The following is a 287,651-nucleotide window of genomic DNA, read 5'->3' as shown; positions in this document are numbered from 1 at the left end:
TTTACAGATACCATGAAAACACAACAGCATGCACCGTACATAATACAAAACCTCCATGTTGAGACATAATCTTCCAAACCCAAAACCATAGCATGACTTTTTTCAACTTTTTTAACATAGCACAATTCTTTTAACTTTTTTAACCATAGCATAATTTTGTTATTTAGCTTCTACCTTTTTTTTTTGAGATAAGTCATTTAGCTTCTACTATAACCTAATACTTAGGCTCAGTCCTACAGATATGTACCTTAATTGCAATTAAACATTAAAAAAAGTCCTTAATAGTACTGGCTCAGTTAATATAATTATTGATGCACTGTCCTTTCCCTTTATATGCACCTTTACTAAACAGAAACATGAAAATGACCGAACTAAAAATATGGAAGAGAAATCGGACACATTCTCTCAAACAAAGAAATTATCACAAAAATTTTCATAAACACCTGAGGTATGTAAAAAACCTAGGGTATGTAAAAGAAATTAAAATGATGCAAAATTTGCAGAAAGTATTTTCATTAGAAATTAACAAACAATATTACAAGCATACCAGATCTGCAATGTTGCCCACACATTCCCCTTTAGCTGTGACATCCCCAATGTTTTCTCCTTTAGCAAAAGCTTTGTAAATTGGTGTACGAGTTGATGTTGATGTTACAGCACCAACATTCTGAAGGATATTGATATAAATAAGGCCGATGCTGGTAGAGAACCGGATCAATATCAGATGCATATATTATATGAAAGTCATCAAACCTTTGCCACATTAGCAGCACAAGCCAAAGGAAGGAAAAGGTGTGGCACAGCAGCTGTTGCTAGCTCAACCCCAGCACCCAACTCCATAAGAAGGTCACCTGCAAACCTCAACTGCAAGACACCTTGCTTTAGCAACCTACAGTTCAAATAAATATTAATCATTTCCATGAAAGATCGTAAATATACCTGTTTTAGGTCATAGTCAAATTTCTTTCCTTGACGAGCAAAAAGCATTTTTCCAACACGACCAGCACCATCCTGCAAATGTTTCAAACTTCTAACTTAACAATGTAACATCTTAATGTTTTAAAATAACAGAACAGAAGCTTTACAAATGCAAATCAGAAACTAAATTTCTACAGTATTTTATTTTGGACAATTTAGATTGAAACCTTTATAAATCACGTCATTTTATAACTAAGTCTCAAGATTTAATCAGAAAGCAGCAACTCATTCTCGATTGCAGTTTTTCTGTTCTTTTTTTTCTTTGGGAACATTCACAATTGCAGTTTGCGTTACGGAGAAAGATGAGAAAGACAAAAGTACCCTTGTCTGGATTTACTTCTATACTATATGTGTTTGTGTCTGTCATATATCTACCTATACATATATATATGTATATTGCATATCTATTTTTGTCTAAGGCACTTATTCTTTTGCATCTCATTTCTGCATTCTTATTACCTGTAGTATTTCAGCTCATCCTAACCATACATTTACCAAATTTAAAAAAAAAAACATATGCAAGTTCCACAAGAACTTCAGGAAATAGATATTTTTATGTAATTCCACCACTAAATGTACCACATGCTCATATTACATCCACTTAGTAGTTTAATTAATAGTAGTGGTAGAAATTTCAACAAACTTCAAATCAAATTAACAAAATTTCCCTATCACTTTTGGGGGATATTAAGACTTATTATTATATTTACAAGTAACCAACAGTGTTTTTTTCACTTTGATTCTATTTAATGCAACACAAACCCACAAAATGTTACCTTACACGAACGATACCATCCTGCACTGAGTTCCTATTTTTTATTTTATATATTCAATTTTTTTCTCTTTTCCAAATCTTTTTTTTTAGAGAAATTTTTCGTCATTACGATAATTCCTAAACAAACCATAACTACATCACATGTCTATTAATATAATATGTTAACTCCATGTGCTGCGAGTACCACATGTAAAATAATGAAGTGAATTGTGTTGGGAAGTGTATTTTATATAGCAACTACGGTAAAGTGTATGCCAGTAATATATCATCCCATGTAATTAAATGAGTTTGCTTTTATTGTTCATATAAACCTGTATATACAGGCCCTATTACTATTTCAAAAAATATATATATAGCCCCTATTATTCAACAAAATTAACACTTAATTCTCCAAATGGTATCAGATTCGGCTTTTATTGTAAAAATAAAAAAAACTCTAAAGAGATTTAATCTTCATAACCGACCACCACACTCTAACCACCGGCCACCAGACCAACCACCTCCACCACCACCAGCCTTCATAGCCAGCCCTAGGTCCTAAACCGCACAGACAAAAGCAGCCAGAGCAGTCAATCAGCCAACTACCAGAACCGCACACCTGCACCTGCATAGCTTCTATCCAGCCAGCTGTGCCGCAAGCCACCGCCCAGCTTCCTCTATCGCACGTCCAGCAACCTGCACAACATAGTAGCACCCTCCCCCCTTTGTGCGTCCGTTCCTGGTTGCTCCTGCTGCACAGCCTCTGTCTGCCACTATTGCTCCCTGCACAGCCAATCACAAGATTGCATGGTCCTTTGTGCTCAGTCTTCGGAAATTCCAGCTAGTAATCTCCCTTCTATTACTTCTTATTTGACCTTAACTTTCCTTAAATATTATTTTGAAAGACGCCAAAGGTTACGTCTCAATCTACTGGCACAAACTTCCCAACAGGAAACTCAGCATAGAATGGCAGCGAATTTCGGTAAAATTCCAGATTGCATACTGCTTCAATGGCAAAGATTACTTGAGTTGGTCCAACTAATCTGGACTACCCTAAAGGGCAAAGGAAAACTAAACCATATCTAAGGCACTTGACCAAAAGCAGGGAGATCCCACTTTTAATTCTTGGGATGAGTGAGATTCGTCGATTATGACCTGGCTTTGGAACTTCATGGCACCAGAAATTAGTAAAACAATTATGTGTTTATCTACAACAAAGGAGATCTCGAATTCAATCCCAAAAATCTATTCCAAAAGAAAAGATGCAGCTCAGATATATGATTTGACCATCAAAACCTCGTCAACTAAATAAGCCAACAAGACAATCACAAGATATGCCGACCTTCTAAAAGTTCATTGCAAGAATGTGACGAATATCATAATATCACTATGAAAAGCAACAAAGGCACAGAAGTCTTGAAAAGACTAGTTGAGAAAGATAAATCATACCAATTTATAGAAAGAATTAATGTGAGTCCATAACCTGAGAAAGGAAGAAATATCATCCCTAAGGAGGGGATATCTATCCTCAACGCTGAGGAAAGCAGAAGCAGGATTATGCTTGAATCCTACACCACCAAGGACTCTGCAATGGTGATTAAAGGCTCCAAATCACATCAACTAGGAAAGGAACCAAATTACAGTGCGACCTCAGCTGCCAGCAGGAAGAACATAGAAAATTTTGGGTGTACCTTTTGCAAGAAACCAAGGCACACCATAGAAAAGTGTTGGAGGTTTCATGAAAAGCAACCATTTTTTAGCAAGGATTAGGGATACAAGAAGAGTCAGGGACAGGCATATATAGCCCAAGAGGAGAAGCTTACACAGACCTGTGATTTCAAGATAGAAATTGAGCACCTGCCAACCTGACTTAAGCAACTTAGAAAACCTAAAGGTACAAGTCTCCTAGCACATTCAGGTATGATTTTTATTTCCTGTGGTTTACACACCTCAGATAAATCATTTGCATTGTCATGGATCGTGGATTCAGGAGTTACTAACCACATGACCAACTCTTCTAAGCTGTGTAACATTTATGCTCTAAGTCCCAACAATAAGAAAATGCCACTGCTGATGGTTCACTAACCATAATAGCAGGAATTGGAACAATAAACCTTAATCTCTGTCTTACTTTTATGAACGTTCTCCATGTACCTAAATTATGCACCAATCTTATATTGTAACCAAATTATCCCATTGTCCTAATTGTAAAGTGATCTCTTTCTTTTTGTAAATTTTGGGACTAGAACTCAGGGAGGATGATTGTACGTGCTAAGGCTTGGGACATGTTATATCCTGCATACACCTGACGTACCCAGTACCATTCTCTCTACCGGTACATTTAGATAAGTTATGGTTGTATCACAAGAGACTAGGATACTCTTCTTTCTCTACAATTAATGTCATGTTTCCCTCTTTATTTTCTAATTGCAATAGTGAAAGTTTACACTGTAATGTATTTGAACTAGAAAAATATTGATGTGTAACCTTTTTCTTCTAGTAATAAAAGAAGTAATTTTCCTTTTCAGTTGATTCATTGTGATGTTTGGATCCCACTAATACTCCCAACATCTCTGAGGCACGGTAGTTTATTTCTTTCATTAATGATCGTACTCGGGTTACTTAGATTTTTCCAATTGAAATCTAAAACTAAACTTAATCGTGCTGTTCCTTAATACCATACCATGATTAAGACACAATTTGGGGTAACAATTAGATGTTTTAGAACTGATAATGCCCAAGATTACTTCAACCAAGCCTTAACCTCCTCCTTTCAAAAGGAAGGAATTCTTCATAAGCCTTTATGTGTCTATACTCCACTACAAAACAGGGTCGCAAGATAAAAAGAACAACCACTTGCTTACCAGAACACATGCTTTCTGTTTCAAAACAGTTGTTAAGTGATAAGGATTCCAGATTTGAGGGAATCGTAATCAAACTTTTCCAATTCTAGCATGATCGCCTTTCGGATTAGGATCCTTGATTCTAGACTGATTTAGACTAATCTGATTAGATTTTCTCCTACAATATCTCCTAGATTTTCATTTTTGTAAATGTATATAAACATTGTACAAACTAAATTAAAAAACACAGGTAACAAAAATGCATATAAACTTTTATATTTTGTACATGGCACCCCTTGGTGCCTATATTAAGGCACATACTTTTTTTCTTAAACATTGTAACTGAGTTATATTTGACGCAAATGAGGAGTGTTGATGCAAGTTGCATTTTGTTTTATAGGGAAAAGAAAGGGAATATTCAAGGCAATCAAGGAGGTGCACCATAGGTAATTACTAGAGCTAGATAGGGAAAAGGTTATATGATCTATGTACAAACTGCATGTTCTAACACAAACAACCATCTGCCAAAAATACAGTATAGCAGTATGCAAAGTCTTTCAATGGACAAATGGAACTGGGCCAACCCTAAAAAAGTTATTCTATTTCTCTTTCAAAGGAAAATAAAAGGCTCTTCTATTTCTCTCTCTCCAAAACATCCAAAGCATTAACCTTTTTCCTGGTTTCCACCATAATCCAAAGAGTGAAGAAATTAGGTAGCTAGAAACTCTTACTTAAAAATGGTAAAAAGAATCAATTCCATTTTTTTACGCTCTCAGAAAATCTTGACATGGAATAAGATTAGGAAGAAAAGAATATGAATTAATGGTGGAAGAGTCATGCTGTAAAAGAGAAATAATTTAAGATAGTATCTTTTTAGACATTTACTCCTTCATCCTGATTTTTGCCCATGAACTACTAATACCAAATGAATCATAATAAGCAGCACTTTCCCTGTGACCTGAGGGACATTGTAATACCATTTAGAGGTCAAGATACAACTGGAAGTTGAAGTATTGGTTTTACCTTGAGAATCCAGTTAATAGCAACAGCAGCAGGAGTAGCCCTGTTCCTAGAGACTCCAACTGAGCTCAAAAGGGTTTGTGTTGTGAAAACGCCCATTGCTCCACCAAAGAAGTGCTACCAAAAATGAAAGCACAATCAATACAGCAGTTTCAAGTACCAAAATTCTAGTGAACAAAATCAACACGGGGCATGTACACCCTTAACACTTCCGAAACAATATCTTGTTTTGGTTATTCCATCAAAAGCAAACTATGAGAAACACCTTCAAAGCTCTCCATGTCATATACGGCACATAAGATGGAGTTACACTCTCAGGAAAGCCTTCTGGTACTACATAGGATCTTATGAACGACATCAACTCCTGCAGCAAAAGACGGAGTGAGTGAACCACGGCATTATTAGAGCTAAAATGGTGGAGCCCTCTATCTTTGATATTTTTCTACTACAGAGCATGGAACTTACTCTTAGGTTTCCAAAAGAGAAATGAATATATAAGCTAAACAAGAGATTAATGTCTCCATGTCAATATTGTAGCATAATCTCCTGCATTGCAGGCAACTGCACTGTGAAATATACAGGTTAAGAGAATTCATTCTGATCAGCAGTTCTTCTGTGCTATACTAACAAGCAGAGATTCTGGTACATCACTACTGGTGGTAAAACGGAAAATGAGATTGTTAATAACAGTGATATTCCATGGAAAAATCACAAAAAGAAAAGCAACGGACAACATGTCAATAGCTCAGAATCATCACATTCCAAAAAGATCTATTAAATTTTGCATATTGACTCGTTCAAAATAAACATATAAAACCAGAGTGGAAAAGAAAAATGACGGTGAAACTAAGTCAAATTCAAGCAAGGAGAAGAAAACAAAAAGAACAAGCAAAAATTCCCATTGAATCACTTGAATAATATGTGAACATGTTTTTTTCTAAAAAAAATGGAATTCAGAAAAGGCAACGCAACATCCAGGCAAGAAAAAAAAAAAAGAAAAACAGATACACGTACAAAAATATATAAAATATGAAGGCAAAATTAAAGGAGTGATGAAGAAGCAGAAACTGACATCGACAGGAGCCTGAGGAGTCTGCAAACTAATGGCACGTATGGAATTCTTTTTAAAACCACCGGCGGCGTCTTTCTCGGCAACGTACCTCCATCTCCGGCCATCGATTTCCTCACAACAGATCAATCTAAAGCTTGAATCGACGAATTCCTCTTCCACGAGGCCTCGCAATCTGGTTCCCTCGAGAGAAAGCAGAGGCTGAGATTGAGAAACGGATTCACCAGGATGATTAGCGAGAGACGGAGAACCGTGATTAGGAGGCGCGGATGCCAGATTAGCGCTAATACGCAGCGTTTCGCGAACAAGGAGCCGAGCGTCTTGTGAGGTAGAAGAAGCTGCGGCGGCGGTGGTGGAGGTTAGGGTTTGGGAAGGGGATTGTTTGAGATTGAGAGGCGGCATGGTGTAGAATTTGGAGGAGAAGTTGAGAATGAGGAAATGGTGATGGATTGTGGAGGTTGTAATGGCGAGAGAAGAACTTTGGAATTAACGTAAGAAGCAGCAGAAGGTACTTCTGCCGCGATGGCAGTTGGCTTTGTTAGCCTAGAAATGTACTTTCCCTGCGGATCTACTGAGGTGGAACAGAGTCCAGACACATCATCACGACACTTCATCTTCTTCTCTTTCTCTTAAGGCTCTGTTTGGCTACCGAATTTCAGTAACTTAATCCACCATTTCTTTATTTATTTTTTTTTTAAAAAAAATCACCATTTCTTTCTAATTAATTAAATATATTTAGACCAAAAATTAAATATGCACATACCATATATTTTATTAATTTTTTAATATATATACGCGACAAATACAGATCAATTTAAATTTATAATTTTTTATAAAATAAATAAAATATTAATTAAAAAAATAATCAGTCAATTCAATAATAATTAATAATTCACTTAATAAATTAATAAATTTTGATTCCATAGTTATTTATATTATTATTTATATTAAATATCTCAATTTCAATTATTATCTTGTGTAAAAAATTATTTAATAATTTATTTTAATTATTAACAAATAAATACATACTAATTTAAATTTATAATTTTTTATAAATAAATATAATAAAAATTATATAAATAAAAAATAATTAGTCAATTCAATAATAATTAATATTTCACATAATCCACTAACAAATTTAGATTCAATAATTGTCTATATTATCTTAATTATTATTAATATTTATTTTTTATTAGTATAATAAATAGTTTTTATTTTCTATAATTGAAATTTTTTAAAAAATCTGAATTTTTTATAATATTTTTTATTTGATAAACTAAATTAATTAATTTTATTGCAATATACATAGTTTTAATAAATAATTAATTAATTAATTTAAAATAACATTTCCATTTCTCCAACTTCTTTTCCCTCAATGAAGAAACCAAGAAAAGACGAAGCCAAACACGTACTTACGTGGTGTAAAACAGAGCGAACAAAAGGTGATGCGGTGTCGTTTTCCAAGAGAGCCACACGAGTTTCGAACGCAGCGCGTCTTGGACCTACTGACGTGGCGTCGGATTAGGTGTCAGCGAGTTGCATAAAATTATACCCTAATGACACGTGGCATAACCCTAATTGTCTTCGAGATAATTCTGAGCCTGCCACGTCAGCTGTCAGCTCATCCTCGTAATATCACGAGTTATCTTTAACGGAAGTTAAAGGCAATCTTGATTTTTTTTTTTTTTTTTTTCCAAATCTTATCCATTTTACTTATAATTCAACTTGAATTTGATTAGATAATTTTATTTATATTAATTAAATATAATTATATTTATATTAATAATAAAAATTAAATATATTTATTATAAATAATATATATTAAATTATATTCATCAATATAAATATAACTATATTTATTAATATAATATGTTATAAATGTAAATATAAATATATTTAAATTTTAAAATATATATATTTATATATAACAATTAGATTTTGAATAAATTTTAGAAGCGCAAACTTAAACCCATCTCGATAATTCTTATTTTTTTCATTAACTGAATCCGACAGGATCAGAATTTGTTATTATAACAAAAAAAAAAATGTATTATACTATAATTACAAGCGTAAAAAATATTAATTTAAATATAAAAAGTAATAAGATAAAAATAGTGAAGTCAATATATTTTTTTTACCGTCAATTCTAATAGTTATTGTCTCTATTAACTGTAAGATGAATCGAACAATGAACGGATCGAAATAATTTAAGAAATAAAAGCAACTTCAATTAGGGTATTCTAGTTCGATATGTTACCTTCTCGATCTATCATGGTAGACAAAGGTAGTTTAGATCGAGACGCTCCCTTTCGAGTCCGGGGATCATTAGTCGGTCGTCGGATCGTATCGATTCGGGCTGGATCAACGGCCCACGTGCAAGCAATCAATCCTAGGTGCTCTCTACTCTCTGCACTTATAAACAAGGTCTAATGACACAAATACCCTCAGAAAACCAACCCAAGCTTTCGTCTTACACCTGTCAACCTTTCCCTGGCCTTTACCGAGAAAAACCAACTGCCGGTGATTCCCGGAATCCGTACTCGTTTTCGCGAGAAAATAACAGTAATTTTCTCGCGAAAACCATAACCGAAGAATGATCCAGCCGTCATGAAACTCTTCGCTGCCGTAGGACGATGAGGTTGAGCCATGGTCGCATTTTGAATACGCACGTTGTAGTCCCTTCTTCGATTCTCGATGGAACTGGAAAGAGAGCTTGTACCTTCTGTACAGTCACAGCATTCCGATCAAGAGAATGCGGAAGTGATCGAATGGGAGGATTTCGAGCAGGAGCTTGCGCGGCTTTGGAGTCTGTCTTCCGCCCTTAAAGAAGCTAAGGAAAAGAAAGAAAGCCTTCAACGGAAGCTCGAATCGGATATTCAGGTAGGGTTTGTTTTGTTGTGATGTCGATGTTTCCTAGGAGTCTTTATTTTTAGTGGAATATTACGTCTTTTTAACTGCTGATTAGCTTAGAATAATAAAGGTCGGAGAATTTGGGTGTTTTATTGAATTAGAGTTGCTTCTGTGGTGTTTACTTGCAGAGAGAAAAGGAGAAATATAGAAATTCAATCGGATTTTTCCTGAGAGTTAAAGGTAGTTCTGACCTCAATTTTTGAAATGGGGAATGTGGTTTGTCAGATGTAGAATTCTTCAGAACTAAGTCAACAGAGTTTGATTATCCATCGGAAAAAGAAAAAAGAATTAATTTGTTTGGCACCAAAATTTTCCAGGATTTCAAATCCTGAAATGATGAATGATAGAATCTGGAGTTTTTCTTCTGCTGATGTTATCATGTTCTGGTTGTGATAACTAATTACTGAAGCCGCTGGGCCAAGCATTTAAGGCCATACTCCAAAAGAAAGCTGTTTTAGTTAGCGGACTAACTACGTTGACTTGGTGTGTGTCCTCTATTTTCACACCTTACAGGTAGGTATAATCTCTTTTTGCTAAATGAGACAGACGGAATAGAAAGTAGGAAGTGTATCAGAATACTTCGTATATAGTTCTTAGTTCTGGAAAAGATGAATGTAAAACACCTTTTAGTTGAGGGAAAAAAAGAAAAAGAAAACCAGAGTCACTTCTCAAAGAAGTAATGGAAACTTGAGCCCATTTTTTTGGTTCAATTCCTACCTAATTCCTAAACTTAATCTTCTTATTGATCTTAATATATATACTTGAAATAACCATTAGGCACTTGTCCAAATGGTTATGTCCTCTTCTGTTCAAATTCAGAATGTGGGTTCAATGTCTAGTAAGTCTTGACCTGTACTAGAAAAAATACAACAAAATTTCCATATATGTCCACTTCCATCCTGAAATATCTTTCCAATTCCCAATTGGAGAAGTAGAAACTGGAAATTTCTCCTTTTAAGGAGTTCAAGGTGGAAGAAAGGTGATAAAAAACCTCTATGTTCTAATTTTACATATTAAGACTAATATCAAAAGTAAGCTTCAAATTCAACTAGGTATAAAAAGAGAAACCAAATGAGTCTGTCTTGGGTTTATGAGATGCTTCCCTTTCCTTGGAAGTAGTCTTGTTATTTTCCTCTCCTTCCCCCATCTTTTTCGTTTTTCCTTAATATTATTCACAAAATTCTGCCTTCGTACAAGGGTATATATGAAAGGTCAAGTTATATAAAAAGTGCACCAACTATTCTATTGAAATCAACTAGATCAAAAAGGTCTCCTCTATATAAATTCTGTCTGTTGATCCAGAAAAAATTTCAGAATTCTCAACAAAAAATCTTCAACTCCTTGGAAGGATTATTTAACTCCTCCAGACATCCTCAATTTTCTCCGTCTCAACATTCCATAAACTTCTCTTTTATGGCAGGGAAACAGAGGACTAATGTTAATGTTGCATGGTGTTCAGAACTTATACTTTGCACTATTTTGTGGATTGAACTAATTTTGTTAATTTTAAGGATGCATGGTTCTAGATCTTAAGCTTTTTGATTAGGAGTCATCTGCTTTATTTTAGCGAGGATGCTGGGGACCTAGTATATGTTTGATTGACTTGTAAATATTTTATATACAGGTTGCACCCTCTTGGCGCTCATATGTATATAATTCATATTTTACTCTAAGAAAAAGAATATGCTTTACTTTCCATTATATTATTTCATACGGAAAAATTTATTTGATCCATATTATGAGTGAAAGCATAGAATATATTTCTTTTTACATTTTATTTAGCAGAATGTGTGGTGTTGTAACATTGATGCAAAAAGAGTAACCTAAATTGACTAGAGATCGTAATTCCATTAAATATAAAATTATTATACTATTTAGGAGTCTATTATTGTAGTTTTAGTAACTTTAGGATTTTATTCTTACTATTATTTAGTTTTTCTACTTATATTAGTCTTATTTGTTATAGTTCAAAAAAAAAAAGTCCTATTTTGTTAAGAGTAATATTACTATTAGTTTCCTGTCAATTTTTCTTTGGGTTTCTTTGTCCTCAATTGATGGTCCCGCAGATTAGCGGGCGGCAACATGTTTGGGCAGGTCAAAGCTGTGTCAATGAGTCAGTCAAATGAGCTAGATGAAATGCGTCAGAAACTGGAGGTTAAAAAGTTGGTGATGGGAAACATGTCAGTGCATTGCAAGGTAGCTGCAGAGGATGTTAAAAAGAAAGAGGAAAATCTTAGAATTGAAGTTAGATCTCTATTGGTAGCTGGTACAGCTCTTTCTATGGCAAGGAAGCAATCACAGGTAATCTATATTAGTAAACTCTAGATTTTATTTTTATTTTTTTCAAAGAATAGTAAACTCTAGATATTAAGCATTCAAAAAGACACTGTTAAAAGAGTTTTGTTAGATAAAAAAAGTCAAAAGTCATAAATTATGAGGGACCAGAAAGCATAAAACTTGATGATTATTGTCTTCTATTTTAGTATATACTGGTTTGTTATATCGGATATAAGTCACTTAAAATGAGCTGTGTATACCAATTCAAATGCTAAAATGATATTGATGTGATACGTTCCATGGAAATGTTTGCAAGCTTGCTAAGACCTTTTACAGGCAGGAAAAATGAAATTGTGATTTAATTCCTGGATATGCAGACGTATCAGCATATGCAACTTTTATTATTTTCTAGAACATGGGAATAACATAATTTGAAGGTCTAATATTTTTTGCTTACTATTGGAGATTAAGGTGGAAACTTTGTCTTAAGCCAGATGATCTTTATTTATTAATTTCTTTATTTATTTTTGGAAAAAAACCAAAATCCATATGCTCATTTTAGTGGGAGCAGCTTTTGTATTTGAAGTAATTACACAGATCCACTTGATTTTGTTTGATGTGAAGCCTCTGTTATTCAATGTCTTTCTGGATATTCTTATTTAGGGGGTGTTGGCTCTACTTAAAAGTTGCCTATAAAGATCTGTGGTTTTATATATTTGGTAAATTTGTAACAAATAGGTGCTTATGAATGTCTTTTAAACATAAAAAGAGCACTTTTACCCCAGGTTTTGTATATTTATTGAAAGTGCTATTGTCTTGACATATTTAGTTACCTAGCATCCTTATATATATAGATAATATATTTTTTTACCAAAACGAAATAAGTGCTTATTTTTTAAATACACACTTTTATTGAGACATGTAACTATTTTATTTTCTAACTTTGATATGGTGCCTTTTGTTATAAGCATCTAATACTTAAGCACACTTTTTCTTTTTCTTAAAGCCAATAAACTCTTGATTGTTTAGCTGTACTGCACCATTTTATCATAAAAGTTAATCGGGTCCCTCTTTTTTTTGCTGTTCTTGTGCCAGTTACTTACAAAATCTGTATATAAAATGCTCAATTTTCTGTCTAGTTGACATATCCCCTTGTATTTTTACATTTTTATCAAATTGATGAGTGTATGAAGTTGGTGCTTTACTTTTTTATTGAAGTAATTAGTTCGTATATTTTCAACTTAAAATTATTTTTTTAACAGTAAAAAGAAAGTTAATGTCTAAAATTGCTATTACTAAAAGTAGCCTTAGTGTTACCAAATTACTCTAATCCCTTTCTCCCAAAAATCCAAATGCTCCAAGGTTCATCTTCTTCTCTGTCAGTATGTGAGAGCATGCTTTCAAGGTTAATTTTGTTGTCTTACCAATTTCTTTTCTGATGTTCATGTCTGTTTTGAACTTCAAGAATTAAGATTCATTGACCAAAATCTAAGTCCCATATAAGCAAATTCATCAAGTACAAAGATATTTACCAGAAGAACAAGGTTGAAGAAGTAATTACCCTGATGACACAAATGAGCTCTGGAATTAGGTTTCACATGGTTTTTCACCGTCGCTGGTGAAGATAACTTAACGCCCTTGAGGAAAAGGGACTGAAACAAAGACGCTGAGATGCATAAACCCGAGAAATTGTTAGGTCCAACCCTTTTTGGATATTCACTCTCGTTAATTTTTTTATTTTCTATGGATATACTAAGGTTGAAGCCAAACTTTCTGCATTCCCATTTGGAGAACCAGAGAAATTTTATGGGTAATCTCTGACCAAATTTTATAAAGAGCTTTACCAACTCATGCCAATTGGCGTCTTCTCACATACCCTTATTGAGGGAGAAGATGAACCTTAAAAAAATTGGGAGAAAAGGATTAGGTATTTTGGTATTGCAGGGGTTTTTTTAATCATTGTAACTTTAAATATTATATGAACTTATTTTTAACTGCTAAAAAATATTTAGACTATGTGCCAATTTGATAATGTGATTGTTGTTCCTCTTTCCCCTATTGGTATGTGATAGATTGTTGTTTTTGTCTTCGCTTTCGGCTAATACTCATCTCCTGTGGGTCCCTTTTATCTATCTGTAAGAGACGTATCCTCCTATTGGGTATTCTCTCTTTCTTTCCTTCTAATAATGCTTCTTATACCAAAAATTGGTTTAAATATAATGCTGGAATTACAATAATTAATATGGTCATATACCTTTGAGAAAAGAAAAGAAATACGGCCATATATTAGATGGCCATCAGTTGCTTTTAATAGATCAAAGGTCACCTTCCTCTCCCCTCCTCTTTTCCTCTCTATTAATCAAATGTTACTGGAGTTTTAAACATGTGGCAAACTTTGCACTTTGCTTTTGACACAGGAATCAAATAGCTTACTGATTGGAGAAAGAGGTTATGCACACCTGAAAAATATGCACAGGAAGTTACGAATGAGGCAACAATATATGATATCACAAGTGTCCTTACTTTATCCTGTAAAGATCTTGGTTGGACCTGCAGAGGAGCAAGAACTTGAATCATTTCCAGGTTCCAGTAGATTGGTTAATGACAGTGCCATCTTACTTTAATCATAACATTCTTTTTCCTCAATGTTTTTGTTTTGTATTGCTTCTGTGCTGTTGTGTGCTTACCATCCAGTTGCCTTTACTTAATGGTAATCTAGTGACTGACTTTTGGTTTTAGAGGATCTTTAGGATTGTTTATGTCATGCTTATAAGCAGCTTTATGCACTTTGCTCCAATCTCCTTTTTGGTAACATAAAAACAGATTGCTTGTTAGGTTATTAAAAGTGACTTCAAAGGTAACCTCATTCCTAACCATTTTTTTTTTTTCTTTTTTTTTTTTGTTTGGTTTATATATATGTAACAAATTTACTTAACTACCCTTTCATATCCACTTAAAATTAACAATATATATTTTTAAGAACGATGTGTTATATGTTTTATTGAATAATATACCTCTATATGTACAAGTCTCGAGAATAAGGAATGACTGAAAATTATATGTCTCTCTTGACTATTCCGGTGAGTGTTGTAAAGAAGTTGGAAGTTATTCAATGTAGATTTCTATGGGTGATTCTAAGGATAGGAGATATCATCTGGTACCCTGGGAGGAGATTAAGAAGCCTTTTCCGTATGGAGGTTTAGGGGTAAGATCCTTGGTGGAGATGAATATAGCCCTACAAGGTAAATGACTTTGGAGATTTATGATAAGAGAGGGTACCTTGTGGAAAAGGGTGATAGACGCAAATTTCAGAACTAATGAAAAAGGACAGTACACCAAAACATTGTCAAGACTGCATGGGAGAGGAATGTGGAAAAAAATTTGTATGAGAAGGGATAGATTCCAGGCCTGTATTAAATGAAGGGTTGGCAAAGGTGATGGAGTCAACTTTTGACAGGATTGATGGCTGGAGCTTGGAGTCCTTAGAGACATTACCCATAGATATTTTCTATAGCATAACAAAAAGATATTTTGATCAATGATTCATTCAAAGAAATTGGGAGAGGATAAAAAGAGTGACAGGTAGATGTGTTGAGGAACCTTAATGATTGAGAGGTTGTTGAGTATGAGAATCTTCTATTAACTTAGTCACTCATAACTTTGGATGGTAGCAATGATCAACTTTTATGGAGTCTTACTACTACAAGTTCCTTTTCGGTCATATCTTTCTATAAGCAGGAATATTCTGGTTCAGGGACTCCCTTTTAGACAAATTTGGAAGATTTAAGTCCCTCTCAGAGTGACGTTCTTTATGTAGGACACTAGAAGGGGATGCACCTTGACCATTGATAAATTGATGAGGAGGGGAATAACTTGGGTGAATAGTTGTTACTTGTGTAAAAGGGATGCAGAATCTTGCAATCATGTTCTTCTATGGTGTCCAATAAAAGCTCTGGCATATGGTTTACGGATTACTAGGTGTCAGCTGGGCGATAGCGGATTCGGTTATAAATGAATTATGGGCATGGATGGGCATCTGTGGCCGGAGGAAATATGTGGACCTAATCCCGCTATTATCTTTTGGGTTATTTGGAATTAGAGGAATAAAAGAGTTTTTGAGTGGATTGATGATGTTGGAGATTTTGAGAGAATTAAGAATAGTTCGTTTCAGACTCTTGACTTATAATTTTGGGTCATACTCTATCTTATGAAGGATTTTAAGACCTTGTTGATATTTTTCTAGATTTGTAGATAATTTGTGTACGGGTTAGCACTCTTTTGGTGCTTGTTAATATAATCTTATACTTTTTATTTAAAAGAAAATTGTATAGGATGTATTTTACCACAATATTCTTTAACCAGATTCAATCCTAATAAATTATTTTGGTAATAAGCTATGAAAACTGGTGGTGATGGTGACTATAACAGCCTATGAAGGCTGACTCCTTTTAGGTTTTTCTTATTTCAGTAATGAAGGTCGATTATAGTTTCTAAAAGAGTTTGAGTCTCTTAACCTATAGCTCTGATATCATGTAAAGAATTATGTGTTCTATGTTTTGTTACATAATATGATCCTATATATATATAAGTTATCGCGAATAAGAAAGTATATCAACAATTAATTACATAGGGTGTATTTTACTATAATACCTTTTAGCTTAGTGTAACCTTAATTAATTACATATAATGTACATTCTCTAACATATATAATAATGTAGACTATAAAATATTTGTAACATGTATATTGTTATGGATTTTTTAGTAAAAAATAAATTTTTTTGTTAGTACTTTATCCAAATGCATAGCTGTTTATTTATAATGTAAACTATAAAATATTTGTAATATATATATATTTTTATGAACTTTTTAATAGAAATAAATTCTTTTAGTTAGTACTTTATCCAAACATATGGTTACTTTTTAAATAAAAATTTTTCTTCTATAAATAACTTAAAGCATCCGGCTACTTTAAGCACATTTGTTTAAGCAATCCCAAATATCCTCTTTATTTGATGATATCACGTAAGTTATTGGAATAAGATGAAGTTCATTGCTGCTCCTTTAAGCTTACTGGAAGAAAGACATTCTAGGTCTAGTTCACATTTCCACAGTTAACTAGGCTTTGAAGCCAGCTCAATAAGCATTTACTAGTTTTTCTCTCTTAATTTGATGATATCACCTAAGTTACTGGAATAAGATGAATTGCGTTTCTGCTCCTTAAAGCTCACTGGAAGAAAGACATTCTAGATCTAGTTCATGTTTCCACCAGTTACTAGGCTTTGGAACAGCTTAATAAGCATTTACTAGTTTTCGTGTTTGTTCAATGTTTTTCAATATTATATTTGTTTCAATAGATCCTCTCTTGGTATCAGAGATCTGCTTCGCTAACTATCTAGCTTGATATCAATGCTTCTTCCTCCTCTATCTCTAAACCAAAACTGAGAATTTCATCTTCATTCTATTCCTTTTTTTGGTTCTCACAGGAAATTTCACGAGATCTAAACCTGTTAATCAAGGATCGTTGACAATATTAGGTTTGCGTTTGACTGTGCTTCCTTTTACAAAGATGAGCTTTTTCACTGATAAGAAGGAGGTTCAGAGGTCTTCAACTGCCTTAGGATATGTTGCCCACGTTGGTTCCTATCTCATATCTTGATCTAAATTATGAATTTTGGCATCAAGGGGGCATCTTTTGCCAACCCATGTGATGCTTCCTTTTGCATATGTTTATATCATAAATTTAGTGTCAAATAATATAAACTACAAATGCTTTCTGCCATAAGAAATTTAGTTATTTTACCTATTTATTTTTGTATCCAAATTTGTTCAGGCTGTGGGTTTTCTAATATCATTTGCCCCCTTGATTTTGTAAAAAGAAAACAAAATTTTAAAAATTTTCACTAAGTTCCTTTCTTTTTCTTATTGTAGGCTGTTTTACTTGTATCTTCCTATTTGAAAGTTCCTTTGAGGTATCCTCTACGTTTTGGTGGTTCACGCTCATATATTAATGATTACGCTCCTTCGACAGAGCCTACCTTGTCTGACTACTTGTCAGATATAACAGTTTCTGGAAATGTGAAACCTGTAGAATTTCCTCTGTTTCTGGAAGGTCAAGACACAACAAGAGCAGCTTATGCTGTATTTTTGTTAAACAAGGTACATATGCAGATGATGTATTTATATGATTGTTTTGAAGTTGATATACTGTTACTTGTATCATTGGCTTCGGGCGTTGGAACTTGCTCCTTTTCCGTTCAAGCTGTTAATATCTCCATCCTTGAGAAGAGGTTTTTTTTTTTTAAAAAAAAAGAAGGAAATCTCTTCTTTTCTGGTTATATTTCTGGCTTTATATCACAGCATGGATTATTTATTAGTTATTTGCGTGTGATTGTTTCTTGAACTCCGGCCTCTATTTCCTTGATTCCCATTATTGATTAGAAGTTAATTAAGAGCTTAAGCTTGAAGAGAGAGAAATAGAAGAGTGATGTAGCATAATGGAAAAGGGTTTCAAGAAGATGTAGAAAAAGAGAAAGTTCAATTGACAAATGGGGATTCGCAACAACCAAAAATCACAGGGTTGCACAACTAAAATCACATGGTTTAGGCACTTAATTAATGAGAGAACATCAATGTAATTTATTCATAGGCAGACTATTTAATGATGTTAAGTCACCTGCGTGCCTATAAAGTGTCTACATAAGCTAACAAGACTGGAATAAAAAAAAACACTTACAGAATAGGACTTTCGAATAAATAAGAAATAATTATAAAAAAAAACATAATAACTCTATTCTCGTAAAATCCTATGTTATTAATAGTTCTAGTAGGAACCTTATTCTAGTAAATAATTTTGAAAAATTATGCTGGAATTGTCTTTTGTATTCCCTTCTTTTTATACATAGTTGTACCATTTCAGTGCGTCGTTTGCATTACTTGTATTTTCTTCTTCAAAGAATAGGAGCTAAAGCTGAAAGCTCAAGTTTGTACCATAAAATCGGGAACCAAATATGCTGAAAAGTCAAATGGCCAGTACTGGTGTGTGAAGAAAATGCAAATCTCTTTTTGAATTAGAAATCTTCATTGTCAAGATTGCTTCTAGTGTGAAATGGAGGCTGGGGATCTTTTCAGGAACTTTTTTCCCTGTTGCTATTGTGTATTTATTCCAGCTATTAGGTGATTAATGTTCATGAGGGCATCATACTTCATCTTCTATACTAGGATACAAAATTCAGATTGGTTCTAGGAACGTTTAATAGATCAGGATTGCGTCTGATATCAGAGTGTTTTGAGTGCTTTTAAATGAAGTTCGTCTTGCACCGAGTCATTGACAGAGGCTTTATGTTAAAAAAAGTTGTTTACTGCTTTATTTTCTCGGATATAGAAGTTTTATGTTGGCTTTTCTCCTTGTAGAGAAAAAATATATTTTTTGCGGTCCTAAATCTTAGATGGATATATGTTTGATCTTGATAATTATTGAACTTGCTTTTGCAACTTGGAATGTTGAGGTGGATGCGATTTTCACTACTGCTTTTTGGGCGATACCTAACTAACTGGCATGGGTACCGCTAGTAGCTGTTTTTAAGTAACCTGGCTGTAATTTTACTTGGCTTATTGAATGATTGGAAACTGTTGCAGGATTTAGAGCAACTCCTGAATTTCATTGGTGTTAAGAGCTTAGGACCGCGACATCTGTTGGCTAATCTGAAGGAGCTTATCAGGACAATCCAGTCTCCAAATTACCTAGATACATGATTGATATACAAGTTTATTGTAATCCACCCACTTGTAATGAATTTTCACATGGGTGCAAATTTTTTCAAAGGCACTTTCTGTAAAGCCTTGTCCGCCATTACGATTCAATTGAATCACAAATCAAGATAGCAAGAATTCTTTAAGCAATGATGATTCGTTTGTGTGACATGTTGCCACAGAAAGTATCGGCATCTTAGCTCTTGTTTGGAGTGCTGTTAGGAAGGCTAGGAGAAAGGAAATCTTCGGTCATATAAGAAAGGAAAACTCACTTTCTCTTAATCCCATCTATTTTTTGAGTGGTGCGGAAGGAAAGGAACACGAGAAATTTTGATGGACTTAGAGAGAGATTTCACTAACATTAGAGACAAGTGAATTTACAATTTTTTGTTCTTTGATTTGAAATCATGACATTAATGGATTCAACGATTTTGAAAATGTTATCGATCATTTGATTGATACATAATTATTTTTTTATAAATGGACGGTATTCTCTTGATACTTATGTTAATATATATTACACTACGTTTTTATTTTTTTAAAAAAAATATAAAAAAAATTAATAAATCATACACAAGCTTTTTCTTTCTTTTCTTGTTGTTCTCGAAGCCTCAAGTCTAAGCTCTACGTGGTTAGTTAGTAATTTTCTCACCGAGAGAAAAGTTGATTCGGTGAAAAAGTTACCACTTCGTTTTTATGGATGCTATTGAATTTTTATGCTGGTGTTATTGAATTTTTCTTTCTTCTTGAAATGAATACTGGTTTATTAGAAGAATTACATTTCTGAAATTCTAAATTTTCCTATTAGGATTAAATCGAGTGCATTCGATGTTTTTAAAGGTTAAAGTTCAATCAGCACACTATAAATAACAAGAAAATAACAGATTTCTTTTTTTCTAGTTCATTCTTTCTTCTTCCAACTTCCCAGCTGCAACCCTCTTTTAGTAACTTCTGTTTTATTTTTCCGACTATATAATATATTCCTTAATACTATAATATAATTCTCCCTTTTTCATTAAACCAAAGTTTCTAAAGGTAGAATTCCACCATTGATGAAAAGAATGGTGTATGACTAGATCCTACTCAATCAAGCAATCAACATGTACAACTCAATCAGGAAGCCAGAGAAAAAATGTAACCTAAATTTGCAACCACACAAACATCAACCTACAAACATGGGAATGAAGAAAAAAAATGAAAAGAAAAAAAAAAGGTGAAATTTCCACACTATGAATACATGGTGTGACTTGCTTGCAAGTCCATTGTGAATCCGTTTCCCGTCTAATTTACAGAGGTCGAGCAAACATGATTTCAGGTGCTCCCGAGGGATCTCACAGATGATATTGACTGTGCCGACACCGAAGCAGTTGGGCTGTTCGGATCACGATCTCCGTTAATAGCTTTTGGCTTTCCACTTAATCTTTCCATTGCTTCTTGGCAAACTTCGTTGAACCAGTCATCTTCTGGCAGTTCACTGACAGGATAAATAAAATCTCAGCAATAGAAAACCAGTGACTAAGCAGTTTCAATTAAATTACGCACAAATATAGGATGTTCTTTCAGTACGAGACCAAGCAGCTTGCAAATAAAAGACTGCCAGAGTTATTTTGCATCACTACAATACCTATATGGATCTATCCCTGTAGCAGCATATGCTGCCATGGCTTTAGATATGATCTCATTGACAACTCGATGCAAATTCCTTGATAAGTAGCGACCTTGGGATGCAAAGCAAATGACGAACTTCATATCCAGATAAAACTGCCAATGGTACAAGTTAATTAGTTTTCTGATATTTCCACGGGAACTGTAAAAGAAAAGACAACCGATTGGCATACTTGCTGCAGGCCAAGAGGACCTAGAGGCTTTGGACCATCCTCAATATCATCCCAAAAGCTTTGATCTTCAGAAAGCCATAAGATGACAGTTTCTGTAAGTCTCATCAAAAGCAATGTAGCAAATCTTTCCCTTCCTACAAACATATCTGCTGCTAGACTTGCCATTCTGTTTAGTTTTACATATAGTTCCTGAATTGTAACATAACCAGAACAAAACATCAGATGTGACAAAAATTCTAAACCTAAAGTGCTACAAAGAAAAGGAGAAATCCAGCAGTATATCTAAAAAAATATCAGAGAGCTAAAACTAAACTAAGACATACTAGAAATAGTTAACTTGTTAAAGTCCACTTATAATCTGTAAAATTAGTAACTGAGAGGCCATCACAATAACAGGGAGTAGCATTGATTGTGAACGGAGAAAATTTAATGTAAGAAAAAAAGCAACTAAGAAAGCCAGAAGCCAGGTGAGATTAAACATTTAAATAAATAAAAACCTAGAACGAAACACATTGTTCCATCTACTTTTCAATCCCCATAAAATCACAAAACAATGTAATCACAATCACAAAATTGGAACAACTTACAGATGTATCTGTATGCATTGCTTACATGAACTTTTAAGACATAAGTCAGATGCAACAATCTCCAATAGTTTAATGGTCATATACAAAGACAAAAAGGTGGTCATGCACCAAAAAGTATCCAAAAACCCATCTGTGTCACTCTTGCTCAGAGGCTAGCTTGTTTTTTTTTTTTTTTTTTTTGTTGAGAACAGAAAGGTGAGGAGAGAAGACAAATGGAATGATTGAATTAAGAAGAGACTAAATGACAAAAAAATCAGGACTAAATCATTTAACACCTGTGAGTGATAGTGAAATTCCAATTTCGAAATCTAGAACTTACTAACTTTATTTTGGATTTGGATTTAGAGATTATTCTTATTCCAGGAGTTTGATTCTTGAGTTTCGAGGTACAAATGTATTTTGGAGGAATTATTATTCACTTAATGTTTAAAGCATATTTGTTGTGCAGTTTGATATTTATTTAAACCCTTACATATTTACGGTTTTTTTCCATATATATATGGTAATGTAATACGCCCAAACTTTGTCTGGATAAATAACTTAAAATCTACCAAAATTGCCCGAGTTTCTGATAACATAAAATCTACTTGTATAGGATAAGTAGGTAATAATTCATCCTAATAATAATTATGAAAAACTTAATTAATAGAAAATTTATTCCAAATCAGGATTTTATCGTTCTGCATCAGATACTTATGATAATGAAAGGAAAACTAAGAATAAAAACTAATATATACACGAATATGACAGTACAGAAAAAGACTATACTCTAACAGATCATATAGGAAATATATTTTGTTATAACAAAAACAGTAAAAGATACTTATACAGTAGTTATTGGAATACCTGGAATATTAGAGATGGAAACCACTCCACATCATCAACATTTCCATCCATGTTTATGTACATATCTGCAGTAAGATGGCTATCCCCATCTTCTGTGAATATGAGGTCCAGTGCATGTTGCCGACAAAATGTATCTTTCAATCTGTCAACTGAACCCACAAGCCGCCTCTTCCATTCTCGCTGTTCAGGGTGACGATTTTGCCTATCTGTAGATCTTCTCCGACTATCACCTTTGTAATTAGACTGGTTTAGAGGAGCAAGCTTCATGGCCGCACGTGGGAGTAGTTCATCTGCTAATAATGATGCATTTGCTAACAAGGCAATCTGCTGTGCTTCAGTCTCAGCCATTCGCACAATTTTATTTCCAGAGCCTTCAAAATTTGCTTCTTCATCCATTGAGCCCGGTAATGCTTTTATGAGTACGTTCACATACGAGTTAAACACTTGGAACAAACCTTCAAGTGTTTGACCTCCCAACTGCATACTTAAGAGAGGTCCTACATCCTCGAAGAAATCCTATAAGAGCAAGTAAACCATACATTAAAATAAATCAAATGGCAGAAACATCATATGCAACAGAAACAAATTGGAGCATATTCTATTGATCATCAATCAATGGTCTTGATATCTGATGATGCTGCAGATAATGACATCAATAATCTGGAGCAGACAGATAACCATTTGTTATCAGAGGAAGCACTAGAAAAATTCCAAAAAGATATACCAAGGCAAGGAAGAAATTAGAAAAACTGTAAAAATCAGGGTCAGTATGCATGTACCTACTTCATGACAAAATCTTTTCCGCTATTCCACACCAAAAAAATAATTGGGCAAGAAACATTGTAATTATAGCAGGGAAGACAATAGAAAACATTGCAGAAGCAAAATATGAGATCCGACAAAAGAGTAGAGAATATTCCCATTTAATGCCTATTTGTGATAGAAACGTAACTTTATACCCGTTTCCCTAAATCCCAAAAAGAAATCTAGTCTCAACTAAAAATATTTATCAACTCTTTGCAATGCAGTTCACTGTACAATGTAAAAAGCTATTGCCAGATCTATTTGAAATCAATTCACATCAAGAATTAATTGTTCACCTGAATCATCAAATTGAACCGATGGGCACTACTTGTGAGCTTATGCTGAAATGCTGTACTAGAATGACGGGTACCCATTGGAGGGAATGTGAGGACCCAATCATCAGCAGCAGCCAGAGCAGCAGTACTTTCTTCAATTCGTTTTAGATTGGCATCTAGGGCTTGCTCAACACTAGGTCTAAAGAGTTTCAAGAGAACAGGACAAAGTGCTAAGCCACGAGCTTCCAACAATGAACAATGGCCTAAAGCTATTTGGACACACTCTGCTGCGGCTCTTAAACCTCCAGCTGCTGCTGATGAAGCTAATGCATGTCTTTTAACAAGAAGGGCAAAAGCCTGTGTCTGTTTTGTAGCCCACATCACAAGCTCAGAAGTATAAGCTGTTTCGCTACCAAAAATTGTTAAAGAATCACTAGCAGCTTGGGCTATAGCAGAGAACACAAGCTGTGAAAGGGCAGCAGTATATGCTCCTCCATATGAGGTGCTTGATGGCCGAAGGCTTTGCATGTTGTATTGATATCTTTGGAAATGTGCATTGAGAAGCAAACTATGTGCCCGGGGGCCATCCCCGAGCCTTTTAAGAGCTGATATAGCTGCACGAAGTTCATTACCGCGAGTAGATGGTTGACAAGCAGCTTCAGCAAGCTGATCAGCCAACTTTTGCCTGTGCTCTACTATAGCAGTCTGCAGTGACACAAGTACGCTGGAGCTCAACAATTTTGTTTCTTTTGCCTCAGATGCTACACGTTCTCCTTCATCAAGGGCTTCTATAGCTTCATCGACTCTCCTTTCAGCCAATAGAACATCAAGGAGATCAGGAAATTCTGCTACCCATTTCTCCAGATCTGAAGGTTCTCTATCTTCAAAATTTGATGGACTATTTGCAGCAGACAATTCAGAAGCTTTAACAGATAAGGAATCTATGTTAACTCCATCAACTAAACCATGAATCAGAGTAGCCTGAGTCGATAGCAAATTTCTGATGGTTAAAAGCTCCCCCTCCAAATCTGATATCTCCTTCGATGTCCTGTAATTAGAAACAGAGATATCTTAAGATCAACACATTCAATTATTTAATAAAAAGACAAACCACAAACTGCTTCCAACTGCTGCTTTTTTCATTTTGTAAAAAAGTCCTATGCTGTTGCTGTTCAATTTTAGGCAGAACAATTATCAAAAAAAGTTTTTGAGTACCTTATGTTGAAGAAAGAAAGATCACTTTGTTGGAGAAAAGAAAATTATAAGAAGAGAGTTTTTTCCTTTCGTAATACATTTGTACATGAGTTGCATCCCTTGGTAATTCGTTAATATATTCATATACTTTTCTATTTCACAAAAAAAAAAAAGATAGCTTTTTCCTTGCTTTCAAATGCCAAGTATAAGGAGGTATTTATAGGTACAAAAAGTAACCAAGAGACACATCTAAATTATTCCTAATTAATGGGATAATACCAAAAGATTTTTTTAAATAATTACTAGCATCCATAAAACTACTTAATTGTCTAGAAATTCTAATAGACATAAGAATTGTAACTATCAAATAATAACCTCAATAAACCTATATGCATTCTAACATAATAATTTCAAATTATTATTTCTAACACTTTAAACTCTAGGAGATTGTAAGTTTCTCTCTTACGAATCCTTAAACAAATTTAGAGACAAGAAAAGGAAGAAAAACTCAAAAGCATTAAAAACTTTCTGCAGATTTGCATGTTAATCATTTCATAATGAGATCCATCAGTAGGGACTGTAACATTCTATCAATCAAATTGGATCAGAAATGTTCATGTTTGTAATCTTAGAATTGGAAACATTTTAGGAAGATAAGATATTAAGTCTCCATTATGCTCTATCACAATCATAGTATCCTTCCTAATGTTCTAGAAACTTTTAATCATTTTAGCATGCATATAACTATGTTAATCTATTGACAAGAGCAGGTAATGATTAAAAAAAGAGTATGTTTTATTAATCTCAGCAAATGAACAAGATCATTATATCATTAGGGCCAGTTGTTATACTAAAAAAAAAACAAAAAAGAAAATGTGATACATTCTGGATCTTAGAGCTTGTTGCTTAGGTAGAGTGAGTTTGTTCTTTCAGGTGGTAACTTTGGGTGTAAATTGTTTTGGGATGGAGTGGTTAGTAAAGTGCTTAGGCGAATAGAAAATCTGAAAGGGAGTCTTTTGGTTGGGAGGTAGGGCCATTCTTATTCAGGCATGTTTTTCTAGTATCCCTATTTATTACATGTCTTTGTTTAAGGTTCCCGCTAGTATGATTGAAAGTTGAGGAATTTCTATGGGCAAGGAATGGGGAGGAAAGGAAAGATCACTTTTTCTTTTGAAATAAAAATTGCAAAGTATGTATTAATATTTGCACCAAGGGGATGCCCGCCTATATACAAAGATTTACAATTCAATTAAAGTGTCAATAAAATTCCTAAATCCTCTATAGAATGAAGATGATACTCAACAACAAAAAAACAAAAGTCTAGAACCATCTATTCTTGAGTAAGTCAAAACCATCAATATCATCAACCCCAGCACATGCCTTTTTGTTCTTCTCCTTCCACACAACCAAAAGATGGTAAGGGGAATTAACTTCACTTGTTTCCTCCTTCCACCCATACCCTTTAAACACCCAAATTTCATCTCTCATAGGACCTGATATCACCTAACTGATAGCTAGAAGGTTATAGACCAAGGTCCAGAGTTTGTAGACTACTGGACACCATAGCAGAACATGGTTAGGTTACAAGTCTTCCCCTGCTCTCTTACAAAAATAGCAGGCATTCACCAAAACCTTGTCACGTCTCCTAAGTTCATCAATTGTCAAAATACATTTCCTACTAGCCTACCATGTAAAAAAAGAAACTCGGGGTGAGGCTCTTATCTTCCAAATCTGTCTGGACGGGATAGTGTAACTGTTACCATCATGCTTGAACAGCTACCTTTTTTTTTAGATAAAAAAAGAAATGACTTGAACAACTACCTATAAAGTGACTTAACTGTAAAGATCCATTCGTTGTAAGGCTCCAAAGCGGAATGTTATTACTTCCATCCGACGTCACATAGAATAAAGAACTTAACCATTCTCATATTCACCGATCTCTCAATCATTCAAATTTTCCTGCACTAAAATCTGCCATTCTTTTTCTCCTCTTTCAGTCTCCACAACTGAATCACAAATCAAGATCTCTCTCTATTGGGCTATAGTATAAATCTAAGGAAACTGCTCTCTGAGTGTGCCACCCTCCAACCACAGGTCTTCCTGAAGTCTGATCTTGTCTCCCTTCCCAACCTTCCACTTGATTTTCACCTGTAAATTATCCCTACCTAGTCCAACCTTTTTCCAAAGGTCTTTCCCATGCAGTCTTGAGCCCAATCTAGTGAACCAACCCTTCTCATCCATGTCATATTTAGCTGCAACCGTTCTTCTCCAGAGGGCATCTTCCTCAGTCAAGAACCTCCACAACCACTTACCCTACAAGGCCTCATTCATCTCCACCAAGAGCTAGTGTTTTTTATGTCACCTCATGCCACCAAATGATATCTCCTACGACCCTCCATATCACCCCAAAGAAATCTGCTCTGGATGGCCTCCAGCATTTTGGCCACCCTCACTAGGATGGTAAATAACAACATAGAATATATTGGTAGATTGCCCAGAGTACTCTTAATAAGCATAAGTCTCCCTCCCTTAAAAAGAAAGGCTCTTTTCCACCTTGCAAATCTCTGTTTGGACCTCTCCACCACTGGTTCTCATGTCCTTGCCTCTTTATAATTAGCAGCAAGAGGGAATCCTGAATACCTGATTCGCAAACAAACAAGTCTACAATCTAAAGCCCTTGCCAAATCCTCCGAGGGTCCCCCAAAACCCAGTCTCACCATTTCTGATTTAGTGAGATTGATACTAAGTCTTGATACTGCTTAAAAGTCGATCAAAATACACTTTACATTTAACAAGGCTCTCACCTCTGGTTCACAAAAAAGTATTACATCATCAGCAAAAAATAGGTGAGTGATCTCCTCGGTTTGGAACTGCACTCCAATCTCCAGGCCTCTAAATAGATTACACTCCCTAGCTCTTATTATTATATGTTCAAGGCTTCTATGACCACAATGAAGAGCAAAGGAGATAGAGGGTCACCATGTCTTAACCCCCTACAGCCTGTTTGGATGATGTTTCAGTAATAATGGTATGATTTTTTTATGGTTTTTTTCTCTTTGTTTGCACTTTCAAACACATAACGTGATTTTTTGTTTGTTGACTCATGATTCTCAAAACTATGATTTTTCCTATTTTTTCAAACCACCGATTCGGTGGTTTCAGGATGGTTTGATAATTTTTTCCCTTTATACTCTTAATACTTTTTATTATTTATAAAATTACCCTTCATTTTAAATCATTCTACCTGACACTTTTCACTCTTCTTCTTCTTCTTCTCTAGGATTTCTTCTTCTTCTTCTACCCGACACCGATTTAAGAAGAGCCGCACAACTCTTCTTCTTCTTATTTTATTGTATATATAAATATATTTAATTATATATTTTTTATATATATAAACATGTATTTATACATTCAATTAAATTCAAGTACTTATATTTTTAATTATATATATACATAAATTTATATATTTATATATGTATTTATATATTTAATTATATATAAATACATGTATATAATATTTTAATTAAAAATATACTTGTATGTAATATTTTAATTATATATATGTATATAATATATTTAATTATATATATCTTTAATTATATATATTATATATGTGTATATATTTAATTATATATATTTATATATCTCTATATTTAACACTATATATTTTTTTAATTTTCTCTTTTTATTTTTCATTTATTACTATATATGATAAAGTAGGGGTAAAATAAACAATTTGCTTAAATATATAACCATACCATACTGTCAATCGAAACAAAAACAGTTGTCACTACTAGAAATTAATATACTATCATCCGAACATGGTTAAATTTGAACATTAATAAACCTTACACATAGCATACCATACACAACATTAATAAACCATCATGCAAATCATCCAATCAAGCTCCTAACTGTATGACAAAAAGTCGATTAACTACCATTAACAATCATTGCAAATGAAGCAGTAGTGATGCATGCCCTAACCCACCACCTCCATATCACTCCAAAACCTAACCTCTCAAGCATGCTATCTATAAAGCCCCAACTGAAATGATCATATGTCTTCTCCATGTCCAGCTTGCATAACAACCCATCCCTCTTTCTAAATGCCAACTCATCTACCACTTTGTTGACAATTAAGGCAGCATCAAAGATTTGTCTATCATCCACAAAACATGTTGACCTTCTCCGATTACTTTATCCCAGACATTTGTCATTCTCCTACAAGAGCTTTAGCAATTAATTTATAGATACATCCAACCAGACTAATAGGTCTAAAGTTTTTGATATTATGAGCCCATTAATCTTGGCAATAAGCACCAAAAAAAAGAAAGAATTGAGAAATTTTACAGGAGTCTCTACTTCATGCAATTCTTGAAACGAATCAATTTATCCTTCTTCATAAAGTGCCAACACTCCTGAATGAAACCCGTGTTAAAACTATTTGGTTCAAGAGCCTTGTCTCCTTTACATAACATGAGACACTCATAAATTTCCTCTTCTAAGAACTCCTCCAAAGCCGCGCTCCTAGATTCATCCAAGATCCCTAAAATTCAACCCATCCAATTTTGGTCTCCAGCTCAGCTCCTCTTTATTATTATTATTTTTTTTAGATAAAGCTCAACTCCTCTTTATATGATCTATAAAAAATAACCTTTAGCCTCCTTCCTTAACTACTGATTCCCCTTTACAACTTTGTCATCAATTTCCATCAACTCCACTTAATTGTATCTTTTGCACTGGTTAGCCATGCAACAAAAGAATATTGTATTTTCGGTCGCCCTCCATCACCCATCTAGCTTGTGACTTTTGTTTTCAAGAAATCTCCTCCATCTAAAGTCTGGTGGCAACTTAAAATTTCAAAGACTCTCTCCTAGCTATGTCTTCAAATGTAGAACACCCCTCCCCTTCCTTTTTGTCAATCGCCTTGATCTCATCATAAAGTGGCTTTATCTCCCTTTCATATCTACTCTTTTCCTTTTTGTCAATCGCCAAGATCCTTTAACAAATGCAACTAGCATGCAATCCTTTTGCAACAATGATAAAGGTACCCCTTGAAGAAGACATGAGGCTTAGCTCAAAAGTGAAGCAAGAAACAATCCTCTACCTCAAAGAAGAAAGATTGGACAGGACTGTCGCCTAAAAGTTAGAATCTCAGTGTCACTTTTGGACTCTCACTGTTAGATTAATCATCTTTAAAACCTAAACTGTCCTTCATAGGTAGGAGTACTTTTAACAAGCAAATAATTTTTTGGGAAAGAAAATGTTATATTTTAACAGGCCATCAAAGGGATGCCACCCACATGCAAAAGAAGTTTGACAAATTATCAACAGAAAAGTATCAACAAGATGTCCAAAATCCTACCAATTGCTAAGAGGACGATCATTAAACAAAATATCCATGGTCTAGAACCAGTGATCTCCAAGAATAACCATCAGAAAGAGAGAAATTACCTTCTTCATAGCTTTCAGGCTCTAACCTAAATCACGAAATTGTCTTCTCACTCAGCTCAGCTTTTTGGCTTAGTCAATAGCAAAGATTTTCAATACTTCCGTCCAATATATATCTTTTCCAATTAATCACAAATAAGGAGGTATCCTCCTCGCTCATCCCTACTTTTTCACAGAGGATTTTGCATAATCAGCAAAGTAAACGTTCACAAACATATTCCTTGAAGATAAACTTGCCAGAACAGGCATACTTCAGGCTGCATGGTTCATTGTGTACAAAACCAATTGTATATGCCAGGAATAAATAAAGAACTTCCTAAAAAACTCCTTATGAATGAATATGATCAATGAGAAAAGTGAAAATTGCAGTAGTGAAACAGAATATGTACAATGATTCAATCATTTTTGCAAATCTTAACGACCTTCTTACACAAACTTACCGAATAAATGCAGAATAATTTGCATATACACTCCTGCGCATTTCTTCTGCAGAAGCTCTCTTCAAATCCAGAAGATATGAGCACAATTGCCTTATATCCTATAGAGAGAAGCAGCAGAAGCAGAAATCAAAACCTTTCTTCTCAACATGAGATTTTAAAGCACCAATAAGGAGTGCTGAAGAACCACGAACCAAGAAAAAGTAAATTTTTTTTTAAAGAAAAGATAACAATACTTTAGCAGGATACTTAGAAGCTACACAAAGCCAAGAATATAACATGGACACAAGGCAGCAAAAACAACATTTGGTTATCTAAATAGATGGCAGAACAATGGCATTTTAATTTGTCAAATTATTGCTGCAAGACCATTAAATTGGTTATCAAAGAACTCAATTAGTTGGTCTTTGCAACACCACTCAAACCCACCAGGCCAAAAGACATTCCTACTGATTCTATCTCTGGATTATGAAAATATTTCCCAGGTTTCTCAAAATAAAATATCCACGCAGCAGACAAGCTTAAAGTAAATGTAAGAGAGAGAGTATAGAATTTAATGTGATTTGATGACAGACCTACTCCATGGAACCACTTGCTAAATTTTTACTACCAACAAACCAAACCTACAACTAGAGTTTTCTTTTTTGGTCCAGAAGGGAGATAAACAAAATTTCTAAAACTACACAAATAATAATTTTATTTTCTTTAAAAAAATGCCCCAGTCTCATAAGTTGCATACTATGTCATAATTTAACAGTTTGGATAGTCTGTCTATAGTTCACTTATCTCTAACAATTTCTTATTTATCCAAAAGAAAGTCTTTATTCCAATTATTACGACCTCAATTTACCATAAAGGTCGTGGTGGCTATAGTTATTCAGTATATGAAATGTATATACTGTTTTATACACATGAAGTGGGATGAAAGAAGTACCCACTACAAAAAAAGCGATAAGAGAGTAAGAGCTTAAGTAATAACCTCCGTAATTTACTACAGATGTCTTTCAGCTGGTAACCCATATAAATTACTGTGTACACAGATCTGGAAGAAGAAGCCTCCCTATTCAAATGTTTTTCAATTGAGAGACTGCTTGAGTAGGATACGACCATCAACAAATTGAAGAAAAGAGGCAAATCCTAGTAAATGGTTTCTTTTCTGGATCAACTAGATTGTGAATCACATGTTCCAGCAGTTTCCTTTGGCCAATAATTTTTCAAATAGGGCCTTTGGTTTTTTCAACCTCAGTTAGGTGGCATAGGGTCATTCCTTTAACAATACTATGGATTATATGGAAAGAAAGAAATTGTAGAATTTTTTAGAGCAAAGAAATAAATTTTGCCACTATTAAGGATAGATGGCTTCAATTTTTTGGCTCCATTATCCTTGGTCGCAACCCTAACTCTTTTGATGATCTTGGATACATTGTAGATATACTTACTAGTCTATAAATACTATCTTTTGTACACAAGTCTGCCCCTTCGGCACTCTAATTAATACTACAACTCACTTTTATTTCAAAAAAAAAAAAAAAGAATTGGAATGTTCTCATTGCTGGGAAGAACCAGATTAGCATCATCTAGCTCATCCCTCTAGCCATTTTTGGGTTATTTCAGCAAAAAGGAATAGAAGAGTGCTTGAGAGCATCTGTTCTTCTTTTCATATGATTAGACTTTTGTGGTTCAGACCCCACATGTTCTGTATGAGGGCCATCACCTTGGTGGCTTGTGCCTGAATTTTATCTATTCCAAAACAATTAAATGATATATATGTATGTATATATGCATATATATTTGACCAACTAAACACTTGCAAGAATGTAAATATTTTTATCAATGAAAAATCAAATCCCAACCAATTCTCATGTGAAGAGTTGAAGAGAGTCGACAATATGCAAATAAGTTGCGCATGATTTGACCTGTATATTCTTTTCTAAAGGAGGTACCTATATTGACGAAATATAACCAAGCCAATATTGACATTGCAGAAATATTATGAGAAAATCTAGGAGAAGAAATATGCAGAAATATTCCATGGTTTCATAAACCTTTTAGAAGAATATATTCTGTCCTATTTTTGAGGGATACTAATTTTGTATCTAGCCCTACAAACAATGCAATAGTATAGAAAAAAACCATGGAATAAAGTTTACAGCTTCTTCAGACACAACTATAACCGTGTCTAAGCATGTTTTACTCGAACGCATCAATACTAAACAAAAAACGCAAAGATTTATGTGTAAACAAGTCATCCAATAATTTTGCGAACAAAACTGTTTGCCATTTGGCTTAAAAAAAGGAGACTTTTGAGGTTGAGCTGCTACACTGAGAATGAAAAAATAAAGGCAGCCAGCATAGTGAACTTTCAATTGAAAGTCAAGCACCCATGAAAGCAACTTTCTTCATGTGGGAAGCTTTTGAAGATGTTGAATCTCCCTTTCCAAGAGCAAGAATTTCGGCCGAGAACCTATATTTCGAACAGTGGCCATATATTTCCTAAAAAATGAGCCTATATATGTAGTTGACATTTTGAAATGCAGCTAGGTTGCCTACACAAAATTCATGGGTGCCACGACCTTGTTGTCTTGTAAATTAATCTACTTATCAAAAGAATTATCAAAGGAGCTATATGAAGAAATATGTGGTTTTTACCCCCGCACTCACCCCCCCCCCAAAAAAAAGAGAAAAAAAGACATGGGTTTACTTATTATCTCGATTTCCGTAATTCCTAAATAGGACAAGCAAAAAGCCATCAATAGTTCACAGCAGAAACATAATCCCTGCATAGAGAGATCAAATCAGAAGTTTATCCATCCCATTGCTCCTCTCCACCACATAAGCTCTCTGTTACCAAATCCATTTGGCAAGTACTCAAGTGACACGGAATGCCAAAAAAAAAAAATTTACCTTAATCAGATACAAAATGTTGTCACTTGGCACTAAATAAGCTAGGTTCCTCTTATTTAAACATCAGTTAATAGATTCTGTCATGGCTGACTAGGCTTCTGTACTTGGAACCTCAACACTGCCATTTTCATAATAAGACAGACATTTCCATACAATCTATTTCTACTTGCCGTTCCTCCAAGCAACAAGAGATTATAATCCAATTTCCGTCAAATTTCGTCAACAGAACCAAAGTCAATATTATCCAAAATCCCCGCTTGTCGATAAACTAATTAAATATCTAACAACAAAAATAAATCTATAAATAGTAACAACTAAAAGACCTAATTCAACCTACACTGCAACTACTGTTTTCTATTTGTTTCATTTCTTTTCCCGATTTTACGGTCATTCAAACAGATCGAAACCACAAATTCAAAAGCTGAAAAACACATAAAACACACTCGAAAAAATCACAATACACGGAAACGAACCTTCTCGTTGAGAGAACACTTGGACTGTACATAAGCATCGGCGTCAAACCTATCAGACCTGAACACATTGAGTCCCTCCTCGAATTTCGCACCATTCTCCTTAACCGGCGTGGCTCGTGAACGAGCCGTCTTAGCACTAGCCATTTATTTCTCCGTGTTTCTCTCTCTCTCGTCTGCAACGCTTAATTTCAGCAAAATGATCAGATCGATATCGCTTTACCGAACGCCAAACTCTCCAAGTTCTTGTCGAGAATCGAACACAGATCTGGAGGCAGAAGTGAAATTTCAGAGACGCCAAGCCATGGAAGCGAAACAAAGAAGAAAAAGAGAGAAAGAGAGGAATCACAGTCAGACAAACAGAAGGCGTCTAGGGTGGGTACAGGCGGTGGTTGGAGATGGAAAGAAGAAGGAAAGAAATGAGAGTTGGCGACAAAGTAAAAGCCAACCAGCCAACAACGAACTCTGTATTTCTACATTTCTGTATTAGACGACACGCAAAAAGCTTTGGGAACATTTGACTGCAGTAAAAAAACATTTGACTGCAGTAAAAAAACAAAAGAGGGTAAAAAAAATCAACTACGGTCAAAAGTACGAGGGTAAGTAATTTGTCAAACGCCCGCGTCTATTTGGTCAACGATATTTGACTTTTATATTAAATTAATTTAATTTCGAATTCCACTAGAAAAAAAAGTAATTTTTTTTATAAATTTGTAATATCAAAATTGGACTAAATAATTATAGGTCAAATTAAAATTAAACTAAATAATAAAACTTTAAATAAAAAAAATTAAGAGAAAAATATATAAAAATTCAAGATAAGTAAGCAAGTTTGCATGTATTAAAATTAATAAAATTGTTGGTTTTTTCAAAATTTTGGATAGTCTAATATATATCTTTCACGTGTTAAATTTTTTTTAAATATAGATTATATACGTGTTTAAAATAATAATATTATATTAATGTATTAAGAAGAACTTTAAACACACAGTAAAAAATATACCTTGCCCAAAAAGTACTTGGACTCCACTAATTTGAATCGATCTATTTTCGGAGCCAGTAATAATCATATTCATTATGACAAAATGGTGATAGTATTTGAAGTCTTCTTTTTCTATTGTAATTGATGATCGTAGTATAAAATGTCTAGTGAATCAATTAATATATGCGTATATTCAGTAAAATAATATAATCGATATGTTTAGATTAGATTATATTATCTGATACAATAATAAAATTTATAATTGATTAATTGATATCGTATCGTGGTTTTATTTTTTAATCGGTAAATACAATATATTGTTCGTGGATGGACACGTGAAGCTTCTCGTTAATGACAACTCTATTTATCAATTTATAGATTCATTCAAACTATTATAAATAGTAGTGATTTAATTTACATGAGAACAAACATATAGTTATGGTATAAACCATTATAAAGTTATCGTGATATGAATTTGGGTGGACACTTATATATTCAATATACTTTTTATAAACTGAAGTAACATTTTTATTTATTTAAAAAAATGTAGACATGGTTGATTCTATCTCCCTAAATGTGAAGTTTATCATTTATCGCACGATACGATATAATCAGTTACTACAACTTTATTTAATTTCTTCACAAGTCAACATCATATATGAAGTTTTTTAATATTGTAAAACATACTCTGTTTCCTACATTAGGTTACTACAACGGCACTTTAATTACTTCGTAAGTTTAATATCAAGTCACTGAAAATTTTATTTGATATATTATCCATCAATGATTGTCACATGTTCAAACCAAATATATTTTTACTTTAAAACATTAACTTTTAATCTCGATGCAATCTTAAAATAAATATATTTTTTAAAAGTCTTTTAATTTATTATCTAAACTTTATTTACCTCGTAAAAAACAACTGTATCATTCGCAAATTGAAATTAACCATAATATCCTCCTAATTATGTTTCACTATTCTTACAAAATTCGTACACCTCATCTTCATCATTATTCTCCCAATACCTTTCACAACTTAATTGAATAAAAATGGTAAAATGAATCTCTCTGTCTTAAATCTCTTATCATAAGAAATTGGTTCATTGGAGAACCACTTACTAATACATACTGTAATATCTACCTTTTTCATTTGTCTTCAAAATTTATTTTATTAATTACATCGTCTAAAAGTAAGAGTAAGTAGTATCGTACGTATTTTCAGTGTCACTATTCGTTAATACATCTCATATCGAATCTTTTTTTTTTCCAGTAAATTCACAATACGTGAAACTCTCAATATATAATCAATCACTTGTCTGCCACTAATAAATATAAATTGAGTTATCTCATCATACTACCCACTACTTTTGTTAGCATGTTTACTAAGACGTTTGATAAAAAATTTACACACAATCTTTACGAAAGAAATCAACATAAAATTTCGTATAGTTGACGAGTTTTTTACCTTCAATATTAAAGTTAATAAAGAGGCGTTTATATATTTTTAAAATTTATATGAATCAAAAAATAGTATTGTAGAAAATAAATTATATTATCTTTAGAAGTTTTCTAAATTAAAAATTTACAATAACATTTGAATTTAAGATTTTATTGAAACTAAAATTATTCGGTTAAAAATTATTTTATTTTATAATTAAAAAATTTATTTGATTTTTTATCTTAAAAATTATAATAAATTATAAAATAAAAATTGCGTTTTAATTTAAATGGTAAAATTAAAAAAAGTACACGATGTAATTTTATCAATTAAAAATTTGTAAAAAATTACGTAATTAAAAATTTTATTAACTGCCTAATTAAAAAAATATTACTGAAATTTAAATATTTTAATTAAAAATTAATACGATAATTAAAATGATATAATTAATTATATAATATGGTTAAATCTAATTAAAATAAAAATTAATTATATAATCTGATTAAGGCTGACGTGGCAAGTTCTAAGCAAACTGGATATGGGTGACTGAAGCGCAGTACAGAGACGTTCAGCTTCCGTCTTCTCTACTTCTCTTCCATGTCTTCTTCACTCCATCGTCAACCAGACAGAGAACCAGAACGAAGAAACCAAGACCTTCAATTATGTTTTCTTCACTTCTCAAGCACGCTACCAAGAAGCGTACTCACTTCCACGCCACCTTCCTTTCTCTCCTTCACTGCCACCATCTCTCCTTACTCCCACCCCCAAAACCCCCAAATTTCTTCCCGCAAACCCTAACCTTCACCCGGCATAAATGGGACAGCGGTGGCACTGACTACGATTACATCAAGGCCGACGTTAACTGCCCGCGCTGCTCCTACCAGATGCGCGTCCTCTTTTCCAATTGTCCCTTGTCGTTAACAGCGCGGGAGCCTGGGATCTACCAGGCTGTTAACTTCTGTCGCAGCTGCAAAACGGCGTTCTACTTCCGGCCGTTTAAGTTGGTGCCATTGCAAGGTAGTTTCATCGAGCTTGGTACAGTTAAGGGGTTGGGGAACGCGGATGGTGGTGTTGAAACGAATTGGGGGCGGAACGAGAGTGTCGGAGTTTGTCGAGATGGTAACGGCGAGGCTCAGGAAGAGGAGAATTTGGGGAGGAAGTTGCCGACGCCGAAGGAGATATGTAGAGAGCTTGATCAGTATGTTATCGGCCAGGAAAAGGCCAAAAAGGTTCGATTGTTTACTGATATATATGATTGCTATGTAACTAGTTTCTTTAAACCTTTGTACGTTCAGTGGTGAAGTCCATTTGAAATCTTGATATTCTGATGTTGAACCTTCCATTTACAACAGTTTGCGTGTTGGGAAGATATTTGGGGAATCAAAAGCAAGATGGAATTTAGGATTGCTTGTTAAGATATTAACTGCTTGTTTGGTTCAATTTTCTAAGAACTGGAGATTTAGCTCCAGATACAATTTTACATATTCAGAGTAGTGTACTAATAAAAAGAAAGGATAAGACACGAATTAAATAGAAATTGAACCAAATATGGACTTGATGTTTCGTGCCAGGATCATTACTTGATGAATATTTGAAGATGAGGAACAAAAGACCGAAGGTTGTATTCTTTTTTAGTTTTATTTGTTTTCTTCTATCCTTAATGTTGTATTTGGTTCAAGTCTATTTCACTTCCCTTCAATTACTAGATCTTAATTATTTGATAATTTAATTACTATTTATATCTTTGATGTATAATTAAATCGACTTTCTGCGTAACTTCAATTTCATTATTGATGTATATGTATTTTCATTTATGAAAGTAAGAATCACAAAAGTACTTAAATTAGATGCAGGATTGGCTTGGAATTACAGTGTTATTTTCATTAAATCTTTATCCCATTTGTAGTCTTATATTCCATAGAATTGAATATCTGAGGCAGACTAAATCTTTTTTTTTGGGTATGTTTGTTTCTGAAGCAGTTATATAAATTTTAGCACCAAGAACTTTGATACAACGTATAAGTGTTTTATTGAACATTTATTCAAATAACAGGTCCTCTCTGTGGCTGTGCACAACCATTATAAAAGAATATATCACGCCTCTCAGTCTAAAGGGTTAGTTTTTTATGCACTTGTATTGTGTCATTCAGGTGCTTAGAAATGCTCATTTTGATGACAATTGAGGGATATTGCTATTAGTGATTCCTAGAAATGGATGCTTTATCATTTCTTGGTGCTTAATGAGGACAAACACATTCATGTCAATACCAGGTTAAATTTTGAACTAGGTAAAAGTGACAATGAAAATGAAGATAGTGATCTGGTAGAGTTGGAGAAGAGCAATGTACTATTGATGGGTCCCACTGGTTCAGGTATAGTTGTTGCTGTTATTCTCTTGGTTGTTTTCTGCAGTATAAACAAGCTTATACTTATTGTGGCAAGCAGTGAGGGCCCATTGCTAACAATGCTTACTGTTTATTTTTTTCTATTCTACCTTTTTTTTTTTGAAATAAGTTTTTTCTATTCTACCTTGAATCTAAGGATAGGGAAGACATTATTGGCAAAAACTCTTGCACGAATTGTTAATGTGCCGTTCGTCATTGCTGATGCAACATCCTTAACACAGGCAAGTTCATATTCCTTTTGCTTTTTGGACTTATTTTTTGATATATGAGGAATTTTTCTTATAAATGTGTAAACAAATTCATCTTAACTTTCTAGGAGCTCCACTTAAATCTTCTTTTGAGTTTTGTTACAACTTTTTCTTATTTTCTTGTTGGAAAAAATCAGTTCATATTTTTTGCTAAATGTGAAAACTATGGTTCCTAATAAACTATCATAAACTAGGATTAATTTTTTTCCTCAAGAGTTAATAAAATATGGTTTTAAAGGAGGAAAAGGAAATCAATGGCTTTATGATTTTGTGAAGAGTACTATAAACTTTAAGGATACCAAGGTTTTTAGTTCATAATCTACTTTTATAGTTTCCTCTTGACTTTATTTTAAAAAAGATATTTTTCTCTTGATGTTAAAGTAACTTTAATCTTTATATTTCACGGTTTGCTTCGTTTATGAGGGAGTAGAAACTTTTGATAGGGTTAGGGATAGATGGTTCCAAACCGTAGAGTTCACTAATTACGGGTCATTTTGTACCTACTACGAAAACTTATAGATATCATGATTGAAGTGTAAACAATTTTGTACAAAGGTTGATACCCTCTTGTGCTTGTAAATGATATATACCATACTTTTATGTAAAAAAAATGGTTTGCTTTGTTTCTGTTATGAATATTTCTATGTGGATCTCTTGGTTTCTTAAATGTGTATGAACGAGAAAGACATGTGTTGGAATGATGAAGCTTAAATATCTTTTATAAGGTAATATTTTGTTATGGTTGGTGGACTAGAGTAATGGGTTAGCAAGGCCTCTTAACATACGCTACTTAATGTTTTGAAGATAAATTTATCCTGAGTAGGGAAAGCTTTATTGGGGAATTTCCCACCTATATTTTAGTATGAAGCTTTTCAAAGGAATAGCTTAGTAGCCCCACATTTGTAGGCTCGGGATGATATTAGGGGCATTGCATTCTGTTTGGTCATTCCTTTGACATTTATAGCTAATATCTTTCTAGGATCTTGTCCAAAGTTTGTGATCTATTAGCCCATGAGTCAGTCTCCATATTGGCCATAGTTGCTAGCATTTTTGCTGCTTCCTTTCAGCTTAAGGCATCAACTACCATATTTTGGTTTGTTTTTTCAGACGAAATCATATTCTATCATGAATTTTTGCCATCAGGCTCGCCCAGGTTACAACTTCTTCTTGGTCTTGAAGAAGTTATTATCACCAAAAATTTTGCGCCCAATAGGTGGAATCTTCATACTATCGGAGAGTGTACTACAACAAGCAATCACTTCCCATATGCTGAGTACTTTTGTTCAACTGAATTTAACTTCCGACTCTCAAAAGCAATGGCGTGTCCATCTTGCACGAGCACCCCATCAATTTTTTTTTGTCAGATGCATCTGTATTCACATAAAAAAGCTTCATGATATCAAGTAGTTTTAGGATCGTCTTTGAAGCTACAACATCCTTTATTTCTTGAAAGAGGTCTGACAACTTTAGTTGAGCTAATTACACTCACATCTCAATTATGTATTGCTATTCCTATTTATCAAGAGAGAGTTATGAAAACACCTTGCATGAATTGTATATGGAATTAATTTTAAATTGGAATATTATTTTTTGTTCAAATTGTTATCTAATTTGTATTATGGTCCTATTTCTATTCAATAAAATTGAAATCTAAACCAAAGATACCTTATGGTTTCATGAAAAATTAAGCAGTTGGCTTGTGCATATTCACACAGTTGTAAAACAGATGAGCTAAGATTTTTAGAAACTGTTTGTGTTTGCTTATGCGTTTGGTTTCTAATTGTGCACTTTTACAATATTTGTGCTCAAATGGGGTTTTGGAAGTCCCCTTCAACCACCGGTTTATGCAAAACTTTTATAGATTTTTCCTCCTAGGCTAGGTTCAATTAATTAATGCAATTGCTATTTCTCCAGGCAGGTTATGTTGGAGAAGATGTGGAGTCAGTTTTGTATAAGCTGCTCACGGTACGCTACATTGTTGAATAATTTATATTTTTTGTTTTTGGCATACATATAATAAATTAATTATTAATTTTCTTGATCTCTACATATCATAATTTTTTATTGTTAACTGTGTGAGATCTTAACCCTTTTCATCACAGATTAGCTGCTGCCTTCTGTAAGCTGCTCATGGTTAAGATGCATATGATATGTCCGTACATAATTTCCATATGCTTTGTGTGTTTTATCCGTACTTAGTTCAGTGCTCAATGGATGAACTAGTTGTTCATCTTACTTATTTCTTGTTTTTTTTTTTTGCAAAAGATAATGTTGCAACATGAGTGGTAATTAAATGCATCCGTCTGCATGAAATCTTGCTTTCTTGTTAACATGTTTGCTGGATCATGTGTTTGCTGTCCAGGAAGCTGAATTCAATGTGGATGCTGCTCAACGCGGGATTATTTATATTGATGAGGTTGATAAGATAACTAAGAAGGTATTTAGATATGTTTACTGTTTCTAGGTGCCAGAATCCAAGGTCTTTGGATTTGTTAATATACGGATGATGGTTTTAGATGCAAAGTGATGAATGGTTAATCATCATATTTTTTTTTGGGTTATTGTCAGGCTCAAAATTCAAATATTGGCAGAGATGTATCTGGGGAAGGTGTCCAACAGGCATTGCTAAAAATGCTTGAAGGAACTGTGAGTGAATATGTTATAACCTTAAGGTTTCTTTTCTTTCTTTTGTTATAGAAGATTTAAAAGGATTGTTGGTTGAGGAATAAATTAGGAAAGAGACTTGCCCTTTTGCTTTCTTAAACATTTCCCTTCCCCACCTTCCCCTTCTTTTTTCCCTTTTTTTCTTCTGAATTTAAAACTCTGGAAATATATCAAATAGGGTGAGTTGAGATAATTGCTTATGTATGCTTCTTGCCTTTGCTTAGTTGGTGTTGATATGGCGAGTAATATTGAAATGTAATGGGAATGGGCAGGTTGCTTCTGGCCTTGTTGCTCACATAATTCCTAAATCATCATTTTTTCTTCAAACAACTCTCTTTTTTTTGTGACTCTTTATTTCAAAATTTTAAACCTCCTGTTTCTATCTTTTCTTTTTTTCTTTTGAAAAGATAGTCTTTCTTTTTCTATCAACTTATGTATATCTCCTCCTTGAACTTTCTTAGAAATTTTCTCTTTCACTTTAGAAGCATTGTACAGATGAATACCAATTTCTTCTTGTCCTAAAATTTATAGACATGTCCTCTTTATGTTTGTAAATAACCTTGATGCAGCTTCCAGGGTATCACAACAGTATGTGACAAACTTTCATGTTGAAAGCTTCACATACGGCATCATCTTTATAAATTCTTCCTATATAAATAGGCATGAGATAATTTTTGTTAATCTTCACACTACCATCTAAAGGTGTAGTCTCTGTTAGTAATTGTAAAAAATTAACTAATGGTTTGGGCACAGAATTCCCAGTATTACATGTCTTGGTGCTTAAGTTGACTTTGCACAGACATTGAAAATTCTGCTCACCTTTGGAAAGAAAAAGGTTTGGCAGTGCAAAAGTATGAGAAGTACCTTCATAGAAAACTCAACTATTTATGAAGACCTATATAAGAACACAAACAGAAAGATATATTCTACATTGTAACTTTATATTTCTTGGTGCCAATTGAAAGTTATGTTATGTGGTATCGTGTAAAGATGTATGATAATCATATTGTTGTGTTGCATACACACCTTTACATTATTTTACTAAACATCAAAATGTCACATCTGAAGTTTTTGATATTTCCTTCAGCTATATGAGATGTTTCTTTTTTCAGCAGATTGTGAATGTTCCTGTTCCTGAGAGAGGAGCTAGGAGACATCACCGTGGTGATAATATTCAGGTATGTTTGGATGAAAGTATAGAATTAAAAATTCTGTCCTACCTCTATATATGTATTTTTAACCTTATATTACATTCTAAATCAAACCCGATTAAGTCAAGGCAATGTATGCTCTGATATTAGCACTGTTTGAGGAGTAAGTTATTTTTTTAAAATTTGCATTCTGTCAAATAATCATGTTTACAACATAGATAAGTCTATAATATCTTAAAACTCCATAATTTACACATAAATTTTATTTCTTTATTGATAATTATAATAGTATCTTTTAACAAGATATTTTTAAAGCAAAGTGGACTTTGTGTTGTGTACATGCATGTAGCCACTATAGAGAATAAAGACTCAGGAACTGCACTGATCAATTATCTTTATGTTGCAAAGCACAAATTCATAAAATTATTTTCTGTGGGTGTTGGGGTACAACGGACTCTCTATCTGTCTTAACTAGCTTGCTTTGTAGTCTTTTCAATCCTTTTAGTAGAATTACTATGGACACAATTAATAAAAATATGACTTTGTTAATATTCTTGCTTATGAAAGAATTTTTTCATTTTCGAAGGTGGATACTGCTTTTCTTGTTGATCTGGTAACTTGATCTTTATGAATGCAGGTAGATACAACAAACATCCTTTTCATTTGTGGTGGGGCATTTGTTGATTTAGAGAAAACCATTTCAGAACGGTACCATCATCTTCTGTTGCAGTTTGGGGAAGGAAATTATTTACCTTGTTTTTCCTTCTCTCTTTTATCGAAGGTTACAGATTCAAATATATTCCTCTTCTCAGACGGCAGGATGCTTCTATTGGTTTTGGAGCACCAGTTCGTGCAAACATGAGGACTAGTGGCACAATGAGTGCTGCTGTGGCTTCCTCACTATTGGAATATGTGAGATTACTTGCGCTCTTTAGCTGAAGAAAGCCAACCTTTTTCAATTATAATATCATGTTTATTTCATTTTTAGAAGTTATTCCTTCTGGAAATTTATTTATGCTTGTCTTAACAATTTGTTTCTTTGAATGGGTAACTTAAAAATTTCTTTGATTTGCAGGTTGAAAGTGGTGATCTCGTTTCTTATGGGATCATTCCTGAATTTGTTGGAAGGTTGCCCATTTTAGTGAGCTTGTCAGCCCTAAATGAGGACCAACTTGTTCAGGTGTGTTCTTTCTGTTTAATGGTATTTGTTGATGATTCTCTTGTGTCATGAATATGCCAATATTTTCTCACGTATTTGGCCTTAAGTATGATTTACGAACGTGCACTTCATATATTTGTCAATGATATTGCTTTTGTTTAGCATGTAATGGGTTGTTTCACTTAGAATTTAAGTGAAAGTTCCTTTTCTTCAAAAGTTTTTCTTGTTTTTCCCGACTTTTTCCCTTCTAGACTTAAAATATTCTGTTTTCCTCCTTTCAAATGGCGAGTAAGTTGATTGTACAAGTATTCTTTCTGATATAGATCCTCATGAAGCCTAAAAATGCTCTTGGTAAGCAGTACAAGAAGATGTTTGGCATGAATAATGTAAGCTCTTTACATCATGTTGGTTGTCTCCGTTTTTTGTAGGCACTTCTGGTTAATGCCTACATGTGTTTGTTGATCTTTCTATTTCAGGTCAAATTACATTTTACTGAAAGAGCACTGGGATTGATTGCAAAGAAAGCAATGGCAAAGAACACTGGTGCCCGTGGCTTGAGAGCCATATTAGAAAATATACTAACAGAGGCCATGTTTGAGGTATATAGTGAATAGTGGGCTGTATTACATGTCTTTGTTATCATTATGGAACTGTTCTCCAAGCTTGCTGCAATTCGGCTGAATAATAGCGGCAGTTTGGTCTGGTTAGCTGGAAAACTGTGATTGGCAATAAATTGGTAATTGCAATGAGCTAGGGAGCTAAACCACTACTGTATGTGGCTGATTGCGTTCTCCTTAAAAAAATAAAGAATAAAAAGATAAAAGATATAAGGATCTTTTATCTCCTACTAGGGTAGGAGGTAGCAAGGGTTCGCATAGGGGTAATAAAACAAAGATATTGGTGCATGAATGGATTCTGTTACGACTTTGTATTGTCCCCCGATGGCTCCTTTTTACCCCTTTATGATCAACAGATTCCAGACAGTAAAACAGGAACTCAAGGCAATATTGCAGTTTTGGTTGATGAAGAGGCTGTTGGGTCAGTTGATGCTTCGGGATGTGGAGCAAAAATTCTTCACGGGGACGGTGAATTGGAGCAAGTTCTATACAAAGAGAAGTTGAGAGAGTGTTCGGTAAGCTAGCACCTCTTTTGAGGGACCTAATTCCACATTGTTTACTTTCTAGCCAGCCTTTGAAAGTAACCATGATCTCGGTCGGGTTCAAGTCCTCATTAAACTACGCAAAAACTTATTGTTTTGCCCTATTATATGGGTTTTCAAGACTCAATATGCTTGGTAGCTGTAATATCATTTTTCTGGTGCTCTTTGATGATAACTTCTTAACCTTTCACGAGCGCCAAGTAGTATCTGCTGTCTGCACATGTATTATTGCACCTGCTAATTCCTTGAACCTTGCAGGAAAACAACGAGGTAGATACTGGGTCGGAGGTTCAATCAAGAGCTCGGAGCTTGTAACTGGTTTAACTATTTAGCAGCTTTAAATTATATTTACAAAAGTCTAGAATCCTGCAAGTGATTTGAGGATTATCCTGTAATATCTTGTTTTTCTATATATGGTTCTAAATAATAAGATGAGAAGGAAATTATAGAAGAGGAAATTATGTTAGATTTTTATATCGCATAACCTAGTAGTTTCAAAGTACACGTATCGCCTTTCAGAGAAGGAGAAGTATCTCTTTGAAAGGGAATTGCGTGTGACATGATGCAAAATATTTTACCTATGTACTAATGAATCTTTTTAAAATCGAGATTTGTTCGATTAAAACTAATCAATCTAAAATTGATTTTTGGTACGAGTTACCAAAACCAAATTGAGAGAGAGATGTTGTGGTAATGCTTCACTTCAATCTTCTTCTTCTCCTCCTCACTAGAATCTTTCTTTTCTCCTACTCGAGAAAAGTTTTCGCCATTGATGAAGGAGAGCAATGGATTCACTTTAAAAGAAAGAAGAAGATGTGTTTTGATGGTGCTTCTTCGAGGTGTCTTTCTCATTTAGATGATATAATGTTTTTACTGTGAGTCACGATATTAAAAGTTAATTCTTAATTTTTTTAAAAAATAGTTATATTAAAAATTAAATATTTAATTATTCGAAATAAAATAATTAATTATTAATTGAATACGATTATATTTACATTAATAGGTTTTTAAATGAATAGTAATAAATGTAAGGTATTAAAATAAATTATATACTTCTTATACGAAATAACTATATTCAATTATTTTTTATTATTCAAAAATTTCTTTAAAACAAACATTAAAAAAATATAATTATTAACTAAAATAATTACATGTACATAATAATTAGCTTTGTCCATCCAATCATAAGGGATTCAATGCAGACTTTAATGGGGATCAAATGACTCTTCATGTGACTTTATCTTTTAAAAGTTCAAGCATATGCTTGTTTACTTATATTTTATCGTATTAATTTCTTTGTCTTTAGAGATTTTATTTATGTACTGACGCAAGATATGTTTACGAAATTTTAGATATTAGCGAAAGACTCGTCGAGGTATTTGTGCAAAGAGAAGGTATGTATAATCCATATTATCAAAAAACTATTAAAATGAAAGAATTGACGATAGTAACTATCAGTATATCGAAAAACTAATTTTTTTTTGTAATTCTTATAATGCAATTGAAGTTTGTCACTAGAAAAAGATCAATTTAAATAGTCATCTGTGGCTTCGGTGACAACTAGATCAACGCGTTATTGTTTCGAGAGAAGTTTGCACCGATGTTCGCTATGAATCTCTGAGTAACTATCACGAAATTTACGAACACTATGTAAAAGTAAGAAGTGTAAAAATATTCAATTAAATTCTCTATCAATGGGCCCGGCCCATTTTCAAACAAGAAATAGGGTTTTTGAGTCTTATGTTATACATTAATCCGACAAGATACTCGTTAAATAATAAATAAATAAATAAATCCAAAAAGGTATTAATGAAATTAAAATAATTTTTAAAGAAAATAAAAATATGAAAAATGTGAAAATCAAAGCAGATCAAAAACCCCACCCCACCCCACCCCACCCCCCCAAAAAAAAAAAAAAAAAAACTTTAGCGTGGGGCGTCGGAGATAGGAGGAGTGGTCTCTCGTCTCAGTCTGTTCGCCTCCAGTCGTAAGGTAGCTTCTCTTCTCGTCTCTCTTCCATTCATCTCTTTCATGATGCATCAATGGTTTTTCTCTTAGTGATTTCTAGTGGATAATTTGGTCGACGATTTTCATTTCTACTGCCACTGCTTTCGATCTTGTTGGAACGTGTGTTTAGATTTCTCGCTGTGAGAATCCCCTCCGTATATCCGTTTTCTGTGTTAGGTTTGTGGTAGGCTTAGTCTTTGAATCCGCATTTTACCGTTGGTGACATGGCTTTGGATTTTTATTGGGTGCCCTTTTTGTTTTTTTTGTTCGGATTTTTGTTTTTTTATTTCTTTGGTCATTTCCCATCTATATCCATTTTATCTGCTGTGGATTTATGTTTGGTTTGGTTTATCTAGGGTTCGTACTACGACCCCATTTTGTGTTTTTAGTTAATTGCTTACAACCCATTTCTTTGGAGTTATTGTATCTTTGTTTCGCAGATTTGGTTCGTTTACTTCTGCGTTTCTTCTTCTTTCATTTTGCGGAAGTTTTGTGTGGTTACAGATGCATTGCTATTGCTGATTATCATTTTATGCGCTTTGATTTTTTTTGATACTGTGTAGATTGTTGTATAAGTTGGAATTGGCAGTTGGTGGGATTGATAAGGTTTTGCAAAGATGGCTAATCTACAAATGACCGGCATTCTTGAGAAGGTACTTTTTATCAGTCCTTTTCTCGTTGGAAAAGAGAGCTTTCAATTGTATAAATCCAAATTTATGATTAAAAATGTGTGTACTTGTTTATGTTGCGAGCATTCTGCTTGGTTGTAGTGGATAGTTGTTTGAATTTTCTAACTGGTTCGATTGAATTTCCTTGTCTTTGTTTGTAGATGACGGGCAAGGATAAAGATTATAGGTATATGGCAACATCTGATTTGCTAAATGAATTAAACAAGGAATCATTCAGAGCTGATACTGACTTGGAGATAAAGTTGACAACCATCATTCTGCAGCAGCTTGATGATGTTGCCGGTGATGTTTCTGGATTGGCTGTGAAATGGTAAACCTTTTTCTGAGGGGCTTATATGACATTTTCTGTGATTGGTCAAAACCCTATTTACTTTGATGAAGTTTTGTGTTTTATACTGTTGTCATTATACTTTATCAGTGGGTTTGTTTCTCTGATAAGGTTGAGTAGAAGTGTAGGAATCAATCAGCATAGTTGGTAAAATTACAAGAATTTTTGATTGAATGTTGCTCTTACCCTCAGTTTGGAGGGTTCAAGGAGAGGAGATTGGTACTGTATTACTTAATCTACATATTATTCCTGATGAAAGTATATGCATGATAGAAGCATGGCTAGTTTCTTTGATTAAGTTAGTTACAGTATGCAAGGATTCTGGATTAACACTTGTTTGATTGAGCTTTTCTAGTTGTTTTACTTATTGCTTTTCAAAATTTTATAATTCGAGAAAATGAATACTTGTTGCATTTAGGAAATAACAATCTGCTGAGCTTTTTTAGTTGTTTTACTTATTGCTTCTCAAACTTTTATAATTAAAGAAAATGAATACTTGTTGCATTTAGGAAATATCAATCTGCTGCTTTTCCAAAGTGATAACATTTACTTCAATGGGAAGTAAGGAAGTTAACTAATGAAATTTTTAGAAACATTGTATGACTATGTATCTCATTTTTTTTAGTTGCATGTATAATCATAATCTTTGTAGGAATTCGTATGGGATAGGAAATATATTTGATACTCTAGAAATAAATTTATTCCCTCAACACGATACAATTGTTTTATTATTGTTGCCCCTATAATATCTTCAAAATATTAGGTAGAATATCTTAAATGAATGATAAATCTAGATTACCAATTAGGGCTAGCACAGGCTTTTTCAACACTCGAGACGGACGCAATATTTGTTTTTAATAATAGAAAGTTTTTAATTGCAGCAATCAAAAGCAAACTTCTTAGTAGATGCTTTTAGCTTAACGCTGCCAAACAGACCCTAACTTGTGCATGTACTTGAGGTTCAGGGGTTTTAGAGAAAGGCGAGATGTTATTCTCAAGGTAAAAATGAGGGAGAGAAAGAACATAGATAATTTGTAGGATTCGAGAACATGCCTACTTTGTGGTGCCACTTCCAAAAATTTTCACTACTGAAGAACTTAATCTTATTACCAACAATTTTCTTTAGTAGTAGAAGGAGGGTATTCGAAATTGCAAGAATACCTTCATAAAATTGCCCTAGTCCTAAACATATAAGTTAAACCACTAGGTAGTGGATATCTGGGAATTTCAACCGATAAGTTTGGTGGGTTGTGTATATAAGCTTATTGAAAAGTTGACAGCTAGAAGATTGGCATCTGCCTTGGGTAATATGGTTGGGGAATGCTAGTATGCCTTTGTGGGGGGCCGACAAATTACTGATGGTGTTCTAGTGGCTAATGAGGCGGTGGATGATTACATTTTAAGAGGGAGAGATGGGATGCTGTGTAAACTAGGTATGGGAAAAACATGTGATCATGTCAATTGGGACTTCATTCATTACGGTCTTTCAAGAATGGGGTTTGGAAGAAAATGGTGGAAATGGATCAACACTTGTATTACGATAACATCCTTTGCAAATATGGTGGATGGGGGTCCTTCAAAGTTTTCTATGGCGTCAAGTGGTCTTAGACAAGGGGCTCCTTTGTCCCATTTGCTGTTTATTAAATGATGGAGACCTTGAAAAAAATTCTTCTTAAAGGCCAAAGAGTTGGAGTTAGTTAAAGGGTTGAAGGTGGGAGGAGATCACACATTTACTCTTTGCAGATGATACCTTAATTTTTTGTCAACCAGATGAGACTTCTCTTAGTCACCTACGATGGGTGCTTCTGTGCTTTCAAGTAGTTTCGGGATTGAATATTAACCTCACCAAGTTGAAGTTAGTGAGACTTGGAATGATAGTGACACAATTCATTTAGCAAGAATCTTGGGGTGTAAGGTGGTGAATCTTCCGATTAAGTACCTTGGTATGTCTTTGGGAGCTAAGTTTAAAGATGTGAGACATGGGACATGGGACATTGTGGTTACAATATTTGAGAGACGACTTGTGGGGAGGAAGAGAAGTTTATTATTGAAGGGTGGTCGATTGACTCTCATAAAGAATACTTTGTCCAATCTCCCTATTTATTGGATGTCCCGTATTTCTATGTCAGTTAGTGTTGCTAAGAAATTAGAAGCATTACAGTGTAGATTCTTATGGGGTGACTCGGATGAAAAAAGAAGTTATCATCTTGTGGCTTGGGGTGAAGTTAAGAAACCAATTTGTGAGGGGGAATTGGGTATGAGGTCAATGCTTGAGATGAATAGGGTGCTTGAGGGGAAGTGGATATGGCAGTTCATGAATGAAAGGGATGCTTTTTGGAGGAGGATCATAGAGAAGAAGTATGGTATAGTTGATCGTGGTTGGTACTCCAGAGTGAATGTGAAACCATAAAGTAGAGGGATGTGGTGCAATTTGGATATGAGATAATACTCTTTTAGGGAATGTATTCAGTGGAAGATTGGTGATGGTGACAATCAAATTTTGGTCGAATTGTGGGCGGCACGCGGGAGGAATGTTAAGACATAGGTTTGATCAGATTTATGCTATTGCCAGACTTAAAGCTTTATCTATAATGTGGTGAATGGGAGAGAGGCATGTGTAAATTATAAGGAATCTCGATGATTAGGAAATTGGTGAATATGAAGCACTGCTAGCTTTATTGGGGACAATTGACTTGAAGGAGGACTATGATCAGCCAATATGGAAACTTACTGACTCGGACAAATTCACTGTTAGGTCTCTGTATAGATATTTGACCAAGAAGATACCTAGGGAAAATCAACTTTCCTTAGAGACAAATTTGCAAGATAAAGGCACCCTCTAGGATTGTCTATTTTGCTTGGGAAGCAGGCATAGGATGCTTTTTGACTTTTGACAAATTAATGAGGAGGGAGAAGATTTTGGTTAATTGGTGTTGTATTTTTTTTTGTTTGAAATAAAAGTGTGAATTTGTATTGATGTAAGAGTGCTAAGGGGGTACCATTTATGTACAAAAAATTTACATGTCAGTTAGCATATTAATAATAAAACCAAGATCATCAAAGCAATCTAAGTTATGCCCTAAAATTGTAGAGCCAAAATAATGGAACCAGTTATCAATGATGACGCTAAAATCTGCTTCTTTCCCTTCAAAAGCACGGTTGTTCCTCGCTTTCCAAATGACCCAGATGATGGTGAGAGGAATAAGCCCTAGAGACTTATTCTTGCTGCTAAGATCTTCCCAGCTAGTAGTTCGGCTTGAGTGTTTCATTTCTAACCCAAGATTCAGAGATAAAGAGCATTCGAGAAGGAGATGATTGCAAGTTTCCAGATTGTTTTTGCATAAGAAGCAGCGATTGACAGTGGTAAGGCCTCTCTTCATCAGGTTATCTATCGTGAGAATGCGAGCCTCCCAAACAAAGGAAGAAATTCTGGGAGTGATTCCCGATTTTTAAATTATATTTGCAGGGAAATTTCGCAGCCCTCTAGTAATGTTTCCAGTCAGGAGATTATAAAGGGATTTGACAGAGAAATGTCCATTTTGCTGTGGATCTAGTTGAGCTTGTAATCTTGGTGAGATAAATCGAAATTTGCCAAAAGTGGAGCAAATCTTCATACTCATCTAATTCCCAGTCCTGCAAGTGTCTATTAACCAAAACCTGCCAGTGCATATGCGAGTCAGAAACAATAGCTTCATGGACCAGCATTGTTTTGTCTCTGGCTATTGCATAAATCTGTGGAAAACGAGCCTGTAGAGTATCCAAACCTTGCCAAATATCAGACCAGAATTGTATCTTGTTGCCTTTGCCAATTTCCATCTAGCATTGTGTAATATCAGATTGTTGAGTTCCCAAATCTTCTTCCATAAACTTAGCCCATAAGAGCTGTTTTTAATTCGGGAAAGATCATGAGTATTCCCATTGAACCATTTGCATTTGATCACATTTTTCCAGAAGCTGTTCTCATCATTCCAGAATCTCCAAATCCACTTACCCAGTAGTGCCTTGTCGAGTTTTCCAAAGATCTCTAACCGAAGCTGCCCTCTTAGTAGGCTTTTTGACATCATTCCAATTTACTAAGTGATATTTTTTGGTGCCGTTGTCACTGTCTCCCCATAAGAAGTTGCATTGAATAACTTCTAATTTTCTGTGAACATTGATTGGCATGTGAAACACGGGTAAGTAACTTTTTTTGAAATAAAAAACATGGATAAGTAATAAATTGGAAGATTTGAGAGAGTGCTTTTGATGAGTGTGAATCTACCACCTTTAGATAAGAGGTTCCTTTTCTAATTAGCAAGCTAGTTATGGAACATATTGATGATAGGGTCCCAACTTTTTTTATCTTTGAATTTGGCACCAAGAGGGATACCTAATAAGCGATGGGCAGTTGGGAAAGTTTGCAGCCCAGAAACTGGACTATGGGTCCCCAGCAGAGCCCCCAAGGACAACCAGCTCAGATTTATGAAGATTAATTTTGATACCTGAGATTGCTTGGAAACAAAGTAAAATGCATATCAAGATGAGCATGGAACTTATCTCCGTTTGGCAGAAGATAAGGGTATCATCTGCAAAGAAGAGGTGTGAGATTTTCATAGAATTTCTGTTGTGGCCTACAGTATTCCCCTTGAGAATGTGTGGCTCCTTTGCTCTCTCAAGTAATTTGTGTAGGGTTTCCATCATTATGATAAACAGAAGAGGAGATAGGGGATCTCCTATAATTGGTGTTGTGTATATAAGAAGGTGAAGTAAACTTGCTATTGTTTGTTGCTTTAGTGTCCCTTGGGGTATAGTTTGTGGTCTATGGTGTACGAGTTAATTGGTGTAAATTGGGTTATGGCTGGGATTGTGAAAGAAGAACTATGGGCTTGGAAGGATTTGTCTGAAAAGAAAAAATGTTTGGCGTTGATTCTTTTGGCAATCTTTTGGATGATGCAGAAGGAACAAAATGGAAGAATTTTTGACGGGGTAGAAGAGGCTATGGATAGATTATGAGAGAGATGGTTTCAGACCCTTATTATTATGCTTAGGTGTAAACATATAGACTACTGGAAGAATTAGGAGAGTTAATTGATATTATTACACCCTTGGTGTCTATACTTAATAATATTTCATACTTTTTATTTTAAAAAAAAAAGTTGAACCTTCTCTTCTTCATTAGGACACTTAGTTGATCTTTGAATATTAGCCGCACCACGGCAAATGAAAGTGTTAGTCCTTGCAAGTTTGGTCGTTAAAGTTATCTGTATGGCGTAAGGCTTTGGGATTTAATATCACATGTTGAGATTTTAGAGGTAAGATAAGGAAGATTAATAGATAATTGATGATGTTATATGTCAAATACTAGTTTGGTGCCCATTGTTATAAATATAAATTTACCTGTGTTGTAGGCTTTGGTTGAATCTTGCTCACAATTGATTAGGAGGATTAGTGGAAAAGACATGCTTACCTTCCATTTATAGTTGATAGGTCAACGTGCATCTTTTGAGCGAATGATAAATGCTTTTTGTGTGTTTTTGTATGTTGTACGAAAGTACTTCCTAAACATTCAATTTGAATTTTTTGCTTTTTCTGGAGTCTGTAAGGTGGATGGAATTCCCTAGGAATATGTCGATTCTTAATCTGTCTGCTCACTGGAAGGTGACTATTGCACAAATTGATTTTAAAATTTAAATAATTTAAATTTCTTGGGGTTCTTGTTAAGCTCCTGTTTATTTGATAAATCCTTCCGTATGTTTTCTTTTAGTGTCTTTGGGAGGTTCTCGTTTTTCATTTTTGATAGAGGAAAATAGGGTAAGGCAGTATTACTTTTGGAACTGTTCTATTGGTGCTTACTTGACATTTTCCCTTTCACTATTGTTGGTGTTGCAGTCTTGCTCCGTTGGTGAAGAAGGTCAGTGAGCCTCGAGTTGTAGACATGACTAATAAATTATGTGATAAATTATTAAATGGAAAAGATCAAAATCGTGATATTGCAAGCATAGCTTTGAAAACAATTGTTGCTGAAGTCAATACTCCATCCCTTGCTCAATCTATTTTAGTTTCTCTTCCATCCCAGTTGATAAAAGGAATAACTGGCCTGGTATGTTTCTGGACCCCTCCGTGCTTCTTACCTGGAAGTTTTAACAATGTTTCTTTAACAAATTGTATTTATGGTTGTAACTGTAAGTGATATCTTTTGATAAGAGATTAATTGATGCCTATCGACTTCAACTGATAGTGAAGTCACATGTTTCTATGTATGTCTGGATCATACTTCTTGGTTTTTATTGGATGCTTCAGGATGAGATGAACATGCCTGTGGTATATTGATACCATATTGTTTACATATTACAGGTTCTATCATCAATTTTTTATGCTATTTAAAACACGAGCGGAACCAGTATATGCATAGTCGAATGATTAAATTTTTTTACTGATGTGTTTTGGTTTTTCATCTTGGGGATGTCTCGAGGAAAAGCTAAACTAGAAAAACATGACAACAGTGGGTAATAACTTGGCAATCTGTTGAAATTCCTAGCATAAACTTTTTACTTGGATGATTTCTAGGATCAGTGGTTTCAAATTTGCACATGTTGATGCTTGCAAAAATGACATTATTAATGTTCAGGAAATTCTTGATAAATTTATGAAACTTTGTTGAATTGATATACTATGATCATTATCAATGTTTTTGTTCAGTAAGCACATAATTATCAAACATTCACTGTTCTTGTTGATGGAAATTATTGTATATGTTGAGCAACACATCGAGAGAGTTGTAATGAGATTTTAAAGAACTCATGCTTTTCCCAGTAAAATTATTGATGGACAGAGAAATGTCGAAACATTAGGAATTCTGAGTTTATGGGGAGCCTTGACAATAAAGAAATGGATGGCTGTTACTTTGTTATAGTTTCTATGAGAACGCATTGATTTTTCATAGTATGTGTTGGATTTTGTAAGTGTTAGTATCTTTTGTTATAGTTGGGTATATGAACTTCTTCTCTTTCTTTTCGGCTTATTAATGGATCAGAAATATTAGTGATGGATTGATGTAGGGAGCAATGGATTGATGTTGGACAAAGAGAACTTCAAGACAAAACTTAGAGAAAACTAGTTAACAACCAAAATTGAAGATCTTGGATCTTGGTAATCAAAATAAAATCTCAATATTTGAACAATAATCATGGATAGTCTACTAGAAGTATGTCCACTTTAGAATCTTCCTGTTTGCATTATCATAGGAACCAAAGCACAATTCAAATAGGAATTCTTTTAATTCTATCAAGGAATTATATGAATTAAGAAAAGAAACTAATTGATCAGAATAACCCATAGTATGAAATAAGTAAATAAGATCCGAAGTAAATAGGAATTAATAAACTAATTCTATATAAATACTAGCTCCTAAATAACCTAAATGCCTTACTAATAGATAGACATTACAATTACATAAAAATATATCTTACTATGGAAATCTCCCCACTTTTGGATATTCCAGTTCTGTGTCATGGATTCATCTGTTAATTTCTGTGTTCATGACTTTTTTTTTTTGACATAAAAAGTATGGGAATGAATCCTTTGTGGTCTTGGGAATGAATCCTTCATTTCTTAATTCTTTTTTCCTTTTGATTGGAAGTTTTTTGAGAGTATTCTTTTGTTCGTCACCTGATTGATTTCTTGAGTTGTAAATGGTTGTTGTAGACTTGTTACTAATCTTTTTTTATGTTGCTAATCTTTTGACCCAGGGGATGAGTACAGAGATTAAATGTGAATGCCTTGATATTTTATGTGATGTACTGCATAAATTTGGAAACCTAATGGTGACTGACCATGAGGCGCTTTTAAATGCTCTATTGTCCCAATTGATTTCCAACCAAGCCACAGTCAGAAAAAAAACAGTTTCCTCTATTGGTAAGATTACTTAAATCAAGAATTTGGTTCACATCTTTGTCTAGTTCTGCTGGGATGTTTCATTACCATGAGAAATTGGGTTTAGATGGAAAGTTTTGGGGTGGAACCCGAGCTAGAAACTTTTTTTTGGTTAGCCCTGCACTGACTTTGTAAAGGGTGGGTACTGAACCCAAACCATTTAGGAGCAACAATGCCACTGAGCTTCGGAAGCTCTGGCAAATCTGGGCTACACCTTTTTCCTTGTTAGCCCAGTACTAAGGATGGGGATTGAACCCTCTAACCATGTAAGAACAACAGGGCCATTAAGCTACATAAGCTTGGGCAAATCTGGGCAAGGCTTGGTGTTAGCTAGTTTTGGCTAGAATAAGTGCTTTAGTTTTGCTTCTTGTTTTAATTTGTATTGAGATCAATCTTTCCTCTAGTTGATTAACGAGGGTATTGCAAGAAGCACAATTTTGACACTTGATAATTGTAGATATAGAAAGTCTGGGAACTGAAGTCTCTACTTTACCAGCTGTCACTAGTTGTGCTTTTACTTTTTGTTAGTGGACATAGTCATTCTATTTTTCACTATTGCATTAGGTCTATGCCAATAACTTTAGTTGGATGTTATTGGCCGTGGTGAATTTGTTATCTATTTAGAGTGTGTCTGATGGTTATAGGACAATTTACCTATGGGGTATTTTTATAAGCACCTATGCAGTTTTTAGAGGCATTTTTTAGAATGGAAAACCGTAAGCGTCTCATCCATACACTTTGTGCATGGTTTAAAGTGCTGATTTATTTTAACATGTTGAGTTACTATTCATTTCATTCATCTCTTTATTTACTGAAATATATCAAGTGCTTATTTTCTATCTTACACTTTTATTCAATTTTTTTTTTTTGAAATAAAGTGTAAATTGTATTAATTACATGCACCAAGGAGGTGCAAAATCCATGTTCAGAAGAATTTATATATCAGTTAGTATGTCTGTATGTTCTCCTTGATTTTCCATTGAATTGCCTCAATATCAAAATACCAGGTGTTTGGGACAATCTCTCTCTAATTCTATCTGGGCTCTCCTCCACTTCTTAATGACTTTCCCATTCCTTTCTTTATAGAGCACCTAAATAACTTCTAAAGGAAAGAGTCCCAACTAGTTTTTGTTCAAAGATATAACTGCATATAATTTAAATAAACATCTAACTGCAAAAAAATTTCTTAAACAGTCCTAGTGGCTTAAACACATTTCTTTTGACATAGCCAAACAAGCTCTTGCAATCAAGATTTCACTAAACAAAATATTTCAATTTCAGCATCTCTAGCCTCAAGTTTGTCGGATGATCTACTGGGAAAGGCAACAGTTGAAGTTGTACGGAACTTGAGACTTAAGGGAGTTAAATCTGAAATGGTCCGTACAAACATTCAAATGATTGGTGCATTAAGGTAAGTTATTTTTTATGTGTTTTTATGTGGAAATTTCATTTGGTTCTATTTCCTTTTTGATGTAGGACTAGTAATGGTTCAGTCATAATTATCCTACAATTTAGAGAAATAAATAGAAAATATGGAAAAGAGAATAGAAGATAGATAGATAGAAGGAAATGGAGGATAAAGGTAAAGATTTTAGAGGGAGAACAAAAGAATGTTAGATAGACATGAAGAACAAGAAGCATAAAGGAAGTTATCGAATCTCAAAGATCAAGTTAATAACTTAATATTTGTATAATAATCATGTATTCAGGTGGTATCCTCTTGGTACCTTATACATAATAATATTTTTCTTTTATTTCAAAAAAAATATTTGTATAATAATCATGAATAATCTGTTGAAGAATTAAGGTAAAGTATTTTATTTATAGGCACCAAAACACAATCAAAATAGAATCTCTTAGGTCTATCTACGAATTTTGTGAAATGGGAAATAAGTTAATTAATTAGATTTTTTTTAATAAAAAATTTATTAAATAGAATAAGTAGTGCGATGCTAATATAATTATACTTTTTATTTTTTAAAAAACTAAAAAACAAGAACGTAAGACCATTACTAAATAAGAAACAATAAACTCATTTTACATATATACAAGTTCTTTTTTTTTTTTTGAGATGAAAAGCATATAGTTATCATTAAATCATAGCACCAGAGAGGTGCCACCTATGTCCAAAATTATTTTACAAATTAGCTAGAATGTCAATAAAATCCCCAAATTCTTCAATAGAAAAAATAGGATGCCTCATTACCAAAAAACTCAACACCTGAATATCTATCTCTAATTCTAACCAAATCCTCTTCCTTTCCCTTAGGAGCTCTCTTGTTTCTCTTATTCCACATAACCCATGATATGGTAAGAGGAATGAGATTTAAGTGTTTCCTTCCTTGCTGATGCCTCTCCATGCCCATAACTTGTGTCTTACTGAATCAATTATTGCCTATTTTAATCCAAAAAGCCATAGGCCATAGTCTATAAGTTGTGCATAAACAGTCACCAAAACGTGATATGGTCACAGGATTCTGCCTTCCTTTTACATAGGAAACATCCATTCACCATAATTTTTCCCCTCCTAGATAACGTAATTGTCTTAATAATACATAAACATCACATTTAGGTAAATATATCTTATTATAGAGGACAAGAAACCTCCATCTTCTATTCCTCCCTAGAGCAAGCCACAAAGCATAATTCCTTCCCCTCTTACTCTGACCCCAACAATGCTCACCCTTGATCTAGTAGAAGTCTCTTAGCAGCCCTCCGACCAGCTACTCCACTTCAATTTTCTAGTATGAAATGGATACCCTGAACCCTCTGCTATTTTCGCTCAACCTCAAAAATCCTCAGCATTTCTACCTTCACTTACAACATTAAAAGACTTATTCTCCACAACTAGGAACTTCCAAATCTTTGTTTCTACAATCCCTTACTGTGGCGTCAGCAGCCGGTTGTGTGTATCTAGCCTTCAAAGAGGCCTTCATCACAGCCAGCCAAACTCACTCGCACTTTGTTGTGGTCTCAGTCTTCATCGTTTTGGTCTTGGTCTTGGTCTTTGTCGTTTCAGTCTTTGTCAGTGTTATCATTGTTGGCTTCTTAAACAGTGTTGCCTTCTTCATTTCGGTCTTCACATCAGTCTTTGTCAGTCTTCGTCTTCATTGCAACTTAGGGCTACTACAGAAAGGTCCGGTCTTCGCCTTCGCCTTTGTCGGTCTTTGCCTTCGTTGTAACTTCTGTCTTTGCCTTCGTTGTAACTTCGGTCTTCGTCGATCTTGACCTTTCTTCATTGGTAACTTCGGACCTTCGTCGGTCTTTGTTGGTCTTCACCCTTTTTCTCTCTCTCTCTGAACCCAGGTACCTTAATCATGCATAAAAAGTATATTTGCAAATATATCTTATTGTAGAACTATTTGATTTTAGGATCTTTCTGTTCTGCATCACCTTTTTTCTTTAAATATTTGAGTTGTTGAATCGTAAAATTCAAAACTTAAAACAAAGAAGTACAGATGAAGAATCTAGGAATCCTTTGATGTTAACTTTTGTTGTTAGTGTATGGATTCACCCAGCATTGGTGGGGAGTCTCCAGCAATCTTTTCATATTTTTATAGTTGTCCAAGTATCAATGTTTCATACTTATGGTTTTGACTTTTAGGGACAGTAAAGTGGGAGCTGGAATTGCGAAAGTGAAAGACCACTGATTTTAACACTATTTTAGTTTCAGTGATAGTATAATGTATTATTGCAGATGTAATATCGGCATTAACACTTAACATAGCAAGAAATTATCGTTTAATGTCCTTAATAAATAGAATATCTTTTGGTACTAACTGATAATTTGACACTTTAGCCGTGCTGTTGGTTATCGCTTTGGACCCCAACTTGGTGAGACCGTGCCTGTTCTAATTAATTATTGCACGAGTGCATCAGAGAATGATGAGGAGCTTCGTGAGTATAGCTTGCAGGTACTTAGCATGGTTCTGTCTCTTGAGGCAGAGACTTCCATTACCTGCTTATATTAAGTTGGTCTTAGATCAGTCATTTTATCTGTTTCAAGCTCATCTCAGATTCTCTCTACAGGCACTAGAAAGCTTCCTGCTGAGGTGTCCCAGGGACATTACAACTTACTGTGATGAAATTCTGCAACTTACATTGGACTATGTAAGCTATGACCCAAACTTCACTGACAATATGGAAGAAGATACTGATGATGAGAGTCATGAAGAGGAGGAAGATGAGTGCGTGTTACTTTATGCATGTAAAACTGTTACGTGATTCATTTATGCATGGTGTACTTGTAACTTACTCTAGCCTTTTATTTTTCCCTAGTGAGAGTGCAAATGAGTATACAGATGATGAAGATGTCAGCTGGAAGGTTAGGAGAGCTGCAGCTAAGTGCTTAGCAGCAGTAATTGTTTCTCGTCCTGAGATGCTATCGAAGTTATATGAGGAGGTTTTGGAAAGCAAATATATTTTCTTTCTTTCATTTATGGAAATTTTTAGTTGTTATAAGTGATAGTTGCCCTCATTTTTTTTGTTTTAATACTTAATTTTCTTCTTGCAGGCCTGTCCAAAGTTGATTGACAGATTTAAAGAAAGAGAAGAAAATGTCAAGGTGCTTGTTAAATTGCTTTGAGATATCCTGTATATAAACATAGTTATTAGACCAATCCTGTTCTTCTGCAGATGGATGTATTCAATACGTTCATTGAGTTATTGCGCCAAACTGGAAATGTGACAAAAGGGCAAGTTGACATGAATGAATTGAGGCAAGTCCCTTGTATCCTTGAGCTATAGCTTTGTTTGAAAAATATGGGTTTTCTATTTGAGTAGATGCTGTCGTGCAAATTTTTATTTATTTTTTAAATATCATTTAGATTTTCTTTTGGAGATTGAACTTTTAGCAATTAATGTCGTAGTTTAACACTCAAAAGTTATCTGAATGCTTATTAGAATGTTTTGATATAAATATGTTTTAATGTTATGTAGCAAAATTCTAGTTAGATTTCTAATTACCTCAATATCAAATTGCGTGGCTCCTTTACTTCTACCATTTTTATCTGCTTCTAATTCCTACATGATAGATAACCTTGACATCATAGTGTTCTTCTCAAGGGGCATTTAATTGTTTTGGTCTAGAGATTTTCCAGTCCAAGATTTGCACAATCCCAGTGTTTGACATATATGTTTAAATAGACTGCTGTTCTTTGTCTGTGCTTTAATTGTTGCTTTGGACATGTGGCTTCCTGTTTATGACTTACTTGTTAGTGCCAATGAATAAATTTTGCTTCATGCAGTCCAAGGTGGTTATTGAAGCAAGAAGTGCCCAAGATTGTCAAGTCTATAAACCGGCAGCTAAGGGAGAAATCTGTTAAGACGAAGGTAATAATTGCTGAAACATCGTGATTTTTCTTTTCTTCTAAATTTAATATCTAGGGTTATAGGAAATGGACCAAACTCATCTTTATTTAAAAATGGAAGGAAAAAGGATCCTTGCTTAAAAAGTTATAAAAAATAAAAATTAAAAAGGAAAAAGAGGATGGAATCTTCTTTACAGATTGTTTTTTGTCATTATTTAGTTGATAAAATAAGGAACTTATGTTGATTGTCGTGGTTCATACTCAGAGAGAATAATGTTCCCGAAAAGGTCTAAGTAGAGGTGGTGTTATTTTTCGCCTAGGTTTTACTTTTCTTTAAATTTTTCATTAGTGTATGCGGTGTTATTTTTTAAGAAGAATAGGAGGGGTTATAAGCTTTTTCTCCTTAGTCCATTAAATGAAGGAAAAATTATACTTGTAAGATTGATTCTTTATAGTGAAAGCTTGCATGGGGCCTCTATTGACATAGGCATATTGCCGAATTATGTAAAATTCTCTGCATTCTCTCAATTGCTTTTTGTTTTCACTTAATCATACGAGTGTATGTTGCGTGAATATGTTCTCTACAACTTTTATTTATGAGGGCATAAACGGGATGCAGCCAATTTGTAACTAAGCCTATTCCCATGACAAAGCTCAATTATGAATTTGAGTGTGTATGGCCAACTGATCATTTACCCCGTATGGGAAAAAGAGGACATTCTTCCTCTAAATAACTTATATAACGTGCTTTTGTTCATAATATAACATCCCTGCAGGTTGGTGCATTTTCTGTTCTGAAGGAACTTGTGGTTGTCTTGCCTGATTGTCTTGAAGGTCATATTGGATCACTCATTCCAGGAATTGAAAAGGCATTAAACGTAAGTAGCTACTTGATTGCTTGTTTATTGTTTTTCTTTTATTAGGATAATCAGATAAGACATTCTTATTTTGTCAAATCTTGCTCTTAATCTTTTTCAGGACAAATCTTCAACTTCAAATTTGAAGATAGAAGCTCTTGTATTTACAAGATTGGTCTTAGCTTCTCATTCTCCTTCCGTTTTCCACCCTTACATTAAGGTGGTCTTTCTCTCTTAGTTTCTAAATTGTCTTTCCAAGCAATATGCATGAGGTATTGAGTAATTGTTTAGCTGGTCTCATGTAGTTGAATCATTGGAAGATGTACTGCATTTCTGTAACTTAAATAATGATTGAAATGATGCCTGGAGCCTTGTTAATCAAGAGACCTTTTAAGAGGTCTGTCTAAGCTGGATGGACATTCAATTTCTGAAAATTAACAAAACTGTTTTGGCTGTCATTAGGGGATTCTCTAACAACGTGAATCTTTATCCCTCGTTTGCCATTTCTGTCCTTGGAGGGATTTGCAGCTATTCTTTTGGCTCAGTTTATATGCATGGTTCTCTTGATTAAGGTCTCATTATCTATCAGATATTTGTTCTACTGGTTCTTAATGACCAGAGAGTTCCCTCCACTCCTTTTGGGAGGTGAGAATTCTCAACAGGTGGGAATTTTTGTTTGGACTGTGGTTCTAAGCAATATTAACACCAATTTTTTGCTTTTGGTTTGGAGATCTTGTAGAGCCTTGTGCCTTCAGTTTGATATTCTTTCAGGGATTAAAGAGTAATAGCCACTTGTTTATTCATTATCACGTATTGTAGAGGGTTGGGTCAAGATTGTTTTCCAAGATTGTGGGAGTTTTGATATGCCCTCTAACATGGAGCTTGATTTCTATTACTTTACATGGTATTTGGAGGAGGGGTATGAGGTTGTCGAATGGGTCTATTTTTTTTTTTTTTTTAATTTTGAAATAAAAAGGTAGAATGCTGCTATTTTTGTTTCCGGGTTAGAGTCATATGGTTGAAACAGAATCTTAGGACTTTTGAGCAACAGTTCTGGTTTTCTTTTTTTGAGCTGGGGGGAGGGGGTGCCCTTATGATGTAGGATAAATTCAGGCAAGTTTTCCTTCCATAGTAATTTTGGGTAAATTTGGGATTTCTTAGATATCACACCTAATAATATGATAAAATAATAGAAAATTAACAAGGAGATGCATCCAAGATCTATTAACTGTTGGATATAAAGTGGGGGTATCTTAAGCATCATGTGGAGAATTGAATGCATTACGAACTTGGATATTTGAGAAAATTTTCAAAAGTATTAGTTCAGAAAGGTTCATCTCAGAAGAAAATTGAAAAGATATTTGTAGTGCTTTTGACTTAAATCATAATTTAACCATAACGATTTTTATCTTTACAATTACATCAAATCATAGATTAGCCAGAAATATGATTGCTAATTCAAGATTTTGAGAAATCAGAACAGTTTGCTGATTGTGGTTAATCTATGCCCATGATATAGTAGTTATAGTGTTGTAGAAGGATTTATATAAATAACTCTATTCTAGTCAACTGTAATTAACATCATTGAAGATTTTATGTTTTCATTCTTGTTTATAACAACATTCTCTCTTTGTAATAACATTTCTTCTTGTTTTAAGAAAATCTTAGTCAGTGGAGTACCTTGGACATAATAATTGGAATTTATATTAATATTAGTGCAGGCTCTTTCTAGCCCTGTTTTATCTGCTGTTGGTGAACGTTACTACAAGGTAACTGCTGAAGCATTAAGAGTATGTGGGGAGCTTGTCAGAGTGGTACGACCAAATGTTGAGGTAAGCTTAATGTGTGCATTCTTGCATTTTCTGATGTCGTGTGAATCTATGGTTACTAGATATTTGTTATAATGCAGGGTTCTGGTTTTGATTTTAAACCCTATGTTCATCCTATATATGCTTCCATCATGTCCCGCTTGACAAACCAAGACCAAGATCAGGTTTGTGCAATATCTGACAGTTCATCTACATTTTTTCTTTCGTTGCTTTCTGTTGTCCAAAGATTTGTTGAATTCTTGACTACATCAGAAGGTATTTGTAATCTTTATTTGCTGTTTACGAGATCTTTAAGCATTTTGCTTCAATGTCTGCCCTCTTTTAACATAAGAAGCAGAGAGCTTATCAGATTCTTAAAATTGATTTTAAAAAGGTAGAAAATAAACACTTCTAGTTAGGTTTTTATTTTTTATAGAAGTAATTTGCATCATTACCTTCTTGATATCCTCTTAAAATAACAATATGATATAATTATCTTACCCTTAAATACTGTATTCTTTTTCCTCTCTTCCTGAATAAAATTTCTTCTTTTATCTAAACAATTATGCGAATCATAGGATATTTATGATAAGTATATAATTTTATTAGTTTTTTATCGGTCGCAACCTTTTTTCCGATTTTTTTTTTTTGTAATTAACATTTCTAACTAAATGTGTAAATAAGAATTTACCTGTTTAAAGTAACTTAAAGCCTATTGGTTTGAGTACCATTTCTTTAAGCTATCTCAAATATCGTCCTAGTTTCTTAGTACAACTGGACTTTATATTTTGCTTCTTTTATTGCCAACCCTCTTTTTCACAGGAGGTCAAAGAGTGTGCTATTTCCTGTATGGGTCTTGTGATCTCAACATTTGGTGATAATCTCAGAGCAGAATTGCCTTCATGTCTCCCTGTACTAGTTGATCGCATGGGAAATGAGATAACCAGGCTTACAGCAGTGAAGGTTGGTGAATGTATATATTTTTTTATGAAGTTGTTTACTGATTGATCGGATTGTCTCCTGTGTTTATGGTGTTATAGACTTTGGATTGCATGTATATTTAATGAAATGAAAACATGGATCAATTTGCTGTTGGCGTTCTGTGAGCTTTGTTATCCAGAGATACAACATTCGTAAAATGGGTATATATGATATGGTCTTTAGTTGGAAAAAAAGAAAAAAGAACTGTGGATGTCATGTGACAAATTTGGGGATAGGCTATAATTTGATTTGTTCCTATAGATGTCTGTTTTATTCATCCGCATGATATTTGGAAAATAACTTTGGTTGGTTGGACTTGATAGTTCATTGAAATTGTAAAGTAACTTGTATGATTGCTTGAGACTTGTATATATGGAAAGTTGAGGTTTGCTTTACAACTCTATCAAAATATCAATTAGGTTTCCTAAATCTTAATAAGTACGGAGAAGATGACTCTTTATCAGAAAACCTAGGGTTTCGAGGCATATATCTTTTTTTTCGAAATAAAAAGTAACGTGTATATTAATAAGATACCAAAAAGAGGGGGTACCACCCTGTAAACAATTTACAAAGCAGTTATCATGTCAATGATATTCCCAAAATCTTCATCTCTTACAATATCATGACCAAGCAAACTAGACTCAAAATAGTTAATCCACTTATCTCTTAATTTATACAACCCTAACTCTTTCCCATCAAAGACCCTAACATTTCTTTCTTTCCAAATAATCCAAAAAACAGACAAAGGAATCAAATTGGCAACATTACATTTGTCGATCAGCCCATCCCAAGCCCAGATTTCGCCCCTCACATTCCCAGAAATCACCCAACTAATCCCTAAAAGCTGATAAATAATGCTCCATAAGCTGTGACCAACAGGACACCATAGCAGCATATATTTTTAATCTTATTAAAAGAAAATTCTATATCCTCAAGAACCTTTTTGTTCCTTTCCATCCTAATAACCCATTTTTTGAGATAATTCCGTCCTAATAACCCATAAGGTAGCCATAGGAAAATGCCTAACTTCTTGTTATAGTGCCTGTCCCCGTGGATGCCTCTCCATGCTCAAATCTCCTCTTTTACCTAACCAACCATTCAATTAAGCCCCAACAGACTGTAGACCATAGATCAAAGTTGACAAGAGAAAGCACACTAGAGGAGAAGATTGTTGCTCGACTGTGCATCTCTCTTGTTGCATAGGTAGACCTGTTACATCTCCTTGTTGCTTTCCGAGCAAAGAAGGCCACTCTAGGTGAAGCATTTAGTTTCCAAATCAGATTCCATGGTGATTCCATATCAATTCTCCTGGCCTTTGCTAAATGAAAATAGCAAATTTCACCCCAAGAAACCTTTTTGGACTGAGCTTCCACATAGGCTTTTGATCTCTCAGTTCAGTTCAAACATTGGAAATAAATTTATATATTCATCCAACTTACAGTTGTTGAGGTTTCTAGGTGGATCCAGCACCCAAACACCATTTCTCAAGGAGTTCGAGAAAGTTTCCATCCCTGTTGCCTGTTGAGGAATAAATAGAAAGTTATGAGGGTATTTTAGTGCATTAAAAATTTATGTTTTCTAACAAAAGTTGGAGCAAATTATGCCCCCTCAAAATATAGGAACTAAATTGTTTCCTCTTATTTATTTCTTGTTTGGTTCTGTTAAGTTTATGGAGCAAATATGATCTGCACACTCTTGTGCTGTTTAATCCTCCAAGATAAGTAGTACTAGACACAGTCTAGAAACTCTTTTCATTTGTAACAACTAGACATGTTTTATACATAAACATATATATGAATTTAGGAAATGAAAATTAGAAAACATTTTCATGTAACAATTGGAGTTGTAATGTGTTAACCACAGCAGTGCACATGCTTTTACACGGTGCCCAAATTCATTCTTACAGCTAAGATTGCTGGGATAGTCTAGTCCGAATTGCTCTGGTAGCTTTATCTCTTCATGTTGGGGTTAAGTTCTTTTCTTTTTTGTTTGTAGCAGTGACCTTTTTTGAGTCTGGAGTTGGTAAATATTTGTGTATTTTATTCTTTTTGTTTGATACCATTTTTTATATATACGTTTTTGTGTATATGCATTTTTTTTATCCTACTATCCAAAACTCAGGCGTTTGCCGTCATTGCTGCTTCTCCACTTCGGGTAGATTTATCGTGTGTTTTGGAGCATGTAATTGCAGAGCTGACTGCATTCCTGAGAAAGGTATTTAATTAGATTTTCTCCCTGTTAAAACTGAAATCATACTTCTCTGTGATTCATTTTTTTTGTCATGCTAAAGAAAAGTATGAAGCAATAAACAGAAGAAAATGAATTACTGAGAAGATGCAAGTTTAAAGTTTTATAAACTGATGAATATATGGATTCTGAAGTCAGTTTTTTTAAATAGGCTAATCGGGCACTAAGGCAGGCGACATTAGGAACGCTAAATTCTCTTATTGAAGCTTATGGTGATGAAATTGGTTCTTCTGCTTATGAAGTAATTATTGTGGAACTGTCAACTTTAATAAGGTTTTGATCTGCCCCTGACAACTTATAATAGTTTCTTGTCTGATTTGAGTATGTTTAACCATTGTAACTTTCTGAAACATAAATCTCTTGCTTGTCTGTTTGTTAGTGATTCGGACTTGCACATGACAGCTCTTGCCTTAGAACTCTGCTGCACCTTAATGGCTGACAAAAGATCCAACTCAAATGTTGGCTTGGCTGTTAGGAATAAAGTTCTCCCTCAGGCACTAACATTAATCAAAAGCTCATTGCTACAGGGTCAAGCACTTTTGGTATTAATGACACATTTTTTCTATTGGAATATATACCTTGATTTATATTTTTTGGTGTTTACATGTTTCTGAACTGTACAGTTTGCTAATTGCAGGCATTGCAAAACTTCTTTGCTGCCCTAGTGTATTCTGCCAATACAAGTTTTGATGTTTTACTAGAGTCTCTTCTTGCTTGTGCGAAACCATCTCCACAATCGGGTGGTGTTGCAAAACAGGCTTTGCATTCAATAGCTCAATGTGTGGCTGTTCTTTGCCTAGCTGCGGGTGATCAGAAATGCTCATCTACAGTGAAGATGCTAACGAAGATCCTTAAAGATGATAGCAGCACCAATTCTGTGAGTTCTAGAGTAATTTGTTTTGGACTTTTTAGGCACCTTAAAAGAATTTGGCATGAAGAAACGAATTAGATGGTTTTGATGGTATTGATTTAGTACTTTTTAGATATTCCTCCAAGGCTCAATGATTGGGTTAGAAAGAAAAGGAAATGATCGTAGTTATTCACAAGATGGTGGTTTTAATTTTAATATTCAGAAACAAGTCTTGGTAATTGATAACTTTACAAAAATTGAAAAGTTGAAACAATCCTTAAATATCCAGGTCTTTGTTATGATTTTAGTTTGTTCGCTTTTATGTGGTTAAATAAATTGATCTTTTGCTTTCCTCCAAGCTTGGTTGGTTCAAATCAAACTTTATCTGAAGTTATGCTTTATTTTGTGGATCAATTTGAAAAGCTTGTTTCTTGTAATATTTGATTTAAATATAAGGTTGTAATTGCAAATTCCCTTTATTGCTGTACAGGAAATATATAAGAGAATGAAGCTGAGTCCCAAAAAAAGAATCCGAATCCTAAAAATTTGTTCACTGCTTCATGTGTATTTGTTTTTGTGAAGAATGATTGAATGTGTATTTCATTAAATATCATAATCCTATATATATATATATATGAGTTTTTTAGAATAGAAAATGAAATAAAAAATTAATTACATAGTGCGTATCTTATCCTTATACCCTTTAATCTAATTTACGTAAGAGACACTTTATTAAATATTCCTCTTCAAGCTGGAGAATAGATTGTCTATTCCTAGCTTGCCAATTATAGTGTAGAAAGCTAGACTAATCAAGCATTTAGGCAACACATATGATAGTTGTGAACTACTAGGCATGTATAGAGTACATATTAGGCCACTATCAAGTTTCTCTTTGATAACGTGTTTATTGATCTTGATATGCTTGCTCCAATCATGTTGTACCGAATTGTGTGTAATGCTTATAGTTGACTTGTCATAGTATAAAGCGCATAGGGTTCTTCCACTTGATTTGTAGATCCTCTAAAATTCTTTTTATTAGTAGTAGTTCACATACTCTTTAGGAAATTGTTCAAAATTCTGATTTTGCACTTGATTTAGCAATAACATTTTGTTTCTTACTCCTTCAAGTAACTAGGTTATTTCCAAGGAACGTACAATATCTTGTAATAGATCTTTTGTCTATCACTGATCCTACATAATCTGCATCCGTATATGCTTTTAGAAGCAAACTATCACTCTTTCTGAATAAGATTCCTTTCCTAGGTGACCCATTTAGGTAATGGAGCACTCAGTAGGTTGTATATTCTTCTAAACCTCCTAATTTATGATTGAGGTCAATAGGAGTACTTGCTTGTTTACTTGCTAGCTTGCCAATATCGTTTAACTTGTACTAGATCTTTTGTCTATCACTGATCTTGCATAATCTGCATTCGTATATGCTTGTAGAAGCAACCTGTCACTCTTCTTGAATAAGATTCCTTTCCCAGGTGACCCATTTAGGTAATGAAGCACTTGATAGATTGTATATTCTTCTGCTCCTCCAAATTTATGATTGAGGCCAATAGGAGTACTAGCTTGTTTACCTACTAGCTTGCCAATATCTTTTAACATGTCACAAATGTATTTCTGCTGAGAAATGAAGATATCTGATTTTGCATAGGCAACTTTAATTCAAAGGAAATACTTTAAAATACCTAACTCTATAATTTTGCATTCTTGCCAGACATTTGCTTTAGCACCAATTTTTCTTTCTCATCATTTTCTGTTGCAATGATATTAGGGACATATACTAGGAGAGTTTTAACTCCCTCTGTCTCTGAGTGCTTGATAAATAAAGTGTGGCCTTCCTGAGTCTATTTATATCTCAAGCTTATTATCACCCCTGCAAATCTCTCAAACTATGCTCTTGATGGTTACTTGAGTTTATAAAATGCCTTCTTCAATTTATACGCTTTATTTGTTACAGCTTCTACAGCAAAACTTGGTTCAATTTTCATGTAGATTTCTTCTTTGCAATCTCCATGCAAGAAGACATACACATTGAATTATTGTAGTTACCAACCAAAGTGGATAGTTAAGGACAACAAAATCCAAACAGTATTCATCATCTCTACTGGTGCAAATGTTTTTTGTTAGTATATTACATAAGGTTGTGTAAGCCCTTTGCCACCGATCTTGCTTCATACCTCTCGGTTGTCCCATATGCCATATATTTGATTGTAAACACCTACTTGCATTCCGCAAGTTTTTTTTTTTCTTTGGGTAGGCCCATTACTTCCGATCTTTAGTTATACTCTAGTGCCTACTTTTCTACATTCATAGTATTTTTCCATTTTTCTTAAGATAATGCCTCAAATGCATTATTAAGAATGGACTTAATATTCAAACTTGTAAGAAAGTTTTTATGAGACTATGAGAACTTATTAAATAACACAAATTGTGAGATGCGATAAAGAGGATATTTAGTACATTTCCTGGTGCCATTACAAAGTGCAATAAAAATTTTTTTTTGAAAGTGAAAAGTATAAAATTTGCATTGTAAAAAGCACTAGAGGTGCAAAACATGTACAGTATTTTACAGCTTAGTCCTCCATACCAAAGTAGACCTAAAAGTCTCAAAAAATACAGGGTGATGACCCAAAAGCAAGAAATTTAGGGGACTAATCCATTTATTCTTCAGTACATCAAAACCTTTTGTGTCCTCAATCCCCTCAAATGCTTGACAATTCCTAACCTTCCACACAGTCTACATAAGCGTAACAGGAATCAAATTAGCAAGGATACAACTGCCTCTAAGATGTTCCCACGCCCAAATCTCCTCTTTAATAGAACCCGAACAAACCCAACTAATCCCCAAGCGACTGTAAACCATGCACTACAATTGATAAACAACAGGACACTGTAAAAGAAGGTGTCTGCAGTTCTGCTCTGCCTGTTTGCAAAGGTAGCAGGCATCAACCAAAATTAATGTCATTCTTCTTAGCTTGTCAATAGTTAGAATGCATTCTCTACTAGCTTTCCAAGCGAAAAAAGAAATCTTTGGTGTGCACCTTAACTTTCCAAATCGATTTATAAGGGAATGGCTGCATTCTGTCTTCTCTTTGCTGAGGAAACTGCCCCTTTGCATAAGCTTCTTATACCAAGATTTTACAGAGGAGCAGCCATTTTTTGTGTTGTTCCACATGGGTTTATCCTCATTCTCATCTAGCCGGATGTCAGAAAGTAGCTGCAGCAGCCTTTCATACTCAGGTAATTCTCAGTCGTTTAGATTGCAGGTTACCACCACCTGCCAATTCCCCACCTCTGTCTGACTGCTCAGAAAACATTCACACACCCGAACAGCCTTGTTCTTGGAGATGGTATAAATTGCAGGAAAATTGTCCCTGAGTGAGCGCCCCTCCATTCAATTGTCTTTCCAAAATCTGACTTTGTTCCCTTGTCCCACCTTCCATTTAATATGTCTTGAAATTATCTTTACCATCCATAATGCATAAGCCTTTTTTTTATGAGACCTCAACGCACCAGGAGTTAGACAACCAGTCTCATCCAGCCCATATTTTGCGGCAGTAACTCTCCTCCACAGAGCGTAATCCTCATTAATGAAGTGCCATAACCATTTCCCTTGCAAAGCGGTGTTCATTTCCACCATAGATTGAATTCCAAGCCCACCACACCGTAAGGGATTTTTCAGCTCATTCCACACCACTAAGTGGAATTTTCTGCCATCCTCCCTATCCTCCCCCCCCCCCAAAAAAAAAACCTTGCTTTGCATTGATTCCAACCTTTTAGCGTCACTGTGAGAGATAATCAATAGAGATAAGTAGTAAATAGGCAAGTTACTAAGGGTACTCTTGACAAGTGTGAGGTGGCCTCCTTTAGATAACCGATTTCTCTTCCAGCCCGCTAATCTTCTCTCAACTCTGCCTATGATCAGCTCCCATGTCTTTTGATATTTGTAGTTTGCCCCCAAAGGTAATCTAAGATAACTCAACGGAAGAGCATATATCTTACAGCCCAAGACCTCAGCCAAATTTGGTTGATCATCCACACCTCCTAACCCAACAAATTCTGATTTGGACTGATTAATCTTCAAGTCGCAACCACTGGGAAACCCATTAGAATACATCTAATATTCATTAATGCTGACAAATCTAGTTCGCAAAATAACAGAACGTCGTCAACAAAAAATAAATGTGTAACTTCCTCCTTGCAATTACCTTTCCCCACTTTCAGACCAAGAAACAGATTCAGTTTTCTGGCCTTCATGATTATTCTGTTAAGAGCTTCCATCAACACAATAAATAAGAATGGTGATAAAGGATCCACTTGCCTCAAACCTTTTGTAGGCTGGAAAAATTTAGAGGGGCCTCAATTTACTATCACAGCACAAGATACCGAAGTAATAATAAATTGCTATTAGATAATATGGGTTTTTTGGGATTTACTGCAATTCTAGGATTAAGGCCAGATGTTTGGACTGGGTTAGGCTCAGTACTTGGAATCTTCCTTCTTGTATACATGAGTGAACCTAGGGTCACGTATCATCTCTCAAGTAGGTGAGTTTTCTGATGGGTTCTAAGAGCTTTTGTGGTGATGATGTTGTGTGTGGCAAAGGCAATAGGGTAAAGTTAGTCAAGAAATTCGTACTTTTATCTTCCAATATAGGCTCTCTCCATAGGTAAGATTGACTGAAATATGATTTTTGTTCAACAAAAGTGATATCTGCAGACAAATAAAAATTTGTGTGGATGGATAGTAATATTTGTACTCGAGATGCATCCAAATAGTAGAACTCGTTTTTGGTGCTATTCATTCAGAATGAGCTCTGTTGCTTTGGTAAGATTCCCTAAGTGCATCCAAATATAAGGGTTCTTTTCTTGCTTTAGTATGTCCGATCACCTTTCAAGAGTTTTGGTTTTAAAAGTCATAATGAGAAGAAAGAGAGATTGTTTGTAGTTTACATCTTGTGATAACTTATTGACTGACACGAGATTAGTACACAGTTTGAAAACATATAACACGTTTCCTAAGACTAGGATAAGATTAAGTTTAACATTTCCCTTGCCCATAATGGTATTGAGAGAACTATCCGTAGCGACAATTTTCTTATTACTCAGATATGAAACATATATATGAAAATATTTAGAAGTATTGATAATATGATTAGTAGTTCATGATATTTAAAAAAAATTATTAGTGGCTCCTAAATCTATAATTCATGAATTTTCAAATAGTTTATCTAAGGCAATCAAATCATGTGAAAAGGATAACATACTTGAGTATTTTATTATACCTATATTTGTGGGTTTCTCAAGATCCTCCAATTGACTTCGCATTCATTCAATTTCACTTTTAAAATTAGTAAGATTAGTAAATTTCTCTTCCTCTTACTGGTTGACCACATGAACCTGTTTAGAAGTCTTCTATGGGATAGTTTTGTATCCACATTCCTTTCCATGCAGTTTTCAACATTTTTCTTTAGTGCATCTAGGCTTGTAAAATATACCAAAGATTATCCCTTTTATCCACTCGAGGAGATGATTTCTCAGTGTGATTCAGTTCTTTTGCTTGTTGGCGAGACTTGGAGCCTTGTGAGGCCAGGACTGAGGTATAAGTGGAGTTGGGTTTTAACATGACCCTTCTCCTGCTCTTCTCCGCTATTGCAATTGAAACTATCTCATAAAGTGATGACATTTCCTATTTTCCCAAAATTTAGATCCTTACTTAATCATATTTAGGATTGAGTCCTGTCAGGAACTGATAGATACGATCTTTTTCTACAAATTTCTTGAGGTGGACTACATTTTTACTGCAATCCTTGTGGTACTAGTCCAATTTCTGTCACCAGTTCTTTAATATATTAAAATATTCATTGACTGACTTATTCCCTTACTTGGCGGACCACGTGTTAATAGTCAGGTCATAAATATGTATTGCATCCTTGACTTTATAGTAGGTTTTACCGATTGCATCCCACACTTTTTTCTTGTAGGCAAAGACATCACTGTCTTGCTGATTTCTGGAGCAATGGAATTCCAGAGTCATGCCATGATCATCAAATTTTCTTCATCCTAAGCATTGAAGGTTGGATCTCCTGGTTTTGGTCCAATACCAAGGGGATGACTGAGCTTACCTTTTCCCCTAAGGGTGGGCCGGATTAATTGGGATCAGCTCAAATAATCTTCTTTTGTAAAATGATAAACAGACTGGATTTGCTGAAATTTGTTATTTTATGTGGTATTCTCCACGTGGGAGTTTGTTTCAGTGTTTTGAGATGTTTATGCCAGACATCTTTAAAATTATAGTGCAGTTAAGGTCAAATATAAATATTACATGAAGGATGTTACCAGCCGGACGGAAAGGAATCATGGCTGCTGGAGGCTGGCTTAGTGCACTGGACAAAGGTGGGCAAAAAGGCAAAGGCGTATAGATAGCTGGGCAGAGGTGCGTGGTGCAAGGGAGCTGTGGTTGGTTGTACGCACGGCTATTCTATGCCCACCAAAGGAGGCTCGACATGCAGCTAAGCCAGATGGAGGCTATGTAGGTGTGGTTCTGGCAGCTGAAGGCTGAGTGGCTCCTTTTGGCTGCTCCTGGCTGTGAGGGTTTGGGTTTAGGGCCAGCTATCAAGGTTGGCTTGTGGTTGAATCAACAATTAGAAGCTACATGGCTGGGTTGCATGCAGACAGAGGCTGGATGTTCAATTAGGCAGAGCTGTGTGCGACTGGAGGCATGGTTAGAAAGTTCTGGAGCCAGCGATGAAGGCCAGTCTGTGGTGAGCGACAGCTGGGTTTTGGTGGCCGACAATGGATGTTCCCCCCTTAGGGTTGTATTATTTTGGCAATGAAGGCCGATTAGGGTTTGTGACGAAGGTCTAGGGTTTTTTTCTTACAGTCTGTATATTATATGAAGGATTGTTGAATAAATATTTTATTGAATATCATAGACCTTTTTATATAAGTTTTTAGAGTAGAAAAAGAAATAGACAATTAATTATATAGAATGTATTTTATCTTTATACCCTTCAATCTAATTTACATAAAATACGCTTTCTTTAACAGTTCCATTGATTTATTTTTGTCAAATAAAGAAGTTTGTACTAGAAAGAGAGTACAAGAGAGGAGTGTCTCTGTTCACACTGTTCTTCCATTTCTTGACAAGTATTACAGTTTCATTATCATATTTACCTTTTCAGCAATTGATTTCATTTTATGTTAAGGAAAATAATAATTTACCTTATAGGCCAAGCAGCATCTTGCATTGTTGTGTCTGGGCGAGATTGGGAGAAGGAAAGATCTAAGCTCACATGTGCATATAGAGACTATCATCATTGAGTCATTCCAATCTCCTTTTGAAGAAATAAAATCTGCAGCCTCTTATGCTCTTGGCAATATTGCTGTCGGTAATCTATCCAAGTATTTACCTTTTATCTTGGACCAGATTGATAATCAGCAGAAGAAACAGTACCTCTTGCTTCATTCGCTCAAGGAGGTATGTGTAATTGAATTATATATTTGAACTGCATTTTGATATAATTCTTTCTCATGTTTGATTTTTACCATTCTGCAGGTAATAGTAAGGCAATCTGTTGATAAAGCAGAGTTCCAGGATTCGAGTGTTGAGAAGATACTTAATTTGCTATTCAATCACTGTGAAAGTGAAGAAGAGGGGGTACGCAACGTAGTAGCCGAGTGCCTAGGTAAAATTGCGCTAATTGAACCAGCAAAACTTGTTCCAGCACTTAAGGTAACTTGTTTACATGGTGATGCATTCGATTAATGTTGTGCAGTTCTTTTTAATAATATATTTTGACATCTCTAGGTAAGGACAACTAGCTCAGCTGCATTTACTAGAGCAACGGTGGTTATTGCTGTAAAATATTCTATAGTTGAGCGGCCAGAGAAGATAGATGAAATTATATACCCTGTCATCTCTTCGTTTCTTATGCTTATAAAAGATAGTGACAGGGTAAGTCCTTAAAGACTTGATGCTCCAACAAGAAAAAAAAATCAGTTTTGTCCTATATTTCCTGTAGTTCTAGTTTTTTTTTTTGTTTTTTCACAAGCTGATATGGTCATGCAGCATGTTAGGCGGGCAGCTGTTCTCGCTCTGAGTACATTTGCACATAATAAGCCTAACCTTATTAAAGGCATTCTTCCAGAATTGTTGCCACTTCTTTATGACCAAACAATGGTTAAGGTAACTTCAGAGACTTTTCGAGCCTTGAGAAAATTTAAATGATGCTGATGCTATAGTTGCTGGTACTGTTTGGTTCTCATCTGGTTGCCATTGCCAGTTTAACGATCTTATTTCTTGATGCCCTTGGAACTTTTCTTGCATCTCTTATATTTTGACTGGCATTACCTAATGGAACCATAAAATCAGTTCCCTCTCTCTTGTAGTCTTTTCTCTTTCATTTTTGCTTCTATCAGATTATATTAGCCACTTTTATTTGTTTATGTTATTCTTTTCCAAAATGAGTTTGGTTTTGATTTTGTATAGCCTTTAAACTGTCTATTATTTGCATCCTTCAATTAATTTTTTTAATCTTACTTTTTCCAATTCTATGTTTGGGCATTTTGCAGCAAGAATTGATCAGAACAGTTGATCTTGGTCCCTTCAAGCACATTGTAGATGATGGTCTTGAACTGAGAAAGGCAGCTTTTGAGTGCGTTGACACATTACTGGACAGTTGCCTCGATCAAGTGAATCCATCATCTTTTATTGTTCCATACCTGAAATCTGGACTGGATGGTTAGTTCATATTGCCACTCTCTTATATTGTTATTTCCTTGAGTTTTGGGTGCAGTTTAATCTACTACACAAATAGATTAAAGGCTGTGTGGTGTTCAAATGATGATTGTTTTTCCTAATGGAAAGGGTATTCTATTTTTTCTTCTCTTAGTTGTGGAATGGGTGAGGGGGTGGTACATGGAAGAGTGCATGTCTGAAAATTGCAACCTGTTATTGTGTTATGGTGATTCATTATGGGGAATCTGGGTTTGCACTATTCAGGATTTGTTGAGAATTCTGGGTGGGACTTGCAGTTCATTTTTCCAACCTTTCATCTGATTAAAAATTTTGGCTTTTCCAGATCATTATGATGTTAAAATGCCTTGTCATCTAATCCTCTCAAAATTGGCGGATAAATGCCCATCTGCTGTACTAGCAGGTTAGTGCTATACTGAAACTTTGTTATTGAGTTCAAGAAATATCTTATCTTCAATATATTACTGTAATCTCCAGTGTTGGATTCGTTGGTGGATCCTCTGCAAAAGACAATCAATTTTAAGCCTAAGCAGGATGCTGTCAAGCAAGAAGTAGATCGCAATGAAGACATGATTCGAAGTGCTCTGCGGGCAATTGCATCCTTGAATCGCATAAGGTTTGGCTCTCATATCGACAAACTTGGAATTTCTCTATGTGATACAGGAGAAAGAGAGATTGAGCATATAATACCTAGAAAAGTTAACAAAGACCCAAAGTAGAGATCTTGACCTCGATTATCAAAAAATGAATAATTCAATATTTTTTGTATAAAAATCATAGAAGTTTGAATAACAACTAAGCAAGCGTAATCTTTACAGAGGCACCAAGCATAACCAAATAAGAAAATTAAGTCTACCTAGGAAATCTACCAAATTGGAAAAATATATTAATTAATCAAAGAACGCGTAGCAGTAAGAACATAATTAGATTAGAAATAATAAGGTCATACCAATTACTAGCCTATTCTTAATAGTTACTGATAAGCTAATTACCCCCTAAACACATATTTCTTAATATTGTAATGTCCAATCTTGAATTTTCCATTTCTTCACTTCTCTCTCTTTCTCTCTCTCCCCCCTCCGCCAAAGTTCCTGATTCGATAATTTCTGAATACTCAGGGGATTTATGGCCTTACATATCAATTATCCTTTTTGTAGTGGCGGAGACTGCAGTATTAAATTCAAGAACCTAATGAATGAAATTCAGAAGTCTCCAACACTGTGGGACAAGTATTATTCCATCCGGAACGAGTGATGGACATACTGAGCACTGGCAGTTACGAAGGTGCTAATTCGACATTTGCAAGGAATGAAAAGGATTTAAGATAATGTTGATGTTATAAATAGTCAGATTTTGGTAATGAACACACCCCATTGTTAGGTGTACAAAGGGGGTTAAGAATCTCAAAGTTTTGATTGCTGGAGAATACCAAAAAGAAAGAATTAGATGACTGTGCCCGCCTTATCATAGAAATTTTTATGTATAGGGTCAAATCCATTGGAATCCTGCCCCTTTGTATGTATCTATACCTTGGTTTAGATACTCCCATTGTTAGTGTTATATGTTATTTTCTTCTTGAGAGGATGATTCTCTAATTGCATTTCTAGGTTGATATGGTGATTTATAACTTTTGGTTCATGAACTTGGTTTTGCCAACCTAATAGAAAGAAAAACTGCTTGTGAAATTCCTTATAACTAATACTCCAAATAGTTAGTCCATTTCTTGTTTAATTCTTGTACTACAGATCATTACTTAAGTCCACTAGTGCTGTTTTGAACTGGTGTTTTGAACTTTCCTACCCTTAGGTAATGGGCATCTACCATTTTGATTCCGTCTTGATTCGAGTAGTTTTTAACTTCAGATGTTGCGTTTGGAATCGTTTTTATAACCAAACCGATAAAATAAGGTGTTTTTGGTAAAAGACAAAGTCAAAATTTGTTTTTGATAAAACGGAACCCTAATTTATTTTGTTTTTCAAAACTCCTGCTCATGGAAAAAACTAGAGATTCCACCCAAGCAGCTAATGGAGAACTCCATTCTCTTCTAGGGGGTGGGAGTTTGCTTTTTACCTAAAACTCACAAGTAAAGTTCTTCAGTTTATGATGCAGTCTACTCCCATGAATTATTATTTTTCTAAAGAAACTGTTCTTCACCTGCATTTTCATCTCCACTTAAAGCTGTTCATAATCCATTAGAGATACAGAAATAGAGCAAACTAGAATTGCCATACTTGATGCAACATAATTATATGGTTTAGTAATTGATTTGCTATACGAGACTAAATCTTTGAAATTTTATTAAAAATTTTAGTTAATGATTAATAGTGAATATATTAGTGTTTGTTTTTTTATTAGTGTTAATTATGAAATTTAAAAAGTAATTCCAATTTTTTAAATCTATTATTTGTTTTGAATTTTTTATAAGTTTGTTAATTATTTTTAATTAAAAATAATTTATAAAATTTTACTTCGATCTGATCGAATTTAATTTAGACCGATGAACACTCATATATATACTTTTAAATTTTAAATCATGATTCTATACTTTTAGATAATTATAATCATCCACCCTGTAATAAATAGTCAAATTGTAATTATTTTGTCTTAAACTTTTGTTCATTAAGTTGGAATCTAGTTTGACCTAACTCTTGATTAAGCTTTTTAATTAAGCTTACCATCTTAAATTTAATTCATCTTGTTAATTATATCTTAAGATTGTGTAGATAGAACAATGCTCCAACCACTCAAAATCTAAGAATAAAATCTATCAAAATAAATAGAACTCGTTAGATTCAATCATCTATTTTATAAGAAATTTAGTCGTCAATCATATTGATTAGCAATATGATTAGATACACTTGTTCTTATTATAGTATTTATCAATTTATATTGAACTATGATTGACATTTAACAACAAGCACGAAACACATTCAAATGATTTTTAAAGAAAATATAATTTTTTTTATAAATAAATTATATTTAGAGATCTAATCGTATTATTCATCGATCACTCAAGTGTAAGAACGAAATCTATCAGAACATGCAGAACTCATAAGATTCAATCTATCAGTAGATTAAATAAATTGATCAACTAACAATACAATAAGATAAATTTTTATTAATTAATTAAATACGTTGAATATTGAGACAATATTTAATATTTAGTAATAAAAAACGAAAAATATTAAAATAATTTCTTAGAAAAAAAGAATTTTTGTATAAATAAATTATGTGTACGTATATCATCTCAGTATATTATATTCGAGAAAAGTGTAACGTACGAATAGATCTTAATAGTTAATCACTATGATTTAGTAGCATTAACGTTAGTCATACTCCGAGAGAGATTTCTTCGTCTTTTATAACCACGGTCATAGGCTTCTAGAACTATCTAAACAATGCACAATTGTGTGATATTCTCTCTCTCATACCTAGAGTTTTTAAAAACTTGACTATTGCTTAAAACTATCCTACATCTTTTAGACCATACCCAACAATTAGTCCAACAAAAGAATTCATCTTGTGTTTATGATATTGAGTTTATAAGTACGAGTAAAGTACATATATTTTTTACCTACTCTATCATCTTTTAAGTTTTATTTTTCACGTTGTCGAATGAGAATTTACGCGAATTATTCAAGTTTTGCCCTTTGTTTTGGTTACTATTTTATAGTTTTATACAATAACCCTTTATAAAGGGACTTCATAAATGTTCTAAAACCCTCTAGTACATCATGATTTGTTTCTTTGTATTGTATGATCTGAACATTGTATATAATCCTCAGAGGGGTTAGGTCTTACCATTTGCTCTTCTTTTTTCCCCTTTTCAACAGAAGAGAAGAATGAGGAGCATAGATTGAGTCTTGAGGATTCACAAGGCAATTAAAAGGAGCCAAAACAGAGATGATCAGAGAACTTACCCACAGGTTCGAAGAAGATTCATCAAAAAGAGAAACATCAGAAAATGATGGAAAAGGAATAAACGAGACAAGCGAGCATGTATGCACTCACGGAAGGATATAATGGGGCACGCAAACATTTTTGAAGATGCTAATAACAAAATCTCCGAATGTAACTTCTCAAAAGAAAGCTAATATAACAAATTATGAGCACAAGACGGAAGGATATAATGGGGCACGCAAACATTTTTGAAGATGCTAATAACAAAATCTCCGAATGTAACTTCTCAAAGGAAAGCTAATATAACAAATTATGAGCACAAGAAAAGAGAACCATCAAATTGTTAGAAGTAACATACTGTTCATTTTATAATCTGCTTCCTAGGCCTTCATTTAACAAGGCTCTACCAAGAATCTGTTTGGCCAATAAATGCCACCAGATACTTAGGGAACAAAAGTCCAGATGGCAGCTCAGTAGCCTTAATCATCTGTACTAGCATCAACATTTCCTCCTTTGAGATGCAAATGCTTCTCTCTCTTTTGAAACTCTGTCAACCCCTTCCCACTGCCAGTTACACCAACCTTGCCATAGGGATCATCGGGAGACTTGAAGATGCTCTCTCGTTTTCGACCCGAGAAGAAACCAATCTGGGAGTGGAACAAAAGAAAATGCAAGTCAGGAATAGTTTGGATATCATTAACACAAGAAATAATATCAAACAGATCATACAAACTGAGTACTCTAATTGAGTTATTTAGTGTGTCAGTCTACACACAGTAGGAATGAAGAGGATAACGTCAAAGATACCTCACAACATTTAGACATGATAGGATTACGGGAAGTCAAAAATAGGAAAAGACCGAGAAGGGGTAGCAGAAATGGATTGCCATAAGCACTATTCGTCGCTAGGACTATAATTCTTATCCTATCCCTTTATCTCGAAAACTAAAATACTCTATACGTGGAATGAGATCATAATTCTCATATTTGATTCACTGTGAAATCAACTCATTACTACATCAGATTCCTTGGAGATGGATTCTCTCCTTGTATTTGGATGGATAGGTAGGAACAAGAATTACACCTTCCATGAACTGAATAAAATAGAAAATATTTCTTATTCCATCCTCATTCAATTTTAGTTACATTCTTATTTTTACTCTGTCAAGTTAGCAACTCAAATCATCATTTTGTAACTGGACAATTCTTGGAGCTCTTCACCTTGGAATGTGCACTCTGTAACTCCTGACACCAGCACTTCGTTCTTGCCATCCCCCCCCCCCCAAAAGGGAAAAAGAAAGATCTCCCGCAGGTTCATTCATAGCACACATGAGAATTTAATCCAAGTGTATGTTTCAATTGTTAAGACAGACCAGTTGTTCAGATATTTCATGCAAGAATGGCCAGTTACCTTCTTAGACCTTCCTTTTGTTGTCTGGAACTGTTGCCAGGCATTCTGTCTCTTATTTTGAGTCACTTCTAGTTGTTCAAGCCGAACCTTTGACTTGAAAGCATGTATCTTCTTACGCTTAGTAGCTTTCTGTGGACATTGTGTTTAACACATAAAAAATAATCACATATCCAGGAATAACAGAATCATAAAGAAACTGTTAACATCATCTAAATCAAATTTAGTGTTTTGATGAAGGAATTAGGTTGTAAATAACTTTACAGCACCATGGAAACTAATCAACAGTGAGAAAAAAACGAATTTAAACCCCAAAAGCAGGCCAATAGATGGCAAATCCCTTGCTTACGTATCAAATGGTACTTCTGGCAACCAAAGTCCAAGTGGCTAACAACGGTAAGGTTGGTGACTTTGATTGTGTTGTCGAACATCAAATTAGAGAATCAAAAAATATTTAAGAATGTATCTTAAATATTGTAAAGTGAATGCAAAAGGAAAAAAAATACTTACCACATCCTCTGGGTCATTAGGATCAATACGAAGCTTTGCAGGTAGACTTCGTGATTGGAAATCAACAGATGCAGCTTGAGCAATCTTCCGTTTAATAGCTTGTTTTGTTGCTTCAGCAACCTTCTCAGCTTCCAATAAAGCGTTATATTCAATTGGCCTTACATTATCAGGATCCACCTGGGATTAAGAACTGTAGTCACCATATATTCAATTTTCAAATGTAAAAGGATACATATAGTGATGCAAGACAAAAAAACAAGGGAAGAAATAAATAATTAAATTTTGTAATGGAAGAGGCACAAACAAATAATACAAGCAGCTGAAAGATTCCGTGATCATTAAACAAGAAAAATATAAATTAATCAGAGATAGAAAAGTAAAAAGACACTGTTGTAGGCCTCTTGATGAAATTAAGAAAAACAACTCAACAGTTTCTATAGCTCCGTGTTATATTATTTTAAATATGGCCATAGAATGCCGATTTATTTAATTTAACGAATCCGGGCAAGCAAATATGATAGAACTACTAAAACATCATTTTCATCCCAACCCCTATCCACATAAGAATTTTTTTAGTTCAGGTGTGAGACAACAATGATTCGTACCTCTTCCCTATTTTCCCATCCATCATAGCAAACATAATAGCCATTTGGAGTCAAAGCTTCAATGGTTGCGTCATACCTGAACATTCAACTAATCAAAAACTAAAAGAAGAAAAGGAAAAAGGTAAAACAAATTAGAAAAAAATACAATACATGCAAATATAGATATGATAGTTCCACATACCACTCCCCGTCTTCACTCCAGACAGCCTTAATTTTAGTGCCAACAGGAAACTGCTCCTGATGATCAGAGATACTTCCTGATTCCTAGATAGAAAAGAGAAAAAGATATGATGTGAAGACATGAATAAAAGAGAAAAACAACTCAGATGTTATAACCAGAAAAAAGCCATACAGAACCTAGACAAGTTTTCCATAATTATTTACAATATTATATTTCATGCAGAAAATAACTGGAGAATTTTGCTTTTTTTTTTAAAAGGACTATCCTATGGCAATGTGCATAAATGTGAAATTTTTATGGTTGCAACAATGAGTCACCAAATTGCAGCTCAGTAAGAGAGATATATGGCTGCATATTATATCTATTAATTCAAATGCCATGAATTCCCTGCTGAATGCCTGATGATAATATGAGTATCTGCAGTGGGAATGCGAGTTATAAAAACTAACCATTTCATTCCCTTTAGATTGGGGCAGACTAGAAGATGGAGTGGCACTAATTCCAACATCTGATCCAAAGCTCTCATTTTGCTTCGCAGTTGCAAGAAGTTCCTCCGTCAGAGCAATTACCTGCATCCCACAATTAAGCAGAAGTTTAAAAAAAGAATATATGCAATTAAACATCATGGATGTCAAAATATTGTAATTCGAACTTAGAATCTCAGTGATTGAACATCTGAAATGAAGTGAGAGCAGGCTGGGCATCACGACACATAGCACACCTGCACAGGAACCAAGATAAAAGTGATGTGCATCATGATGAAGCTCCGTATTTTTCACATACACTCCAATTAATTTTTCTTTTTTTTTTTTTTTTTTTCTGATAGCACTTCCTAAAGTTCCCATTTCTGGAGTTCTATTCAACATAAATGCCATCCTCACCTTTTTAACCCTGAAATGAAAACAAACCTCCTCGAAATCCATTAGCAGTTAACTGATGTTGCTAGTTTGAGCAACATGCTGACTCCTTCAAAAGAGGGAAGGAAGAGAAATGAAAGATATTACATAGAAAACCTAGACATCCAAATAACAGCACCTGAAATTCACAGAGCTAAAGGAGAGGTTGACCTAACTTTTCTTAGTACTCATTTTGCATTTATAAATGACAAAATAAAGGTGAATTAACGAAAATGCATATAAAAATGAACAAATAATGTGCAAGGTTCACCTCCTCAAGCTCCTTTTCCATGTCACCATATTCGGAGTTCCCAGGATCATCAACCAAAAGCTGCCTGACCTAGTGACACACAGAGAATACAAGGGATTAAACAAGAAACATATTTGGATAATAGCATGGTAGGTAGATCATGAGAGGACAATTTGCGACACAAGATTGCAAATTAAACATTATTTCCTTGTTAAGCGGAAGCCACAAGAAACTTGAATTTTTATTTGACAATATCCAAATTATGTAAATAATTGAACTGCAAACAGTACGGAGATCGTTTTTACAAGAATACAAGACTATAGAACCAAAAACAGTAGTCAGCAACAGTTACTTCATTGAAGAGAAACCAACAGACCGAAGTTTCTTTTTTTGAAGAAATACTCACGGTAACAAATTCTCCAACCGAGTAAAAGTTGTTTTGAAGAAAAAAGCAGCAAAAGGATAACACTACACAGTATAGTTGTGCTTCCGATGTACATGTTACCAGCCAAATATTCCACCCAGTTCACTGTTAAGGGAGAACTGATCACACTAAAAAGAGCAATACAAAAGGAATTGTGTAAAGTAACAACTTATTTTACCCTAGAAAATCCCAATCTAATTTAAGAATTTGGATCGCGTTTCAATCGAGCCTACGGTTCCCTTATACTTTTCGGTTTCATTCATTTTTCAGAAACCAAACCTGATAATAACCACAAAAACCTAAATTATTAATCAGACGATAGCCTTAACACACTAATCCAACTCGAATAGACATTTTTCATAACCCTTCTCTCTCAATTTCGAATCCCTAATTGAATTCAGGAGGGAAAAAAAAACAAACCTACTTCAAAAACACAGATAAGAGTAAAAAATTGCGATATATATTCATTATCCAACTGAATTAGAAAAGAGGGGATAGAAACAAGAAGAAATTAGTACCTGCTGGAGCTGATCTTTGTAAGTAGATAAATTCGAAGCTAGTTCTTCTATGCTCAGCTCTTCCATGTTTTCTGAATCACTGTATTCTTCTCGTCTCACTCAATTTTTGTCTCGCTCAAGATGGATTTCTGTCGAGGGTTTTATCATGAAGAAGGCTACGAGACCAAACGGAGATATGATTCAAAAGCAATTGCGTGATAGTTAATAATATAAATATATATATATATAATAATTATTATTTATTTAAAATATATTAAAATAAAATTAATATAATAATATAAATAATAATTATAGATATAATAATTTATAATAAATATTTATTTAAAATTTTTTAATATAAAAATATTGTTATGTTATTAATATTTTTAGTTGATTGAAAATTTTCGCATACTTTATATTGTTATTAGAGATTTTTTATATTTTATATATTTGCGTAAAATTATTTTACATCATTATAAAAATAGTATATTTAATGCCTAATATATATAATAATATAAGTAACGTTGTTAAACAAATTATCATAAACTAATCTTTTTAAGAGAATCTTGTTTGTCTTAAAAATTACTTATCGGAATTTTATTTAAAAAAATTTGATCCGAATCGTAGGACTTCTCTTGGCTTTCTTGTTATCATATAGTCAATCATCTTAAAAAATTCTGAGATATTGACATTGGCAATAAAAATAGTGTCTCGGATAAGACTCGAGTAAAAAAATAATTTACATCCATTCTTGCGAGTGAAGGAAAAGAAAAGAAACTAAAAGAAAAAATGCAGTCCTACTAACGAAACACGAGATTCACAAAATAAGACTTGTTTAGATTCCGTAAAAACTTGAAAGAATCTACACGTAACCGACTTATCAAATTCTATTATAGGATTGTAGTCAACTTTTGTAAAAACGAAGCTCTTGCATTGGATCAAAAGAAATATATTAGTCACTTTCAAAGTAGAATAAACGCGGATAAATGTATACCATGCTTCACTCTCGTGATAGTTACACCTTCACTTATGAAAAATTTAGGAAACCGATTTGAAGATTTTGGAGCTATATATTCCAATGACGGGTGTATTAAGATATTTAACTTTGAGAACACCTGATATTTCTTATCATACAAACAAGTTCTGTTGATATATATATATATGTTTTACCTCTTGATCTTTTCTTTTTTTAATTTAAAGAAGTTATCGCGGTATCTTAAAGATACGATGTCTTTGAGCATTTGCTTTGCACCTTCCTCTCTTACTTTATATATATATATTTTTAAGATTTTGAAATATTGTCAAATGATATTATGAGAACCAATATGTACGTTACGTATCTTAGATATATTATTATTTTGAAAATCCGAAAAATATTCCACCGTTGTGAGATCCTCTAGTAAAAGTGAACATATGATCGTGACAAATGTCTGTGTCAAGTTTATCCCGAATCAATTGTTGCTCCGATAATTTGATGTGATAATGTAGATGTTGTATATTAGAGTATTATATTTGGACGCAACATGTTGCCAATATAACAAATAATTTTTAAAAAATTAATTTCTATAATAGGTACACGTTAACTTTTATGAAATTTTCGTTAATAGCTTATAAAAATTTCACTTTTAAAATTTTAACGATCGAGAAAATTTTGGACAAGTTATTAATAGAAATGCAATGCTGTATTTGTATTAATTTTTAAAGAGAAAAAAATTTCTTTTATAACTAACAACGGCAGACTCCGTTAAATTTAACTTTTTGTTATTTAATTAACGATAAGACTGAATCGATAATTGATCATTTTTTCGTAAAATTTTTTTTAATAGAATAAAAATAGTAAAAATATAAAATAAAAAAATTAAAATTATGTCTAAGCCAGGTTGCAAAATATAACAATCTCGAAAACGTTCTATAAGCAAATAAATTAAACGGGAAATATGTCGTGTGTGTGTTTCGTTTTAGTTAGATATATATTTTTTTAATAGCAAAAAGTTGTTCATAAGACAACTCAAGTGTGAAGCATAGGCAACAAATATTTTTCTTTTGACATGTACAACTAATGGTTCCAACACTTTGTATAAATACTTCTTTGAAATGTGGAAACAAGCATACCGAGAAAAGTTTTGTGTTTCGTCTAATCGTATTCGGAGGACGAGCATGGCATCTTTCTCCGGTATCGTAGGTATCGTGTTCTCGTGTATTTTCGGTGTCGCTGTCGCTCAATTATCTTCTGATTTTTACGCAACTTCATGCCCCAAAGCTCTCTCCATTATCAATGACACAGTTGTTAAGGCAGTCCAGAAAGAACTCCGCATGGGAGCTTCTTTGCTCCGACTTCAATTCCATGATTGCTTCGTTAATGTAAATATTCATTCTTCTTAAACTCAGCACTTGCATTCTTGTTTGCTAAAATTAAAAGGGTTTTTTTTTTTTTTTTATATGAGAAGATTATGGTTCTTGAAATTTTTAACAGGGTTGTGACGGTTCTGTCTTACTGGATCAAACATCCAACATAACGGGAGAGAAAGATGCGCTTCAGAATCAGAATTCTTTGAGGGGATTCGAAGTGGTTGACGACATAAAAGCGGAGCTCGAACATGCTTGTCCTGGAGTTGTCTCCTGTGCTGACATTTTAACCGTTGCAGCTCGTGATTCTGTTGTCGCCGTATGTATTTATGCCAATAATTTAGAAACTTCAGATGGTTTCGACGAATTTTCTTCCATTTGTGTGCATGCTTTATGTCTTCCGATGACTACATACATAAATATTTTCACAGTTGGGCGGTCCTTCTTGGGCTGTGGAGCTAGGAAGAAGGGATTCTTTGAATGCAAGTAAAGAAGCAGCCGAGAAAGACCTCCCTGTATTCTCCCATGATCTCGAGACTCTCACCGCACTCTTTGCAAGAAAGGGTTTCAATGCCTCCGAACTAGTGATTCTATCAGGTGCGTTAAAAGTCAGTCAGTTAAGAAAATCATTCTAGTAAAATCAATGCTTGTAATTCTCTTTGTCATTCATTTAGGAGGTCACACCATTGGGAGTGCAGCATGTGTAACTTATAGAGTCCACATATACAACGACACATACATAGATCCCGTTTTCCGACAGTCTCTGCAATCGATTTGCAAATTTAGAGGTCCGATTGATCCTTTGGCGGCTCTTGATAACACGGCCGACGTCTTCGACAACGAGTTCTTCAAAGATCTATTGCACTTGAAGGGTGTTCTTAGGACAGATCAAGTGCTTTACCATAATGCTACCACAGACGAGCTGGTGAAGACATATAGTAACAACTCTGCTTTGTTTTTCTCTGATTTCGGAGCTGCAATGGTTAAGTTGGGAAAGCTCGACGTGCTTCTTGGATCGCAAGGACAAATCCGAACTAATTGCAGGAAAGTTAACGAATAGATCGAATTGGATAGGGACTAATCTTCATTCTTTTAGTTAAAAAAAAAACTAATATATGTAGTGGGTAATATAACAAGTGTGTTGTCAAGAAGAATGCAAAACCAAGGGAGGTATTTACCCTATTCCACTTTCTTTAATGAGTTTGATTTCAATGTTCTTCATTAATTATGATTACAAGCTCATATAAATATGTACTATGGAATTATATACTTAACTATTTTTGTTTTCTTTTCATATAAGCATGGCATAGATATACTTACAAAATTAAAGTAAACCTAGACCTAAAATATGTTTGTTTCTAACCCTATAACTTTTATTCAAGACAAAAATTTTGAATTACTTTTGGTTTATTGAATGAAATGATTCGGAAGTATAAAAGCATCGGCAGCTAATAGATGATAGTTATGCCGCAAATAGATTGAGTACAACATGTATGTAATTAATTAGCTTAGGGCTTGAGCGGCCTCGACTTCTACTGCTCATCGCACACCCTGTCTCTTGAAGCACCGAATTGTTGTTTTGATTTTAGCGTCACACAATTTGTTGCGATAATGTGGACGATAACACAAGGAAAGAAATTTTCACGTCATTAATAAACGACGAATCGTGAACATGTGATATTGATCAATAATGGATTAACTCTTGTTGATTATAAATATTTTATTTAAAAATATTTTAAAAGTATGCAATTTATACATAGTCAATTTTTTTTTTTAATATAAAAATGAGGGAGATACGGTAAAAAGGGTCTAGGTGTTGCACATTTTAAGATAAAACACTCTGATTAGGTCATTTCTGATGATTTGAATGAGATTAAAAAAAAAGCTCGAGATAGAAGTAAAAATCAAGAGGGTTAAAAAAAAACATGATTAACCAAGAAATCAAAATAACAATTTATTTCTCTGTAAATATGTTGAATCTACAATGTTCAACTTCTAGCCAAACGAATTCTAATAGTCTGAATTATATTAGAGCAGACGTTGAGCTGAATTACACTGTTCAATTTCTAACCAAACAAATTCTAATAGTCTGAATCAGGTTAGAGCAGACGTTGAACTGAATTACACTGTTTAACTTCTAATCAAACGAATTCTAATAGCCTGAATCATATTAGAGCAGACGTTGAGCTGAATTACACTGTTCAACTTCTAGCCAAGCGAATTCTAATAGCCTGAATCAGGTTAGAACAGACGTTGAGCTGAATTACACTTCTAGTCAAACGAATTCTAATAGGCTGAATCATATTAGAGTAGATGTTGAGCTGAATTACATTGTTTAACTTCTATCCAAACGAATTCTGATAGTCTGAATCAGATTAGAGCAGACGTTGATCTGAATCGGTTCCTGACGAATCACTATGTTCGGAATATTTTTCTATTCAAAATGTATATTTTCTCATTTCAAAATCTAAAATATTTTCATATTTAAAATAATTTTTCAGACCCACATCAATGTTGTCTAATTCAAATAGGCCCTTCTAAAAATATAAAAAAACCTAAAATTTTTACCATATATATAATATATATATATATAAACATTTTTAATTTTTTTCACAAAAAAAACATTTTAACCTAAACTTATAAAAAGGAGACTCGCACTTGTATAGTGTAGAGCTTACATTTTATCATCTTCATTTTGTCGTCTTCTTTCCTCCCTGTAACTCTATCCTCCTCCGTTTCTTTCGTTAAACCCTATAATCCTTCTTCTTTCCTCTCTGTAACTCTATCCTTCTCCAATTCTTTTGTGAAACTCTCTAATCTCCTTCCTTGCGCCGGGCGCTAAGGTATGAGTATTTTGCTATTTTTTTGATAAAATGGAGTGTTTGCAGTAGTTTCCATCGTCTGTCCAGGGTTGAGCCCTGGGATTCGACCTGAAAAATCGTTTCCATCGATCTTAAGAAGACAAGAAGGGAAGAAAAGAGTTCACTGTCCCGCGAATTACTTCTCACAACGTTGTTGTGCTTCTCCCACGACGCTCGCAGTCGGAGCCATGAATTCCTCTCTCCTCACAGCTTCTACTCCCTCCTCGACTCGACCTTCCCTTCTTTCCTCGTCTTCCATCAATCCTACTCCTCTACGGTTCAAAACGAGCTGCCGTGTCAAACGACGACGTTTTAGAGTCACCATCCCCCGCAACTCCGCTTCTTCTGATCAACCTGCTGCTTCAACATCTGTAACGACTGCCGGTGTATTCGGAGGGAAGAAGGAGCTGAGCGGCATCCAACCGGTGGTCGAAAAATTGTCTCCGCCTGTCAGGTTAGCTACCTCCGCAATTATTCTCGCCGGAGCAATTGCAGCTGGTTACGGATTGGGGTTCCGGTTCGGTGGGAACCGTAATGTGGCATTAGGTGGAGCCGCTGTTGCTGGTGCTGCGGGAGGGGCTACTGTGTATGCGTTAAATGCGGCTGTTCCAGAGGTTGCAGCCATTAGTTTGCATAATTATGTGGCTGAGTTTGATGATCCTGGGGCCGTTAAGAAGGAGGATATAGATAGAATCGCTAATAAGTAAGTTTTTGCAATTTGAATTTCGATGTTGTCGGGACTTGTGAGACATTCTCACAGTTGACACTACTTGAACTTGTTTTTGCTTATCTGCTATGGTACTTACTGTTGGTTGCGCATCAATAGCTTGTTATATGTAAATTTAATAGTGATACATATGTATTTATATATATAGTTGGTTCTAGATAATACTTTCAATTTGAATTCTTGTGTGCAATATACAGAAGGCTGCACATTTTTTTAGCTAACTTATATTTTCATTTCCTGGTAAACACTGGGATTTGTATTTATCAATGTTCTAGAAAATTTATATGTCAACAAGTTTATCGGGCGATCCTATTATTGATAAACATTTAGTTATCTTGCTAGCTTTTTCTTACCAATTGCATTCTGCGGCTGTATTTAAAATTTTCAGGTATGGTGTGAGCAAGCAGGATGAGGCATTTAACGCTGAGATATGTGATATATACTGCCTGTAAGTGGAAATATGGAGTTTGATGTGTTCTATAAGTTTTAATTTGTGTATGTGTTGGGAATATTCTATTTGTGAGACGCATTTCAGTGTGGTTATAGATCACCTGGGTGTATTTGAGTATTTGCTTGTTAAGCTTCTTCATATTTCTATTGCCCCTTGGTTCTCAATCCAGGTTTGTGACTTCTGTCCTTCCAACTGGAGGGGAAGATCTTAAAGGTGATGAAGTTGACAAGATAATTAATTTTAAAAATTCCCTGGGGATTGAGGATCCAGATGCAGCTGCAATGCATATGGAGGTACCTATCTTTACATGTTTCTTTTGCTTGCAGAGAAAAATGTGCTCCTACTTTTTCCTGAATAAATTCCAGTTATATTATCCTCAACTAGTTGTTTGATTTTTGTTCTGTAGATTGGCAGACGAATTTACAGGCAAGGGCTTGAGACTGGAGATCGTGATGGCAGTGTAGAGCAGCGTCGGGTAGGCCACTTGCTTTATTATGCAATTTCTTTTGTAACTACTGATTGTTAGTTTGAACAGAGATGTGGAATGTGATGATTTTAGTTCCTCTCAAGTGCAGGCATTTATGAAGTTGATTTATGTTTCAACTCTTGTTTTTGGGGAAGCATCATCATTCCTTTTACCATGGAAGCGTGTTTTCAAGGTTTCTGATGCACAGGTAATTATTTATGAATTCTTGTTTCTAGTTGGTTGTTGGGAGCATATGCTGTTTTCCTATGTAGAGTTAATTAATTTTGCTTTCCTTTTGAGTTACATGATATGTCTTAACGTTTTTCAAAATTTGACACTGATATATTTCCAGGTTGAGATTGCAATCCGTGACAATGCCAAACAGTTGTATGCTAACAGGATAAAGTCACTTGGTAGAGGTAAATACGATATAGCTTCACACAGTGAGAGCTATGTCTTAAATGCTGCATGATAAAGAAGAGTGGGAAGGATGTGGATGTACTTGATGGAATGAATCTCTTTACTTTTGAGTTGAAAGGGTTGCTTACAACAATTAATGATCATCTGCATTATAAGGATATTCACTGAGAGAAATTTGGTCAATCAGGATTTCATGGTTATTCTTTGTTTCTGCTGACTTAATATACATGGTTATTCTTCAGCTGTAAATCTTGTTTCATTTCAGATATTGATGTGGAGCAGCTTGCTAGCCTTAGAGAAGCACAGCGCTCGTATCGACTTTCTGATGAGGTACCGTGATCATAATATGTTGTCAACTTCAGACCCTATCATGTGTTTTTCTTATGGTTATTCTTTAGGTGTAATTTTCTTTTTCTTGCAGCTTGCTGAGGAATTGTTTAGGGAGCACATAAGAAAACTGGTTGAGGAAAGTATTTCATCAGCACTTGCTATACTGAAGTCTAGGACAAGAACAGTGTACGAACTTTTTATTGTTTGTTCACTGCCAAATTTTTAGGTTTTCTAATTACAAATATCTTTCATCTCTAAAAAAATACCACTTTTCTTTACCCTTGGTCCATTCTAAAAGGGAAAATGGCCACAGGAGTTCTGCTTCAGAATATCGTAATAAGCTTTCATGTTTTAGCATTTGCATCATTTGATAAAGTTATTGCATCCAGGAGGGGAGTTACTCAAGTTGTGGAAGTGCTTGACAAGGTGCTGGCATTCAATAACCTGCTTATTTCTCTTAAAAACCATCCAGATGCAGATCGGCTTGCACGTGGGGTTGGTCCTGTTTCTTTAATAGGTAAAGATCTTACCGGTGTTTTTTTCATGTTTTCATTCTGAGATTTGGACATGCCAAATCCTCAAGGTGATGTGGGTAATTGTCGATTATTAATGCATAATCTATGGCTCAGGTGGTCAGTATGATGTGGATAGAAAAATGGATGACTTGAAGCTTCTTTATAGAGCATATGTTACAGATTCTTTATCTGGTGGCCGTCTGGAAGAAAATAAGGTGAATGAATACTGTAATATATTTTGTAATGTATTTTGGAGTTATATTTACCAATTCAAATTAATTGTCTTGTTTGATAAAAGTTGAATCCCTGTATGAGGTCATTTGGTTCAGTTTTGTTCCTATTATCATCGACATTGTTGTTGTTTTTGCGAGAACAACACAGGACAATATTTGTTGGAGAGTTCTATTTTTCAAAATTTGACAATGCCAATTGTCTCATGACACGACTAAAAGCATGAACTCTGAATTTAGTCATCTAGGTAATTTTGCTCTGAGTCTATGCTTGTGATATCTGTGGCTTGTTTGGAGAAATCACCACAATCCTGATGGTCTTTCTGAGACTTGTGATGCTAATCTAGTGTTTCGGTTACTACAGCCTACACTTACTGCAGCTTTTTCACTTTCTCAGAATGCTTTTTGGTTTGTAGTAGATAGGTTGATTTGAAGGATCTTCACCTTTGCTAAACTACAAAGGTTCAGGTTTTCTTTATCCAGTGAAAAATTTTGATTTATATCAGCTGAAAAGGGGGGGAAAAGGGAAAGGACCAATGTAGACTGGTATTGTACTGGCCTTGTTCTGGTAAAATACATAATACTTCTACTGGATATAATAAGTCAATTCGAGTTGTACTAGTCAAGAAATGTATACCTAGGCCAGTAACAGTTTAAAAGATAAATCAAGCTGTTGTTTTCCTTTTCAGCTATGTTTTTTCTTTTGACCTTTTTAAATTTATTTTCCGCATAATTTTTTTAAGTGAAGAAGTCTCTCCCTCCACTCGGTCCAATATGTCTATATTTCTTATTATTCAAGTTATTTTTATTTTTATTCATTTGATTTATTTCACCTTTCCATTTTATTTTTTCTCGGATTGCACAATCTTCTTTCTGTTAATTTCGGAAAGAGACATTTAAAACTAAGCATTATTATTTTTTTTTTCAAATTCTAATTAGTTTTGTTGATGTTAGAAGTACTTTAAAAAATTGTAATAGTTTAATTTTTGTGTGTACTTCGTATAGTAGATTTTTGTATATCTATGAGTTTGTCACAGTACATGTATAGTAAAACATAAATTACAAAATAGTGGAAAATCTGAAAGGAAACGATGAAATACACTGGTATCTAAACCAAACTGTTCCAAAAAGAAAACTGTGATATTTACCAGCATGTCGTTGAGCTACTTTAACACTGAAGATTCAGGATGGTAGTTGACTGTGAATGGAATTTCAGTCTTGCTTTCATATTACAGATTCTATAGATGTTAGTTTTGCATTTATGCATACGCAATTAATAATGCCAGCGAATCGCATTGGTTTTCAACTTTCTCAAATGGATGATTTTATAAAGTAAAAATGATCTTGCAAGCTTATTTTGTGATTAGGGGAACTAGCCCATGGCTTGAAAAACTTGTGGTGCCTTGTCTGTTTATGCCTGTATTGACTGTTGTTGCGTTCTCCTTTCTCATAGCTTGCTGCATTGAGTCAATTGAAGAACATACTTGGTTTGGGAAAACGGGAGGCTGAAGCTATTTTGCTTGATGTTACGTCAAAGGTATATCGTAAAAGACTCGCACAGGTTGTTTCCAGTGGTGACTTAGAGCTAGCAGATAGCAAAGCAGCATTTCTTCAAAATCTCTGTGAGGAATTGCATTTTGATCCAGAGAAGGCGAGTGAGATCCATGAAGGTAAGGCATTATATTGAAAGCAAATTCATTCTCTTAAACTATAACGCGATCAACATCTTTTGGAGGTTGGAGCAGTAAATTTTGATTTAGTACAATTTTTAAGTATTGTTTCTCTGAGTTTAGCAAGCATCTGACTTGTATACTTCCTTTTAAGAAATTTACCGACAAAAGCTTCAGCAATGTGTTGCTGATGGAGAGCTGAGTGATGAAGATGTTGCTGCTTTGCTGAAGTTACGAGTTATGCTCTGTATTCCTCAGCAGACAGTCGATGATGCTCATTTAGATATCTGCGGCAGTTTGTTTGAAAAGGTAACTGAGTTTATGTGAGGTTTAACTGAAAAATGTACCTAAGACTCTTTTATTGATTGTTTGGATTTCAGGGTTATTTTGGAATTCAGTACATGTCTTTACCTTTATTCATAATTAAACCTGGCCATGATTTCTGATTGACAACTAGCAAGCACCATAAATCACACAAAAAACATCATAATGCCGTTGTTTTGACATGTCACTTTGTTTGTTCCTTTCCGTATAAAATTAGTAACCAAAGTTTGTTCATATTGTTTGGACTTGTGTGCTAGTAGTTGCTAGACAGGCGAGAGGAGATTTGACATCTGAGAATGTGTATGAATATTATGTTTATATAACTGACGATCATGTATGCACTTCTCATCTACTAAATTCATAACTTAATATGCATTCGATAAATGTCAATAATAACAGATTAGAAATATTGATAAAAATTCCTGGAAACAGATTTTTTGATGCATAGACATTCTTGAAGGTTGTGTATATCTTGTCTTTTAAGTGAACTGGAAAATCAGGCTCTACTTTCTTTTGCCTTTTATTATACAACTAAGTCAATGGCTATGGGATTTGTTGAATCATGTCGCTTTATGTCACTTTCTTTTCCAGGTTGTGAAGGAAGCAATTGCCTCAGGTGTTGATGGTTATGATGCTGAAATTAAAAAGGCTGTGAGAAAGGCAGCACATGGCTTGAGATTAACAAGAGATGTTGCAATGTCTATTGCTAGCAAAGCTGTGAGTATGCATTCTCTATGGTCTAATTGATGGTTATAGATGGAAACTAATTTCCAAAAGTAATCTACCTCTGTGATAAATATGCAGGTTCGAAGAATTTTTCTGAATTATGTAAAACGAGCTAGAACTGCTGAAAATCGCACTGAGGCTGCAAAAGAACTTAAAAAGATGATTGCTTTCAACACCTTAGTTGTGACTGAATTGGTGGCAGACATAAAGGGGGAGTCTTCTGGTACTCCGTCAGAAGAGCCCACTACAGAGGAAGAAAAGCAACCTGCTGAGGATGATGAATGGGAATCCCTTCAGACCCTTCGGAAAATAAGACCTAGCAAGGAACTTGCTGCAAAGATGGGGAAGCCCGGCCAGACAGAGATAACACTCAAAGATGACCTTTCTGAGAGAGATCGGACTGATCTTTACAAGACATACCTGCTATTTTGTCTAACTGGAGAAGTTACCAAGATTCCTTTTGGTGCTCAGATCACCACAAAAAGAGATGATTCAGAGTATTTGTTACTAAATCAACTTGGTGGGATCTTAGGTTTGACAGCTTCTGAGACAGTGGCAGTTCATAGGGGCTTGGCAGAGCAGGCATTTAGGCAACAGGCGGAGGTGATTTTGGCTGATGGACAGTTGACCAAGGCCAGGGTTGAGCAGCTGAATGAGTTGCAGAAGCAAGTTGGATTGCCTACCCAGTATGCAGAAAAAGTGATAAAGAGCATAACAACTACAAAAATGGCAGCTGCAATTGAAACAGCTGTTAATCAGGGAAGATTGAACATAAAGCAGATACGAGAACTCAAGGAAGCAAATGTTAATCTTGACAGCATGATTTCTGAAAGCATGAGAGAAAACCTCTTCAAGAAAACCGTAGATGACATTTTCTCATCAGGTACCGGTGAATTCGATGAGACAGAAGTTTATGAGAAAATTCCGTCAGACCTTAACCTTAATGCTGAGAAAGCAAAAGCACTTGTTCAGGATCTCGCACAAAGCAGGTTATCGAATTCACTGATTCAGGCTGTGTCACTACTGAGGCAGAAAAATCGCCAAGGAGTGGTACGGGATCTCCCATAAGCTTGTTAATTACATTATTCGAATTATTGATGTTTGTTGCTTATTTATCAGAGATGCATATTTGGATAGTTAGTTGGATTTGAATGTAAACGATTCCTATAAAGCTTGTTTACTTTTTTTGTAGGTTTCTTCGCTAAATGACTTACTGGCCTGTGACAAAGCTGTGCCATCAGAGCCATTATCGTGGGAGGTGCCCGAGGAGCTTGTCGATTTGTTTGCTATTTATACCAAGAGTGAACCTGCACCTGAAAAACTGTCTCGCCTGCAGTATTTACTTGGTATTAACGATTCAACCGCAGCTGCTCTCCGAGAGATGGGGGATAGAACACTTCCTGTTGGAGCTGAGGAGGAAAATTTTGTATTCTGAGTCTGAATGTAATGGAAGAGTTTTGTTTATATAATTTTGATTTGAGAGAAAATTATGGCAATTGAATTTATGAAATTTTGTCCAGTTGTAATAGATGTTTAGATGTGGTGAATATCTTCTGTCTGGATCTGGATTTTTATGGCTCCAAATTGTTAAAAGAGTTATTGTACCGATTTCTTTGCGACGCCAAAAATATTAACTTATTTTGTTCATCGCAAAAATATTTTAGTATTCGAACTCCGACTTGGTACCACCCGAAATTCATTATACTTCGTAGGAAGTGAAGTGGTGGGCATGTCAAAATTTGATAACTTATTTGAGAAATCAGCCTATGTTTGTAACAAGCAAAATAGGAGAGTGTAAATATATCCCTTCATCAACACTATATAAATTATTAAAAAAGACCAAAAAAAAAAAGAGAGTTGAAGTTATTTGAAACAAACATAAACTTATTTAATAAATTTGTATACTTTGTTATTTACATAAATTATTAGTGTCATTGTAATAGTTTGATTATTAAATAAAAAATATTGTAAATTTTTATGTTGTTTTAAATTTATTATCAAAGATTACTAATTAATTACTAAATAATTTTCTTGACTATATTTATATATACATGAATTATGTAGTATATATATATATATATGTCAATCATAACATAAATAACATTCAAATAAGGATACATATAAAAGTACAGTCAGATTCGAACTCATGATCTTTTATAAAAAAATGAATATATCTATTATTCAATTTGAAATAGTATACTATTAGTTATATTTGTTATTCCTTTAATAACTCGGTATAGTAACCTAAGTGTTATATGAGTAGTAATGTTAATTTTCATTCTGGTACAAAAATATATTACTAATGAAACTTGTACATCCCTATATATATAACTTCAAAGAATATTATACGATAAAAGATTCTATTAAACTACTAAAGAAATGTGAAAATACAAGAGTATATACCCATTACAAAAGTTTTAATTAAATAACACTTCTCATTTTTACTTTTCCTTAAACTAAATAAAGGCAAGAAAAGACTCCATTCTTTTAGTTTGTTTGAGAACCATATAAACTGCCAATTTTTCCTCTCCTTCGTAAATCTTCTTCGACTTACAACTCTAATTAACATATTTTGCTATGTTTTTTTTATCGATGAAAAAGTCAAGATATCTGTTTTACATAGTCACTTTTGATTTTAAGAAATGACACAATATCCTACCATATACTAAATATGGCCCAATAGACGAGCGCCTTCTTGATTATGCTTTTTGGCTTTTTTCAAGTTAGAGGTTGTTTTCATTGCAGATCAGGATAAGAGAATTCTCCTTGTGGGAAAATGCAACTGGGGGAAAAGGAGACCATTCTCACCCTAGCCATGCTAGCGCGACGCGTCTATGGAGCCCTTTGAGTATCAGGACTGGTTCTTGTATAGTTTAACAATATGGGTTGACTCTAGCCAAAGATTTTTCTACTGAGAATTTCGTTCGTGCTTTAAACTAGAATTGATATTTGCCTATAAGAATCTGAAACAAGAGATATATATTACTATTAGTTCAAATAGCCTTCAATTATTTTGCTATGATATCATTTTTTATACAGTTTTACATCTTTCAAATATTTAAGATTAATAATACTTCTTAATATATTTATCTCTTATTACTGATAAGAATATACGATAAATAAATAAAAATATATTAAACTTTTTGATTACAACTTCTTAATCATGTTACGTGGAACGAAGGTATCAACCATAACGAGGATGATATGGTACTCATAAAAAATGTTCTCTCTCTTTTTGTTTTCTCTAAATTTAGTTACTGAAAAAAAAATTAACTATTTGCTTTTAACTCGTAATTGAGTTTCTAAAAACTTTTGAGGTTTATCATTTTATTTTCCTAAAAGAAAAATTTACTTTTACTTGCAACCCTTTTCAATTCATTGACTTAAAGGGCTTACTTTTCCTAAAATTAAATTTACTCATGGCAATTACTTAATTTAGGGAATCCTATTATATATATATACATATATATACATATATATATGTATATCCTACACTAATTTGAGTAGATTTGTAGTGGGCTAAGGCTATGATCAAGGCTATGAAGAATTTAAAGTAGATATGTAGTGGTTAAAGTGGGGAAAGCATGCTAGTGATTTGGCAAACATTGTGATGGAAATTAAGGCAGTGTAGTGATGGTGAAGGGTGTTTACAAGAGGGGGCCTATCTCCAATACAAAAGACATGTTCAAGACATGTCTCTTACCAGTATGGTTATGATATTGGCAAGATAAAAGAAGAAAGCTTGAAACTTTCTCTAATAATTCTCTTTTTTCCCTCCTTTCTCCCCCTTGAAAGTCACTTTTTTTTTTTCTATCTTTCTTCTTTTGACTTTGTGACCGATAGAGGGTTGATTATGTTTTCTCATATGTATGTAGATATGTATGTAGATATGTATGTATGCATCACATACAAGCAGTGTAGATTTGGCCTTGAGGACTCTTTTGTGAAGTAAGAAACCACTAGCTCACCACTTAGATGTTCCTTTTTGGTCATTCAACAAAAGAAGGCCGGTGAGGTCTCCCCCATGTCAAGGAATGAAGTTCATAATTGAATTTACATACAAAATGCCCAAAAGAAAGAAGAAAAAACTTTTGGAGATCAATGCAATGAATCTTGTAAATGGTTTTTTTTTTTTTATAAATAATTTCTCATAGATCTCAGTTGCTTTTGGGACCCATAAAAAGTCAATCAATTTTCCTCCCACCAATTACAATAAGTTTGTAAGTATGTATATATATATATATATATATATATTTATCTTTCCATGGGTGTATGTGCAACAAAGTTTGGATCTTGAATAGATAGAGACTAGAATTAATCAATGTACTTAGTTAAAGAGTACATTTTGTTTTGAACCTCAAAGAGGATGCCCTTATATGATATCTTCTCATTCTTATTTACAGAATTAAACTACATGCCTCTAGGGTTAAAAGATACCCTGTTCAGCATTTTTTTGCCCCCCCATATATATATATATATATATATAATTCTCTACCTACAAGCTAAGTACCATAGTACTCTTATGAGAATATGTATGTATATATATATAATATTCAATGAATATCAATGCCCTCTTCTTTTCTAAGGTGGACTTTCAATATCTCCCATCTTCTTTGCAGAGTTGAAAGCAGTATAATTATTAAAATCCTCCCCATGATTTGCACCACTAATCTGTGAAATGCTTGGTGTAGAATCTGTACTTTTTGAATGCCATCTTGCCCAAAACAGATAGTTAAGGAAGTTGACAAAGCTGAGCACTGCTAGCATCCAATAGAAAAGATCAAGTCTGTCCTCGTTCAGATCATTTTCACTCAGCCAGCCATGATTTGATGAACCAGAAGTAATCTTGTTCACCATAGAAACCAGAAGTGAGCTCAGGTAGAACCCAAAAGAGTAAGAGCAATATGTCATTGCCGTTAAAAATGCCTGCATCCCTTTTGCTGATTGCTTGTAGAAGAATTCAATTAACCCTACTGCAGTAAACATTTCTGAAAGCCCAAAGATCAAAAACTGTGGGGTGATCCAGAATATGGACAAGATTTTTCCCGAATCCACCGCGGAATCCCTTCTTCGTTTCTCCATTATCGCAGCTGCAATCATGGAGAAAGTTGCGGCAAATAGACCAAAACCTATTCGCTGCAAAGGTGTGATTCCGGATTCGTGGCCCGTAAATTTTCTTGCGAAAGGGACAAAGAATTTGTCATAGAGGGGGACAATGAATATGAGTATAATGTAGGGGATGGCTTGAAGGGAAGCAGGAGGGATATGGAAAGATTTTGTGAGTTGGGTGTTCATGGAAGTTGCTTGTTGGACTGAGAAGGTCTGGAGCTGAGCTAGAATTGTGTTGAAGACGATGGTGCAAGCGAAAATCGGAACAACTGAAATCAAGTTCTTTACTTGCTCTACTTGGGTTACTGTACATAATCTCCATGGACTTTCCTTTATGTTCGTCCCATCTTGATTAACCAGCTTGATGCATGCCTTGTCCAGAAACCTAACCACATCAAAAATTTACTCTTAAGTAACCCATTAATTAAGATGCTAATCTTTGTTAGAATATAAACAATCCATCGATTCATTTTCTACCAATTTAATCCGAGACAAGATAAAAATTTAGTATCTAAATTCTATTAGCTCGATTTCTATTCAAAAAATTAATTTTTTATAAAATTTAAGTGTTCGATTCACAATTTTAACTTAGTAAATATTTGATTAGTTCAATTTATATCAATATTTACTATTTATAATTTTAATGTATTAAGTAATTAAGATGTTATCTCTGTTATAAAATATTATATTATATATATATATATATATATATAGAGAGAGAGAGAGAGAGACTAGCTGAGTTTCTATAAAGAAAAAAGGTGTTGAAATTTAAAAAGTCAAATCACCTGAGCCTGTGAGTATGAGGTAAGCTGGAAGAGAGAGAGGAGACATTGTTGTTCTGGTTTCCATGAAGCAAGTGTGGAGCAGATGGAGAAGTCTGCTTTCTCTTTAATATAGCAGCTACAAAAACCTGATGATTGTAACAATGGAAATTAAAAATCCACTTTGAATATATATATATATATATCTATATATTATTTAATGTAATTAACTAAACCAAAAAAATCAAATATGCTAATATATATATATATATATCCACTTTTGTGTATATGATTAAAAAATATATTTCAATGTTATGACTGAGCAGGCAGCATGCGTACGTATCTTTATTATATATGTGTATATATATTATACTAATATTCAAACCCACATGTGCTCAAGTACTATTTTGATTTGTATATACATATATATATGTATATATATAATATAAACAACAATTAGAAAAAGAAAGAGGGGTAGCTGCAGTATATAATTAATAAGTATAGTGGAAGTAGCACATGGTATGTACATTTATATATATTATGCATACATATTATAATATATATATACATATATATGAATATTTTATAGATGGATGGACGAACTAATAAAAATAAATAATTAAAATTCTTACTTGGGCAATAGGAGTGAAAATAGTTCCTTGAGGAGGCTTATTTCTGTAGTAAAGTGTTCCAGAAACCAAACAGATCAAACCCATGGCCATGGCGGCTGCTGAAACTCCAAAACCCACATCCATTCCTGAGTGAGTCTGAACCCAGACAAGAACTGTAAGAGCTATGAGTTCACCCATGGAGAAAGCAAAGTAGGCAGCGTTGAAGTAAGTAGAAAGTTTCGATTTTGAGGTTTTGGGATTGAACTGGTCGGCTCCATGAGCAATCATGTTGGGTTTAACGCAGCCACTTCCTAAGGCTACCAAGTAGAGAGCCACAAAGAAAATCAATGCCTTAAAACCCTTTGCTTCTTCACACTGTGATGATCCTCCATTAATCATCATGTTGCATTTCTCTGGTTTTAGCTGGGGTAGATGTGCTTGGACTGATAGTAATATAAAACCCTGTAAACCAATATATACATATATATATATATACATTATATTAGTTACTTTTTTATAAACAAATCGAGAATCAAAATTGAACTATTATCTAATCGAATCCATCATTCACATTTCTAACAGAGAGGAAATAGACATTGAGCTAAGTAGGATTGAAACTAAGTACCAAACTTTCCTCTATATCTAATGGGAAGAAAGTAAGAATTGACTAATCGATGATCAAATATTTTACACATTTCTAACAGTAAGAAAATAATCACTTGAGTTAACTAAACTTGAAATCTATACTCATTTTTAGTAGTTAGGAAATATGATTTATTCAAAATAAGTAGTCAAATCACATCTTTCATTGAAGTTAGAACCAAACTATGACTTACTTTTAATAAATAAAAATATAATATATATATATATATATATTCAAAACAAGTAAATGGGATTTCAAATAGTTGAGGAAAAATAAATAACTTATTTGAAACAAATGGTCAAACCCATCTCTCATATATTGAGGTTGGACTCAAGACCAGATTCATGATTAAATAGGGAGGCCATATATACATATACATATATATATATATATATTATTTGGTGGGTATATTTATATGGTAGATGAGATGATGAGGTTAGAAAGAAAGACAAAAAGATATAGATATAAAGAGGGTATATGTGTGTGTGTATGTATGTACGTACAGAAAGCTCTATAAAGCCAAAGATAAGCATTGTCCAGAAGGAGCCGAGATAGGAATCTGAAAGGTAACCACCAAGGAGGGCCAGAAGAAAGACAGTTCCCACAAAGTTTGTCACTACGTTTGCTGACTTTGACAGCGAGAAGTGCATTTCATTTATTACGTACGTTATCAGGTTGTTCCCTACTGCTGCTATTCCCATTATCTCAAATCCTTGAAGTCCTGCACCAATAATTCATCCAACAAATTTTTAATCTTTTTCATACAGCTATACGTATAGGCGTATGCCTGTACATACACTTCATTAAATAAACAAAGCACGTTATAAGATATTCAAATCAGAATCCCCATATTTAATATATATATATATATTAAAAGTTAAAAAAACTCAGCCTGTCATGAACAAGATTAGTTATATATCTAGCTTAGCTAGCTAGCTACTAGCTAAGACATATATATATATATATATAGACATGGGCAGTCTCAAAGCTCAAAACTTTATACATAAACAAAGCATGTCATACAATATATAGATCAGAATCCTCATATTTAATGTTATACGAAAAGTTAAAAACTCAGCCTTTCATGACCAAGCTTAGTTCTATATCTAGCTAGCTAGCTACAAGCTAATACACATATTTATACATATGGGTACATATATATATATATGGGCAGTCTCAAAAAAGTGTCAAAACTTTATACAGTTGATTGTATATGCATGTGTACATACATATATGTGTAAAAAGATATATATCTTTATTAAACGACACAAACACTAATCATAACAAGATAAAAATAATCTTTAAATGAGGATATAGGAGAGCACTCTGACTCAAATTTACCAACTCTCTGATAGATGTGTGTGTGTGTGTGTGTATATATATATATAAAAAAAGTAATAATGCAAAAGAAAGAAAGAGAGATAAAGAGTGGAGGATGGAGTATGAAAATATACCAAGAACAAATGCAGCAGCTCTCATTCCACCATGTTTGTCTGGATTGGAAGGTCTGCCTCTCCAATCAACAGTTGTAATTTCCTCACCCATATTATTATTACTCACCCACATGCTCTGATGATCACCTCCAGCTTTCTTCTTATTATTAGATTGTGTTCTTCCACCTTCCATGTCTTCTTCTTCTTCTTCCTCCTCCTCCTCCTCTTCAAACTCAGTAAAACAGGGAAGAGCTAAAACTAAGTTTCTGTAATTTCAAGCTTAATTTGAGGCGGAGAAAGAAGAGAAAAGTGTTGTGTTGAATTCAAGGGAAGTTGGTTTGAGTTTGAGTGTTGAATTAAATTTATTTATATAGGAGCTGCCATGAGTGAGTCACAAACAAACAGAGTTATATATATATATAATATATATATATAATATAATATAATATTGTTAATTAATTAGGCAAAGAAGATGAAGCTGCAGAGAGAGAGAGAAAGAGAGAGGATTTTTCTTGGAAAGCCCCACACGCACTACCAACACGTGGATAACACTCACACCAATCAAAAGGCTTTTTGTGTGATCTTCTAATGCAATACTTCCACTCTCTCTACCAATCATTCCTATTTTGGCTACTTTCATTTTTTTTTTCTCTATGAGAGTTTATAGAGGTCATATGAATTGGAAATTTCATAAAATTTAAATAATTTTTAAAATATATATATATATACATATGTATGTATGTTGATGAGAAACCTAATATATTATCTTTGTGATTCAAGGAGTATCTAGATAGGTTACTTATCAAATTCTAATTTAAACTTTGTCGAATTTATTACAATTTAATATAATTAACAAGTTTTTTTATACAACTCTGTGAAGTTCAACGTGTAATATACGATAAAATCTACATCTTGATAAATTTTCAGCTACAGATAGTTCAAAATTTTAAGATGCTAAATTCGTTTATTAAAAATTGAGATTTACACCGTCATATCTGCATAATGGGTAACCGGTTATAAAAATTTAGTTCTCCTCTTAGTACAGGTTAAATTAGACGATGGTTCATAAATATCCATAAACTAGATAAAGAAAAACGAATTAATAAAAAAGTTATCGAATAATAGAGATTCAGAAGTCTAAAGCTTCCGACTTGATTTATATTATTTCCAGAGTACTAAACATTAAAAAATTCATAATTCTATTAATTTTTATCTGAATCATGTATTCTTGGTATCTATAAAAATTTTGTGATGTCTAAATTACACATAAAATAATTTGGTGGTCAAATATTAACAAGAAAAATTGAAAACATGGTTGGAATCTTACTGTATGTGATGCAGAATCCAGGATCAACTAACGTGATCTAAAACTTGGCATATAACATCAATATTCAGAATCATAAAACTCTCAACAAATCCTCCATAGTTGACCTACATTCAACACGTGAATGTTAACCAACGCCACAAAAAGGAACCTTGATGAGTAAAATAAATTTAAGAAGAACTGATAAAATGCATAAAAACTTACCTTAATAAGTTAAATCAATTCTCACTCAACAAGAAGGTTGACGAAACTTAAATAATTGAAAACTAAAACTTCATAATTTTATTATTCTCAAACTTGAATAATTATAATTATGCATTGAAGATCTATTTATAGAGTAGATTATATGCATTATAAGAAAATAAATTTCCTAAATTAATGATAAAAATTATAAGAAAATTAAATTTTATATTGAATGAGAAAATAATAAAAATTAAGAAAACTTTAATTAGAATATGATAGATAGAATCTTCTCATTTTAAATGAGAATATAATAATTAATTGTAGAGGAATTAAGAAAAGTAAATATGGTTAATTAAGACTGACCATTAAAGGACCAAAGAGGTCGTCATATCTTTCTAAACTGTGAAATTTAGTTTTTTAAGGAATGAAATTTGATTTTATCTTCTTTTAAGATATCACATAAAACATGATATAGAATTTAATGACCACCATAACTCCTTTCTTCAATATACACATATATTTCTATTAGATCCCACACCTAAATGTTATGTGAATGAGTATTAAATTAGTTTTGAGAAACTTACTTTGATTATTTGAGGTTATCTCATTCTTTCTTCTCTTCTTTATCTTCTTTTTCTTAAAGTTCTTCTCAACTATGCTAACTAAACCTTAATAGTTAGTTTATATATAAGATGACTCTCCCCTTCTTAATGAAACCCTAATATACTTTGTTAATTATGAAATAATCCTTTTATTTATGAAAATTTAGAAATGTTATTTTAGTAATCATATTATTTTTTTGGACAAGGTATTACATTCATTCCCTTTATGATATATATATTTAAGAATGAGAAAATATCGACAGAAACTTAAACTTTTTTTGTTATGTTATGTTTAAAATACAAATATAAAAAGAAGATATATACATATGGTAAACCATTTATGTATGTACATACATGCACCTTAAATTTTATGTACCTATCTAAACATACATGCATCTTGATATATATGTGTACTAAGAAAAATCTAATACATTAACACTCGTTCTTAAGAGTTCTTATATATGCCCGATTCAACCCTTAATTCCTCAAACCTTCATTTTTTCCATTACTTAGTTAATCTGTCAACAAGTTAATTATTTGAATAGCAGTGAGTCAAACTAATATTGCATTCTTTTTGCGCTTGTCTGATAGTATGATATTTCACTTGACTATACTTAACCTGACCATGATTAATAAGATTCTTTATCATACATAAAATTGATTGATTATCAACCTTGAGCATCCTCCTTATTGTATCATACTCTTAGGGTCTGCTTAAGGTCATACAAAGTCTTATAAAAGTTGTACACATAAATCTCACTGTCCTTAACTTGAACCCCTTAGGTTGTTCAACATACATTTCTTCATACAATTCTCTATTTAGAAATGCAGACTTTATATTAAGATAAAATATTCACCATCCCTGTTGAGCTGCAAATGCCCATAACAGTCTTACAGTTTCATACCAGTCTTGCTTCATGTTTATGAACGGTTCTACAAGATTTAATTTGATCTCGAAAATCCACTTTACACCTTTGACCTTTTTTTTGCGTCTGGTTTATTTACCAAACTCCAGTTGTCATTTTTTTTTATCATAGAAATCTCCTCCTACATACCTTGCTTTTATTTTTTATATTTGGTTGAATCTTCAAAACATGAAGGCTCAAGCTTCACAAAAGTTTTGTTTTTAATAGATTTTAGATAAGGATTTTACCTTGAGTACAAATGACTTAGCTAAGGTGTTTGAAAGTGCATCAATATTCTCTTCTAATAGAGTGAAACGATCCAAGAACTAATAATTAATTAAAAATTTTATAATTGAGTGAAAATTTTGAAAATTTTTGTATAATAGAGTATAAAGTTATATATTTTAACTATTTATTTTTTTTAGTGGCCGCAAAAACGAAATAAACTATTTACTCTAAGTATAATTTAACTAATATATTTATTTGTAGATTTTATTATTACCAACTCCTACAAATATTACCCAAGTGGGAGATAATAAGAGTTCATATTTTACTATTAAATTGTGAATTTACTATTTACTAAAATGAGCTAGCATATGGTTTTGGGGATAGTTACATTTTGGCCAATCACATGATCCTTTCAGTGGCAATTATGTAATTTAAATAAAATCGACATTAACATCTCATAATATTAAATGATATACACTAGCAACTTAGTACAAATACGTTTATAATCTAATATAAAATCCACTACATAAGAAATAGCTAAGAACTTAGTCATTCCCCTTCACTCCTATACATATAACTTGCCATAATAATATCATCTTAGGAATGTAAAAAGAAGAAAAAAAACCTAAATAAGACTCCATTAATTGATCACTGACATGCATTCCTGTAATTCTATTAACATATAATATGATATCTCAATCAAATATAAGTATTCTATATTATTTAGTTATTATGTAACGTAGATGTTTATATAACTTATTTTAAACTCAAATTATCATTACGTAGAAAATATTCAATAATTCTGAATCATCGAATTGTCTTCTATAAAATATATATATATATATATAATAACTAATTACTTAATTTTTTTTTTATACTTAATACTCAAATTGATGAGCACTTATATATATATGGGTATATATAATTATGTCATAAATCAATAATATAATGAGAAAGATATTGGGAAAAAAGTAACTCCAATAGAGTTTGTTTGCTAGAACATGTAAGAAAGTATCAATGAGGGTATGCGGACCATTTGGTACAATGAATATGAATATATATATATATACACACACACACATATACACATATACATACATATATGTGTATCTATATATATATATATATATATATGTCAAAGGGGACGAAGAACTAAGTGAAGAGAAAGACTCTCTCCTCTAAAAGAATAATAAAGTGAAAGAGAGGGTTAGGTGTGGAGTGAAGTGCGCTTAGTGAAAAAATATTATAATGATGTTGGAGGAGTTAATATTGTAATGTGGTTTTTTGTGTGGGTGAAAATCAAGACAAGAAAACCAAAGTCAAAAGTTTGTCGGTGTCAAACAACAAAATTGACTCTTTAAAAAGAAGAAAAAAAAAATTTATTAGTGTTTTTCTCCATTTATGCCTTAATGGTAATACTATATATACATGTATATATATATATATACACACACATATATATATAATATAGAATTTTTAATACAATCTCTTTCTCTCAATTTAGTGGTAATTTTCAATTATTTGAGGATTTGTGGATGAAGATTGGGAAAAGTTATAATTAGTGCCTTGTATTTTTAATTGAGATAACTTACATCATATAGTTTTATTTTTTCTTTTCAATAAAGATCTTTCTATACATATTATATATAAAATTGTGATGTAAAAATGTTAAATACTCGCGTTGAGCATGGAATTGTGTTTTGAGGGCTAGAGATTAATTTCTCTATAGTAAAAATAAATTATCATATTCTAATATAGCAGTTCTACATTGAAAAGATATTACTGACTATTAAACTTCATATGTAAACTCGAGTAATACGTTACTAATAATTTAAACTCTTAACAACTTGTGATTTGGACCTCAAAAGTTGTTTGACGCGTGGTTATTGAATCAAAAACATTACAAATAGTATCAGAAATATACGTCAGTTCCGTTACTGCACCTGGTATGATCTTAGAACTTACGGACATTTGTACTGCAATTTAGAACCGTGTGATATGTGGCATTGACGAGCACATCAAGAATTTAAATAATGGGTGATATCTCTGTATCAACTAAAAAGATACGTGCAAAATGATTACCTAAGTTAAGACTAATGATCATTATTTTCTCATTCTTGCAAGATTCATAAAAGTGTAACGTAAAATCTCTCTTCTATAAGTTAATCAGACTCTAATTACTTTTCAAATTAGTTCCGTAACATGAATCTACATATCTTACCGGTGCTTTTTTTTGTTACTAATTTTTGCTCCATTTCTAACGCATGTCGAACTAATAACTTTTTGTCTACTCCTTAAAAACTAAGGATCATTATTTTCTCATTCTTGCAAATATTTATAAAGGGTAAGATATATACATATATATCTTTATAGAGGAGAGTTATAAAGTATGTTCAATATATAATTATACTTAACCAAATGTTAGCCTAATTTTGAATTAGGCAAAACATATCAAATTTGATTGGCTTAATTCTCTTCTAGTCCAAATTTTTTTAGTGCAAACCAAATCAAATTTTTTGACCCAAGAATCTAAATGTAAATTAGAAGTAAAATATGTGGGCGGTGACAAAGGTTCTTTTATTGCGACACGTGGCAGTCGTAGATTGGATTGTCGGCTAGAAAGGTCAAATACACGAATTGTAATCCGAGGGAGGTGATGTTTGTTTGCTGGGAAAGTACAAGGAAAATAAATTTGTTGTTCCTCCTTCCTTTCTTCCTGCGGCGACATTAAATGCAGGGAGACAAAGTGGAGACAATGCATTTCAATCCTATGCGGATCCCATAATACCTATACGTATATATATATATAGACATACATTCAATATATTCAATAGAAATTATTTAATTAATTATAAAATAATAATTAGTTAATGCAGTACTTGAATACCATGACTTCATTTCACACTTGTAGTTTTTATTTTATAAAAATAATAATAATAATAATAATAATATAGATTGTACTCAAAATTACATAATTATTGATTATTATATTTTTATTGATAATAAATATAATTATTATGTTTGGTTTAATACGTCAGCTTAGATTATACATTACGGCATATGGTGTATATATATATATATATGTGTATATGTATGTATGTATGTATAAATGGATAATTTCTTTTTCAAGGAAATTTGTGAGAACCAGTGGCTACAGGCTCCTGTCAACCAATAATATTCTTCTTCTTAATTCTTGTGGGGTTGATATAAAACTATTGTATATGTATATGTGTGTGTGTGTGTGTATACATGTATACATATGGTGTAAAAATGGTTACTTTGATTTCAAAGTTTCTTTCTTAATATGTGGTCTGCCTGCTTTTCTCTAAAAGCAGCATGCTTTTCTGTTTTTAATAACTATCACAAGATTAATTAGTCGTGTAATAATCACCTTTTACCCGGATCAAAGAGGCAATATATGTATATGTATATGTATATGTATATGTATATGTGTTTGTGTGTGTATATGCCATTTTCAAGCCAGTTTATGAAATGGGTTTATCACCATCATCTCTTACAAGTTTGACATTTGAATTAAGTGGGTTTCTTTGAATGTCATTCTTTCTTATTCAAAAGTATATGTACATTTTACCTATAAGTATATTCGGTAAATATAATTATATCATATTGGTAATTGACCTACTTATATTGAATAACTGCCTTTTGGGTATTAAGATTTATATATATAGAGACTGAATTTCAACAGGGATGTCAAATAATGCATACATATATTATTGACCTACTTATATTGAATAACTGCCTTTTGGGTATTAAGATTTATATATATATATATGTATATATATATATATATAGAGACTGAATTTCAACAGGGATTTCAAATAATGCATACATATATTATTGAACCAACCCTTTGTTTTTTTTTTCTTTTGGGTGGCTTCCTCTGTTGATACATACATACACAAAGCCAAAAATTGGAAGAATGAGTTTGGTTCAAAGCACCCAGAGCATGTCGAATATCAAGGCCTTTTTCTTTACATACATACATACATATATATATAGATATATATATATATATATTAATCTTCAAATAATGATAATAATATGTATAGATATAAAGATTTATTTATTGAGAAAGTCAAAAAGGCTAAGTTGGGTAGTTGAGCAATATCCTATTTCTTCTGAAACTCCTCCATGTCTCCTCCCACTCTGCCCATTTCATATCCTTTTTTTCTTTCTTCTGTTCATGCACATCCATCACCAATCAATCCTTAAAATATACCTTTCTCCTCACTACCTTTAATATTAACCTTGTGGGTATCATACACTACATAAGATTACATATATATAATATAATATATGCGCATGTATATATATATATAATAAACACAAAAACGTATCATAAAATGTCCTAAGTATACTTTATTTTTTGTAATGTTACCTTCTTAATTATTGTAAACTTCTTATTATACATTGATTTGGTGAAAGAACGTAAGCGCTCACTCTGTAAACAAAATCTACTTATAAAAATTTGTTTATGTTTCGTTCGTAATTTAATTAATATTTAGTAGTAGTAATAAATTAGATAAATGATAATATAATATTTAATTCGGTGCATAAAAATGCATGAGATTATACACTTTTTTACTATATCAAAAATAAAAATAACAAAGACGACAATAGTGACGGCAATAACGATTCATAATGGCGACGATAGTGCGACCATTATAAAATGATAAGTTTAAGAGTAACAACAGTAGGAGTGGCAACGTTGGGCATTGATAAGGATCGAAATAAATGATTTTAGAAATTTGATTATAACGGTAACCATAACAATTTTTACAATGGTGGTGATGATAGTGATGGAGGGTCGGACGACAGTCATGGTAAAAGTGATGATAGAAGTGTCGATGGTGACACATGAGCAGGGATAGCATCGATGGTAATTACTATAAATACGACCTAATTGGTAAAAATAACAATAGTGGATATAGTAATAACACTTAACTAATAGTTATGTTGTTTTTATTAAGAAATATAAATAAATTAAAAGTAACAATAATATATATATATATAACTTATTAAAAACTTATTTTTCAAATATCGAGTAAAATAGAATAAGGTTCAATGCCACTTATTACATTTAAGTAGTATATATCTATACATATTATCTATAAGAGAAAAAAAAAAAAAAGAATTCTTCAAAGACATTGAATAGAAAAACTTTCCCTACCATCTTACAATATAAATTGAGATTTGAAATCAAGAATATATTAACATTATATCTAAAGAAAACCCATGTAAGAATTGCATGAGACCACTAAGTAAGTATGCTTTGTTGACATGGTTGATTTTGAACACTTGTTTGTTGGCTATTGACTTGCCTGTCAACAATAAAGGCAAATTAATTTTATACTTATTTGATTTTTGTAAAACAGTCGGCAGCTTTTTATATATATCTCTACTTACATATATTTCTATTAATGCAATAAATATTGTATGAATAGGTTTTTCTGTGTAGGAGAAGGCCTAAAATTTGTGTCTCTTTTTAGGACAAATTATTAAATTATATTTTTTAAATTTTAATATTTATTACAATTTAATTTTTAATTTGTTTTTTTTTTTAAAAAATATTTTAACTAATTAATTAAATTAATAAATTAAATAAACTAGTAGTAATATTAAGTATATTTGTAACAACCACCGAAATCTTTTCTTTTTTTTATTAATAAATATAATTTTTATTTTATTTTATTTTAATCTAACGAAAAAAATTGAGTAAAATTGATTTTTGAAAGAAAAATTAGAAACTGAAGATTAAAATGTAATTTAAAAGCAAATTGTATTGTTAGACGCACAGTCAGCAGTCCTAACCAACCAGGATGCGCCAAGTGGCAGATGCGCTGACGTGGAAGGTCATGCTGGGGGGGTGGAGGAGGGGCACGTGGACGATCTGCGTGCGCGCGATCAAACAGCTGAGGTCCGTTCGCGCATGGACAGCTTGGATGCGCTCACTCCCAAACGCAATTGTGTCTCTTTTTAGGACAAATTATTAAATTATATTTTAAATTTTAATATTTATTACAATTTAAATTTTAATCTGTTTTTTTTACAAAATATTTTAACTAATTAATTAAATTAATAAATTAAATAAACTAGTAGTAATATTAAGTATATTTGTAACACCCACCAAAATCTTTTTTTTTTATTAATAAATATAAATTTTTTTTATTTTTTTATTTTATTTTAATTTAATAAAAAAAATTGAGTAAAATTGATGGAGGATTAAATTAAAAATAATTTTAAAAAAAAAAGTGAAAAATTGGATTCTGGAGGTGTTTTTGAAAGAAAAATCGGAAACCGGAGATTAAAACGCAATTTAAAAACAAATTACCATGTCAGACGCCCAGTCAGCAGTCCCGACCAACCAGGATGCGCCAAGTGGTAGAGGTGCTGATGCAGGAGGCCACGCGGGGGAGCCATGTGGGCGATCTGTGTGCACGCGATCGAATAGCTGAGGTCCGTTCGTGCGCGCACGGACGGCATGGATGCGCTCCCTCCCAAACGCAATCAAACGGCCAGATTAAAAGCAATCAGACGGCCCAGAGTAAATCGCGATGGACAGCCCAGATTGGATCGCGATGAACAGCTCAGATTCATTCCCTATTTAATCGTGATCGGACGGTTCAGATCAAAAGCAGATGGGTATAAATAACCCCCCATCCGCACCAAACCCTAACCCTAGTCGCCAGAACTCCTCGCCGGAGAAGATGACCCACCCGCCGGGGAGCCGACCGCCGCCACACCGGAACCCTTTCTGACCACAGAAAAAGGTAAAAAAATTTCTTTTTACACGAAATTCAATTTTAAGTTCACTCATGGCCAATTGGAGTAAAAGGACCGGCTAATTGGCCGAAAAACACCGACGAAGCCTGATGCCGCCGCCGCAAGAAATTTCACAAGCCACATCCAATGAGACCCTTTTCGATTCCCGTTTCACATAATTTTTCCACCGTTGTGATCACTGTTTTCTTCTCTATAGGCTGACCGAAGCCAAACACCCAACTGCAATGTTAGTCGGAGGAGCTGCCGCGCCGGAGAGTCCCACTGCCGGTAAGTTTCAGTTTTTCGTATTTTTTCGGCCCTCCGAAGCCCTTTAACGTGTGTGCTCACAGGAATTGATGCAAAATCTGCCGTATTCAGTCAAAAACGGCCGACCTGAGGCGGACTGCTGCCGCAAGCGGCGGCACCGTCACCAGAGCACGGCGTAGCTGTTTTGTCGGATTTTTGAAATTGGCCGAGTTGGCCCTGAGACTGATTTTGGGTTTATTTGGAACATTTGTAGGTACTATAAGCGCGTTTCAATTTCCGGAGAAAAATTCAGGAAACCTAGGGACCGCCCGTATACGCAGTGAATCGTTTAGTTTTCGACGTTAGATCAAGTAAGGACCCCTGACCCTATTCCTTATCATAAAATTGAAGTTTAAATAAATAATAATACGGTATTTTGTACAAATTAAATATATGTGCATAACTAATTACGGATTGCTAATGGAGCCCAAATCGGACATTGTTCTTTGTTGATTTATTTTACAGTCTAAAAGCATGATAGTATCTTATTTATCTATCTTATGGTTTAAATGCATGTATTACGGTCTTACTTGACTACTGTTTGATTTGGAATTTAAGACATGATTGCATTACCGGATGCATGTTTATTTGTTTAAGTGATTATGTTTGATTTGGTAATGAAGACTAAAGGAAAACAGGAAATGGATGTGATCAAATAAACAGATGGAATGACAGCCTTACTAGATATCCTGGGAGATGGTGAACAGACCGGGTACATAGAGAACCCTACTGTGAACGTTGTCTCATATCGGACGGGGTATGGAGACTTGGTAATTTGACACTCATACCGAACGGGGTATGGGGACGACCCGCATCACCCGCATACCGGACAGGGTATTGAGGTTTAATGTTGAGCGCTCATACCGGACGGGGTATGGGGACGACCCTATAATTGAGATTGTTAAGGAAAATGATTCGCGTGTAATGATGATACCCCTATGAACCCCTATGGATACTAGTAGGCTGGTGAAGTGAAAAACAATTAAGATTTGGTTTATTGTTAATATATATGAATTTATGATATGTTCTATGTTACTGATTGTTCATGAAGTTATGATCTGTATGGTATTATTGTCTTTATAGGTTGTTTCATAAATTTCACTATGGTAAGTGAACGGTAAATAATTTTATGATTGATAAACGAATTTGCTAAATTTAGTGCTCCATTAGTTGTTTTGATTTTATACCAACCTTTACTTCTATGCCGGTGATATAATGTGATATTCTTATTGGACTAGTGTAACTCATCCCTTATTTAACAATTTCAGATCAAGATGATCTGATTTCAAATCCCGATCCGCAAGAAGATTGCGAGTAGATGCTAGATATTTTTTATTTTTCATTACTTTTCTTATTTCTCGTGTTTCTTTCAGAGAATTCATTCTAATATTGTTTAGTACTTTTAAGTTATTGTGTAAGGAATGTAATTCTTAACTTTTTATTCCGTTTCCGCACTTAAATTATTATTATTTTTTTATTTTCAGGGTCATTACACTATTATTATAGATTTATTAAATTTTATTAATTAGCTAAAATAATTTTTTAATTATTTTTTAAAATATTGAAACATGATATGATTATTTTAAAGTTATTAGTTAAAAAATAAAATAAAACTGAACGTTTAAAATAATTAGAAATTGTTTAAGGATCAAACTGCTGTAATGAAAAATATATTATGAACTAAATTGTGATAAATTTCAAACTTTCAGAACTAGTTTGATAATTTATATTGCTTATTATTATAGTTTAAATAATAATATAAAATATTATATTTCCTCATTAAAATACCAAAAGAAATTCTTGGTGATAATTAAAATAGTTGTAAAAGTTTAGTCGAGAAATAGGATGTGTCCAGGTAATAATATACATGTAATGAAACACGTCATATTATTTCGACATACCACGAGACATTCAGGTTATTGTAATATAACGAAATACGTCATATAACTTTCATACATCGAGAGGTATCCAAATAATATGATGTGACATAAGACATCACATTGATTCATCACACTTAAAAATTTGCATAATTTTAAATATATGTGAAGAAATAATGTAATGTGGTTTCGTCATATCACATTCATTACAATTTCTTTTTAGAGCACGATATATGGTTTTGCTTTGTGTATATTGAACATATTTTCTCAGGGTTTTTAAATTTTTTCTATCTACACGATTTCTTATGTGAATTTTCAAGATATTGTTAGAAAATCAAGTGAAATACTTCTTTCTTTCTTCTTAAGCTATTTCTAGGTCATAATATATTCGATACACACTCTTAAATAATAATTCATTAAGGTAATTTTTTTAAATTTCTTTGACTTTTTAAATATTATTCGTCAACTTATTTTCTAATAAAATTTTTGAGTAAGAGATCATATTAACAAAATAAGAAAATGAATAACTTAGAAGCTTATTATAAGCTTCTAAGTTATTCATTTTCTTATTTTGTTAATATGATGTTTTTAGAAATCAATAGCAAAAAATCATATTTTTTCTTGAGCACTTTGGAATCCCAAAAGTGCTTTGTGTGGTCATAACAAAAACTAATTTGAATATTAATTTATTAAAAAATTAAGAAACATAATTTACAACTAATTGTTTGAACAAAATAATTACCAGCACTTTGTGTCCTTATATATAAGTCATGATTAAACCTCCATTCTGTGTCCATGAATTCTCCTCAGCATTTCTCTTTTCTGTTCCTAGAATTTTGCTCAGTTTGAGAATCTATATTCAATTTTGACTTAGATTAAGACATTTAATTTTAATTTAATTTAATTTAAACTAGGTATTGTATTTCATTTCAAGCATAATATTTTTCTCGATATTAAGTTTCATAATCTGTGATGAATAATCTTTTGATAAAATAATCTCTTTGACCGAATCCCTTGTTCATTTTTTGGGTAGGAAAATAAACGATTCGTTCTTAATTTTTAGTCAGAAAAATAAGCTATTAATCTAGCCACATACATAATTTTCGACGAAATTCATATCTGTCTCAAATTTTGTTTATCATTTTTGGGCAGAAAAATTCTCGAAATTTACTTGCATATACATGAATGATAAGCTTTTTGATCTAGGTCTTAACAAATTATTTATAAGTGGTAAATTCTTTTGAAGAAACTAAATGGCAAAATCTACTTTTCAAAGTAAGAGATAGTGAGAATACTTGGAAGTTGAGTAGAGAAGAAGTAAAATGGTGCACTAACAATCAATCATTACAACAAATTTTTTTCCTTGAAATATTTGTTCATGTAAATGTCAAAGCCTTTGACTTATGAGTCTTGCCCTAGTGTTGGACTTAAATTCTGTTGTGCAAAATCATCCAAGATCCTAAGATAATCATTGTTTTTAAAAAACAATTATGGTACTAATAAACAAACAAACAAAACCCAATGACTTCATCAATATTAACTTCAATATTATTTATCTCCATCTATACATTCATACCAAGACACGAGCTTAATTTTATTTTGTTAATTATATGTAATTTACTTTTAGTTATTTGTTTCGTCAAGTTCGTTTTGCGAATAGTTCGATACACTATTTTCTTTAAGTTATATTGGTAAAATACTGCAAAAGAAGAAAAATTCATAATCTAACTCGATTGTCTCCACCCTATAGGAACTACAAGATCATTCCAAAATACGTTTTTGGTATCTAGGAGTTATGACCGATCATATAATCTTGTTCAATAAGTGAAATGTATTAGTTGTTCGCTCTTAGGATGAACATAAATTATTAAAGAATGACAATCACTTATTTTTAAAATCTATATTTGAATGAATCATGTCAAAAAAAAGCAAAAAAAAAAAAAAAAAAACACTCCCTCCTTAATCTCTTGTAATTTGATTATCCATAACTACAAGACTCCTTAATTAGAACGTAACATAACAAATTAATGATATTTTTTTTGTCTTTTGAGTTATTCTTATCATATAAATTCTATTTGTTTAAATCTTTATTTTAAATATGTGATAATTTATGTATATAATATTTTAAAGAATGAGATATAGGATTTTGTATGTTTATTTATTAAGGCTTATGAATATTAACAAGTACTCTTTTTTTTATGATTAAAATTTCTCTATACTTTATTTAATAGCTAAAAATGTGAAGAAAGGATCTCTCATATGCATGATAATAGTATATATATATATATATATATATATATGTTCACTAATTTAAACACTAAATTAACATATATCTTACACAAGTATCATAATTTTTAAAAATAAAATCATGAAAAGTAATAATGAATTAAGCTTAAGTTGAGAAGAGTTGGACTTTATGAAATATCCTTTTTCTTTATTATAGTTACTGAATAAACCTTCAACTTTTATATGTGATATTTTGTACTAATGTCAACAATCTATATATATATATATTATATATATAGAGAGAGAAATAAAAAAGACAAAAAGAAAAAGGAAAAGATGTCATTCTAATTGATCTAAGCTTGATGTGGACATTATTAGAATCTTGAATTGTGGTGTGCCCATTAGGTTCCACAAAGAATGAAACTGTATGGGAATATAAAATTGTAGGCAAAAAGAAGCCAAGGAGTAAAGATGGGGTTAATGGCTCTTCAATTTTCTTTTCAAACCAAACAATATATATATATATATATATATATCTTTGTTCTTCTGAATTTAAATCATCAATCTCCAAGTAAAGCTCTTAGCATCTCCACCAACCAAAAAAAGAAACCTAATGCCTAGGAGCTAAGGGCTGAGGTGTTCAAATTTCTTCAAGAACTAAACACCTTGATGGTGATACTGCATAGAAAACTATTATAAAACAACAATAAAAAAAAAGGGTTTGACAAGGATCCAACTCAATAAATGATTGGGAATTTAGATGATTCTCAACTTTAAAACTCTTACATATATATATATATATATATATACTTCCATATATAAGAGTGGAATATCCACTACTGAAAGAAAGAAATTAAAAAAAAAAAAAAAAGTTACTGAAATAAGCGGTATAATTTTGACTTATATTAAAAAAAATTACACTTTTGACCAATACACACAACGTTGAAAGTAGTACCAATTTACTTCCTAAACTGTAAAACCACATCATTATCAAAAATAAAAAAATTTTTACCAGAAATAACAAAATATCTTCCAATCACTGATGAAGTTTGGGAAATACAGTTACTTAATTTAGAACTAAGAATTGGAAAAGAAATTCCACAGAATATTGATGCAAGCCTCTTTCTCTAACACATGCACGACTCAAACAAGACAAATTAAAATTTTATTAAATTTATTGAGACTGGTTTTTTAATCATTGTGAAATATTCTTTTTCTATTAAAATCTTAGATGTGTTGGAAACAAAAAATTAGAAGTTGCTGCTAAACCTAATTGCAAATATAGTTTAGACACTAAAATAATAATTTGTTACGAAACATTTGTGTGCATCTAATTATATATCTACTGTCCCCCATCACCTCCCCTCCGGATCACACAGCCCAGTTCAGGTCACAAGAAGACCATGTGGCTTGGTTGCAAAACCAGAAGATCATTGACGTAAATTGAACATTTCAAAAATAAAATATTTTCCTTTTTATAAGTATATTATTTATATATACACAAACACCAGAAATCTTTAGTTTTAAACGAAGAAGAGATGATCACATGCAACTTTTTTGTGAAAGTTCAAGATTAACAAATCAAAAATGATTGTTGTCAAAACAGAAAAGACAAAATTTTTATCTGTTCAGAAGTCAACCTTCCTCATTTTAAAGAAACCCAAATACAATAACAGCTGCCCAACTACTAAAAACTATCAAAACAGCCGGATACCCTCAGACACTGTCCACTAACGCATATTATTTCCACAAAATGATGGCAACAGAAAATAATTATAATAATAATAATGACAAATTCCAACAGTGACTTTGGTACCACAAATATAATTTCTATAAAAAAAAAAAAAAAAAGAGTTGAAGGACATGTTACCAGCGTGAAGCTGTGAAGCAAGAAAAAAATGCTAAAAGCTGTTCTTCCAATATTCTAATAGACCCTTAGGTTGGTCCAATCCAATTTTCAAAAGCCATAATCTAAGGAAAATGATCGTTTCATTGAGTGGTAATGTGATGGCAAGGAAGTCAAACATCTTTCATCTTTCTTTTAAATTACTGGCCACTAAACTAAACCACTTAGAAGCGTATGCAATAAGAATTTGGCTTGGGAAAGAATCCTTCGTGCTGATATATGCATAAATGCATCTCTCTATATATATTGTGTGTTTGAGAGAGAGAGAGAGAGAAAAAGAGAGAGAGAGAAAGAGAGATTTTAAAATTATTTGAGTAATCGCATTAGCTAAGAGCATCTTAGAAAGACATACCGCTGAGAAGGCGCTCCCCCATGCAAATTTGTCCCTCCTTTTCCATTTCCTCAATGATCTTCACTTCTTGTGGTGCAGATACCCAACGCATCAGAACGTCTTCGTCGCCTTAGCATATCATAATCATAGCCCCTAAAGACACTAACTTTTTCAAAATGAAACACAAAAAAAAAAAAAAAAAAAAAAAAAAAAAAAGCCAAAAATAAATCAATCAAGTCATTATGTGATTTGAATAAAGTCAAAGAACAGATGCTTTAAAATTTAGCACAACTGCGCAAGCTTACCCACATACAGAACACCAGCTGTCATGCTCTATCAGTGCTTTCTTTTCCATTTGGTCAGCCCAGCATTTATATAGACAGAAGGGATTAAGGGTGGTGCTAGAATTATTACTGTTGCCACATAGTCTTCGAGGCACATTTGCACCATATTGTGAAAAAGAAAAGACTCAATACCAGAGAGACAGTTTTATATATAATATGCACACCACCCCCCTACATGCCCCACATCCACACATCATTTCCTCTTCCCATCAAGGGCAGCTCCCTCCCTTTTCCACCCGGTGCATAGGTTTTCGTTATGAACTTACTGGCTACGATTTAACTGAAAATACATTTTTGAATTTAGGCAGCTTCCAACTCTACCAATTCCCCCTGAAATTCAACACGCTAAACCATACAGATACAAAACCTAGAACCAGAAGATTCCAAGTAAATGCAAGGAAGTCCAAACACAGGACACGCAAAGATAAATCCAAACACAAAAAAACAACAGGAACATATGTTCAAAGTTAATTTACACAGATTAAGCCATAGGTGCCAGTTCCTTTTGAGCACCAGGATTGTAATTCCCATGCCAAGAATGGCATTCCAACGCAACAACTATGATAAGAAAAGTTTTGAGGGATGAGTACACCAATCTCCGCAATCCACTTGTTAAAAGAATTCAAGAAATTACAGGTTATCTCAATATGTTGATTTACTTATGATAAAGTGCGCCTATTAAATGATTCCATTGTTAAGTTCGCAGTAAATGCAGGAATTGAATTTAACTTCCGAATGAAAATTTCAACCTGCAAAAAAGACGAGTTACACTGGAATCAGAAAAAACATAAATTTAGTGTATACCAGATACACCAAATTTTGAAAGCATTAGAAGAATAACGTGGATCTCTTGAGTCAGTTTAAGGATGATAAAGATTGGAACATCCATATACCATAGTGACTAATGACTTAAAAATCTTTTTTCCATAAGGCTATTGAAAACACAATCTTTCAAGCTACACCGTTAACAGCATGCATCAACTACAATGATAGTACAGTAAGTAGTTTCGCCATTAGGATTTCCAATGCAATGCTCTAATTCTGACAGGACCAGCCAGCTAGCACGAGGGAAAAAGATGAAATTTTAACAAGCTTCACAAGTAGCAGTATGCACACAAATTATGTATATAGTCATATAATTTACAATCTAAAAACTTTAAATACAGTTGTTGAGTGATAAGGAGATCCAGGCAGGCAATCGCCTCCCAGGCTTTAAAATAAAAAGGTACCTAATATATGGTTTGTTTACTGAATTGTTCCCTTTTCTGGCGAACCATATCTTAACCGTTAGGTCATAAGTTTATGCAGTGTCCTTGACCTAAAAATAGGTTTTGCCAATTACATCCCACATTGCTTTATTGTGGGTGGGAACATTACAGTTTTGCTGATTTCTAGAGCCATATAATTCCAGAACCATTTTATTATCATGGAATCTTCATCATCCCAGGATCTAATGTGGGGTTTACGCAATTTGATCTGACACCCAGAAGATAGCTGAGCTTGCTTTTTCCTTTGAGGGTAGTCCAAATTAACTAAGGCCAACTCAGACAATTTTTTCCTATGAACCAGTAGGTAGCTTGAATTGGCTAAAATTCATTGATGATATTTCCATGTTGGAGTGTAGTCCTGTGGATTAAAACTAACCTCTGACATATGTGAATCTAGGCTAGGAAGACAAGCTGGACGCAGCTAGGGCTAATGATGGCGGTTGGAACAGTTGTGTCAATGGAGAATGCCACTGTACATGGAGGCCATTGGGAATGAGTAGAGGATGAAAAGCGGCTGACCACCATGTTAGAGTGCGGTTTTGGTGCAAATAGTGGCATTGTGATGTACCGACAGAGAGAATAGATGCATACAGAAATAGTTCACAGAGGAGCAGCGCAGACAAATTTGTAACCCGTCAAAAGCAACATGCAGACTAGTGTGCGATGCGACCAAGGGATGTGCAGATGGTGGCGACTAGGATTGTGCGAACTGCACAACTGAGAACAACCACGCTGGCTGTGAACATCTGGCCAATTGCGCGACTAAGAGTGACCATGGCCAGGTTGTGCACGTCTAGGCAAACTGGATCCAAAGATGAAGGCCAATCTTAGTGGAGATTGTCGACTACGTTCTCAGCTTGCAGTGGAGATGGTTGGTCTGTGGTGGTTGGCAACTAGGGTTGTGGTGGCCAACAATGAAGGCTAACCCCCTCTTAAGGTTTCTTAGGCTCCATGACTCTCATTTTAAATGACAGAATTACTTTCTCACTCCCTCTTCCCACAAGACAAAAGGATTCTACCTTTATGACTGCTCATAGTTATAAAATTTTTTTCCTGAAATAAAAATTATAAAGGTATCATCAAGTATAGGCACCAAAGGGATGTAACCCATTTACACAATTATTTACAATCTAGTAAGAATATCCACCACCTCACTTAAATCTTCTCTATGATTGACCCAGAAACAAAAAACAAGGGTCTGAAACTATCTCTCTCAAATTTTACCAATACCCTCATTCACCTCTTCAAAAACCCTTCTGTTTCTTTTCTTCCACAAAACTCAGAAATGTTCAACAAACCCAAAGTTCATCCTTCACTATTCCAGCTTTGACACAATTAATGTTCAACAAACCATAAGCCAAACACCAAATAAGTGATTACAAGTCTCCTCCGCCTTCTTGCACAAGCAACACTAATTCATTGGAATCTTTCCCCTCCTTTTTAGTTTGCCAATTGTCAATATGCATTCCCTACTTGCCTCCCACGCGAAAAAAGAAACTCTTAGAGGTGCATTTACCTTCCATATTTGTAGATAGGGGCCTACTTTTACATAAACTCTTTATTGGCAGATATCTGTAGAAAGAACTAATGGTGAATTACTTGAACTTATTGAGTGCCCTAATTGGTTGATCAGGATCCTCCGTTAACGAGATCAACTCCAACATACTTGGTAACTTTTCACATTCGTTAATCTCCCAGTCATCAAGATTTCGTGTGACCTCCACATGTCCCTCTTTACTACTCTAACCCTCATAGGAAACCTAGCTCCACATGTCCACAGTCTTTAGAACAAGCTCTAGCATAAATCTAGAGGAAACTAGCTTGCGGTGCTCGTCCTTCCATCTAACTATTTCACCAGAAGTCAATTCTACTCCCATCTTCAACTTTCCATTTTATGCATTCCTGAAACCTGTTGGTACAAATCAATGGGGAGCAAGACACACTAAGTTACATGAGATGCCATTACTAAGATGAAATTCAAGCCCACATGGAAGACTATATGGGAGTTTGTGGTAACATGGGAGCTTACATGAAAGCTCACGGCCTCAAGAGGAAGCATATGGAAGCTCACGGCTCTATGAGCTCTAAAGGCCACAATTTAAGCCTCACAAAGCATGGAAGTACACCTTGGTCCATTTAAGTGAAAGAAGAGATCCAATTCAAGCTAAGAAAATTCCATGTGGAAACAAGCCTATATTGATGGATGGAGTATCACAAGAACATGAGCTAACAAACTTAAGAATGACTTTCTACTTTATGTTAAGGAATGGATCCATGAAGAACAGAGACTTGGGCCAAACTTTGAAGGTCTTAAGAGGGGAAAACCGAGCTCACCAAATCAAGGACGGAACTGGCCTCTAAAATGTCCAAAACTCCAAGAATACCAAGCAACCGAGAGTTCTACAAGCTATGGACTTGTGGAGAGCCTTTTTCTAAGAGTTTTTATCAACGAAATCGAGCCTTAAAGTGTCTTAAACCTTAAGGGCACTCGGCCAGGTGATTATCCACACGGAAGACATCAAGAGTCATCAAAATCTTGGACTCTAGCCAAGTAATCTCATTGCCATCAGCTCCTCTTATCATGGACAGCTTGGATGGAATTATAGAACATATTAAACACATGGAAGATCAAGAATTCTTATTTTATAATAATATGGCAGATTCACTCATGATAACTCGTCCAAAAGGAATACCAAAGATTAGGGACAATTTGGATTTACACATGAAAAATTTTCTCATGCAAAGGAATTTTTCTCCTACTTTATCTCATCACAAACGGCTAGCTTCTTCTCAAGAGTTTTATCCATGTACAACTCATGTTAATTCATCCAAAAAAGAGTCCTACAAGTATAAGAAGTCAACAAATATTCTAAAAAGATTACACCACAATTGGTTCTAAAGGAGTCCTTAATCCCTTGAACTCCCGGGTTTTCCTATTTCTTTTTACAAGTGGAAGTTTCACGCACCTTAAGAGAGTCCTATCCAAGTTTGGAACTTATTTCACACATGAAATAAAGGCTTTTATCCCATAAAATCTGGCCAGGATTCCAAGTATTCCAAGCTGCCCATTTGGATGCAATTTTTGCCACACATTCTCTTCATCAAGATGTGGAATTCAACTTCAAGTCACATTTGGAACCAAGAGTTCTTTTCTACATCAACTCGGCTGCATCCTAATTCCATCTTCAACACCATTATAATAAAGAGTCAAAAACCTAGCATAACACTTCAAGGAATCAGCACAATCCTTGAAGATTTCCAACAACTACTCAAGAGAGAAGAGTCATGTTTATGTAATTTTATACTTCTTTATTTTTTATTTTTTGAAGAGTCCTAGAAAGGAATTCAATATATGTTTCCTAGATTCTAGATTTGGTTCCTATTGTAATCCTCCACGCCTACAACTATAAAATTAAAGCTTTTAGCTTTGCCTAGCCTTCACCTTTTGAGTGCTCCTTGGGAAGGTTTTCTTCAACCTTCTTATTGAGTGAAGAATTGGCTTTACTTATCAAGATAACTCTTGTATCGCTTTATCAATTATTATTTTTTTTTCAATTATTTTAATTCTCAATTACATGTTGATTATAGGTTAAATAAGTAAAATTTATTCAAAGGTTAAGTTTTTGTGCTAAATTGTATGTGTGATTTTTTTATTACATTGGTTGATCATGGGTTTTGTATCACCTATCTATACCCATTTGTAAACTTTTCAACAGTCCTTTACCATGTGGTCTCTCCCCCATTCTAGAACACCAAACCTTTATTCATTGTCTCATACTTCGCGCAATAACTCTCCTCCACATAACATCCCTCTCCTTCACGAAATGCCAAACTCACTTCCCTTGAAAGGCTTTATTCATCTTCATCATAGATCTCAAGCCCAGACCACCAAAAGGCACCTTCTATATCTCATCCGAATCATCCAATAGAAACTGACATTTGATGGTTTCTAATTTCTTGGCTACGCTAGTTGGCATTGTTACCAGTAACATGTAGTAAACTGGGAGATTGGATAACATACTTTTGATGAGTGTCAATATTCCTCCCTTGGAAAGTAAACTTCTCATCCATCTAGATAATCTCCTTTCATACTTCGCAACAATTGGATTCCACGTCTTCACATCTTTATACTTTTCTCCCAATGACATACAAAAGTACTTAATTGGGAGATTTACCACCTTACAGTCTAAACTCTTGTTAGATGATTAGTTTCATTCCCATCTCCCACCTAACCAATTCACTTTGATAGATTAATGTTCAAATCAGATACAGCTTGAAAACACAGAAGAACACATCTTAAATTAAGTAGGGCATTCACCACTAGCTGACAGAATATCAAAGAATCATCTGCAAAAAATAAGTATGAGAACTCTTCAGCCTTTCACCGTCCCCCACCACCAGCCCTTTGATTGGACCTTCTTTTGCCCTTTGCAGCATTTTATACAAAGCCTCCATGACTATAATAAATAGAAGTAAAGGAAAGTGAATCACCTTGTCTTATATCTCTAGATACCTTGAAGAATGTTGACGGATCACTGCTCAAGTATGATTATGAACTTATCACTTTATTCTCCTTAAATATTTGGCAAGAACATCTTTACTTGCTAGCACCATCCATCCCAGTTGGCCATCCATGCATCTTTTAATGTTTCACTATACCACTCATTTTGACTATTAAACTCATGTATATTCTCATTTTCTTCTCCTCCACTGGTGGCAAGTGGTTCAGTGTTCCTCTTCACATCATCTTATCTCTGTCATAGCTTTCCTCTTCAGAAAGTGAGGGGGTGGAGAGAAGGGTGGGGAAGGAGGGTGAAGTACAACTGCACACACTAAGATTAAGCTATTGACCTAAATCCTAAATCTACCCCTTAAATTTTAAGACTTAAATCAACCCCTAAAGAACTACTAGGTTCAATTGAGCCCTAAAGTTCAAAAAGTGTACAAATAACCCAAATCAGCGACAGAAATTCATACACCATACAATTTAGTGCACAAAGCAGTTGATGTGGTGAAAACAACTTCCGTAAGCAATGGCATGACAAATGTATTGAAAAAGCGATGTTCAACAATTGGCTTATTCTTTAAAAATTTTATAATTAGATTCACTAAATAAAATAAACTGTTACATCAAAATTTTTATAAAAAAAAATTATCCATTTAACCACTCCTTATCTTCCTCACTTCTCTCTCCAGCTTTAACCTAGGAAACAGAATGTCAGCACACTTGGCTTACCTACATATACATATACGCTAACTGCAGCTATAAAATTAAGCAGAATAAAAAAATAAAAAATATTTACAGTCCTTTGTTCCTGGAAATAGTGGCTTCTCTCTAATGAGCTTCAATCATATGCCATCAAGGACACAAATTGGGCAAGCAAGCAGTCTGTTTGCTACAAGATTTTCCATCAACCAGAGAACTCAAACCATAATCCTCTCTTAAAGAAACCCAGATCCTCACACCTGAAACCACACAGCCCCAAGAGCTACCACCCTTGTCCTTTCTCTTTTGTCCATCTGTAAATCTAAATCTTGAAGAAAAATTAAGAGGTAGATGGACGTGATGAGTTTGAGAGGAACAGTATGATGAAGGTAAGAAGTGGAAAAAGAGGAAGTGAGGAGAGAAAATACAAGCGAGACCAACATCAGAAGATATGGTGAAATATGCTGGTTTTCTATCGATTGTTAATGGAGAATATAGTTGGCCAAAATAAGCGAATAAAAGCAGAGATGGACGGAATATATGACCATGGTGGAGAAATTCAGTTTAAGTCCCCTATACTGTTTTCTACCATGGTCATCAATGGCAACAATAGGGGCAGGGTGCTCTCTGGCGGAACAAAAAGAGCAGGATGGAGATTAGAGTCTTTATAATTTCTTACTGTCTTTAATTAACTAAATAATTTAATATATTATTTTGTAAGAATATAAAAAGAAAGAAAAAACTTCGCATCACTGCCATATTCCTACCAATGGCATGAATGCCATCTCATTAAGCCAAACATATTAAATTTAAAAGTGTTGGAAAAAATTTCCGTTAGAGAACGGATTTATCTGAACTAATTCTAACAATTCTAGAAACTACAAAGAGAAAATTAGGCTGTTAGCCTTAAATTATTCTAAAAAAGCATTACTGATTACCTGACGGGATATCTCAGGTTGAGAAGAATACTCATTCACCTACAGATCGAACATGGTTATCCATTTTCAAATTTGCTTCTGCAGGAAGTTCAAACAAAACGATAATAGAAAGAATATCATGCAAATGCCATCTTACCAGAATGTTTGTATTCCCTGATTCATACTCAAATTCAAGCTTCTCATCATCACTTTGCGCATAAATAGACTGAAGGGTGAACCTCGTTACAGGAATTCCATTAGGACGTTGATGTTCATCCATTACAATCTGCAGAAAGAGTTATCAAAATATATATATATATATTTCCATCCTAGTACAAAGATAATAACTGTTATCTTATTATGCATGCCTAACAGATAGAAGGTATAAATGTATTAATCATCATAACAACTTCTAAATAATAAAAAATAAAATAAAAATAAAAAACAAGCAGAAATTAGCCCATTCCATGGTAATATTAAGCAAAATAGTGATGATTAGACATTTTATTAGCAGACATTTCTTTTTCTTTTTAAAAAAAAAAAATCAAGCAAAAATAGAAAAGGCAGGGAGTTTAAATAAAAGAAGAGAAGATGTATTAATGTGAGGTGCTAAGGGAGCACCACCCATTTACAAAAAATTTACATATTAATTAATATATTTACAATAGAATCAAAATCTTCAAAACATTTTAGATTATACTCTAAAACAGTAGAGTCAAAATAATGAAACCATTTATTTTTTATGCTAATAAAATCTCGTTCAAGCCCCTCAAAAGTCATGTTGTTTCTTTCCTTCCAAATAACCCAGAAAATGGTAAGAGAGATTAATCTAAACGCTTTGTTACTACTCAACCCTTCCCATGCCAAAAGTTCGGAATAAATAGAATCTGTCATTACCCAAGAGATCCCCAGAAGCCCGAATATCATGCTCTAGAGTTTGTGAGATGTTTGACATTTCAAGAGTAGATAATTACATGATTCAAGATATCTCTTACATAAGAAACACCTGTTGACAGTAGTATGTCCTCTTTTCATTAAATTGTCAATTGTCAGGATTTTCTCTTTTGCGGCTTTCCAGGCAAAAAAAGCAATTCTTGGAGGGGCACCCGATTTCCAATTCATGTGCAAGAGCTTGCTTTGAATTAAATGTTTGGAGATACTAATGCTTGGAAAACCAAATATATCTGAGATGGTATAGAAATTTGGTTTTCAAGTTCCACAAATTAGAAGTTTCAATGTAGATTTCTATGGGCGATGAAGATGGAAATAGGAAGTATCATTTGGTTAATTGGGAGGAGGTCAAAAAACCGATTCTTAGTGGTGGTTTGAGTATAAGATCTCTTATCAACATGAATTTGGCACTTCAAGGAAAATGGTTATGGAAGTTTTTGAATGAAGATTACAAGCTGTGGAGAAAAATTGTGCTTGTCCGCTGGGGAGATCAGAATGCAGTATGTACTCGGGCCAGCTCTAGGCCTCATGGACGAGGCTTGTGGAAGAATATAATGAAACAATGGCCGAGTTTCTTTAGCTGCATCAAGTGGAATCTGGGAAAAGGGGACAAAATCAGATTCTGGTGTGACAAATGGATTGGCGAAGACAGCTTGCAGAACAGATTTCCCATAATTTTTGAGATTGCCCATTTGAAATTGATGGTGGTGGCTGATGCATGTTGGATTTACAATGATTGTGTTGAATGGTCTGTTAGAGTTAATAGATATTTAAATGATTGGAAAATTAAAGAGTTTGAAGAGCTTTTGTCAATTTTGGAAAAGCAGAAAGTGAAGAGAGCTCAGATAAGGTCTTCTGGAAATTAGAAAAGAGGGGAAAGTTTTCTGTCCAGTCATACTGCAGATTTCTGTTTGGTGGGGATGGGGAAGACAATTGGAGTTTCCCCTTTAAGCAAATTTGGAATTCTAAAGTTCCTCCAAGAGTGCCTTTTTTTGCTTGAGAAGCGTGCAGGGAAAGCATTCTCACTATAGACAAATTAAAAAGGAGGGGGCAGATTATTGTTAATAGATGTTACCTTTATATGTGTGCCGAGGAAACTTGCAATCACTTACTTTTATGGTGCCCTGTGGCTTATAGTCTGTGGAATACAATTTATGGGCTGCTGGGAATTAATTGGGTTATGACTGGGAATGCTAGGGGTGAATTTTGGATTTAGGATGGGCTAAATATCAGTGGCAGTGTTACCACTTTGGTTCCATTTATTATTTTTTGGGTTCTTTGGAAAGAAAGAAATACTAGAGCATTTGAGGGGAAAGAAGTTGGGTTGTATAAATTAAGAGATGAGTGAAAAATTGTTCAAAATGATTCTATATTAAGTAGAGTATTAGACTAAATATGATATTTTATTAGTTAGAGTTCTAATAGTAAAGATATATCATGTAATTAGAATTTTCTTAAAAAATGATAATTATTCTATATATATCTCCTAAGTGTAAACACAAAGAATATAAGAAATAAAATTAGAAGTTTATTTTCTCCAAAATCTTTATTAATTATTTTGGGACAAACTTGTTAAGGCATAATATTATGAGTGATGAGAATTTTGGAATTGTTATTAACATGTTAACTACATTGTAAATCTTTTGTAAATGGGATAGTACCCATTTTTTTGGTACCATGTCAATATACTATTTACATTTTTATTTCAAAAAAACAAGTTCCACAAATTAGAAGTTGATGCCATCTTGCAACGTCATAAGTAGTTTAAGGTTAACCTAGAAGCTTAACCATCTCTTTCGTTATGATTCCTTTAATCTAATACCATTGTTTCTAGAACATATCCAATACATCATGCTACTACATAGTGTTTGAGTTCATTCTCATTCAGTTCCATGGCAATTTCTACTTCTGATTCTCATATTAGTGTTATTTGGCATAATTAGAACATAATTTATTGTGTATGAGTAACCACTATTCTCTATCTTTAAATGGCAAAAATTAATTCCCATGATGGAGGAAAAATTACAATTATTTTGCCTACTAAGAAATTGGAAAAAAAAACCTAGGTATCAAACTTAAGATTCTTAGACATCATACCTAAGAGTTAAATCACATAATCAAATACTGAAAAAAATATACTATTGAATATGTGAATGACCATCTAGAGGTTACAATCATATATATAGAGTGCTATGTCTTTCTCAAATAAATTAGAAAATACCAAAACTAATTTAGAAATATTACTTCTAATAAAACAGGAATACTTATACTAAAATGATTAGAAATACTACTCCTAATACAAGTAGGAATATTAGAATAAATAGGAAGTCTAAATACTTTTTAAAAAAAATCGGAAGTTTAGATACCGAAAAAATAAAGTCCTAAAGCTACCAAAACTATTTATGCATCATTCTGCCTTGGCTAGAGAAAACTTGTCAATGAATTTGAAGAGGCAAATGATCTAAAACTTTAAGTTTCGAGCTTCCCTGTAAAAACTAACCTTTATGTATGGTCATTCTTGTCAATGCCTAAAATAATATAAATATGCAAATGTTTAAGAGTGTAAAATCTTGGTGGATGATGAAATCAACATATCGACCAATTGGTATGTCAAAGCCCTTTTCGAATGGGACTTTCAAAGAGTTGACTCTTGGGGAAAGATCTTGGGCAATAGGAATTCTTCTTGCTCTTCCACCTTCGAGTCCGATGATATGCACCACAAGAAAGGAGGTACTTGTTTACTAGGAGCCAAATCATCCTCTTTTTAGGATATATAACCATCATCTCTCCCTTGCACTAGTCCCTTTTGTTTCACTCCAACGTGCAAGTTATTCTTCTTCTGGCATTCATAACTTTGTGTCCACTATGTCCACATGTAAAGCAAGCAATTTACTAGGGCTTTAGAAGTAGTTATGGAAATTGATATTGATCCATTCTTCAGCTTACTTTCTGATTCAAGGATTTAGAAGTGGATTCCATGATCGGAAAAACAATGTTACCTAGGTTGGATATTTCAAATATTTTTCCGCATCAAGGAAAGTTAGTAAGTTTGTGCTATGACTGCAAGAGGTTGTCAAATTAACCCTCTTTTAGTTTCAACTTTTAACCTCGTCTCGAATCGAGATACTGTTAGACTATCATTTCCATCAAACTGACTCCAAATTTTTAATTCTTCAAGTATGTATTCAGTTACACTGAACTAAAAAGTGTAAGCTTGAGTATATAGTTTGTCGAAGTAGTTGGAAGATAAATACTGTTCATCAGGAATGACTTTCATCTCTGCATATGTTTCAATAGTCGATTGTTTTCTTGTTATGCTCTCATAAATAGTTTACCACTATATTTTTGCAAGTCCAACTAGTTTTATCTTGACAAATCAAGCTCTTCATGCGTCTGAAATTTCATACCAACTGAAGTCTTCTCCTATTGACTCAAGCTAATCAAGTTCGAGATATCTTATTCCATCAAAATTGGGATCTCTGAAATTTATCCTCTTGGTAAGATCTCTGGCATTATCTTCAATATATCTCCCATCGGTAACTTGTAGATTCTGAATTGGTACTTGTGTTGTACGCAAGTGTCTTAGTTCTTCCAAGCCTACACCAATTATGTTGTGCATTGTTCAAGTCTGGTATTAGTGGTTGCCTCTCATATATATAGTTTAGTATTTAATTCATGTTAGTCACCATTATTCAAACTAAACTTCTTTCTAGAAAGGTTTATTTGAAGCGGGAACTGTCCCAAGAGCCAGCCTCGTTAACCTCAAATGTCAAGGAAGTTAAACAGAACAGATTGAGCTAGGACTACTCATCATTAGACACGTGGGTTTACATGCTGACTTCAGATCATTGAACAGTGGTGACCCTTTAGCAGTAGGCTTAATGGGAGATGTTGGTCCCAGAGTAGAGGCCAATGTAAGACACAAAAGTTCGGGATCGCGAGAGACAGCAGCTAGGACAGCTTGCATAAGCAAATTTGGCAGTTCCTTGTGGAATCCCGTGACAGGCTTTGGGACTCCACCTGTTGGGACCTTCTAAGACTGGTGGTAGAGGCAGTGTCGACCACCTCTAGTGGCTGTTGAATTGGAACTAACGGACATTTTCGGGTTCCTGTAATTTTGTTTTCAAACGGTCATTTTTAATTCTGACACCAAATCAATGCTGGACAAATTAGAGATAAGTTACCTACTAAAAAATTAGGGAGAAAAAACCTAAGTGTCACACCTGGGATTCTTAGGGCATCATACCTAAAAGTTGATTGAATCACACAATCAAATACATAGAAACTATCAAAATATAATACTGAATACTTGAATGGTCCTCTCAAAAGAAAATGATAATATTATAGTGGTAAATAGGTTTTTCTCAACTAGATTAGGAAATAGCCAAACTAATTTAGAAATACTACTCCTAATAAAATGCAAATACTAATACTAAAACAATTAGGAATGCTAATCCTCTTTTTGATAAAAGAAGAAGTATTAATAGTGATGGTAAGAAACAGAACAATACAATCAAGGAGAATGACACATCCACCTCATAATGCTAATACAAAAGCCAAAAATGATGATAATAAAGAAATGCAAACAATCAATTCCCTAACTACTAGAGATAAAAGCTTCTCAGTTTGGATGGAGCTCCATATTGCTTGTGGTAGAATAGCAGCCATGTGCCTTAATCCATAATGTAGCGAAAGAGCCCTTTTTCACAGCTCATGGAAAGAAGTAGCCCAGTCATTAAAAGAATAAGAACATAAAAAATAAAATAAAATCCTAAATGGGAATATATTAAAATATATAAAAAATACAAAAACTATAATAATAGACTGCTAAATAGTAAAGTAATTTTATGTTGAAAAAAATTATACTCTCTAATTTATTTAGGCAATAACCCATTATGCGTCATCCCAACCATCAAAAAATTTAAGGTAGGATGTCGATACGTTAAAAACAACTTTTGTTCTAATTATATATAATAAGACTGATATTTTTTTAGATTTTGCTGTTATCAAGAAGGCACCCAAGGGGATGCCGCCTATGTACAAAAAATTTACAGATCAATGAGAATATCTACAATAGATTCTAAATCAACAAAATAATCAAGAGTGTGACCGAGCACAATGGAATAAAAAAGATGCAGCCATTTATCCTTGATAACAGCAAAATCAGATGCCTTACCCTCAAATGTTCTATAGTTTCGTTCTTTCCAAATAATCTACAAAATAACTAAGGGAATTATTTTATGATTAGGATTGCTTTTGCAGAAACCTTCCCAAGCAAGGAGCTCCCCTTTTATAGGCCCAGCAGTGACCCATTTCAGACCCATAATGCTGAAAACCAGAGAACAAAGAGTGAGAGAACTGACACCAAAAGAGCAGGTGATTTATGGATTCCGATTGGGATTTACAAAGATAGCATCTGTTCACCAAGGCTAGGCCTCTCCTTTGAAGATTGTCCAAAATTAAGTATGTGCTCCTTAGCGGCTTCCCAAACAAAAAAAGAGGGAAATGTAGATAAATAGGAAGTGAATACAAAACTTAGATCTGAACTTTGACTAGGAAGTAAATAGAAATTGAACCAAATGTAGGCTCACAATGAATTTATTCCAAAGATATATAATCCAAATTTAATTATTTCAATGAATAAAATTATCAATTTCCTGATAGAATTGTGATTAGAGTGAAAGATGCTTTTCCAAGATCTATTACAATTGAGGATATCTAAAAAAAAGAACAAGATGAAAATCAGTAATTCTCCTAGAAAACCATTTTCATCAAGAATTTAAATGCTAACTATTTATTTGTCAATTTGAAATTGCATGATGGGAACTCATTGACCAGGATTTGTACAAAATATAGTTTTGTCTATGTCACTATCATGCATCTAGATCTAGTGACACTGATCCAGTTTGGTGAAAAACAAGCTCCATATAGTTACTCAAAAGATTCATCAATGACTAGTGTTAGAAAGTTGTCTTTCCTTGTTTTATTTCTCAGACCTCTATTGTCCACACATAATCTAAAAGATCCAACTGCTCTTTCAACCAATAGTGTTGGAGAAGACAAAGGAGATAACCTTGGTTGGATAATACCTCGTTCAAGCATCTCAGCACATTGCTCTCATTCTCATCCTTTTGAAGGAGGAGGCAGTAATAAGAGCTCTAAATCTCACCGTTTCATTAAAAATGTTCTAACCAATAGTATTGGAGAAGACAAAGGAGATAACCTTGGTTGGATAATACCTCGTTCAAGCATCTCAGCACATTGCTCTCATTCTCATCCTTTTGAAGGAGGAGGCAGTAATAAGAGCTCTAAATCTCACCGTTTCATTAAAAATGTTCTCCATGTCCCAAATTATCTACTGACATCATATCTATACAAAAAACTTACTCATGGTACGAATTTTTTTTTTGAGATAAAAAAATATTTTGATTAATTTGTCAGATAATCGAGTGACCAACCCATGTAGGATCAAACTCAACTGAGAGCGATCCTCTACAATATCAATGGTTCAGGAACCGTCTCCGTCATTAATCACACTCTGATCATACAGTCACGATTATTCTGTCTCCTTAGGACTCAAGAACATAGAGGTACGAGCCTATAGGACAGATTCTGTTCAAGTAAGGCCATACTCATAGTATGAATTGTAATGTACTTTTTTATCATTCTTACCATTTATTTCAAGAACAGGATTAAGGAAGAGGATTGAACTTGCAACGTACAACAGGCACTACTATATTGAAGAAGCAAGTAAATGAACTCAAACACCAATAGATTATCTCTATTACTTCTATCATAATCCAACAAAAAAATTATTTGGACACATCATTTTAGTTTGGGTGCACATTTTTGGTATTTTAAGAAACCATGCTTCCTTTTTGGTTTAAAGGACTAAGTGCTGATCATTTCAATTGCAAGGCTTGTGAATTTGCAAAACATGAATGTGTTCCATTTCCAATCAGTAATCAAAGAAGCTAAGTCCTGTGTTCCATTTTCAATCAGTAATCAAAGAAGCTAAGTCCTACCATTCCATTTCGATATTCAGGGACCCTCTACTATTCAAAATATGTCCTAGGTCACAATAATTTAACTTTTATTGATGATCGCATTAGAGTCTCTTGGATATTCCTCTTTAAATCCAAATCGGATATAAGCAATGTGCTTCAGAATTCCAAGCTATGATTCACATTCAATTAGGTGCTAAAATCAAAAGACACCTATCTGATAATGTGCATGATTTTTTCACCTAACTCTCTCCACTTTCTCAAATAAAGGCATCACCCATGAAAACTCATGTCCAAATAGCCCATAACAAAACGAAATAGCAAAGAGGATAAATGGTTATCTGTTAAACACAACCTGAGCCTTTCTTTTTCACCGAAATGTTTTGAAACTTATTTAACGTATCTTCGTCGATTATTCACAAACCCAAAAGGGATACAAGTTAGATTCAAGATCTTCATGATCTCCTATTCTGATACCAAGTTTCTACGGTCCTAGGTTTTGTACTTGTCAAACCTTTGGCCCTATAGGCATACAATCATGGTGTATTGAGCCTAGTAGAAAGAACAATTGATATCTAGGTAAACATTATAATTAGTTGTAATTTATGAAATGATGTATTCAACTCCTTGGAATACATATGTATAAAAGGCTATTGCAACGAACCTTCCAAGCTTTTAGGGTCCAAGTTGATAATCTCCTGTGAAAAATTTAAAACACACTAATTCAAAGTTCTAAACCAAAGAGTTATATTATTTCACCTTAATTAGGGTAATTTTGTAAGAAGCTGAAACCAATTCTTAGTCCATTTCCTGGGTCCTGCAGCAAATCTATGTGGCCAACCTATTGGCACCTATTTTAATGCCACTGGACATTAAAGTTCTAGATAATTTAGCTATTAAAAACAAACAAACAAGAAACTCAGCAGTATATGCTGGTAATCTTGGTAGAGCTTATTTATGATTTCATACTTAACATTATGAACAAACAAATATGTCTTCTTTACAAGAATGTTAAACAAATATGTGAGTGGCCACTCGCATCAGCACCCCCTTTAGCATTCACTGAGCTAATCCGTCAAATTTAGGTCCCCATTTTCTGGTGAATAAAAGTTAGGAGAATGTAGAAGAAAATACGAAACCAATATGCATATGATACCTTGTAACCAAAAAGCTCACAACAGGCCCTCCTGAATACTGAAATTCTATCCGCAAAAACAGTCTTGTATCTGTTGCATGGTATTTTAAATGCTTCAGAGAGAAAAGTTGGATAACTGTCATACCATGCAAAAGGACCATATTATCTCCATTCTTGACTTACCTTTCTTCACGTTTTTCAAGTGTCGCTATTTGTTCCTTCAATTGAAGAATCTTCCCAGATATATGCGAATCAACCAGCTTCACAGCGTCCCCTGAATAATTAACAAAGCAAGTAACTTCAAAACTTATTACTAAGATACAACTGTAAAGATTGTGAAACATTAAATAAAATATCAAAACGTCACTTAGACTTAGCAGAACCTAAGTCTTGATTCCAGTTAGAACCAACATCATAACAATAAAATTTCATAGTTCATTATAAGAGGCCTCAGAGATTGCAGGAAGGCACATGGCCCAGTGAAAAAGCTAGACATAACATGAGCCAATTGTGATACAAGTGACTAATTGAAAATGGGTTACAAAGGTACGTTCACCACTATCAAGAAATAAGAAACAAAAGCAGTGAATTACTAGAAAAAACAAGGAAAGTATTTGCAAACAATAATGAATTGAAAATTTCAAGATTCATGTCTTCATTTTCGGATCTGGTGTTGATAACGAAACAAGCAACCAAGTAAAATTAGTTTAGGCCTGGGTAGCCCAGGACAGGCTCACCCTAGACCAAGCTTAGGCACGGCTAATTTTCATAATTTTCTAAAACTTCAATATGTTTTAGAGATAATTAAACATTTTATATGTTTAATGTTTTTTTAAGTATTGCTAAATTATTAATCTATTTAATTCTTTTTAGATATTTTAAAATATTTTTTATATACTTTTATTACAGAATTTATTTTGATCAGCCAGGACCAGGCTTAGACAAGGCTTAGGCTTGTAAAACTAGGCCATTTTTGGGCTATGAGGAGTTTGGGATTGAGCAACCCAATCCTGATCTAAGCTTGGCCCAACTGGGCTGGGACAAGGCTAGGTTAACTTTTTTTAGTTTTCTAAAAATTTTGACATATTTTAGAAATACTTTACTATTCTAAAAGATTTTTAAATGTATCCAATATACTTTAACATTTTTATCTAAACTTTAATCTGTTTTATTGCAATGGACCACGCCAGGCTTAGACTTGTGAGGCCAGGCCAGACCAAACAGACTCTGGTGGCTTGTTTTGCTTGGTCCAGCTTGGGCCACTCAGCAGGCCAGGCCTGACGTGGCCAAAAGCTATGTAATTTCATCCGAAGCCTGACACCCAAACCCGTCCTTTGCCAAGCAGTCAGTGACCATGGAACCCAAGTTGCAACCCTACTCAGATCTCATTCAATTCATGTTCTAGACATTATAAAACCGACACAATGTATTCCTCCAATTCATGTTCTAGAAATCATGGAATTGGTACAATGTATTCCTCAACTAGCAACCAAGCAATTCTGGGGAAACAAAATATTCTCTAAAGAGTAATCACTTAAATACTCATCCATGGTTATATGTTCTTCTTTCATGCTTCATTATTTACATCCCTTTATAGAAGATATTTTGTTTCTTTTTTTGTTTGACATACATCTTTCAAAAGCTTAAAAGGTCAATAAAGGAAAATATAACCTAAAGAATATCTCTCTTTTGAGGGTAGAATAAACATTGTCATCTCAGGAATTCATAGAGGGAATTTGTAAAGGTAATTGCTCAATGTATTTTCGGTACAAGAAATAGTTAGTGTTTCACCAATCTCAAAACCCAAAAATATAAACTCATATTAAAGTGGAACAAACAAACATTATTCTCATACAAGTTAAAGAGAACCTAGCAACTCGAGCACAGATCACTATTGGTCAAATAATAATTGCTCATCAAATAGATAAAGCAGCCAAGCAGCTCAATTTGCAAAATACATCAGGTGAAAAACATAAAATTTTGTTAATAGGTCCAAAGTAAACATCAGTCAGAACACTGAATAGTTCATTGATAGGTATCCCAAATTTGAATCTTGTCAAGGCGGCTTTAGGTAGCTATCCTCCTTCCTCAAAATGAAAACTAATAATCCATGCCACAATTGATTTCTTACTAATTGTCAACTCCATGAGAATGTACTCAGAAATGACTAGCTCGATATCATGCAACTTTTACCATATACTTGCACTCAAAACAAGAATCGGAAGTTCAACTATAAAAATACCATAAACACTCTTAGCCATTTTTTCTGCTTAAATATTATTTCACGGGCCAAAGCAAGAAAGTGAACAAAAATAACAACTAGAAGAACTAAGCTGTACCTGATTGACTTTTCAGTTCTTCAACAGCTTGCAACTTCTCTTTGGTCTTCTGTAACTCTGTCCGTAAAGCCTCTATAGTTTGTTTTGCCTCATTATCTACTGTGAGGGTATTTATCATTCGCAAAACCTTGGTATTTGCAGCAGAATAATCACCATGGCCCAACTGTTAAAAAAGAACAAGAAAATGAAATCTAAATTTTTTTCTGGAGAAAATAAGCAACTCTAACAACGCAAGTGATAATATGTATTAATATAGAAGGGACAGATTATATTCTTATTTCCATCTCTGTACATCCACAGTGCCAAAGAATATCCTGGAACAAAATTCCATTACCTATGAATTTCACATAAGATGTAGAGCAGGTAAGGATTAATCTCTCTTTGTAGAAATTAAGGACAAACGTAAATATGACTTTTTTTAAGGTAAAAAGAATGTGTATTAAGTATAAGACACTAAGGGAGTGCTACTGATGTACAAAAAATTTACATCTCAATTAGAATATCAATGATTTTCCCAAAATCATCTCAACCATAAATATCATACCTAGAGTAATATTTATGTTTATCCTTAATTAAGTACAAGGCACCAAGGTGACAAACATAAATATTACACCTAACGTTTCTCATATATCACATCAAAAAAATTACTTACATATCACACTTAAGGTTTCCGTTGCATCACAAAATTACAAAGCATAAACTGCCCAAAAATGTTCAAAGATTGTTCTACAGGAAATTACAAATATTTGAAAACTTGTAATACAATCATAACAAGAACACAGGAAACTAAGAGAATTAAAACAACCCCAATAAGAGACTGGTGTAAAAGAAATAAAAGATAAAAGACTCTAATTCTACTAAAACGATGAGAATAGAAATCGAACACATTAAAACTAATTTCCAAGTTCTGCTATTATTGAGGTGCTATATTAATTCTGCCTGGATGAAAAACACGACTTCAAGTTAGCATTACTTTTCCTTTAGAAAGGGAAGACGGCAAAGTATAAGATTGCAGCAAGGTCAAGTAAATGGACCACTCACAAGACTAGTTATACACTTTAAACTGGTAAGCATGCAAAGGCCGTTCCACACAAAGCATGAAATTTGAACATCCACCAAGCTTACCATGACAAAGATAAACATGGTAAACTCTTCCAGAAAAGGCAGCAATATTCTTTACTTCAGCACCTACCTTGGCTTCGAGTAAGGAAATCTCTGAACGAAGCCGATCACTTTCCCTTTCCAATGATTTTATTCTTCTTGTTTCGTTACTTAGCCTCTCGTTCAGCAACTTTACTTCATCATGTTGGTGATTATTGACATCCCTTTGTTCAGTTAACTCATTCTCCAAATCTTTGATATAACTTTCCTTCTTAGCAAGAGATATTTCAAGCTCCTGCACATGAAAACCAGATAAAACTATACTATTTAGAAGAAGAAACAATCTTATGAATAATAGACAAAATGATATAGAATTTAAGAACCTGAACACGGGTTCCATTTACTGCTTCACCCTCAGCTTCTTCATTCTTTGATCTTTTCAATCCATTGACAGCATTTCTCAACCTATCTCTCTCTTCAGTAGCCAATGAAAGCTGCAATTAGAAACAATCTTTCATCAGGTAATTGTAAATGAATAAGTTAACAATAACTTTTGAAATATTAAGATACAGTTTTATACATAGTCATAAAGCTCATCATAATCATTGATATGATCTATAATTAGCACCAATGAATAAGCATCTCAAAGTAATCACCATGTCGCTTTAAGCAGAAAATATGAAACTAAACAGCCAGAAATTTCCAAAGACTAATATGGCCAAACAGGAAAGCCAAGGAGCAAATTTTGACCAAACAAATATATACTAAATCTAGGCTGCCATAAAATATGTTTCAGACTTAAACCTAATGTATTCTTAATTTTTGTGATGCTAGGTGGAGCCACTTCCCATCATTGGATCTTCTATTGATTCTCTAATATCTCATGGAAATGAAAGAGAAGGGCATATAAATGGTATTGATATTATCTCAAAATAAATAAATAAATGGTATTGACTTATGTCAGATACAAGATGAGAAAAGAATTATAAGCTCTTCTAGCTCCTCTTCATCCCAAGAGAGCAAACACTAAATCATAGGTTTGAAATATCCATCCCTAATCCCAAAAAATGGATGCTCACCCCTTCAAAATTCCTTCTTTGAAAAGTAGACTCCCATCTTCAACAAATGGCTGTTTGTTTCTGGAACCTAATAGATTACCCAACCTTTGTTTTAGTAATGCCTCTGATTCATACTCGAGAGAAAAAAGACAAAAATTACTGGAAGAGAGAAAGCATAGATGTATAATGAGTAAAAATGAAGATAACATAATAGCATATCTACGTAATGTAACACCCACCATTTTTTCAATCCGCTTAACCTCTGATTTCAATGCTTCTGCCTTAACTTTAGCAAGTGCCACCTCTGTTTCAGCACTTTGTTTGGCAAGTTCAGCAGCATCCAGAGCAACCTCCATTTGCTTCAAGCGAGCATTTGTTTCACCTATCTTCATCGTGCCATCAATTACCTCCCTTCATTAACAGAAATCTCAACATCATCAGACAGGAATGCGAATTCACCAGACCTTTTTCTTTTCTTTTGGGCCTCAAACACATATCAAGGAACACACAGCTCATGGCATATCTAGAAAACACCTTAAAGCAAGCTTGGCAGCTCAAAGCCCAGCCTTAGGAAGAGAGAAGGGAAGTAACAAACTCCTATAGAAGGATGGTCAGTACATATTCGCTAAAGTTAGTCTAGTTTCACACTGCAATAAAAACTCAATGATTAGGAAAAGAAAAGAAGACTGTTAACCAATCACTTATTTCCCTAACCACCAGATATCACCAAAAAATATGTTTGAGCATCATCAATGGCAAAGATATTTTACCCAGCAACCATTCAAACAGAAGAAAAAGAACCACCTCCTTAACTACCATCCCCACGAGGCCAAGCCAGATAGCTCATAGATCTTAATAGATCCAAGAAATAGTATAATAGAACTTTCCAGAAGCTGGTCCATTCAGAAAATAGCAAGTTCCCTCTCCCCCACCCCAAGGTTTGACCATGTCCAACTTTCAACGCTTGTTGTCTGAAAGTGAATACAAGCATTCCAATAGAAACTGGCTTTGCGACAATTTTGCAATTGTAACACTCATAACAATGAGAAAAATGCACATGGGTGGTACCCCATGATGAGATATGTGTATTTTGGGTTTGTCATTGATACCCTAACTAGATTATAAATTTACCATACATGGGTGGTACCCCCTATGATACTATGTCTATAATCCTACATTTACACTTTTTATTTCAAAAAAAAAACAATGAGAAAAAAGCACATAAAAAACAAACAAGAGTAGATCAACTACTAAGTAGCAAGTGTTTTATGCTCAAGACACATAATATATCAAATATTGTCTCTAATAGACCATACTGTAAATCTGACAAAAAATTTATTACAGATTATCCAACAAATATATTTCATCCAGCAAACCATGTAATGGAATAGCTGCAGCAACGAGTTGGAACTTAAGAATGGTAGGGTAGTTAGGAATTCTGCTTCAATCAATATTGGGACTACTAGTTTGTATAAGAGATTATATGAGGAGGAGATGTTTGACAAACCCTTCCTTGAGAGCCTAGACCGGAGCCCAACTAATAAAGGTAGAGCTAGAGGATTAGAGGGACTTTTTGAGGAAGAGAAGATTAGAAAAGCCTTTTGAGAATTTAGGAACTGATCAAGCACTAGGTCTTGACAGTTTTTCAATTGTTTTCTTCCAAACTCAATTAGAAGCTGGTGAAAGAGGATATATTCAAGGTTTCAGCAATTACACCAAAGTGGGAGAACTAGAATTAGCATGAACTCTAAAAAGGAATTTTAAGGTTGCAGATTTTTGACCTATTGGTCTTGTAACCAATGTCTATTGTCACCAAGGTCCTGTCCGGGCAATTAGACAAGTTGCTCCTCTAGCATATGTCATACAAAAGCTTTCTCTAACCCAACGTGTACATATTTATCAATCTCAATGCAGAATCAAACTTTCTCAAATGTGTTCAACCTACTTGGTTTCGTCACCCATTAAAATCCTTATTCGTTTTATCAATCACCAAAGAAATTGTTGACAACTTTGTTTTCGAAAAGGTAAAAATAAGAGAATTTCAAAAAGGGTTTTCACGTTTTTTTAAAGAGAGACAATAACAACAGAGTACCACCTAAACACAAAAGAAGCTTTCCATATTGCCAAAAGAAAACAAAATATCCATAGGGTTCCGTAGGTTCCCTACTAAGTCAAGAAAATGACAATTAAACAAAATTCTTAAGGTGTAGAACCAATCGTCTCTAACACTAGCAAATGGAGACACAATGACATTAACAAACCCCTTGCACCTTTCTTTCCAAATCACCCAAATGGTAGTCAACTAAAACGAGGGACATACACTTCTTCCTAGATTTGCAAGGCCTAATACCATTCTACCATAATTCACAACAACCAAATCGCCACTTGGTCAAGACAAAATAAGGAGGGACAAAAATGAATTCCTATAACCTTTCTAGTCTTGGCACACCAAAGTAGGAGATGGTTGGTGGCTTCAATCTCTTGCAATCAACATAGGCATCTATTGCCAATGAATCTCCCATGCTTTCTCAACTCATCAAAGGTGAGAACTTCATCTAAAGCGGCTTCAAACAAAATTAAAGGGGACATCTCTTTTCTCCCACATCTACTTACAAAGGGAATCCCAAAGCAACCTCATCTTGTGAAAGAAGCTTATGGTAGGAGGATCTCACAAGAACAAACAGTTTTTTTTGTGAAAGCCACAAAGCAATTACATGCCCAGGATCTAAAGGCAAGAAGTTAGAAGTGTCAAAAGAGAAAACTAGATGCCATCCATATTCCCTTAATCCTTGGATAAACAGATGTGCCACGAGCAAAACTAGTAGCATTACTGACCACAATCACTTTTTTCTAGATAAAATCTAGAATGTTATAAACAAAGCATGAAGGAGGTGCTGCCATTATGCAAAATGTAGTCATTTCCAAATCTATCAAAATATCAATAAATTATAATAAATCCTCATTACTTTTTTACAATAGAAGAACCTCTAAACGAATGAAAAAATATAATCAAGGGGAATAAGGCATCCTCCCTTTAAAGGAGGAAAAAAGACAAAGTAAAAGGTCTAATCCTCATCGTAAACAAAATGATTGCCTCTGAATCAAAATATACAGGATTTGTAACCATAAATCTCTATTCTACTCGTAAAAATTATAAAAAAAAAAAAGATAAAATATTATTAAAGGTCTTTCTATTACTCCCCTTTAGAATCACCCACAGGATGGCCAAGGGTTCGCTTCCTTCATTTCTGATCACCATGGTTACCTTTTCGTACCAAAGTATCAGCCCTTATAGAAGACACTATCATCAAAGTGAATGGTTAAAAGTTAATAGTCTCTACAACAAGATCAGTGAATTGTGAAGAGGAGGAACGGTGGATGGCAAAGCTAGTTTCAGAGTGACTCAAAAGACGAAGGTAATAAAGGCCAAAACTAAGAAGTGGTGCAAGGAGGAGGGGAGGGGTGAAAGTATGTACGCTTAATCTCTATTATAGGATATTGAAGCCATTGATAGGATGGAATGCGAAGGTGTTTTCTTCACTAAAGACTTGGCACACATAGAATCCATAAAACTTGAATTAGCAAACAGATTACAACTTGAGAAGATATCATAAAGATTCGTTGATGGGGCATGATTTGTACAGGGTGGAAGATTTTGGGTATATGATTGACTGCCTTACTAACATGTAATTATTTTTGTACATGAGTTGCACCCCGTTGGTGCATTATTAATAGTATTCATACTTTTTATTTCAAAAAAAAGTAACGATATAAAATCGAGAGCCAAATAGATAAAGGAAGGAAATAGAAACACAAATTTTTCACTGCATGATAAATCACCAGAGGAGGACCAATTATGTGGAGGAGACTGAGATAGATGACTGGTTAGTGAAGAGTAATGAGCAACTAAGGCAATGGGTCATGGAATTCTTTTTGCAGATTACCTTGTGAAGAGCTCAATTGGAGGCCTAAGTAGGACAATCTGACCTTCATGTCTTGGGATGAATTGCTTGAAAGAGAGTTCACTAAGGAGGAGATTCTTAACGAACTCATGCAATGTAAAATGGATAAAGTTCCTGGACCTGATGGTTTCAACATCCATTTTCTGAAAAAAAATTGACATGAAATGATAGAGGACATTCTTGAGCTTTTTAAGGAATTGTATGAATCTGGGTCCTTTATTAAATCCTTAAACTCTTCCTTCTCAGTACTCATTTCAAAGGTGGAGGGGAGCTTCCTGATTCTATCAAGATTCCTTTTTCAATTAGGATCCTTGATTCTAGGCTGGTTTAGGCTAGTCTGATTAGATTTATTCTCCTATAATATCTCCTAAATTTTCTTGGTAAATTTATATATATACTATACAAACTACACCAAAATACAGATTAAAAAATTTAATTCAACCACTCTAATTTCAATGATGACAATATTTTTCCATGAAAGAATAGATATAAAAGAGCAAGATACTGAGAGATAACCAAATTGCTGATTATAGAATCTAGTTGATGCTCATAGCACTTAATATCTCAATATATCACTTGATCCAAGTAATGAACTAGCAAGACCATGGATTGACAACCACAAAAAAAAAGAAGAAAAACAAAAAGAAATGCTTATATTGTAGGGCACATAAATTGAATCTTTCCACTTATAAATAAAGCTTCTTACTTTTGTAGAGCTGCAATCTTCATAAGTATATCATCTGGACTTGACACATCTGGAATGTCATTAAGCAACAACTTCCAAGATAATAACTCATCCTCCATTTTTTTCATGCTTAGTTCTAATTCTTGTAATTTTGATAACTCTGCCTCTGCCCTCTCTCTACGGCTCTTTTCCTCTAAAAGTTTCTCCTTCAACAACTCAATGTTATCATGAGATGATTTGAGCTTTCTAGCCTCTCGCACTTCAGACTCCTGGTACAATTTGAACCAAGTCAATAAATTAGATGGCCATATGAGAATTCCTAAAATAATGTACCAAAAAACCAAAATAAAATGTACCCTCAACCAAAAGACAAGAAGAAAATGGGAGCATCTATCAAATGCATTTTCTCATATCTCAAGGTATAAAGTAAAAATTTTTATGGATACAAGTCTTGCTTCCCTAACTCTATCAAACAAATAACAACATCCTTAAAGGCTCTCCTATTTCTTCTTTTCCATAGTCTGCCTTCACATATTTTCTTATGTTGAACAGTAGCTTTTCCTACTTACAGTTTAAAATTCACAATGTTGTCTTGACCTGGAATGTCTGGTTCCAATTTTATTAGCTAGAAATGCACCATAGCTAGGTAAATTCCTAGTGAAAGAAAATAACCCATAATTCCAAATTATTTTCCCCTATCTTATCACCTTTCTGTAAACTATCTTTATGAAACTAAGTCTTCTGTAACCCATTTCAGAAGAAACAATATTGAAGAACACTCTTCAAGATTAAGTAGCATGCTCCCGTAAAATAATCATTTAGCTAGTTTTGTGAAGGAAGTAAACTATTTTCTCGTTTTCCCTGCATGGGATGCTATGGAGGCAGATTATAGAGAAACTATTTGCTCTTACATAAATGCTTAATTTTTATCAATTGATTGATAGATAAAAACCTTCACCACATTTAAATCACCGATGGAAAGACAAACTTACATAGTTCCTAAGTTCTTCCTGCAAATGTCTAACCAGAATATTGCTATTCTCTGTAGAAGTAACTTCTTGAAATGTGAAACTTGATAACTTCTTCTCTGCTTCACTCTTCTGGTGCAAGCACTGGAAGTACAAATGAGAAGCACTGAGCACTAAGAAACAAAGAAAAAGAAAGAGAAAACGAGCATCACAACTCAAAACGAGAAAATTAAAAAATGCCAACTGCTGTCTCACTCTTATGCTAGCCAAAAGAATAGAAAGATACCTCATTAAGCTGCTTCTTAAGATCCTGCATCTGCTCTTTCAGAAGCTCAGATTCTTGCTCGGCATTACAAGCCCTGCATTCCACTCTTTCAAGCTACAAGAAGTAAAAAAATTAAAAGAACTGAGAATGAACCAAAATACCAGAGAGTCAAAAAGAAATTAACATTTGCTACTTACATCTGCACTTATTCTAGAAACAGAAAGCTTTGAATCCCTTTTCAATTGAGTAAGTTCATTGCGAAGACACTTTTTCTCCCTTTCGAAGGTTTCAGATAGTTGACTTAGTTTTGCCTCTAAAATGCTTCTTTTCTCCTCAGCTGAAGCAGCTGAAGACTCAGCTGCCTTGCGAAGATTCAATTCTTTTTGAAACTTTACCTAAAATCCAATGATCACATAATGACAATGATGATCACATTATCATTATCAAATGTCTTTTTTTAAAAATAAAAAGTATGTTGTATTATATTAACAAGGTACCAAAACGGGAGTACCGCCCATGTATAAATGACTTGTATAAAATTTAGTATATCAATGACATTTCTAAAAGTCTCATCACTAATGATGTCATGATCTAATAAGATGATCCTAAAATAATGCATTCATCGATCTCTTAAACTATAAAGATCACTAACTTTACCTTCAAAAGCTCTCCAATTCCTTTCTTTCCAAATAACGCAAAATACAGTCAATGGAATAACATTTACAATGTTTCTTTTTATACATTAACCATCCCAAACCCAAATTTCCCCACAGACCGAACCCGCCATAACCCAATTGATCCCCAAAAAGGCATAGATCATGCACCATAAGTCATATGCAATATCATCATAAATGTCTTTTCAGATACGACTGGTGGCAGATAAACAAAAATGCAAAGAAAAAAGTATAAACAAAATAAATAATAGCACGTCAGCATTTACACAAATTTCTAACATACCACAATAGATTAATTAAAACAAAATCAAAGATCGATTTTAAAGCAGCACATCAGTTGGAACCCAACTCTTGCTCGGGTCAGCAGGTCTGGCTCTTTCAAGCAAAGCTCAGAACGCATTCAAATAAGCAGATGGAGCACTTAAGTAAGCCCAAACAAAGTTCTACAGTTTTGGAGAAAGGAAAATTGATCTAAACGAGTAAGCGCAGATTTAGGTGGCAAATCGATCTAACCGCATTGCTTTTCATTATTTCTATGGATGCCCTTAATAAAATGCTTACTAGAGCAAGAGAATTACAGCTTTTCAAGGCATTTGAAGGTAGGGGAAGGCAAAGACGATATAAATATGACTCACTTATTTTTTGCATATGATACTTTATTATATTATGAATCGGAGTCTCCTACTTGACCTAACACTGAAAATTTATTTATTGTGCTTCCAAGCATTAAATTGCTTCGATTTTCAATTTGGGCTAAACTGAAAGATACCTCAGTATAGACCCGAATTTAGATGGATATGAGTCTTGTTTGGTGGGTTAAAAAGGAGTTTGCTATACAAAGGAGGAAGAATGACACACATCAAAAGCACTTCAGCTAATATTCTCATTTACTTCTTGTCGATGCTAACAATCTCAGTCGTGGGGAAAAAAAACATAACAGAGAAAGAGATTAGAGAGAGACAGAGAGAAAAGGAGGAGGGGGGAGACGTTGTTCTCCTAACATAAGAAACGTTCCATGATACGCTAGTGTTTGTTTTCCTCCATGACAAGGATGCTTAAAAATATCACATTTAGATTATTACAAAATAACCACTCAATGAGTGCTACATTCTATCTTGAGTCAATTTCATCCCTAAACTTATTTCTATTAGAATAATGTTATCCCTGAATTTAGGATATAAAAATTTAGTACCTATTATTCCAAGTGAAAACTAAAGGCTTAAATTGCCAAAAAAGGTTACTGTAATCCATGCCTCATTCAAAAATCTGAATCCCAAACTTAACAGAATCAAGAAACTTGTTAGCTTATGATAATTTTTTTTGTCTTAATCTTTAGCATCCATCATCTTTTACAACCAGAAAAAATCATAGTGATACTAAATTTCATTTGAACTTTTGTAAACTCGGCCCAAATTCTTTAGGTTTTAAATTAAGTTCCTAAATGACTGTGCCTTACCAAAATCTTGGAGATTGATTCTTAACAAACTCAGAAGAACCTAACTTTGCAGTTGAAATAACAAAGACCAAATTAATGCATACCTCAGATCCAAGTACTATACTTGACATTTATCTAACATATACTTTCACGGACCCAACCCAGGCACTCTTTCCTATCAAAACTTTGTCGTAAGAGAAGAAAAGTAAATACACTTATGAACATAACAACTGCAGGAGATAGCACAATTAAATAAATCAGTCATCTCTTCACCAGCTAGTTCAATAATTAGCTGAAAATGTTATGCACCTTCTCCACTATATTGGCAAGTTCTAACCAAGAACATTAAAAAATCACTAAAATCACCTGATGCTGAAAAGTAATCCAGCAATCACCAGGATGCAGATTACAACCTGGTTATTAAATGGAAAAAGATATATATTCAGATGGATCTACCTCAAGTTCACTGTATGATTGTAATTGTTTTTTCAACCGTTCCCCAGAATCACTGACTTCTCTCAAAAGCTGCTCCTGGAGCACCTGTTCACGTCCTTTAGCGGCGGCAAGCTCTTGCTCCGCATATAAAAACTGATCCCGAAATTTCTTCCTCTCTGCCTCTGTGAAAGTGAGATTAATAACACCACCAAATAAAAAGCCATAAGCTGATCTCCACCCAAAAAAATGATAAAAGAAGTAGAAGGTTCCAAGACATCTAATTGGATTGATTTAAAAGAAAAAATATGCAGACCATGATTTGTTTTTTAAATAGAAAAAGGTTGAATGAGGAGAAAAGGAAGAAAATTAAACCAAGGATAAAATCTTAAAAGGAATCTATACAGGAACTATCAGATCAAAAGCTTGGACGGAAATAAGTTTTTTATACCTTATTATATTGGAAAATTCTGTGTTTGTGTGTATATAAATAATATATATATGCTCCAGTAAGACCCTGTAGTTTTTATTTTGCCCTCATATACCCAAAGCAGTTCCCCTACTGAATGTTAAGAAGAAAGTACTTCTTCCCTCATGAAAACCCACCTGCTTTGCAGAAACCTTCATTTAGTGCCTCCAGTTTAGATTGATAATCGCTAACTTGCTTTTCTGCATTGCTTAATGCATCTAGAAAGTCTGATTTAACCTACAAAAACAAGATAAAGATACTTTTTCCATAAATAATGTGCAAAACCCAAAAAAATTGATTAGATATAACAAACTCAAGGAAAATATCCAGAAAGATTAAAATAATCAGCTGAATCAATAAAAGTGAGAAATAAGATCTCAGTATTAAATATTTCCTGTCAAAGATAATTTTTTCAAGAGAACTTTATTTCTGAGGTTTTATAAAAAAAAGAACAATATTAAAGAAATATATGATCATAAAAAATGTGACAAAGATCAATAGAAAGAAGTTACGTATGGAATGCAATATTCAACTTCGACTTCATCACATGATCTGAAGTCCTAAACAGCTTATCTGTAAATTCTTTGGTGCCATATTTGTGCACCAAAATGGTAACATTTATCCTCCTTTTTCATAATTCTTTTTTTTTTGTCCAAATTGATTTTTAGTCTGGATACAAGCTGAAAGCATAACAAAACACATCTCAGATTCAGAAGGATCCTCTCCTCGGGTTGACAGAATACTAATGTGTCATCGGTAAAGAATAAGTGGGACACCTCAACTGTATGGTTCTTTCTTCCCACCGAGATCCCTTTCACAAGTTGTAAATCCTTAACCCTGCATAGCATCCCATTAAGAGCTCCTATCACAAGAATAAATAACAGAGGGGATAGGGGATCTCTCTGCCTTACGCCTCTGGTGGCCTTGAAAACTTCAGAAGGCCCCCCATTAATCAATAGCGCAAAAGAAGTTGTAGTCATGCACCATTTCATCCAGGCTTGTCATTTCTGTCCGAACCCCAACCTCCTTAAGATATATTCAACAAAAGTCCCAGTTCACATGATCATAAGCTTTTTTCATGTCTAATTTGCAAAGAAGACCGTCTTTACCTCTAACCATAAGGTCATCCACAGCCTCATTTGCAGTCATCACCACGTCTAAGATTTGTTTGTCTTCAACCAAAGCGTGTTGACACTCCCCAATAACTTCCCCCAGCACTCTAGAGAATCCTTTTGCCAAAACTTTGGCCAATAATTTGCAGATGCACCCCACCAAACTGATGGGTCTAAAATCTTTGAACTCCTTTGGACCTTTCTTTTTAGGGATGAGAACCAGGAAAGTAGAATTGAGAGATCTAACAAACTTACTCGAATTGTGAAATTCCTTAAAAAGGCTCAAAACATCATCCTTGATTAAAGACCAGAAGTTTTAAAGGAACTTCATATTGAATCCATCTAGTCCCAGAGACTTGTTTCCATTACAAGATTTCAAGCATTCAGCAAACTCTTCCTCCAAGAATTCGGCTTCCAATAGTTGTTTGCTGGTCTCGGAAATCTAGTTAAAATGGAGAACATCCAGTTTAGGCCACGAACTGAAATCATCCTCATTTAGCTTGGAGAAAAATTTACTGGCTGTCTCCCTTAGTTCTTTATTACCCAAAACCTTTCTTTATTACCCAAAATCTTTCTATCTTCAAAACTGATCTCATCTATGAAATTACAGCTTCTCCTGTGGGTGGCCAAAGCATGGAAATACTTGGATCTCCCTCCTCAAGCCATTTCTCCCTTGATTTCTGTTTCCAAGTATATTCATCTGCTTTGAGAATGGAGGATAACTAAAATTTCAGGATGTCCCTCTTGGAGTATTCCTCATCAGTCAACCCACTGCAAACTTCCTTTTTCCTAATTCTTACTCTCACAGTTCAATCCTTCATTGCAAAACAACTACTATATACGAAAGCAAGTCCGCTCTTCATAAGTTTTCATAGAATTAATCATTTAACTTCCACTCTCAACACAACAATAAGCAGCATGTATGAAGAAAAAAGTTCCTAAACTCCAACCAGCTTATCTTATAGCAAGAACTCTTAGTTGTAATTTAAAAGCACGACAATTTTATTCCACATACAGCGCATATATCTACTTAACCTTTTTGTTTGAAAATTAAAAATCAGTTAATTACATAATCCGAAAGACAAACCATACTTAAGACCTACAATACCAAAAAAGGTTATGGAGGAACCACAATACTGAAGTGTTTTTTATATAGAAAAAGAAGTATCATTGGATGGGAGGAGAAGAGTACAATAAGAAAAGAGGACTAGTTAGTGACCTGAAGGCTGACAATAAAACACATCTCAGTTCAGAACAGCGAGCAAATGCTGAAATTAGTAACCCTAATATAATAAAAAATATATATGGACGATTTGAATTAACATTCCCTTCAAAGCCATAAACAAGAGGAACAACGAAAAGGCAAAGATTAAGTAAACCAAAACGCACAAGCAAATTGAAACATATAAACGTAAACATATATAAAACGCAGAGCATAAACATGAGAGTGCGAACCATTTGTCGGCATTGGTAGGTGCAGAGCAAGTGATCCGACGGCTCGTGGGAGGAATTAAGCGGCTTGACCGTAGGTGAAACGTCTTCGTAAATCACGAGCTGTCGGTTGGAGCCACTGCCGCCGCCGAGAATTGGGCTATCTTGAGATATCGGTTCGGTTCTGCATCTCTTCTGTGGAGGACTTCTCGGTATCATTTTCAGGATTTCTAGGTTTTCTCCACACACACACACACACACAAACTCTCTCTCTCTCTCTCTCCCCCTCTCCCTCTCTCTCTACCTCAATCAATATGCGTCTGCTGGAGTTGCCGAAGTTTAATTTGAAAGGAAAGGCGCCATTTCTGAAGGCCTTCTTCTCTGTCAAATGTGCAACACGGTAGTAATCCCACAGGAGCAGCCAACTGTTTAAATACTCCGGTAAAAATTTTGATGATACTTCGGATTCGAACCCGTTTAGTCCAACCCGTCTAAATTTCACCTGATACAATTTTTTCGTTACAATACCAATTCGGACCGGGTTCGAATCCGAGTCGTCTCTATTCTTTGTTTGGGTAAATTATTAAATTAATTTTTAATATTTTATATTTATTAAATTTAATTATTAATATTTTTTATTATAATTTAATTCTATAAATTTTTAAATGATTTAAAATACATATTATATTAAAAAATATATAATTAAATATTAAAAAATTAATTTACTAATATCTTAATAAACTACATTGACTAAATTGGATTTAACGACATAATCAATTACAAATTAAAGTAATACAATAATGTAAAATAGTGAGAAGTTATAAGTAATACAATAATGCTCATAGGGTAACTACAATGTATCCAATTATTATTCTATAATAAATAAATAATACTGTATGCTATAAACATATACATATGCCTTTTTGATTGTCAGCCCTATAAGAAGAAAATTAGAATCCAAAGCATAAATAACATAAGAAAATGCACAGGACTAAAAGCTAGCTTAGTCCCAGAACTCGGTATGTTCTTGAGGAGCTTTTATTAGAAATAGGGTCTAAAATTTCAGTCCCGAATGAATAGCAACAACTCCCCCGACAAGATTTTCGTACTCAACCTTCTGAAACCCTGCATCTGCAATCATCGAAGCAAACTTCTCCTGCGTTGGTTAGTCGCAGAAAGATCAGTGCACGAATCACAATAGAGAAGAAACACCATAGCATGCAATCATAAGATACAAACAGGTTATGTAACTTTGTGCTTCAGATTTTTTTGCCCGGTTAAAAGTTGAAAAAGTTGAATATGGTCACGTCAGGTTGTTTTTGAGTTGCATATTTTCAAGGTTCATTGCTTAGATGGTGCTCGGGCATGCAACTAGTCAGCTAAGAATTAAAAGGAAGCGATATAAACGAGTCGAGAACAACTTAGGCTTGTAAAGGAAGCAGAATTTTAATTGCAGAGTTATGAAACATGCAAGGGCATAATGGATGAAACAAAAATAATATATGAACTGGGATATATGGCAGTTCTGACTGTTTAAATGAAATCAAAATAGCTCAATTTTATTCCGATTGTTTGAATGCTAAAAAGAAAGAATGCAGAAACATTATTTAGTTTCTCTTCTACTTTATGACCCCCCAACACACTCTTTCACCATGATGTTCTTTGATTATATTATTTGCTATCTACATATGCGCTATAATGTTCCTATAGGCACCATAACCATTGGCATACCCTACTTTATGTCTGACGCATTATTTGGATCCCATTTCTTATAAATCCAAGTGCACCTTTTGGTTTAGTAGTTACAAAAGGTTCAAACTTCAAGGTGCATTCTCAGAAGAGGCCTGTAAAGTACAGGGGGCGTGAAACGGTGCAATTTTAACAGATTGCACATCTACGAGTTAAAATTTGGTAATAGAATTAAAATGACCAGATTAAAACCTGAGGGGGAAACCGGCGGATGCTCTCAACCAAGTATTGATAGGATTCCCGATCACCTGCAACTAATTCTCCCATAGCAGGAATAACTGAGAAAGAATAATAATCATACCTGCATGAGAGAGAAAAAGAATGTCTCTAAATTTAGGGATGCAAGAAAAATATACAAGAGAAAGACAATAATAAAAGTGAGTTCAACCAAGAAAATCCAGGGACTTTTCAATTTCTGTTATCCACCAAAACCAGTAGAGCAAAGCTTCTTCACCAACATAGATGATCAACTGTCAACTAGTGTTTGCAATATTTCTCATATAAGATAAAAAGAAAAATTCCTTGTATCTGCAATCTATTTGTTTGGAAAGTGTGATCTCTGAACAGAAAGTTGGTCAACCGGGCTGGAACTATGTAAGAACAATAAGCTACAATTACATTTAAACTAACAGGCAAGCCTGTCAGTCATTCCAAGTCCAGTTGAATAGAGGTCAGAGCAATTTAAAGGTTTCCAAAGTCATTGGTTCGAGCAAATATCTCTGCCATAACTTTTGCTGAGCTGGCAAGTTATCAAATTGTAAAAAAAAAAAAGGACCAAAACCTGACACCGAGAAGGTAAGGATATTGGTTACAATAATACTAACGAATTTAACCAAAAAATGAGAGAAAATCAATAAGCAGTAAGTTGCATGAGTCCACATTATGAAATCAATTTTCCCTGGCGAAACATATCGAATACTCACAATTCCTTGAAGACAGGTAATTCCACATGGCTGAGCTCAAGGCAAAGGAACCTTCCTCCTTGCTTTAACACCCTAAGGAAAAGGAAGATTTTTTAGGAAAAGAAGAAGAAAAAGCACAGCTGTTTGCTACCAACTGAAGTTGCTGCCCAAATATACAAATACCATTAGTGAGACACAATTCCTCAGGCATTCTACTTAACAAATGTCATTGCTATTGGTAACTTCTTTATAAGAAAAACTGAATGTACTGGATTTGACAGTGAACTGAATCCCTATATTATTTTGAAGCAATATTTCAATTCCTCATATGTTCTACTTGTTCTACTAATATAGCAGGATAGCCGCTATTGGTAACTATTGGACAAAGAAAATAAAAAAAGTTGCCATATTTGACAGTGGAAGTGGTCATGAAAGGTCCTCTCTTAGAATTAAAACAAACATAACTAAGAGAGGAAAGAGATCTACGTTCAGTGGTATAAAACTAATTCAACATAAGAGTATTCTGCCTCATACTTAAATCAATATTTCATCAAGCAATTCAGGTGTACAGAAACAAACAAAAGGCAAAAATCTGATAACCATACCTATAAGCCTCAGCAAGAACCTTCTCTATGTGTGTGACATTCCTAATTCCAAATGCAATAGTATAACCATCCATGGACTCATCTTCAAAATTTAAGGCTTCTGCATCTCCCGCCACCCATATGAGGGATTTCTCTTCACCAAGACCTATATATGGTGGAAAATTGGACAGAGAAAACTCTAATGTCTGATAGGTAGAAGACGAAAAGATAAAGAAAACTCTAGTGTCTGATAGGAAGAAGACGAAAAGATAAAGAAAAATCTAATATCTGAAAAGAAGAAGACAAAAATATAAAAAAAGCAGATCTCTAGTCTGCAAATTCAAAGGTACAGAAATTAAAAAATCAGGATTATGCAGTTTTACCTCTCTCCATGGCACGCTTCCTTCCAACATTCAACATGTTCGGGTTGATGTCACACACGTATATTTGAGTTTCCTCCTGTAAACTATTACTAAGATCTTGCATTGCTCTACGCTTGACAGAGTTTACATTTTCTAGGATCCTGAAAGCAACATCCCCTGAAAATTGAGTATTTTTTACTTAGATCACAATAAATGATTTACTAGTTTGTAGAAAAGTGTTGAAACAGATTCCATTGCTGCATGAAGCTTCATTTTACATCTGATCACTTTCTGATCCAAATAACTATCTTCATTAATACTGTTTGTTTGGGCAGACGTACAAAGTTTTCTCAAGTTTACAACTGAGACTGATATAATTTACTACCACAATTTTCTTAACATAAAAAGATATACATATGTGTAAATAATCTACTGCCACAATTTTTTATCCTGCCTTTGACTTCTCCATGTTCTGACCACAGCAGTTTCTGTGCATGAAGTTTTCTTGTCTATGTATCACAAAAAGTATTAGTGATGAAGGTAAGGCAAGCTACGCTAACCTGTTCCACCAGCCACATCAAGATGATGCATTCCAGGAAATGGATTTAGTTTGGAAACCAATCTGGAAATATACATAGATTATGCAAAAAAGTAAGAATCTAACATAGGTAGATTATTTGGTGAAATACAATGAAGTAGCACCTAGAATCTTAACCTGTCCTTCCATAATCTATGTAAACCAGCACTCATCAAATCATTCATGAGATCGTAGTTCTTAGCTACACTGCTGAAGACATTACCAACCATTTTACTTTTTTCTTCTTCCCGTACTTCCTTAAACCCTGAAAACGAAATTCTAGAAAATCAATCTTCTAACATCTATTGTGACTGTGAAACTGCGACTGTAGACAGCCATAATTGTTACAACTAACAAATAAGTGCATAAAAGAACGTATGCATGATTCAAACAACATAGAGCATATTCTACATAGTTGCAGAAAATCGATGAAAATTTTCAAATATGTTCAATAAAGAAGAGAAACCTACGAACACGTATAGACATGCAGCCATGTCAACACAGAGTTGAGAGAGAGTTACCAAAGCTTGTGGCATGTGAATGTAGCGGAGAGGTCAAAAACATAGCAGGAAGAAGTTTACTCCTGAACTTCCTGGTGGCCAGCCTGAGTGCCATAGTCCTACAAAGAAAATTTTCCCGTTAAAAAGAAACTTCTTATCCATTATCAAAAGCAAAGCTACCTCATTCATTTTAGATATCAAAACTAACAAATTCTCTAGTTCTATCTGAAAGTATGCAACTTGTAAGAATAACCACATTAAACTTCCATTGAGGTAATTAGTAATCAATTGCAGAGACTGAAAGTGATCATCCAGGCTGACCAAATAAGTGCTAGTACAGAAACCAATTACTTATGAAGAAACAGAATAGCATAAACATCAGTGGAAATCTAACTAAAAGAATGCGACTGACCCCAGCAAAGACACGTCTATGTTGAGATGATGCACAAAGTTTAAAGTGGAGATCTAACAAAAATAATTTAACCCTCCCAAGCAAAGATATATCTATATTGAGGTGATGCACAAAGTTTTAAGCACATGCCGGAGACATGTGAGCCTAACTGTTTAAACTAGCAAAACGCATAACCAGAGGCAACTGTGCAGCAACATCTACCAACTGGCAACATGGCTACGAATAACGCCAACGGTAGAAAATTGGGAACTTATGCCACATTCTCTCTGAAAGCATACTGAGAACAAGCATGCATCCAGGGATAACCATGGTGTTAGACTACCTCTTTCACCATCTTTTTTAAATTTTAAGGCACATTAACAATCATTAAGATAGCTAAAAAAAGAAACCAGAATAAAGAACTCAGTGAATTATCACAAGAATTAACAAACATCATCCTTTTAGGCGTTTGATCAAACAGATTCTAGGCATACCTAAAATTCTCTTATTTTCAGCCAACGCTCTCGGCTCAATCTCACATTGCATACACGCAGAAATCAAAATGAAAATCATGCACCAAAAGAAAAACGTGACACCGAATTCAAAATATAGAAATTAGAAAAAAATTAAAAACTGACTTAATGGAACTGTTGACTCCAGAGTAGAAATGGAGACACATAACCGAAATTAACAAACTTACAATTAAAAAATCCAAATAATAAAGAGCAGAGATCTACTGAGTTGTCGCACAAAATGATTTTCAGCAGAGGTGACGAAGGGAGGTCTAATAACGGTGAAATGAGCGGTCTGAATTCGCGAATACAGCGAAAGAGGGTCAACAATGGAGAATCAAGAGAGACAGAGGTGGAGGCGTACAGTGAAGATGAAGAGAGGTTGATAGTAGGGGCAGGTCTGAAGCAGGGAGAGCCGGAGAAGATAGCTGTGAGTTTTTTTTTTTTTTTTCTTAGCCGCTTGGTTAAAAATAAAAATATATTTAAATTAAATTTTTTTATTTTTAATATTTATTTATGACATAATTATATATTTAAACTCACAATATAAATTATAGTCGGAGTTAAATGTAGATTTAAAAACTTAATTATCGAGTGAGAATAAAAATATATAATTATATTTTTTAAAAAAGCTAATATTGTAAAAGAATTAATATTATATAGTTTTTTTGAAATTACATAATAGGTTTTTAATTATAACAATTTATACTTGTAAATATTTGATATTTCGGTTGTCTAATATTTAGAATTATATTTTCATCAAGTATTATTTAATTTTCGATGGTCATTTATACGAGAATATTTGTATAAGAGCTTCTTACCTCTTAAGAAATGAACAAAAAATAAAAAAACTCGAAACCACCGCATAGGACAAAAATGGCATTCAATAATTCAAACTCTCCCTCACCTTTTATCTTCGGTGGCAAAAAACTACTAGTTGTGGCCTATTAGAGTTAAGACATTAATGAAAGGTATGGACCTTTCGGAAGTTATGGAGTTTGGTGAAGATTCTCCTCCTTTGAGAGCAAATCCAACAGTTGCTTAAACGAAACACGATGCAAAAGAGACAGTAAAAAAATTAAAGGAGTTTGGTGAAAAATTATACATTCGGTAGCTTTTGAGATCATCTTTGTAAGGATTATGTGTTGTAAAGTGAAAAAAAAAGTTCGAAATTGAACCAATGAGAAGTTTTTAAGGAACTGAAAAAATAAATAATATAAATATAAACTGCTCAATTTATTAATAAAATTTAAAATTTTTATGATAAGTGATTCATAAAATGAAAATGACTTCGAAAATAGAGTCATGAAAGTTGTAAATCAAGTAACAATGTTGGGAAATGAGCTGACTGACAAGAGGATGGTGGAAAAAGTCATCGTGAGTCTTCCGATGAGGTTTTAAGCAAATATATATTCTCTCAATGATTCATAAGATTTTTTAACAATTTCGTTAGCTGAACTTGTGAATGTTTTGCAAGTCACCGGAGAAAAAATGATATTTGATAAATAAATGGTGTAATAAAATATGTCTATGCGATGAAAAATAAAAACAAAAATTAAGAAAGCTAGAGGATGTTTCAAGAAGGAAAAAACAAGAAAACAACAATAATAAATAAGGGAATAAAAAGGGTAGTTATCCACCATGTCCACGTTGTAAAAAGACCAATCATCTTAAAAAGTATTGCCAGTACAAACCTAAAATCTAGTGCAAGCGTACAAAAGTTTCATACCTGTTGAAAACGTTTGCAAAAAACAAAAGGGAATAAGATGAACAAAAGGCCAAAGTTGTGGAAAATGAAGGACAACAGAAGAAAGCTTACTTGTTGCCGTATGCTACTCAATTAACTCAAACTATAGCTTTTAATTAATTGATAACAGTTAATAGTCACTGTATGTCACCTGAACAGAGATTGTTTGAAAAGTTTGACAAGTTCTACAAGTCAATGGTCAAAATAAACACCGAGAGTAATTAAAGGTTAAAGGAAAAACATATATTATTGTGACGACATCTTCAAATGTAAAATAACATTTTAATATATTGTTTATGCATGGATTATACCAAAATTTGTTGAGTGTAGGATAAATAATTGAAAAAAATATTTCTCGTAATTTAATGATAAATTATGTATCTCTAATGATCTCAGTTGGTGTGAGATCATGTAAGTAGAAATGGACATAAGGTTTATTTTACAATGAAAAATTAGCGGAAAGTATATTACTAGTTAATAAATATAAGGAAGTTCGTGAAATCTGTGAGTTTGAAAAGCAAAACAAGTTGTCTTTTCCTAAAGTTGCAAAAAAATTGTAGCTGATGCGCACAAATTTATATGCACCTATGAGCATTTGTTCTTTAAATGAAAATAAATATTTTTTAATTTTTATTGATGATTATTCAAAATGTATTGGATATATTTTTCAAAGCAAAAATATGAAGTTTACGGAATATTTAAAGGCTTTAAGTCTTTAGTAAAAAATCAAATTAAGCTGAAAATCAAGATCATTAAATCAGATAATGGTAAGAAATATACCAACAAGAAATATACTCATAAATAAAATAACGTGAGCACGACTTTCTGTATGATATAATAATTTGTGCAAACTATAAGTACGTAAAAATATTTTTATGAGATATTTTGACAAATAAAAAGTCACATTAATTAGATATATATATATAATAAGTTATGAAAGCTATAAGCAGGTACCTTAAAAATAAAAAACTAGAATTGAGAGATGTAAAAACTTTACACGATGAACTAAACTTTATTTATCCATATATTTCTATATATATAACAAAATAGAAAAAATAAATATTTTATTATATGATATATTTTCTATATATACTAATATCAATTCAAATTTTATATACAAAAAAAATGTTTTAAAGTTGGTACTTTAAAAATTTAAAACAAAAATTTATTGTATGAAAAATTGAAATTCGAAATTTGGATCTTACAAATTTTTAAATAATAAATCAAATTCAACAACATTAATATTTATAGAAATAAATTTTTATGAATTTTTCCGTTCACACCATATTATTTAAATAAAAAAATAATTATAAAAAATTATGAACCAAAGAAATAAAGTTTTAAAATTATTTTGAACGTGATTCAAAATATTTTGTATCATATTCGATGAAAATTACGATTCAGTCAACTAAATACATTAATTTATTAATTTTGATTCAAAAATATCATATACTCCAAACATGATTAAAAGAAAAAAATACAAAGTAATTAAGAAAATGTTAATTAATCAATTAATTTAATTTCATAAAACTCTCATAATACAACATACTATTTTGAAATGTCAAACATATATTATTGTGACGACATCTTCAAATGTAAAATAATATTTTAATATATTGTTTATGCCTGGATTATACCAAAATTTGTTGAGTGTAGGATAAATAATTGAAAAAAATATTTCTCGTAATTTAATGATAAATTATGTATCTCTAATGATCCTAGTTGGTGTGAGATCATGTCAGTAGAAATGGACATAAGGTTCATTTTACAATAAAAAATTAGCGGAAAGCATATCACTAGTTAATAAATATAAGGAAGTTCGTGAAATTCTTGAGTTAAAGCAAAACAAGTTGTCTTTTCCTAAAGTTGTAAAAAAATTGTAGCTGATGCGCACAAATTTATATGCACTTACGAGCATTTGTTCTTTAAATGAAAATAAATATTTTTTAATTTTTATTGATGATTATTCAAAATGTATTGGATATATTTTTCAAAGCAAAAATGTGAAGTTTATGGAATATTTAAAGGCTTCAGACCCTTAGTAAAAAATCAAATTAAGCTGAAAATCAAGATCATTAAATCAGATAATGGTAAGAAATATACCAACAAGAGATATATTCATCAACAAAATAACGTGAGCACGACTTTCTGTATGATTTAGTAATTTGTGCAAACTATAAGTACGTAAAAATATTTTTATGAGATATTTTGACAAATAAAAAGTCACATTAACTAGATATATATATATATATATATAATAAGTTATGAAAGCTATAAGCAGGTACCTTAAAAATAAAAAATTAGAATTGAGAGATGTAAAAACTTTACACGATGAACTAAACTTTCTTTATCCATATATTTCTATACATATAACAAAACAGAACAAATAAATATTTTATTATATGATATATTTTCTATATATACTAATATCAATTCAAAAATTATATACAAAAAAATGTTCTAAAGTTGGTACTTTAAAAATTTAAAACAAAAATTTATTTTTTAAAAAGTTAAAATTCGAAATTTGGATCTTACAATTTTTAAAATAACAAATCAAATCTAACAACATTAATATTTATAAAAATAAATTTTTATGAAATTTTCCGTTCACACCACATTATTTAAATAAAAAAATAATTATAAAAAATTATGAACCAAAGAAATAAAGTTTTAAAATTATTTTAAACGTGATACAAAATATTTTGTATCATATTCGATGAAAATTACGATTCAGTCAACTAAATACATTAATTTATTAATTTTGATTCAAAAATATCATATACTCCAAACATGATTAAAAGAAAAAAATACAAAGTAATTAAGAAAATGTTAATTAATCAATTAATTTAATTTCATAAAACTCTCATAATACAACATACTATTTTGAAATGTCAAACACTTTCACTTAATTACCTAAAGATAATAAATTAATTAAATTGATCTCAGTGGCATTTTAGTAAAAAGCGAGGCAACAAAATAGCGACACGTGTGCTAATAAATGGGTGCCTGATCCCGATCTGTTGTGCATAAATTGCAAAGATTTTACCGCATTCCGGTCGTTTTCCGCACGTGGGCAACTTTAGTTTGTTGACCCAAACCCAAGGGCAAAACAGACATTTTACTTCGACCGAAAAAGATAATCATGATTAAACAATTAATTACCGGATTAAGATAGATTAATCCCTAATTTGCTGCGCGTGAACAGTGGGACATGAGTGAGGGGTTGTAGGGATTTTAGGGCACCCGCAAGATCGCTGCTCTTAAATTCCCGTATATTAATTATTTTAATTATTATTTATTTATTTATTTTCGTAATATTAATATTTCAATATAAAAATTGGGGACGATGGGCGCAATGCGCACCCTGCCCCTTTCATTTTCCCTCTCTCTCTCTCTCTCTCTCTCTCTGTGTACCAATGGAGTGAGAGGAGAGGAGTCAAGTCTATCCTCTTTTGACACGCACTGAAAGTGTGTGCAGACATATATAAAGACAGATGGGAGTGTATCTATAGAGAGAGAGAGAGAGAAATAAAAAAATAAAAGGAAGAAGAAAAACCTAGAGAGAGAAAGAGAAAGAAGAATAAGAACAGAAAAAGAGGCAGCCATAGCCAAAGGGGTCGTGTCGGCTTCGACCAGACATTGACGATAGATACTTTTCTATATGTGTATGTCGTCTCTCTCCCTCTCTGTCTCTCTCTGTATGTACTATTTTCTACATTTTTCTATGGAGTTGTGTGTATAATAACTACATAGCTCGATCTAATTCGATCGGTTTGATTTGATCCTCTTGTTCAATTCAAAACCCTAGCTGTCTACGGCTGATCGTGTGGAGATCTTGCGTGTTGCAGGTGGAACTCTGGAAGTAAGTAGTATTTGGTTTGTGTTGCAGTGGATGCTTAGTATGAGTTTCTATTTGGAAGAACTGAGAAAATGGAGCTAAATGAGGGATTGTGTCTTGTATAGCTGTTTGATTTGGTGTTTTGGCTTCGTAAAAGTTGAAATTCGAGGTCTAGGTTGGCTGAGTAGTTGATCTTCATGGATGATTGTTCTTTTATGATTAGATCCCAAATCCATATTTTTTTTTTCTTTTTATTTCAATAGTTGCATTTATATCTTTCTGTTTTTATGTTTCAGAAATGGCTTTTATGGTAACGAACAGAAATTTTCTTTTTATTTCCCCAGCGAAAAGTTGAACGCATTTTCAACCGTTAAAAGGTTCTTGATTCTTCTACGTGTTTACTAATTCGCCTGAAACGGCTAAGCAGACAGCTTATTTGCTTTTCTAAGACACAAGAAGAGCTATACTAACTCACACAGTTAGTAATTAGGCCTTGATTATCAGGTCTGTTGCTCCTAATTACCAAATGCATGAAGTACTTGTTCTGGTTGTTTGAAGAGTTAATTCCCAAATATTCCATTATTACTGAATATTTTTACTTAAAAAGGTTCGTAACACATGATTTTCTATAGGTTGACTGTTCCTTGGTGAGTTTAAGGGGTTTCTGATGGCATACTCGGCTCCAAATCATACCTCTGGAGGACCTCATACAGGTTTGAGACTGATCTTTCTTAAATTGGCTTTTTTGAGTCTTAACTTTTTTTCCCCTTGCTAAGTCTAACTAAATTGAAGTAATTAGATGGTTCTCAAAAAAATGAAGTTATGAGTTATGTCCGGAGTTAGATCTATGAGGAGCAGTTAAGGGTTTATGGTGATGTTGAGGAGTGATTGTAGGCATCCTGGATTGAACCTGGTAGCAAGCTCTCACCCACCTTTTTAGTGGATTAGGTGAACTTAACCAAGCTTTTGTATTTTCGTAAGTCTGATGTAGTTGATGATCCTCTGCAAGCACATATCATCAAGGACTGGCTCGTACCAAGTTTTTCTCATGTCTGTGTGATGTAATAATTTGTTTTCTTGTTGCACTTTATGTAGTTTTAAGTGTTTCTCTTTCTTTCGCTAAAAATATTTTCTTTTTTAGAGAAATTATTTTTTTGAGAATGGAATTTGAACCCATGCGCTTTTGGACCAAAACCTGAAACTGGCTCCTTAGACCAACTCCGCCATCCTGATTGTGCTTTTGTTTACGTTTTCCTTAACAGGCCCTGCCAGTGATGCTTTGTACAAGGAACTTTGGCATGCTTGTGCTGGACCGCTTGTAACCCTTCCTCGTGAAGGGGAGCGAGTTTATTACTTTCCACAAGGTCACATGGAACAGGTACATTGGTTATTGGATTAACTTATGAGTTTGATAGTCTTAAATTTGTTATCATTTCCCTGGACATCTCTGGGTCTTCTGCCTATTAAGGGCTAAAGCCAAGGCTGGATTGTGTGGTTACTTCCCAGGTTTTGGCTTCATCAAATGTCCTGTTAAGTGGTTAATGAAGTGTTTATATTTCATTCTCTTACATGGTTGGATTTTCTATATTCTCACTGTTCTTTTTTTTTGGGGGTCATATTTACAGCTTGAGGCATCAATGAATCAGGACGCGGAACAGCAGATGCCCTCGTTCAATCTGCCATCTAAAATTCTTTGTAAAGTGGTTAATATTCAGCGAAAGGTATGACTGTTTTTCAGTTATCCTTTCGAATATTATCTTTTTTTATGTATTTTAATTTGAGAAGTGTAGGCTGAACCTGAAACAGATGAAGCAAAAGGTATGACTGTTCTCAGTTCATTTACTATTTTTACTGAAATGTAGGCTGAACCTGAAACAGATGAAGTGTATGCACAAGTAACTTTGCTACCTGATCCAGATGTGAGTTCTCTCTCTCTAACAAACAATTGTACAGTTATTTTGTTGATTTTAACAAAGTGATCTTATTATCTAGATTTTTCTGATTCTCTAATTGCTTCTATATTGCGGAATCACGATTATATTCCATTTTTATATATCCCACCTCTCTTGTAACCATGCTTCCTCAATGATTCTGATCAGCAAAGTGAAGTTACTAGCCCAGACCCCCCACTGCCAGAACCTGAAAGATGTACAGTCCATTCATTTTGCAAGACTCTAACTGCTTCCGATACAAGCACCCATGGTGGGTTCTCTGTTCTTCGGAGGCATGCAGATGATTGTCTTCCACCACTGGTTAGCTTTAATGTTTAATTGTTTTTATATTATTGAATGCAGTTTCTTTCAGTCATTCTCTTAATGCTTATATTCTGTTTCTCAGGACATGTCCCAGCAGCCGCCATGGCAGGAATTGGTTGCAACTGATCTGCATGGCAGTGAATGGCATTTCAGGCACATTTTTCGAGGTCAATAACAGTTGCTGAGCATCATTTAAAATAAATGTTTTGTAGTGGAGCTGGACTTTGCTAGCTGATCTGAACAGAAAACTGGATGAAGCTATTATGTACTTTGTGCAACATGGGCCTACTCATTTAAATGACTGATGTGTCAATACTCAGTTTGTGCCAAAAATATATGCCCAAATACAACTGTTATTTTTCATGTTTAAAAAATCTTTTGCTCAATGAAATTAGTGAGCTTATCAAAAGTTGGATTGTTGCAATGTACAAGCTGTTGATTTGCTGCATTGAACACTAAATTAGTGTCAAATACCAATGTGGTTCGCTCCTTCATCCTCCTTAACTTTATTTTGTGTTTCCTGAAGTGTTAGACTTTCTTGAAAGTTATGATTCCCGTGTACTAAGTGTCAAAACTTGTCCATTGTTAGTGACGCTTAAGTTTTTCTTATCAAAAAGGGGGAAAATGGCTCTTTTTTGCAATTTGAGATTACTTCTTCCGCAACATGATTTTGTACAATATCTATTTTGGTGTCTCTTTATGTCATTTCCTTTTTTCAATATCTGAAGTTTGAGACATTTTCCTTTCTGTTGGTTTGCTAGGTTTTGTCTTACTTTTCTCGTTAAGGACGAGCTTTCTGGGAATTGTTCCAATTTCCATCATTTGCCTGATGAATGAATTTATATTATTCACTCTGCTGGATTATAATATTTTTACTTTTAAGCTACCATAACGCGAGGACACTGATGAATATCAACTGCAGGCCAACCAAGACGCCACTTGCTTACAACTGGTTGGAGTGTTTTTGTTAGTTCAAAAAAACTTGTAGCTGGTGATGCTTTCATATTTCTAAGGTAAGTTATATATATAATAAGTGATACACATGGGAGGGAATATCTTGTTTGTTTGTTTCTTCCTTGTATGGTACTGAATTTCTTGCTGATCAATCTATTTTTGCCAGAGGAGAAAATGGGGAGCTTCGTGTTGGTGTCAGGAGGCTCATGAGACAACAGATGAATATGCCATCTTCTGTTATATCTAGCCATAGCATGCATCTCGGAGTTCTTGCCACTGCCTCTCATGCCATTGCAACTGGAACACTTTTTTCTGTTTTCTACAAGCCAAGGTCCTGAGCCGTTCTATGAGTGCATCTTTAATAAATTTTTGTTTCCCTTATCTGCTTTTGTTCTTTTTTATTTTCCTAGGCTATAGTTCTTCACTTGTCTTTCTAGTAATTCTCTAGCTCTACATTCTGAAATTTGCTTATAGTTTTGGAGATTTAAGGATTGCAAGTGATTTGGGCTCTGCGATTTGCAAAATTTTGGTGTAGTTCTTATTGGAAAAAATTGAAGTTTTCACGTTAAGTATGGCATTCTTAATTGAAATGACACTCAGCCATTTATAACATACATTTCTATTTTAAATAGCCATATGGAAGTTCTTTTAAAGAAAAAAAAACGTCTGAAATTACATGCTTCTGAGTCTCTTTTGGGCTGAGGGACAAGCTAACTCAAATCTGATTCCGGATCCTTGAAAAAAGGACAGTTTTGTTTATAAGGTACATTCTTTAAGTTTTCCTACTTTTTTCTCTTAAGAAAGCAAAATTTTTATATCTCAACTTAAACTAAGCTTTAATACCAAATTCATTGGAGTTGACTAACTGATCCTTCCTTGGCTCACTTCCTACTTGATGCTGTTAGTGGCATGTAAACTGAATCTTCAATTATTTTCTTTCTCTTCCGTGGACAACATTCTTTGTGCCTGTTTTTGCATCATAGTGTTTGTTAAGAAAACTATTTGTGCTTACAAGTCCTCCATACCAGAACAAGTCGGTCGGAGTTCATTGTAAGTGTCAATAAGTATCTTGAAGCTCGGAACCACAAACTTTCTGTTGGGATGAGGTTCAAGATGAGGTTTGAGGGTGAGGAAGTTCCCGAACGAAGGTAATGCATCTGAATGCTTGTCCAGATAAAATAAAAATTTAAAATATTTGTTAGCAAGTTCTTTCACAACAAAATATATGTTCACAGCTCTGTCCTCTTAATTGTAGGTTCAGTGGTACCATTGTTGGTGTTGGTGAGAGTAGATCCTCTGGATGGTCTAATTCTGAGTGGAGATCATTAAAGGTTAGTGAATATCTGCTAGTATTGCTAAATTAGCATTGAGTTCAGAAAAAAGTCATTGAACATTCAAAGCCTATGCCGCGTCTTTTCCCCCCTGTTCTATCAGTTTAGAATAATGGCATTTTATGTCTCTGATTTTTGTTTCAATTCTGTGATTTCAATCTTTTGTTCTTAATCAGGTTCAATGGGACGAACCTTCTTCTATTGTTCGTCCAGAAAGAGTATCACCATGGGAATTGGAGCCACTTGTTGCGGCTAATGCCCCTTCGAACTCCCAACCTATACAAAGGAATAAACGGGCCCGACCTCCTGTTTTACCTTCTCCAGCATCGGATCTTTCTGCACTCGGTGTGATGTTATTTTTGTCTTGTATTTTCTGAAGCAACTCATATTATCTTTACTCATATACTTCTTAACATTGTGCTTTAGGTATGTGGAAATCCTCAATTGAATCTCCTGCTTTCTCATATTCTGACTCTCAGCGTGTGGGGGACCGATATTCATCACCTAAGTTCTCTTCTGCTGCAAAGGCCAACTCTTTTTGCTTCAGTGGGAATGGTTCACCAGCTGCAGTTTCCAGCAACTCAATGCAGTGGCCTAACAGAGTGGATGGTGCATTTGAATCTTTTTCACCAGTCATAAACAAAGAGTCTGTTGAAGGGAAACAGGGCAATGGGAATGGCTATAGGCTCTTTGGGATTCAACTAGTTGACAATGCTAACGTAGGAGAGTCATCACCTGTGGTTACGGTATCAGGAATAATGGGAGAAGATCGATACGTAGATGCTGACTCTGATCAGCATTCAGAACCCTCAAATATTAATCGTTCTGATATTCCCTCAGTCAGTTGTGATATTGAGAAATCAAGTTTAAGATCACCACAAGAGTCGCAAAGCAGACAGATACGTAGCTGCACAAAGGTCTATGCAGTGCTTTTCCATAATTTTCTTTCTTCACCAAGTTATGTTTTTTAATTGTTTTAAAAGCGTTAATAGATTGAAGTTCTTCTAATATAGATGCTTCTGAATATTAACACTAGATGCTTAGTGCTTCATTTGCAGTGTTCTTATTTCATTTTCAAATTCTGAGAAATCAACATGATATGTCATTGTTCGGAGTCTTTTCTTTCAGTTATTTGAGCTTTTCTTGAAAGAAATATTTTGTGCACTTTCACACTTGGTAAATTTAGGAATCTTAATTCTGGCATGATTAAGAATAAACGGTGCCTTTTTGACAATATGATGCATTTCAGCATATGAGCTTCATATTTGTAGGGCTTAGCAGGCTTTTTGTTTTTGGGTTTTAGCAAGTTGATGTTGCTGGGAAAAGATTGAGAATGCTGAAAAAGAATTTGCTCCTCCTTTTAGGTGCACATGCAAGGCATTGCTGTTGGACGAGCTGTTGATTTGACACGTTTTGACTGCTATGATGACCTTCTCAAGAAGCTGGAAGAAATGTTTGACATTGAAGGGGAACTCTCTGGTTCCATGAAAAAATGGAAGGTTGTTTACACTGATGATGAAGACGACATGATGATGGTCGGGGATGAACCATGGCAGTAAGTTCATTTCACTAGGTTCTTCATCTTGTTTTATTATTCAATTTTGCTTTTACTCCTATCTGTTGTGGTCTCTATCTAATTACACACTGACACACTTTTTCAGTATAGCTTGTCTTTTTGTTGGATACATTGCTTAGATACTCTTCTTAGGTGTCCCTTGTACAATGGTATATCAGCTTTGAGTGCTCAAGACTCTAGTAGATTGAAGATTGAGAATTGTGTTTTTTTTTATTTTCTGCAGTGAATTTTGCAGCATTGTAAGAAAAATTTATATCTATACATCTGAGGAAGTTAAGAAGTTATCACCCAAGACTAAATTTCTGGTCAATGAGGAGGCGAAACCTGTGAAGCTTGACACTGATGTGGCTGTCAACACTGAGGACCGTTCATCTATAGTTGGTTCTGGGTGCTAATATATGAGCATTCCTGTCCAAGCTTATGGGAAGTAAGTCATGCAAGAGGTCAAAAGAAAGGGAACACACGATATGGGATTTTGTTTGTAGCAAGATTCTGACGGACAGATTGTAGCTGCTGTTTACCTCACACAACTTTATAGATCCTATTTAGGTGGAATATGGTATTTAGTGAAAAACATTTAGGAAGAGTGAGACTTGCCTTATAAAGGCTGTGGGTGTTGCAGTTTTACTGTTTTATCTCGGCAAGGGAATGCTTAGTGTTGGTTCAAGTTTTGGGTAAAGATTAAAAACTTGTCAGCTCCACCTTCCTTGCGTGATATTAATCAAGGTCGATATGCTCATCATTCTCAAGTTGTTTTTTTTTTTTGTTCATTTTAATTTTTTCTACGAATGGGTCAGATGAGATGATACATTTGGCTTCTGTATATAAAGAATATATACCTTTCATCTCTTTTGCTTTTCACTACATGAATGTTTGACTTGTAAGAAGCTTCTCTTGAAGGAGACTATTGAAGCAGCTAGACTCTTTGATTTTACCTTATTTCAGCTTATTCTTCTATTTATCCGAAAACATGTTCAAGTTGTATTGTTTTTTTTTTTTCGAGATTTCTCATAATTTTTAATGTGATTGTTTCTCATTGAATATTTTATTACGATATGAATTAAAATATAACGAGTGATAATGACTGCTATTAATGAACACTAATAAAGTATGTTGGATTTATTAGGGTAATTCACAAATTAGAATTCTAAATATAATAAGTCAATGTAGAGTATGTAAGTTAGCATTTTGAGGAATTACTGAATAAGAGATAATACAATATAAAATTTAATTTTGTATTATAAATATTGATATTTTTTTCTGATAAAAAACATAAGAAATTGGAAAAGGCAGTAAAATATTTCTATTAAATACTAATGCTATTTAATTTGTTGTTTTAAATTTAATTTTTAAGTATTATTTGTGATATTTTCTCAAAATTATATACTCTTTATTAATTAAATTATTTAATTAATTTATAAAATTAAAACAATCTTCTTATTATATAAAATTATTATAAAATTTTTAATTTTAATAAATTTAAAAAAATTAAAATTCATTTAGTTAAATAAAGTAAATTTAATAATTTAATTAATTATTAAAGATAAATATATAAGATATTTTATTATTAAGTCGTATAATCTTCTTATTATTTTTATGTATTTTTTGTATTATTAATTTGTTTTTTTATACACTATTATTTTGCTTGAAAATTATAATCATAATTATAATTAAATTAATTTGGACATAATCAATTGTGGAGACAATTTTAATTTAATAGCCCAGTTTTTTCCAACCCATAACCTGAAACGACAGCGTTTTGGAATAGGTTATTGGCGGGAAGGGGGAGGGTTTTAAGGGAATTTAGAAAGGTTTAGGGGCAATATTGGAAATACCGCTGTTCCCAACGGTCTTCTTCTCTCTATATATATAGCACCGACCACTCCATTCTTCTCTACTCAGCTTTCAGACAGATCACATTCCTTCTTCCCTTTCCTCCCGATTCTCTCTGTTCATTGGAAGCGTTTCGTTTCCTTCCGATTTCTCTCAAATTCAATCGACTGCTTCGACTTTGCTTCTCCGCTCGCTTCTTTGGTAAGGATCTCCACTGCCGCTTTCTTTTTTTTTTTTCCATTAAAGATTCATATTGCAAATCTTCTTCTTTAATTTTTTCAAAGAACTCTTTAATGTTTGTGGTTCTCTTAATATTCGTGATTCTTTTACGAGATAAAACATAAAATCATGTTCTCTGAGTCAGATCTGGAATCCACCGTAACACTCATTTAGGGAAAAGTCACCAAAATCTAAGATCCGTGTAACCCTTTTTCGGTAACAAACGACCAATAAAAAATATTAAAAAAGAAACCCAGAAAATCCTCTGTGAAAATAAAAAAACGAAAAGAGATCAAAACCCTAGATCTGGAAATAAGAATGATTACTTCTCCCTGGCTTTTCTGTAATTAGGTTGTGTGGAGTTTTGCATTTGAGAATCTTGAAATGAATCTGTAAAATGCAATCTTTATAATGTTATTAAGGTTTGAGCTCACCATTACAACGTAATGGCCTCAAACCCCATGGGGGAGTCCTAATCATAATGTATCTTTGTTTTTTAACTGGGTACAAATTGCAATGGTGCTGGTTCTGCTATTTGGGGTTTGAGGACTAATGGATTGTATTATTACGGGTTCTCTGCGTATTATTATGTTTGTTATTTCAATTATTCGGGGCTTATAGTTGAAATTCCAATGTATATTATTTTTATTGGATGAGAAGCTTATTGGGTTCTATTATTATTATATATATTATATATTTTTTCAATTAGTTGTACTCAAATTATGGGTTTTGGATCTTGTGGTTGTATTTCATATTACAATATGTATGTAATATTTGTAGGTGTCAAGTCTGTTTATTTATCTTATAATATTGTTATTAAGTTTTGTAATATTTTTTACAGGTTGTATATAATATTTATAAGTTTTGAGCCTATTGGATTGTATTTTTATTATTTTCGTCATGATATTACCCACATTATTGTATTTGAATAATGGATTTCGGATCATTTGGTTGTATTCCGTGTTACTATATATATGTAATATTCATAGGTATCAAGCCTATTGAATTATTTTAATATTGTTACGAAGTTTTGTTATATTTTTTACGGGTTGTATGTAATAGTTATAAATTTCGAGCCTATTTCGTTGTAATATTATTATTATCACGATGATATTACCCACATTATTGTATTAGAATAATAGATTTTGGATCATTTGGTTGTATTCCATATTACAATATATATGTAATATTCATAGGTATCAAGCCTATTGAATTGTTTTAATATTGTTACGAAATTTTGTTATATTTTTTACGGGTTGTATGTAATAGTTATAAGTTTCGAGCCTATTTCGTTTGTAATATTATTATTATCACGATGATATGACACACAATATTGTTTTTGAATTATGGGTTTCAAATATTTTAATTTCATTCAACAATATAATGAATTTAACGAAGCCCATTGACTTGTATTTTTTTTCTTAGATAATTAAACTATATTCTTATTATTATGAAGTTTATTAACTTTTATGGGTTTTATAAGTTGCTAAATTCAGTTGTTATTATTAATTTTTTTTTAAAGTTGTGGGTCGAGCACAAATTATAATTTGATTTTAACCAAGTTTAAGCGTATGTTATTTGTAATAATATTTTTGCGATGAATTTCATTATTGTTATTATTTGTGATGTATTATTGAGGGTTGAACCGAATTGTAATGCATATTATATTTTTTTGATGTGTTTGTAAAATTTAGTTGCATCTAAAATTGTATTGACCGACAACAAAGTTTAATCTTCAAATTTTAACAAGCAAATAAGATTAAATTAAAACATTATAATATTAAAAATGTTATACTAAGACATTATCAATTTACTTCTTCAATTTGATGGTAAATAAGACTTAAATTGAAATAAAAAATAAACTGAATTTTGTTGGTGAACATAATTTCTTAGTTTGTAAATAAGAATGTTAATTATTTGACATACAAGTATATTTATACAGTATATTGTGCTATATCCAGTAATTATAATGTATAATATTTGTGTAAAACAATTATCGTGTATTGGTTTGCTAGAAAATAGTAATATAATGAATTGTATTCTCAATTACAATGAGTATTTTTTTAGTGAGATGAAAGTTGACGTATTGTAATATTTTTATCAGAAAGTTTCACCTACAATTCGATCAGAAAAAATGAGTGCAACTACTTGCAGTTCAGTGAAAAAAAGAAAAATTCCAATGCAAAAACGTGAAACAAAAGAGCAGAGAGCTGTTACATTCAGTAAAAGACGAACGGGTCTGTTTAACAAAGCAGCAGAATTGTGTGTTCTCTGCAATACTCAGGTTGTAATTTTGGTTTCTGCTCCTTTGGCCAAAGAAAAGTTTTATACTTTTGCACACCCTAACATCAATCTTCTTCTCGACACATTCCTCAATAACCATGTCTCTCATCCCATCAACAATTACAATAATCTTTCTACTTCTTCGTCTCATCAAACTATGGAGCAATTAACTCCTAACAATAATGTGTCCAAGACCAAGAAGAGAAAGAGAGAGTCTGAAGAGTTTTGGTGGGAAAATGAAGACTTTGATGTTTACCAAACACCTGAAGAGGTGACATCAATCATCGAGAAGTTAGAAAAGGTGAGAGAAAATGTGGCGCTCAAACTTCAAAAATTATCAACTTCTAATAATCAAGATATTAACAGTAGCGATCATCAAAACTATCATCTTGGGTGCTTTGCTGAAAATATGATGAACATTAATAATGAGTACAGTAAAGAGAGTGGTGATCAAAGTCAGTTTATGACATCCGTTGTGTTTCAGAATTTATCAACTTCTACTTATCATGGTAGTTGCATTGATCAAAATATAGTGGACATTGATGGATTCAAGAACAATGTTGATTTTATGCAAATGTTGCCTCTAAAATCTACTATGCTTACACACAATACCAACAATGGCAGCCAAGATATTGAGAATTATCACAATGATATGGGTACTACATTTGAAGCCCCATTATTCTTCTCTAATGGCGTCGAAAATTATCAAGATATTAGTAGTGGTGATCATCAAAACTATCATCTTGGGTGCTTTGCTGAAAATATAATGAATATTAATCATGAGTACAATAATGAAAGTGGCGATCAGAGTCAGTTTATGCCATCTGTTGTGTTTCAAAATTTATCAACTTCTACTTATCAAGATGGTTGCATTGATCAAAATATGGTGAACGTTGATGGAAACAAGAACAATGTTGCTTTTATGCAGATGTTGCCTCTAAACTCTACTATGTTTACACACAATACCAACAATGACACCCAAGATATTGAGAACTATCACTATGATATGGGTACTACATTTGAACCCCCATTATTCTTCTCTAATGGTGTCGAAAATTATCAAGATATTAGTAATGATCATCAAAACTATCATCTTGGTTGCTTTGCTGAAAATATAATGAATATTGATCATGAGTACAATGATGAGAGTGGTGATCAAAGTCAGTTTATGTCATCTGTTGTGTTTCAAAATTTATCAACTTCTGCTTATCATGGTGGTTCCATTGATCAAAATATAGTGAACATTGATGGAAACAAGAACAATGTTGATTTTATGCAAATGTTGCCTCTAAAATCTACTATGCTTACACACAATACCAACAATGGCAGTCAAGATATTGAGAATTATCACAATGATATGGGTACTACATTTGAAGCCCCATTATTCTTCTCTAATGGCATCGAGAGATGTGCTACGTCTTTTTGTATTGGTGATCAAAATTTTAGTTGGATGAATGATAAGATCACTACTTCATATAGTCAAAATGAACAATTTTCACCGTCCATCTCCTCCAATGACTTGGATCACCATATTAATACTTCTTTTGAATGGGAGTTCAGAGATGAGAATCCTTCATTTCTTCAAGATAATGCTACTGGATTAGTTCCACTATTTTCTCATAGTGATAAAAGCATAGACAAGCAGAATTTGTCTGAATCAAATTTTAAAGATAATAATTTTTCAGTTACTGGAGCAACAACTGACAATGACTTGTTTCTTGGTGACGACTATGTTAATTCTTCAACAATGGAGGATAACACTGAATTTTTTTCATTGTTGGAATATTTCTTTTCTAGTTGATTGTAAGCTTTCTCTGTATTTCCTTTGCAGTGTAATAAAATGTTCTTGTGGTCTCTCAACTTTTTCTTTGGCATATTGATCATAATATAATTCTTATCATCCACTAAATGATGAAGTAAATATGTACGGAATCAATATTTATAGTCATCAACTATGAGATTAAAAAAAAAATTCATACAAATATTTTATACTAAAACAATCAACTGCAAACTTAAAAATCTCCCAAATTAACTTGAATTAAGAGTTTATTTTATTTTACATTTTAAATTAAATAGATCTTATTATTTGGGTTCTTAATTAGTTTTAAGTTTTTAATTAATTATTTTTTAAAAAATATTTTTTTAAAAAATTTATTTATTATAATATAATTTCATAATATAAGGATATCGGCATTTTATTTTTTTTAAAAAAGAATATCAGCATTTATAATCACTATCATTTTTTATTTCTTTTTTCAGTTGAGGAAACAAAAAATAAATATTAGAATATATTCAAAAATTATTATTAAATATGTCAAACTATAAAAATATTTTATAAATTAAAGTTTGAGTGAAAACTAAACCAAGCAAACGTAAGTAAACACTTTACTAAATATATGAATTAAGCCAATCGAACAAGCGATTAATATATTTAAGCTTACCGGTACAGATTTTATCCCATAATCATTTTAGGGATGATTTAAATTAAAAATATATTTTTATAATAATATATATTTAATTAATATATTATTTAAATTAGATCGATTTAGTTAGAAATTTAATTAGACAGAAAATTTAATTAAATTTTAATACTATTCAAGTTCGATGAGATTTTAGATTTTAAAATTATAAGATTATATCAAAATCGAAGTTTGTAAAATTCGCTCAAGACTCCATCTATTGTTACCCTAAACCGTGTTCATACCATATTAGAATTGAACTTTGTGATTCAGCCGGTTGTTTGAACTTATGATGGTATAGAATCACACGGGTCCACCACCTTTAACTCATTGAAGAAAAGCTAGACACAACCTTCAAAAAATTTGAAAAAAGTTTGGATGTATCTTCTTTTAAAAGAAATCATTTTACCCTGTAAGTCTTTGTTTCTTTCTAAAAATCTATCTGGGTGTTACCATGAAAATGATGAAGGCTGTGAAGAAGCTCAAATTCTGGTCAAGATCCAGGAAGAAAAGGAAGTACCTTGAGGAGCCCTTCTACCCTGTTCTGGCGCACCATTGTTGTTGCCGTTCATGCTCCTCCGTCCAGCCCTCAGCTCCACCATGGCCTGGTGAATTCTCATATCAGATTCAAGCTGATGAAACAGAAAGTGTAGAAGAAAGTAAATTAATCCATTCAAAATTACCTCAAGTAGACGAAGTTATAATCACTCGTAGGTCAATGTATCAGCAATATATGGTTGAAAATCCTGTGTATGACATGCCTGAGCCTGTTGTTGAGATAGTTAGAAGAGAAAGATCAGGCGGGTACGTTCTTCAGCTGGGTTCTTGTCTGATCCGCTGCTTCTGCCCATGTTTCAGTACAGAAGAAGCTCAGTAAAAAAGTGATTTTGTTAAATTGTTAGCTTACTTCTTCCTCTATTTTCTTCTTTTTTTTTTCTTTAAATTCAGCAATAGTAAAAATATGTTTCTGGATATTTTTTTTTGTAAAAATGCATTGTCAGTCTTAACTCTGTTGTATCTAATATTTTAACGTAATATAAACTTTTAATAAAAATTCATACCTAACTTTGGTTGCATTCATACCAAGCGCGGGCAAGAAAGAGCCCCAGCCAACTCCGCTCTGGACGCTATGAGCTTCTCTATGCAATTCTTTATCTCTTTCTGACTATTTGTTCTCTGTGTATTGCTCCTGCAAAAAAGCCAAGCAAATAAGAGAATCAATGAACAAAAAAGTAGTCCTCAAAGATGCTCAGATTTAAAAATACGTAAAGCCGGTGATTCCGAGTTATAACGACCTTGCTTCCAGGGGAAAACCATTCTAGCATTCCAATAATTTTATCTAATTCTTCCGAGTCATCCAAATCATCAGGAACAACAAGACTCCTATAAAGCATATAATTCTTTTTGATCTTACTAATCCCCTCATCAACATTGTTCAACTTGTATTTTTAAATCTTGATAAATGACCTTGGTGTGATGTTATCTGGTGCACAAACATGTAGTAACTGATTAATAGACAAATTATCCGCTTAGTGAATCAACTTTGATGTAGCCAATCAAACTATATGCCGGAAATTTTCTGATTTTAGACTCTGCCATCACTTTCCTCCAATTAGCAGCATCTCCCCACCTTTCCCCAACAGCACTTCTATTTGACAACACCACATATCGGCCACAATGTTTTGGCTGTAATTCAAGGACCTTCTTTCCTACCATTTTCCAACTGAACCTCCCCATGAATCTTACAAGCACCAAAAAGAGCCCCTAAAACAGAGGCATCAGGCATGAAGGGCATGCTAAGTGCAAACCCAACTGCATCTCTCAGAATTCCTGCTCTGTCCAATAGATCAACAACACAACCATAATGCTCCATTATTGGTACAACCCAATATCGACTTGACATTGACGGAAACAACTTCAAACCCAAGTCAACAAGTTTAGCTCGAGCACAAGCAGTAAGAATAGCAACAAAGGTAACCTCATTGGGGCAAAATCCTTGCGCTTTCATCTTCTCAAACATATATAGAGCTTGCTTCCCCCTACCATTGCAGTCCAAGTGAAAACCTCTTTAACCTCTATCCGATTTAATACTCTTATTGCAGTCTCCAAACAACCTGCCTTTCCATACAAATCTACCAACGCAGCCCCCACGACAGCGCTCAAACATATCCATGTATCTGCTTCCCTTGATAAAGACCAGTTCCATCTAAATTAGCACAAGAAGACAGCACGGTAACAAATGCAGCCTCATTAGGCTTCACGGAACCGCGGACCACATCCTCGTGAACCACCATCTTTGCCAAAAGTGGCAATGCATCAACAAAGCGTCCATTCATCACGAACCCATTAATAACACTCGTCCATGAAACCACGTCCTTCTCATTAAACACCACAATACATGGATGGGGAATTTCCACAAACATCTTACGTGCATTGAGTATGTCACACACTTCGGCAACTCCACCCTCACGCATGAAGTTTGCACATATGGGTCGCATAAAACACCCCATTTGAGAGCCTGAGCATGGAGAATTGAGCCATATGAGGGAGAGCAAGAAGCAGCTTTGATTAGAGATGGGAAAGTGAGATGGTTTGGTGAAAGTCCGTGCGCAATCATGCGGGTGAAAAGTAGTAAAGAAGTACGAGAGAGTCCCGTAGAGAGATAAGATCAAATGAGAGTGTTGTAAATGAGAACGGTGTTCCATGAAGAAGTGTGGTTGAGGAGAGAGCCGCGGGTGATAAGAAGGGAATGAATCTGTTTGATCTGGTTGGGACAGTGGATGAAATGCTGGAGAAGAAGCTCTGGACTTGAATATCCAGAAAACCCACCTGTTACCAGAAGCTTTAAAATCAAAACTTGATTACATGCCTGTTCTTGTCCACCATCTGCCCAGTTCATATATTATTAGCATTCTTGTTCATATTTGTTAATTACAAGATTTTTGGATCAAATTAACATTTTCTCATGCTTCTTTCAATTCATATATATATATATATAAATTTAATTCCAACCAAAAATGAAGAAAATTCTTTTAGTTTACAACTATTTTTCAATCTTTCTAAGTTTTCTAACGAAAAACAAATCCTACGTTGAGAATTTTTATTTAGTTTTTAACACTATGTATATTCATTAAAATCGAGTCTAAAAGAATTATGAACTCAACTTGAAAAAAAACTTTAACATTAACAAGATCGAGAACAAAATTAATATTTTAAGTTATAAAACTTACACATTAAAAACTAGAAAATAACCAACCCTAACACCCAAAGAAAAGAAAACGATAAAAGTATCCATGAAGGTTCGGCTCATTGACAATTACAAATTACCATCTTCAATTCATTGACAATAATCATAAATTACCCTTTTCAAAAATTCTTATATTTCATTTCGGTCCTTCTATCTTCGTTTCTCCGCTAATTTTCTGTAAGGATTAATTTGCAATCGTTATGCTTGCAACATCATTATGAAAATTTTTTGCCATTGTGCAATATTTTTACAGTCAATCGCTTCAGACTTTTCGAGTGTTTGACCTGATCATCTTTTATGCAGAAAAAATATAGTAATAACTCACTTATTTGGAGTGATGTTTGGAGATTGCAAGCTTTAAATAACATTTTTAATAAGAATGAGATTGTCAAATCTTACTAATTGAACGAAAGCTCAAAGTTCTACATAAGGAAAAAGAGTTGACAGCCAAACTATTACCATAACTTTCGTAAAATATATTTTTTGTGTAAAACTTTAAACTCTACAAAACTAAGGCAAAGTACAAGTTAATCTATTGTTGGTTCTGGGTGCTAATATATGAATGTTCCTGTAGAAGTCTATCGGAAGTAAGTCGTGCAAGAGGTCAGAAGAAAGGGAAAACACGATATGGGATTTTGTCTGTAGCAAGATTCTGGTGGACAGATTGGAGCTGCTAGCGGTAGCTGTTGTTTTCCTCACACGACTTTATGCATCATGTTTAGGTGCAGTATGATATTTAGTAAAAAATATTTCATCAGGAAAAAGTGAGACTTGCCTTATAAAGAATTTGGGTATTGCAGTTTTACTGTTTTGTTTTGGCAAGGGAGTGCTTAGTGCTGGTTTAAGTTTTGAGTAAAGATTAAAAAGTAGTCAGCTCCACCTTTTTTGCATGATATTAATCAAGGGCTATATGCTCTTCCATCTCAAGTTATTTTTCTTTTTTGTTCCTTTTAATTTTTTCTATGAATGGGTTGGATGAGATGGTACGGTTGGCTTCTGTATATAAATAATATATACATTTCATCTCTTTTGATTTCCAGTACATGAATATTTGACTTGTGAGCAGCTTCTACTGAAAGAGGCTATTGAAGCAGGTAGCTTTTTTGGTTTTACCTTATTTCAATTTATTCTTCTATTGATCCGGATACATGTTTAAGTTGTTTTGTTTTTCTTTTCGAGATTTTCTATAATTTTTTACGTGATTACTCCTCACTGAGTATCCTATTATGTCATGGATTGGAATATAATAAGTGATAATTCTTCATTACTGCTATCAATGGACATTAATTAGGTCAGTAGTAAGGAGATATATATACTATTCTATTTTTTTTAATCCTGAGTTTGATTTATTAGGGGGAGTTTAGGAATTAGAATCCTAAATACATTAGGTCAATGTAGAGGAGTGAGTAAGTTAGCATTTTGAGAAAGAGATAATACAAAGTATAAGAAATTAGAAAAAACAGTAAAATATTTTTAATTAAATATTAATGCTATTTAATTTATTATTTTAAATTTAATTTTTAGGAAAAATAAATAATAATTTTTAAATATCTATTTTGTTTTGGTTTAATTTTAAAAATAATATATTTTTTTTCTAAAAAATTCTGTAATTGACCAATCTCTTTTTTAATTTAAATTTGTAAGTTTATGATTAATTTATTATTTTTATGATTTTTTTTTTATTTTTAATTTGTTTGTTATACATTATTATTTTGCTTGCAAATTATAGTTATAATTATAATTATAATTATAATTAAATTAAATTAAATTAATTTAATAGCCCAGTTTTTTCCAACCCATAACCTACAAACGACAGCGTTTTGGAAGAGGTTATTGGCGGCAAAAGGGGGGGTTTAAAGGGAATTTAGAAAGGTTTAGGGGCAAAATTGGAAATACAGCTGTTTCCAACGGTCTTCTTCTCTCTATATATATTGCACCGACCACTCCATTCTTCTCTCTCTACTCAGCTTTCAGACAGATCACATTCCTTCTTCCCTTTCCTCCCGATTCTCTCTGTTCATTGGAAACGTTTCGTTTCCTTCCGATTTCTCTCAAATTCAATCGACTGCTTCGACTTTGCTTCTCCGCTCGCTTCTCTGGTAAGGATCTCCACTGCCGCTTTCTTTTTTTTCCATTAAAGATTCATATTGCAAATTTTCTTCTTTAATTTTGTCAAGCAACTCTTTAATATTTGTGGTTCTTTTAATATTCGTGATTCTTTTACGAGATAAAACATAAAATCATGTTCTCTGAGTCAGATCTGGAATCCACCGTAACACTCATTTAGGGAAAAGTCACCAAAATCTAAGATCCGTGTAATCCTTTTTCGGTAACAAACGACCAATAAAAAATATTAAAAAAGAAACCCAGAAAATCCTCTGTGAAAATAAAAAAACGAAAAGAGATCAAAACCCTAGATCTTGAAATAAGACTGATTACTTCTCCCTGGTTTTTCTGTAATTAGGTTGTGTGGAGTTTTGGATTGGAGAATCTTGAAATGAATCTGTAAAATGCAATCTTTGTGATGTTATTAAGGTTTGAGCTCACCATTACAACGTAATGGCCTCAAACCCCATGGAGGAGTCCTAATCATAATGTATCTTTGTTTTTTAACTGGGTACAAATTGCAATGGTGGTGGTTCTGCTATTTGGGGTTTGAGGACTAATTATAATGTATATAATTTTTATTTAGTTTGAGGACAAACTACAATTGTATAATGGATTGTATTATTACAGGTTCTCTGCGTATTATTATGTTTGTTATTTCAATTATTCAGGATTTAGAGTTGAAATTCCAATGTATATCAATTTTTATTGGATGAGAAGCCTATTAGGTTCTATTATTATTATTATATATTTTTTCAATTAGTTGTACTCAAATTATGGGTTTTGGATCTTGTGGTTGTATTCCATATTACAATATGTATGTCATATTTGTAGGCGTCAAGTTTGTTTATTTATCTTCTAATATTGTTATTAAGTTTTGTTATATTTTTTACAGGTTTAATATAATATTTATAAGCTTGAGCCTATTGGATTGTATTTTTATTATTTTCGTCATGATATTACCCACATTATTGTATTTGAATAATGGATTTCGGATCATTTGGTTGTATTCCGTATTACAATATATATGTAATATTCGTAGGTATCAAGCCTATTGAATTGTTTTAATATTGTTACGAAATTTTGTTATATTTTTTACGGGTTGTATGTAATAATTATAAGTTTCGAGCTTATTTCGTTGTAATATTATTATTATCACGATGATATTACCCACATTATTGTATCTGAATAATGAATTTTGGATCATTTGGTTGTATTCTATATTACAGTATATATATTGTAGCGCCCGGAAAGGAGGAAAAAAAAAAAAAAAAAAAAAAAAAAAAAAAAAAAAAAGGGGGGGGGGGGGGGGGGCCACGTCAGCAGCCACGTCAGCAGGCCCGGTCAGCAGTCCCGGCCAACCGGGGCCTGCCACGTGGCAAGATCGCGTCACTCCAAAAGGAGCCACGTTGGCGATCCGCGTGGGTGCGATCTGACGGCCCAGATCAATCGCGCGATCGGACGGCCCAGATTCAAACGCACGGACGGCCCAGATTCAATCAAAAACGAACGGCCCAGATTAAAATGAAATGAACGGCTGTGATCAAAAGGCAAGGGGTTATAAATAGAACCCCCACACCATACCACAAACCCTAGCCGCCAGCCGCTCGCCGGAGAAGACGAACCAGAGGCCGACCGCCGCCACCCGCCGCCACTCGCCGCCGCACCGGGGAAATTTCCGACCGCCGATCGAGGTAAATTTCATACCCCCGACTCGTTTTTCCCCACTGATTCCTCCTATGGCCAAATCGAAGCCGAAATCCCGGCCAAACGGCCGGAATACGCGGCCGAAGCCCAGCGGCGCCGCCGCGCCCCCTCTCGGTTTTTGCCTCCGACGAGGCCCTTCCCGGCCTCCGTTCGATGCAATTTTTATATCACCGTGATCACCATTCTTTTCTCTACAGGTTGACCGAAGCCAAATCACCAAAACACGAACCTCGCCAGAGGGTCGCCGTACCCGAGAGCGCTGCCGCCGGTAAGCTCCGTTTTTCCGTGATTTTTTGGCCCCCCGAGGGCCCTAGGGTTGTTTTCTGACAAGGACCGATGCGAGTGTGGCCGAATTCGGCCGAAAACGGCCGAAAACAGCCAACCCGAGGCGACTCGCCGCCGCCAGCGGCGGCGCCGTCGCCGGAGCACGGCGGAGCCGCCGTGCCGGAGTTGCGATTTGGGCCGAAAGAGGCCCTGGGCCTAATTTGGATTTTTTTTTGGAACACGTGCAGGTACTGTTAGCGTGTTTCAGTTCCCCGGGAAAAATTCAGGGAAAATTAGGGACAGCCTGCAGGCGCACTGTGAATCGTATTCGGATCCCGAAAACAAGTAAGGACCCCTCACCCTATTTCCTATCACGGTATTAAAGTTCAAAATGATAAAACGGTATTTCTTGAATTAACGCATGTGTGAAATTGCTTAAAGTTGCTAATGGAGCCCGAGTCTAGTGTGATTAATGATTTACTGTTGTTTGGCATGTTTTACACTGTTTTACAGCTTTAAATGCATTATGGGGTTTGATGTGTTCATTTTATAATTTCGAATGCATATATTACTGTTTTATTAATTATGGGTTGAATGACTGAAGAACTGATACTGTATGTTGTCTGTTCGGCATGAATTACGATTTGCTTGTTTAAATGTGAATTGATGATGCTTATTGAGGAAAAGGAAAATGAAAGATTGTGTAGACTGATAATTGTATGATGGGGTCAGCCTGACTAGATATCCTGGGAGATGGTGGACGGACCGGGTCCGTAGGGAACCCTACCGGGATTGTGGTCTCACATGCCGGACGGGGTATGGAGATCTTATGGTTTTGGCGCCCATACCGGACGGGGTATGGGGACGGCCCGTTTCACCCTCATACCGGACGGGGTATTGAGGTTTATGGTTTTGGCGCCCATACCGGACGGGGTATGGGGACGGCCCGTTTCACCCTCATACCGGATGGGGTATTGAGGTTTATGGTTTTGGCGCCCATACCGGACGGGGTATGGGGACGGCCCGTTTCACCCTCATACCGGACGGGGTATTGAGGTTTATGGTTTTGGCGCCCATACCGGACGGGGTATGGGGACGGCCCGTTTCACCCTCATACCGGACGGGGTATTGAGGTTTATGGTTTTGGCGCCCATACCGGACGGGGTATGGGGACGGTCCTGAAAATTGATTATGAATGTTAAAGGTTAACGGGTAGCGGAACCCCTATGGACCCCCACGGATACTAGTAGGCTGGTAAATGAGAAAAAGATATGTTGTACAATGATTGAATTACAAGAGGCGTGATAAGTGTTATGTTTTACAGCTTAGATTATTCAATGATTATGATAATGTTATTGTTTTTCTCATATTGTTTTCATAAATTCCACCAAGGTAAGTAGATGGTAAAGGTTTTCATGTTAATAAACGAGTTTGTTGTAAATTATGCTCCATTGGTCTTTTTTGTGTTTTTCTACCCACCTTTATCTCCGTGACGGTGAGATATCGTGATGTTCTTACTGGGCTAGTGTAGCTCACTCCTTAATTAACCATTTCAGATCAGGAAGACATGGTTCCCGAGCCCGTTCCGCAGGAGGACGACGAAGGGGATGCCTAGAGACTCTGTAGTCATACGCATAGTTTATTTTCGAGTTTTCTTTCTTAGTTAGTTTAACCTTTTATATTTTAAGTACGTTTTTGGTTTTTCGTGTAAGGGATGTTAACTGAAATTTTGATCTCGCTTCCGCATTCGATATATTTAAATACTCATTTCTTTTTAATATTTTCCGGGGCCGTTACATATATAATATTCATAGGTATCAAGCCTATTGAATTGTTTTAATATTGTTACGAAATTTTGTTATATTATTGAATTGTTTTAATATTGTTACGAAATTTTGTTATATTTTTTACGGGTTATATGTAATAGTTATAAGTTTCGAGTCTATTTCATTGTAATATTATTATTATCATGATGATATGACACTATTGTTTTTGAATTATGAGTTTCAAATTTTTTAGTTTCATTCAATAATATAATGAATGTAACGAAGCCCATTGACTTGTATTTTTTTTCTTAGATAATTAAACTATATTCTTATTATTTATAAAGTTTATTAACTTTTATGGGTTTTATAAGTTGCTAAACTCAGTTGTATTATTATTATTATTAATTTTTTTTTTAAAGTTGTGGGCCGAGCACAAATTATAATTTGATTTTAACCAAATTTAAGTGTATGTTATTTGTATTGACATGGAGCCAAATGGGATTGTAATAATATGATATATTATGGAGGGTTGAACCGAATTGTAATGCATATTATATTTTTTTGATGTGTTTGTAAAATTTAGTTGCATCTAAAATTGTATTGACCGACAACAAAGTTTAATCTTCAAATTTTAACAAGCAAATAAGATTAAATTAAAACATTATAATATTAAAAATGTTATATTAAGACATTAATATCAATTCACTTTTTAAATTTGATGGTAAATAAAACTTAAATTGAAATGAAAAATAAACTGAATTTGGTTGGCGAACTTAATTTCTTAGTTTGTAAATAGTAATGTTAATTATTTGACATACAAATATATTTATACAGTATATTGTGCTATATCCAGTAATTATAATGTATAATATTTGTGTAAAATAACTATCGTGTATTGGTTTGCTAGAAAATAGTAATATAATGAATTGTATTCTAAATTACAATGAGTATTTTTTTAGTGAGATGAAAGTTGATGCATTGTAATATTTTTATCACAAAGTTTCACCTACAATTCGATCAGAAAAAATGAGTGCAACTACTTGCAGTTCAGTGAAAAAAAGAAAAATTCAAATGCAAAAACGTGAAACAAAAGAGCAGAGAGCTGTTACATTCAGTAAAAGACGAACGGGTCTGTTTAACAAAGCAGCAGAATTGTGTGTTCTCTGCAATGCTCAGGTTGTAATTTTGGTTTCTGCTCCTTTGGCCAAAGAAAAGTTTTATACTTTTGCACACCCTAACATCAATCTTCTTCTCGACACATTCCTCAATAACCATGTCTCTCATCCCATCAACAATTACAATAATCTTTCTACTTCTTCGTCTCATCAAAATATGGAGCAATTAACTCCTAACAATGTGTCCAAGACCAAGAAGAGAAAGAGAGAGTCCGAAGAGTTTTGGTGGGAAAATGAAGACTTTGATGTTTACCAAACACCTGAAGAGGTGACATCAATCATCGAGAAGTTAGAAAAGGTGAGAGAAAATGTGGCGCTCAAACTTCAAAAATTATCAACTTCTAACAATCAAGGTGTTAGTAGTAGTCATCATCAAAACTATCATCTTGAGTGCTTTGCTGAAGATATGATGAACATTAATCATGAGTACAACAATGAGAGTGGTGATCAAAATCAGTTTATGTCATCAGTTGTGTTTCAAAATTTATCAACTTCTACTTATCATGGTAGTTGTATTGATCAAAATATAGTGGACATTGATGGATACAAGAACTATGTTGATTTTATGCAAATGTTGCCTCTAAAATCTACTATGCTTACACACAATACAAACAATGGCAGCCAAGATATTGAGAATTATCACAATGATATGGGTACTACATTCGAAGCCCCATTATTCTTCTCTAATGGCGTCGAAAATTATCAAGATATTAACAGTAGTGATCATCAAAATTATCATCTTGGGTACTTTGCTGAAGATATAATGAACATTAATCATGAGTACAGTAATGAGAGTGGTGATCAAAGTCAGTTTATGCCATCTGTTGTGTTTCAAAATTTATCAACTTCTACTTATCATCGTAGTTGCATTGATCAAAATATAGTGAACATTGATGGAAACAAGAACAATGTTGCTTTTATGCAGATGTTGCCTCAAAACTCTACTATGTTTACACACAATACCAACAATGGCAACCAAGATATTGAGAATTATCACAATGATATGGGTACTATGTTTGAAGCCACATTATTTTTCTTTAATGGCATCGAGAGATGTGCTACGTCTTTTTCTATTGGTGATCAAAATTTTAGTTGGATGAATGATAAGATCACTACTTCATATAGTCAAAATGAACAATTTTCACCATCCTTCTCCTCCGATGACTTGGATCACCATATTAATACTTCTTTTGAGTGGGAGTTCAGAGATAAGAATCCTTCATTTCTTCAAGATAATACTACTGGATTAGTTCCACTATTTTCTCTTAATGATGAAGGCATAGACAAGCAGAATTTTCCAGAATCAAACTTTAAAGATAATAATCTTTTAGTTACTGGAGCAACAACTGACAATGACATGTTTCTCAATGACGACTATGTTAATTCTTCAACAATGGAGGATAACACTGAATTTTTTTCATTTTTGGAATCTTTCTTTTCTAATTGATTGTAAGCTTTCTTTGTTTTTCCTCTGCAGTGTAATAAAATGTTCTTGTGGTCTCTCAATTTTTTCTTTTCCATATTGATCATAGTATAATTCTTATCATCCACTAAATGATGAAGTAAATGTGTATGGAATCAATATTTATAGTTATCAACTATGAGATTAAAAAAGAAAAATTCATACAAATATTTTATGTTCAACCAATCAACCCCAAACTTAAAAATCTCCCAAATTAACTTGAATTAAGAGTTTATTTTATTTTATATTTTAAATTAAATAGCTCTTACTTATTATTTGGGTTCTTAATTAATTTTAAGTTTTTAATTAATTATTTTTAAAAAAATATTTAGAACAAAATTTTATTTATTATAATATAATTTCATAATATAAGGATATCGGCATTTTATTTTTTTAAAAAAAAGATATCAGCATTTATAATCACTATCATTTTTTATTTTTTTTTTCAGTTGAGGAGACAAAAAATAAATATTAAAATATATTCAAAAATTATTATTAAATATGTCAAACTATAAAAATATTTTATAAATTAAAGTTTGGGTGAAAACTAAACCAAGCAAACGTAAATATACACTTTACTAAATATATTTAAGCTTACCGGTACAGATTTTATTCTATAATCATTTTAGGGATGATTTAAATTAAAAATATATTTTTATAGTAATATATATTTAATTTAAATAATATATTTATGTATAATATATTATTTAAATTAGGTCGATTTAATCAGAAATCTAATTAGATAAAAAATTTAATTAAATTTTAATACTACTCAATGTCGATGAGGTTTTAGATTTTAAAATTATAAGATTATATCGAAATCGAAAATTGTAAAATTCGCTCAAGACTACATCTATTGTTACCCTAAACCGTGTTCATACCATATGAGAATTGAACTTTGTGATTCAGCCGGTTGTTTGAACTTATGATGGTATAGAATCACGCAGGTCCACCACCTTTAACTCCTTAAAGAAAAGCTATACACAACGGTCAAAAAATTTGAAAAAAGTTTGGATGTATCTTTTTCTAAAAGAAATCATTTTACCCTATAAGTCCTTGTTTCTTTCTAAAAATCTATCTGGGTCTTACCATGAAAATGATGAAGTCTGTGAAGAAGCTCAAATTCTGGTCAAGATCCAGGAAGAAAAGGAAGTACCTTGAGGAGCCCTTCTACCCTGTTCTGGCGCACCATTGTTGTTGCTGTTCATGCTCCGTCCAGCCCTCAGCTCCTCCATTGCCACCATGGCCTGATGAATTCTCATATCAGATTCAAGCTGATGAAACAGAAGGTGTAGAAGAAAGTAAATTAATCCATTCAAAATTCCCTCAAGTAGACGAAGGTATAATCACGAGTAGGTCAATGTATCAGCAATATATGGTTCAAAATCCTGTGTATGACATGCCTGAGCCTGTTGTTGAGATAGTTAGAAGAGAAAGATTAGGCGGGTACGTTGTTCTTCAGCTGGGTTCTTGTCTGATCCGCTGCTTCTGCCCATGTTTCAGTACAGAAGAAGCTCGGTAAAAAAGTGATCTTGTTAATTTGTTAGCATACTTCTTCCTCTTATTTTTTTTTAAAAAAATTCAGCAATGGTAAAAATATGTTTCTGTCCCTTTTTTTTTGTGAAAAAGAATTTTCAATCTTAACTCTATTGTACCTAATATTTTAATATAATATAAAGATTTAATAAAAATTCATACCTAACTTTGGTTGCATTCACACCAAGTGCGGGCAAGAAAGAGCCCCAGCCAACTCCACTCTGTACGCTATGAGCTTCTCTATGCAATTCTTTATCTCTTTCTGACTATTTGTTCTCTGTGTATTTGCTCTTGCAAAAAAGCCAAGCAAATATGAGAATCAATAAACAAAAAATTAGTCCTCAAAGATGCTCAGATTTAAAAATACGTAAAGCTGGTGATTCCTAATTATAATGATTTTGCTTCCAGGGGAAAACCATTCTAGCATTCCAATTATTTTATCTAAATGTCCCGAGTCATCCACGTCATCGGGAACAACAAGAACTCCTATAAAGCATATAATTCTTTTTTATCTTACTAATCCCCTCGTCAACATTGTTGAACTTGTATTTCTAAATCTTGATAAATCCAAAAGAAGTTGTTCTTGTAAGTGAAGCAAACCGTGGAAACTGTGCTGCAGTTGCTCTGACATCTGCAAGAAATCTTCTGTCCCTGAATTTTTCAAAGTTGATGTTATAAACAGTCTTAGCAAATATCATCTTCCCTGTCCCTCCAATCCCACTTGCTATGTCAACTCCATTTGATCCATCTTGAGTTCAGGCTTGATTTCTTCTCCAAGATCATCTCTTCCAACTAACTATTGGGTGACATCGAACAGTGCCTCATGCCTGCCTAGAGAAAAAAAAAACGAAAGTTATGATTGTTTCCCAACTGCTGAAATTTAGTAAAAATCTCAACAAGCAGAGAACGTAGAGTTTTGAAAATAACAGTTACACTAACCAAGTAAATATAATTTATTATATGCACAGTTATCCATGTAAATTGATAATTTAAATTTGAGAAGTGTGTTATGGAGCACATATAAAAATAAAAATCCATAAAACACAGGAAACTTATATATTTCACAATGCTTTCGACAAAATTATGGCCGTGTCTCTAAACCCTCTGCTCTAGAATTAACACAAAGAAAATGCATGGTAATAGTTTGTAGTTTATTGAGAAGAAAGCTGAGATCAAGCTTACATATGTCACAAAAATCATTCCTCCCAAGTCAGCAACCTCCCTCGCAGCACCTCAGCTGTTGTATTTTGTTCTTTACATCTTTTAGGTGCTCTTCATGTGCGGCAATTGTTTCAGAAAAACTCCCTCGCAGTATACTTCCTAACATGTGTTGGATCTACTTCATAGAACACTGGCAAGATATCTGTTCAGCGGTTCTCCTGTGTTACATGATCTTACCTAGTTCATCAGGAAACCACAGAGAAGAGTCACAATTTTAGGAGAAGATAATTATTTATATTGAGACTCCAATGGCTTTTTCAAGTTATTTTATTCATATCCTTTCCTCTTTCAACCCCATCATCATATTTAGATGTACGAATTCCTGCCCGCAGTAGGGCCCTATAAAGGTGATCCGTGAAGCTCCAGCACCTCGTAAACTTAAGAACATATACTAAGCATATCCAGAACCTGAGGAGGAAGCTCGCTGCTCTGCACTCGCTGCATCCATTGATAACCAAAAATTTCAGGAGTATCGATTGAAAGCAGATGGGTGATGAATAGATAATAAAGCACCAAGGATCGACATAAATTTGTTGGCTCAAGCAAATCAATTATGATATTTTTTTGGAGGAAATTTCCACTTTAACAATCATGATAAGCCAGTGAGCTAAATCACATCTTACCATTTGCCTTTAACAAAATTTCCGTCTTCTTTAATTACTCCAACAATGCATTTTAGCTTTTACAAGGTATTAATTAATAACTACATGTGATAAATACAGAGGACTTTTAGGTATTCTTGATTAGATCCTAGAATTGATCGGATCCTAGAGTTCTCTTCTAGGACCAATTATCATTTAAGTACCATAACTTCATACTACATTAAAAATTATCCATAAGATTTTGAGTTCCATTCAATTAGATACTCTAATCTTTAATTAGTCTCCCAATACATCTATCACCATACAAATACCTGAAGAAAATCTCATCCCTAACAGTCTAACCATGTAAATGCTTCCTTTTATAAATGCCACCTTAATTTAAGTTAACATAATAATTAGAAAGGGCTTTGCAAACCCTCCAGCTTCATCCTCATGCATCATCATCTATGAAAAAACCTAATTGCCTTACTAAAAGCAATTCACAAACTAATTAATAATACTTAATCCATTAACACATCCTTCCTAGGAAAACTTTTTGAATAAAAATAGCAAATTCATGTCTCAAGAATCGATTCCACATATAAAATAATTCTAAAAACGTTTTACGTGTTTTATCTATCACTCACATATAAAATTTGCTTCATATTCACATAAACAACTCAGTAGTCAATCAAATCTATCAATTGTCACTTATAGAAATTATGACCTAAAAATCTCTTCTAGTATCTGTATTCCCATATACTAGGTTAATCTTACAACTAGAGGAAAAAAGATAAATCACATCAGAATCCCGGATGTAGAAACCTTACTCAAATTCGGTCAATAGGTAAATGTCCTTTGTGTGATGTTATCTGGTGCACAAACATGTAGTAACTGATTAATAGACAAATTATCCGCTTAGTGAATCAACTTTGACCGAGCCAATCAAACTACATGCTGGAATTTTTCGGATTTTAGACTCTGCCATCACTTTCCTCCAATTAGCAGCATCTCCCCACCTTTCCCCAACGGCACTTACATCTGACAACACGAAATATCGGCCACAATGTTTTGGCTGTAATTCCCAACTGAGCTTCTTTCCTACTTCATTTCCCAACTGAACGTCCCCATGAATCTTACAAGCACCAGAAAGAGCTCCCAAAACAGAGGCATCAGGCATGAAGGGCATGCTAAGTGCAAACCCAACTGCATCTCTCAGAATTCCTGCTCTGCCCAATAGATCAACAACACAGCCATAATGCTCCATTATTGGTACAATCCCATATCGACTTGACACTGACGGAAACAACTTCAAACCCAAGTCAACAGGTTTTGCTCGAGCACAAGATGTAAGAATAGCAACAAAGGTAACCTCATTGGAGCAAAATCCTTGCACTTTCATCTTCTCAAACATACATAGAGCTTGCTTCGCCCTGCCATGACAGGCAAGTGAAGAAATCATTGGATTCCAAGTGAAAACCTCTTTAACCTCTATCCGATTGACTACTCTTTTTGCAGTCTCCAAACAACCTGCCTTTCCAGACAAATCTACCAACGCAGCCCCCACGACAGCGCTCAAACTGAACCCATTCTTAACAACATATCCATGTATCTGCTTCCCTTGATAAAGACCAGTTCCATCTAAATTAGCACAAGAAGACAGCACAGTAACAAATGTAGCCTCATTAGGCTTCACGGAACCGCGGACCACATCCTCGTGATCCATCATCTTTGCAAAAATCCGCAATGCATCAAGTCCATTCATCACGAACCCATTAATAACACTCGCCCATGAAACCACATCCTTCTCGGGCATGCTCTGGAAATACAGAAAAGCAGAACCCATGTCTCCATTCCTCCCAAAAGCGTCAAGTAAAGCATTACACGCTACAATACATGGATGAGGAATTTCCACAAACATCTCACGTGCATTGCGTATGTCACACACTTCGTCGTCACACATTCACGGATGAAGTTTGCACAAATGGGTCGCATAAAACACCCCATTTGAGAGCATGAGCATGGAGAATTGGACCAGATGAGGGAGAGCAAGAAGCAGCTTTGATTAGAGATGGGAAAGTGAGATGGTTTGGTGAAAGTCCCTGTGAAATCATGCGGGTGAAAAGTAGTAAAGAAGTACGAGAGAGTCCCGTAGAGAGATAAGATCAAATGAGAGTGTTGTAAATGAGAACGGTGTTCCATGAAGAAGTGTGGTTGAGGAGAGAGCCGCGGGTGATAAGAAGGGAATGAATCTGTTTGATCTGGTTGGGACAGTGGATGAAATGCTGGAGAAGAAGCTCTGGACTTGAATATCCAGAAAACCCACCTGTTACCAGAAGCTTTAAAATCAAAACTTGATTACATGCCTGTTCTTGTCCACCATCTGCTCAGTTCATATATTATTAGCATTCTTGTTCATATTTGTTAATTACAAGATTTTTGGATCAAATTAACATTTTCTCATGCTTCTTTCAATTCATATATATATATATATATATAAATTTAATTCCAACCAAAAATGAAGAAAATTCTTTTAGTTTACTATTTATTTTGTGTGTTTTAAAATAATAATAATTATTAAATTTTATTAAACTTAACGAGAAAAATATATTTATTTTATTTAATCTATTCAATCATATTATTAATAAATTAAAAAAAGTTCGATTACAACTATTTTTCAATCTTTCTAATTTTTTTAATGAAAAACAAATCCTACTTAGAGAATTTTTATTAAGTTTTTAACACTTTGTATATTAATTAAAATCGAGTCTAAAAGAATTATGAACTCAACTTGAAAAAAAACTTTAACATTCACAAGATCGAGAACAAAATTAATATTTTAAGTTATAAAACTTACACATTAAAAACTAGAAAATAACCAACCCTAATACCCAAAGAAAAGAAAGCGATAAAAGTATCCATGAAGGTTCGGCTCATTGAAAATCACAAATTACCATCTTCAATTCATTGACAATAATCATAAATTACCCTCTTCGAAAATTCTTATATTTCATTTCGGTCCTTCTATCTTCGTTTCTCCGCTAATTTTTCATAATGATTAATTTGCAATCGTTATGCTTGCAACATCATTGTGAAAATTGTCTACCACTGTGCAATATGCTTGCAGTCAATTGCTTCAGACTTTTGGAGTATTTGACTCGATCATCTTATATGCATAAATAATATAGTAATACCCCACTCATTTAGAGTGTTATCTTGAGGTTGTAGGTTTTAGAGAGACTTTTTAAAAAGCATGAGATTGTCAAATCTTACTAATTGAACACTAGCTCAGAGTTCTACAACAAAGAAAAAAAAAAAATTGACAGCCAAACTATTACCATAACCTTCGTAAAATACATTTTTGTGTAAAACTTTGAGCTTCACAAGACTAGGGCAAAGAACAAGTTCATCTATTGTTAGTTCCGGGCTATAATATATGAATGTTCATGCATAAGCCTATGGGAAGTAAGTCATGCAAGAGGTCAGAATAAAGGAAACACACGATATGGAGTTTTGTCTGTAGTAGGATTTTGGTGGACAGATTGGAACTGCTAGGAGTAGCTGTTGTATTCCTCACACGACTTTATGTATCTTGTTTAGGTGGAGTATGGTATTTAGTGAAAAATATTTCATCAGGAAAGAATGAGACTTGCCTTATAAAGACTTTGGGTATTGCAGTTTTACTGTTTTGTTTCGGCAATGGAGTGCTTAGTGCTGGTTCAAGTTTTGGGTAAAGACTGAAAACTAGTCAGCTCCACCTTCCTTGCATGATATTAATCAAGGGCTATATGCTCTTCCATCTCAAGTTGTTTTTCTTTTTTGTTCCTTTTATTTTTTCTACGAATGAGCTGGATGAAATAGTACGGTTGGCTTCTATATATAAATAATATATACCTTTAATCTCTTTTGATTTTCGGTACATGAATATATGACTTGTGAACAGCTTCTCCTGAAGGAAATTATTGAAGCAGGTAGTCTCTTTTATTTTATCTTATTTCAACTTATTCTTCTATTGATCCGAATACATATTTAAGTTATTTTGTTTTTCTTTTCGAGATTTTCTATAGTTTTTTATGTGATTATTCCTTACTGAGTATCCTATTATGGTATAGATTGGAATATAATAAGTAATAATTTTTCATTACTGCTATCAATGAACATTAATTAGATAAGTTGTAAGGGAATATATATACTATTCTATTTTTTCTATTCTGAGTTTGATTTATTAAGGGGAGTTTAGGAATCAGAATCCTAAATTCATTAGATCAATGTGGAAGAGTCGTTAAGTTAACATTTTGAGACAATAAAATATTTTTATTAAATATTAGTGCAATTTAATTTGTTGTTTTAAATTTAATTTATTAGTATTATTTGTGATATTGTTTCAAAATTATTTAAAAAAAATCATGTCTTCATATAATATTTAACCTTCACCTTGAAAAAATTAAAATAATGATATATTTAATTAACTAATTTGATAATATACATTCAATTTAATATTTATTCGTATAGTCGTATAATTTAATAAATTATTAAATATAAAGATAAAGATATAAGATATTTATTATTAAGTATATTCTTATAATAGCTTTAGTTTCAAAGTTTGATTTAATAGTTAAATTTAATTTTTAGGAAAAATAAATAATAATTTTTAAGTATATATTTTATGATTTTTTTGGTATTTTTAATTTGTTTGTTATACATTATTATTTTGCTTGCAAATTATAGTTATAATTATAATTATAATTAAATTAATTTAATAGCCCAGTTTTTTCCAACCCATAACCTACAAACGACAGCGTTTTGGAAGAGGTTATTGGCGGGAAGGGGGAGGGTTTAAAGGGAATTTAGAAAGGTTTAGGGGCAAAATTGGAAATACAGCTGTTCCCAACGGTCTTCTTCTCTCTATATATATTGCACCGACCACTCCATTCTTCTCTACTCAGCTTTCAGACAGATCACATTCCTTCTTCCCTTTCCTCCCGATTCTCTCTGTTCATTGGAAGCGTTTCGTTTCCTTCCGATTTCTCTCAAATTCAATCGACTGCTTCGACTTTGCTTCTCCGCTCGCTTCTCTGGTAAGGATCTCCACTGCCGCTTTTTTTTTTTTTTTTTCCATTAAAGATTCATATTGCAAATTTTCTTCTTTAATTTTGTCAAAAAAACTCTTTAATATTTGTGGTTCTTTTAATATTCGTGATTCTTTTACGAGATAATACATAAAATCATATTCTCTGAGTCAGATCTGGAAACCACCGTAGCACTCATTTAGGGAAAAGTCACCAAAATCTAAGATCCGTGTAATCCTTTTTCGGTAACAAACGAGATTTAGCGTTTTGCTTATGACCAATAAAAGATACTGGAAAAGAAACCCAGAAAATCCTCCATGAAAATAAAAAAACGAAAAGAGATCAAAACCCTAGATCTGGAAATAACACTGATTACTTCTCCCTGGCTTTTCTGTAATTAGGTTGTGTGGAGTTTTGCATTTGAGAATCTTGAAATGAATCTGTAAAATGCAATCTTTATAATGTTATTAAGGTTTGAGCTCACCATTACAACGTAATGGCCTCAAACCCCATGGAGGAGTCCTAATCATAATGTATCTTTGTTTTTTAACTGGGTACAAATTGCAATGGTGGTGGTTCTGCTATTTGGGGTTTGAGGACTAATTATAATGTATATAATTTTCATTTAGTTTGAGGACAAACTACAATTGTATAATGGATTGTATTATTACGGGTTCTCTGCGTATTATTATGTTTGTTATTTCAATTATTCGGGGCTTATAGTTGAAATTCCAATGTATATTATTTTTATTGGATGAGAAGCATATTGGGTTCTATTATTATTATATATATTATATATTTTTTCAATTAATTGTACTCAAATTATGGGTTTTGGATCTTGTGGTTGTATTCCATATTACAATATATATGTAATATTTGTAGGTGTCAAGTCTGTTTATAGTTGAAATTCCAATGTATATTATTTTTATTGGATGAGAAGCCTATTGGGTTCTATTATTATTATATATATTATATATTAGTTGTACTCAAATTATGGGTTTTGGATCTTGTGGTTGTATTCCATATTACAATCTGTATGTAATATTTGTAGGCGTCAAGTCTGTTTATTTATCTTCTAATATTGTTATTAAGTTTTGTTATACTTTTTACAGGTTGTATATAATATTTATAAGTTTTGAGCCTATAGGATTGTATTTTTATTATTTTCGTCATGATATTACCCACATTATTGTATTTGAATAATGGATTTCGGATCATTTGGTTGTATTCCGTATTACAATATATATGTAATATTCATAGGTATCAAGCCTATTGAATTGTTTTAATATTGTTACGAAGTTTTGTTATATTTTTTACTGGTTGTATGTAATAGTTATAAAGTTCGAGTTTATTGCGTTGTAATATTATTATTATCATGATGATACGACACACAATATTGTATTTGAATTATGAGTTTCGGATCATTTGGTTGTATTCCATATTACAATATGTATGTAATATTCATAGACATCAAGCCTATTGAATTGTTTTAATATTGTTATGAAGTTTTGTTATATTTTTTACGGATCGTATATAATGTTTATAAGCTTTGAGCCTATTGGGTTGTATTATTATTATTATCATCCTAATATTACATACATTAGTGTATTTGAATTATAGATTTCGGATCATTTGGTTGTATTCAATATTACAATATATATGTAATATTCATAGGTATCAAGCCTATTGAATTATTTTAATATTGTTACGAAGTTTTGTTATATTTTTTACGGATTGTATGTAATAGTTATAAGTTTCGAGCCTATTTCGTTGTAATATTATTATTATCACGATGATATGACACAATATTGTATTTGAATTATGAGTTTCGGATCATTTGGTTGTATTCCATATTACAATATGTATGTAATATTCATAGGTATAAAGCCTATTGAATTGTTTTAATATTGTTACGAAATTTTGTTATATTTTTTACGGGTTGTATGTAATAGTTATAAGTTTCGAGCCTATTTCGTTGTAATATTATTATTATTATTATTATGACACACAATATTGTTTTTGAATTATGGATTTCAAATTTTTTAGTTTCATTCAACAATATAATGAATGTAACGAAGCTCATTGACTTGTATTTTTTTTCTTAGATAATTAAACTATATTTTTATTATTACGAAGTTTATTAACTTTTATGGGTTTTATAAGTTGCTAAACTCAGTTGTATTATTGTTATTATTAATTTTTTTTTTAAAGTTGTGGGCCGAACTCAAATTATAATTTGATTTTAACCAAGTTTAAGTGTATGTTATTTGTATTGACATGGAGCCAAATGGGATTGTAATAATATTTTTGCGATGAATTTCATTATTGCTATTATTTATGATATCTTATGGAGGGTTGAACCGAATTGTAATGCATATTATATTTTTTTGATGTGTTTGTAAAATTTAATTGCATCTAAAATTGTATTGACCGACAACAAAGTTTAATCTTCAAATTTTAACAAGCAAATAAGATTAAATTAAAACATTATAATATTAAAAATGTTATACTAAGACATTATCAATTTACTTCTTCAATTTGATGGTAAATAAGACTTAAATTGAAATAAAAAATAAACTGAATCTTGTTGGTGAACATAATTTCTTAGTTTGTAAATAAGAATGTTAATTATTTGACATACAAGTATATTTATACAGTATATTGTGCTATATCCAGTAATTATAATGTATAATATTTGTGTAAAACAATTATCGTGTATTGGTTTGCTAAAAAATAGTAATATAATGAATTGTATTCTCAATTTCAATGAGTATATTTTTAGTGAGATGAAAGTTGACGTATTGTAATATTTTTATCAGAAAGTTTCACCTACAATTCGATCAGAAAAAATGAGTGCAACTACTTGCAGTTCAGTGAAAAAAAGAAAAATTCCAATGCAAAAACGTGAAACAAAAGAGCAGAGAGCTGTTACATTCAGTAAAAGACGAACGGGTCTGTTTAACAAAGCAGCAGAATTGTGTGTTCTCTGCAATGCTCAGGTTGTAATTTTGGTTTCTGCTCCTTTGGCCAAAGAAAAGTTTTATACTTTTGCACACCCTAAAATCAATCTTCTTCTCGACACATTCCTCAATAACCATGTCTCTCATCCCATCAACAATTACAATAATCTTTCTACTTCTTCCTCTTATCAAAATATGGAGCAATTAACTCCTAACAATAATGTGTCCAAGACCAAGAAGAGAAAGAGAGAGTCGGAAGAGTTTTGGTGGGAAAATGAAGACTTTGATGTTTACCAAACACCTGAAGAGGTGACATCAATCATCGAGAAGTTAGAAAAGGTGAGAGAAAATGTGGCGCTCAAACTTCAAAAATTATCAACTTCTAATAATCAAGATGTTAGTAGTAGTCATCATCAAAACTATCATCTTCGGTGCTTTGCTGAAGATATGATGAACATTAATAATGAGTACAGTAAAGAGAGTGGTGATCAAAGTCAGTTTATGACATCCGTTGTGTTTCAGAATTTATCAACTTCTACTTATCATGGTAGTTGCATTGATCAAAATATAGTGGACATTGATGGATTCAAGAACAATGTTGATTTTATGCAAATGTTGCCTCTAAAATCTACTATGCTTACACACAATACCAACAATGGCAGCCAAGATATTCAGAATTATCACAATGATATGGGTACTACATTTGAAGCCCCATTATTCTTCCCTAATGGCGTCGAAAATTATCAAGATATTAGTAGTGGTGATCATCAAAACTATCATCTTGGGTGCTTTGCTGAAAATATAATGAATATTAATCATGAGTACAATAATGAAAGTGGCGATCAGAGTCAGTTTATGCCATCTGTTGTGTTTCAAAATTTATCAACTTCTACTTATCAAGATGGTTGCATTGATCAAAATATGGTGAACGTTGATGGAAACAAGAACAATGTTGCTTTTATGCAGATGTTGCCTCTAAACTCTACTATGTTTACAGACAATACCAACAATGGCACCCAAGATATTGAGAACTATCACTATGATATGGGTACTACATTTGAACCCCCATTATTTTTCTCTAATGGCATCGAGAGATGTGCTACGTCTCTTTGTATTGGTGATCAAAATTTTAGTTGGATGAATGATAAGATCACTACTTCATACAGTCAAAATGAACAATTTTCACCGTCCTTCTCCTCCAATGACTTGGATCACCATATCAATACTTCTTTTGAATGGGAGTTCAGAGATGAGAATCCTTCATTTCTTCAAGATAATGCTACTGGATTAGTTTCACTATTTTCTCATAGTGATAAAGGCATAGACAAGCAGAATTTGTCTGAATCAAATTTTAAAGATAATAGTTTTTCAGTTACTGGAGGAACAACTTACAATGACTTGTTTCTTGGTGACGACTATGTTAATTCTTCAACAATGGAGGATAACACTGAATTTTTTTCATTGTTGGAATCTTTCTTTTCTAGTTGATTGTAAGCTTTCTCTGTATTTCCTTTGCAGTGTAATAAAATGTTCTTGTGATCTCTCAATTTTTTCTTTGGCATATTGATCATAGTTTAATTCTTATCATCCCCTAAATGATGAAGTAAATGTGTACGGAATCAATATTTATAGTCATCAACTATGAGATTAAAAAAGAAAAATTCATACAAATATTTTATACTCGACCAATCAACCCCAAACTTAAAAATCTCCCAAATTAACTAGAATTAAGAGTTAATTTTATTTTATATTTTAAATTAAATAGCTCTTATTATTTGGGTTCTTAATTAGTTTTAAGTTTTTAATTAATTATTTTTTAAAAAATATTTAGAACAAAATTTTATTTATTATAATATAAAGATATTAGTATTTTATTTTAAAAAAAAGATATCAACATTTATAATCACTATCATTTTTAATTTCTTTCTTCAGTTGAAGAAATAAAAAAAAAATAAAATATATTTAAAATTTATTATTAAATATATCAAATCATAAAAATATTTTATAGATTAATGTTCGGGTAAAAATTAAACCTAACGGACATAAATCAATATTTTACTAAATATATGAATTAAGCCAAACGAACAAGGAATTTATTTATTTAAGCTTACCGGTGCAGATTTTATCGCATAATCATTCGAGGGATGACTTAAATTAAAAATATATTTTTATAATAATATATATTTAATTTAAATAATATATTTATATATAATAGAAATTGATTTAGTTAGAAATCTAATTGGATAAAAAATTTAATTAAATTTTAAAACCTACTCGGATTCGATAAAGTTTTATATTTTAAAATTATAAAACTATACCGAAATCAAAGTTTGTAAAATTCACTCAAGACTCCATCTATTGTTACCCTAAACCATGTTCAAACCATATGAGAATTGAACTTTGTGATTCAGCCAGTTGTTTTACTTATGATGGTATAGAGCCAACGGTCCAAAAAGTTGAAAAAAATTTGGATGTATCTTCTTCTAAAAAAAATCACTTTACCCTACAAGTCCTTGTTTCTTTCTGAAAATCTATCTAGGTTTTACCATGAAAATGATGAAGGCTGTGAAGAAGCTCAAAATCTGGTCAAGATCCAAGAAGAAAAGGAAGTACCTTGAGGAGCCCCACTACCCTGTTCCGATGCACCAGTGTTGTTGCTGTTCATGCTCCTCCGTCCAGTCCTCAGCTCCTCCATTGCCGCCATGGCCTGATCAATTCTCATATCAGATTCAAGCTGATGAAACAGAAGGTGTAGAAGAAAGTAAATTCATCCATTCAAAATTCCCTCAAGTAGACGAAGGTATAATCACGAGTAGGTCAATGTATCAGCAATATATGGTTCAAAATCCTGTGTATGACATGCCTGAGCCTGTTGTTGAGATAGTTAGAAGAGAAAGATCAGGTGGGTACGTTGTTAATTCGTTAGCATACATCTTCTTCCTATTTTTTTCTAAAAAAATTCAGCAATGGTAAAAATATGTTTTTGTACCTTTTTTTTTGTAAAAAAGAATTTTCAGTCTTAATTTTATTGTACCTAATATTTTAATGTAATATAAAGTTTTAATAAAAATTCATACCTAACTTTGGTTACATTCACACCAAGCGCGGGCAAGAAAGAGCCCCAGCAAACTCCACTCTGTACGCTATGAGCTTCTCTATGCAATTCTTTATCTCTTTCTGACTATTTGTTCTCTGTGTATTGCTCTTGCAAAAAAGCCAAGCAAATATGAGAATCAATGAACAAAAAATTAGTCCTCAAAGATGCTCAGATTTAAAAATACGTAAAGCTGGTGATTCCTAATTATAATGATTTTGCTTCCAGGGGAAAACCATTCTAGCATTCCAATTATTTTATCTAAATGTCCCGAGTCATCCACGTCATCGGGAACAACAAGAACTCCTATAAAGCATATAATTCTTTTTTATCTTACTAATCCCCTCATCAACATTGTTGAACTTGTATTTCTAAATCTTGATAAATCCAAAAGAAGTTGTTCTTGTAAGTGAAGCAAACCGTGGAAACTGTGCTGCAGTTGCTCTGACATCTGCAAGAAATCTTCTGTCCCTGAATTTTTCAAAGTTGATGTTATAAACAGTCTTAGCAAATATCATCTTCCCTGTCCCTCCAATCCCACTTGCTATGTCAACTCCATTTGATCCATCTTGAGTTCAGGCTTGATTTCTTCTCCAAGATCATCTCTTCCAACTAACTATTGGGCGAAATTGAACAGTGCCTCATGCCTGCCTAGAAAAAAAAACGAAAGTTATGATTGCTTCCCAACTGCTGAAATTTAGTAAAAATCTCAACAAGCGGAGAACGTGGAGTTTTCCAAATAACAGTTACAAACTAACCAATTAAATATAATTTATTATATGCACATTTATCCATGTAAATTGATCATTTAAATTTGAGAAGTATGTTATGGAGCACATATAAAAATAAAAATCCGTAAAACAGAGGAAACTTATATATTTCACAATGCTTTCGACAAAATTATGGCCGTGTCTCTAAACCCTCTGCTCTAGAATTAACACAAAGAAAATGCGTGGTAATAGTTTGTAGTTTATTGAGAAGAAAGCTGAGATCAAGCTTACATATGTCACAAAAATCATTTCTCCCAAGTCAGCAACCTCCCTCGCAGCACCTCAGCTGTTGTATTTTGTTCTTTACATCTTTTAGGTGCTCTTCATGTGCGGCAAATGTTTCAGAAAAACTCCCTCGCAGTATACTTCCTAACATGTGTTGGATCTACTTCATAGAACACTGGCAAGTTATCTGTTCAGTGGTTCTCCTGTGTTACATGATCTTACCTAGTTCATCAGGAAACCACAGAGAAGAGGCACAATTTTAGGAGAAGATAATTATTTATATTGAGACTCCAATGGCTTTTTCAAGTTATTTTATTCATATCCTTTCCTCTTTCAACCCCATCATCATCTTTAGATGTATGAATTCCTGCCCGCAGTAGGGCCCTATAAAGGTGATCCGTGAAGCTCCAGCACCTCATAAACTTAAGAACATATACTAAGCATATCCAGAACCTGAGGAGGAAGCTCGCTGCTCTGCACTCGCTGCATCCATTGATAACCAAAAATTTCAGGAGTATCGATTGAAAGCAGATCGGTGATGAATAGATAATAAAGCACCAAGGATCGACATAAATTTGTTGGCTCAAGCAAATCAATTATGATATTTTTTTGGAGGAAATTTCCACTTTAACAATCATGATAAGCTAGTGAGCTAAATCACATCTTACCATTTGCCTTTAACAAAATTTCCGTCTTCTTTAATTACTCCAACAATGCATCTTAGCTTTTACAAGGTATTAATTAATAACTACATGTGATAAATACAGAGGACTTTTAGGTATTCTTGATTAGACCCTAGAATTGATCGGATCCTAGAATTCTCTTCTAGGACCAAATATCATTTAAGTACCATAACTTCAAACTACATTAAAAATTATCCATAAAATTTTGAGTTACATTCAATAAGATACTCTAATCTTTAATTAGTCTCCCAATACATCTATCACCATACAAATACCTGAAGAAAATCTCATCCTTGACAATCTAGCCATGTAAATGCTTCCTTTTATAAATGCCACCTTAATTTAAGTTAGCATAATAATTAGAATGGGCTTTGCAAAACCTCCAGCCCCATCCTCGTGCATCATCATCTATGAAAAAACCTAATTGCCTTACTAAAAGCAATTCACAAACTAATTAATAATACTTAATCTATTAATACATCCTTTCTAGGAAAGCTTTCTGAATAAAAAGAGCAAATCCATGTCTCAAGAATCGATTCCACATATAAAATAATTCTAAAAACGTTTTATGTGTATTATCTATCACTCACATATAAAATTTGCTTCATATTCACATAAACAACTCAGTAGTCAACCAAATCTATCAATTGTCACTTATAAAAATTATGACCTAAAAATCCCTTCTAGTATCTGTATTCCCATGTACTAGGTTAATCTTATAACTAGAGCAAAAAAGATAAATCACATCAGAATCCCGGATGTAGAAACCTTACTCAAATTTGGTCAATAGGTAAATGACATTTGTGTGAGTGTTATCTCTTGTGCACTAACATGTAGTAACTGATTAAGAAACAAATTATCCGCTTAGTGAATCAACTTTGATGGAGCCAATCAAACTACATGCTGGAATTTTTCGGATTTTAGACTCTGCCATCGCTTTCCTCCAATTAGCAGCATCTCCCCACCTTTCCCCAACAGCACTTATATTTGACAACACCACATATCGGCTACAATGTTTTGGCTGTAATTCAAGGAGCTTCTTTCCTACTTCATTTCCCAACTGAACGTCCCCATGAATCTTACAGGCACCAAAAAGAGCTCCCAAAACAGAGGCATCAGGCATGAAGGGCATGCCAAGTGCAAACCCAACTGCATCTCTCAGAATTCCTGCTCTGCCCAATAGATCAACAACACAGCCATAATGCTCCATTATTGGTACAAACCCATATCGACTTGACACTGACGGAAACAACTTCAAACCCAAGTCAACAAGTTTAGCTGGAGCACAAGCAGCAAGAATAGCAACAAAGGTAACCTCATTGGAGCAAAATCCTTGCACTTTCATCTTCTCAAACAAACATAGAGCTTGCTTCGCCCTGCCATGACAGGCAAGTGAAGAAATCATTGCATTCCAGGTGAAAACCTCTTTAACCTCTATCCGATTGAATACTCTTTTTGCAGTCTCCAAACAACCTGCCTTTCCATACAAATCTACCAACGCAGCCCCCACGACAGCGCAAAAACTGAACCCATTCTTAACAACATATCCATGTATCTGCTTCCCTTGATAAAGACCAGTTCCATCTAAATTAGCACAAGAAGACAGCACAGTAACAAATGCAGACTCATTAGACTTTACGGAACCGCGGACCACATCCTCGTGAACCATAATCTTTGCAAAAAGTGGCAATGCATCAACAAAGCGTCCATTCATCACGAACCCATTAATAACACTCGTCCATGAAACCACGTCCTTCCCGGGCATGCTCTGGAAATACAGAAAAGCAGAACCCATGTCTCCATTCCTCCCAAAAGCGTCAAGTAAAGCATTACACGCTACAATACATGGATGAGGAATTTCCACAAACATCTTACGTGCAGTGCGTATGTCACACACTTCGGCGTCCACACTCACGGATGAAGTTTGCACAAATGGGTCGCATAAAACACCCCATTTGAGAGCATGAGCATGGAGAATTGGGCCAGATGAGGGAGAGCAAGAAGCAACTTTGATTAGAGATGGGAAAGTGAGATGGTTTGGTGAAAGTCCCTGTGAAATCATGCGGGTGAAAAGTAGTAAAGAAGTACGAGAGAGTCCCGTAGAGAGATAAGATCAAATGAGAGTGTTGTAAATGAGAACGGTGTTCCATGAAGAAGTGTGGTTGAGGAGAGAGCCGCGGGTGATAAGAAGGGAATGAATCTGTTTGATCTGGTTGGGACAGTGGATGAAATGCTGGAGAAGAAGCTCGGGACTTGAAAATCCAGAAAACCCACCTGTTACCAGAAGCTTTAAAATCAAAACTTTATTACATGCCTGTTCTTGTCCACCATCTGCCCAGTTCATATATTATTATTTTTGGATCAAATTAACATTTTTTTTTTCTCATGCTTCTTTCAATTCATATATGTATATATATATATATATAAATTTAATTCCAACAAAAAATGAAGAAAATTCTTTTATTTTACTATTTATTTTCTGTGTTTTAAAATAATAATAATTATTAAATTTTATTAAGCTTATCGAGGATGATTGATTTATTTTATTTAATCTATACAATCATATTATTAATAAATTAAAAAAAGTTCGATTACAACTGTTTTTCAATCTTTCTAAGTTTTCTAACGAAAAACAAATTCTACGCAGAGAAAATCTTTTCTCGACATAGATTAAATTTTTATTCAGTTTTTAACACTGTGTATATTTATTAAAACTGATTCTAAAATAATTATGAACTCAACTTGAAAAAAATACTTTGACATTAATAAAATGGAGAACAAAATTAATATTTTAAACTATAAAATTTACATATTAAAAACTAGAAAATATCCAACCCTAGCACCTAAAGAAAAGAAAGTGACAATCACAAATTACCATATTCAATTCATTTATAATAATCATAAATTACCCTCTTCGAAAATTCTTATATTTCACTTCTGTTCTTCTATCTTCATTTCTCCACTAATTTTCCGTAAAGATTAATTTGCAATCGTTATGCTTGCAACATCATTATGAAAATTTTCTGCCATTGTGCAATATTCTTGCAGTCAATCGCTTCAGACTATTCTAGTGCTTGATCCGATCATCTTTTATGCAGAAATAATATAATAATACCCCACTCATTTGGACTGTTGTTTGGAGATTATAAGCTTTAGATAGCATTTTTATTAAGTGTTTTAATTCAATAATTAAAACACTAATTGAACAAAAACTCAAAGTTCTACATAAGAAAAAAGATTGACAGTCAAACTATTACCATAACATTTGTAAGACACATTTTTTGTGTAAAACTTTGAGCCTTACAGGACTAAGGCAAAGTACAAGTTAATCTATTGTTGGTTCTGGGTGCTAATATATGAATGTTCCTGTATAAGCCTATGGGAAGTAAGTCGTGCAAGAGGTCAAAAGAAAGGGAACATACGATATGGGATTTTGTCTGTAACAGGATTCTAGTGGACATATTGGAGCTGCTAGCGGTAGCTGCTGTTTTCCTCACATGGTTTTATGGATCCTGTTTATGTGGAGTATGGTATTTAGTGAAAAATATTTTATCAAGAAAGAGTGAGACTTACCTTATAAAGACTTTGGGTATTACAATTTTATTGTTTTGTTTCGATAAGAGAGTGCTTAGTGCTGGTTCAAGTTTTTGGTAAAGACTGAAAACTAGTCAGCTCCACATTCCTTGCATGATATTAATCAAGGTCGATATGCTTTTCATTCTCAAGTTGTTTTTCTTTTTTGTTCATTTTAATTTTTTTTACGAATGTGTTAGATAAGATGGTATGGTTAGCTTCTGTATATAAGGAATATATACCTTTCATCTGTTTTGATTTTCACTACATGAATGTTTGATTTGTGAGAAGCTTCTCCTGAAAGAGACTATTGAAACAGTTAGCCTCTTTGGTTTTACCTTATTTCAGCTTATTCTTCTATTGATCTGAATACATGTTTAACCTGTTTTGTTATGTTTTATTTTTCTTTTCGAGATTTTTCATAATTTTTTATGTGATTGTTCCTCTCTGAGTAATCTATTTTATTAAATATTAGTGCTATTTAATTTATTATTTTAAATTTAATTTTTAGGAAAAATAAATAATAATTTTTAAATATATATTTTGTTTTGGTTTAATTTTAAAAATAATATTTTTTTTCTAGAAAATTCTGTAATTGAACATCTCTTTTTTAATTTAAATTTGTAATTTTATGATTAATTTATTATTTTTATGATTTTTTTTTATATTTTTAATTTGTTTTGTTATACATTATTATTTTGCTTGCAAATTATAGTTATAATTATAATTAAATTAATTTAACAGCCCCAACTCATAACCTGCAAACGACAGCGTTTTGGAAGAGGTTATTGGCGGGAAGGGGGGAGTGTTTTAAGGGAATTTAGAAAGGTTTAGGGGCAAAATTGGAAATACAGCTGTTTCCAACGGTCTTCTTCTCTCTATATATATTGCACCGACCACTCCATTCTTCTCTCTCTACTCAGCTTTCAGACAGATCACATTCCTTCTTCCCTTTCCTCCCGATTCTCTCTGTTCATTGGAAACGTTTCGTTTCCTTCCGATTTCTCTCAAATTCAATCGACTGCTTCGACTTTGCTTCTCCGCTCGCTTCTCTGGTAAGGATCTCCACTGCCGCTTTCTTTTTTTTTTTTCCATTAAAGATTCATATTGCAAATCTTCTTCTTTAATTTTTTCAAAGAACTCTTTAATGTTTGTGGTTCTCTTAATATTCGTGATTCTTTTACGAGATAAAACATAAAATCATGTCCTCTGAGTCAGATCTGGAATCCACCGTAACACTCATTTAGGGAAAAGTCACCAAAATCTAAGATCCGTGTAATCCTTTTTCGGTAACAAACGACCAATAAAAAATATTAAAAAAGAAAACCAGAAAATCCTCTGTGAAAATAAAAAAACGAAAAGAGATCAAAACCCTAGATCTGGAAATAACACTGATTACTTCTCCCTGGCTTTTCTGTAATTAGGTTGTGTGGAGTTTTGCATTTGAGAATCTTGAAATGAATCTGTAAAATGCAATCTTTATAATGTTATTAAGGTTTGAGCTCACCATTACAACGTAATGGCCTCAAACCCCATGGAGGAGTCCTAATCATAATGTATCTTTGTTTTTTAACTGGGTACAAATTGCAATGGTGGTGGTTCTGCTATTTGGGGTTTGAGGACTAATTATAATGTATATAATTTTCATTTAGTTTGAGGACAAACTACAATTGTATAATGGATTGTATTATTACGGGTTCTCTGCGTATTATTATGTTTGTTATTTCAATTATTCGGGGCTTATAGTTGAAATTCCAATGTATATTATTTTTATTGGATGAGAAGCCTATTGGGTTCTATTATTATTATATATATTATATATTTTTTCAATTAGTTGTACTCAAATTATGGGTTTTGGATCTTGTGGTTGTATTCCATATTACAATATGTATGTAATATTTGTAGGCGTCAAGTCTGTTTATTTATCTTATAATATTGTTATTAAGTTTTGTAATATTTTTTACAGGTTGTATATAATATTTATAAGTTTTGAGCCTATTGGATTGTATTTTTATTATTTTCGTCATGATATTACCCACATTATTGTATTTGAATAATGGATTTCGGATCATTTGGTTGTATTCCGTATTACAATAAATATGTAATATTCATAGGTATCAAGCCTATTGAATTGTTTTAATATTGTTACGAAGTTTTGTTATATTTTTTACGGGTTGTATGTAATAGTTATAAAGTTCGAGCTTATTGCGTTGTAATATTGTTATTATCATGATGATACGACACACAATATTGTATTTGAATTATGAGTTTCGGATCATTTGGTTGTATTCCATATTACAATATGTATGTAATATTCATAGACATCAAGCCTATTGAATTGTTTTAATATTGTTATGAAGTTTTGTTATATTTTTTACGGATCGTATATAATATTTATAAGCTTTGAGCCTATTGGGTTGTATTATTATTATTATCATCTTAATATTACATACATTAGTGTATTTGAATTATAGATTTCGGATCATTTGGTTGTATTCAATATTACAATATAAATGTAATATTCATAGGTATTAAGCCTATTGAATTATTTTAATATTGTTACGAAATTTTGTTATATTTTTTACGGATTGTATGTAATAGTTATAAGTTTCGAACCTATTTCGTTGTAATATTATTATTATCACGATGATATGACACAATATTGTATTTGAATTATGAGTTTCGGATCATTTGGTTGTATTCCATATTATAATATGTATGTAATATTCATAGGTATAAAGCTTATTGAATTGTTTTAATATTGTTACGAAATTTTGTTATATTTTTTACGGGTTGTATGTAATAGTTATAAGTTTCGAGCCTATTTCGTTATAATATTATTATTATCATGATGATATGACACAATATTATTTTTGAATTATGGGTTTCAAATTTTTTAGTTTCATTCAACAATATAATGAATGTAACGAAGCCCATTGACTTGTATTTTTTTCTTAGATAATTAAATTATATTCTTATTATTATGAGAATATAATTTATACAATATATTGTGCCATATCCAGTAATTATAATGTATAATATTTGTGTAAAACAATTATCGTGTATTGGTTTACTATAAAATAGTAATATAATGAATTGTATTTTCAATTACAATGAGTATTTTTTTAGTGAGACGAAAGTTGACGTATTGTAATATTTTTATCAGAAAGTTTCACCAACAATTCGATCAGAAAAAATGAGTGCAACTACTTGCAGTTCAGTGAAAAAAAGAAAAATTCCAATGCAAAAACGTGAAACAAAAGAGCAGAGAGCTGTTACATTCAGTAAAAGACGAACGGGTCTGTTTAACAAAGCAGCAGAATTGTGTGTTCTCTGCAATGCGCAGGTTGTAATTTTGGTTTCTGCTCCTTTGGCCAAAGAAAAGTTTTATACTTTTGCACACCCTAACATCAATCTTCTTCTCGACACATTCCTCAATAACCATGTCTCTCATCCCATCAACAATTACAATAATCTTTCTACTTCTTCGTCTCATCAAAATATGGAGCAATTAACTCCTCACAATAATGTGTCCAAGACCAAGAAGAGAAAGAGAGAGTCTGAAGAGTTTTGGTGGGAAAATGAAGAGTTTAATGTTTACCAAACACCTGAAGAGGTGACATCAATCATCGAGAAGTTAGAAAAGGTGAGAGAAAATGTGGCGCTCAAACTTCAAAAATTATCAACTTCTAATAATCAAGATATTAACAGTAGCGATCATCAAAACTATCATCTTGGGTGCTTTGCTGAAGATATAATGAACATTAATAATGAGTACAGTAAAGAGAGTGGTGATCAAAGTCAGTTTATGACATCCGTTGTGTTTCAGAATTTATCAACTTCTACTTATCATGGTAGTTGCATTGATCAAAATATAGTGGACATTGATGGATTCAAGAACAATGTTGATTTTATGCAAATGTTGCCTCTAAAATCTACTATGCTTACACACAATACCAACAATGGCAGCCAAGATATTGAGAATTATCACAATGATATGGGTACTACATTTGAAGCCCCATTATTCTTCTCTAATGGCGTCGAAAATTATCAAGATATTAGTAGTGGTGATCATCAAAACTATCATCTTGGGTGCTTTGCTGAAAATATAATGAATATTAATCATGAGTACAATAATGAAAGTGGCGATCAGAGTCAGTTCATGCCATCTGTTGTGTTTCAAAATTTATCAACTTCTACTTATCAAGATGGTTGCATTGATCAAAATATGGTGAACGTTGATGGAAACAAGAACAATGTTGCTTTTATACAGATGTTGCCTCTAAACTCTACTATGTTTACACACAATACCAACAATGGCACCCAAGATATTGAGAACTATCACAATGATATGGGTACTACATTTGAACCCCCATTATTTTTCTCTAATGGCATCGAGAGATGTGCTACGTCTTTTTGTATTGGTGATCAAAATTTTAGTTGGATGAATGATAAGATCACTACTTCATACAGTCAAAATGAACAATTTTCATCGTCCTTCTCCTCCGATGACTTGGATCACCATATCAATACTTCTTTTGAATGGGAGTTCAGAGATGAGAATCCTTCATTTCTTCAAAATAATGCTACTGGATTAGTTCCACTATTTTCTCATAATGATAAAGGCATAGACAAGCAGAATTTGTCTGAATCAAATTTTAAAGATAATAGTTTTTCAGTTACTGGAGCAACAACTGACAATGACTTGTTTCTTGGTGACGACTATGTTAATTCTTCAACAATGGAGGATAACACTGAATTTTTTTCATTGTTGGAATCTTTCTTTTCTAGTTGATTGTAAGCTTTCTCTGTATTTCCTTTGCAGTGTAATAAAATGTTCTTGTGATCTCTCAATTTTTTCTTTGGCATATTGATCATAGTATAATTCTTATCATCCCCTAAATGATGAAGTAAATGTGTACGGAATCAATATTTATAGTCATCAACTATGAGATTAAAAAAGAAAAATTCATACAAATATTTTATACTCGACCAATCAACCCCAAACTTAAAAATCTCCCAAATTAACTAGAATTAAGAGTTAATTTTATTTTATATTTTAAATTAAATAGCTCTTACTTATTATTTGGGTTCTTAATTAGTTTTAAGTTTTTAATTAATTATTTTTTAAAAAATATTTAGAACAAAATTTTATTTATTATAATATAATTTCATAATATAAGTATATCGGCATTTTATTTTTCTAAAAAAAGGATATCAGCATTTATAATCACTATTATTTTTTATTTCTTTTTTCAGTTGAGAAAACAAAAAATAAATATTAAAATATATTTAAAATTTATTATTAAATATGTCAAACTACAAAAATATTTTATAAATTAAAGTTTGGGTAAAAACTAAACCAAGCAAACGTAAGTAAACACTTTACTAAATATATGAATTAAGCCAATCGAACAAGCGATTAATATATTTAAACTTACCGGTAAAGATTTTATCCCATAATCATTTTAGGGATGATTTAAATTAAAAATATATTTTTATAATAATATATATTTAATTAATATATTATTTAAATTAAGTCGATTTAGTTAGAAATCTAATTAGATACAAAATTTAATTAAATTTTAATATTATTCAAGTTCGATGAGATTTTAGATTTTAAAATTATAAGATTATATCGAAATCGAAGTTTATAAAATTCGCTCAAGATTCCATCTATTGTTACCCTAAACCGTGTTCATACCATATTAGAATTGAACTTTGTGATTCAGCCGGTTGTTTGAACTTATGATGGTATAGAATCACACGGGTCCACCACCTTTAACTCATTGAAGAAAAGCTAGACACAACGGTCAAAAAATTTGAAAAAAGTTTGGATGTATCTTCTTTTAAAAGAATCATTTTACCCTATAAGTCTTTGTTTCTTTCTAAAAATCTATCTGGGTGTTACCATGAAAATGATGAAGGCTGTGAAAAAGCTCAAATTCTGGTCAAGATCCAGGAAGAAAAGGAAGTACCTTGAGGAGCCCTACTACCCTGTTCTGGCGCACCATTGCTGTTGCTGTTCATGCTCCTCCGTCCAGCCCTCAGCTCCTCCATTGCCACCATGGCCTGATGAATTCTCATATCAGATTCAAGCTGATAAAACAGAAGGTGTAGAAGAAAGTAAATTAATCCATTCAAAATTACCTCAAGTAGACAAAGGTATAATCACGAGTAGGTCAATGTATCAGCAATATATGGTTGAAAATCCTGTGTATGACATGCCTGAGCCTGTTGTTGAGATAGTTAGAAGAGAAAGATCAGGCGGGTACGTTGTTCTTCAGCTGGGCTCTTGTCTGATCCGCTGCTTCTGCCCATGTTTCAGTACAAAAGAAGCTCAGTAAAAAAGTGATTTTCTTAAATTGTTAGCTTACTTCTTCCTCTATTTTCTTCTTTTTTTTTTCTTTAAATTCAGCAATAGTAAAAATATATTTCTGGACATTTTTTTTGTAAAAATGCATTGTCAGTCTTAACTCTGTTGTATCTAATATTTTAATGTAATATAAACTTTTAATAAAAATTCATACCTAACTTTGGTTGCATTCATACCAAGCGCCGGCAAGAAAGAGCCCCAGCCAACTCCGTTCTGGACGCTATGAGCTTCGCTATGCAATTATTTATCTCTTTCTGACTATTTGTTCTCTGTGTATTGCTCCTGCAAAAAAGCCAAGCAAATAAGAGAATCAATGAACAAAAAAGTAGTCCTCAAAGATGCTCAGATTTAAAAATACGTAAAGCCGGTGATTCCGAGTTATAACGACCTTGCTTCCAGGGGAAAACCATTCTAGCATTCCAATAATTTTATCTAATTCTTCCGAGTCATCCAAATCATCAGGAACAACAAGACTCCTATAAAGCATATAATTCTTTTTGATCTTACTAATCCCCTCATCAACATTGTTCAACTTGTATTTTTAAATCTTGATAAATGACCTTGGTGTGATGTTATCTGGTGCACAAACATGTAGTAACTGATTAATAGACAAATTATCCGCTTAGTGAATCAACTTTGATGTAGCCAATCAAACTATATGCCGGAAATTTTCTGATTTTAGACTCTGCCATCACTTTCCTCCAATTAGCAGCATCTCCCCACCTTTCCCCAACAGCACTTCTATTTGACAACACCACATATCGGCCACAATGTTTTGGCTGTAATTCAAGGACCTTCTTTCCTACCATTTTCCAACTGAACCTCCCCATGAATCTTACAAGCACCAAAAAGAGCTCCTAAAACAGAGGCATCAGGCATGAAGGGCATGCTAAGTGCAAACCCAACTGCATCTCTCAGAATTCCTGCTCTGCCCAATAGATCAACAACACAACCATAATGCTCCATTATTGGTACAACCCAATATCGACTTGACATTGACGGAAACAACTTCAAACCCAAGTCAACAAGTTTAGCTCGAGCACAAGCAGTAAGAATAGCAACAAAGGTAACCTCATTGGGGCAAAATCCTTGCGCTTTCATCTTCTCAAACATATATAGAGCTTGCTTCCCCCTACCATTGCAGTCCAAGTGAAAACCTCTTTAACCTCTATCCGATTGAATACTCTTATTGCAGTCTCCAAACAACCTGCCTTTCCATACAAATCTACCAACGCAGCCCCCACGACAGCGCTCAAACTGCACCCATTCTTAACAACATATCCATGTATCTGCTTCCCTTGATAAAGACCAGTTCCATCTAAATTAGCACAAGAAGACAGCACGGTAACAAATGCAGCCTCATTAGGCTTCACGGAACCGCGGACCACATCCTCGTGAACCACCATCTTTGCCAAAAGTGGCAATGCATCAACAAAGCGTCCATTCATCACGAACCCATTAATAACACTCGTCCATGAAACCACGTCCTTCTCATTAAACACCACAATACATGGATGGGGAATTTCCACAAACATCTTACGTGCATTGAGTATGTCACACACTTCGTCAACTCCACCCTCACGCATGAAGTTTGCACATATGGGTCGCATAAAACACCCCATTTGAGAGCCTGAGCATGGAGAATTGAGCCATATGAGGGAAGCAAGAAGCAGCTTTGATTAGAGATGGGAAAGTGAGATGGTTTGGTGAAAGTCCGTGCGCAATCATGCGGGTGAAAAGTAGTAAAGAAGTACGAGAGAGTCCCGTAGAGAGATAAGATCGAATGAGGGTGTTGTAAATGAGAACGGTGTTCCATGAAGAAGTGTGGTTGAGGAGAAAGCCGCGGGTGATAAGAAGGGAACGAATCTGTTTGATCTGGTTGGGACAGTGGATGAAATACTGGAGGAGTTGGAGAAGAAGCTCTGGACTTGAATATCCAGAAAACCCACCTGTTACCAGAAGCTTTAAAATCAAAACTTGATTACATGCCTTTTCGTGTCCACCATCTGCCCACTTCATATATTATTAGCATTCTTGTTCATATTTGTTAATTACAAGATGGGATTTTAGTCCCAAATTATTTTGGATCAAATTGACATTTTTGTACTTGATATATTCAGTATGATATAAATTCACCCAAAAGTTTTTTTTTTTTTCATGCTTCTTTTAATTCATATATATATTCTTTTAAATCTAATTTAAACAAAAAATTAAGAAAAAGTCTTTTATTTTCTGAGTTTTAAATTAATAACAGTTATTAAATTTTAATAAACTCAACCAATAAAATTAATTATCTTATTAAATCTATACAATAATTGTATTAATAAATTAAAAAAAGTTCGTTGATAATTATTTTTGACAAATTTCATATAGAGAAAATCTTCTCTTCGTATAGGTCAAATTCGTATTCGGTTTTTACTGTTGTGTATATTTAAACCAATTCTGAAAGAATTATTAACTCAACTTGACGAAAGAACTTTAACATTAACAAAATCGAGAACAAAATTAATATTTTAAGCTATAAAATCTATACACTAACGGTAAAGGTTCAACTCATTGACAATCGCAAATTACACTCTTCAATTTATGGACAATAATCATAAATTACTCTCTTTGAAAATTCTTATATGTCAATTCGATCCTTCTATCTTCCTTTCTCCGCTAATTTTTCACGAGGATTAATTTGCAACTGTGTCATGGAGAAATAGCCTCGCCTCTTGATTTTACATGGTTGCAATATCATTATGAAAATCGTCTACCATTGTGCAATATTCTTGCAGTCAATTGTTTCAGATTTTTGAAGTCTTTGACCCGACCATCTTCTATGCGGAAATAATACAGAAATACCCATTTGAAATGCAGACGAGGATCATATTTGTTAGTGGCATGATGGAATGAACTGAAACTACAAGTAGAGAGACGCTGCAAACATAATGTCTCTCTTGATTTTGGACACTGCCTCTTCAAATTTCGCCTCGAGCTCTGTTTCTCCAATGGATTTTGCCGCTAGAATAATCTGCTGAAGAACTTCCCCTAGTCTCCTAATTGCTCTGATCAAGCTGCCCTCAAAAACTGGTGTCATTTCCATGATCTGGTAGAACTTGGATCCTTTTGCCCAAGCATACACAGCCTCCATGATATCTGGCCGAAATGAACTTACAAAACCCTCCACATCAATTTGGATCTGTGATACAAAATAAATAAATAAAAAAAGCATTCATTTGATGCTACTGAAATGAATCATGTCCAGAATTACGATACCAAATGCCAATCATAAATAATTTGAATGCTCATGCTACTGCGGCATGCTGCAAACACTTACAAAACAGAAGTGCTGTAATACAATTTCTAGAAATAAATAGATATGCATACAGATTCAGGAAAGGGTGTTTGTTAATTCTACCTCGTAACCTCTCAAAGTAGAATCATTCTTTGTCTTTCTAGCCGTTGGATTTAAAAGATATCTCTATCATTGATTGTAAAGCTAAATAGGTACTTTCTTTCATATCCAGTGGTGAAGTGTTTTGAAGCAAAGCAGAGATAGCAGGCACCACAGGAAAAAAGGTAAAAATTAGTATGTTTCTCAACAAAAATAAAGCTGAACATATTTCAACTCCAAAAAGGTGCTGCGTTTTATATGTTGAAGTAACATTTTTCTGCAGGTAACTATCCTTCAATTTTTCTTCTTAACTCGTGTAGTCCAAGGCCATTTACCCATCTCTTTTTCACACGCCAAATTTTTTCTTTAAATAAAAAGTATAAGAAATACGTTGAAATAACAGCATCAACGATTTACAGAATAGTTGCAGCTTTGTTAGAATATCAACAATGTTCCCAAAATCATCCATCCTATCCAAGTCATGGGCCAAAATCAAAAATCCAAAGTAATGAAACCAAAATCAAAGACACACACAAAAAGATTCCCAATGTGCTAAGGCCTTTAGCATGTATGCCATAGGCTAGTCTCCACAGTAAAAATGGGGATATCCTGATAAAAAAGACAAAAACTAAGAAAAAAGGATTAAAGATACCTTGCATTCAAGCTGAACTTTGGCAATCTGACTCGCTGTATCTTGTAATTGGGTAAAAAGCAAGTCAAGCTCTTCCCTGGGTTTTGCAGTGTCTTGAAGCTTTTCTTGCCACACAAAACATTGTCACTGGTGATGTATCTGCAACGAAATGCATTTCAAAAATAATAAGATGATGATGTACAGTAACATTAGTAGTAATGTAGTAAGATCCACAAAAAAAGGGACCATAAAAGTAATTTGAAGAAAGCAATTTAACAATGCCACAACCTACTAAAATTTTTATATCCTTGCAACATCTAGTACTGATCTTTTGTCCTTTTTGCTCATCCATAAGCCATAAGAAAGCTCAAACCAAGCCACGAGAAAACCTTAGTGAGGAACGTGCCAACAGAGCTAAGTGATTTGGCATCAGTAATTTGTTGAGATTGTCACAAGCACGAACAAATTGAGAGACAACCAATCCGGAACTTATATTGAGATGTATGAGTTTGGATCAACCAGATTATGTTGCTTAAATAATCCCTTTTGGCAAAGTCTATGAAGTTTTACTCAGGCCAAGAAGAAGGCCCAAGGGATTAACAACTTTGCATAGGGATTGACTAAGCACATAGGCATCTGAAAGACTACCCACTGTCTAGTTTACATAAGGATCGACTGTATCCTCGATTAAATGAAGCTGCCATTTTCTCCTGTGTCTTTATTTTTTTCTACGATTAGGAGGACATCAAATCCTCCTGTATTGTACTATTCTATTTTTTTTCTATCCAAATAAATGAAGAGCATATACATATGGATAACTGAAAAAATTACGTGCATGTGAATGTTAACTAGGTTGTACTCTCTAGCAAATTAATTACTCATGCAGGTACTTGCAAGTTATTCGCTGAAGAAAAGATTTATTACCCTAGCCTTCGTAAAACATGTTTTCTGGCCTTTTTTCACCTTTAAAAGCCAATGTCGTGGAAGAACATACAGTCTTCTTAATTGATTTTATCTTGGCTGTCAACTCTTCTTTCATGTGTAAAACTTTGAGCTTTTGTTCAATGAGTGGAGACTTGGCAATTGCATGCTTCTCAAATAGGCTCTCTAAAGCCTCCAACCTCCTGACAGCCTTTCTATACGAGCTGCTCTGGATCTAAATAAATAAATTTCTCATTTAAGTTCAATTTAGAAAGCAGAAATAACTTTGACATGCTAAGTTAGAGGAGAGACAAATGATGTACCTTCATATCTCCTTCAGAATGGAAAGCAATCCAGAGTGATGCACGCCTATTCCACGTTTCAGGAGGGGCAACATGTTTGATACCTGTAAAGAAATAATGTACAAAGAAATGACAATGAGTATTTATACATAATATACATTAAATATAAAACACCCAACATTTATACAAGTAAAAGATATAAAAATAGTCAACTCCCATGTCCTTGGTCAGGGAATAACAATAAACAGATATCTAAGATATATATAACAATTATATACACTACTAGTTGCAAGGCCCATAACAAAATAAATCTCGCATTTGACCAAACAGAAAAATTTTCACTCCGTTAAAACATTAGATTTAATACCAAAATGCTTTATCTGTTGGATAAAAAACATAAACAACAAAATTTTAAACTCATAAAATTTGTTTATTGTTAATTTACAAACTCTTAAAAAAGTTAAAAAAAAATTACATAAAAAAAGAGTATTATCTTATTGTTTACCGTTAAGGCTTGATTGTTGGAATCAAACTCTCAAATTTCTTTTTAAATGAGTTTTTATTCATCAAAGTCACTTCTAATTTGCATTGAATTTGAATTGATTCTTTCAATCTCTACGATTGAATATAAGAACAGTAAGTACCCCTAAAAGTTGAAATGCAACTGAGGCTAATTATGGAAGCAGAAATATGCTTAAAATGACTGCAACAGAAATACTAGCATTTTAGGCACCAAATTGTTCTGTGTACATTTACATTATCCTAAAGATGATACACTCATACCACAAAATCAGACAGATATGATTATTCTCATGCACAGTCATTCCAATTGCAAATTCATTTGCAACTTCCCGTTTAGGAAAGTACATCAACTTAAGGGAAGAATAATGACAGCTTGCCTGTAGAAGTTTCTTGTCATCATCTGAAAGTATGTACATGGCACTCGTGAAGATTGTTTCTATGTTCTCTTTCTCCTCATCATCATTTAGATCCATCTTTGCCATCTACACATGGCACTCGTGAAGATTGTTTCTATGTTCTCTTTCTCCTCATCATCATTTAGATCCATCTTTGCCATCTACAATGAAAAGAAGAGGGCCAAAATAAACAGCTCACATCTCCCAGCTATTAGTGATAACAAGAATGACACAAAATGGATTAGCTTTAGATTTACTAGATAGATTAAAAATTATAATGCTTTTAGATATACACCTATTTGTCTTATTCATTTTTAGGTATTTAGTATCCTATTCTTATTACTATCAGTATCTTGTATCTCAGTCCTATTTGGAAAGCTTACTTAGCAAGCACTATAAATCACTTTTACGGGGAAGCCAATTATTTGACAACAGGGTTCTTTGAGAATTTTCTCAATTTCCTGATTGTATGATGCAACCAAATCCTTAAGCTTCATGCTTAAGAATTACTAAGCACGATATCTAATCAATCACATGTGTGAAATCTAGATTTATCTCCAAATCCCCAAGTAAATAAATTAACATTAATTGTCTTGCATCAAAGAGGGCAACAAAAGCATAGGGTATAACTTAAAAAAGAAAAATAGTAATGACAATGATATATGATACAATATCAACTTGCCTAACTCCAGCCTAATGCTAAATGTAAAACAAAAATTCCATATGTAATACAGAAATAAACAACGATCAGGCAACCAATGTTTTAGTCACGAGGTTTGTACCAATCTAGTAACAGTTACGCTAGGAAGTAAATTGGCAACCTAAAGCATGCGAAACCTTTTCTCATTTTTTATTTGAAAAGGAAAGAAGCATGCATAAATCATAAATGCCAATGAATTTGACCATTACCGCTCAAAAAAACAGATTCCTTATGGCAATAAAAACATACCTGCATTGCAAGAAATTCACACTCCCTTTTGCTAAAACTAAAAAGTATGACGGGGTCATTCTGACGTTGAATGATAATTTTCACCATCTTGAAGATGTTACTTTCTTCACCAAGTCTGCTCACCATCAAACCCTATTGTGATTTTACACTCTGTCTCTTCTTTTCACCCACACTAGGGAGAATTAGAGCATTTAAAATTTTTTGGAAGCTATCTTCTCGAAATTTTCCCTTCTTGTCCACAACCAAATACAAACCATCACCTCCAGCAGGAAAAATATAATGCTGAAGCGGTGTTGGTTGGTAATTAGTATAAACAATGTGACATGGTTGTTGGTGGATCCGCAATAACACCAAATAAATATTTTCTTCCAATAACCAGCATAAAAGAAGTTCATTTTACATGCTCTATCATATGGAAAGACTAAGGGTTGAATAGCAGAACTAACATGACAATGATGACTGGAGCTATCAAGTGCCTTGATAATGTGAGCCTGTTATGGTGAGTTCTTAATCCCTTACCTCTTCATATGGGTAATTCAAACCGAAGGAAAGGGAGAAGATATTTGTTGTTTTGTACATGTGTATTTAATTTATTTTCATTGATTTAATAGTGTATGTAAATGCCTTTTTCTTTTGAGCTAAGTCCTGGCAAATTTTGAGAAAACAGACCTTGCATCAACTGAGTAAACTTTTCAGTAGGATCATGTTGCCTATTTGTTAGTGGTGATTAACATACTCTATAGGAGTTTGAGTTTTCTTGTTATGAGTTCTTTGTACAGATATTTTTTGTAAAAAAAATAATATCTCAAACTTGTAATTTATCATAGATTTCAGCCTATACATCAGTTGGTAAAACTGTAGTAGCATTATACACCATTGCTATGTCTTCGCGAAATAAGCAGCGGGTCATATACACTTCACCCGTTAAGGCACTCAGCAACCAAATGTATAAGGAATTCAAAGAAGAGTTCTCTGATGTTGGTTTGATGACTGGGGATGTAGCAATTGATCCTAATGCTTCTTGCTTGGTAAGTCATTTCGCTAATTTGATTGTTGGGTATTAAAATATCCTATCAATTGGTTTGCTTAGTTGCAGTTTGATTTCAGGTCATGACCACTGAAATCTGGCGTAGTATGTTGTACAAAGGTTCAGAGATTATGCGGGAAGTGGCTTGGGAAATTTTTGATGAGGTACATTACATGCAAGATCGTGAGAGAGGTGTGGTATGGGAGGAGAACATTGTTATGGCACCAAAGAACTCTCGTTTTGTTTTCCTCTCAGCAACTGTTCCCAATGCCAAGGAATTTGTTGATTGGGTTGCTAAGGTAATTTCTCTTCTTAGTATTCTTATCTTCAGCATGCGCAGAACGGTTAGGCAGTTAGGTTCGACACTAAGAACCTAGACTTGCTTACTAGAACTTCAATTTTTTTTTTTGGGTTGATAGAGTTGTTTTCTTTTTTTTCTAAGTTGAAGTAAACAATTAAATTTTCATTATCGTGGTGAGAAGTTAACTTTGAGTTTTACTTGTCAGGACTAAAAATATATTGGGATTTAACTTGGTAACAGATGAGGCAGTTGGAAGCTGATTAGGTTGCACCTTCTCCTGCTTTTCTTCATTTCCCTGTGTTTGCGGGTTACTAAGGAAAGGAAAAAGTTTAGGGGGAAAAAGAAAAAACAGAGACAAGCGGCATAAGGACAGGTGAGCACTAAAACCTACTAAAGAGAAGTGCAATGTAATCACCCTCCAACGGCCTCATTTGTTACCAAGTCAAATCCCAATATATTTTTAGTCCTGGCAAGTAAAACTCAAAGTTAACATCTGGCCATGATAATGAAACTTAATTTAATTGTTTACTTCAAATTTTAAAAAATAAAGAAAACAACTCTATCAAAAAAGATATCAAAGCTCTCATGAGAAAGTCTAGGTTCTTGGTGTGGAACCTAATTGCCTAACCCTTTTGGGCATGCCGAAGATAAGCGCACTAAGAAGAGAAATTACCTTTGCAACCTATCAGCAAATTCCTTTGCATTGGGAACAATTGCTGAGAGAAAAACAAAATGAGAGTTCTTTGGTACCATAACAATGCTCTCCTCCCATGCTACATCTCTTTAGTGATCATGCATGTAATTTACCACATCAAAAATTATCCAAGCCATTTCCCGCATAATCTCTGAACATTTGAACACAATACTATGCCAGATTTCAGTGGTCATGACTTGAAATCAAACTACAACTAAGCAAAACAATTGATAGAATATTTCAATACCCAACAATCAAATTAGCCAAAGGACTTACCAAGCAAGAAGCATTAGGATCAATTGTTACATCCCGAGTCACCAAACCAACATCAGAGAACTCTTCTTTTAATTCCATATACTTTTGGTAGCTGAGCCTTAATGGGTGAAGTGTATATGACCCGCTGCTTATTCTACAAAGACATAGCAATGATATATAATGCTACTACAGTTTTACCGGCTGACGTATGAGCTGAAACCTACGATAAATTGCAAATTGGAGCAATTATTTTCTTTTGCAGAAAATATCTGTACAAAGAACACATAACAAGAAAACTCAAGCTCCTATATACTATGTTAATCGCAACTAACAAATAGGCAACATGATCCAACTCAAAAGTTCACTCAGCTGATGCGAGGTCTATTTTTGCAAAATTTGCCAAGAGTTAAGATCAAAAGAAAACAACGTTTATATACAGCTAGTATACAGAAGTAGCATGCATTAACCAGGACTAAACACCTTCTCCTGAGTATATCAATCATTGAAAAACACTCCCTGCTAGCTTCCCATGCAAAGAATGAAACCTGCAGAGGGAGCTCAACCTTCCAAATTTGTTTGTACGGGTATGCATGACGAGTATCATCGCTCTCGGTATACCATGATTTAACCGTACGGAACCCTTTCTTGTGAGATTCCAAAGTGGCTCACCATCACTGTTACCCAGGGAAATCTTTTAAGTTCCAAATGTTTAAGATATTAAATAATCTATTTTAAGTTCCATTCAATTAGATACTCTAATCTTAATTAGTCTCCCCATACATTTATCACCCATACAAATACCTGAAAAAAAATCTCATCCCTGACAGTAAAAATGCTTCCTTTTATAAGTTCCACCCCAATTTAAATTAGCATAATAATTAAAACGAGCTTTACAAAGCCTCCAGCTTCATCCTCATGCATCATCATCTATGAAAAAACCTAATTCCCTTAGTAAAAGCGATTCACAAACTAATTACTAATACCTAATCCATTAATACATCCTTCCTAGGAAAGCTTTCTGACTAAAAAAACATACCCATGTCTCTATTCCTTCCGGAAGAATCGATTCCACACATAAAACGATTCTAATAAGGTTTTACGTGTATTATCACTCACTCACTCACATATAAAATTTGCTTCATATTTGCATAGACAACTCATTAGTTAACCAAATCTATCAATTCTCACTTATAGAAATTATGACCTAAAAATCCCTTCTAGTATCTGTATTCCCATATACTAGGTTAATCTTACAACTAAAGGAAAAAAAGATAATCAAATCAGAATCCTAGATGTAGAAACCTTACTCAAATTCAGTCAATAGGTAAATGACATTTGTGTGAGTGTTATCTCTTGTGCACAAACATGTAGTACCTGATTAATAGACAAATTATCCGCTCAGTGAATCAACTTTGATGGAACCAATTAAACTACATGCTGGAATTTTTCTGATTTTAGACTCTGCCATCACTTTCCTCCAATCAGCGGCATCTCCCCACCTTTCCCCAACAGCATTTATATTTGACAACACCACATATCGGCCACAATGTTTTGGCTGTAATTCAAGGAGCTTCTTTCCTACTTCATTTCCCAACTGAACGTCCCCATGAATCTTACAAGCACCAAAAAGAGCTCCCAAAACAGAGGCATCAGGCAGGAAGGGCATGCTAATTACAAATTCAACTGCGTCTCTCAGAAGTCCTGCTCTGCCCATGAGATCAACAACACAACCATAATGCTCCATTATTGGTACAACCCCATATCGACGTGACATTGACCGAAACAACTTCAAACCCAAGTCAACAAGTTTAGCTCGAGCACAAGCAGTAAGAATAGCAACAAAGGTAACCTCATTGGGGGAAAATCCTTGCGCTTTCATCTTCTCAAACATACATAGAGCTTGCTTCGCCCTGCCATGACAGGCAAGCGAAGAAATCATTGCATTCCAAGTGAAAACCTCTTTAACCTCTATCCGATTGAATACTCTTATTGCAGTCTCCAAACAACCTGCCTTTCCATACAAATCTACCAACGCAGTCCCCATGACAGCACTCAAACTGAACTCATTCTTAATAAAATATCCATGTATCTGCTTCCCTTGATAAAGACCAGTTCCATCTAAATTAGCACAAGAAGACAGCACAGTGACAAATGTAGCCTCATTAGGCTTTACGGAACCACTGACCACATCCTCGTGAACCATCATCTTTGCAAAAAGTCGCAATGCATCAACAAAGCGTCCATTCATCACGAACCCATTAATAACACTCGTCCATGAAACCACATCCTTCTGGGGCATACTCTCGAAATACAGAAAAGCAGAACCCATGTCTCCATTCCTCCCAAAAGCGTCAAGTAAAGCATTACATGCCACAATACATGGATGGGGAATCTCCACAAACATCTTACGTGCACTGCGTATGTTACTCACTTCAGAATACAATCTCACGAATGAAGTTTGCACAAATAGGTCGCGTAAAACACCCCATTTGAGAGCCTGAGCATGGACAATTGGGCCAGATGAGGGAGAACAAGAAGCAGCCTTGATTAGGGATGGGAAAGTGAGATGGTTTGGTGAAAGTCCATGTGCAATCATGTGGGTGAAAAGTAGTAAAGAAGTACGAGAGAGTCCCATGGAGAGATAAGATCGAATGAGAGTGTTGTAAATGAGAACAGTCTTCCATGAAGAAGTGTGGTTGAGGAAAAAGCCGTGGGTGATAAGAAGGGAATGAATCTGTTTGATCTGGTTGGGACAGTGGCTGAAATGCTGGAGGAGTTGGAGAAGAAGCTCGGGACTTGAAAATCCAGAACACCCACCTGTCACCAGAAGCTTTAACATCAAAACTTGATTACCTGCATCTCTGAATCCTCAGGATTCTTGTTCATATTTGCCAAGCCACTTCCCGCATAATCTCTGAACCCTTGTACAGCATACTACGCTAGATTTCAGTGGTCATGACCTGAAATCAAACAGCAACTAAACAAAGAACTTGATAGAATATTTCAATACCCAACAATCAAATTAGCCAAAGGACTTACCAAGCAAGAAGCATTAGGATCAATTGTTACATCCCCAGTCATCAAACCAACATCAGAGAATTCTTCTTTAAATTCCCTATACTTTTGGTTGCTGAGTGCCTTAATGGGTAAAGTGTATATTATCCACTGCTAATTCCAAAAAGACATATAAATGGCATATAATGCTACTACAGTTTTACCGGCTGATGTATGGGCTGAAACCTATTATAAATTGCAACTTGGAACTATTATTTTCTTTTGCAGAAAATTTCTGTATAGAGAACCCATAACAAGAAAAAATCAAAGCTCCTACATAATATGCTAATCACCACTAACAAATAAGCAACATAATCCTACTTAAGAATTCATTCAGCTAATGCAAGGTCTGTTTTTGCAAAAATTTTCAAGAGTTAAGCTCAAAAGAAAAACACATTTACATACAGCATTAATCAAAAAAGAAAGTAAATACACACGTGCAAACAACAGATATCTTCTCTCTTTCCTCCGGTTTGAATTACTCACACAAAGAGGTAAGGGATTAAGAACTCGCCACTACATACTCACCATTATCAAGGCACTTGATAGCTTCAGACTGAAAAGGGTCGAGACTGAATGGAAATTCCTTGGCAGGCTTCAAATCTTCTTGAGCTGCTGGACACAGAAAGAGGAGGAGGAATATAACCCTCTCCCCTCCTGCGTCTTCAACCAACTTTCTCTTCAAAGACGCAGTTAAATCTTCGAGTGCGAAAGGATTAACCGAGTAACTCACTGAACCCGCCGAGAGATTCCACGGAAGTCAGGGGAAGGATCACGAGAACAACACAGTTCTCTCCCAACACGTCCTCGGCGTCTGCTATTTCCTATTTATTTAAATATAAATTAATTAATGTAATTATTAAAAATATATATTTAATGTAATTTTCTATTTTAATTCAAAAAAAAAAGATAACTTTAGGTTGTCTAAATTTAAATTTAAATTCAAATTACTTACTATTTTTTGTATAATTTAAAATAAATTATTAAATTAATTCTCAAATTTAACATTTATTACAATTTAATTTATAATATATTTTTTTATTATATTTTAATTTTTAATATTCTTTATTTGTTATAAATTTACCCAAGTTTTTTTTTCCATGCTTCTTTCAAGTCTTTTAAAAAAAAAATCTAATTTCAACCAAAAATTAAGAATAATTATTTCTATTTTATTATTTATTTTCTAGGCTTAGAATTAATAACAATTATTACATTTTAATAAACTTAACAAAAAAAATATCTCGTAAAGAATATCTCGTCTTTCAATATGGGTTAAATTTGTATTCAATTTTTAGTACTGTGTACGTTCATTCAAATCGACTCTATAAGATTTATAAACGCAACTTAGACAAAAAAAAAAAAAAAAAACTTTAAACGTTAACAAAATTAATATTTTAAAATGTAAAATCTATACAGTAAAAATTAAAATACAACCAACCCTAACACCCGAAGAAAGCAAAACTATAACATTAACCGTAAAAGTTCAATTCACTGACAATAATCATAAATTACCCTTTTCGAAAATTCTTAAAAAGAAAAACTTTAACGTTAACAAAATTAATATTTTAGAGTGTAAAATCTATACACTAAAAATTAAAATACAACAAATCCTAACAATCGAAGAAAACAAAGCTATAATATTAACCGTGAAGATTCAGTTCATTGACAATAATTAGAAATTACCCTCTTCGAAAATTCTCATATTTCACTTCGATGCTCCTATCTTCGCTTCTTCTCTAATTGTTGGACTTTTTTAGATTAAAAAAAAAAAATCAATTTTTATTCATTTCACCGACTTAAAATTTTAAGAATTTAAAATATTTTTAAATAAATTTATATTTAAATTAAATTTTTAAAAAATAATTTACCACTATGTAAAAATTAAGTACAAATCAAATCTTTTAATCACTAATTACATGATATTTTAAAAATAAAAATACAATAAATTTAATTAAAAAATAAATTATATTTAAATTTAAACTAATAAATAAAATAAATTATAATTTCTACATTAATTTTCAATATAAATTTCTCACGATGATTAATTTACAAGACACGGGAGAAATATTCTCTTCCCTTGAACTTTACGTGCTCGCAACATCATTATGAAAATTGTCTTCCCTTGTGCAATAACTCCGCCACTTGATCACTTCAGACTTTTGAAGTGCTTGATCCTGATCATCTTCTGTGCATAAGTAATACAATAATACGCGCATTTGAATTGTAGATCAGGATCATATTCGTTAACCCCGGGATGGAATGAAATGAAACTACAAGTAGAGAGATCCTGCGAACACAATGTCTCTCTTGATTTTTGAGACTGACTCTTCAAATTTCGCCTCGAGCTCTGTCTCTCCAATGGATTTTGCCGCTAGAATAAGCTGCTGAAGAACTTCCTCTAGTCTCCTAATTGCTCTGATTAAGCTGCCCTCAAAAACTGGTGTCATTTCCATGATCTCATAGAACTTGGATCCTTTTGCCCAAGCATACACAGCCTCCATGATATCTGGCCGAAATGAACTTACAAAACCCTCCACATCAATTTGGATCTGTGATACAAAATGAAAAAAAAAAAACATTCATTTGATGAAACTGAAATGAATTATGTCCAGAATTACGATACCAAATGCCAATCATAAATAATTTGAATGCTCGTGCTATTGCAGCATGATGCCAACATTTACAAAACAGAAATACTGTAATACAATTTGTAGAAATAAATAGATACGCATACAGATACAGGAAAGGGCATTTCTTATTTCTACTTCGTAATCTCTCAAAGGAGAATCATTCTTTGTCTTTCTAGCCGATGGATTTAAAAGATATCTATATCATTGATTTTAAAGCTAAGTAGGTACTTTCTTTCGTATCCAATGGTGAAGTGTTTTGAAGCAAAGCAGAGATAGCAGGCACCACAGGTAAAAATTAGTATGTTTCTCAACAAAAATAAAGCTGAACATATTTCAACTGTCAAAAAGGTGCTGTGTTTTATATGTTAAAGTAACATTTTTCTGCAGGTATATCCTTCAATTTTTCTTCGTAACTCGTGTAGTCCAAGCCCATTTACCCATTTATTTTTTACACGCCAATTTTTTTTTAGATTAAAAGTATGAGAAATACATTGAAATAACAGCATCAAGGGAGTGTCACCCATTACAGAATAGCTGCAGCTTTGTTAGCATATCAACAATGTTCCAAAAATCATCCGTCCTATTTAAGTCATGGCCCAAAATCAAAAATCCAAAGTAATGAAACCAAAATCAAAGACACACACAAAAAGATTACCAATGTGCTAAGGTCTTTAGCATGTATGCCCTATTGGCTAGTCTCCATAGTAAAAATGGGGATATCCTGATAAAAAAGACAAAAACTAAGAAAAAAGGATTAAAGATACCTTGCATTCAAGCTGAACTTTTGCAATCTGACGCGCTGTATCTTGTAATTGGGTAAAAAGCAAGTCAAGCTCTTCCCTGGGTTTTCCAGCATCTTGAAGCTTTTCTTGCCACACAAAACAAGAAAGGAGGGAAACCATTTCTTCCACCTTTATTTCCTTTAAAACCCCATTGAACATGAGTTCCGTTAAGGTCAACTCATCAGCACTACTGATTTCACAAGCAACCTTCCCTTTCAACTCAACAACATTTTCACTGGTGATGTATCTGCAACGAAATGCATTTCAAAAATCATATGATAATGTACAGTAACATTAGTAGTAATGTAGTAGATCCACAAAAGAAAAGGGAGCACAAAAGTAATTTGAAGACAGCAATTTAACAATGCCACAACATACTAAAATTTTCATATCCTTGCAACATCTAGTTATGATCTTTTTTCCTTTTTGCTCATCCATAAGCCATTCTTTTTTTAAATAAACAAGTGAGGTATATATTAACATAGTACCAAAAATAGGGAGTACCAACCATGGACAATTTACGTAAGTGTTAGCGTATCAATGACATTCCCAAAATTCTCATCACTAATAATGTCATACTCTAACAAAACAGCCCCAAAAAAATGAATCCACATATCCCTTATTTTGTACATACTACTCCCAACACCCTCAAAAGCTCTAGAATTCCTTTCTTTCCAAATAATCCAAAAAACAGTTAAAAGAATTAAGTTAGCAATATTGCTCTTTACATATACACCATCCCAAGCCCATATTTCCATGCTAACCGACCCAGCCATCACCCGTTAAATCCCTAAAAGCCCATACACCATACACCTATAGATTGTCTGCCTATGGCTCATCCATAAGCCATAGGCTCATCCCATGCCCATTTTTCCTTTCTTATGGCTCATCCATAAGCCATAAGAAAGCTCAAACCAAGCCAAGAGAAAACCTTACTAAGGAACGTGCCAACAGAGCTAAGTGATTTCGCATCAGTAATTTGTTACGATTGTCACAAGCACAAACTTATCAAGACAACCAATCCGGAACTTTTTCTTGTTTAATCTTATATTGAGATGTTATGAGTTTGGATCAACCAGATTATGTTGCTTAAATAATCCCTTTTGGCAAAGTCTACAACGTTTTACTCAGGACAAGAAGAAGGCCCAAGGGATTAACTACTTTGCATAGGGATTGACTAAGCACATAGGCATCTGAAAGATTACCCACTGTCTACTTTACATAGGGATCGACCATATCCTCGATTAAACGAAGCTGGCATTTTTCTCCTGTGTCTTCATTTTTTTTATGATTAGGAGGACATCAAATCCTCCTGTATTGTACTATTCTATATTTTTCTATCAAAATAAATGAAGAGCATATACATATGGATAACTGAAAAAATTTACGTGCATGTGTATGTTAACTAGGTTGTACTCTCTAGCATTACTCATGCAGGTACTTGCAAATTATTCTCTGAAGAAAAGGTTTATTACCCTAGCCTTCGTAAAGCACGTTTTCTGGCCTTCAGTTCATCTTTAAAAGCCAATGTCGTGGAAGAACGTACAGTCTTCTTAATTGATTTTATCTTGGCCGTCAACTCTTCTTTCATGTGTAAAACTTTGAGCTTTTGTTCAATGAGTGGAGATTTGGCAATCGCATGCTTCTCAAATAGGCTCTCTAACGCCTCCAACCTCCTGACAGCCTTTCTATACGAGCTGCTCCGGATCTGAATAAATAAATTTCCCACTTAAGTTCAATTTAGAAAGCAGAAATGATATTGACATGCTAAGTTGGAGGAGAGACAAAAAATGTACCTTCATGTCTCCTTCAGGATCCATTGGAAGCCCACGAGGATGTCTACGGAGAAATTCTGAAAGCTTTTTGAGAGCATTCTCTCGAGCTTCTAAGGGCAAAAGATCCTTAGAAACCTTCATGCATGCACTGCTTAAAAATTTAATCTGAATTCAGAAGAAAAAATTGTTAGATAAATTATTTCTAGTATCAAATAAGAAACCAGTTAAGACACTAGAAAAGGCATCATGCAAGAGCATATTCCTTAGCAAATGATTTTCACAAAAAAAAAAAACTATAAAATCAAATAAAATGACTTCCCAACCAAAATTTCACTGCTCCTATTGCACAAAAGAAAATTATCTAAAAAATAGAATTTCATATTAGTAATAGAGCATGATCACAATTAACCTGAGACAGAGGAACAGTGACAACAGCAGGTTCTCCATGCCCTTTCAGTGGGAGAATTTTAATCGTTTTTTTCGCCCTCTCATCTTTACTAATCACACATCTTGTAAGAACATCTATTGTGTAGCTTGCATCTTCTGGTCTTCTATTTGCATCATCTGGACCAAGCATGGACAATTCCACAATTCTTGGTGCATCATTTTGATGAATATCAAATAGGAAAAGATTTTCCAAGTAAAAGCAATTCTAAGTTCTCTCACCTTCAGAAACATCTTTGACTCTGTGAAAGTCGACAATGAGTCCCCATGTATCCTGATCCTCAATTGAGAAAGATGGTGACTTCTCATCAGTCAAAGAGCACTCGAGACAAACAACCCTGTTAACTCGCAAAAAGGGAATGCAGTATTTTGGGGAAAGAACAATATCACGGACATCCTTCTTCAAACTTCTATATTGTTGAAGCAAATTGTAATAGTTCTTCAAACTATCTTCTTCTTCAATTATCATAGAATCTCTCTCTTCTTCAAGAACCTTCATTTGTTTCTGCAAGACGGTACTGTTGAATTGATGAGACTGTATAAATCTAAAAAGGACATATCAAAGCAAGAAATTATTTTATCTCAAAAAAAAGCAAGAAATTATTGAGGAACTTTGAGCATATCTGAATGTGTTAGAGGCAGATATACTACTGGCTTCTTGCTTCATCATTTATTAACTCAGTTAAAACAAAATAGAGTTTTTTATAAGTGTCCTCTTCCGCATCAATTGATGCAAAGTCATGCTGTGTGGTGAGAAATATCATATTTAGAGGCCTAAAATTAACTTTTTCAGGTCCAACAATACATGTCTGACTCAGTAAGAAGTTTTAAATGGTTAATTCTTCCTCATAAGTTTCTGAATATTAATTGTAATTCAAGCAAGATGAAAGTAAAAAGTCTGTTTTTTGTTCATAAACCAACCTCAAGATCAGGAATAGCACGGTCAGCTTGAAACTGATAAAATGAGTTACGAAGCAAATTTTCAGGATCACCATCTTCGCACCGCATTTGATTCAACAGCATGTTGTAGCTTAAATGGAAGGCACTGATGCAAATGGAAAGGTCAATCAGACAATAAGAATGTGGAACTTTAAAGTAACTTGGAGTAACCTTCTCAACCATTAAAAGAGAAGCATTAGCAACACCATATATACCTGTTCAAACAATCAGCACTTCCTTTAAGCATCATTTTAGCAGTAGATGGTTCCAACTTCTCATCCAACATCAGGATGCACACACCACGCTTATCAATACCTCGACGACCAGCACGACCACTCATTTGTATGTACTCTCCGCTGGATATCCACCTAAACTTGTCTCCATCAAATTTACGGACATTGGTAAAGACAACAGTTTTGGCTGGCATGTTTAAACCAATGCTGAAGGTCTCTGTAGCGAACAAACACTAAATGAAAATATGTCAACTCTCATCTTCACCTAGTAGGGAGTAAGTAAATGAATAAACAGTGTTACAACATGAACATGCTTTGGTTCTAGAAAGCTGAAACAGAGGTCCTGTTCTCGTGTTGAAGGAATAATAAATTACATTTAATGGGATACAAATGAATAAGAAATTATGCAGGATATTTTGCATTCTCTAACACTATCCCTCAAGCTAAATCTTTAATAAACTTCAGCTTGTGACAATTTTTCTTCAAAAAATAAAAAACTATCAAAAAAGAAATTACAAAATACGTTTAATGACTCCAAAAATCAGATTATACCTTTTGATAAGGAATATAGGAGGAAGAAAATTGTGTGATTGAGATTATGTATTTGGTTATTATACCGTAAATTTTTATTATGCATGGTGAATAAGTATTAGGTAAGAATATATAAAATCAGATTATACCTTTTGATAAGGAATATATAAAGAGGAAGAAAATTGTGTGATTGAGATATGTATTTGGTTATTACACTAAATTTTTATTATGCATGGTGAATAAGAATTAGCTAAGAATATGTATGATATAAGACAAATAGGGTTGATTTGTCCAATTAGGACTAAAAAACCTAAACATCATACCTAGAGTTTCTCATACATCACATATACGAAGTCTTAAGTATCATATTTAAGGGTTTGATTGCATCATACAATCAAAAAACTGAGAAATTCCCAAAATATTATTGAATACTTAAATGAATAATAATGAGTGAAATTACAAAGTAATTTACAATAATTTCTAAGTAACTTTTCTACTTAAAAAAAAAATCTCTAAGTAACTTTTCCAAAGTAGAAGTAAACTAGAAAAATAATAATCTACTATAATTAAGAATATTAATCCTAACACAAGAGATCGGGCTTCTGATCTCTCCACGTGGCCATTTTTCACTAAAGAAGGATGGGATAAATCGAAGCATGGGAAGGATTTAAAATCCATCGCCATTCTGGTGATCATGCTCAGCCTGAAGAAGAGGAAGGGAGGCACCGGCAGATTCAAGCTTGAAGTCTGAAAAGAAACCCAGATGGAAATCGAAGAAAGAGAAGAGAAGGGGTTCCGGGGAATAATGTAATAATAGACTCCTATATAATATAGTTGTTTTGCATTTAATATAATTATAATTTCTAATTTATTTAAGAAATGCAAGACTAGCCCGTTCTGCATCAATAAATGTAGGAACAAGTCTAAGATAAACACAAGAGGTAGTTAGGATAAATTCTAGGAATAACTTCCAGGATAACTACCTTAACTTCGTAAATAAAATTGCTGTCTTTTTCAAACAGAATTATGAATGAAGTATTTCTTTAAAATTTCAAGTACCTTCTTATTCTAGAGATTGAAGGATTCTCTCTTAACGAATCAAAATGATAAAACAAATAAATTATTTGTCACAAACAGGAGCACAAATAAATTTCTGGTTTTCCATTAATCTACAGCCCATAGATAAAACAATTATATCAAAATGATAAATACCAGAACAAGGCAAATACATGCACTGGCAGGCAGATGCATACGCACAAGGGCACACACATAACAAAGACATACAAAAGACAAATAAAACAGGCACAAAAAGGGGTAGAAAAAGAAGTGTCAGAGGATATATAGTGATGAATTTACCAAAAGAAAAAAAATCAAGCTATCATTATTAATGTAAAATCTCACATTTGCGAGCATAATAGCGGGTGAGTCTTTAAGTTCTAGATCCTACCTTAATCAATCCTTCTTGAAATAGTATCTCTATTACTTCCTTCAGAATGGGAAGCAATCCAGAATGATGCACGCCTATTCCCCGTTTCAGAAGGGGTAACATGTTTGATACCTGTAAAGAAATAATGTATAAAGAAATGACAATAAGTAAATATACATAATATACGTTAAATATAAAACATCCAGCATTTATACAAGCAAAAGATATAAAAATAGCTAACTCCCATGTCCTTGGTCTGGAAATAACAATAAACAGATATCTAAAATATATATAACAATTATATGCACTATTAACGGCAGGGCCCATAACAAAATAAATTTCACATCTGACCAAACAGAAAAATTTTCACTTCTGTTAAAACATTAGATTTAATGCCAAAATGCTTTATCTGTTCGATAAAAAACGTAAACAACAAAATTTTGTTTGTTGTTAATTTACAAACATTTAAAAGAGTAAAAAAATGTTATCTAAAAGAATAGTATTATCTTGTTGTGTATCATTAAGGCTTGATTACTGGAATCAAACCCTCAAATCTCTTTTTAAATGAGTTTTTATTCGTCAAATCACTTCTAATTTGCATTGAATTTTGACTCTTCCAATCTCAATGAGTGAATATAAGAAGAACAGTAGGTGCTCCTTCTAAAAGTTGAAATGCAATTGAGGCTAATTATGGAAGCAGAGATATGCTTAAAATGATTGCAAGTAGAAATGCCAGTATTTTAGGCACCAAATTGCTGTGTACATTTACATTATCCCAAAGATAGATATACTCATACCACAAATCAGACAGATACGATTGTTCTCATGCACACACATTCCAAATTGCAAATTCATTTACAGCTTCCCATAGGAAAGTATATCAACTTAAGGAAAGAATAATGAGAGCTTACCTGTGGAAGTTTCTTGTCATCATCTGAAAGCATGTCCATGGCACTCGTGAAGATTGTCTCTATGTTCTCTTTCTCCTCATCATCGTTTAGATCCATCTTTGCCATCTACAATGAAAAGAAGAAAGCCAAAGTAAACAGCCCGCATCTCCCAGCTATTAATAATAACAAGAATGACACAAAATGGATTAGCTTCACATTTACTAGATAGCTTAAAAATTATAATGCCTTTAGATGTACAACTATTTGTCTTATTCACTTTTTAGGTAGTTAGTATCCTATTCTTATTAGTATCAGGATTTTGTATTTCAGTCCTATTTGGAAAGCTTACTTAGCAAGAACTATTAAAACCTTTATGATCTCACTTTTATGGGGAGGCCAATTATTTGATAATAGGGTTCTTTGAAAATTTTCTCAACTTCCTGGTTGTATGATGCCACCAAATCCTTAAGCTTCATGCTTAAGAATTATTAAGCATGATATCTAATCAATCGAAGGTGTGATATCTAGATTTTATCTCTAATTCCCTAAGTAGATAACTTAATATTATTATCTTGCATCAAAGAGGGCAACAAAAGCAGAGGGTATACATAGGGTATAATTTAAAAAAGAAAAATAGTTACGACAAAAGATCTATGGTCCAATATCCACTTGCCCAACTCCAGCGTAATGTTAAATGTAAAACAAAAATTTCATACATACATAATACAGAATAAACAGGGATCAGGCAACCAATTTTTAGTCCCGAGGTTCGTACCAATCTAGTAACAGTTATGCCAGGAAGTAAATTGGCAACCTAAAGCATGTGAATCCTTTTTTCACTTTTTATTTGAAAAAGGAAAGAAGCATGCATAAATCATATAATGCCAATAAAAAAAGATTCCTTATGGCAATAAAAAATAATACCTGCATTGCAAGAAATTCGCACTCCCTTTTGCTAAAACTAAAAAGTATGACAGGGTCATATTGACGTTGAATGATCATTTTCACTATCTTGAAGATGTCACTTTCTTCACCAAGTCGGCTCATCGTCAAACCCTGTTGTGATTTTACACTCTGTCTCTTCTTATCACCCTCACCAGGGGAAATTAGTGCATTTAGAGCTCTCTGGAAGTTGTCTTCTCGAAATTTTCCCTTCTCGTCCACAACCAAATACGAACCATCACCTCCAGCAGGAGAAATATAATGCTGAAGTGGTGTTGGCCGATAATCAGTATAAACAATGTGACACGGTTGTCGATGGACCTGCAATAACACCAAATAAATATTTTCTTCCAATAACCAGCATAAAAAGAAGTTCACTTTAGATGCTCTATCATATGAAAAGACTGAGGGTTGAAGAGATGAACTATCATGACTGTTAAATACTAAAACTCCCTAATGTTTATGAAGTTTGTTCATCACTTTGGTAATGCATAAAGACAATGATAGAAGTAAAACTTTCTGCTCCTGTAGAATCCAACACCTAATATCTCTTGCATGATTAAAGACCATCACTATTTCAACCCACAATTATGTGCATGTTATATGCCCAAGTTTCAGCTGCACCAGACAATTGATTAATCTGTATCCGATAATCCATTGCTTTTCCTAAGATCCTCTTAAAGAAAACCCCTCGATTCACAATATTGATGCAGAACAGAAGAATGTAATGACTGGATGATACAATTTAAATAATTAGAAACTATCTACTATAGGAAGATTTGCAGAGGGTGGGAAGTGAGAAGAAAGTGTCACAGAACTAAGGTCTACATAACTCCTATCCATTTAATCTACTTGTTGTTCACACAAATATATCTATATAAGCATTAAAAACTCCTTAACAGATTAATTCTTACCCTCTCTATTAATCATGCTTTTCTTCATTTCCCTGTGTTTGCAGATTACTATGGAAAGGAAAAAGTTCAGGGGGAAAAAGAAAAAACAAAGACAAGTGGCATAAGGACAGGTGAACACTAAAACCTACTAAGGAGAAGTGCAATGTAATCACCCTCCAACCGCCTCATCTGTCACCAAGTTAAATCCCAATTATTTTTAGTCCTGGCAAGTAATATTCATAGTTAACACCTGGCCATGATAATGAAACTTAATTTGATTGTTTACTTGAAATTTAAAAAATAAAATAAAATAAAGAAAACAACTCCATCAAAAAAAATCAGAGCGCTCATAGGAAATTCTAGGTTCTTACTGTGGAACCTAACTGCCTAACTGTCCTGCACATGCTGAAGATAAGCATACAAAGAAGAGATATTACCTTTGCAACCCAATCAGCAAACTCCTTTGCATTGGGAACAGTTGCTGAGAGAAAAACAAAACGAGACTTCTTTGGTGCCATAACAATGCTCTCCTCCCATACCACACCTCTCTCACGATCACGCATGTAATGTACCTCATCAAAAATTATCCAAGCCACTTCCCGCATAATCTCTGAACCCTTGTACAGCATACTACGCCAGATTTCAGTGGTCATGACCTGAAATCAAACTGCAACTAAGCAAACCAATTGATAGAATATTTCAATATCCAACAATCAAATTAGTCAAAAGACTTACCAAGCAAGAAGCATTAGGATCAATTGTTACATCCCCAGTGATCAAACCAACATCAGAGAACTCTTCTTTGAATTCCCTATACTTTTGGTTGCTGAGTGCCTTAATGGGTGAAGTATATATGACCCGCTGCTTATTCCGCAAAGACATAGCAATGGCATATAATGCTACTACAGTCTTACCGGCTGATGTATGGGCTGAAACCTATTATAAATTGCAACTTTGAACTATCATTTTCTTTTGCATAAAATTTCTGTATAGAGAACCCATAACAAGAAAAAAATAAAAGCTCCTACATAGTATGCTAATCACCACTAACAAATACGCAACATGATCCTACTTAAGAATTCACTCAGCTAATGCGAGGTCTATTTTTGCAAAATTTGCCAAGAGATAAGCTCAAAAGAGAACGACATTTACATGCAGCATTAATCAATCAAAAGAAAGTAAATACAAGCGTACATATCTTCTCTCTTTCCTTCGGTTTGAACTACCCATACAAAGAGGTAAGGGATTAAGAACTCACCATTACAGACTCACCATTATCAAGGCACTTGATAGCTTCAGACTGAAAAGGGTCGAGAGTGAATGGAAATTCCTTTGCAGGCTTCAAATCTTCTTGAGCTGCTGGGCCAGAAAGAGGAGGAGGAACATAACCCTCCGGGTAAGAAACATCATGGATACAGCTCACTGGTCCATCCCCGGTTAAAAGAACACTCTCCCTCTGCTGCTTCTGCGGAGGAGGAATCTCCCCCCCTGCTTCCTCAACAAACTTTCTCTTCAAAGACGCCATTAAATCTCCGACTGCAAAAGGATTAACCAAATAACAACCTCAACCTAAGAGAAACCCTAGTAAGTCACTGAACCCGCTGTCCGCTTTGCTATTTACCCTAAAGTGAGAAAATAACTGCGGAAGGATTCGGTGACGAGGGAGACTATGGATGATGAGTCAACCCAAAACTGGAACGCCGCGTCCGATGAGGAAGAAGCACCGGAGGATGGGGAAGAGATACACTGTCGTTAGCGGCGGCGGGAAGAGTGTTTTTTTGTTAGGGTTTAAATACTAATAGGGCCGGAAACAGAAGAACTAGGGTTCTTATTGCTGTAAAACCCATTAATTGGAAAAAAAACACTAAGATACTTAAATTACTCAACTGTACAAACTACATAGTTAAATTTCAATACTATTGATCAAACCATCTTCTCAGTTCCTAGTCACACCTCTTATTTTTTCTTCGTGCACACGCATCTTACTGATCGTTGTCGATGTTCGTGAGGGAAAAATCAGAAACAGGCTGTACAAATTTCGTGCGAAGCATTTCAAGTCCGTAAAGTGTTAAAAGTTTTTATCTTTTGCTTTTTGCTAAGCTCTGACATCTTATTTCTTTAAAAATTCTAAATCTACTTCGGAAGTTTTTTAGATACAAATGCTTCCAAAGTAGAATAATCAATTGCTTTCGAAAAATAATCTTTTTCGTGCTTCCAAATTCTCTAGCTTTAGTTCTTATACTATATCTTTTATGTCTCTCGCATAACATAACTTCATCCGACTCTATAACTTTAATGATCATAATGATCATCAAAGCGTATAATATACAATTGTATAAATATATTTTTAATCTACATTGATTCGCTGCAGTTGTATTCATTTTTTTCATTCATCGAGTTTTCTGATATCACTATTGAAGTAGAATAAGACAAATGTAACTTCAACTCACGCACAATATTTATTCATTTAAGCCCAGTGAACTCAAACATATTTTGTGACAAAAGAGACTAATAACGTATAATTCAAATATTTAAATTAATTTTAATAAACGTTGTATCAATATTTATGAAATCTCAAGAATATGTTAGTAGATTATAATAATCCTAATGATTATCAAAGCATATAATATACGATTGTATAAATATATTTTTAATCTATATTGATTCACTACAGTTGTATTCACTTTTTTCATTCACTGAGTTTTCTAATATCACTATTGAAGTATAATAAGACAATGTAACTTCAACCCACACACAAGATTTATTCATTTAAACTTTTACATAAGTCATCATGTAATAATTAATAACAACAACTCGACATTACAATATCTTTTTGATTTTGTATAAATTATATGAAATGACTAAAAACAAATTCTTTTTTATTTAAAAAGACAAACATAAACCTTCGTAACTCCAGTAAACTCAAACATATCCTGTGACAAAAGAGACTAATAACGTACAATTCAAATATTTAAATTAATTTTAATAAACGTTATATTAATACCTATGAAATTTCAAGAATACGTCAGTAGATTATAATGATCATCAAAGCATATAATATAAGATTGTATAAATATCTTTTTAATCCATATTGATTCGCTACAATTATATTCACTTTTTTCATTCACCGAGTTTTCTGATATCATTATAAGACGAATGTAACTTCAACCCATGCACAAGATTTATTCATTTAAGCTTTTACATAAATCATCATGTAATAATTAATAACAACAACTCGACATTATAAGATCTTTTTGACTTGGTATAAATTATATAAAATTACTAAAAATAAAATCTTTTTGACTTAAAAAAGACAAACATAAACCTTCGTAACCCCGATGAACTCAAACATATCTTACGACAAAAGAGACTAATAATGTAGAATTCAAATATTTAAATTAATTTTAATAAACGTTACATCAATACATATGAAATTTCAAGAATACGTCAGTAGATTGTACGAGTAAATGCACGTAAATTGGGTGCTACAAATGACATCGAATTAATAAAACAAAAGTGATGTATATTTTTATATTTTGATGGAATTAATAATTTATAAATTATATATTCGTTAAATAAATAAATAAAAAGTAATAAATTAATACTAACTACAAATTTTAATAATATTAAAAGCAATTATTATAAAATAAAATTTTCAAACAACCTATGAAAAATTTGGAACATGTTTAAATTTATTAAAAATAAAATAAAATAAAATAAAATAAAATTTAATTTTTTATAAGCAACAAAAATTTGCTCTTAATTCTAATAACACCCTCCTGGTTCCACCATGTTTCTCAATTTTCTGTTTCTCCAGACAACTGATCCGACTGAAACAGGTAGTAAATGTAACCTAACAGCTGATTCCAGACCTTGTATTTCGTAAAATGGAGGGAGAAAGCACCGCGAATGAAGAACAATTGCGAGGAGTGGAGACGAGAGAAGAAGGGAATGCGAATCAGGTGAAGATGGGGGCATCGAACAGGAAGGAGAAGAGGAAGGCGGTGAAGAAGTTGAAGAGGAAGCAGTCGAGGAAGGAGATAGCGATACAGGAAAGAGAGCAGGAGGAGGCGAGGATGAACGACCCGGAGGAGCAGAGGAGATTGACGATTATGGAGGAAGAGGAGGCAAGGAGTCGGGAAAGAGAGTTGAAAGAGTTCGAGGAGAGGGAGAGGGCCTGGATGCTTGCTGCTGAATTGAAGAGGAAGAAGGAAGAGGAAGAGAGGGAAGAAGAGAATCGACGGAAGGATTTAGAAGAGTCCCGACAACAAGAGGTATCTTCTTATTGTTTGATCGTTATTATTTTTCTGTGCGTATGTGTCTGTCCGTGTTTCTTTTTCAATTGTAAGTGTTTGCTTGGGAAAATTAGCGGAAGGAAAAGAAAATGCAATAAGTTGTCACTGAGACTATAGGTTTGTATATTGTATATTCTTATATATTTTGTTTCAGGGCTTCAAATTAACATTGTATTTACTTGGAAAGGAGTCTTATGAAGCGCCAGAAAAATGGAGGGAAATAGTAATTTATGAAATGAAATTTGTTTCTTGCTATCTCCATGGCTTATTGGGATTTAGGTTTTTGAGAGTTCGATTTGTTTCAATTCTAGGAAAATGTGGAAAGAAGATGATGTTGATTTTTTCTGCTTCCTTCCTGCAGAGCAATACATGTCTTAGTCTCATATTGTTATTTAGGTTCCTTATTTTCTTATTCTGGGTTTTGGTCGGGTCTTAATGACTGTGGGAAACAAGGATGAGCTAGATATATTTTCTTTCAGGTGGGGATGAGGAATAAGGAACGGGGATCTGTGTGACATATGATATAGATCTATGTTGATTTGTTTTAAAGCTATGGTACTACCTGACAGGTTGAGGAGGAGAAGAAGTGCAGCAGTGATGATGAATGGGAATATGTAGAAGAGGGACCTGCAGAAATTATATTTAAAGGAAATGAGATAATCTTTAGAAAGAAAAAAGTGAGGGTTCCAAAGACTGGTGCAAACCAGCAGAGCGACAAGGAGGTAAAGCTTTATCAATCAATATCTCGTTTATGTATTGTCCTTAAAACCTTGTCTTTTATGTTTGTTCTTTCAATTTTGGTTGTGGGAGATCTTTTAATTGGCATGGGTATTCTTTACTTTTTAGGACACTGAAAGGCCTACGTCGAATCCTCTTCCTCCACAGTCGGAAGCTTTTGCTGATTACCAGAGTGCAGCTTCAGCACAACAGATGTTGGAGAATGTTGCTCAGCAAGTACCCTTTTTTGGAACTGAACAAGTATTTTCTCTTCATCTCTCTCTCTGAATGTTAATGCTAATAGTTCTCGCATATCATGTTTTATACAACTTGGCTCATTATTTAAAATTATGCTCTATGTTTATTGTGTGATGCCTCAGGATAAATCTCATTGCCCTTTCCATTTAAAGACTGGAGCTTGTCGATTTGGTCAACGCTGCAGCAGGGTTCATTTCTACCCTGATAAGTCTTGCACACTGCTTATCAAGAATATGTACAATGGTCCGGGCATGGCATGGGATCAAGATGAGGGGCTTGAGGTCCGTAAATGCTACCTTCATGTGATTCTTGTATCCTGATAATAACTTTGGCATCTTCGTTACCATTGTCAGTTTAACAATTTGAAGCAACACCTTTTTATTTCATTTCCTTTTTAATGCTTTCTTTCATTATTATCATTAGTGATATGATATATACAATTTAATCTGGGAACACTCTGGTGAGTCACTTAACTTTGAACTTCATTTCTGTTCTTTAACTTAAGTCAGAGATTCATGGATCCAATTTTATGGAAGCTCATGATTTTGGCCTTGGTCCGATGGAGATAAAGATATTAGCTGTTCTGTATCCTACTTGCTGGAAATGAGTAATTGCAGTGCAGTTATGTTATTCTAGTTGTCATTGTTCGCATACATAAGTCTTCTAACAAAGAAGAAAAGAATGATTTCTAATTTCGACTGTATCTAACTGTGGGAAACATTATGGCTTAGTTTCATTGCGTTTTGAGTTTTTTTCCTTTATCATAATATTGCTTTTAGAAGTTAGTGTTTGATATGTATATATAAATTGCTTTTTTTCAAAAAGTCAAATTGAAAAGAATTAAATATTGGTCATACCAAAAAATTATGTTTTATGGAATGGAAGGAAGATACTTAAGAACTTTTATTATTTCCAAATATACTTATTAATCTTCAAAAATTCACATGGAACATATGTAAATAGCTTTGAATTCTGAAAAAAAAGAAAATCTTTTCTTAAATCTGATACGATATTTTAGAATAATCCATATAATATCTTTTAAGTGCATTCTTATCAAACAGAAATACTCGGCACAGAATTTAATGGAAAATAATTTAAGAAACTCTATTTTTATTCAAAACAACCAAAGGCAAGTGTTTTTGAAAAGAAAGCTTTTTGTCGTGACACTACCAAATGACCGTGTGTTTTCTTATATACTAAGCTGAAATGTGCTCCCAAATAAGCTTCAAATGTGTCCATTTAAGTAAGGTGATTTTTCCATACAGATTGTTGATTTCGTTTTTTCCCCCAAATGTGCTTGATTTTCCTGAATATGAACAGAAGCGTAACCTTGCTTTTCTTCTGGTGGCTGGCTCTTCCTGTCAACTAATCTGTACTAGTATGTGAACAAAAAACCACCAACGTTACAGTTTTGGGGGAGGATGTGGGTCTTATCTGCTATGCCTCCTTACAAACTGTGGCTGTACAATACATTATCTACTCCATTTGATCGTTATTTCTCTGGATATCTATGAATGAGCATTTTTCTTGGTTGATTTCTTTTCGTTCTTTTCAGCATACAGATGAAGAGGTTGAACGTTATTATGAAGAATTTTACGATGACGTGCATACTGAGTTCTTGAAGTTTGGTGAAATTGTCAATTTCAAGGTTGATCGGTTCTCTCCATGCTTTCCACAATAGTTTGATCTTTCTTGATTTGGACGTCCATGAGCTATGAAAAATTTCAAAAGTAGTTCCTCAGATGATTTGAATCTTTGATTCAACAAATATTGTGCAAAGGCTAGTAAAGTCAGTTTTTCTCTTTTGTTTCTGTACAAACTTGGTGGACCTTTTTATGTCCTTTCAAATTGATTGAATTTGACCATATGTTATTCTGCAACATTTTGTAGACTATTCTTACCTATAGATTGTTATTGTTATGTAATTTGAAGTCACCATCTTTTTCTGTCAGGTTCCTTTTTGCCTTTCCCTTATAGTAAACAAATATAACGTCTTTCTCAGGTGTGTAAAAATGGATCCTTCCACTTAAGAGGAAATGTATATGTTCAGTATAAGTCATTGGAATCAGCTGTTCTTGCCTACAAATCTATCAACGGTCGGTACTTTGCTGGTAAACAGGTACTTGATTTCTCCTTCAAGTTTAAGAAGTGTTTTTATGGTTGTAAAATTGGAAGTTGATGTGGTTTAGTTACTAATCACTAAAAGGATTCTCCTATAGTCATATTTTCATTGTCTAACATTTTTTCGTCTAGATCTCAGACATGATCATCCTATTAGTTTATTGAATTGAATTTCTATAAGCTTTCTTATTTATTGGAATCTTTCTCTGTTCTTATCTGGTGAGAGAAAATCCTCACATCCTAGGTTTTTGTGTGCTTAGTTCTTGGCTGGCTATTTCCTTTAATCATGCCTTCTATCACACTTTCTTGGTGATAGAAAACAAAGTTGTTTGACATGGCCTTGGAAGGAGAGGTGCAAGCCATTTCCAGATTTGCTGAAATTTAGGTTCGTTTTCAATCGTTTCAGCAAGGAGGATAGTGGGTTTTTAGGTCCTTGTAACTTTTTTTAGGGGGTGGGGGGTGGGGGGGGGGAGAGGGGAGAGGGGGTGTTTAGAGGCCATAGATCATGGTTAGAGTCCTCAAGGGAGTTAATCGAGCTTTGTCTATAAGTCTCGGCAGGAATTGCTGAGGTTGCTTTTGGAACTGAATAAGAGAATGAGGATGGCAATAGGAGGCTGCTTATTTCGGGCATTGAGGCTGGCAATTGTTGGAAGCTTCTAATGGCAATAGGATGGGTTTCTGCGTCCCCTTTGTGACATGTGGCATTGTGTTACAGTCCTGGATCTATGACAAGTACTCAAGTTACGTAGCTTGTTGTGATAAAATCTTGAAACAAACTGGCCCTTTGTTTTGCTGGTTTCCAAGTCTTGCTGACCTATATTGAGGCTCGTTTAAGGGAACATTGAATCTTTAGTATCTTGCTCTTTTTTAGTAATAATCGTAGTTGATGATTTTGTTGATGGTAATGATAATATTTATAGGCAAGCTATTTAAGCATTAGATCCCTATTAAGCAATTAGGGTCATAGATATTGTTCCTAATCCAATTGCTAAAAAGAAAGATAAAAATCCCAAACCAGTGCCTAAGTCTGTTCCTATTTTTCGGAACCTTAATTCTTTCTGATTTTCGACTCAGCGGAATCAAGACTGGAGCAAGAAACTGCTCCCTTTTCTCTTGTTCTGTTGTGGGTACCTCTTGCATAAGTTTTATAAGAAAAACCTATCTTATTGTGCTTCTAGTCTTTTCTATCAGCTGTCTCAACAACATGTGAGTTGAATTTTGTGAAAGGGAAAAAAGAAGCTGACTGAACTTTGCTAGTCAGAGGATGAAGAATCTAGTTGACGCAATAGAAGCTAGGCTGTCTAAACAATCGGCTAGGATTAGTTTCAAGGGGGTCATTCATTTACCTTTGTGAAGTCAACACTTGGTTTCCAAAGTGAAGAAAATAGAGAAGATGGAGAAAGGCACATATCTCAAGGGATCTTACATCTTCATTCTGTCATTTTAAGGAGCAGATAAAAATCTAAATTTGGATTGCAGAATTTTAGGAGAGCTCTCCATAATCAAATCAGGTTGGGCTTTTTGGCCAAAAGTCCAAAGCCAATATTGTTATAAGCCTTCATATTTTGTTAAAGGCAAATAGATTCCGAAGGGTGGTGAAAAGGCTACTGAAGAGCCCAAAATATCTTTTTTGTTCTCTTCCTCTTAGGTCTTGGTTTAGATTCAACCCTCACAGACAGCTTCAGTGTTCCTATTCTAGATCAGGCTTTTAATTACTTCAAGTTAAATGTTGGGGAGACATGCCTTTGACCAACTGAAGCTCTTTCAGGGTTTGACAAAGCCTAGTGGATACTCTTTCCCTGTTTATGGTGACTCCATTTCTCTTTGTGCAATTCACTTCTCCTTTTGATGCCAGATAATTTGGGGGAAAGCTATATGAAACTCATGGCTAGTGGGGTTGATACTGATAAACCTGGGATGGAGAAGGGAGTGGATGATTTGGTGGTTGGATTTTTTCGAGGTTTTGAGCCAGGTTTCAATTAGGCAAAGTTGAACAAGATCTTCGTTTAGTGCAGAATGTTAGAATGTGGGATGAACAATATTTTGAAGCTTCACAAACTAATTGAGGGTGGCTTGAGGGAACTTTATAGTTTTTTTTTTTTGTTTTTTTTTTGGGGTGGGGGGGATGTAGGCATGGCTGAAATTAAAGAGCTTAGGAGACTCATGTCCAGCGTTAACAATGATGAGAGGGTGAAGGAATCTAAACCTTCTAGCAGGTTCTTCTTCAGGGAGAAAGGGGAGGTAGGGTTTTAGCTTGCAGGGTAGTTCAGGGGAGATAGAGGCTCGAGGAAGGAGGGGTCAGCAGGGTCGGGCCAACCAGTAGAAGGAGGAGAAGATGGCGTCGCAATGGCGGAAATTTCTGGTGATTGAGAATGAGTCTTTTGATGTGGTCGTTGAGGGGAGGAAGATGGATGGAATTAGGATCAGCGAGAAGGGGGGTGGGGCTTCTGCATTTCAGTATACCTAGAGGAGGGTGTCAGGTGGCTTCTGGATATCCTAGTAGACTTCTACTGGAGAAAGGGAGGGAAGACGTGGGGAAAAAGATGCCTGGGAAGAAATATGACCTCTGGATTGCGCTTGGAAGAAACAGGATTGGACGTTTCCTGGTTTTGATAGAGGGAGAGGGGGGATAACAAAGAGAATATTTATTCCGGAAGGTGGCGAAGCAGGCGGATGGTGGAAGGTGATGAAGGCTGTATTCAAGCTTGCAGAACGCCTTTTGGTCAACCCGGACAAGAAGACAACTATGATGTGGGTGGAGGGGAGAAGGTGACCGATGAGGATACAAGGGTTATATCTAGGAGGGAAGAAACATCATGTCTTCACTGTCAAGTTAAGCTCAGGATCAAAGTAAAGGTGGCGGGGAAAAGATCGTTTGAAACATAAAGTATGAATTTTATTAATATAGACACCAAGGAAGTGCCACCCATGTAGAAAGTTTACAAATCAATTAGAGTATCAACAAGTTTCGCTTACATCCTTCGTAAAACAAAGAGGATGACCCCATAACAAAAAACTAAGAATCTGCAACCATTTATCTTTAAGAATTTGTTGATTGAAGAATTAAGAGCCTAAAGATTCCACTGGGGCCCCACTTGTTTTTCATGTATGTTATTTGCCTCATTTGTGTAATTACATTCTTATCCAGTGGATTCCCATGGAACGTTTTAAACATGTAAATCATCATTGTTACTTATCTGGTAATTTAATTTATGTAGTGACATCTTGATTTCTTCTAGTTTTTCAGCTTTTTGTTGTTAGGACATTGGTTTCATGAACTGCCCTGGTTCTTGGCAGGTGACATGTGAATTTGTCAATATAACCAGATGGAAAGTTGCTATATGCGGGGAATACATGAAGTCAAGACTCAAAGTATGACTGGTTCACCCATTATAAGCGTTGGTTGGATATTTATTGTTGGTTCATTAACCTTTGCTGTTATCTTAAGTTCTCTACCCGTGTTTCAGAGGTGAAAAACTATAGAAAGGATATAAGAATATCTGATTTTTATTTTTGTGCTAATTATAGAAAGATGTATCTTCAGAAAAAAAGGGAAGCATGATAGCATTTTTTCTGGCTGATAATGTTTGTTGTTATGCTGAAACAGACATGTTCTCGTGGAGTGGCTTGCAATTTTATTCACTGTTTCCATAATCCTGGTGGTGACTATGAATGGGCGGACTGTGATAAACCACCCCCAAAATATTGGGCAAAAAAGATGGCTGCTTTATTTGGCTATTCTGATGAATATGAGAAAAAGATGGACCAAGAACATCTAGGGCAGTTGAAGGACTCCTGCAATTTGAACAGGTATAATGGTCATTCGGATAGAAGCTTCCGTGCATTATGAATGTCAATCCATGCATTAGTTTGTATTTTATTTTATTATATTAGTAATATTTATTAATTATTTAGTATGGTTCATATAAAGTATACTTTGTTTATTTAAACATAGAAGTTTTTAGGATTTAGTTGATCTAGATGAAGTTTGAGTTGATGTGATCTCAAGCTTTAGTGTCTTTCATTCAAGGAGAGTTTGAACAGAAAAAGTTTGAGCTGCTAAGTGGCTACGCAGTCAAGCCCTAATATTCAATTATTTGCTTTTGCGCAATTTGTTTCCATCCCTAGCCGAAAGTAGTATTGAGCTCATTTTGAGAGAGAATAAAGCAAAATGTAGGCCTGTTATGAGCCAATTGGCTGCTGCCGGAGTGAGTGACATACGGCTGCTGGAACAGAATTGGTATTATTTAATTTTGTTACCTACTTTTGTTCAACGATATAATTGGTTAGTAGCATAACTGTGAAGGTATTATTTAGGATGGTGCTCACTTGCTTCCAACCAGGAAAGTTATTATTTTTGGTTCGGTTGTCTTTTATTGTATAAAAAGAGAATAGCAATCTGAATAAGGGGTATGCAGAAATTTGTCTTATAGGTGCTTGAATACTTAACTTAAGGATATTTTTAAGTGCTCTCTTAGTGGACCCATATCACTAATCAAAATCGCTTGCCAATATCTCTTAGGGGACCATAACGAGCCCGCTCTATGTTAACTAATTTATGCTCTAATTTCTGCAAACCTATCTATTTGATCTGTGAATCTTAAAGTTTGTAATTCTGTTTTGGAATTATTTCCTAGAGCAATGTCTTTCAAATGCATAATGAGGTTGATTGACAGTATTAACGTGAACTTCATATCTATGGATGTTGTGAACTACTCCACTAATGTTGACTTGCATATTTTAGGTTTTTCTTTTTCTCCTTTACATGGATGGGGTTTATTATGTTTACTGGAATCTTAAATTTCCATGGCAGGCAATGGTCAAGAAGATCTAGATCAAGTGAAATTAATAATTTGAACAGTGATTGTGGTAGAAGTCATAGCAAGGTTCGAGAGAGCACTTGTGGGCAGAGACGCACTAGTTTTAAGCATTATGATCGCAGCAGGAGCAGAGGCCATGCTAGCAGTTCCAGTGATAGTTGGTCAGATAGGGATGCAGCCAGAGATCAGGATAAGGATAGAGAACATGGTCATTCAGATAGAAGCTTGAGATACACGAGTAATTATACAAATTATGGGGACAAGAAGAAAATTCACAGGGCTGATTCTGATGACTATTGTTCAGACACGGATTCAGATGGTCAAAGCCACCATGGTCATGTGAAGAAAAGCTCAAAACACCAGAGGAAAAGGGAATTGCCAGATGATGGAAATAAGGACAGTAAACCTTATGAAGCAGACAGAGGTAATCTGAGTAAGAAAAGAGTAGAAAAACACCATGGCAATAAATGGAGGAACTCAAGACAAGAGATCAGCGTGGGATCCCGAGCTGATCACGGGAACAGCAAAAAGAGAAAAGATGAAAGTGATAAAACTGAAGAGTGGTTAGATAGAGACACCAACAACAAAAGACATCATCAGCATAAAAGAAGAAGCTCGGGGCACCATGGCAAGGTTTTAGAATCACTTGACCACGATGATGATAGGTATTCACCTCATGAAACTGATTCCAATGATGATGATATGTTAGATAGTGACAACTACAAGAGAAAAAATAGTCCTCATAAAAGGAAACACTCAAGACACTTGAATGAAGATGAGAAATATTCAGATAATCAAGGGAAAGCAATTGATTTAGAAGTAAAACCCGAACCAAAAAAAGCCCACAGGCACAGGCATTCAAGTAGGAAGGATCGTTCAAGCTTGGAGATTGGTAAAGCAGATTCACGTGATGAAATTTCAAAATCAAAGGAAAGCCATGAGCACAGAATTTCGGGGCGATATAAATATAATAAATCAGATGGTGAAGTCAACTGCAACTCATCAGAAAACATTGACAGGTGGGGTTATTAGAAATCTGAAAATTCTTAGAAGGATCTCACTTCTGCAACCTTTTTTGGAATACTAGTTTGATGAATGTGAGCGAGCAAACAAGAAATCTATATGCACCACAAGCTTAAATTTGTGACGATTGCGAGGAATAACATTATGAAATAAATTTCCCTACAGAGAATTCTATTAAAGACTCTGATCCACGGTGCAGACTGGTAAGTCAGTCGTCAGAGTTTGAGAGGCACTTGAAACGAGCGGAGGGAGCTTCTTTTTCTGCAGAGTACCCGGTATACAAAAAGAAATAAGAGAAACATCACCTGAAGTAGAATCCTTTAGTCAGGCGTGATATAAATATGGATTTTATTTTGGATTGTCTAAAACTTTCCGAGGTAACGATTTTCTTTTAGTTTTTGTTGACAGAATTTTCAAAAAAATGGCACATTCCATCCCCTGTAATATAGCAATTGATGTATATCTCATATTACCAAATTGTTCTTCAGCGAAGTTGTAAATTACATAATTTGTCTTCCTCTACTGTGTCCGATAGAGATGTTAAACTTCTTAAGCTAATTTCGGAAGACAGCTTTGGAAGTTACATGGAGCTAGTTTAAAATTCTCTTCGGTTTTTCATACTCGTACTCACTGTTAAACAAAAAGTGATCGATCGAAGCTTTGGGTGAACTCCTCTGAGGTCTGCTAAGCGAGAAACAAGGTGTGTTGTTTGATTCTGTGAATTAATATGTCTCCCTGTTTTTCATAAAATCACAGACAAGAATCAAAGACCTTTTATTTTGGTTTTTAAGTCTGCTTCAAGTGCGACATTATCGTAGACTAATGATATCAGATTTCGGAGCATGTTTTTTGATTCTTCTGTTAGTTTATCATAAACTCGAGCGAACCATAATCGCCGCAGATCATCAAGAAGAACAGTTGGATGAAAATGACCTTACATAAACTCATTTCTGTCTTCACTTTGTTTGTTTCATACATGGGTTTGTGATTATATATACACTCTGCTTGATTATTTGGTATTATATCAGCACTGTGTAATTGCTGCAATATTATTGAATGAAAAAAGAGTTGGTGTAAAATGGGATCATGCCCAATTTTAAGGTTGATTCTTGAATGTGCTTCCAAACGAAATGTATATATATATATGTGTGTGTGTGTGTGTGTGTGTCATCCAGAAAAGGTAGAATATTACATTTATGCCATCCGTTTTATATGGATTTTGCGGGAAACGCACGTTGTATTCTTTTCAGTTGGCTGTTACAGGAATCTTCCACTTCTCTTCTCGCTCTTCGTGTGTGTACGTGTATATATATATATATATATGTATGTATCTATATAAACAGAGCAACACCATCTTTTCTCTTTTTCTCTAGGAAAACCAGGAAGAAGAAATCAAGAAAAGGGAATTCTTCTTTTTCTCTTTCTCTCATCCTTCTCCTCACCTTCTTCGTCTTCTTTTTCTCTTTCTCTCTCTTCGTGTGTATATATATGTATGTATCTACATAAACAAAGAAACACAAGAAGAAATCCAGAAAAAGGGAATTCTTCTTTTTCTCTTTAATGGCCACCACTCACCACCGCCAACTTTCTCTCCTTCTTCTCCTCCTCCTCCTCCTCACCATGGAAACCCCACTATATCCACAAGTAAATTGCATCATTTACTCGCTCTTATCGGGACCCTGGATCTCAGAGGCTCGATCAACATAATCTCCGCCGTCGACTTTTCCGATTTCGCCGTCTCTCCCACCTTCTTCGTTCCCTCCGACGACTCTCTCCCCGGCGGAATCCTTACCACCACCACCGCCGCCGGCGACTGAATCCTGGATCCTTACACAATCCCTTACCATAACGTCTCTAAACTTTTCTCTTTCTCCGATCGATCTTCGCCTCCTCAACCCCGTTTCTCGTCTCCCCGCTCTCTTTCCCGCCATGTTAATCCTCCTCGTCAACACTTCTACCTCCTGTTTCCTTCTTGACAACACGCTTCTTTCCCAGCAAGATCTTTAACTTTCTTGCTCCGTTGCTCTCTACGGCGTCGTTTCTCTCCTCTGACTACTCTCTTTATGGTGTTGCTTGCTCACGGTGGTGCTCCTTTCCGGTCATCTCCGTGGGATTTCAGAGCGGTCGATGCCGGTGGCCGGATGTCCGGCGGCGTTTTCTTGAGCAGGAAGTTTTCTGTAGATCTGAAATGGGTAATGATCTTTTTGTTTTCTCTTATCTGTTCTGTTGTGTAATGCTGTGCGATGATATGCAGATGATGATGACAACGATTGGGAAAGTCTTGAAATGGGTTGACGAAATTCAGTGTGTTTTCTTGATTGAATCAGTGTTTTCTGTTTGTCAATTGACAGGTGAAGAAGAATTTGGCTGTTCTTTTTCTTCTTCTTGCTCTTCAACTGGGTTCTTGACACCATATACTCTTTGTTCTTGACACCAAAGAAAGATTTTCTTTGTAGAAAATGTGTTTTGTATTTCAGTCCAAATTTAATGATTTAAAAAGAAAATCACAGATATTAAATTTCATAGTTTTTATTTGTTCAAAGGAAAGTAAATCTTTTCTTTTGTTCAAACAATATCAGAACATGTTTCTTTAATTTAAAATGTTTGATGTTCTACAATCACACACTTGGTACATATTTTTTATGAATGAAAAGCTATACATGGTAAATGAGTGGTGAAAATTTCTCTTTAAAAGAAAAAGATTGCAGTGGGAGCAGAGGCCATGATAGCAGTTCTGATGATAGGTGGTCAGACAGGGATGCAACAAGAGATCAGGATAAAGGATAGAGAACATGGCCATTTGAATGGAAGCTTGAGATACACAAGTTAAGGGTCTTACTACACAAATTGTGGGGACAAGAAGAAAATCCACAGAGCTGATTCTGATGACTATTGTTCAGACATGAATTTTTGATAGTCAAAGCCACCATGGTCATGATGATGGAAATAAGGACAGCAAACCTCATGAAGCAGACAGAGATCATCTAAGTGAGAAAAAAGTAGAAAAGCACCATGGCAGTAAGTGGAGGAGCTCAAGACAAAAGATCATGGTGGGATCCCAAGCTGATTATTGGGAACAGCAATAAGAGAAATGATGAAAGTGATAAAACTGAAGGGTGGTTAGATAGAGACAGCAACAGCAAAAGATATTCTCAGCATAAAAGAAGAAGCTCAGGGCACCATGGCAAGGTTTTAGAATCACTGGACCACGACGATGCTAGGTATTGGCCTCATCAAACCGATTTCAATGATGACGATATGTTAGATAGTGACAACAAACAGGAAGACTAGTTTGATGAAATTGAGAGAGCAAACAAGAATTCTATGCGCTCCACAAGCTGAAATTTGTGATGATTGTGAGGAATAACATGATGAAATGAATTTCCATACAGAGAATCCTATAGAAGACTCTGATCCACGGTGCAGAGACTGGGGAGTCAGTCATCAAAGTTTGAGAGGCACTCGAAATGAGTGGAGGAAAGAAAATTTCCTGATCCATGGTGCAGGCTGCAGACTCTTTTTTCTGCAGAGTGGTCAGGCGTGACAGGAAAGGAAATTTAGAAGAGTTGGCCTTAATGAATCTAGTGCAGTGCAGAAGGGTGTTTACAATTGAAAATGACATGATGTTAGGAGAGATTTCTTTGATAGAAACAAGATGGGAAGCCCGAGTTAAAGGATGGTGAGAAAATCAGGAAATGTGTACTTTCATAGAGAAATGTTATATGGGAAACTTCCCAATGATATGCTGCTTTGATCTTTGTACTGTTCTTATATATCTATAGGAGTGCTATTGAAATGTAAGGAAGCTACCATGTTGATTAGCAATATGAAAATGTAAGAGGCTTCCAATGGCAGATGCTGCATATTGCTCTCCATTTATTCCTTTGTCTCTTATTTAAACTGCATATTGAATAAACTGCATATAGTTAGCAAATTGGGTAAATTCCCTACGATGTATAACACATTTTCTACAAACAAAAAAAAGATCTTTAAAACAAATATTTTTCCTTATTTTGAACTAAATTATATGCTCTCAAGAACCCAATTGAAGAGCAAGAAGATGAAACAAGAACAGGCAAAATTCTTCTTCATCTATCAATTCACAAACAGAAAACACTGATTCAACCAACAAAACACCCTGAATTCCATCACCCATTTCAACGCTCTGTTCATCGTCGTCATCATCATCTGCATATCATCACAGCATTGCCCAACAGAACAGATAAACCAAAAGATCGTTACCCATTTCAAAACTACAGCAAACTCCCTGCAAAAACATCCGCCTCCGGAGGTCCGGCCACAGGAACCGGCTACCCTGAAGTCCCATCTCGACGGCGGAGGCAATGACGTAAATGGAGCACGACCGCGAGCAGCGCCGTAAACGGAGTAGTCAAGCAGAGAAGCTATGCCGTGGAGAGCAATCGAGGAAGAAAGGTAAAGATCTGGTCGGGAGAGGAGTGTGTCGTCGAGAGTGAAATTTGAGATAGAAGTGTTGGTGAGGAGGATCGACATGGCGGGAAGGAGAGTGGGAAGACGAGGGAGGGGTTTGAGGAGGCGGAGATTGGAGAAAGTGAGACGTTTAGGGATGATGTGGTAAGGGATTGTGTAAGGATCTAAGATTCCGTCGCCGGCGGCGGCGGCGGGGGTAAGGATTGCGCCGGAGAGGGAGTCGTCGGAGGGGACGAAGAGGGTAGCCGAGACGGGGAAATCGGCGAAGTCGATGGCGGAGGTTATGTTGGCTCAGCTGCTGAAATCCCCTGTCCCGATAAGAGCGTCGACGATGCTGCTTACTTCTGGTTCTCGTGCGGTTTATAGGGAGCAGGAGGTGGCGCCGGTGATGGGGAGGAGAAAGAGGAGTACGAGAACAGAAAGTAGGAGGTGAGTGGTGGCCATTAGAGAGAGAGAGAAGAGTTCCCTTTTCTTTATGTTTATGTGGAAAATGGCGTTTCTTGTCTGTATATATACATACATATATATATATATATATAAATATAAATATGCAGATACATACACGAAGTGAGAGGGAGAGAGAGAGAGCAGTGGAAGGGTTCTGCAACTGCGAACTGAAAGGAATACAACGAACTTTTCCCGCCAAATCCATATTAAAGCGAGGGCATGAATGTAATTTAAATTTTTCTGGATGATATTTTGGTCTTTTCATTTTTTGGAATTTTAATTTTTCCTTTTCAATTTTGTTTTTTGTTATTTATGTTTGGAGTATAAAAATTATTTTTATTTTAATAAAATAATGTACATACATTAATCTTCATATAATAAAAAAATATATACTATAAGTAAAGAAATAATAAATTATTAAATTTGTCTTGAATATTTTTAATTTTATTATAATATAGTCTCTAATATTTTTTTTCAAAAAATAAAATTTGATTATTAACATTTTTCGGTTACTTCAGCATCGAGTTTTCTTTTATTTTTTAATAAAATTTATTTTCTTCTTATACGTGATCGGACGGACGAGATCATTCGCAATCGACCGTCCAGATCAATGCGAGATAGATATATTTAAAAAAAAAACTAAAATAATGTGGCTGCGTTTGGATATTTTAAAAAAAAATAATTCAGAAAAATAATTTTAAATAATTATCTAAATTTATAAATTAGTCAACAAAAAATATTAATTCATTAATTTAATTTATTATTTCTCAGGAAATCAACATTGTTTTTAAATTAATTTTTAAAGAATTTAAACATTACCCATCTATTTTAACTTTTTCATTAAAAAATAAAATAAAATAAAATATTTAAAACAAATAAAAAACATTAAAAATCAAATTATAACAAAAAAAAATTAAGAATCAAATTATAAAAAATGTCAAACTTTAAAAACTAATTTGATAATTCAAACCAATATATATATATATATATATAAGTTGCGAATTAATGATGAATTTAATTTATTTGGTGAATTAAGATTTAAGTTCAATAATATGAAATTTATCTTATTAGGAACTGAGGAATTTCAAATGCTCACTTACATGAAAATTCTTAGCAATTAATTAGCTCTAAATAGATGGCATATAATTGGCAATATATATTACTTTTTAAATAATTATTACTTACACACTACTTGACTCTTCTAATTGTAGAAAACCTATTTAGTCATGACATTGAACTCACCTAAAATTTTACTAAAAAGAAAAAAAAAAAAAAGAAAATTTGAAGAAAGTGTAAGTATAGTCACAAATCCAGCCTATTTGTAACACCCAACAATTTTTTTTATATATAATTATTTATTTATTTAATTTATTTTAATATATTTTATTTTAATTTAATGAAAAAATAGAGTAAAAATTTGTTAATGGTTAAATTGAAAATAATTTTGAAAAAAATTGGTGAAAATTTGGATTCTGATGGTATTTTTGAAAAAAAAATCGAAAACCGGAAGTCAAAACGCAATTTAAAAAAATTGCGCCACGTCAGATGCCCGATCAGCAGCCTCGACCGACCAGGACGAGGCATGTGGCAGAGGCGTTGACGCGGGAGGCCACGTCGGCGATCCGCGTGCGCGCGATCAAAATGCTGAGATCAGTTCCCGCGCGCACGGACGGCCCAGATTGAGATCGCGCACGGACAGTCCAGATTAAATCGCGCACGGACGGTTCAGATTCAATAACGAAGATTATGTTGGCCCAGCTTCTGAAATCCCCTGTCCCGATAAGCGCGTCGACGATGCTGCTTACTTCTGGTTCTCGTGGGGTTTCTGGGGAGCAGGAGGTGGCGCCGGTGATGGGGAGGAGGAGGAGGAGTGTGAGAACAGAAAGTAGGAGGTGAGTGGGTGGCCATTAAAGAGAGAGAGGGAAGAGTTCCCTTTTCTTGATGGCTTCTACCTCGTTTCTTTCATGTGGAAATTGGTGCTTCTTGTTTATATAGATATAAATATATATACACACAGATATACATACAGGTAAGAGGGAGAAGAGAAGTGGAAGAGTTCTGCAACTGCTGACTAAAAAGAATATAACGAACTTTCCCTCCAAATGCATATGAAACAGAGGATATCTATATGAATTTCAATAATACAAAAATTGTCTTCTTAGATTACATTTTAAATAATCATTACTTACATAATTTCCCCTCCTGGTTGTACAAGATCTATTTAGTCATGACATTGACCATTTTAATAGTAGTAGCACGATCCCATTTTACACCAACTCTTTTTTCATTCAATAATATTGCAGCAATTACACAGTGCTGATATAATACCAAATAATCAAGCAAAGTGTATATATAATCACAAAGCCATGTATGAAACAAACAGAAATGAGTTTATGTAAGGTCATTTTCATCCAACTGTTCTTCTTGACCTGCATTAGTCTTCAACTCGCTCACGTCTCCAGTAGGTAGCTTCCTTGCCAGCTTGATGATCTGCGGCGATTATAGTTCGCTTGAGTTTATGATAAACTAACAGAAGAATCAAACAACATGCTCCGAAATCTGATATCATTCATCTACGATAATGTGGTATTTGAAGCAGATCAGAATTGAATTGAAAAACAAAACAAAAGGACCTTGATTCTTGTCTGTGATTTTATGAAAAAGAGGGAGAGAGAAACACCAGTTAATGGTATTGGCCAATTTTAGAATTCGGTGTGTCAGAAACAGATATTCATGACATGAAAGGACAAATCCGTCAAAGTATACACCAGAAAATCCAAGTTCAGTTTCAAATCATTCGAACATGTTCATGTAAGGCGCATGCATTTCCAACAAGAAAGGTGCAAGCAAATTAGATGGACTTACCACATTTTCTAGATTCTTAATGGTGCTTGATTGAGCCACATGTTTGATTTCTTCAACATCACCTTCTGCATAAGCAGAAAGAAACTTGCTAGCACAGCAGCCCTGATCGCTACCTAAGAAAGCATCGATCCTGAGAAGTGACAAGAGCAATTATTCGACGTGTTTAGATGCACTTGCTCAAGGAAAGACCAAAAACTCAAAATTGAAAGGCCAAATAATTTCTTGTAGTGTTCAGCTTTTCAGAAAACATGAAAACATGTAATATAACCTGAGAACATGGGTGTGTGTAATATGGAAGGTACCCTGGGGATGTTTTATATCCTCTTAAATATCAGAAAATAATGACAGAAGATACTAATATGTAACTGTTGTCCAAAATTAAATTGAGGAAACTGTACTTACTGAGAACAGTCATTGTAACATTTTTCTGCCTGCTGCAAGTCATGAGCATAAAGATACACTATAATGGCACTAAGATAAGCCTGAAACCGAATAATGTATCGTCAGGGATACTAAAGTCGAATAGATTATACAGGCTCTGCAACCCATTTAGAGATGATAAATTATGCATGCCAAAGTTAAGCGCCCTAAAGTCAAAACACGGATCAATAGCTTTCAGAATTCAGGTGCATGATACTTTCTTTAGCACCGAGTAAGACAAAGAGGATCAAAATTTTAAGTATCTTGGTCTACGTTAAGCCGGTAGAATAAAAAGATACTGGCGAAGAATGAAAAGGTATTGCATTGAGAAGAATCGGGTCATAAAAGATTTGAAATCAAAACACAATATTTACACCTTGAATTGACTATTGGTAGCATTGCACTTGTCAGCTGCTAAGCCCAGTCTCAATAGCAATGCTGCAGCATCTGAATACCTGTAGGTAATGAAACCATTTATACAAAGAACTAACAAAATTTAGATACACAGAGAAGACTTCAAGTAATCTAGAGAAAGAATCTACCAGAGTTTCAACTTATATCATGTGTGAAGCATCTTCTGTAATAACCACAACGCATAAACCGTGAAATATCAAGTTAACTTATACCATATGCGAAGCATCTTCTATAATAACCACCAAGCATAGGCCACGAAATATCAAGTTAGCATTTGAATGTAATTTTTTATGCCCACTTACTGCATTTGGCAGTGATTCTAAGAACCAATTTACCTCATACAAATCAAAATATCACAACCTATTATAAGCTTCAAGATCCATGCATTGATAAGCTGCTCCATTTTATATTAAAAAAGAAATTTTGCCGGAAAGAGAAGGAGGAGTACAACCACGGAGGACCAAATATCATTCCAAAAGAAAGAGAGAGAAAAACTTGCAAGCTGAATAAATGATGGCTTGCCAATCTGTGGAAAATGAACAAAGAAAATAACCTTAAAATACCAATTCGACTTAATTCAAAGAAATGGCCAAGAAAAGGATATCCTATCCCAAAGAAGAGAAACATGAGACACAATCTCTGAAAGTCTTGGCATTTCTCCAGCCAAATCACCCACAACCCAACAAAAATAGCCCCCTACATAAAAATTTAACTTCATCCTATCAATGTCATCGATAGCATAACAAACGGATCTATCAAGATGAGAAGGAGAACAGAAGCAACATCTAAAATATTAAAAAACAAATTCAATTCTACGGGATTCATCCATGATTCAGCTTCTACAAGATTGGAAATTTTGTGCATCTTCAAACATACAAATATTACATACTAGAAAATCCTTCATATTCATTTAAAAGAACATGTGCTACGGGTTAACTGTGCGTTGCTTTCAAGAGAACATTTTGAAGCATAAAACACCTTGACATGGAATTGACAGGAAAAACCTAAGTTTTAGCATTCAAGTGACACTAAAAATCTAAGCTGAATCAGCTTTATAATAATCCTTCTATCCTGTCGGGAATCCATAGGGGTATCTGTGTGTTACATTTTTACAGGTGAAAAAAAAAAAAGCAGAAAATATATTTCACCCAGTAAAATTGAAATGATAGAATGCATACAGAATCATTTCTTATTCCCTTGATAATATTTTTATAACCATACACAACAAACCTTAATTTCATCATCCAATATGAATAACTCATACAGAATGAAAAATTATAAACTCAATTATGACATGAGAAACTAAAGTATATTTATGTTTCCCTCAACTGTTTACCAGAACAATCTTTTAGGTGAAGACAAGTCAGCTAAAAAGTTTCATATTAAGGTGCAGTTTGGCTTTACATTGAGATACAGGTTCAAAATTCTCAAACTTCCCACTAAATGAAATATAAATAGAGAAAAATCAGCCTATTTGACAAACAAATTAACCCAGGGAACACTAGATTTTCTCTAGTTTGCAAAGTCCAAAATATGCAGCAGATAACAATGGAGTTATTACTTTTATCATCTAAATCACACAAATGAAAAATTTGCATGGATATATTCCACTAATACTGAAAGAGTAATCCTTACTTCTCAAGCTTTATATAAACACTAGCACCAGCTCGATATAGATCAAAGGCCATCTGGTCCCTGTCATCCTCTTCAAGAATATTACAAGCATCAGTATAAAGTTGAACTGCAACATCAGGAACAGCATCTTCCAGAGCGCTAAAGGCAATGGGGGAAAAAAAATTCACGTATAAGAGAAACTTAAGAAAAAAGATCAAGACAAGTTTCTAAGAGCTGCATTCCCGATACCGCCATGTACAATGTAATGAGGAAAGAATTAGAAAATAAAACAAAGCACCAAAATTAAATGCACTCGAAAGTCATGCACAGGTGTGCAAAAATGCAAATGCATGCACAAAAACAGAAAATAAAGCTCATGAGCATGCATATTCTACATATCAATTGTCAAGACATTCCTCACTACTAAATACAACGAAAAAACCACCTTGAGAGCATAAAAAATGTATTTACCGGGCACCCTTTGCAAGAGCATCTGATGCAGGCTGTGATCTCCCACATTCAATATATAACTCAGAAGCCCTTCTATAAAAGTCAGCAACTTCACTCCAGTTGCCTAGCTCTTTTGCTAGAGCAGCAGCAGACTCCATGTGCTTAGCAGCATCCCAGGGGCTCAGTTGACGTTAAGGATACCACAAGAGTGAAACGTATACATCCAGAACGTGAAATCAACAATAACCAAGATTAACAATGTAATTTATAGGAACTGAGGATACGAAGAGAGCATCTCTTGTCCTTTTGAGGCCTTCTCAAAAGCCACTTTTGCTTTCTCATAGTTTTTGGAGACTCTAAATCCATTAGCTAGTATTCAAAACAACAAAAGGGAGGAAAAAAAAAAAGAAAAAGCCTTAGAGATAGTATTTATTAACTTTCTCCTATCATATCATGCTCAACTTTCTTGTTCATTCTAAATTGAAAATGCACATGTTATATGTAAAAATGAAAAAGCAAAGCACAGTCTCAATTGAAAATTTACCAACCAGCTTGTTCATATAAAACAGTAGCAGTCTTCCAATCAGCACTCCACCTTGTAAGACTCAGTTTTGTTCTACAAAATAAAAGGAAAACTGGTCAACAATTTGAAGGAATAGGAAGCAGTAAAGTTAGTTATTAGAAACTAAAAAACAGAAAAGTTTTACTTTCCCATGAAAGGATATCAAAAGAAAGTGTTTGTTGCTTCCTAAACCAAGAGTGAATCTCACAACCATGGTTGGCTGTCTTCTTGAAAATCTCTAAAATGGCATTTACCTACACAAGCTTTGCTTAAATGGCATATTAATGCTTATCACATGTGAAGATAGAAAAAACACTTCCCATTCTCTTCAAATGATTGCCATTTACTAAACAAGCTAATGTATCCGTCATTCACATTAGCAGACAATCATGAAACTTTTATTTTATGTTCTTGAGAAAGAAAATAAATGATCCATAGGCAACTCATTCGAGGTTGCTGCATCAAGTGTCAATTCTTCCACTATCACCCAAGCAAGCACCAAAAATAACTTTACATGGATTTAGTCTGCCTCTACGCACAAAAACTACAACATAGAAGAAGAAATATGGAAGTAACTCTCATTATCTTCGAAACAATAACAGAATCACCCTTTTTATCACTTAAGAAAGATAAAATTCTTTCCTTATTTCAAAAAAAAGAAAAAATTCTTTCCATCAGATATTTCAAACATAGCCCACAAATAGAAAAGTTAAAGCAACTAAATGTGATATTTAAGTTTAAGCATTTAAAACATAGTTAACTTATTCCATGACAGCTATATTAAGCTGAAACGGGATATGCCTCTTCATTGCTGATTGATCTAAATGGTGAAGATTATACTGCACATGGTGGGGAAAGTTACAAAGACGAACATTTGGAAAACCTATCAGCAAACTATATTAATAGGTCAAAAGCATAGGATTTTTCTTAGTATTGCTGCAAGCGGTTATGTTTCAAAGGTTATTGTGGCATCAGATTCTCAGCTGGTATCTACTGATAGATATCTTACCTACAACAATACCTAAAATCAGTGATACACCTAAGCTATCAAGCACATATCCCGTGTTAAAATAGATGAAATCAAAAGTGAAGATTCAATGCAGGTTAACATGAGGAATTTGCACAACCATGTGGATTTCATAAATCACAAACAGTTCATCCATAAGTCAAAATATAATTACTTTAGCCACTCTAAAATAAATCATATCCAATCAATCTCATATACACTTTTCTACAGAAAAAACCCTAAACACCAACAAAAACTTTTTGCTTGCTAGAGTTCTAAAACATTTTTAACATACTAAAACATTTATAGATGATGAAGATAGAATCCTTGCGAATGGTAAAACATTCATATAGGCACATAATATGCTTTTAGGAGTAACACCGTACTGTTCTTTCTTCCTCATTTCCATTCCCTAATTTCTTCCGCTGGTCAAGAGTAGTTGAAATCCAGGATTTGCAACGAAATTCAAAATTCTTTGTTTTCTCTTCATTTCTACTCTATGTTCTTTCTACCAAAACCAATTATGTCAATTGTTACCAAATTCAAGGAAAATAACTACATACACACACACACAAACATTCAACTCGCGTATACATACAGAGAGAGAGATATGAGAATATAAACTCCAAGAATTAACTTCAGAACAGGAGTAGAAAAGCCAAATAATTCTTCTAATACTAAAATAATCACAATCGCAAAGCAAATAAAATATTGATTCAGTTAACATTTAATGTTTAGATGACTTTTGCAGTTCCTTGCAAGCGAAGTTGAGAAAGTCCATGAACATCAACACGAAGATCCTCCAATCAAGCGGGAAAATTTGGATCTCTACTACAACTCAATTCTGCAGAGACATACATACGCATATGCATATATATTTACACAAAGAGATAGAGAAGATGAGAGAACTCGTACAGCTTATCGGCTTTGGTCATCAACTTGTCGGGATCGGAAGACATAGCTGAATTGCTCGTAGTCTGGTTGAGTCTTGGGGCTTCCCTGGTCCTGCTGGACTAAAACGCACCGGTTTTATAGCATTTAGATTCGGGATATTAGCTCTTTCGCTGTCAAATACGCTCCGTTTCAGCATTTCTGTTGGCTACCAGATACATACATATATATATATATATATATACATACATGGATAGATATAATTTTGATTTTCTATAATTCATATCTAATTATATTTTTCTTTATTTTCTATATTCATCAAAATATGTCGAATTGTATATTTGTATAATGATTAAAATATAAATAAAATAATTTTCTAAAAAATAATAATAATATTATTATTTTTTAAAAAAAATTTCTAACTAATATATATAATTATAATGTCAAATTGTATATTTTATTATTATTTCTACTTTCTTTGATAACTAATATATATAATTTTAAAAATAGGAATTTAAAAAAAAATTCATACATAAAATAGGTATTAACTTTATTTATTTAAAATATTAATAGTAATTCGTTAAATCAAAATTTACATTTATAAATACTACTATTTACTTAAATCTCGGGATTAAAAATACATTGTACGATGCATTCTTATCCTCATCAAAACATTATAGTTTTGCACGAGAAAACTATTATCCTAATATCATATCGAGTCTTCTTTATACTATCAAATACGTATACGAGTGTAAACTGTAAGAAAACGAATTGAATAATAGACAAATGTTAAAGAAAACTACGACCCATCTATTTCTTCAGCTTCTTCGTTGGGTTACTCTATAATAATCCATTTTTTAGCCCTCTTATAAGCCGTAATTATAGTATTCCGTGACTCAGTAGAAATAGGTTTATTAAAGATCACGATTTGAATGTGCGGGGTATGCTTAACAATACCCATAAACACAATTTTCTTGCAATATACTCGAAGAAAGTTATTAAGATTATCTTTTGATAAATATTCTACTCAAGATTCGATATTTCAACGAAGTTCGTCCTATTTGACTGATCGTTGTTAGTTAAATATATACTGTATTGCCGTATATATCATCATTTAATATTATTTTTATTATGTTATGATTAATAATTATATATTACATAGTTTAATAATATATATAATACATTAAAAGAATTGATTATGTATGAATTCATCAGACGCAACTAATCTTTCAATAACAAAATCGAGTAAACTAAAATGAACCAAAAACAAAGAGTGTTGTTCTTAAGGGAAGAACACGAGCACATAGATTTTAGCACTAAAAAAGTCGTGTATATATAACATACATTCGATTGTGAACATGAATAAATTAAGTTATATTAATACGAGTATATAAATAAGAATGTGGTCCGACAATAAATTTCATTAAGATCATTTTATTATAAGTTTTTTAATAAGTTATATGTTAAAATATACTAAATTATTATTTTACATTTTTTAATACTGCAAAGTTTGCCGGGTGATATAATAGAATTATATTATATATAATTATTCTTATATAAGTACATTTAATTGTGAATTATCATTTTATATATATGAGAGGGGATCGTGGCGTAAAAAGAGGATATATATAAATACTACTATTTACTTAAATCTCGGGATTAAAAATACATTGTACGATGCATTCTTATCCTCATCAAAACATTATAGTTTTGCACGAGAAAACTATTATCCTAATATCATATCGAGTCTTCTTTATACTATCAAATACGTATACGAGTGTAAACTGTAAGAAAACGAATTGAATAATAGACAAATGTTAAAGAAAACTACGACCCATCTATTTCTTCAGCTTCTTCGTTGGGTTACTCTATAATAATCCATTTTTTAGCCCTCTTATAAGCTGTAATTATAGTATTCCGTGACTCAGTAGAAATAGGTTTATTAAAGATCACGATTTGAATGTGCGGGGTATGCTTAACAATACCCATAAACACAATTTTCTTGCAATATACTCGAAGAAAGTTATTAAGATTATCTTTTGATAAATATTCTACTCAAGATTCGATATTTCAACGAAGTTCGTCCTATTTGACTGATCGTTGTTAGTTAAATATATACTGTATTGCCGTATATATCATCATTTAATATTATTTTTATTATGTTATGATTAATAATTATATATTACATAGTTTAATAATATATATAATACATTAAAAGAATTGATTATGTATGAATTCATCAGACGCAACTAATCTTTCAATAACAAAATCGAGTAAACTAAAATGAACCAAAAACAAAGAGTGTTGTTCTTAAGGGAAGAACACGAGCACATAGATTTTAGCACTAAAAAAGTCGTGTATATATAACATACATTCGATTGTGAACATGAATAAATTAAGTTATATTAATATGAGTATATAAATAAGAATGTGGTCCGACAATAAATTTCATTAAGATCATTTTATTATAAGTTTTTTAATAAGTTATATGTTAAAATATACTAAATTATCATTTTACATTTTTTAATACTACAAAGTTTGCCGGGTGATATAATAGAATTATATTATATATAATTATTCTTATATAAGTACATTTAATTGTGAATTATCATTTTATATATATGAGAGGGGATCGTGGCGTAAAAAGAGGATATATATAAATACTACTATTTACTTAAATCTCGGGATTAAAAATACATTGTACGATGCATTCTTATCCTCATCAAAACATTATAGTTTTGCACGAGAAGACTATTATCCTAATATCATATCGAGTATTTTTTACACTATCAAATACGTATACGAGTGTAAATTGTAAGAAAACGAATCGAATAATAGACAAATATTAAAAAAAAACTACGACCCATCTATTTCTTCAGCTTCTTCGTTGGGTTACTCTATAATAATTCATTTTTTAGCCCTCTTATAAGTTGTAATTATAGTATTCCGTGACTCAGTAGAAATAGGTTTATTAAAGATCACGATTTGAATGTGCGGGGTATGCTTAACAATACCCATAAACACAATTTTCTTGCAATATACTCGAAGAAAGTTATTAAGATTATCTTTTGATAAATATTCTACTCAAGATTCGATATTTCAACGAAGTTCGTCCTATTTGACTGATCGTTGTTAGTTAAATATATACTGTATTGCCGTATATATCATCATTTAATATTATTTTTATTATGTTATGATTAATAATTATATATTACATAGTTTAATAATATATATAATACATTAAAAGAATTGATTATGTATAAATTCATCAGACACAACTAATCTTTCAATAACAAAGTCGAGTAAACTAAAATGAACCAATAACCAAGAGTGTTGTTCTTAAGGGAAGAACACGAGCAAATAGATTTTATTACTAAAAAAGTCGCGTATATAACATACATTCGAATGTGAACATGAATAAATTAAGTTATATTTATAGGAGTATATAAATAAAAATGTGGTCCGACATTAAATTTCATTAAAATTATTTTATTATAAGTTTTTTATTAAATTATATGTTAAAATATACTAAATTATCATTTTATATTTTGTAATACTACAAAGTATGCCGGGTGATATAATAGAATTATATTATATATAATTATTCTTATATAAGTAGATTTAATTGTGAACTTCTTTTTAACAGGAGAAGAAACTCTTACACCCACAAATACAATATATATATATATATATATGAAAGGGGATCGTGGCGTAAAAAGAGGATATATATATATATATATATATATATATATGTAGGGCACTCATTTCAATCACCATGCATGAGGTAATAGTCTTTAATTAATTATGATGTATATGAATATTAATCAAGCCTACAGCATAACAAATTAATCTTCTTCCTCTTACAAGATCCTCTACCATTCTTGGCACAGCCATCAAGATTCTTTGAGTTTCAAGACAGCTCTTCGATATGTGTGTGCATGCAATGCATGCATGCATGCATATCTGTGCCCTATATGCATTTACACACCTCTCGTCATCATTTATTATCACTCATCTCTATCTATTCATATATATCTATATATATATATAGCAGTGAGGTTGAGTTGTATTCATTCTGGACCTTGTTTCTTTAGGTTTTTCTGTAAAAACCAATCTTTGTCAACATGGGTAGTTTCCAAAAACCACCGGTGATGATGATCATGATGGTCTTCGTGTTGAGTTCGATCTGGGTTGCTGTGCCAGGAGTTGATGCAGCTCGACGACTGGATGAGAAAATTGTGGAGAAGGAAAGTAGGGTTTATAATATTAATGGAGATGGTGGTGGTGGTGATGATGGGATGAAGGAGATGAAGAATTTGCCTCCACTTCCAAACTTTCCTTTTCCACCTCAAATTCCATTACCTCCTTTCCCTTTCCGTCCTCCTCCGTTTCCTTTTCCTGACTTTCCCCTTCCTCCTTTCCCTTTTCCTCCCTTTCCTTTTCTTAACCCTCCTCCAGCCTAACCAATCACTTATCTCCTCAGCCACCTATATATCTCTATATATATATATATAAAAAAGTACTATAATCACTTATCTTAACCCTCCTCTTCCTGAAATTCCTCGTCCTCCTTTCCCTTTTCCTCCCTCTCCTTTTCTTAACGCTCCTTCAGCATAACCAATCACTTATCTCCTCAGCCTCCTACGCATATATATCTATATATATATATATATATATATAAGTACTATAATCACACCCTGAAATCTCTTCTCTCTGTGGTTTGTTTCCTTTCCTTAAGTGGCCAACTTTTGTCAACTTCAACTTGCAGTAAGGGAGATCATGCAATGGGATAATGGATTGATATTGTAGTTTTCTGTGTTTTTACTTTCTCGTACGTGAATGCATGTCTGTATCCTCGTTTAACTTGCCACATATATATATATATATATACATGATTTCTTTTCTTACGTGCGTAATGTTGAGTAAGATTTCTTCATGGTCTCCAAATATTTAACATGCTAATAGAAATTAATTATCTATAAATTAACTAATCAAATCATTAATTTACAGAAGTTGACTGAAATCACTCTATAATCAAACAAGTTTTTTAAAATGAAATTGCAAAAAGTTTATACAGCTTAGAACCCTTGTAAACATTTTCCTTAAAATTTTAGTTAGTTGACTTCTGTATTTGTTCTTTCGTTTATATATATGCTTGTAAATATATAATATATTTCATGATACCAAGTGTAAAAGCAAATGAACCATTTCTCATTTAGTAGAACTTGATTCTTGTACATGTTCTTAGTTTCTCAGAGGAGAAATATAAGATTACGTAAACAGATTTTATTTTTCTTTTGCCACCAATTACTACGACGGAGCTCCATGAATATTTCCTTTAGCCGGAAAAGAAGCTAAGTGCGGCGGAGATTTTAGATCCCGGCGGCAGAAGTGAAAGGAGTAGTGAAGAGACGTCAATGTTAAATGGACATAGAGGAAATCGCGGCCATCTAGGAAAAATAATAAGGCAAACGATGCCTTTTTAAACTCTGCAACACCCCTGTTTCCATGGCTGCTGCGGCTCCACGGTATCGGCTCTTGAAATGATTCATCGGATTTTCTGCGTTTCTGGAAGTTGACGAAGATGGTGAGTATTGTGGCTGCAGAGCCATCGGAGCTAAGATCACGTGAACAAGAAGAGGAACAGAGGAGGCCATGGAGATAATATGGTCGGTAGTCATTTTACAAGTGCTTATTTGGGTTATATATGTACACATATACATAAACATGTATACGGATATTATTAGTTTTCAGGTGTGAACTATGTGGATTTGTGGTGTATATGCTTGATGGTTGGCGAGCTCTAAAGGGTTGAACTTTCATGGAACTTCTGATCACCACCTGTAATCAATCTGTGTATATATATATACATACTTATTAGTTTAGTTAAATTAGAAAACATGAAAGATTAGTGATTTGTTTTCCTTTTTCCAAAGTATTTTTTCTTGTTGATGTCAATTTAGCTTTGAAGTTTTATATTTTTGTTAGTGGAAACTAGTGGAGAAATTCACCAAATTAATCAAATCTTCACCATTGAATGTGGATATAGTCCTCAGATTTATAAGTTTTTGTAAATTTTAATGGAATTGATCTCTCAGTATTTATTTATCCTTGTTTAGAGATTCTGTGTATCCTTGTTTAGAGATTCTGCTCTCGCATACTCTCGTATGTTCTCTTTTAGAGGTTGTGTTATCTTGTTGATAAACGGTATATCCCCTCTTTTTGTAAAATGTTACGAGTTCAAACTGAACTATTATCTCGTGTATCCTAGTTTCGAAGTTATATTTTGTTGTGTTATTATTGATGTCGAAGTACTATGAACAGAATAGTTATGTCAAACCAAAAATTCGATACAGGTCTTAACCTTCTAGCTCGTGTCTCGGCTTCTTTTCTATTCGGCTCTACACACATCTTAAACCCCTCTGATTCATGGCTCCAATACCTTTTAACACCAGCTGCTAGCCCCATTCTGTTCCCTTTGTGGAGTTTCACCAGTAGTTTTCACTTCCCAACCCCAAAATTTCCTCATCCAACCTTCCCAGATTTGAAATTGTTTACAGATCATATTAGTTATACAAATTCTTAGAGAACTACAATAACCAACTCTATAAATAACCTCTCTCAAGAATTTACAATCTCATTTTCTGCAAATATTACCAAAAACAGCTCCAAGAAAACTGAAACCAAATAGAAAGATAGCAAAGGAAAGATCAAATGTAGTTATTAATCAATTATGGTATCTACATGACCGATTTTTATACATTTACAACGCAATGAATGAAAAAATGGGTTAACAAATCTAGCAAACCGGGTCGAGAAGATATAGTAAACAAACGAAAAAAACGCAAACTAGGGCCAACCCAGAAAACAAAAAATGATATACTAGTTTATCAGTCCTCAGCTGGAAGTGCTATTATATGAGATTTTTACTATGACTGACAACGGAAGGTTGATAATATGTCCTTGCTTCCCGAAAAGTCCAATCCTTCCAAAGCTAGCAACTGAACTATTCCCTGTTGCGTTAAAGATTATAGTCAATACCTGCCTTTCCCCGCTGGCGATGAAGAAGTGGGTCGGAGAAACCTTTACTGAAACCCCATAAGGAGAACTCCAACCCACACTGTAAGTTTCATTCCCAGCAATGTTGGTCACTACTCTTTGAACTGTTTTAGATTGATTCAGTCTTGCAATCGTAATCGAGGGCAAGTTCAGGTCAGAACTAGCGATGGTAGAATTGAAATTCGAACAGCTTTGACTAGTGTAGTTCAGAACCACAGGAGCAGATCCATTTATACCGCAAAGAAATGACATATAGTCATCATAATCTACAAACAACACGACACAGTCATGAATGCCATAAGCAGGTAGGAATGAAACTAACGAAGTAATATTGCAAAACACTCTCAAGATAAAAAAAAAGGGTATTGCTGCACATAAAAGCCCTTCCTAGATATGATGGAGATCTAATAATAGAAAATATAAGATCTTGTGCAAGCTAAATTATGGAAACAAATGAATGAGCAGCAGTAACAAGGAACTTGTTAATTCAAAAAGAGAAATAAAATGCGAGAAACTTTTGATTTCGTAACATTAATCTTTGCTTGTCAGTCTCAATCCGGTAGCGCAGATTCCTTTTCGGATGTGAACAGCATCTCCATAAAATGAGAACTTCTATTAGGAAGCACATTATATTCAGGTTCAGGTCCAGTGGGAGAGAGAAAAATGATTAGGTCCTTCATGCCACCCAAATAAAAATCTAGAGCAAACATTTCCATAAATGAACACTGAACAAAGGATTGAACAACTCGAATGAACATCTCTAGTGAACATTTCTGTAAATGAACAGTGAACGAAGGATTGACCAATGGATCTTGAGTCTTGTGCTCAACAAATAGATAAAACTGGGAGTTGGAGCACACTGAAAGAAAGTTGAATAAATAGCACAGCAGGGAAAATATGGAACAAATAACTACTTGTCCTAGATAGAGCTAGTAGGTTAATCCCATTAGGCTTCTTTAATAAATTTCAGGGCTTGTTACCATTCATAAAAGCCATTCATCAAAATGATTGCAGAACTTCTACGCAGGCAATAGGTTCTCATTTACCTAGGTTGCTTCTTTCTCCTTTCCCTGGACAGGGGTAAGGGAGGGAATATAGTATCTGGTTCAAATCTATAGCATTACCACAAATCTTAAACACAATGGACATGTTATGTTCTTGGACTTCAGCAACTTGAATGCACGGAATACAAATGTAACGAGAGCCTAGTTACTGAAACTCAAAACGGGGACTATTTCCCGTGTGCTTAACCACGAAACAAGAAGGTACCATTATTATGCTTAGAACCGTATATCAAAACAGATGTAACCAAGACATCACAGGTAAGAAAACAATGTTATATGCAGAATGACAAATCCAAAATAACCAGACTAAGATTCTCAACAGAAGATAAAGCCTCTCAACAAAAATTTACACTAAAAGCAGTTTGACTTACTTGCGTCAAAAATGAGACCTGGGTCTAGAGCTGCAGTTGCATTTACAAAACCACTACCCATGTCAAACGGTGTTGCAGGAGATTGATTTTGATCAGGGTTGGCATAAGCACGCTGAGCCATAATAGGCCCACCATTATTATCACACAGAGAAGCAGTTGTCGAGAGTGCAGATCCAATAGCTGAAGGACTGAAAGTGGGGAACTTGTGCTTAATCAGTGCAGCAAGCCCAGCAATATGAGGAGCAGCCATGCTTGTTCCAGACATCATTGCAAAGTTCTCACCTTTAAATTAAAGGGATATCTTAGCAGTTATAAAAACTTCAAATATATATATGATAAGGTACGGAATTCTTTAGCTTAAAACATTATACCTTGGAACTCAACTGAATCAGTGCCGCGAGAACTCCAAGCAGCCCATATCAAATTTCCAGGTGCTACCACATTGGGTTTCATTATGTCAGCATCATCAAGAAAACTATCTTCTGGATCCGGCCCTCTGGCAGAGAAGAACATGATCTTTGGAGCTGTGCTACCGTAGTTGGCTTTTAGACCACCTGAAATACGTGCAACTGCTCCAAATCTACCAATTTTCTTTCCGGGTTCACCTTTCCCCAGAGAAGAATTATAGTACTTGAGTAAAATCTGCCAAATAGACCATGCCAAGATAAGTTTGAGAGTAAAGGGGACGAGAGAGGGAGTAGAAAAAGACAGAACTATGTAACAAGGCAATGAAGAACATAATCTTATGATGGAAGTTCAATTTTCAAAGCAATATCGGAACAGGCTAGTGCTGTTATGCCTCGTATAATGTGTGGAAATGAACAAACATAGAAAAAATAACAGAAATATCACCTTGGAATCTTCTGGGGAGGGAGGAGTAGAAAAAGACAGAACTATGTAACAAGACACTGGAGAACATAATCTTATGATGCACGTTCAATTTTCAAAGCAATATCGGAACAGGCTAGTGCTGTTATGCCTCGTATAATGTGTGGAAATGAACAAACACAGAAAAAATAACAAAAATATCACCTTGGAATCTTCTGGGGAGGGAATTATGATGCCTGGCATTTTCATTGGAATTGGATTCAGCTGAAACCCAATTACAAAAGGATCCATATAGAATACAACACCCGCTGCAGAGAGGTTTCGAGCTGTTTCTAATGCCTGCTTGATGGTGGATAGCCCAAGCACAAAACGAATGGAATAGCTACAAATCAAAAGGTTTCCTTGGACCAGATCCCGATCAAAGTAATTGGAGTCTTGGCATTCCCCGATATACATATCATTGGCAGCAGAAGTGCCATTGTTCAATGCATGAAGCGCAGAGATTAAAGTATACATTTTGTCCTTAACTGTTCCAGCTGAAAAGGCAAAGAATGTTTACTCTAGTCATCTGATCATAATGGAACCTCACAACATAAAAGGCCCACCTATGTCTTAGCAGGGAACTAGAAAAGAAAATTTTTAGGGCTCCATATATACATTTTCACCTCAAGATGGATCATTTTGGCATGATCCATGGGGACTTAAAAAGGATGTGGCTGAACAAGAACATTGAGTATATTATAATCCAGGTCTAAACCCTATGTTATAGTCACGAGCTCCATGTTGTTCCGTACGATTAGCTAGTCAGCCCAGATATTCAAGTTCTAAGAAAAAAAGTTTTCAAAAAAACCTACAGTGGTACTAAAACAAGAAAAATTCTTAAGAGGCAAGAATAAAGTATAGAACATCAGCAAGGAAAGAATTAATTAGTACAGGGAAACTTACGAGCAAGTCCAACTCCAGGAATTGTTATATTGTTCCCAAGAATTATTGAGTTAGTATACACTCTATCGTGAGATGCAGCACCAACAGTGAAAATCCATGGACTGAAGGAAGCAACACTCTTAGGGGATGGTCCAGTGTTGCCTGCTGCTTGCACAACGAAAATTCCAGCCTTGACAGCTGATAGAAGAGCCATATCTATTGGATTGAAAAACGTTGCTATTCCAGGAGGTCGTCTATTAGGGGTGATTGACAAGCTTATTATGTCAACTCCATCTTGAGCTGCCTGAAATTCATAACCATTCATAACATTAGAACACTTCAACAAGATACGTCGAACAATCTCTAACACTTGAGCATCTATACTGCTATTATGATATTTCCTTGTGTTGCATGGGTTTATACCATGTATGGTGTGTCTCTTTAACTGTACAAGACAAATATATCAGGAATATATTACCTATTACAAGTTTGATTGGCTGAATCATCATTATTTCATAGTTGTAATTACTAAATAAGTTGTGGCATTAATTCATGGGAAGAAGATCATGAGTACGATTGCAGTCTTGGCTTTAGTCAATAATTTTCCTCTCAAAATCATTGTACCACCAACCAAAATACCCTTAAAATAGAGTACAACGAAAAAAATAACCTTGAAAACAGTTTAAATATTTTAAAAGTTCTTTGAAACGATTAAATGGAATTTATAATTTTTTTAAATTAAAAACATGAGGAGATAAAACTTAATTGAAATAATTATATGAATTTATCGATTTAATGCAACCAAAATTTCACTACAACATTATTCTATTTCCACTAAACAGCTATTAATTTCCAATTTTATTTCGTTTCACACCCAAAACATGCCATTTCTGGATACAGAGTAAGCCTTTTATAAGTACCTGGTCTATTGCAGCAACAACATCTGCAGCAAAGCCTCCAAAACTCTTATACAATGCCTTGTAAACAGCAATGCTGGAAACCATTGGAACATAGTTAGAGATAATTCATATGTCCACAAAACTCTTACTACAAATGAGACTAAATTCTAGACTGCTTACTGTGCACGAGGAGCCATTCCACTTGCATTTCCAAAGTGATGTCCAGCAACTACCACTGGGATCCCATGGTTCCCAGCAGCAACAGAAGCTGTATGCCTGCATACCAAGACTAGAGCCATTAGCTGCATGCATTTCTATTACCAAAAAGCCTTTTTTTTAAATTAAAAAATGTGTTACTATTCACAAAGCACCAAAGGGGTACAACCTATATACAAAGACTATTACCAAAAAGCCAAATCAGAAGGAAGATTACTATTGCGTACAAAGATAGTGTCCGTACCAACAAAATCATGGAAATATATATTTTTTCTTTAAGGTTTATACTGTAGAAATCCAAATTAAACAGCCATGGTTTCACATATCTTGTCATTGAAATATTTCCATACAATGGGGACTTGAATACTTGATGATGGTAAAAGCTTGAAACTATTTTAATTTCATCGAAATCACCTTTACTGATGCATTTTTTTGCGAAAGAAATAAATAAAAATCTCCAAAGATATACTTACGTTCCGTGGCCATCTCCATCAAATGGGGAAGCATAGTCCTGAGTAGAATTAAAAATTCCTCTGGTTATAGCAGATGCAGCAAAATGGCGAGCTCCAACAAGCTTCCTATTGCATGAACCAGATGGAAAATCCCGAGTAACCTCGCATACACCGGAATAATGTGTCGGGACTGGATATGAGTGCTCAGATATATCATCAGTGAAGCTAGGGTGATTTGGATCAATTCCAGTGTCAATAAACCCAATCACAATTCCCTCTCCAGCAGTTTCATAACCACCTTCTTGGACCCATGCCCCCTTCGGTAGACCCAAGAACTGTGGTGTATGGGTGGTTGCAGTTCTAACAGAAAAATCCAAAACCACATTTGCCACTTCTCTTCTCCTTAAAAGCTTATCTGCCTTGAAAATTGACCAAAATAACCATAATAAGTGCATTGAAAGTATTTTTCCCAAAATACTGACTAATGATTCAGCTATAACCGAAAAAATTCCCAGGCATTTGTAATCTCAATGAGGAACCATAGCCCCACCAAAGAGAGCATTCAATCTAGTAACTAGAACTACAAATTATTTCAACAAAGATGAATATAAATACAAGTAATCAACATCAAATGAAAAATGTCGAATCATATCCATAAATCGAACACCTGTTCTGGAGTTACAAGCACCGAAAACCCATTAATCAAGTAGTGGTAGCTATAAAGCTTCAGATACTTCTCCCCTCTTAGCACCCTCCTCAATAGCGAATCATGGACTCGAGCAAGATAAGAACTTGACCTCTGCCCAGATCTTGAATGATTCCTATTTCAGAAAGAATAAAATTCACATTATAATTAACAAAGTCTCCCACTTTTATAAGCAACCAACAAAATTGGGAATGAACTAAAAAGAGGAAACCTTGAAGCACCAAAATTAAACCTTCAGTCAAGGTGAAAAATGAACAACGGATTAAAAAGTAAGCAAAAATTAAATAGTGAAGCTGGCTCTATTTTACACTCTTTACTCCTAATAGAACCTCAAAAACGCAGAAAATGCCCCGGAAATATCAATACTAAGTAGAAGAAACAAAATTGGGTAGGATTAACAGTAGGACATTTAGAAGCTTCCATGGCTTCCTGACAGACAATGCCATAAGCATCCCACTCAAAGAAACAAGAGGGCCCAATTAGAAAAATACAGTGAAATCAGAATCTTCACCAGTCAATAACTAGAAAATTGAACTAAAACAATTAGTGGGGACTAAAAAAAATGATTTCTTTGTACCAAATCAGAAAACTTTATGTACCCACTAAAACCCTAACCGGACTAAAAGAACAAATGCAGCAAGTAGCAGAATGGAAAACCAAACCAAACAAAGTAATAAGCTAAAGAGGAAAACAAATACAAGTTGCAAATAACATGGTGACCACTAAAACCCCATTTAAAACTTCCAAATGAGAAAAGTGTAGAAGTGAAGAAGTTCAAGTTCAGTACCTTGGTTTGTGAAATCTACTCATTCTACCAGGAGGAAGACCGTGTCTGGACCCATGTCTTCCCCTTACCAGTTCTCCCTCAAAGTGATGAACAGCAGGAGCTTGTTTGAGAGTAACAATGTACACAGCAGTAATGTTTGAGTCCGAATCATCCTGACAAAGAGCACCCAAAAACAAACCCAAAGAAAGCACCAGCACCAAACGTACCCAGTAAAAACTCTCCATTTGAAAGAAGGGGAAATTAAAGAAAGACGAAAAAAAAAAAATCCAATCTCAGAATCCAAACACTTCTACCAACTATCCTCAGTACACTCCTCTAAAAGCAACAGAAGCTTGTCTTGGACACCCATTACTCCATTACTTGCTTTCTCCTCAAGTACCCAGAAGAAAAATATGCATGAAAAGAGAAGAGAAACCGGAGAAGGAGATGCCCTTTTGGAAACGTGAAAACAGCTTGGAAAAGAAAGAGCAAAAACTCATTAATAAACCTCACGGAAGCTAAGTGGAATTCCAGATAGCAACCGCCCCTTTTCGGTGCTGAGAAGAAAGCAAAAGAAATCTTTTGTACAGTCTCCACAGAGAGAGAGAGAGAGAGAGAGAGATAGATTAGGAGTAGTAGTTTTGGGGTAATATACAGACAGCCGAAGCACGGAGAGAATCTGTAACTTTTCTTGGGTGGTGTGAATATGAACGTTTATTGTTAAATCGGAAGAAAACAAAATAAAATCGAACGTTTCATTTTGTAATTTTCCCCAATTTCATGTCTTGTACTGTCAGTGATTTGTAGTAATTATTTTTTGTGTTCTTGCCGTGATAAAAATCCAAACTTTCTGCAATTATTTTGTGTTAATTTCTTGGATCCTTCTATTGGGCATGCTGTTATCAGAATATCAGTTGTCAATTCTCACAACCCACAGAGTAAAAAACACTGAATGTATTTTATTCTTGGTTAGGTGTAATATATGTATAGCCCTAAATATTAAATTGAATTATTTTTTTTTCTTTTGCCATTTTTGTCTCTCTCTCATTTCAAAAAAAAAAAATACTTGTATTAACTCTTATTTATTAAATTGCACTAAATATTATTAATTTAAATATTTAAAAAATAGTACAACAGCTACTTTAATAATTTAAGCCTATATTTATACATATAAGTACATATATATATATATATATGCTTGTCAATAAACGAAAACGACGTCGTTCTTGTGGATAACAAGAATCCTATAAAGTCAAAATGGAAACTTTCTAATAATTTGGTTTAGAAATGGAGTTATGGTAAGAGATGATGAAAAGTGAAGTTAGCATTTAAAAGTAAGAACACATGTACATATAGTATTTGTATGTATATGTATATGTATATGTATATGTTTAGCATTTAAAAGTAAGAACACATGTACATATAGTATTTGTATGTATATGTATATGTATACATATACGTATGTATATGTATATATATATATATAAAGGAAGAGAATGATGAAAACAAGGGAGGGAAAAGTGGTGGGTGGTGGGGGCAAAAGCAAAGAAAATGAATGATGAAGAGGAGAAATTGCCAGGCTTTTGCTATCTTTTTTCCTTTTGTCTATTTCTTATCCCTTCCCAACGTTCCAATTTTTTTATATTGTAAATATTTGTTATATATATATATATATATATATATATAGGCTTGTGGGACGGTGCATTAGGTTAATATGGCCAATTAACTATGCACTAATTATTAACTAAAAAATTATTTAAAAAAAAAATTGAATTTTTGCTATGTTATTAAACCATTTCGTAATCTTTATTATTATTATTTTTATTACTATATATTATTATCACAGTACCATATTCGTTATTATTATTGTTACTATCACTACCATTTATTTATATGATTATTGTTACAATCATTATTTTTCTTGTTTTATTGATATTGTTAGTACGAATATAATTATTTATATATTTTCGCTATCGTTATTATCTATTTCGTAATATTTATTATTATCATTTCTATTACTATACATTATTGTCGCAGTACCATAATCGTTATTATTACTGTTACTATCATTACCATTTATTTATGTGATTATTATTATTACTGTAATTGCTATTGATATTATCACTACTGCATTATCAATTTTTATTGTTACCATCATTATTTTTCTTGTTATTATTGATATTGTCAGTACGAATATAATTATTTATATATTTTCGCTATCGTTATTATTCATTTTGTAATCTTTGCTACTATCATTTCTATTACTATACATTATTGTCGCAGTATCATAATCGTTATTATTATTGTTATTATCATTACCATTTATTTATGTGATTATTATTATTTTAATTACTATTGATATTATCACTATTACATTATCAATTTTTATTGTTAATGTCATTATTTTTTTTGTTATTATTGACATTGTCAGTACAAATATAATTGTTTATATATTTTCGCTATCGTTATTAACTATTTTATAATCTTTATTATTATCATTTTTATTACTATACATTATTGTCACAGTACCATAGTCGTTATTATTACTGTTACTATCACTACCATCTATTTATGTGATTGTTATTACCATCATTATTTTTTTTGTTATTATTAATATTTTCAATACGAATATAATTATTTATATATTTTGCTATTGTTACTACCTATTTTGTAATCTTTATTATTATCATTTCTATTACTATACATTATTATTACAGTACCATAATCGTTATTATTACTGTTAATATCACTACTACTTATTTATGTGATTGTTATTACTGTAATCACTATTGATATTATCACTATCGCATTATCAATTTTTATTGTTACCATCATTATTTCTTTTGCTATTATTGATATTGATATCGTCAGTATAAATATAATAATTTATATATTTTAACTATCGTTATTACTCATTTCGTAATCTTTATTATTATCACTTTAACACATTCGTTATTATTACTGTTACTATCACTACCACCTATTTATGTGATTGTTATTACTGTAATCACTATTGATATTATCACAATCGCATTATCAAATTTTGATTGTTACCATCATTATTTCTTTTGTTATTATTAACATTGTTAGTACGAATATTATTGTTCATATATTTTCACTGTCGTCTTCGCCGTCGCCAATTTTTATTGATGTAAGCTACGAAAACATAGTATTATTTTTACGTTATACCACTCATATATTCTATCGTTTTTATATAAACATCTTAAACACATGGTGTGGTAAAAAAATCATACTCATTAGTAATTTATCCTAAATTACCCAATTATTTTACCCGACCCGATTAATTACCCGGCTCACGTACAAAGTGTTGTGACTCATAATGATTTAACCTCGAAAATTAAATTCTGTTGATGAAAAAATGGTCGTGGCATCAGATTGCGACACGTGGCAGGTAATAGAAAGACATATCTTACTTCCTTTGTCTTTAATTTATACCCAACATGGAGAATATATGATATAAATAAGTCATGTCATAAATGCTATAATACAAATTATACATATATACATATACATACATATATATATATATATTATGAAGTCACTATTATTTGTATTTTTTTTGTTGTTATATTAATTATAAATAAATATTAAAAACTTTTTAATTTAATATAATAATGTTAGTTAAAATCAATATAAGTTATGAGCGAATTCATCGAGTAACTATTTTTATATATAACACGTTAAGAATATGTTATTAAAATTTTTGCACACGTAAATAATTAATGAATAGCAAGAAAATATAGTTTTTGAATAAAAGACTCTGAATGTCAAAGTTACTCGCACTCGTATCTAGGATAATATGTACTTAATTGACTTATTTACCAGACTTTCTATATCTGTTTTAAATTTATTATATTTTTTCGATCTCCGTACAATTTGAAATAATTTCTACGTAAAAAGAATTAAGTGTAAAAAATAGAAAAAGACTGAAAGAAAATTGACAGGTGGACCGCCCGGATCAAAACTCTAAAATGAATAGTCAATATTTTTTATGTTTTAAAATTAATTACTGCTGAGAACAGCTAGCGGTCTCAGTAGATCCTAAATATCGTATTTTTCTTTTTCTTTTTCTTTTACTCTTCTGCATATGTATAAATTTTCAATAACTCTGCACGATAAAAGATGTAAAAAAAATAAATAACATTAAATACTCCATATTCACCCGGTTGAGTTTCTTTACACTGTGCTAATTAATTAACACGACAAGACAAAAGAGCACCTGACGATAAACTACAATGTTAAAATCGTCTATACCTATATAAAGAGTAACGTGTACTATAACTGATTGACTCGCTAAACTCACTTTGTTCATTTCTGATTAATTAGATTATCTCGACCTTCAGATCATTTAAAACAATTTTTTTTTATTTAAATCATTACGACACTATTTAAGTCCGTCTAATCAAACATTATAACTATTTTATTCATATTATTTACGAGAATGTCACAATAAACACATAAAGTAACAATCATCGTCGATAACTTTTCTTATTGGAAATAATCATCACAAAATGGATGAACCACGCATGACATTAAAAAGAATTACCAACAAAATTTTGCTTTGAAGTGCACATGCGAAATAAATTAATTATTTTTTTTCTTTTTCTTATTGGGAATCTTATTGAAATAATTAAAGTTTGAATCAAAATTGAATACCATATTTTTTTTTTTGGAGTTCAATGATATTTTTAAATCAATATATAAATTATATAAATTTATATATTGTAAATTTTTAATGTGCATTTTATTTGAATAAATTAATTATTTTTATTTTAAAAATTTATATTCAATTTAATTTTTTTAATGTATTATTATTTGTATATTTTTATAACATTTTATTTTCATTTATTTTTTTTAATTGGCCCTCATAATTATTTTTCTTTATTCTCTTTTTTTTTTTGTTTGTCAAAAAAGAAAAAAGTCAAAGTGATTACAACATCGTGATTGTATATATATATATATATATATATATATATTATATATATGTTGTGGACCGTTGTTGATATATACAATGATATAGTCGTTGCTAATGGTGGACTTTTATAAATTCTATAATAATTACTATCACTTTCACTTTGATTTCCCTCTTGATGATGCTATGTTCAATTTCATGCTTTTTTAAAAAAAAAAAATTATATAATATAAAAATATAATCAAATTTGAATACACAATATTTTATATAATAATCCATGTACTTATGGTTAGGTGTTAATTAATATATATATAAATTATTATACGTATTAATTAGACCCATTTAAAGTAATTCAATAAAATTAACGGTATATAATGACTTTAACACATTAAATTAAAATATAGACTTTTTTATATATAAAATAATTAAACATGTAATTTTTAATTTTATAATATGTTAAATTATGAATAAAAAAAATTTACAGGTAGATTTACTTATAAATATACCGTTATGATCTCTCAATTATATATAAGATTTTATATTCTGACATCTCATCACCGAAAATAGAGAGGGTGAGAGAATTTCAAATGACTGCATATTAATTTGGAAGCTCAATCGCAGACCATGATGTTATCTTCCATCGTGAATTCAGGTAAACTTTCGATTTAGTTATAGATCTATTTGATTTTATATAAACATGTTAGTTTTTTAAATATTAAATATTAAAAATAAAATAAATTACTTTTGAGTCATAATTACACCTCATAAATATGAAATTATTTTTAAATTTTAAATAATTATTTGCCAAAAAATATATATAAATAAAAAATAAATTATAATTTTATACTTAATTTCTGATTAAATTTTTGTATATTATTTAATATATAATACACTAGTGAATAGTTAAAATTATTATAAAGTTACGAGTTTAAATTATTATACGCAAAAGCATATTATAATGGTGAAAACTTTTTGAAAGTATAATACAAACTTACACATGCTTAAAAATAAAATTATGAAGATGAATAATCATGAAATTATACTTTTAGGTATAATGTGTATGTATATGTATATGTTACATATATACATATACATATACATACACATTTAACTTTTTAAAGTTTTCAATATTACAATCATTCATTACTACTAGGTGGCCTATGGTAATTGAAAATCTTTAAAAGGTGTCTTCTTATATTTATTGTACTACACACATAAATTTATATTTTTAAAAAATTAAATTAAAAATATATGTTGTAGTAAATAACTATATAATTTGCCCAATATCATTAAATTTATTAACAAAAATTAATAAATGGAAAACTTTAAATATATAAGTTATGAATAAAGCATAGCATTTCTTAAATAATTATATAACTTATTCAATTTTTTTATAGTGAATAACTTGTGGTAATTAATGTTTTTCTACGCGTGTGTGTGTGTATATATATATATATCAATAATGACACAAAATTTTAATTAATACACACGTAACATAATCTTCTAATAAAAATATATAAAATGTACGACCTATAATTTGAGCCTAATAGAAATAACCACTACGTACGAATAATAAAAATTTATAATTCACTAATTATTTTATTTTATTTATCGAACAATTCATATGATTTTATATCGTTTTATATTAATTTCATATAATTAATATTTTTCTATATATATATATATCAATAATGACATAAAATTTTAATTAATACACACGTAATATAATCTTCTAACGAAAATATATAAAATATAAGACCTATAATTTGAGCCCAGTAGAAATAATCACTACGTACGAATAATAAAAATTTATAATTTACTAATTATTTTACTTTATTCAACGAGCAATTCATATGATTTTATATCATTTTATATTAATTTCATATAATTAATGTTTTTCTATATATATATATATCAATAATGACACAAAATTTTAATTAATACACACGTAACATAATCTTCTAACGAAAATATATAAAATGTACGACCTATAATTTGAGCCCAATAGAAATAACCACTACGTACGAACAATAAAAATTTATAATTCACTAATTATTTTACTTTATTCATCGAGCAATTCATAAATTTTTTTTGGTAATAATTTAGTATCGTGTGATTTGAATTTGTTTATTATACATAAAAATAATTAATTATTAATTTTTAAAACGACTAAATATCATTGCATCTCAA

General features: G+C 33.5%; 19 protein-coding genes, 5 long non-coding RNA genes and 5 pseudogenes across 90 annotated transcripts in view; 14 read left to right on the top strand and 15 right to left on the bottom strand.

The window, feature by feature from the left end:
* RUS6 (root UVB sensitive protein (Protein of unknown function, DUF647)) overlaps positions 1-7,284 on the bottom strand; it is an 11,055-nt gene extending 3,771 nt beyond the window's left edge. Inside the window, exons 1-6 of one of the 2 annotated variants that reach the window (XM_088210877.1) lie at positions 6,668-7,284; positions 5,861-5,959; positions 5,599-5,712; positions 940-1,011; positions 754-864; positions 548-667 (exon numbers count right to left, since the gene is read on the bottom strand). In XM_088210877.1, the coding sequence (XP_088067003.1) occupies positions 548-667; positions 754-864; positions 940-1,011; positions 5,599-5,712; positions 5,861-5,959; positions 6,668-7,066 (915 nt within the window). In that variant the 5' untranslated portion in view covers positions 7,067-7,284. Of the gene's footprint in view, positions 1-547; positions 668-753; positions 865-939; positions 1,012-5,598; positions 5,713-5,860; positions 5,960-6,060; positions 6,149-6,667 lie in introns of those variants that run through there. The other variant, XM_088210878.1, reaches the window with a different exon arrangement.
* Positions 7,285-9,048: 1,764 nt separating this feature from the next.
* Positions 9,049-19,769, top strand: LOC110807373 (vacuolar protein sorting 38-like). Of its 6 annotated transcripts, none has more exons than XM_022032501.2 (7): positions 9,049-9,544; positions 11,669-11,875; positions 14,269-14,434; positions 17,335-17,483; positions 17,780-17,820; positions 17,940-18,007; positions 19,487-19,769. In XM_022032501.2, exons 1-7 carry the CDS (start codon positions 9,359-9,361, stop codon positions 19,519-19,521), a joined length of 852 nt encoding a protein of 283 aa, XP_021888193.1. In that variant the 5' UTR covers positions 9,049-9,358; the 3' UTR covers positions 19,522-19,769. The 6 variants fall into 6 exon arrangements, with proteins under 6 accessions (XP_021888193.1, XP_021888188.1, XP_021888189.1 ...); XM_022032500.2 differs by adding an exon at positions 9,703-9,754 and having other exon boundaries at positions 9,405-9,544; positions 17,780-18,007; XM_022032499.2 differs by adding an exon at positions 9,703-9,754 and having other exon boundaries at positions 9,405-9,544; positions 11,641-11,875; positions 17,780-18,007.
* A 950-nt stretch (positions 19,770-20,719) lies between these two features.
* On the bottom strand, positions 20,720-34,882 carry EXO84B (exocyst complex component 84B). 2 transcript variants are annotated; one of them, XM_088211095.1, is made up of 8 exons: positions 34,759-34,882; positions 34,413-34,677; positions 31,039-31,136; positions 23,972-24,998; positions 22,872-23,387; positions 21,439-21,627; positions 21,225-21,361; positions 20,720-21,074 (listed from the first exon to the last, which is right to left on the bottom strand). In XM_088211095.1, the coding sequence occupies exons 2-8, from the start codon at positions 34,554-34,556 to the stop codon at positions 20,912-20,914; spliced, it is 2,274 nt and encodes a 757-aa protein (XP_088067221.1). In that variant the 5' UTR covers positions 34,557-34,677; positions 34,759-34,882; the 3' UTR covers positions 20,720-20,911. The 2 variants fall into 2 exon arrangements, with proteins under 2 accessions (XP_088067221.1, XP_021888210.2); XM_022032518.2 differs by having other exon boundaries at positions 34,413-34,879.
* Positions 34,883-37,379: 2,497 nt separating this feature from the next.
* LOC110807377 (ATP-dependent Clp protease) lies at positions 37,380-46,073 on the top strand. The gene is made up of 15 exons (XM_088211161.1): positions 37,380-38,058; positions 38,883-38,944; positions 39,101-39,201; positions 39,376-39,459; positions 41,401-41,447; positions 41,845-41,919; positions 42,051-42,128; positions 43,259-43,324; positions 43,935-44,005; positions 44,110-44,209; positions 44,373-44,477; positions 44,780-44,842; positions 44,933-45,055; positions 45,430-45,588; positions 45,874-46,073. The coding sequence occupies exons 1-15, from the start codon at positions 37,492-37,494 to the stop codon at positions 45,928-45,930; spliced, it is 1,758 nt and encodes a 585-aa protein (XP_088067287.1). The 5' UTR covers positions 37,380-37,491; the 3' UTR covers positions 45,931-46,073.
* Positions 46,074-47,480: 1,407 nt separating this feature from the next.
* LOC110813190 (cullin-associated and neddylation dissociated) lies at positions 47,481-79,063 on the top strand. 2 transcript variants are annotated; one of them, XM_088211926.1, is made up of 29 exons: positions 47,481-47,607; positions 48,186-48,275; positions 48,452-48,621; positions 54,508-54,718; positions 56,367-56,532; positions 57,832-57,961; positions 60,350-60,464; positions 60,580-60,737; positions 60,829-60,952; positions 61,064-61,114; positions 61,186-61,268; positions 61,797-61,881; positions 62,636-62,737; positions 62,838-62,936; positions 64,438-64,548; positions 64,626-64,709; positions 65,347-65,487; positions 67,627-67,719; positions 67,904-68,025; positions 68,132-68,294; positions 68,390-68,629; positions 75,851-76,090; positions 76,169-76,345; positions 76,421-76,567; positions 76,682-76,798; positions 77,185-77,353; positions 77,694-77,771; positions 77,846-77,984; positions 78,526-79,063. In XM_088211926.1, the coding sequence occupies exons 2-29, from the start codon at positions 48,240-48,242 to the stop codon at positions 78,620-78,622; spliced, it is 3,648 nt and encodes a 1,215-aa protein (XP_088068052.1). In that variant the 5' UTR covers positions 47,481-47,607; positions 48,186-48,239; the 3' UTR covers positions 78,623-79,063. The 2 variants fall into 2 exon arrangements, with proteins under 2 accessions (XP_088068052.1, XP_088068051.1); XM_088211925.1 differs by having other exon boundaries at positions 75,842-76,090.
* Positions 79,064-81,487: 2,424 nt separating this feature from the next.
* On the bottom strand, positions 81,488-86,249 carry LOC110807410 (nucleic acid binding/RNA binding protein). Of its 3 annotated transcripts, XM_088211236.1 has the most exons (9): positions 86,061-86,131; positions 85,140-85,208; positions 84,854-84,938; positions 84,422-84,541; positions 83,973-84,055; positions 83,792-83,867; positions 83,187-83,363; positions 82,680-82,808; positions 81,488-81,915 (listed from the first exon to the last, which is right to left on the bottom strand). In XM_088211236.1, exons 3-9 carry the CDS (start codon positions 84,893-84,895, stop codon positions 81,748-81,750), a joined length of 795 nt encoding a protein of 264 aa, XP_088067362.1. In that variant the 5' UTR covers positions 84,896-84,938; positions 85,140-85,208; positions 86,061-86,131; the 3' UTR covers positions 81,488-81,747. The 3 variants fall into 3 exon arrangements, with proteins under 3 accessions (XP_088067362.1, XP_088067361.1, XP_088067360.1); XM_088211235.1 differs by lacking the exon at positions 84,854-84,938 and having other exon boundaries at positions 86,061-86,249; XM_088211234.1 differs by lacking the exons at positions 84,854-84,938; positions 85,140-85,208; positions 86,061-86,131 and having other exon boundaries at positions 84,422-84,847.
* A 1,845-nt stretch (positions 86,250-88,094) lies between these two features.
* On the top strand, positions 88,095-89,599 carry LOC110807387 (cationic peroxidase 1-like). Its single transcript, XM_022032521.2, has 4 exons — positions 88,095-88,400; positions 88,513-88,704; positions 88,817-88,982; positions 89,060-89,599. Exons 1-4 carry the CDS (start codon positions 88,134-88,136, stop codon positions 89,443-89,445), a joined length of 1,011 nt encoding a protein of 336 aa, XP_021888213.2. The 5' UTR covers positions 88,095-88,133; the 3' UTR covers positions 89,446-89,599.
* A 1,443-nt stretch (positions 89,600-91,042) lies between these two features.
* On the top strand, positions 91,043-98,713 carry TIC110 (translocon at the inner envelope membrane of chloroplasts 110). The gene is made up of 15 exons (XM_022032492.2): positions 91,043-91,949; positions 92,362-92,421; positions 92,594-92,717; positions 92,831-92,899; positions 93,000-93,098; positions 93,243-93,309; positions 93,576-93,640; positions 93,732-93,826; positions 94,030-94,157; positions 94,270-94,370; positions 95,839-96,055; positions 96,210-96,364; positions 96,971-97,096; positions 97,184-98,155; positions 98,298-98,713. The coding sequence occupies exons 1-15, from the start codon at positions 91,435-91,437 to the stop codon at positions 98,538-98,540; spliced, it is 3,036 nt and encodes a 1,011-aa protein (XP_021888184.2). The 5' UTR covers positions 91,043-91,434; the 3' UTR covers positions 98,541-98,713.
* A 2,690-nt stretch (positions 98,714-101,403) lies between these two features.
* On the bottom strand, positions 101,404-106,050 carry LOC110807369 (protein NRT1/ PTR FAMILY 4.3-like). Its single transcript, XM_022032493.2, has 5 exons — positions 105,684-106,050; positions 104,733-104,950; positions 103,608-104,048; positions 103,000-103,124; positions 101,404-102,599 (listed from the first exon to the last, which is right to left on the bottom strand). The coding sequence occupies exons 1-5, from the start codon at positions 105,853-105,855 to the stop codon at positions 101,687-101,689; spliced, it is 1,869 nt and encodes a 622-aa protein (XP_021888185.2). The 5' UTR covers positions 105,856-106,050; the 3' UTR covers positions 101,404-101,686.
* Positions 106,051-123,135: 17,085 nt separating this feature from the next.
* MAD1 (mitotic checkpoint family protein) lies at positions 123,136-155,503 on the bottom strand. Of its 2 annotated transcripts, none has more exons than XM_088210666.1 (16): positions 155,114-155,503; positions 152,684-152,783; positions 152,102-152,256; positions 149,734-149,931; positions 149,558-149,650; positions 149,296-149,415; positions 148,325-148,572; positions 143,896-144,067; positions 142,982-143,092; positions 142,690-142,893; positions 141,498-141,660; positions 139,342-139,432; positions 139,180-139,249; positions 130,226-130,354; positions 130,090-130,128; positions 123,136-123,426 (listed from the first exon to the last, which is right to left on the bottom strand). In XM_088210666.1, exons 1-16 carry the CDS (start codon positions 155,306-155,308, stop codon positions 123,337-123,339), a joined length of 2,178 nt encoding a protein of 725 aa, XP_088066792.1. In that variant the 5' UTR covers positions 155,309-155,503; the 3' UTR covers positions 123,136-123,336. The 2 variants fall into 2 exon arrangements, with proteins under 2 accessions (XP_088066792.1, XP_088066791.1); XM_088210665.1 differs by having other exon boundaries at positions 152,102-152,262; positions 155,114-155,502.
* Positions 135,461-139,173, bottom strand: LOC148240314 (uncharacterized). Its single transcript, XR_015816065.1, has 2 exons — positions 136,425-139,173; positions 135,461-136,347 (listed from the first exon to the last, which is right to left on the bottom strand). It is a non-coding gene; the product is annotated as an uncharacterized LOC148240314 (long non-coding RNA).
* On the bottom strand, positions 137,456-137,649 carry LOC148240315 (small nucleolar RNA U3; annotated as a pseudogene).
* A 394-nt stretch (positions 155,504-155,897) lies between the features above and the next one.
* Positions 155,898-161,132, bottom strand: LOC110807374 (S-adenosyl-L-methionine-dependent methyltransferases superfamily protein). 3 transcript variants are annotated; one of them, XM_088211994.1, is made up of 9 exons: positions 160,855-161,132; positions 159,785-159,882; positions 159,402-159,528; positions 159,247-159,308; positions 158,708-158,863; positions 158,346-158,490; positions 157,762-157,833; positions 157,031-157,139; positions 155,898-156,933 (listed from the first exon to the last, which is right to left on the bottom strand). In XM_088211994.1, exons 2-9 carry the CDS (start codon positions 159,876-159,878, stop codon positions 156,910-156,912), a joined length of 789 nt encoding a protein of 262 aa, XP_088068120.1. In that variant the 5' UTR covers positions 159,879-159,882; positions 160,855-161,132; the 3' UTR covers positions 155,898-156,909. The 3 variants fall into 3 exon arrangements, with proteins under 3 accessions (XP_088068120.1, XP_021888194.2, XP_021888196.2); XM_022032502.2 differs by having other exon boundaries at positions 155,898-156,245; positions 160,855-161,131; XM_022032504.2 differs by lacking the exon at positions 160,855-161,132 and adding an exon at positions 160,649-160,804 and having other exon boundaries at positions 155,898-156,245.
* A 4,675-nt stretch (positions 161,133-165,807) lies between these two features.
* On the top strand, positions 165,808-173,306 carry ARF1 (auxin response factor 1). 8 transcript variants are annotated; one of them, XM_088211993.1, is made up of 17 exons: positions 165,808-166,078; positions 166,222-166,275; positions 166,596-166,755; positions 166,884-166,964; positions 167,514-167,629; positions 167,877-167,972; positions 168,114-168,170; positions 168,351-168,503; positions 168,589-168,673; positions 169,429-169,519; positions 169,627-169,791; positions 170,489-170,608; positions 170,722-170,791; positions 170,968-171,136; positions 171,218-171,708; positions 172,156-172,346; positions 172,591-173,306. In XM_088211993.1, the coding sequence occupies exons 4-17, from the start codon at positions 166,919-166,921 to the stop codon at positions 172,760-172,762; spliced, it is 2,022 nt and encodes a 673-aa protein (XP_088068119.1). In that variant the 5' UTR covers positions 165,808-166,078; positions 166,222-166,275; positions 166,596-166,755; positions 166,884-166,918; the 3' UTR covers positions 172,763-173,306. The 8 variants fall into 8 exon arrangements, with proteins under 8 accessions (XP_088068119.1, XP_088068114.1, XP_088068116.1 ...); XM_088211988.1 differs by having other exon boundaries at positions 165,810-166,078; positions 166,262-166,275; positions 170,716-170,791; XM_088211990.1 differs by having other exon boundaries at positions 165,810-166,078; positions 166,596-166,628; positions 170,716-170,791.
* A 3,444-nt stretch (positions 173,307-176,750) lies between these two features.
* On the bottom strand, positions 176,751-182,152 carry LOC110807405 (putative pentatricopeptide repeat-containing protein At1g10330 pseudogene; annotated as a pseudogene). The gene is made up of 5 exons (XR_015816572.1): positions 180,457-182,152; positions 180,223-180,350; positions 179,845-180,004; positions 179,682-179,766; positions 176,751-176,965 (listed from the first exon to the last, which is right to left on the bottom strand). The product of XR_015816572.1 is annotated as a putative pentatricopeptide repeat-containing protein At1g10330 pseudogene (transcript).
* On the top strand, positions 179,616-180,038 carry LOC148240313 (uncharacterized). The gene has a single exon (XM_088212128.1). It carries the CDS (start codon positions 179,616-179,618, stop codon positions 180,036-180,038), a length of 423 nt encoding a protein of 140 aa, XP_088068254.1.
* A 2,100-nt stretch (positions 182,153-184,252) lies between the features above and the next one.
* Positions 184,253-185,262, top strand: LOC148240312 (uncharacterized). Its single transcript, XR_015816513.1, has 2 exons — positions 184,253-184,507; positions 184,873-185,262. It is a non-coding gene; the product is annotated as an uncharacterized LOC148240312 (long non-coding RNA).
* Positions 185,263-189,333: 4,071 nt separating this feature from the next.
* Positions 189,334-196,674, bottom strand: LOC110807394 (putative pentatricopeptide repeat-containing protein At1g10330 pseudogene; annotated as a pseudogene). Of its 11 annotated transcripts, none has more exons than XR_015816382.1 (7): positions 195,052-196,674; positions 193,607-194,083; positions 193,025-193,255; positions 192,587-192,701; positions 192,292-192,376; positions 192,045-192,162; positions 189,334-189,686 (listed from the first exon to the last, which is right to left on the bottom strand). The product of XR_015816382.1 is annotated as a putative pentatricopeptide repeat-containing protein At1g10330 pseudogene, transcript variant X4 (transcript). The 11 variants fall into 11 exon arrangements; XR_015816380.1 differs by having other exon boundaries at positions 191,978-192,162; positions 195,057-196,674; XR_015816379.1 differs by having other exon boundaries at positions 195,057-196,674.
* A 2,289-nt stretch (positions 196,675-198,963) lies between these two features.
* Positions 198,964-200,589, top strand: LOC110807407 (uncharacterized). Its single transcript, XR_002538473.2, has 2 exons — positions 198,964-199,304; positions 199,697-200,589. It is a non-coding gene; the product is annotated as an uncharacterized LOC110807407 (long non-coding RNA).
* A 1,575-nt stretch (positions 200,590-202,164) lies between these two features.
* Positions 202,165-217,593, bottom strand: LOC110825223 (putative pentatricopeptide repeat-containing protein At1g10330 pseudogene; annotated as a pseudogene). Of its 14 annotated transcripts, none has more exons than XR_015816578.1 (11): positions 217,365-217,593; positions 217,131-217,258; positions 216,751-216,913; positions 216,579-216,672; positions 207,801-209,301; positions 206,351-206,827; positions 205,770-205,996; positions 205,333-205,447; positions 204,869-204,962; positions 203,648-203,846; positions 202,165-202,556 (listed from the first exon to the last, which is right to left on the bottom strand). The product of XR_015816578.1 is annotated as a putative pentatricopeptide repeat-containing protein At1g10330 pseudogene, transcript variant X6 (transcript). The 14 variants fall into 14 exon arrangements; XR_015816577.1 differs by lacking the exon at positions 202,165-202,556 and adding an exon at positions 203,020-203,521; XR_015816583.1 differs by lacking the exon at positions 203,648-203,846 and having other exon boundaries at positions 204,869-204,989.
* On the top strand, positions 204,803-205,922 carry LOC110807395 (uncharacterized). The gene is made up of 2 exons (XM_022032528.2): positions 204,803-205,157; positions 205,852-205,922. The coding sequence occupies exons 1-2, from the start codon at positions 204,803-204,805 to the stop codon at positions 205,920-205,922; spliced, it is 426 nt and encodes a 141-aa protein (XP_021888220.2).
* On the top strand, positions 211,347-212,977 carry LOC110824940 (uncharacterized). 2 transcript variants are annotated; one of them, XR_015816535.1, is made up of 2 exons: positions 211,347-211,655; positions 212,567-212,977. It is a non-coding gene; the product is annotated as an uncharacterized LOC110824940 (long non-coding RNA). The 2 variants fall into 2 exon arrangements; XR_002541678.2 differs by lacking the exon at positions 212,567-212,977 and adding an exon at positions 212,025-212,384.
* A 1,847-nt stretch (positions 217,594-219,440) lies between the features above and the next one.
* On the bottom strand, positions 219,441-230,224 carry LOC110807634 (putative pentatricopeptide repeat-containing protein At1g10330). 11 transcript variants are annotated; one of them, XR_015816142.1, is made up of 8 exons: positions 227,727-230,224; positions 226,374-226,572; positions 224,076-226,248; positions 223,109-223,287; positions 222,231-222,313; positions 221,911-222,142; positions 221,008-221,145; positions 219,441-220,160 (listed from the first exon to the last, which is right to left on the bottom strand). XR_015816142.1 is itself a non-coding variant. In XM_088210894.1 (2 exons), the coding sequence occupies exon 1, from the start codon at positions 229,189-229,191 to the stop codon at positions 227,743-227,745; it is 1,449 nt and encodes a 482-aa protein (XP_088067020.1). In that variant the 5' UTR covers positions 229,192-230,224; the 3' UTR covers positions 226,583-227,026; positions 227,727-227,742. The 11 variants fall into 11 exon arrangements, 1 of the variants encoding a protein (XP_088067020.1); XR_015816141.1 differs by lacking the exons at positions 224,076-226,248; positions 226,374-226,572 and having other exon boundaries at positions 227,727-229,312; positions 229,392-229,517; positions 229,935-230,223; XR_015816140.1 differs by lacking the exons at positions 224,076-226,248; positions 226,374-226,572 and having other exon boundaries at positions 227,727-229,312; positions 229,392-229,490; positions 229,935-230,223.
* On the top strand, positions 224,957-225,667 carry LOC148240311 (DExH-box ATP-dependent RNA helicase DExH9 pseudogene; annotated as a pseudogene).
* A 1,128-nt stretch (positions 230,225-231,352) lies between the features above and the next one.
* On the bottom strand, positions 231,353-242,778 carry MTR4 (RNA helicase, ATP-dependent, SK12/DOB1 protein). Its single transcript, XM_088210893.1, has 14 exons — positions 242,150-242,778; positions 241,627-241,827; positions 241,329-241,547; positions 239,981-240,319; positions 239,078-239,182; positions 238,188-238,298; positions 236,192-236,442; positions 235,959-236,082; positions 235,260-235,542; positions 235,003-235,157; positions 234,615-234,758; positions 234,294-234,526; positions 232,801-233,065; positions 231,353-231,955 (listed from the first exon to the last, which is right to left on the bottom strand). The coding sequence occupies exons 1-14, from the start codon at positions 242,414-242,416 to the stop codon at positions 231,677-231,679; spliced, it is 2,976 nt and encodes a 991-aa protein (XP_088067019.1). The 5' UTR covers positions 242,417-242,778; the 3' UTR covers positions 231,353-231,676.
* A 1,876-nt stretch (positions 242,779-244,654) lies between these two features.
* Positions 244,655-257,979, top strand: LOC110807397 (Zinc finger C-x8-C-x5-C-x3-H type family protein). Of its 8 annotated transcripts, none has more exons than XR_015816136.1 (10): positions 244,655-245,165; positions 245,756-245,908; positions 246,033-246,164; positions 246,284-246,442; positions 247,717-247,809; positions 248,164-248,280; positions 251,580-251,654; positions 251,890-252,092; positions 253,096-256,317; positions 256,870-257,979. XR_015816136.1 is itself a non-coding variant. In XM_022032529.2 (10 exons), the coding sequence occupies exons 1-10, from the start codon at positions 244,779-244,781 to the stop codon at positions 254,301-254,303; spliced, it is 2,358 nt and encodes a 785-aa protein (XP_021888221.2). In that variant the 5' UTR covers positions 244,655-244,778; the 3' UTR covers positions 254,304-257,979. The 8 variants fall into 8 exon arrangements, 1 of the variants encoding a protein (XP_021888221.2); XR_015816135.1 differs by having other exon boundaries at positions 256,827-257,979; XR_015816132.1 differs by having other exon boundaries at positions 256,821-257,979.
* A 3,181-nt stretch (positions 257,980-261,160) lies between these two features.
* Positions 261,161-267,442, bottom strand: GSNAP (gamma-soluble NSF attachment protein). 3 transcript variants are annotated; one of them, XM_022032514.2, is made up of 9 exons: positions 267,268-267,441; positions 265,333-265,400; positions 265,069-265,153; positions 264,806-264,964; positions 264,356-264,493; positions 262,683-262,761; positions 262,289-262,368; positions 261,887-262,016; positions 261,161-261,511 (listed from the first exon to the last, which is right to left on the bottom strand). In XM_022032514.2, the coding sequence occupies exons 1-9, from the start codon at positions 267,309-267,311 to the stop codon at positions 261,413-261,415; spliced, it is 882 nt and encodes a 293-aa protein (XP_021888206.2). In that variant the 5' UTR covers positions 267,312-267,441; the 3' UTR covers positions 261,161-261,412. The 3 variants fall into 3 exon arrangements, with proteins under 3 accessions (XP_021888206.2, XP_021888208.2, XP_021888207.2); XM_022032516.2 differs by having other exon boundaries at positions 265,329-265,400; positions 267,268-267,408; XM_022032515.2 differs by having other exon boundaries at positions 261,426-261,580; positions 267,268-267,442.
* Positions 267,443-271,108: 3,666 nt separating this feature from the next.
* On the top strand, positions 271,109-273,287 carry LOC148240310 (uncharacterized). The gene is made up of 2 exons (XR_015816230.1): positions 271,109-272,912; positions 272,991-273,287. It is a non-coding gene; the product is annotated as an uncharacterized LOC148240310 (long non-coding RNA).
* A 652-nt stretch (positions 273,288-273,939) lies between these two features.
* On the bottom strand, positions 273,940-281,298 carry LOC110807399 (subtilisin-like protease SBT2.2). Its single transcript, XM_088211079.1, has 10 exons — positions 280,550-281,298; positions 279,724-279,877; positions 279,078-279,475; positions 278,569-278,664; positions 278,410-278,482; positions 277,511-277,793; positions 276,770-277,101; positions 276,109-276,379; positions 275,738-276,019; positions 273,940-274,568 (listed from the first exon to the last, which is right to left on the bottom strand). The coding sequence occupies exons 1-10, from the start codon at positions 280,771-280,773 to the stop codon at positions 274,141-274,143; spliced, it is 2,541 nt and encodes an 846-aa protein (XP_088067205.1). The 5' UTR covers positions 280,774-281,298; the 3' UTR covers positions 273,940-274,140.
* Between the last annotated feature and the right edge of the window lie 6,353 nt (positions 281,299-287,651).

The sequence above is a fragment of the Carica papaya genome, chromosome 9, assembly GCF_054855325.1.
Source record: "Carica papaya isolate Zhongbai chromosome 9, ASM5485532v1, whole genome shotgun sequence".
NCBI classification, from domain to species: Eukaryota; Viridiplantae; Streptophyta; class Magnoliopsida; order Brassicales; family Caricaceae; genus Carica; species Carica papaya.
Note: the sequence above shows the minus strand (reverse complement) of the source record. Positions and strands in the feature narration are given on the sequence as shown.

Excerpts from the sequence above, each read along its gene's own strand:
- LOC110807373 (XM_022032496.2), top strand. The coding sequence starts at position 9,359 with ATGGAACTGGAAAGAGAGCTTGTACCTTCTGTACAGTCACAGCATTCC. Across the intron at positions 9,545-11,668 it reads AGCTCGAATCGGATATTCAG|GTCAAAGCTGTGTCAATGAG; the intron begins GTAGGGTTTGTT and ends ATGTTTGGGCAG. Across the intron at positions 17,484-17,779 it reads CCTTAGGATATGTTGCCCAC|GCTGTTTTACTTGTATCTTC; the intron begins GTTGGTTCCTAT and ends TTCTTATTGTAG.
- EXO84B (XM_088211095.1), bottom strand. The coding sequence starts at position 34,556 with ATGGCTAGTGCTAAGACGGCTCGTTCACGAGCCACGCCGGTTAAGGAG. Across the intron at positions 24,999-31,038 it reads AATTATTCTGCATTTATTCG|GACATCGAAGGAGATATCAG; the intron begins GTAAGTTTGTGT and ends TTCTAATTACAG. Across the intron at positions 21,628-22,871 it reads TTCCATCTCTAATATTCCAG|GAACTATATGTAAAACTAAA; the intron begins GTATTCCAATAA and ends GTTACAATTCAG.
- LOC110807377 (XM_088211161.1), top strand. The coding sequence starts at position 37,492 with ATGTTTTCTTCACTTCTCAAGCACGCTACCAAGAAGCGTACTCACTTC. Across the intron at positions 42,129-43,258 it reads TAAAAATGCTTGAAGGAACT|CAGATTGTGAATGTTCCTGT; the intron begins GTGAGTGAATAT and ends TTCTTTTTTCAG. Across the intron at positions 44,006-44,109 it reads GAGAAAACCATTTCAGAACG|ACGGCAGGATGCTTCTATTG; the intron begins GTACCATCATCT and ends TCCTCTTCTCAG.
- LOC110813190 (XM_088211925.1), top strand. The coding sequence starts at position 48,240 with ATGGCTAATCTACAAATGACCGGCATTCTTGAGAAG. Across the intron at positions 56,533-57,831 it reads AAAAACAGTTTCCTCTATTG|CATCTCTAGCCTCAAGTTTG; the intron begins GTAAGATTACTT and ends TTTCAATTTCAG. Across the intron at positions 76,568-76,681 it reads TTATAAAAGATAGTGACAGG|CATGTTAGGCGGGCAGCTGT; the intron begins GTAAGTCCTTAA and ends ATGGTCATGCAG.
- LOC110807410 (XM_088211234.1), bottom strand. The coding sequence starts at position 84,847 with ATGGCATTTATGTTGAATAGAACTCCAGAAATGGGAACTTTAGGAAGT. Across the intron at positions 84,056-84,421 it reads AATCTAAAGGGAATGAAATG|GAATCAGGAAGTATCTCTGA; the intron begins GTTAGTTTTTAT and ends TTTTCTATCTAG. Across the intron at positions 82,809-83,186 it reads CTAATGACCCAGAGGATGTG|AAAGCTACTAAGCGTAAGAA; the intron begins GTAAGTATTTTT and ends CAATGTCCACAG.
- LOC110807387 (XM_022032521.2), top strand. The coding sequence starts at position 88,134 with ATGTGGAAACAAGCATACCGAGAAAAGTTTTGTGTTTCGTCTAATCGT. Across the intron at positions 88,401-88,512 it reads TCCATGATTGCTTCGTTAAT|GGTTGTGACGGTTCTGTCTT; the intron begins GTAAATATTCAT and ends AATTTTTAACAG. Across the intron at positions 88,705-88,816 it reads CTCGTGATTCTGTTGTCGCC|TTGGGCGGTCCTTCTTGGGC; the intron begins GTATGTATTTAT and ends ATATTTTCACAG.
- TIC110 (XM_022032492.2), top strand. The coding sequence starts at position 91,435 with ATGAATTCCTCTCTCCTCACAGCTTCTACTCCCTCCTCGACTCGACCT. Across the intron at positions 92,718-92,830 it reads CAGCTGCAATGCATATGGAG|ATTGGCAGACGAATTTACAG; the intron begins GTACCTATCTTT and ends TTTGTTCTGTAG. Across the intron at positions 93,641-93,731 it reads CGTATCGACTTTCTGATGAG|CTTGCTGAGGAATTGTTTAG; the intron begins GTACCGTGATCA and ends TTTTTCTTGCAG.
- LOC110807369 (XM_022032493.2), bottom strand. The coding sequence starts at position 105,855 with ATGGAAGGTGGAAGAACACAATCTAATAATAAGAAGAAAGCTGGAGGT. Across the intron at positions 104,951-105,683 it reads AGCTGCTGCATTTGTTCTTG|GACTTCAAGGATTTGAGATA; the intron begins GTATATTTTCAT and ends TTATTGGTGCAG. Across the intron at positions 104,049-104,732 it reads TTGGCTTTATAGAGCTTTCT|GGTTTTATATTACTATCAGT; the intron begins GTACGTACATAC and ends ATTGGTTTACAG.
- MAD1 (XM_088210665.1), bottom strand. The coding sequence starts at position 155,308 with ATGATACCGAGAAGTCCTCCACAGAAGAGATGCAGAACCGAACCGATA. Across the intron at positions 148,573-149,295 it reads AGGAAGAACTTAGGAACTAT|GAGTCTGAAGTGCGAGAGGC; the intron begins GTAAGTTTGTCT and ends AAATTGTACCAG. Across the intron at positions 141,661-142,689 it reads TTTCCTTACTCGAAGCCAAG|TTGGGCCATGGTGATTATTC; the intron begins GTAGGTGCTGAA and ends CTTTTTTAACAG.
- LOC110807374 (XM_022032502.2), bottom strand. The coding sequence starts at position 159,878 with ATGGCACTCAGGCTGGCCACCAGGAAGTTCAGGAGTAAACTTCTTCCT. Across the intron at positions 157,834-158,345 it reads GTTCTTGCTGAGGCTTATAG|GGTGTTAAAGCAAGGAGGAA; the intron begins GTATGGTTATCA and ends CCTTTTCCTTAG. Across the intron at positions 156,246-157,030 it reads TCCGCCGGTTTCCCCCTCAG|GAGAAGTTTGCTTCGATGAT; the intron begins GTTTTAATCTGG and ends TAACCAACGCAG.
- ARF1 (XM_088211989.1), top strand. The coding sequence starts at position 166,919 with ATGGCATACTCGGCTCCAAATCATACCTCTGGAGGACCTCATACAG. Across the intron at positions 168,504-168,588 it reads ATGATTGTCTTCCACCACTG|GACATGTCCCAGCAGCCGCC; the intron begins GTTAGCTTTAAT and ends TCTGTTTCTCAG. Across the intron at positions 172,347-172,590 it reads GTCGGGGATGAACCATGGCA|TGAATTTTGCAGCATTGTAA; the intron begins GTAAGTTCATTT and ends TATTTTCTGCAG.
- LOC148240313 (XM_088212128.1), top strand. The coding sequence starts at position 179,616 with ATGAAAATGATGAAGGCTGTGAAGAAGCTCAAATTCTGGTCAAGATCC.
- LOC110807395 (XM_022032528.2), top strand. The coding sequence starts at position 204,803 with ATGAAAATGATGAAGGCTGTGAAGAAGCTCAAAATCTGGTCAAGATCC. Across the intron at positions 205,158-205,851 it reads AGTTAGAAGAGAAAGATCAG|TCTTAGCAAATATCATCTTC; the intron begins GTGGGTACGTTG and ends TGTTATAAACAG.
- LOC110807634 (XM_088210894.1), bottom strand. The coding sequence starts at position 229,191 with ATGTTAAAGCTTCTGGTGACAGGTGGGTGTTCTGGATTTTCAAGTCCC.
- MTR4 (XM_088210893.1), bottom strand. The coding sequence starts at position 242,416 with ATGGCGTCTTTGAAGAGAAAGTTTGTTGAGGAAGCAGGGGGGGAGATT. Across the intron at positions 239,183-239,980 it reads GCGAATTTCTTGCAATGCAG|ATGGCAAAGATGGATCTAAA; the intron begins GTATTATTTTTT and ends TTTTCATTGTAG. Across the intron at positions 231,956-232,800 it reads AAGTTCAGCTTGAATGCAAG|ATCCAAATTGATGTGGAGGG; the intron begins GTATCTTTAATC and ends TTTGTATCACAG.
- LOC110807397 (XM_022032529.2), top strand. The coding sequence starts at position 244,779 with ATGGAGGGAGAAAGCACCGCGAATGAAGAACAATTGCGAGGAGTGGAG. Across the intron at positions 248,281-251,579 it reads GGTACTTTGCTGGTAAACAG|GTGACATGTGAATTTGTCAA; the intron begins GTACTTGATTTC and ends GGTTCTTGGCAG. Across the intron at positions 252,093-253,095 it reads GACTCCTGCAATTTGAACAG|GCAATGGTCAAGAAGATCTA; the intron begins GTATAATGGTCA and ends TTTCCATGGCAG.
- GSNAP (XM_022032514.2), bottom strand. The coding sequence starts at position 267,311 with ATGTCTTCCGATCCCGACAAGTTGATGACCAAAGCCGATAAGCT. Across the intron at positions 265,401-267,267 it reads ATGACCAAAGCCGATAAGCT|AACAAAACTGAGTCTTACAA; the intron begins GTACGAGTTCTC and ends TTTATTTTGTAG. Across the intron at positions 265,154-265,332 it reads TGTTTTATATGAACAAGCTG|CTAATGGATTTAGAGTCTCC; the intron begins GTTGGTAAATTT and ends TTTGAATACTAG.
- LOC110807399 (XM_088211079.1), bottom strand. The coding sequence starts at position 280,773 with ATGGAGAGTTTTTACTGGGTACGTTTGGTGCTGGTGCTTTCTTTGGGT. Across the intron at positions 279,476-279,723 it reads TGCTTGTAACTCCAGAACAG|GCAGATAAGCTTTTAAGGAG; the intron begins GTGTTCGATTTA and ends TCAATTTTCAAG. Across the intron at positions 276,380-276,769 it reads CCTCCCCAGAAGATTCCAAG|ATTTTACTCAAGTACTATAA; the intron begins GTGATATTTTTG and ends TCTATTTGGCAG.